Here is a 253007-nt window from a genome sequence, read left to right as displayed (position 1 = left end):
TTTTTCATAGAAGAATATTTATTTATATAAACAATCAACTTTTCTAACAAACAACTACCTTAAAACGTTGGAATTTAAAAAAAAGTTATTTGTCTTTTCTACTTCTAATATCATGTAAAATCATTCCCTGAAGTTAGTGCACTTTACCCCCAAACACCCTGTACACAAAAAGAAAATAATGCTTAAAAGCCAATGTGTAAACAATATTCAAAGACTTGTGAAATAACTACAAACGTAATTCAACATACAAATTAACATAATTCAATATTCAATTTAATAACAAACATAATTGAAATTAACTACAAACATAATTCAATATATACAATTACAGAGAATTGTTTTTAGAAAAATATAACAATAGCCAAAATGTTTTAAATATTATTATTTTTTTATTTGGGTTTGTTTAAACATGTTACATAAACTTTAAAAACGTATTATAAAGTTTATATAAAGGAAATTTCAAAATTTTATCTTCCAGCGTAATAAAAACATTCACAAAGATTACGTATTTCTCGAACATTCAAATTTAGATTTTTTTTTTTTTTTTTTTTAAAAAGAAAGACAAACATTCCCGGGTTACGAATAACCTGACAATATTTGAAAATCTCCTACTACCACCACAGTAAGCTGAAAATGTTGCTTGTGTTGTGATGGAGGACTTAGCCAGCCGAGGAATTGAACACACTACGCCCGAGTGGGACCCAAGCGCGATGTCAACTCGGCCACCGACCGGTCAACCAGAGATATCTCAAAACTTGTTCATATGGGTTGGTGACTTTTTCCTGACTAGCGACAATAATATATTGTGTTGGCTGCTGGCTTTTTGACACAGAAATCCTGATCAGAAATTGCAATTTAATATTATGTGGTCCGGGGTGAAGTGAAATGAATAAGTTACATTAATGCATCAAAGCTTACACATACATGTGAGCATTTTTATTTTAAAAGCCTCTATATCCATTTTAAATCACGTAAGTTATTCACTTTTAATGTACCAATCTTAGGGGGTATTTCAACAACCTCTCGTTAACTATCAATTTATTATAATAAATAAATACTCAAAATAGGTAGAAAACTCGGCTAACTTAGATCAACAATTTATTACACTTTACTTAAAAAATAAAGTCGTCCCTCGTAGGAAAATAATAAAATAAATGAATAATAAGTTTCAATAGATTTATTAAAAAAAAAAAAACTAACATTTCAATAAAGACCATTCATAGAACTATGACACTATGTAAATTGCGATGACTTTGGGCATGTAACATTTCTGTTAGATTGGCGGACTATCGACCAATCTAATGGAAATATCATAACTCGTGTACAGATGGCGCCACTTTCAGGTTACGCCTCTCCGCATCGGCACGCTTGATGAATAGTCGTTCCCTGGCCGCCTTTTGTTGTCTGGAATAACAAAGAACAAAGTCGTGAATCTTGTGATGTGACACTTAGCTAAACCTAAAAAGGTGTGCTTTTGCTTTGCACAGAAAGGGCATGGTTTATTAGTAGTTCATTAGTAAAAATATGCAGGTAGTACCAATGAAGAAACGCTTGCAGCGTGCGCCACACTGATTGCAATACTATAATGTGTAAGAGGTAAGTTGAACTAAGTATGAAAAATTATGAAAAAGACTTATTAAAATGTTGGCTCTATTCGATTCCAAAAAAACATACATGTGTGCGCAAAGCGTGTCATGGGACGATTCGTTTGTATTAGTGACTAAAAAGCAGTGCTTTTTGGCAATGCCAGCAAATGTAACAATCAGTGCCATCTGTTGATAGAGCTATTAATTATTACAACTCTACTAACGAAATAATGATTTCATGATGGCTTTCTTTTCAAATATTGTCTGCGTTTATTTAGTGGAAAAATATGGAAATTTTATATAATATTCAGTAATTGGCTTGTAATATGCATGCATAAAGCGGTTATTTGGATATTTGAAGTGGCTTATGTAATCCCAACACATACATCAGCTGACAGTTTAGACATTGTTAGTGATTAGACATTGTTAGTTTTAGACATTGTTTTAAGGGATAGGTCGATTCAGGCGGTTGCTGACGGTTTCACCTCTTCCTCGCACTCCATAAATGCTGGCGTCCCACAGGGATCGGTTCTGTCTCCGACTTTGTTTTTGTTGCACATCAATGACCTTTTGACATGTGCACCGATTCATTGTTACGCGGATAACAGTACAGTTCATGATAGCTTTTTGTTTTCAAGCCCCCAAAGGGCACACAAACTCCAACGGCTCGGAGGGCTTTGAAGCAGAGAATGGACGGTTATCTCGAGAGTATTTCCTCCTGGGGTAAAAATAATCTCGTCGAATTTAATGTTTCAAAGATCCAATCCTGTCTGATTACGTCTAAAAGGGATCCAAATGATAATCTAGTCTCCTTCAACGGAAGCAATCTTCCGAACAGGCCTTCCATTGATATGCTTGGTGTAACTATAAGTGACCAGCTCAGGTACGGGGGCTCCATCGAAGCCAGAGTAAGGTTGGCCTCTCAGAAGCTGGGCGTACTGTACAGGGCCCGCAGATACTTTAATAGTACACAACTGCTCACCCTGTACAAATCGCAAGTGCGCCCTACTGTCGAATTTGGCAGCCATCTCTGGTCTGGAGCCCCAAAATACCTGAAAAAAACCCTTGACTCTGTGCAGAAACGGGCGGTCCGTTTGATAGATTCCCCAATCTCAACAGACGGACTGCAATCTTTAGAGCACAGGCGTCAGGTAGGTATGCTGTCCTTGTTCTATCGGTATTACAATGGAACTTGCTCTGAGGAACTAGCGTCATTGATCCCTTCGGCACCGGTGCGTAGTCGGGATACACGCCAAACGCGCGCCCAACATTAGTACACAGTTGACACTTGTCACATGAGAACGGGTCGCTTCTACGATTCGTTCTTAAGTTCAACAGCTCGGCTGTGGAACGAACTGCCGGCCTCTGTGTTTCCTCCCTCCTACAACATGGGACTCTTCAAGACCCATGTTCACTCCTTCCTCTCCACAAAAAGACCCTCCACACAGCATCCCCAAAGATGACATAGGCCCTGAGGGAAATTATTTTCTTCAGGGCCTCCTGTGTGGAGTAAATATAAAAAAAAAAAAAAAAAAAAAAAAAGTGAAAACTTCAACAGAGGGTGTTTGTCTGTGGGATTTTTTTTTTTAATTTTCCAATATTGTATAATATGTAACTATGAAAAAGCTAATCAAAATAGTGGGACATGACAAAAACACAATTTAAACTTTGGCGAATATGTCCATCTACTAGAACTTTTAGAGGAGTGACATCTGTTAAGATTTTTTAATCAATGTGTTGCAATTACCTTCTTCTCAGCATCTCGTAAGTTTCGGGAGATTGTTCTGGAGCGGGTTCTGCAGCCTTCCTGATGAGTTCCCTCAACTTCCTCATGCAGTCAGCCAAGTTCAACTGCTGGGAGCGGGTCAGCTCCGATCTGATGACATAGTAGCCCTCCTTCGTGATGTTGTTTCTTTGCTGGTGATCATATATTTAATATTTACAAGAAATGAAAACAAAAGTCTTTGAATGTGTCAAAAAATACACTCTATTCCCTCCATCCATTTTGGAATACAAATTCTACAAAAAGTGCAATTACAAATAATTGTGGAAACATCTCGGGCGACTTCAGTCAATTTATATGTGCAACGGTAATGTTTACTGACGTGGACTATTAAGGTCGATTTGGTAAATATTTACCACCGCCCGTTTCAACTAAAATATTACAAGAAACAACTATTTACATCGGGAGAGATGGTTAAAGATATATTAAAATTCCGATTTTATTCAAACAAAGTTTCCCTTATAAAAATACCACTTTTCTGCCATTTTGCGAAAGTTTTGTCTCAACCTAAAGACCTAAAAATTACTTAATTCACCCAAACTAAGAACCTAATAACCTATTTTGTGCATGTAAATAATTGTTCCTTGTGGTAATTGTTAATTGTGTAATTGTGTAATAAGTGTAATTTCCATAATCTGTTCCTAAAAATGCATTGATTAGGGAAATGTTAACTGCATTGATTTCATATAAAATAATGTTCTTGAATACAGAACAGTTTAATGTCTAATGAGTGTTTTCAGTAAAAATTCAGAAAATAGGGACAAGCTAAATACCTACGCACTTCAAAAAAAATCCTTTGTTGTAATAATGAGAATTTTAACTTCCAGAAATTGAAAATAATGCATTTTAATATTGTTATTGTGAAAGTTTCATGGTTAGTTTTTTCCTTACCTTTTTTAATACAAAATATGAACTTATGATCCTAAAATAGGTAGTTAGGTTCTCAGTTTGGGTTAAATTAAAAAGTTTATTAAAATCTAGCCAAACAATTTTAATATTATTATGTAAAATAGAGGCGCAAAGAAAAGAAGTCAAATTATGCCTTTTTTTATGGAATGAAATATTTACCATTTCTGGAAACTGAAATAAGTACTTTAAATTATTATTTATCTGATACAAAGTGTTTTTCAAATAATTCGTTCATATTAAGTGGGTCCCTATTTTCTATATATTTACCCCAAGACTGCAGAAATCTATTTAAATTTAAAGGAGTCTGCCCACATAACAGTAGAATACCATGACCGTGCTATGACCGAGCTACGAATTACGGGAAAGGAACAAAGCAACCGCCGTTTTGCGCAGTTTGCGGTAGCTTCGTACCTTTCCCATAAGTGATATCGTGCATTGGTTCAATTCAGATGTGTATTTTTACCTCCTGAAGTATTTTCTCTCGAAGCGAGGCATCCAGCCAATCCGCTTCCTTCACTTTGAATCTAAGATCGACTTTAGTAGCGACTTTATTCACATTTTGTCCGCCCGGCCCAGAACTGCAGGAATACGTAATATCCAACTTATTGATAGGAATATAACCGGAAAATTTTGCTTTTGGGTCTAGTGGAGTCTGAAACAAATCAAAATAGATTAAATATGATATATCAAAAGGCTAACAGCAACCTATGGTACATTTCAAGCAAGCACACATACAAAACTTGGCGTAGTTATTTTCAGAGAGCTGTTGGGATACAATTTATCCAGTGAAATCGAACTCTTGTACGAAAACGGGCGTCCTAGAACGGCCGTGGGAGAAATGTAAGTGCAATTTTGCAATATTTTGCCGACTTTAAGTAAAGATCGACTCATTTTGAAGTATTTTCGTCCTAGATATCGCGAAGGAAATTATTGGTTAACCTCAAACTGTCAAATTATTTTTCTTACTAAACCATAGACAAATGACAACAGTGAGTGTTGCCACGCTGTTAAATTATTTTTAAAAGAAAACAAAAGTGATTTTTATCATGAGATTGTTACAACTCTACTTAAGGGAAGTTAATAATTAATATTATTCATGTAAAAGATAAGGAGGAACGAGTACAAAAAAAAAAGAAGTTACTTAGTTACAAAACACTCTAGTTAGTCTTAATCTAGGGTTAGTCTTAATCTAGCTTAATACTAGTTGTAAATTATAGTTCTTATCTGGAGCCGCGGATCTCCACGTTCGCACTTATCACCGACACACACAAGCGGCAACTTGGGTTGGATCCGAAGGGCGGAGTCGGCAGGCAGCGACTCCTGAGAGGGCAGCTTCCTCGTAGGGATATCCTCAGCGCCGCTCCAAAGGGGGAGAGCAGGAAGTTTCTCGGCGGAGGCGAGACGGTAACTTCTGCTAGGGCAGCTCCCTGGTCGGAAGAGCCTCGGTGCCGCTCCAAAGGGGGAGAGCAGGAAGTTTCTCGGCGGAGGCGAGACGGTAACTTCTGCTAGGGCAGTTCCCTGGTCGGCAGCTGCCTCGGCGCCGCTCCAAGGGGGAGAGCAGGATGATGACTCCCAAGATGATGACTGTCGAGTGCGGAAATGTGAACTGTCGAGAACTAGGCGAGATCGTGACCGCCGAGAGGGCAGCCTCCTGGGCGGAGGTGCCTCGGCGGCCGCCCCAAGGGGAGGCGAGATGATGACTATCCAGTGCCAAAAAATCAACTGTCAACTGTTTGACTCGGGACTGTTGGTTGCGGAATCTGTCTTCAGCTGTTGAGGCGAGATGATAACTGCCGAGAGGGCAGCTTCCTTGGCGACCGCCCCAAGGGGCGGCCGAGATGATCACTCTCTGACTGGGTACTGTTGACTGTGTGACTCGGGACTGTCTTCAGCTGCGCAATCCAGCGACCGTAGCGCGCCTTGTCGTGGGGTGCTGGAACTAAAGTGGTTCCGCTTTACACCACTTCGGTACGTTGGTTGAGTCCGTGGCGCTGGCATCGACATTCTCACCGTAGTCGTTATTATTATTTTAAAAGATGCTAAAATGACATTTTCATCATCTCGCCTCCCCTTGGGGCGGCCGCCGAGGCGCCTCCGCCCAGGAGGCTGCCCTCTCGGCAGTCACGCTCTCGCCTCTCAGGAGTCACCATCTCGCGTCCGCCGAGAAACCTCTTGCCCTCCCCCCTTGGAGCGGTCATCGAGGCTCTTCCCGTAACCCCGCGAACTTCCGCCCAGGAAGCCAGAGTGGTCGCCAGACTTCCGCCCAGGAAGCTGCCCTCTCAGAAGTCGCTGCCTGCCGACTTCGCCCTTCGAAGCCTTGGCCCAGTCTGAACTGATTCCGCCCTTCGGAACCAGCCCATGTTGCCGCTTTTGTGTATCAGTGATAAGTGCGAACGTGGAGTACGCGGTTCCAGAATCATCGTAAAGGGAAGTGCCTGAACAATTTTTGCATATTTATCTCGTAACGTGACCCAACTTTTAAGACATTGAATGAACAATAATTTAGGATTAAGAAAAAGGACAATTAATTTTAAGAATTACAATTTAAAACTATCGTTAAGCTAGATTAAGACTAACCCTTCTTTATACATTTTTTTTTAAATAAATTTTAATTGTGTTCGAACTTAAGTAACTTCTTTTTTTTGTACTCGTTCCTCCTTATCTTTTACATGAATAATATTAATTATTAACTTCCCTTGAGTATAGTTATAACAAGATTTCTTGACAAATAAAAACTTTATTTTCATGAAAATAATATTAATTTACTGCTTTATATACTACATTTTCCATACAATATATATTCCGTCTTACTCGTAATAGATAATACGGAGGGATAGGAAAAGGTTAGTAGAAGACTTTACACATAATCGTACTGCGTATCCGTAATACCGCAGTATTAGTAGCTGACAAATCTTTAAACTGCCCGACCCCCAGGATTGGGGAAGTATTACTATGGTAAAGACGGAGATGGCAAATTTTAAATGACTTTACAAATTTCGATCGGTCACGCAACGAAAATGTAACAAAAAGTAGGAATATTTCAAATCGAAATATCGATTTACCAAAGCAAATACGAAAAGCATAATCAAATTAGTCAAATTTCGAAGCAATTCAAAGAAGACCGTGTCAATGACATCGCAAATTTTATCTGAAGAAACTCGAAGTTGGCTACTAAACGCGAAATCCAAAAATGACCAGCATTTTTAAGGATTGAAACAAAGTTGTGCCAGTATAAAAATTAAACATTAAACAAAAAGTTGGGTATTCAAGCGATAGATGGCACTAGTCAGAAAGTTTACTCCAGAGTCCAACAGATGTCGCTAGAGTGTAGCAATTGCCTGTGGGGTATCATTGTCAGACTTCAAGCTTCTAGAAACAGAGAATTACCAACCCTCCGGTAATGAACAGTGTATCTAAACCCAGACTTATTTATTGTACGTAAATACACGCAATTATTGTAAAGAAAAAAAAATAAACACTACCTTTGGACAAAGACACCATAAATACCACGCTATTAAAGCATTCAACAGTCTTCCACTTGAAACAAAAATTGAGGAAAATAAAAATAAATTCAAACACAAAATAATAAAATGGATTAAAGAACAAAAAGACAATATCACCAAAATTCTATAACATAAAAGAATAAAACATATACACGCAACACAAAAAAATATATAAAGCACGCAACACGCACAAACACATATATCACTATAAATGCCGATTTACATTCTCTTTTGATATTTTTCTTTTAGTGTTATAATTATATTTTAATTTTTAATCTTTATTTTGATTTTAAATTTATTTTTATTTTAATGTTGTTTTTCTTTTTTTTTTTAAATGTATGAATTCTTAAATTATAAAATGGGGGCCTCAGCACGGGTAAACAACCCAGTGAGGCCAACATTACTGAATTGAAATATGAAATATTGTAATAAAAATGTATCAACAATAAAAAAAAAAAGAACCTTTTACTTTATCAAGAGTTCCTAACACACTAAATCTGCAAGTAAAGAGATATAACAGATATTATTAAATATTTTTACCTGAGCAGTATACGGCCCTTTTCACCGTATACCTATACCAACGCTTCAGCAGCGTATCCGGGAATCCTTGAAACTTTTAACATTCCAATTTTTGGCAAACTACCTATGAAATATTTTACTGAGCGGTTCAAAAGAATAATAATATCCTACACAATTCAAATTCATTAAACGTCATAAACATATGGTATATATTTTACAAATGTTCTTGCGTAGGTACGTGTGAACAAGCCAATTTCGAAAAGGTGGGTTACATAATTAGGAACATGAACATTTCGCGTTATTTAAAACCCACAGGAAAAATATTAGCATAACATAAAAATTAATTTATCCGCGCGCATTTCCGAAATCGCAAGGCGCAGTCCTTTTTTGTAATTTTCCTGACGGGAGGTAGGTACAGTCCGTAATTATTGTTAGAAAAATATTGCTCATAAATTAATAACTACCGTAATGCACAGTGATTAAGCAAGCACCCTGTTGAAGTAATAAAAAACCAGTGCAAGCATTACGTACGCATAATATGCTACAGTTATATTTTGTATTGTAGGTACTGCCCAAAACGGCAAAATCGTTCAAATGCTAAATTAGTAATTTGCAATGTTTCAAATGCTTCGACTAGTTGTTAGTCTATCAAATCACATTGAAGCAAGTAAATATTATAATTTATTGTTCAATTTAGTTCTTTACACATTTTGCTGTCAATCAAAGTTTCGAGCAATCAAATGTTTTAAATGCATTTTTTTTTAAGAAAACGAAATCTTGGTTGCATAGAAATGCTTACGGCGCATTACCGTTAAATGATTTAATTACTCATCAACCCGCCGAATAATCAGATTTGCTAAATATTCAGACACAATCTGCCATTTCAATCTCAGCGGCTGTAGGTACCTGAACAATAAATTTTCCTAATATTTTTCGAATATGAGGCAAAAAAAAATGAAAAATCAATATTACGAAGTTCAAGAGCATATGGGCGGATAATAATGAGTGCCCCAGAATGCTAAATCGGTAGCCATCTTCGAAAGTGCGCCCTCTCAATCTTCAGACACGAAGTGTCGGCTAATGTATTATTTTGATAGGATTCAAGCAGCGTGTCTGCATTATTATCGAGATCATAGACCTCTCGCTGGAAGTAGGGTAAGCTGTTGCGGTCCGCAGACCCCGGCAATACGACTGTACTGTTCGCCGCTGTACCGCCATAATATCTCATATCGCACTTGTTCCGTGTTTTAAAGTCGTAGCCCGTGCGTGTAGAATGGTACCAACAAATTAACAGATCTTGTTATATTGTATGTAAACTGAACTGCTGCGACGGAAACATCAGACTGACATTACCGCAAATAATATAATTTCTTTTACGTAGGAATGCGCTATCACACAATCCCCCTCAAAAAAATGTTATGGTACCTACTCTTGGTATTTAAAAAACATAGTTCTTACCGTGGTGATGTGAATGACTGAGTTTATCTACCGTTGTTTGAGAGACCGCTAAATTCAAATATTTCCTGCTGGTGGTTGACCAAAGGTCCGTCGAAACTTGAAACTGCGCGTCGGCGTCGCGACCAAGTCGTTTAGCATTAGTTCATGTCTCAGTCGAAATACAATATTAATTGGATATTTGAAGCCTCAATGTTGCCAGTGTCGAGTGTCTCCATTGCTAATGAACCCATTTAACATATTTGTAGTGATATGGGTTGTGGATATCAGAGTCTCATTATAATAAATGCCGTTATTTTTCTAAATAGATTTCGCGGAGATACGGCAGATGCTAAAATTCTGAAATCAGTTCCTATGTATGCGTTGAAGACTTAACAGATGGCGCAGAATGCAACTTTCATAAAATCGCATTTAAAAATATTCTTTAAAATTTTGTTAACAATCTAATCACCATAGACCAAGGTTCTTAGAACATTTAACTAAAAAGCTCTGGACAGAGCATCAGTGCAATTTTGTATGAATGTTATTGAAGCCAAATGTAGGGTGAGGAGAAATTGCCTGACAGCCATCTTGTATGACTAACTTTTAAACTGATTTGTATGCAAAGTGGTGCATAATGAACTATTATTATTTGAGGTTTGTGTTTTTAACGCAGTTATAACGTGTTATGATTTTTGCGGTATTTCATGAGACTGGGATTCAAAATTTAAAAATGAATAAGATTTTCCATGCATCTTCCCACTCACCCCGCGGTTTCAATTTGTTCTAGAATTGCTCCGTCCAGGGCTTTTTAGGTCCATGTCTTAAAATATAACCATAGACAATAGACGCATTGAGAGTTTTCTGTTTGTTAAATAATAAATAGGCACTTGAACAAATGATTTTGTAAAAAACTTTTTCAGTTTTTTTGTTGAACTCAACGTATTAGTTTATGGATTGGTAAAACGCAATATTCAGTGCGCTTTAAAAGGAAAACTAATCAGCACACGTTTCGTTACCGTTTTCTTCCTGTTCTTCGAGCACAATGCAAGTTTATAATTACCTCGGATTAATTTCATGTATCGTTAAACTCGCGAGCAGAAGGCGCTTGGAACATCATCACGGCGTATCAAGTCGTGTGTAATGTGAGTTTCCAATTAATTTCGGTACAATTTGCACAGTCATTATAAAATGATACAGACATATAAATTATTCACAACATCGGCGAGTAATAACTTTTTTTAAGTAAGGGTGTAATATCATTATGTTAAATTTTAATAACCTGACAACTGTCGAATTCTGATGGGTGAGAGCCAGTTCCGTCTTCACCCCAAGGGCACGCGGGGGCCCCGGAACTCATACCATAGAAACATTATTTTGTGTTTTTGTTGTTTCCCTGTGTGTTTTTGGTTTTCAAAAAGGAACCTCAAATTCATTACAGGTGCCCTCAAACTCGGTGCAGGGCTGACTCTGACTTGCCAACGAGCCAAGGCTATATTTGGGCGAAAAAAAAATCCCTTTGAAATTCTCTAGCCATACCAAACCACCTTCCTACTCCCTCCCAAAACAAACAGGTAGGTATTGACCATAAAATTATCACTTCTGCTTAATAATTCAATAGTTACCAACACTTTTTTTGTTAATATTTACATTTATAAAATGCCTAATGAGTTTATTTGGAGCGTGTTCAATAATTTATTAACTTTCAGTTAGAAAATAGCCGCTTACTTTTAATTAACCACTATGGAAAATAAAACACATATACATGCTAAATAGCGTTATCTGAAAATCTTAGCTACCAGTTAAGAAATTAGCTGATTAAATTCGACAAATGATTTATTTGAACCAACATTTGTCACGATAAAAATACTTTAAATAATATTTTGATACTTAAATTTAAATCAACACTAAAAACATTTATTTTAAACAAATGTCACTACACCTTAAATGAATACCTTACATAAATTAAATACCTCTGTTTTTTATTTATTATTTACATACATTTGTTAACATGTAATTGTTGGGTTATGTAATATAATGTGTATTTGTTGGGTTAGCTGAAAGAAATAGGATGTAACCTATAAGCTATACCCTTTGTACTCTTTTTGTGCAATAAATATTTTTTTGAATTTGAATTTGAATTTTGAATTTGAATTCGATAAAAGTTAAAATTTAATCAAATACAGTGTTAAAAGTAATCATTTAGTACCTACCTATATATGTATTAAAACAGCACAGCGGAGAAAGTAAGACATTTATGGTATGTAGATGAAACAGCAGTTTGCCAGTAGTTATCGTATCAAGAATTAGGGATAATATATTGTCTATTTAACGCTGGTTTTCGGAACACCTTTCAATACAGGTTAAACTTAAAAATATTTCTACTTTTCTTCTATGCTATAAATAATCCAATACATCGGATATATGGGATTCTACTAATGGATTATCGATTTTTGCACTAAGTCAAAAGATTTTGACTTTATCTATGAACTAGAGACTAGGGGTGGCTTCAAACCAAAAACATTTATTTTATTTAAGATCACAAAACAGACCCTGATAATGCTCAAAAAATTACATACATCGTTGTTTTGATACATAGTAATAACAAAAAGAAGTACTTAGCTAAATATGCAAACGTAAATGATGTACCCGTACTGGAGTGCTACTGGCTGGGGTGGTACAATCGTATCATATCGTCACCAATACTAATGAGACACTGATTTGGTAGGTACAATATTGCCTGTTTTACAAATAAAGGCTACACCACAAAATCAGCCTGATATGATCAGTGGTAAAAAAAAATTTGTTAAGTGTTTAAATTTTTATAGTTATTTGTTTTTGGGGTATTACGCCGTGTTGCGCTACCTCCTTCTTTAGCCAACGTTGCCATCTGCCCTGTTGATGGACACTACAATGCTGTCCGAAACGTTGGCTAAAGAAGGAGGTAGCGCAACACGGCATAATATCCCAAAAACAAATCACTTTAATACTTTTGGCCGTGAAAATCTCAAATCATGCCTGTGTTTAAATTGTTCATTAAAAATGTTTTTTTTTACATTAACCCGCAAAGGAGACCCTGAGGAAAATAATTTCACTAAGGATCTATGTCATCTTTGGGGATGCCGTTAAGAGAGGGTCTTTTTAAGGAAAGGAAGGAGAGGAAGTTCAGGAAAGGAAAACGGTCTGAGGGATAGGTAGGAATCTAGGCATCAGTATGTCCAGGAGTGACAGACGTATGATCTATTCCTTCCACTGTGGCGCAAGGCGATGGGTCGAGAGACCAGTTGGAGAGGTCAAAGGGTCTCCCCAAACCAGCCTCTCCCGATCTGGCACGCCACGCAGTTTGTGGGCAAGAGCATCCTGAACACACCTCACCCGATGAACGCGAGCACCCCTTCTAAGTAACCAAACGTAGCGAACCACTTGGGGTGACCTATGGCAGTGGTGTTGGTTATCCAGTAAATGGTTCCCGGGGCGTCGGAACCCAAACCCGCCTCCCAAGTAAAAAGAAGTTCTCATTGTTCGCGGTACAGGGGAGAAATATCTTGTATTTGTGTGGAAGGCTTTAAAATTGAAAACGTCTTTCATCCATTACAAAAATATTGTTTTTACGCGACTTCATTACTTATGTCGTTAAGATTCCCACTTTATTTTAGAGATTTGCTAGGGCCTAGTTCCATGGCTAGGGCAAATTCAACCGCAGGTCTGTCCACTATACCAGGGCCGCGGGTCGCATATTTTTATGCACGGCTGCTTCACTTACGTCGTTAAGATTCTGGCATTATTTCAGGGTTTGTCATTCTGGCATTGTCTCGTCTTAATTTCTGTTTAAGGCGATGCACTACGTAGTAATGCAAAATCATGTGTTTTTGGTTTGAAAATTTGGTCGCCTAGAAATGTTTCAGATGCTTTAATTAAATACTGCGAGTAGAATACATCTTGGCCTTTGAAATAATCGAGTATTTTTTAGATAAGTCTTTTTATAAGCCCAGAAAAAAATAATGTATAAGGCCTATGAAAACTGCTTTAAAGTTCAAAATCTCCTACTAACAAACACATTTTCGGTTATAATTTTATCGTATAATGTGGCAAATTAAGTTATTTATAAAATGATCGAAAAAAAATTAAATATTTATGCCTAAACATCCACAAAATAACATAAAAGGCACTTTTTGGCCATGTTTTTTTCTTGCATAAATCAAAACAGGCGGATGGTGTTATGCGGGAGTTTAAACCTTATCGCCATCTACATAAGGGTTGTTATTGATAGCGGCTCAATTTAAAATATTACACGACGTAGTGCATCGCCTTAACACAACAACAGCAATCGCTTTGGGAGTTGACTTAGGTACCAATGCATTAAATTTCCACATTTTACGTGTTAATGTTCGCCAAATTTTATCGAAATTATTTAAATTCACGAATCGAGGAATATAATAGCACACCTATTAGTTGAATCTAAAATGATTGAAGCAATTTTTTAAGTAATAAATATTTATGGTCATAAAAATACAATGATTGGCCACGCATGGCCAAGTTTTTAACCGTTTGCGCTTGTGTTTCTAAAAATGAAAATTATTTAATTAAAACACCTATCAATTATCTTAAAGGTGGATATTAAAATACATTAAAATTCGGTGGATTGACCATACGGTACTGTGGACCGGAGAGTAAGTAATTTATTCAGATTTCTGCAAGTTTATTCTTCAATGATTCTTATCTATTAAATTTGCGCAAGTTGCTAAAACTATTTCATGCATAATTCGGATTTTATTAGCTTCACGTCTACCGTTATAAGTCTGACAATGCAAAAATCCGCATTTGCAGATTGGTTTACTTCGTGAATTCGTGTTCAAAAGTCGTTATAAGAATAATCGGTTTATGTTGAAAAAAATAATCGATTTAAAGGAGGGTTCTGCTCCCTATTATGAAAACATAGACGTAAACATATAAAAACAATGAGACAATGTCTTATTTGTCCTTTAACTCTTTTAATAAATTATAAATAGCCCCATGGATAAAACTTAGGTTTAAACTTATTCGAAATCCGGTTAAAAACGGGGTTGCATGTCTTTAACGAATTAGTTGATAGGTTTCCTAATAAACTTTTTGTAAAACACGAATGCGTTATCGTGATGTAGGAACACATGTTCATAAAACTTCTAATATTTTCGCATTTTGTCAACACGTGTTCCGGTGTATTAGGAATGTTTTAAAAGTTTTATAGGAAACGGCCTACAATCCCGTATTTAACCGGATTTTAATAAATTAGCAAAACTGATTTTTATCCGTGCATTGGGATGAGTACAGCCTAACGGGTCACGTGATGCGCACTCCGTCTCGTTCCAGCAGCACGGTAACAGACGAGATAGAGCACGTATCACGTGATCCGTTGCGACGTTTAACAGTGTGCTCAGAGGCTATGTGTGAAAAACATATTTTTTGTTTTTAATTTAAAAAATGGCATATTTTACTTCAAATGTGCTTAGATACCTTTACGTACGGTACGTTCTTACACCCTAATTATACAAGTATGAAATTAAGTACCCACCTACTTTTTATTAAATAAAAAACAGGAGCTTAGGTTCCTAGTAATTTTGTATATTTTTAGATTATCTATTGATTATTATTTCTCCGGTAAAATTTAAAAAAAATAACGATACTGGGAACCTTTTTTCATGTATATTTTTGTATTTTGAATGTATACAGTGTAAGAACGCGAAGTGTGGAGGCCTTGCGTCGAGGGTAGGAAGTAGGTAGGATACATGATTAGTACGCACAAATCGTGTATACTTTACAGCACTAGTACACTAGGTATAGGGCATTTTGGGCATGTATGCTTTCAAAGTTCGTTATAACATCTTTGTGCGTCTCCGCTCACACCGTCCGGCTACCTAGGCCCAGGAGGGTATAACTCCAATCGAAAATTTGAACAGAAATATTGTGACGTCATATGTTTGCTTAACTTTATCCACCAATGAAAAACTCTGAAAATCTATGGAATAAACTTTCAAAGTTTTTCATTGGTCTATAGTATAATAAGTAGGCTCCGAATGAGAATTTTATTGTCTATATATTGGCATATCTATGGTTTTTTAGGTCCAACTGGTTCCATACAAAAGCCTGAAGTTATCAAGCTATGGAAGTTGATTTATGCCTAGGCCTCCAGACACACACTGGTCTTGCAGGCTTATTATGATTAGAGAAGCAGCTTTATTACAGATTGAATACCTTTCAGCCTTGCTTCAAGTCCTGCTCATCAGAATCATCCTAGTGTTTTGTAAGTAGGTACCTACTTATTATATTCTTATAATTGTCGGCATAAATCAAACAATTGATAAAACGGTTTGCTGATATCGAATCAAAATTGAGCTACAGATCAACGAACCCTGCTTTCAAACTGGTTAAAACAGTTTAAATCTATTAGAAACTTATCATCTAGTTTCTGATGTATCTAATCTTATTAATTCTCTTTTACTTTTAGTGTGTATTAAAATAAAGATAACGTGCAATTCCGTACATCAAAATATGAACGGTAAAGCGCAAATGGGTCGCATTTGCGATTAGAGACGTACATAATATAACAAAACTAGGTTTATATGTAGAGAAATCTCTACGAGATTTGCAAATTTGCATTCAGAGATTAAAATGATTTGACAGAGATGCATTATTTGAGCTATAAACAGCATCTGTGAACGGCACAAACGTCTGGACAAGCAGTAAACTTATCGCCGATTTAACATTCAAACTCGCCGACCGTGAAAATTAATTTCATTATTTTTTAGATAATTATTGTGAATAAGATGTATTAACATGATTAGAGAGAAGAGAGAGTTTTGCACACAAAGTGGTTCATTTATTTATACCATCCTCTACTCGCAATACAACTAAATAAAATATAGAATATCGTTCATTTATCTTTTCGTTCATTCGTTTCGTGGTCAATGTTTTCTATGAGAATGTTATTTAGATAAAAAATGATTAGTGAGATTCAATTTTTTATTGCAATAACTCTTCTTTATGTTTTAAAGGTTAAACCAATCAATGTTAATATATGTCATTTAAGCCCCTGAATACCCAATTTCTACCGAAGTTTTTAAGTTAATAAAAAAATATGTTATTTTTGAAGATAATATCCATCCATTTGTTTTGCCGAAACCTTAATTATATGTAATTCCCTAGATGGAAAAAAAATCGCAAAGTAAGCTCAAAAAAATTATTATAAACACGTTTTGTTCTGTCATTTAATATGTTATAGGCACGAAAAAATTCACAGTGTATCTTTAAATGCAACTAAAGTATTTGTACAGAGATTTTTGCTCTATTTCATATGAGTCGTGTTTTATAAAATATTTTCACCATTTTCGCTTAATTATTATCGTTTTTTTTAATATTAGCGCGCTCCCTCTAACATTCGTATTTATACATTTCCCTTTCAAACCATCTTTGAACGCTTACTACGGGGCCTTAAAATAAGATAATAATTTATTGTTCTATATATTGTTCTGTTTCATGTTTCGATTAGATTTATGAGTATTATCTTCCTCTTCAATGATATATTACGTTCATGGGTATAAAGTTAAAAGTTATTAAAGAGAGGTTGTTCCAAAAAACAATAACATTCATTTAGACTCTTAGAAAAAGTCAACAGGTAACGCATATAAATAAAAACGAATATGTTTATCCGAGACACGTTCTAAGTTACAAACAAAATTTTACAACTTTTTAATCATTCAGAAAGATAGTTGTTAAAAAATAGTTGCCAGATAATACCTATAGTTAATTTTGAATTTGAAATATGAGATCGATAAAACGACGTATAATAATTAGGTCCCAATAGTCGATTCCCAGTTGAGACCTTTATTTTTTTCTATATTCATGTTTCGTTTACATTAATGAAATCGCTATTTTGGTATAAACTTTTACCACGAATTTGTTTACATTTCGAATACCAAAGAATATGCTTTGAAAGAATTGAAGCTTCTCTGACTGTTTCGCTTGAGTAAAATTAAAATAAAATTTATTGTTAATTTACGATATAAAAAAATATAAGCGTAAACTACTAGATAGTTCATTATTAAATTTGAAAATTATGAACGCATAAACAAACAACTTAAAAACTATACTATTTTATGGCCAAGATTATTTGCGACAGTTCCTCTTGATTCGATTTGTTTTCATTTTAAAAATAAATAAATAAAAACAAATTTTGCGCTTAAATCGACCATTTCTAAACACCGTTTGCCAAGCAACTTTTATGCCTATTACCTGTTAAAAATTGTTTTGAATTGCTTTGATTATTGTATTTCTAAAATAGACACCAAACAACTGATACAGACTTCTGATGACTCCATACGTAGGCAAAGTAAAGTTGAGTGATATTACGAGTATTATTAAGCTTTGTTTTTCTAATGATGAAACCTAACATTTGGGAGGCAGGTATGGGTACCACCGCCCCGGGAACCATTTATTGGATAACCAATACCCCTGCCATAGGTCACCCGAAAGTGGCTCGCTACGTTTGGTGTCTTTGCAATGGTTCCCGGGTTCATGGGCTTGAGGTGTAGGTCTTGGAGGCGGAAGCATCTGCCCACCTCCTGCGTAGGGAGCCGGATCGGGGGACACTGGTTAGGGGAGACCCTTCGACCTCCCAACAGGACTTGACCCATCGTCTTGTAAAGGGTTGCCAGATGTCCGGTTTTGGATCAGACAGTACGGTTTTTTGAATGGCTGTCCGGTCTAAAAAATTTTGGAAAACCGGACAATAGAATGTCCGGTTTTTTTAAATACGCGACATAATTTCGAATGGCAGACTGGACGCCATTGATTTGACGAGTCTTATATCGCTCCGTGTACCTACGCGCGACACTCGACAGACCGCTCTATATAATGTTCCCATATCTGCTAACAATTATTTTCAAAACTCACCTATTCAAAGACTTCACATACTCGGTAATAAGTATAGCTCAATTGATGTTTATCATCACCAATCAGTATACAAACTAAAATACAGTATACTAGAATGTTTGTAACAGATTCATAATTTTTTTTCAAACGCATATTTTATTGTTTCATTAACTAAGCTTTGTTTTGTAAAATTCCCAATCGGGCAAAATAAAGATTGATGATTACAAAGATGGTTTACAACAAACTGTAGTGTTTATCTTTATAATAATAATAACAAACTTACTTGTCTTGTGTGTATTACCTACTTACATTATTGTACTCTTGTAACTACACTATATTTATATAAACTTATCGAACTCATTGTCCAAATTCCAATAACACCGTAACTATATACTTGAATTGTATCTACTTAACTACCTACCTATATCTGTTATATTTTTCTCAAGTTTATGTATTAGTTTAACCTATGTTCTGTAAAATATTCAACCGACGTACTTTGTACAATAAACTTTGCTTGCTTATGTTTATAAAATAATAACACCATAACAATAACCCTACACATTGTTATGTAAGTTCATACTCAATTTATTATGCTATGTAATTAAAATATTTTATAATGCTACTGAACAACAAAACCCATAACATGTATATGTAAAAGCCTTCTAGGCGTTAATAAAATGAAATAAAATGAAATAAAATAAAATGAAATAAAATATATACCTCACTCACGAAATAATTTACAGAGCAAAAGCCGTGAGCGATTCTCGCGAATGAAAAACCGTGTTTTCTTCAATTTAAATGTCAGTTGCACTGATTTTAAAGATACAATTTCAGGCAATAGACTATTATTTAAAGCAGTATCATATAATAATAATACTTGGATGACTTGTATAGCGCCGTTTTTGTGCAAAAACACCTCAAGGGCGCTGTACAAACTTTTATAATACATTTCTACAGTGATCTATGTTATTACTTAACTATTTATGGAGAAAATATACAGTACAATACTTACCTGGTAGGTCACTTGAGATTAACACTTAATTAACATTATCTAATTGTTTATTGGCGAAATTTAGATACAGGATTTAGGACTTAATTGAAAAATTGAATATAACTGGACTTTCTCTTAGGGATTTAAGGGTACGGCAGCTTAAAAAGGTAAGTTTTTAGTTTAGACCTGAATTCTGTTGGACTTGTTATGGATCTTAGTTCCGGAGGGAGTTTATTCCAAGCCTTCGGCCCAGATACTCCGAAAGCGCGATCACCAAACTTAGTATTTGGCTTGCGCATAGGTTCTATCAGTCTGCCTACAGCTGCTGATGTTGTTGATCTAAGCGTTGACTGCCTCAGACCAGTGTTTTCCGGGAAGCATAGTTCAGAGATGTTGGGTGGGGCCATTTCATTTGTGGATTTAAACACCATCCAGCACAGTTTGTACTGGATTCTTTCAGGGCACTTGAGCCAGTGAAGGTTACGAAGGTGTTCTGAAATGTGCGAATATTTTGAAACCCCGGTTATGAGCCGTGCTGCTGCATTAAACACTGATTTAAGTTTGTCGATTTGATATTTTGGAAGGCTGGCATAAATGCCGTTGCAGTAATCGAGACGTATGTAGTAGTGGCATATATGTTAAAAAGTGATTTTATGCTTATCAATAACAATAATAAATATAAGTTTTGGCCAAAATCAGAGGGGTGTATGATTTTCAAAGGACCCTTTGATTTTCGACAAATTATACCAAAAAAAATCAAAGGGGGGACCCTTTGATAAAAAATGTTCGGTTTTTTTATCTGGACCATCTGGCAACCCTAGCCTTGTACCGCAGTTGGAGAAGTAGAGGCACTCCTGGACACACTGACACCCAGATTCTTAATCACTTCTCATACCTCTTTCCTTCTCTGAACTTCATATCCTTTATTTCTTCAGATTTATACTAATACATCATTGTAAAACGAAGTAGTCTACCAATTTATTCGGGGATATGTTAAAGTTGAAATCAATGGTTTTTCCAGTTTGAATAAGTGATTTTCACTTCTTCGCATCTGCCTCCAGCCGGTTTATCTATGTCTTATATAGGTAGGTACAACGTTCATAGATTAAATCTCAATAAAGCGGGCCTGATATTAATCATTAGGTACTTATGTCTGTGAATCAAGCCGACACGTTCTGTCAGAAAATACTAGACGACTAATAATTATTACGTACTTGCATTTATATGTACTGCGTGTATTGCACGATATTGATACATAAACGCGATGTATTTTACGCTATTATTGATATGGATCTCAAGTGAGTATTTTAACCATGTTAAATACCTTTTTCTCTAACTAGATATTGTTGAAATATCTTTCACGCTTTGGGAGCAAATATAACGACGAATTCTGATGAATTCAAAGATGAGCATTGGAATTTTTAGATAATTGTTTTAAAATCATTAATGAGATATAACGTGTTTTAACAGAACGTCCTTTCCCTTCCGTTGCGTGTCAAATTAAACGTGAAACGGCTAACAGAATGTTATAATGAGCCCAATAAGTCAAGGAAGAAAATACTTACTTTTATTGAATGCTTAATTGAATAAAAGCCCAGCTTTGTGTCTAACAGCTTACGGTAGGTGAACATAAAAAAAGTTGAAGTAAATTGAAATTTTCTTTGAAATTTGAAGGAAGAAAAAATTATGTAAGTTACATTTCTGTATGTTTTTCCTTCAATTTTCCTTTACGAATCCGGGGATCGTGAGTAAAATACGGTAGCCTATTCACAACCTATTTTCGACATTCTAGAAATTAGGTACTAAGTAAAAAACAGAAAATAAATAAATACCTTTTTCAACATAGATCAGCTCAGGTAAATGTATAATGGTAATTTGACAGCCCGGGATGTGCGTGCGTGTGTATGTTGATTTACGACAATCTGGACTGCAGACAGTTGTTAATTTGAAATTAGCGGCGTTACCGAGTTAAAATGGTGATCAGGGAGTAACGAATACGTTACGTTCTGCAGAGCATCTTGATCATACTTTTTAATTCATTCATTCAGCTGGTTAGTTCATTTTATTTCAATTTAATGACCATGTAGTTTTAAAAATAGAAAAGTCTGTAAGTATTCCACAGACGAGATGTTCATCACAAGAAAGAATTGTTAGATCGTGTCTTTTCGTGCATTAATAGTCTCTAGTCTTAACCGCGTAGAAATTAATGTTGGGCACGCGTTTAGCACATCTTGCAGCTGTATGTACCTTCCGAAGGCATTAATTGGAACATTCCTCTCCTTTGACACCATAAACCACACGTACCTTTTTTTAAAACCTGACAACGTAGGGATCACAGATAAAGAATTACGTTTATTTAAAAGATACATGACAACTAGAACACAAATTGGTAATTAAACTAGCCAGCCACTTGTTATAAAATTTGGTGTGCCCCAGGGTAGTGTTTTGGGTCCGATCTTGTTTAGAATTTACACCGACCACTAGTGCAATATAGAAACCGAGGTGAAATTATAAATTTTGCCGATGACACTGTTATCCTCACAAATGGAGAAAACTAGATATGAATATCTGGGCAGATATTTAACAAAGCTGAATATGTACATAACTGTACAACTAACAAATTTAAAAAAAACTTGCATACTTTTTTATAACAATTATAAATGTTCTTGATAAAAGAGAACTTATTAGAATATACAAGGCCAAATATCAATCTTTATTAGAATATGGAATAATTAGATGGGGAAGTGCAAATAACGCCACTTTAAATCCTCTAATTATTACCCAAAAAGCCATTGTGAACATACTACTCAAAGTACCTATCAGAATCTCTCTGACCATATTTTTAATAATCTAAACATCATTTAACTTAAACAAACCTATGCTAAAACCAAACTTATTTATACTCACAAACATAATACTCTTGATCTACTAACATACATAACAAAATCACTAGATCCTTCAATCAGAAATACATCCAACAAGCAAAAAACGGAGGCAAAATTTGGATAAACTTTGAAAAAATTAGGAAACTTCATTTACTACGGCATAAAACTTTACAATAGATTACCACTATTCTCCTACTCAATACATCCAAAGCATTTATAAAACAATGGATCTGGGACCCAGAGAGACACGAAATTGATAGAATATTGCAACTAAACAAAGACTGATTGAAGTAATAACTAACCTATATATAATTAACTTATTTTAGCTTTAAGATCTACATTGAAAACTGTTAAGTTTTAAGAAATACAATAAATTGTAGCACACATTCTAACCAGTGGCGGCTCGTGACTTTTGGGTGTAATAAAGTGCTAATATTACAAAAATGGCATTATTGATGTGTGTTGTAGCTGAAAACTTTTTTTTACTTTTTTCGAAAACATTTTTTTTTTCGAAAATTTGATTTTTTTAATGAAGAATTTCAGGAAATCCTGAAAATCTTCATACCAAAAATCGCCAATTTTCCCAAAAAAAATTGTTTTCTTCTACGACAACATCTATAATGCCATTTTCTGTACTATTACTACTTTAGTACACTCCAAAGTCACGAGCCGCCACTGGTTTCTAACAAATGTAAATTAAAAAATGTAAATTGAACAAAATAAAATACAGAAAATGTTAAATGTATTCCACTGGCATACCGGTAGAACAAACACAGTATTCTCACATGGCGTCTACGTTTTAAAGACTGCAAATGTGCGTTTTCGTTTTTCGTTTTCGTTTGCGTTGTGCGTCAAGAAGATTTTCCAAAGTCTTGAAATTTAATTAAATGGAACTGAAAATGTTTAATTACAATGGCAAAACCGAGTTAAAAAATTATTTTAGAACAAATTAAAGTAGATTCAAATATGAGGTTATGTTTCACTTACTTACTCCAATTAACTATTCAACTACATTGCGACTAAAATATACCATAACCCAATTTTATTTTTTATAATTAACTCCACACAGGAGGCCCTGAAGAAAATAATTTCCCTCAGGGCCTATGTCATCTTTGGGGATGCTGTGTGGACAAAACAAGACAATTAAAAAATCTAAACGAATTTTAAATCTTGATTCAACAATATATATCATAATTTACGTCATGGATGTGCATCAGTCAACTCGCCCAAATCTAAATTAATTTTTTTGTGATCCCATTATTTTTACCAATAACCAGATAAATAGTTTTGCTTCCAACTTAATAAAAAAATGTACCTAACGAAATTTAGCTTATCAAAATATTTTAATGTTGCTGAAATAAAATATTTTTAAACTAGCCTTTGGTTATCCCTAGTAAGACACGAACCATAAAAAATAAGTGTGAACTTTACTTAGGTATACCTATAACATAATCCAAAAAACTAAATAACGAATAACATAATCAAAAAATCCGATTACTCTGATGGTAGTAGATTATCAAATATTGTCTTGTTAATCGCAACCCTGGAATGTATGTCTTTCTTTAAATAATCTATATAAATTAAAATTTAAATGTTCGTTTTTTCCAAATCTCCGATAGTTCTTCACCGATTGTTTTTAAATAAACTACAGAATTTTCCAATAAGAGGTGTTATTTTGAAGAGCCCGCTATTTCGGTAGATGTTACTTTTGAAGCTTTTTTTTTTTATGTGACACCTCACAAGAGTGTCCCTGCCTGTGCAGTGCACAGACAGGGGAACTATGTCACCACCCGGTTGGGCGGCGTTGTGAGGCGGAGTAAGGTAGGGGCTGTAGGAAGGGATTTGTTAATGTGGGCCTTGAAGAGGCTCGGATTATAGGAGAGAGGAAAAACAGATGCCGGTAGCTCGTTCCACATACGAGCCGACTTACACAAAAACGAGTCGTAAAAACGGCCCGTTCTCATGAAGCCAACGTCAACCGTGAACGGGTGTTCAGTTCGTGTCCGTCGAGTTTCGCGCACGTGCACCGGTGCATCAGGAATCAATGCTGCTAGCTCCTTGGAGCAGGCTCCATTGAAATACCTGTAGAACAGACACAGCATGCCTACATTGCGTCTATGCATCAGAGAAGGCAATCGGTCTGTTAACAACGGATTGTCAATCAGACGGATCGCTCTCCTTTGCACAGATTCAAGCAGGTTTATCAAGTATTTTGGGGCACCAGCCCAAAGGTGGCTCCCAAATTCAATAGTTGGGCGGACTTGAGACTTGTACAGGGTCAGCAGCTGGTCACTGTTGAAGAATCTCCTAGCCCTGTACAAGACGCCCAACTTTTTGGAGGCCTGATTTACTCGGGCTTCTATGGATCCCCGATACTTGAGCTGGTCTGATATAGTAACTCCAAGCATTTCAATGGAGTCTTTATTGGGGAGAGCTCCCATCAAATTGCACCAGACAGTCATTGATCTCCCTCTTTGCCGAAATCAGACACGCTTGGGTTTTTGAGACGTTGAAACTGACCAAGTTGGCATTACCCCAGGCACGAACCATCTCTAGGTGGTGGTCAATTTTTCGCTTCAAAACTTCCCGAGCTGTTCGGACATCATAGGTGGAAGGGGGCCTGTCAAAAAGATAACCCTCGTGAACGGTGCTGTCATCAGCGTAGCAGTGAATTGGTGAACATTCAACGAGATCGTTGATGTGCAATAAAAACAGCGTCGGAGACAGCACAGATCCTTGTGGCACCCCCTCATTGATTTGATGCGGTGAGGAAGAAGAGCCGTCAACCACGGTTTGAATTGTTCTTCCCCTCAGAAAGTCCGCAATCCAACTATGCAGGGTTGGGTGGATCCCATACGATGGTAATTTCCCGATAAGCGCCCGGTGCCAGACTCTGTCAAAGGCTTTGGAGATATCCAACCCAACGGTTTGGGTTTCACCAAAACGTTCCATGTACCGCTCCCAAATATGCGTCACATATCCGAGTAGATCGCCACACGATCGGTTTCGACGAAATCCATATTGTCGATCGCTTAGGATATTGTTATTCTCGAGATATGTGAGCAATTTGTTGTTAACCACCCTTTCTAATACCTTCGAGAGTATGGAAGTGATGGCTATGGGGCGGTAGTTAGAAGGGTCGGAACGGTCCCCCTTTTTTGGGATTGGGTGGACGATTGCCTTTTTCCAAAGATCTGGCATCTTTCCACCTTTGAGAGAGAGCCTAAATAATTTCGCGAGCACTGGAGTCATTTCTGCAGAACACCTCTTGAGGACCAAGGCAGGTATTCCGTCCGGCCCACTGGCTTTGTCGACTTTCAGCTCGTTCAAGACTCGGAGAACCTCTCTGTTCCGGATCTTCGGTTCCTCCATTTGAAAACCGCAGTGCGGAATGGAAGGGGGAGTCTCTCCGTTATCTTGAAGAGTTGAGTTTTCCGCGAAAATTTTGCCTAATAATTCAGCTTTCTCGCGGGCCGAGTTAGCCAGCCGACCATCAGGCTTGGTCAGAGGTGGGAAAGTGGTTCTGCAGAAATTTCTTCCGATCGAGCTAGCGAGTGACCAGAAAGCACGGCTACCAGTGGGGCAGTCAGCCAGCTTTTTCGCAATTCTCTGGTCGTGATCGCTCTTAGCTCTATTTAGAACTCTCTTACAATTCCTTGCCCGTTTTCGGTATTCCGAAAGGTTATTCATGGAGCTAATCTTCCGGAGTGCATTAAAAGCCGTATTTTTGAGTCTGACAGCTTCAGCACAGCGATGGTCAAACCACGGTTTTGTGCCCGCTCCAGAGGATTTGACGGAGAAGGGAATGTAGCAATCCATTGCTGATGTGATTACTTCTCCTACCTCGCGTGCACAAATTGATGGGTCCTCGGAGCTAAAGCATACAGTACTCCAAGGAAAGGCGCCGAAGAAACACCGCATGCCGTCCCATTTTGCTGCCCTGTAGTGCCATACCTTCCTCTTTACATGTTTGTCGGGTTGACGGTTCATGGAGGATGGGACAGAGGTGGTAATCAGGCAGTGGTCAGAGGATCCTAAGGGCGCTGTCACCTCCACTCTGTACCCGAGTGGCTCACTAGTGAGAAACAAATCGAGTAGGTTGGCTCGATGTGATGGGATGTCTGGTATTCTGGTCGGAGATTCTACGAGTTGGCTTAGTCCATGGATAAGGGCAAAGGATTCCGCTGATCTACCGGCAGAGTTTGTTGGGCCCGAGAACTTCAGCCATTGTTCATTATGAACATTGAAGTCCCCCAGGATTACAAACTCGGCCGATGGGTAACGGGGCAAGAGAATATCTACAGTGTCATTCAAGTATTTAAACAACTCAATAGTGTCTGATTCGGCAAGGTTTGGTGAGCGATATAGGCACGCATAAATTCTCATCATACCGGTGAGATCCACACGTACCCATAACACTTCGTGTTTTGCGCTCTCGATATTTGAGAGACGAGCGCAGCTGATGTCAGCACGGCTGTAAAGGCAGACACCTCCTTTGGGCCTGAAAAGGCTTTCCAGACGATATCCTGGGCAGTTCAGATAAGAGGTATCTGGGGGCTCGGCAATCTGTGTTTCCGTAAGGAAGAGGAGATGGGGATTTTGTGAGAGAAGGTGGTGGTGGATGGGAGTTAGGTTGGTGTGCAGACCGCGAATGTTAGCGAAATTCACCTTCATCCTCGGTCCACACTGAGGACTCCTACTGTTCGCTGTCGCTGAGTTTATATTAAAGCTGTCATTTTTTGACATTTGACAAGTAGAAACTACGCCATTAATAAAAATGTAACGATACATGCTTCAACAACGCACTGAAATTATTAAAATTCACTTGAGTGAATCAAATGATAATCATCTTGAGTGATGGGACATTGGACCTTACTTTTTCGAAAATGAGGCTGGAGCAACAGTTACGGTGAATGGATTGCGCTATCGAGAGATGTGTAATGATTTTTTATGGCCGGAATTGGATGGTATTGATCTGGACAACGTTTACTTTCAAGACGGCGCTATGTGCCACACAAGCAACGAAACCATAGAATATCAAAATAACACCTCTTATTGAAAAACCCTGTATATTTTACAGATGTCACCTGTGACAGGTAAAAACATGGTTTTATTTTAAACGTAAAAGCAAAACGCGCTATTGTGTCTCTATCAGTGGCAGTGCAAATAAAAATATACTAAATCCACTAATTAAAACTCAAAAAGCCATAATGAAAACTATACTGAAAGTTCCTGTAAGAACCAGCACTGACGAAATCTTCACCAATCTTAACATCATGTCAATTAAACAACTTTATTCTTAAAATATACTCATTTACATTCATAAGTACAAAACTCAAGAAATAACAACAAACACGTACAATAGAAACACTAGATCTTATGGTCAAAAACTTATCCAACAAATAACTACTAATACAACTTTTGGGCAAAAAAGCTTCTAAGGCTAGCATTACACTTGTAAGTTTTTTCGTAAATTTACGACTTCTAGCCAATGGGCGCATTGGATTTTCAAAATGCAAGATGCCCATTGGCTAGAAGTCGTAAATTTACGAAAAAACTTACAAGTGTAATGCTAGCCTTATATCATAGTATTAAACTCTACAATAAAATACCACTCTCACTCAAAAACCTCAACACTTTAACATTTAAATCTCAAATAAAAAGCTGGATACTTAACATAGGGAGATCTGAAATTAAAAATGTACTGAGATCAAACACAGACTAAAACAGAATCAACTGAACTATACCAAAAACACTATTGTACCTATTTTAAAATTTAAAAAAAAAAATTATACTACGTGATATATGTTCATAATTAAATTCACATGTAACTTTGATGTAATATTAATTTTCTTACAGTTAAATTATACATAATATGTAAATGAAATCCTCAGCACGGGAGATCCCAGAGAGGATATCATTATATCTATTTGTTACAAAAAAATGTAATAAAGCACTTATTATTATTATTATTATTATCTGCACCGACAGACTGAGACACATCAACGCGTAGCGGGGTACAACTAGTTCAGAATAAGAAAATGAATTTACCTAGTAAATAAATTATACCGTTCAAACTGAAATTCTATGATTATTATCTACTGTCTTAACTTATTGATTATCATTTCTGTAAACTTGGAATGACGGGACAACTCATCGTTCTTAATAGAATGCCGACCTCTTGAGATGAAATCGCAAATAAATCTCCATGTTAATATGTCGTCTGCGGTTTCCCTTCGCGACGTGAATATGGAGTGTGGAAATCCAAGATGGCAATTAAACACTTCTCTTCTATTAATCAATCAGCCGTGCTTTCTGTTTTGGTAAAGTGGCGTGTAGGATTGTGCGTAATTCCAACATACGTGGCCCCATACTACACACTGGGCCAAGACAGTTCTGAAAGGAAAATGATATGCAAATGAAAATCGAGTGGTCTCTGCGGAAACGGCGCCAGATCGTTTTTATAATTGTTTTGGAAAGAAAAAATCATTGAATAGTGTTCCGTCACGCCGATTGCTTTTGACAGGCCGTGTGCTAACCAATAGTATGGTCAGAATTTGAACTGTACAGTTTAAATTCACACACGTCAGCTATAACCACTGAGTACCGTGAGCCGTACAATCGCATCAAAACTTTCGTCCTGTCAAAACCAATGTGTTTACTATCGCCGGTTATTTATCGGAATAATCCCTTAAACGTATTTTATCGCAACTATCGCAATCCAATTCAACATAACGAGTGCTACCGTACAACGATCACCGTTCCAGTGCTGACAGATGAATTCTCGAGATGCAGATTTCATTCGCCACCCGGTAAGTTGACTGTGAATTAACCTTACGAATTGTGTTTTCGCATTCGCCTGTCATAAGCCATAGGCTACATCCATGCTTTATCTGTGTGGAATAGCCCTTTAAAATACGGCTATCCCAACCCTTGTTCGTTCCTCGAACAAATAGTCTTTTGAGACTTCGCGGAAATTCTATAATATTCACGGATATTAATATATCAAAGTTCTTGTGTTTGACGTGACGAACTTAAATTTATTTATTTATGTTTTTTAATCCGGCAGGAACTTAAGGATAGTGTAATCCATAGCATAAAATATAAACATTACATAAATAATGTTAATGATCAAAGGTTTTCTGACCGATGCAATGCAATGGTTGATCTATGCAAATATTCTACCTAATATTGGCATGGTGATTATAAGAATGTTCTTTAAAAAGGGTTTATAATTTATTTTTTTGATTTCCCACTTTTCAGTGGTGCTTGAGTCAATGAGAAAGAGGAAGTAAAGCCTGGATCAACATTTAAAACAATTAAATAAATATCGACACCTCCGCAGAGGTAAACAATTTGAAACTGTTATCCTTGGGGTCCCTTGACAAAATAATACCATTTTAGTTAAAAAATATTAAACATTCAATTGCAATAAGAAATTTTGGTGCTCTCCCTTTCTAAAACATTATCTGACAATATGACCACAAGACAAATGGAGACAGAACGAGTTTTATGAGGATGTGTCATTTAGTGACAGCAAGACGTGACTCAATGGATTTTGATGTTTCGTAACAAAAACCAAATACCCAAGCAAACATGAATTGAAATGATGTTACTACCAACTAGATTTAATCTTCAAGTGATCAGAGAAAAACAAAACAAATTTTAGTTAAGTAAAGATTTACTTTAAAAATTGTGGGATGCTTGTTTTCATCAATACTTAGGAAGGGATGTTTCAAAGAATAGGAACAATTCATCAATTTTCAAAGTTGATTTTCAATTACTGTGAAGCTTATATTCAAGTTCTGTTATTATTTCAGTTTTGTAAAACAACTGGTCAGTAATGAAATAATAACAGAACTTGAATAGAACCTTCAAAGAACTTTAAAATCAACATTGAAATTTGATGAATTGTTAATTTTTTTTTTAAACAATCCATCGTTAGTACTTCACTCTTCTCCAGTTTTATTCCATATTGTGTCATTTCCTCATCCATTACCTTCACATATTCACAAATATTTTCTTCTATGAGGATTTTCTATGTAGTGTGGTCCAGATGACATTCGCAGCTTTTCAACTTCTTCGCAACTTAATGACTTAGGCCGTTCTGACGCAGGCACCCCGATATTCAAAACGAATTTTGTTTTTCCCCGAGTTTTCCGAACGCAGTTTCTAAATGCGTACAAGCATCCATGTTCTCGTTCCGCCATTGTTGCGATTGTGTTGAAAAAACACGCTTTCTTTTCCGTGGAAACGGCTGCCTGACGCGGAATGTGCTGAATGCCGTAAAACAATTCTTTAGGATCTACCATTGTCATGTTCTCAGAAGCAAACCAACAAATTTCCGAATAACAGCTTTGGATGGACAAAACATGATTTTGACGAGTCAAATATTATTGACCGAACTTAGCGAAGTCCCGTTTTAACTAGCATCATTTTGCATTTCATAAAATTTCGTAAATTTGTTTGTGCGTTCCGTTTCGGTTTTCGAAAATCTGCTACTTCCAATTTATTAAAAGCAAGCCATACTTTGACTAGATGGCTAACTATGACTATGGTTCAGTAAAGATTATTTTTTCAAATGTGAGATAGTGTAGGTATATTTGGACTTTTCGTATAATTCGCTTTCATATAATTAACGTTTCGGCAAAACAAATACACAAGTATCTTCGAAAAAAACTTTTTTTTTGGAACAGAGAGTTAATGAGAAACGTAGATCGGTAAATCGTAGTTTGAAAAAGAATTGTCTTTGAGATAGTGACTTAACTTTGGACAAATTTTAGCAAGTTTGCAAAAACGTTTTGAGCGATCCATTTTCATAGTGTGCCAAATTTATAGAATCTAAAATTGTGAGATAAACGGCGACATCTAAAAGGATTCATTGGCTTTAAATCTCAGTAATCAGTTAATCTATTTCCATGATAATATTTTGAGGATTAATATTACAACCAATCGAACGAGTGGATAAAATATATGGTTTATAATTAATTAGGTACGTATTTAAATACTTACGAATATCATGATTTCACAGGAATACATTGGTTTTGATTTTTTGTATTGGAGAACATTGTGAACATACTTTTTCGGACGCTAAATCTACTAGTTACAATCATTGTAAATTATAATATTTTAATGACCAAAATAATCACGCTATTGGTGACACGGAGCCTTACTAAGAGTAAAGGAATATGTCTTTGATGAAGAATATTTATTTATTATTTTGAATGAATTATTTTATGAAAAAACATACAGATGTTTCACAGGGAAAAACATATTTTATGAAAGCAATATTTTTATTTTGTTGGAGCTGCATAAAATTTTTCAGCGAGTCTGTAAGATAATAATAAAACGAAAAGGGTATTTTTTTTACTTCGAATTATTTCCAAGGGAAATAAATCGATCCGGAAAAACCTTATTTCGCTATGGAAAAAATTCAACTTTAAACTGACGAAATAACCACTACGCCGCACCGCAGGGGTAGGCAGAGAGGACTGGAACAAAATATTGTAGTTCACTTTCAAGATGTTTTGACCTAATAAAAAAAAATATTGTTTTTATTTTTTTAAATAATTTTGTCTAGCTAAAGTTGTCATTTGAACCTTCGTGCAGCTGTGACTTTACCGGCTCGGTTTCCTCTTCAAATATCCCAATAACAATGGATGTTTGATGGTAGCCCCGTTAACTAAAGGTGCCTGTAAACGATCAAATTTGTTTGTCAAATTTACGTGTTTGTCAAATTATTTGAACGTCTGCGGCCTTGTTTGATGTGCTTGTCAAACAAACTACGTGTTTGACGTGTTTGTCAGAAATTCTGATTGACGGAAAGTTTGAACGATATTTGACAACATGTTTGAACGTTTGCGGGGGTGTTTATCAAACAAACGTCAGTTTCGTGTTGCCATCACTATGGAGAGTGCTGCGTCATCGAATGTTATAAGTGAAAGAGACTTTTAATTACATTTTATATCCATATATCGCGATCTGCCGCAACTGTGGAAAGTAAAATGCAGGGACTATATGGACAAGAATAAAAGAAACATAGGAATAAAAACAATAACGGATTTATTAAAAGTATTTCGCGCCAATATTACGGAAGAAGACGTGAAAAAAATATATATTGGTATATTTAGCTCTTAATTTTAGCCATTCTCTAGACCAACACCTTCTTTTTTTTCTTTTTAAGACACAGAGCTAATGTCAACGCAAGAAATGCTTTGTCCGCATCCGTCATTTTTAACAACACAAAATATTTCGCTATTCACCCCACTTCAGACCGGATACAATAAACGTCAAAAGACAATTCCCGGCGAAAGCTGTAAATAAATGAACTAATATTTGACAAACTTCATTTGAACGTTTGCGGCCTTGCCAGGCCTTGCTCATCAAACACGTGATGAGCAAACGTAAAATTTGACAAACAAATTTGATCGTTTACAGGCACCTTTACACGTAACATGCCGATTGTCAATGCATGCCCGCTAATCACCTGCTAACGAGATGTTTAGTGTTTAGAGATCAAACGTAGTTAAGTGAAAATTAAATATATATACATGAATTATTTGTAATGTCAGATCGAAACTTTCTAGTTTAAACCGTCTAATTTATTACAATTTTTTGGAAAATATCATTCAATCTGTTTCATTGGACAATAATGCAGTGGTGACTGGAAATAAATTGGGAATCTAAACGACGTAAGTGGAGAAGGCGTGTAAAAAAATATTTTATACACGCCTTTGTATTTAACGGATTTATGGTCTAATTTGCCATAGCAAGCCAAGAAAATTGATTTTTTCGCGCGGTTTATTTGAATTCATTCTGATAAACGTATTACTAAAATCTCAGATGTTTCAAATGAATACCATAGAACAAGCCTTTAGTTTTAGCCGTGTTTTTTTTAAAATTGTGTATACCGAATAAGAGTCCCAAATGTTCCCCCCCGTCTGGAGCCAGTGAAACTGTGGTTTCCCCATGTTGTGAGGCTGGTAGTGGGGAGGGGAAGGTGATGGGGAAGTGGAAGGTGGGGAAGTACCTGGTTCTTCCGATCTGGTCACCAAACATAGTTAAAGCCATTTCAAGCAACATTTCAATTCTGAATGGTCTTACACCAGAGCGATACTGAGAGTATCTTCCGAACGTGCCGCAAGTTGGTGCCGCGTGGATTAAAACCCGCGACCTTCGGATTACTAGTCGAGAGCGTTACCTTTTGACCACGACCCCTCTGCCATGTTTGGTAACCAGATATAAATAGTCAGGTACTTTCCAACCTCCCTATTCCCAAGTCTTCCCTCTCCCCATTGCCATCAGCCTCACAACACAACCCAATTGGGGTGCTATAGTCCCACAGGCTCCGGACCGAATCTCTTGTGCGGTATTATTCTCATAATAAAAAACCACGGAATTATACCGGTTCAAAATTCCACCTACATAGAATCTCATTAGTTTGTTATAATTCAGTGGCGGATCGCAAGTGTGCTGCATTATTGTAGACATTTTTCAACATTTCAATTTTAATAAAAGATATTTTTTTAAAGAAAGACAAACATTCCCGGGTTACGAATAACCTGACAATATTTGAAAATCTCCAACTACCACCACAGTAAGCTGAAAATGTTGCTTGTGTTGTGATGGAGGACTTAGCCAGCCAAACGCGATGTCAACTCGGCCACCGACCGGTCCTAATCGGTACCGATTAGGGATATATCAGCCGAACTGAAAGCTGAAAAACATTATCAGCGACAACATCTCAATTTTTTTCAATCTTGGCACTCTAGCTAACTTAAAAGTCACGAGCTACCACTTAAAATGAGTAAAAAGTATATCAAAAAGGAGTTCAATGGTGGAAATTTTTTTATTATTATTGTAGAAAGCAATCACTTTGTGGTTTGAGTAGTAATAATTTAATAATTCTATATCTAGTAATAATTTGTACCCTGAAGATGCTTGAGTAAAGCGAAACCGGTCGGTTCTAAAAATTATTAAAAACTCGTGGTTTTAAAACAAAAAGTATTTTATTTTATGAAAAAAAAATACCCTACCCCATTTGAACAACCTTTTCCTGATTTTCGCAATTTCGCAGGACGAAGAAACATTAGGTAGGTACCATTTTTTTTTTAATTAAGGTTTTTTGTGAGAATGGCGAATAATAATTACGCCAATAATAATTACTCTTCATGTGGTAGATTATTTTCTTTTAATTTCCGGCAAAGTTTTTTCTATTCATAAGTTCTAAAAGTCCAGAAAACCTCTTTAGGTATGTGCATAAATTTGAAAATATCGGATCGAGCCACCGAGCACGAGAGGCGAGGAGAGAGGAGAGATGAGGAAGGGAGGGAAAGAGAGGAGGGTTGTGAGAGAAAGGAGAGAGGGGCATTCTGAGACAGGCAGCCTACATAGCTCGCGGACCACGTCGCGTCGGGAGATGAAAGATGGAGGGAACTGGGGTGACCTTGCGATGTAATATTCTGGTCCAACATTATGCCAAGTCAGCTTTTGGGAACTTAAATTTTAGTAAATGCCGAAGTCAAACAACGGCCTCCTTTGTTGAGGGGTTTTATTTACGAACACCAAGTAAAATGTTTTTTCGAAATTATATATTTAATTTTATTATATTTGAGTTTTAGATCTACATCATAGGTAAACCTATAAAAAATATCCTGAGTTTCTAAAATTTGTAATTCAACGATACTGTGGGTTTATTTATAATTAGTTTAACGTAGCGAAGTCCTGCTTTAACTCTACCGTATTGCATTTCGTCTGTCTGTAAATTTGTTTGTACGTTCCGTTTCCGGTTCTTATGAAACTTAATCTTATGACTTCAGGGGAAATTTTGTTTTTTTTTAATTGAAACGGCGCTTAAAGTATGCAAGTTTAGTATTATTATAGCACACTTAAAAATGTAATGTGCATATAAATAATTTTTGTTCATTTAGCACGCGCTTTGTCTCTTTACACTTGCCTGACATCGTTATACGAAACACGAACACATCCTTATTGTGTTCTTCTTTATTCTATACTAGCTGTACCCCGTCACGCGTTGTTGTGGCTCAGTATGTCTGTGCAGGTCGATAAACAATAGCGCGTTTTGTTTTTACGTCCAACAGATGGCGCTGTTTAAAAAAGAAAACATGTTTTTACCTGTCATATGTGACACAACGGCATGTTTTTACGTGTCCCAGGAGACGTCTATATAATATAAGTTTATAAAAACACACGCGTTTTCGAATGCAACGTTGTGTCAAAATTTTAAAGCAATCGGTGAAAAACTTTCGGAGGTTAAAAATTTTGAACAAACTAACATTTATATTTTTATATGTATAGAAGATGTGTTATTAGTAATCTAACTCTAAAAATTTCCAATGGCCACCCCATTTTTATCTCATCTCCCATTGGCCAGACACTAAACCGTCCCCCATTGGCCGGCCGCAGTACAGTTACCCGCGCGAACTTCAGCTCATACCGTCCCGCGCTCTCCAACCAAACAAGCCAGTCACCGATTCACCAGTCAGTCTTCGTGTCTCGCGTGCGCTTAGCGTGGCAAACTTGCTTTTCACCGAGGCTCCGACCGAAAACAAATCGTAATAATTCACAATATCACTGTAAAACTACCGTGCCATTACGACGAGCCAGCTCTCTGCGCGGTTCTGTGAAATATAAAATCTATCACACCCCGTCGGTATATTTTACATTTTTCACACAATATAGAAATATTTACTCAGATTGTGTCTTTTACACGGTTGAAATCGCGCTGTGTTATTGAATTTTGGATATTTTAATATTAAAATCTGTCTCTTAGATTCAAGTTAGTGTGATTTTTACTTGAGGATATTGTGTTCTGTGAACTTATCAACAAACCCGGCGTATTCATCTGAACGAAGGTAGGTGTTAAAATGTTTAAAATTATGTTTTCGTACATAATTTGGCAATTTTGTGCGGAATCTGAATGAGACCGGCATGTTTTTTTAAGAAGGGATGTTTTAGAAATATTTTTTGGCGTTTGCGATCGTATTTGCTAGGTAATAGATATCCAGACTTTAATCGATGATGGGCTGGGCTAGGCTATCGGGGTGACAGAACGGGTAGCGGGTATGGAGTTTTAAAACAGACGTATAGACAGCATACACCCCGTTGTTCGCTCGTGTAAATACCGGTACATAATATCACCGGAGCTCGTCTGTCCGTTCACCTCGGAAATGTTGCAATGCATTCTACAATAAACTATAGTTTGTTGAATATTATTTTTTTAATTCTTTTACATTTACAGTTTCACGATGTAATATCGTAATACTGTTAATGTAGGGAATATTGATTAAAGATTTCTATTTTGTGCGTGTTTTTTTGTTTAAAAGATTTGTGTATAGATATTAGATGACAGTTGTGTCAGCAATTTTATGGTTTCTTTGAATATCAACAATAAAATATGACCTAGGTACCTATCTACTTATTTATATAATTATTATATCCCAATAAGGGTAAGCAGATATGAAAGACAATGAGAAAGTGCCACACATCTTCAATCCATTGCTTCATTCACATTTTGCAACATGCTTTCGAATATTATATGTGAAGTTTGTAGTTAGTATTTTGCTATCAAATCCTAGGTGCCTGCCCAGTAAAAGTATTTTTACGAAGGTTGATTATTATTATAATGTTATATCGGCAATTATGCTCACACCCTATTCGTATCTGTCTCGCAGGAATGATGAATACTTCCATACTTCCCGGCAAACAGGAACTTTGACAATAAATAACAATAAGTATATTATTTGCATTCATCTAACACAGTCGTGATGAATTTATCTTTTATTCCATCAACGCACGTTTGTCAGTCTGTCTGCATTTCGGCGCCAAACACTTTTTTCCTCTTTTGAAAAATATTGCCATTCGCTAAAAATGTCTGGAGTTTTTTTATAATGGGTTTAAAAGTACCTACCCACCTACGCCTTTTACCGCTTGAGAATGAACTTAAAATAGGTACCGACTGTAAAGAAAAAAATATCCTTTTATGGTTCTTTTTTGTTCTGAATCGCGGTTTAAAAATAGAATGAAACGCTTTCGGCTCCCAGAGCTTGAACCTCGTACCTACTTAAAATTGAATAAATGTGTTTTTATGGCTACTCAGCGTGTTTTGTGTGAAGCTGTCTCGTAAAATGCACCGAAATAACCCGAGTAGGCACTAATTAATTCATATTTTGTCTTATACAGCGATAACAATATAATAGTCACTATCTAAGTGCAATCTACACACTGTATTTTATATTTTAGCACGTTTCCAACTAGAATAAAATCATTTTCCCATACGAAAATTTGTTTTTATGTTGTACTAAATACTATTGTGGCATCTATTTAATATTTAATGACCATATAGAAATAGTTGAGAGTGCTGTTATAATGGAACATGTCAGAAAAAAAATGAAGGGGAACGTACTTTTTTTTACCTCCTTTACTAAATTACTGTTGGGGTTAGCAGTGTAGACATTGGGGTAAATGGGGTTGGAACAAATCTGTTGTGAAGCTATTTCGCAAATTTTCTTCATTATCCACAATTATAATTATTTCGTTTTTTTTTACATTAAGCCTCACGGCCTGTGAGGAAAATAATTTCCCTCGGGGCCTGTGTCGTCTCTGGGGATGCTGTGTGGAGGAGGAGGAGGACACGAAGTTCGGGGCACACCTCACCCGATGAACCCGGGCACCCCTGATAAATCACCAAACGTAGCGAACCACTAGGGATAACCTATGGCAGAGGTGTTGGTTATCCAATAATGGGCGGCGGTACCTAAACCCGGCTACCAAATTGTCCGAACCTCAGAACGTTTGTGGTATTTTTAAAAAGTAAAGTTCCGAATTCCGCTAACCACAGGCAAAAAAAATTTAACTCAATTACTACGAGAAACAGCTGTACATTTAGTCGGTGGAGTTGGCAAGGGTGCATTAAAGTTCTTCAATTCAATTCTTTCTCAATAATAGTTCAATTCTTCACAGGGCTTTGACAGTTTTGGCCATTTTTTTTCTATTTTTATGATCGAATTAAGTTTATTACTTATTTTGTGCAAGTTTTTCAATATCTCCCGATTTAAAACGTTGTTTCCAGTAATAATTATTTTGAAATCAAGTTTAATTTTAGGTCTAATTTTTGACTGGAACTAAAGGCGTACCGATAATAGAGTTCCATTGTAAACTCTCCATCTGTCCCATACATGACTCATGTGGAAAATCGACAGATTACACGGCAGAACCATGCGAAATGTTCAAGAATAGAACTATCTATTATATTTTCGTTATTTCGAATAACGATTTTTTTAAGTTGCCCAGCTTAGTAAAGAGATTAAAATTCTCATTTTTCCCCATCACTATTGACCGGCTGTCTAACATTTTTAACAATGGCAATACTGGAATGAGTGTTAGATTCTGGATTATATTCCCGTATAAATAACATTGAGTTATATATAAATAGAATATACATTCGATATCAGTGTGAAATATTGTTCCCGTGCGGGAGGTAGGAAGGGGGTGTGGCAGCTGTCAATGTCGCCCGAATCCTGAATACCGAACGAACTACACGAACGAGTCGAAGGTGACATTTAACATTAATAAGTCAATTTACACGACTGCTGATTATGGTAAAACCCATAGACAAATGAATATTAGTAGACCTGCCCTAAGTGATTAAAAGCGTATTATCCCCACTCCCCATAACGGTTCCATTAGAGCCGGCTGTGCTCGCGTATGGCCTCAAGTGAAATTTGAAAACGTGACGTCATCATTCTTGTGCGAACTATGGTCGAGGCATCATCGGTTCATTTTACGAAATAACACGGCAAAATGTTGACTTGTACTATGAAAACTTGTAAAAATAGATGTGAAAAAGAGAATAAACCCAATTGTCGTATTACATTCCATATATAAGCATTATTTTACTTTATTTTAAGCATATTCACATCGTATAATATGGATCAGTTGTAGAAACATAATATACTATCACATCGAGAAACGTCTGGACGCGAAACACAAAGCTGGTTGGTTGCTGGGAAGTAAAATATGAACATTTATAAAAGTGTCTTAACTAAATACTTAAACGAAATATTCGACTCTGAAAATAGAACCGAATTTTTTTGCCGAATTTGGAAATTGCGCAAATTTGTTCATAACGTGGCGAGTAATTTGCGCTCCCATGTAAAAATGTCTATTCATTCAAAAGCAGATTTTACTTTTAAGAAGTAAATGGTGATATTATAATGCGAGATGCCTATTTACTGTCAGATTGATTTATTGACGAATCACAGTCAGCTTCACCCCCTTCGTTCTTCAACAGTTGATTTTACCCCTCGCCATTATCTTCTCGTCTATTAATTCCTATGTCTGTGGTAAAACCCTACTTACCGATGAAAGAATATACCTACCATTGCTTTCCCTATATTTGGGTGCAAGTCGGCATTTTGAAGTTATCTCACATCGGACAATGATCCGATATGCGTGTCCTATGCATGCCCATCCTTCGAACGCCAAAGCTGGCTCTATCTATATACTAATATATATATATATATATATATATATATATATATAAAAATCCTCCGGGTGCTTGAAATGCCGTGCCTGTATTATCCTGCGACCTTGATAATGCTTTACGATAGAGCGTGTGTGAGTATACCCTGTCGTATAATACCTATGATGTATGTGTATGGTAGTTGCACACCGCAGCGTATCCGCCCTTTGTTCGCGCACAATCATCTTCCTTCCTTTCTTCGCATTCTGCGTTCCAATACAAATTACTACTGATGAAATTAATTACACATATTCAACATTTTCAGTTAACAACACGCAATCAACAAGCAAATCGTGCGTGACGGATGAAAAGAAACTACGCAACGTATTTGATCAAACACAACGGGCCGAGAACGCAACAAAAAATAACACTGTTTACACACCGGATTATTGACTATGTCAAATGAGACAGGAACAGGCTAGAACGATGATCATTATAATTTATGACTGTCGTATGGTATCACAGCGATTATGGAGTCGAACACAGTACACACGCACATGCATTGCTTGCATGCAGCATGTTTCAAACTTGTTATTCGACTTGAAGACTTGACGTGAAAAATTAGCTAATAAAATGTTTTTTTAAACTGAAAACTTTCAGTTTTTTTTTCGAACTAGGAAATAGTTTTTGTTAAATTTCAGTAAATTTGCTGTTCCTTTATCACTAATAATAATAAGAATGCGTAAGCAAGACAAAATGCCGTTTCCCAGTGACGTTTGGCAAGGATATCACTATCGGTAGCCCCGAGGCCGAGAGTAATGAAATATATAGAGTTGCCCCAAAAGGTGAGGGTAACAAACTAACTCTAATACTTTCAGGACCTATACCTTTCTATAGTAATCTCTTATTTTATGTAAATAATGGGTCATTCATTATTATGCAAAAAACACGTTATTAATCAGCTGATTTGGCTCATCGCTCCATCATATTGACACCGCAATTTTTTTTTTATCAGATCGCGTGTTTTAATCCTATATAATGCATCATTATCACAGATAAGGGCAATAATATGCCTTTGATCTGCCATAGAGGAAGAATTAATAATCATAAACAATGAGATTGCATATCAGTATGCATATTTCACGGCCGTAAAGCGTATAGAAATTACTCTTAATTGCTTTGTGTGACATTATGTGCTTTCTATATTTGACATCTTATATACATTTCGATTAGGTACTGATTCATTTGATTAAGACTTCTTTCAACCAATAGGGTATGTTTTATCATAGTTTTATGTTGAATATATTTTGTACCACGTTTTTTGATTACATCACGTCTAACGTTACTAAGCGGTGCCGGGTACCAGGTCCCAGTGACAGTTTTTTTTAGTGGATAGTAGCGAAACTTACGTCATAGGCCGACTAGAGTACAGGCCTGGACTCGCGACCGTCAATTTACTTAGTCAAAACTCTCGCTTCACGTAAACTTCATTGTTTAAAATAGTCAAATCATTTCGATTATTTAATATTCTTGCTGTAAAACAACACACAAGTCAGCATTAATAACAAGTATCGCCATTAGCAAATTGTCGTTTCTTGATGGCACTGACTTAAGCACGTGACGCTTTAAAATCCGACGCGCGCTAAGACCTTTACTGTAATCGGCCTTGACCATCAGCCAAATACGAACCGTTTTGAAATTTTGCCCGTGGAAATACAAATGGGTATCCGTTCTCTAAGAAATATTGTTGTTAGCAGAACGTCGAATGGCGAGTTATTATTCATTCGAAATTTGAATCATAGCACTAACTAGCCGTAATGAAGAAGAAGTTGGAGAAATCACCGAGAGTGGCCAGCACTAAAAATTTATCTGACGCCGGCCATTGTTGTGAAAGTTGGGTGGCCGCCATTGTAGGGTCATTTTATTTACTTTTATTCCTACATAGTCGCTCGGAACATAATACGCCGAGACGTCTGCCTTTAAGTATAATTTTATATTCTATTGTTCATTCTACGACTGATTTAGAAGGGATTGACGTGGGTGTCCACAAACCCCACAACACCCTTTGAGATGTCGTGAAATACACAATAAAACAATGTGTTTTAATGGAGTATCGCATTGTTAGATTTCGTGGGAGGGCCGACACTCAAAACATCCAAAGAACTATTACCTATTTTACGAACAACATAATATTTAATCAACGAAGACAGTATTAATAAATCCAAACAAAAATTGTAACACAGCAGAACCATTGGGGATCGAACCCAGGACCGCTGTCTTACCGGGATAACGCTTTAAGGCGAAGCTTAAAGCCAAATCACTATTTTGATTAATCTTTATAACGAATCGGTGTACATTATGAATACCAAAAAATATGTTTTAGATAAATTGAAGATTTTCCTATCACTTCGCTTGATTAGAATACAAATAAATAAATAAATTACTCAATAAAAAATATAAATGCAAACTACTAAAAAAAAATTTTTTTCATTAGAAATGTATGAACGCAATAATGGAAACAACTTTTTAAAAATACAGTATTATAGCCAAGATTATCTGTGACAGTTACACTTGATTAACTTTTTTGCTTTCTTATAAAATTATTTACAAAATAAATAAAAACCAGTTTTTTGCCTGAAATCGAACGTTTGTAGACTCCGTTTGTCAAGCGATGTTAATGCCTATTACCTACGATATAAGGTATACCAAGAATATACACATTTTGGCTTGTAGCTTCCTCTTAACCGCTAACCTATTGAGACCTGCTTATTTTCCGCCACTTTTACAATATCTTTATTATTCTGAATTAAGGCGATGCCATACGTAGTAATGCAAAATCATGTCTTTTTGGTTTGAAAATTTGGTCGCCTAGAAATGTTTCAGATGCTTTAATTAAATACTGCGAGTAGAATACATCTTGGCCTTGGAAATAATCGAGTATTTTTTAGATAAGTCTTTTTATAAGCTCAGAAAAAATAATTTATTAAGCCTATGAAACCTGCTTTAAAGCTCAAAATCTCCTACTTACGAACCCATTTTCGGTTATGATTTTATTGTATAATGTGGCAAATTAAGTTATTTATAAAATGATCGAAAAAATTTAAATATTTATGCCTGAACAAAATAAAAATACAAAATAAAATAAAAGGCACTTTTTGGCCACGTTTTTTTCTTGCATAAATCAAAACTAGCGGATGGTGCTACGCGGGAATTTAAACCTAATCGCCATCTACGTAAGGGTTGTTATTGATAGCGGCTCAATTTAAAATATTACACGACGTAGTGCATCGCCTTAAATCAATTTTCGCGGAAGGAATTATTCGTACACTTATTCGGTCGGCTGTGAGAATCAGCTGAAGATGATAAATAAATTGTTAATATTCAAATATTCCTTCCATAACTCCGCACAGCCTATCTGCATTTGGTCATAGAGCAAAGTACCCACCGGAGACAGGTACGGTAATCGATATGCAGCGGTGCATTCAGTTAAATCTTGTTCCGTCAAGAAAATATTAATCTTGCTTTCTCAATAATCTGCATTAAATACTGTACATTTACACGTAAAGCAACGCCGTTTAAGTGTTGCTGTCAATAAATCGATATACGACAGCTCTTTAAATTTACCAGGGGCTCCCAAACTTTTAAAATGGAAAACAATCAATTGGTCACACTAAAAATGTTAATGATGTTAACGACGATTAAACGCTCATTCGTACCACAGATCTCCATTATCAATAATACACTAGCACTATTATTTACCACTCTCCTTTGCCCGAGTTTTTTTTTACTTTTTTTCTAACTAAACAAGTGATTAATATGAAACAAACAAAATTTCGTCTTGTCTCATTTTTACAATAAAAGGGAGAGATATCCCAGAGAGCTGAAAGTAGTTGTGTAAAATATTACTAATTTATTAAGGCCCCGTATAAGCGTTCAAAGATGTTTTGAAAGTTAGATAATTAAATGCGAATATTAGAGGGAGCACGCTTATATTAATAAACAATAATAATTAAGCGAAAATGGTGAAAATATTTAATAAAACCCAACTTGTTTGAAATCAAAAATCTCTCAACAAATGTTTTAGTTGCATTTAAAGATACACTGTGATTTTTTTTCATGCATATAACATATTAAATAACAGAACAAAACATGTTTTTAATAATTTTCGGAGCTTAATCTGCAAATTTTTTTTATCGAGGGAATTTCATATAATTAATGTTTCTGCATAACAAATGGATAGATATTATTATGGCCATTGAAACGCTAATATATTGGCTATCCAAACCACGTTGGCGCCATTATAGCCAGATTATATGGTAACATAGTGTAGAAAATAAAAGAAAGGAGGAAATGATTCCAAGATACAATATTTATTTCTACATCTTTAAATAACATAAGAACTCTTTAATCAATAGCAAATATCTCAGGGGTGTGCATCAACCGAAGGTTTGAATGCACAGTTGTAAATTTAAAGTTACATTGAGAGTGACAAAAGGATGGTGACATTTAAAATTTAACTAACCTGATAAATGGTAATAAGGGGCGCCAAGCAGTGCCATCGCCAAAGCTAATATTTTATGTGTAGAACGATGGATGACCAAGGCAAAAATAGCTAATCTTCGTCGTCATCAAAACTCGTAATATGTCGTGTCGGCCCATGAGGTGGCTCGTGTCTTCCCTGTCACAACGCTCCGGTACCGCCGCCTGTAGAATACTGACGCGTCGAGGTGGCCAAAAAATTTTTTTTAAATAAAACGGTAGAAATTGGGTATGCGGGTGCTTAAGAATCTCTTCAAATTATTTATAATCCGGTTAACAGTACTGCAGGTCCTAACGAATGAATCAATAGGTTTTCTATTAAACATTTAGTCAAAAAAGGAATGTATAATCGCGATATTGGAACACTAAAATCATTATATTTACGCATATCGTCGTTATATATCATCAGGGCAAATGCAGGTGCATGAACATAAGTTCCGATACATTAGGAAGGTACTAAAAGTTTTAATAAATCAGCAATACTCATTTTTCTTCGTGCGTTGACCTTGAAATTCCAGAAGACAAAATCTGTTCATTTAGTAATATTAGTCATACGAACAGTACCTACCGTATGCCTATTTTTAAAATCTTTGAGAAGCTTTGTTTTGAAAAGTTTCGCCTAAAGGTGAATGTCTTGAGTAAAATTAACCTTCAATGCCAAAACAGTCGTAAAAGCTCCGAGCAGGAGACAGGCATATGACTTGCATATTTATTTAAGACTTGCATACGTATTTGATGCCGTTTATGCAGTTCTAACTTTATGAGCAAAAGAGAGTACGTACATATTCCTTGTATCCTTAATAGCCACTTTATTGAGACGTTTTCATAAGTGCCCTTCTTTATTATGCTACTTTTCAAGTAATTAGATAAACTCAGTGGCAGAGTAGTAAAAGTTTTTTTTTCCAAAAACATCGCTGAAGATATTCAAAACTCCATGAAGTTTCATATTATGTCAGTTTGATTTGATGAATCAATTGCATCTAATAACACTGTCTGACAGGAGAAATATTTCAGACCTGGTTGTGTTACACAGAGTCATTAACAACTTAATTGATAGTCCTGCCATCCTTGCCACTATTAAACTACATGTGCCGACTAGGAATACAAGACAAAATATAACATTCTTCTGTAATACATACTTGACCAACTATCAGACACACTCACTGACCAATAGGATGCATGATCTGGGCAACAAGTATGGGGGTGCTATTGATTTATTTATTGACTCCATATATAGAATTAAGCATAATCTACACCAACACTTTGTTGAATCCTACAAATTAGAGTAGCGTTGGTAAATTAGTTTTAATGATTTGTCTTATATGTAGTGTTGTTGTAATTTCTTTTTTACTTTATGTTACTCTTACGTTTGACTAATATTGCTTCATATTTTTTAATATTTTCTCATTATACTTGTAATCACAATTTTACAAGTGTGTATTTTGTACCTTCTCTAAAATGGATTACATCTATTTACTGTCAATATCTCCTGTATAATACATATTCTCCTATGCACACTGCATCATGTATCACTTCTATGTAAAAGCCTTTTTAGGCGTATATATATATATAAATAAATAAATAAATAAATAATACAAATTAATAATTTTATTACATGAATAATTTCAATATATTAAAAAATATTTATGTATCTCCTATAAATTGTAAAATCAACGTTATTAATTATTCATATGTAATTAGGTAGGTTCTAGGTACCCACAACCCTAATCATTTTTGTTGTTGAACAAAATTTGAGAGAAACCATACCTATGACTGCTTTTTTCACATTCTACATTCTACAGCTCATGCTGAAAATTATTTCTTTGTTGGTTGATCTGATTGATATTGGTATGTTATCCTTGAAATTCCTTTATATATTTAATTAGCTTATCGATTTAGAGTTTTAGTAGGATAGGCAAACAGATTTATATTCTTTACATTTTTATTTTATTTTACGTGAGTAGGTACTGCACAAGATTCCCAATTGCCCATAAAAATTAAAATTAATAGACGAACCAATCAGGAAAAGGGGGAATAAACCAACTTGCGCATGACCATCCTACTTTCGGTGATTCATCAATGAATGAATCTGACTGTATACAGGAAACTCCCATTGTAATATTACCATTCGGTCCTAGAAGATAAAATCTGTTTTTGAAATTTAAAAAAGCTGCGTAAAATCGGAACTACATATCGCAAATCGGGTAAACAAAATTTCGGGCTTGTTTCCAAAATTTAATATCTAGTTAGATACTTTTACAAATGTGCTTTAATTTTCCCACCTCACTCAAAACTGCAAACCTTTGCCTTACTACCTTAGTTATTTCAATGTTCGACTGATGTCTTACAGCGCCCTTGAGGTGTTTTTGCACAAAAACGGCGCTATACAAGTCATCCAACTATTATTATTATTATTATGTCATAGTTTATTCAAAGCATTTTCGAACACTCCTCAAAAACATTGTCACGTGGTTTGCCTCCAGCTCGTCGAAATGATACCCAGATTTCGTGGTAGGGCAAGCCTATTAATTTGGATATCTGTGGGCATCTTCACTGGGGTATGTTGTAAGGCCAAAATGGACATGTGAGAGAGGAAATATGGTCACCAATCGCGGCCAAATCCATTTCGATTCTGGATGGTTTTCTTTCACCAAGGTGACATTGAAAGTATTTTACCACTCTGCAAAGTGCCGCAAATACATTATGTGTAATATTTTATTATTTTGAAATATTACATTGAATTTTATAGAAATAAAAACGCAGGTAGGTATTTAAAATAATTCAATTTTTCTTGACCTGCGGGGCTCTTGAGTTCGAAGTCAAGCCAAATGGAAAAAAGAGTATTGCTGATTTATTAAATTACAGTTAAAAACGGGACAGCAGGTCGGTGGCCAATAAAATGGTAGTTTTTTATTTTTATTTTTTTTTATTTTTGTTTTATATTTATTTATTTTATATATTTTTTTATTTTTTATTGTATACTTATTTTTTTTTTATATAACAATTTTTTTAAATACGATAATGTGTCCTTACTGGGGTACCCCGTTCTAAGGTCCTTACGTTCTTTCCGAATATAACTGAAAACGTGTTCATGCACCTGAAAGTTTAACATGAAACCTATCCATTCATTCGATTAGGGCCTGCAGTCCCGTTTTTAACAGGATTACGAAAAGTTCGAAGAAAAAAAATTATAATATTTTATATCGGTTAGTTTTCTCCGAACACTAAAAAATTATGATAGTTCACATAGTATGAATTATATTAAAGTTTGTTTGACAGATTGCCAATATATTAGTTATGGTAGTGAAGTTATTGAGATTATCTATGTAAGCATATACCATCGGTAAGTTGTTTTATCGATCACATTCAGGTGACGAGGTGACCCGCACTATTTACCTGTGTGAAATACCTGTGTCTGCCTGATGTAAAATCGGCTTAGTAGGAAATATAGAACTATTATTAGTTATTAGTGTTATTACCTATCACTTATATTTCAGTTGCCATATTTAAAAAAATCTCATTTGTGATCATTTTTCATCTGAATACCGCACAACAGTTTTAACTGTCCGAAGCCAATATAATATACACTTGGAACTGAGATATTGAAGTTCAAAGTCTTAATCCCAAATAACATACTAAGAACGGCTTGTTTCACAGAATTTGAACAATTCATAAAATTTAACTGTCCGAAGCCAGTATAATATACACTTGGAACTGAGATATTGAAGTTCAAAGTCTTAATCCCAAATAACATACTAAGAACGGCTTGTTTCACAGAATTTGAACAATTCATAAAATTTAACTGTCCGAAGCCAGTATAATATACACTTGGAACTGAGATATTGAAGTTCAAAGTCTTAATCCCAAATAACATACTAAGAACGGCTTGTTTCACAGAATTTGAACAATTCATAAAATTTAACTGTCCGAAGCCAGTATAATATACACTCCGAACTGAGATATTGAAGTTCAAAGTCTTAATCCCGAAAAACATACTAAGAACGGCTTGTTTCACAGAATTTGAACAATTCATAAAATTTAACTGTCCGAAGCCAGTATAATATACACTTGGAACTGAGATATTGAAGTTCAAAGTCTTAATCCCAAATAACATACTAAGAACGGCTTGTTTCACAGAATTTGAACAATTCATAAAATTTAACTCTCCGAAGCCAGTATAATATACACTTGGAACTGAGATATTGAAGTTCAAAGTCTTAATCCCAAATAACATACTAAGAACGGCTTGTTTCACAGAATTTGAACAATTCATAAAATTTAACTGTCCGAAGCCAGTATAATATACACTTGGAGTTGAGATATTGAAGTTCAAAGTCTTAATCCCAAATAACATACTAAGAACGGCTTGTTTCACAGAATTTGAACAATTCATAAAATTTAACTGTCCGAAGCCAGTATAATATACACTTGGAACTGAGATATTGAAGTTCAAAGTCTTAATCCCAAATAACATACTAAGAACGGCTTGTTTCACAGAATTTGAACAATTCATAAAATTTAACTGTCCGAAGCCAGTATAATATACACTTGGAACTGAGATATTGAAGTTCAAAGTCTTAATCCCGAATAACATACTAAGAACGGCTTGTTTCACAGAATTTGAACAATTCATAAAATTTCAAAGTTGATTTTCAAGTTCTGCGAAGGTTCTATTCAAGTTCTCACATTATATCATTATAGGCTAACTGCTTGACAGAACTGAAATAATAACAAAACTTGAAAAAAATCTTTCAAAAAACCTAAAAATTAACTTTGAAAAATGAAGAATTGTTCAAAATTCAAAGTTGATTTCAAGCAATTATGATACAATCATAGAACTAGAATAGAACCTCCACCGAACTTGTAAATCAATTTTGAAATTTGAATAATTCATCAACTTTCAATGTTAAAATTCAAGCTCTGGGAAAATTCTATTTACTCTTATTTAAACAACTTAGAAATAGAACATCGTTGCTTTCAAAATCAGCTTAACTCGAACAACAAAGTCCTGTCAGATTATATTGATATTTTTTTTTTGCTAAATTCCATGTTTTTTTGCATAGAATGTTCTTAAACTTAAAAATAATTCAATTACAAAACATTCTGCATACTCATTTACAAATGTAATTTTTCGTGTATTTTAAGCAAATGAGCTCGAATACACTGAAAATAGAACCACGTTGTTCCGAACATATTTTACCTACGGCAGATAGAACTGAGTTTCCCTTAAAATTTGCAAATGGAACCTTGTTTTTCCAAAAACTTTAATATATTTTTTTAATAGAACTATTTAGTTGCTCTCAATTTGCAAAAGGGAACCGTGATGGTTTTAAACAATAAATATAATCTGTTATCTTACATAAGTTCGACATATTTTAGATAAGGTTAAAGAGAAAAAAAAAAGTTGCTTAAGGTCAATTTTGGCCAAAATGTCAGATATAACCTTGTTGTCCTAAGGGCACGATAAGGCATAGCATCACCGTTTGGGGTAAGTCTGTTGTGAATGTGAATGTAGTGGGACGTATGAGGAGATTAGGAAGAGGAAGGTGGGATGGTACCTGGCTATTCGTATCTGGTCACCAAACACGGCATTTTGATTCTGAATGGTGGTCTTTTACCAGGGCGATGCTGAGAGTATATTCAATTCTGTCAATGAACGGACGCCAATCCCCAACACAAAACGTCTGGATGTCGAATCTTAGAATGACCATAGAAAGAGCCCCGATGTCCTTTCTTATCTAAAGAAGGTGGGTAGCCATTGTCCCCACGTTCATCAGCCATTGACAATAAAAGGCGCCGTCACCGGACCGTTTCTTTCCTCCCATGTGAATGCAGTCCTTATTTTCCCATTTTTAAATTAACCCATCTTTATTTAAAAATGGAACACAAATACCGATTAAAATTTTAAAAAAAAGTACCTACCTATTTAAAAGTATCTACGATTTCTTTTCAATATTTATTAATAGCATCAAGAAACGGATGCATTTAAGAAAATTATGTCAGTAATTACCTGGTAAGCACGTCCGTCGCGATTATAAGTACCTAGTTATTAATACTAATAATAACTGATCGTTTTAGTCACAGTATAATTTCATATCGAAGGATCGCTTACAGCGGGTTCAGACGTTTCGATTTTAGTTGATCAACTCGACATTTGAAAGCATATTGACAAGTGTGAAACTTCTTTCAAAAAAAGTTGCTCAAGTTTTTAGTTAGAAATCCTGCTCCAGACGGTTGAAAGCAGTCGCAACTTTTGTGCGGTTTTCACGTTAAAAAAATGTTAAAATATAAATCTGAATTTCATTTTCACTAATCCGAAAAATTATTTGTTTAAACTGTGACTAACGGCAGAAGAAAGATTTAATTAAGTAACTGCTTGCTCTGTAGTCAAATGTATTATTTAAAAATAACCAATCAATAACTCCGTTACCCATCCGATTCTTGCGTGTGTAGCGCAGTTAATAATGTATTATTGCTCAGCGATAATTTATTGTTGCTCGGCGGATCGTTCTGATTGCTATCAACGGTACATGATTGTAAATAATTTTACGGATAAAATAATTACGTTCGTTTACTTGCGTACTGTTCTTGTTGCGCTTGTAATTTTTAATTGAGGTAACGTTTTATAGTGGTACCAAATTAACCACAACATATCGGTTTATGCTTTTTTTAAATGTATGATACGTCGGCAATCTATGGCTGGCTAGCGGTTAAAAATATAATCAGGAAGATAAAAAGAATGATAGGTAGGTGCCAAAATGATTAAATTGAACGTAAAGTGGTAGATATTCTCAATACATCGTCCTTATGAAAGACCACCATACAGGATCGAAAATTTTCTTCAAATGGTGTTAGCCGTGTTTGAAGACCATATCTGAATAGCCAGGCACTTCCCAACCTTCCCCATCCCTATTTTCTTTACTTATACTCCCTACAACCTCACGGTATAGAACCATTCGCTCCTGACAATTGGAAACTCTTTCACATGAACACAAAAAATTTGACCAGGAAATCGTAGGAAGGGATATTATTTTCGACGTTTATAAAAGTTAACAAGCGAATAAAATCATACCCGTAAAAAAAAGTTTTGTTACTATAAAACATCTATTTTTTTATTTCTAGGTATACAGGGTGTACCGGCACGTACCCGACAAACTTTAACCAGCTATTCCTTAGCACATTTGGAGTAAAAAATCGTATGTGCACTTTGCTGTCCGGTAACGTTTTTTTTAATAATAAAATTATTATTCATATTTTCACCACATGTCACCACTGTTTTATCCTTTGTCAAAGTTTGAAAACCCATCTGGCAAATATTTTATTCGAATTCCGTTGAATAATGCACGTGTGTGTCTATATTGGCGCACTTTTACAATCACAACGAAATGGCACGGCACCATTCGTCTCATTTTTAACTATTATTATTTAGTGTGTGCGAAAGAGCGAAGACGCTTTTTGACATACTTGCTTATAACAGCTGTTGAACACGAAACGCAATGCCAATGACAGTGATGTAGTGTGGAAAATTTGAATTTTTTTGTTTTTAATTTAAAAAAAATGCTACCGGACAGCAAAGTGCCCCTAACATTTTTTACTCCAAATGTGCTAAGGAAAAGCTGGTTAAAGTTTGTCGGGTTAGTGCCGATACACCCTGTATATAAAAAAACAACTTTTTTTCGATTGAGGATTAAACCTTCCTAGGGAGTGGAGTCAACCGCGCTAACAACTGAGCCAAATCCCGATAGGTAAATTAACTGCTATAATGTCATCTAATATAATGGTGTAATCGTGAGTGCTACCAAAAGTTAATAGAATGCATTGTCATCGACAACGGGTCTATCTGAAAAGTGTCAGCTCTATCGGATGTCAGGAAGTGGGTTAATTTCTAATTTCAACGATTTCATTAATTCATACCCGAAAACAAAAATAAAATTCAAACAGATGTATTTAAAAACGTTTTATCTCCAGTTTATATTATAAATTCTGAAATTGTATCCACGCTTATCGTCATTATCACTGCAATCTCCTTCGAGTTTCGTTTTTTCTGTGGGGTGTTGGCCTCCACATCGTCCATCCACCTAGATTTAGATCACTCATCACTTTAGATCTCTCAACACGCCTTCGTCCTGCAGGATTAGTATAAATAACCTTCATTGGTTGTCGACTAATCCTTGCTACTTGTCCTGTCCAACGGAGTCGTCCTAGTTTTATGAATCTCGTCATAAATGACTCTTCAAACAATTATTGGTATACTTCAACTCGTCCACCAGAAACAATTTTTTAGTACTTCTCCAAATGCCCTCCCTCTCAAAAATATCTACCACAGTTTACTGACTGAATCCTCGTTGATCCATCACGTTAATTTTTACATTTAATTCCATCAGGGTCCTAACATGACATTAATATTCGTTGTTTAACGACTATCATTTGATCTGAAATTAACTGGTATTTAGTGTACTCACTGAATCCTCGTTGATCCATCACGTTAATTTTCTAACATGATATTAATATTATGTCGTTTAACGCCTATCATTTGATCTGAAATTAACTGGTATTTTATTTGCCGAGATTGTCTGATTTAGCATGATTTCCCTGTGAAAAGGCAGAATACCTATCTTCTTTGCAGCTTCAATGTTCGTGTGTCGAGAAATGGGTGTTTTTTGGTGCAGACCCAGTTGTAACAGTTGAATATTCATATCAAAGCATTAACACATCAATTTAAACCCGTTCCGTTCATTAATGGTGCTTGAATAATACATTCTTTACTTGGAAACTTACCGTACAACCACACGCGAAATTCCAATCTTCAACAACAGCATCATCGGTTGATTTATGGATCTTCTCTTTAAAAAAATTAGAGACTCGAATCAACTCTTCCCAGTCGTGAAATGTATCCGTTATCGTTAAAAAATACAGAAAAACAAAAAAATTCGGCGGCACTCAGAATGAATTCTGTTTATGCATGTAAATCTTGATTCACCGGATATTTTTTTTAGAGATTAATCAGAGTTTTTGTTGTCATGCTAGTTTTTGGTGTATCCATTCTGTTAACATGTTTTATTTTACAGTTTATCGTCGATACAACTGTTATGTGTAATTGTGGACCCAATATCTCTGCATCCGTTTACAAAGATAATACAAAATGGATTCATATTCATTGCAATTATCTATTGGAAGTTTGAACCATGTCCAATTTTAGAAATTTACTGTTTAAATCTCATTTCTTGTGCATTCTTATTGATTCATTAGATTTATCTAAAATAATCAGTTTATTTGATCGTGACATTTAACATTGGTTATGGGTATCGATTTAGCCTCTTACCTTATTTTACACACATGCATAATTGACGTCTGTTCGTTTTCCATGTGTATTGCTTTTGTTTGAATTATTTTATAACATTTTCCTTTACATAGGTTCATAGGTAGTAAAAGCAGTTCATTCTTTTTCTGGGTAAAGTGATGGTTTTATCTGTACAATGTAGATGAATAAATTATTTATTTGAAACGTAAACAATTTAAATCCTTTTGTTCATTAGAGCACTATCTTTACATAATGTAAAATTTGACCTCTAAAACTGGTTGAACTATTCTCTGAAAATCATCTTATTGTGCTATATTATTTCTATTCTACTACATTTTCCATTTGTGAGATTTATTTCTCAACACTCTTTTCCGATGGAAAATTGCCATTTCTTCTTCCGTTAAATAAGAGCTATGAGTATATTATGCCCAGTAACTTACCTTTGTCGTTTCCTGTGACGGCACCTCCGAAGAAAACGTCACTTTTTCTTGTATGAAAGAATTAATGTCTTTGCATTTTTTTACCCATCGCCATGTTATTGACTGGTCTATCCAGTTATCAGATTGTATCCTAAACCGGTGGAACTGCGCTAGAGACAGATACAGCTCACTGTCGCATTGGAATGCGAATTGGATTACTTAGCTGTGTTTAATAATGTTCATTTATGCATTATTCATTGAGTTATCTCTAATCGATGTCCACCCTTTAAAAAAAGCGTTCCACTTGTAGTTTACTGCCGTTCAATACTTGTAATCTGACTAATACCATTTCGAAAAACTAGCCCCGTAATCTTCATCATCATCAGTTGTAGTATTTATCCTGTTTGGAAAACAAACGAAATGAATATTTCTTCCTGTCATCTGTGGCACGCTTCGCTCTTCAAATTCTCCATTATCATGGTGGTTCATTCTTTGTCATCCATACACGATCCCTATTTTGTTCGTGAACTTCTTGCCCTCTAAAATCATCTTTTAATTTTTTTTTTAAATATTATCGTTTCGCCAATTGAAATTGCGCCAAAATCAAGAAATTACCTCAAACTGGTGTTAAATTACCTTAGCTAATCTTCAGATTAAAAAAACGATAACTAGTGTTTGTAGATGTCGCGGACTGTGAAAGGGTTTAGATTTGTGGGTTAAACTGTTAAGATTTTAAAATAATTAGTAGGACAAATGTACTACAAATTTGCTAGGTAGTTAGATCGGAAATATCCGGCTTTATGCTCATTATTTATTATGAATACGGGGATATGTATGCTAGTCGCAGCGAGATATCGTACATCACGTCATCGTTGTAGGATCTTCTGTCTTTTTCGTTTTTTAACAATACGCGTAAGAAGGAATAGGACACACGTTGATGACGTCCGTAAGAGCTCTCGCTGGGACTAGTTTACGAAGGAAGTCTTGTCTCATGTGTTCAGTTGGACTGATTCTAAATTTTATCCTTAAAATTTTTCTCAGAATCTACATTTCGAATATTTGGGAGTCTCTTAATTGCTTCCATTTTAGGAGTCACTTTTCGCACCCGTTTAAAAGAGGGAAAACCACTTATTACTGCGCTTCACTTTCATTGACTTAATATTCAAATTTAATTTATTGTATATTGCATTGGAACTTTTCAATATTTTTTGTTGATCATAAAATTTTATTCCTGTCAGTTTTCCAGAAAAACTGTTAAAATAATTCTACATTAAATAAATTTTTTTTGTGTTTTTTAACGTTATTCTGGGCTGCTTTGTTATCTCTAAACTAAATAGATATCTGAATGTATTTATTTTAATATAGGAGATAAACATTGGGACGATGTCTAAGTAAATTAAAGGAAAAATAAAATTATAATTATAAGATACGGGCACGGGGAGAGAAATGCAAAACATTGATTACCCACAAGGAAGAAATCAAACAGCCAGAAATCTCTGATGTACCAGGCCATCCAACTTTACAACAAAATTCTTAGTGAAATTATTTAGATTGACAATATGATTTATTTTAAAAATGAATTAAGAAAGTATGTCCTCATCAAATATTGATGTTTTGCTTGTGATTATTACGGTTTGATGTTTAAAGATGTGTTATTTTTGCCAAATAATGTTAAAACACACGCGACGACGCGACGTGAGCTATCTTAAGGCGATGCCTCACGTAGTAATGCAAAATCATGTGTTTTTGGTTTGAAAATTTGGTCGCCTAGAAATTTTACAGATACTTTAATTAAATATTGCGAGTAGAATACATCTTGGCCTTTGAAACAATCGAGTATTTTATTAAGTCTTTTTATAAGCCCAGAACATGTATAAGGCCTATGAAAACTGCTTTAAAGTTCAAATACTCCTACTTACGAACCCATTTTCGGTTAAGTAGGTTAGGTTAGGTTAAATTTATTTTTTCATCGTTTCCAATGACTTTATATCACTTTTTAAAAGTGTGTTGAATTGTCACTGTGTTGAGTTATCATGGAACCATTTAAGTTAATACATAAAAAATCAATATAGAAATAAAAAAACGAATAAATTGATGAACACATTAGGACTTTATGGTGGCTTGAGTGAAATTCTCCATCTCTGGTGTCGAGGCGCTCCCTGCCACTGGGCAACGGCCTGGACAAGAGTGTTGTCCTATCTCTGGTAGCGCTGACTCGTCCCGGCTATTCTAATATATAAAGACTTTATTTATTTTTTATTTATTTGGTAATACAAAGTTTTATTACATATCATTTTTCGACATCTGTCTCACTAGGGTACACCTGTGTCGAAACGGACGTATATTACATTATTTAGTTACTGTCAGTATAGTCTGATTCAAGATAATACTTTGATATTTACACAATCTAATAAGTCATAAATTAAGTCGCTAAATCGGTAAGCTCTGCAAAAAATGTATGTTTACATTAAAATATTAATAAAGTAAAATTATTGATAAACGCACTTTTTGGAACCGTAAACTCAAAGCGCCTAAAAATGGATCGGATTACTATCCGATTCCGTGTTACAGTATACAGGATACCGTGTTATTTATTTCTTGGATAATTTGTATAGCGCCGCTTTTGTGAGACATCACCTCAAGGGCGCTTTACAGTTGATGCAGATATTACAAAAATATGAATATTACAAAAAGAAAGTGAAGTTAAGTTGTAAAATGAAGTACAGGAACAGGTGACATGAAGATAGAAGATGGAGACTCTGCAGTAAGAATCCTAGGCGGTGAAGTAACTGGACCAGCTTCTGCAGCAAGAGAGTCCACCGCGTCCACCAACAGTGCCAGCACGAGGTTCGTCATCCGTCCAGGTATGTGTCTGCTGCTAATAAAGCGCTGACACAATATCTCACATACTCATAGACATATGAATCATATGTCTGTGCACATACTCGTAGATACCAGACCTTGGCAGCACCGCTGTGACGTTCGACGAAGATAGAGATGGAGACTCTGCAGCAAGAATCCTGACGCCACATTAGTACATTACACCCGTGCAAAGCCGGGGCAGTTCGCTAGTAATAATTATTGTGGGTGGAATTTATAAGTAACCTGAATATAATGGTTCTTGATCGAACACAACTAAATGAAGATGGGTCATGATTCACACTTTTTGCAGATAGAGCAACATTAAAACTCTCCCAAGTTGGCTTAGCTGTAGGAATGTTGTTTTTATAGTCCTAAACGAAGTTTATTCTATCAGCAATCTTCTAGTACCAGTACTTTCATATGAGGAGGTCCGGTAAAGACCAGTTTGGTATTACTGGAATGATAGTGTCAGTGGAGGTAGGATACATCAGCTAAGGGAATTTATATGGACATTAAAAAAGATTAAAGGAATAAATCTCGCTTACTCTCATGTATATTTTTGTGGGTACTCCTAGTAAAAAACATTACAAAATCAATATAAAATATTTGAAGTTTATTTTTATCTACTGTTTTGAGATTTTTACGGCCAAAATTACTATCTTGATTTATTTTATATATCTGCCCTGATGATTGACACTGTATGTCCGAAACGTTGTCTAAAGAAGGAGGAAGATTAACACGGCATAATAACCCATCACAATGTTATTTTGTACTATTTAGTTGACCACCCACTACTAAAATAATATTTTATATTGTATGCTTTCTCGAATGCGTGCCGTTACGCAGACATGCCTTCTCCGGTATTTTGAAAGTCAATCTCCATAGCATAGCAGTAGCTGTATAGCGCGATGTTATATCAGTTTTGGGGCTTCTTATTAAATGAAATCGCATTTGCAAATCAGGCAGAATTATACTCGTTTGCGAGTGGAAACATTATCAATTGGTTTAAAATAACGTCGCTTCTTTTTGGGGATTATTGAGGGTGTTTGTCGATATCTGATTTTCTTTTTCAATACTTTCTTCATGGTAGCTTCAACAATATTCATTTTGCTCTTCCTCGATGATCGTAATTGCATCGAACATCAAAGCTCCATTTCACAGAAATCCGATGTCCATACGGGTGCCACCAGTATTCTTAGGCTTCATATGGGCATTCATATGCCGAGATGCAGACAGCGCAGCTCAGTGCAGAGCAAGAATGTCAAAAATAGTTCTTATTACTTAATAGAATTCGCAATATGTATGTGAAGATTTACAAATTACAATACAAAATTATAAAACTTTTCATATGTTTAGGGGCTACAGAAAATTATCATTCTCTGCGCATCACAGTTATCTTCAAATAATGCAACAGTTCAACAGTATTTTAGACTTGTTTCTGTTGCATAACAGAAACCTCCGTCAGCTACATGGCTTTACGCTCGAGGTTTTGCAGTTACAAGAAATCAGCATGAAAAGTTCACTTCTAGCCGCGAGACATGTCATTGCTATTTGTTAGTGTTAACTCATATTATCTACTTTTCCATCCCCATTCCAAGATGATTATTCGTTTACTAGCCATGTTTGAACTTGGAGGAGCATCCCTATGAGATGCTGGTTCGAGTGCCGCGTTCTTTGTTGGCAGAAGTCTTGACAAATCAAGAGAGATTTAAGAGGTTGTGAAAGAGAAATATACTGTCAGATTGACTGCCTGTATACTGTCAGATTCCTTTTATCTCCCTGTCAGATATCACACATCCACGTTACCCACGCCACTCCCCCTGCTTCGCGCCACTTGGTTTGTCCCCCTCGCCCCTACGGGCATCTCTGGCTATTCCTTACTCTGTGGTTTGAGCCTTCAAAATGATTTCAATCAATAATATGCTGTGGAGAAATGCAGGAAAAACAGTAGCCAAATAAGGAAGGCAAACTCTCGGCAAGCGGCGATTCCAAGTTCGACTTCCGATAGCATCGAAACATTTTTTTCTCAGTGTGTATCTAATCTAATAATAGTAAAATTCTTGTCTTGTCCGTACAAATGTAATTTTGAATTCAACCAAATAAACTGACGATAGAGCTTGCAGATTCAACTTTTTAAAACGATGAATAACGCAAAAGAGTCCACAACTCTTGGCACTATGGCACTTGGCATCCCATAATTTAGATATATTGTATTGTATACCTATATATTGTGAGGTTGGAGAAAATGGGGAAGAGACTGAGATAAGAAAGAAGAGTGTTGGGAAGTACCCGGCTAATAAGATCTATCCATTAAACACTGCTAAAGCCGTTCCAAACTAATTGTGCACGTGTAATTCTAAGCGGCAGGTGCCCGGAGCACATGATATAGAGGAGGCGGTGAAATGAATGTACCATTATTGACCATTCGCCGCGGTCCACATTCACGGCTAGTAGCTGCACGGTTGTGATTTTCTGTCATCCACTGATACTCGTTTCAACTGTAAACTATTTTCTCTAGTTAAACACACTGGATCTGACGTTGATCAAGTTATTTTGTCAGCAATGTTATTATTTGCTTGAGACTTCTTGATACTCAAATCCAAGCAGTGGATACATACTGTGTATGTTCAGGAAGGTTATTTTATGTTTGAAACAGATTTCGGTGCTCCTCAAAAACATCAGATCTCTTCATGGAAAGAGTTCTAACTGATAGAAGCCAATACAACTGTGCAGTATAATAGTATTCAGATCAGATTAGCAGAGTTGGAATTGGACTAAATGATGATGAAGAAGTGCTAACAATTTTTTTTTTGCTTCGTTTCATTTATGACATTTTAAGGAATGTTTCGATTTTAAACGTTAGTCTCTCCCCGGGGCTATTATGTAAATGGTGATTGTAGGTATTCCTCTCAGGAACGAGTTAACAAAAATTGTGTGTATAAAAAACCATTAGATTTTTATAATTTTGTTATGGGTTTTGATGGGGAGAGCCAAGAAACTTACCGCTGTGCAGTTCACGTAATTATAAATGTAAGTTGTCCTTCATGTTTTTTCAATGTTTATTGTATGTAATATCAATATATAACAAAGAGAGTCTGTGGAGTGATTTTTATACAAATCCACAGTTTTATTCTAAGATTGATTGCTGACATTTTGCACACTTTACCTTCAAAGCAGGAGGAAGGTCACTATCTACACAAGATTTTGAAAAACCATCCCACCTCCTTTTCCCACCCCTTAAAGCAGAATTTTGATACATATTGATGTAATTCTGCACAGTTGATGTAGGAGGAAAATTACTGCCTACTTCTGATTTCGTAAAACCCTTCCTAAAGCTTGGGCGACGCAGGGGACCTTAGCCAGTATCAAATAAAATAATGATCATGTATTACAAAAAGCCACCACACACTTATCGAATGCAAACATTTGTAAAAACAGCCAATATCAGATGAGCAGATTTGAAACAACAATTCAAGTTGACCCTTATTCAGATTGACATAGAAGCGCAACCTGTAAAAAAAGTCTGGCGTCTTATCAACCATTATTAAGCATGTCAAAATACATATACTAGCGTAAATTTGGTTACACTGATCTGAAAAACGAGTGTTTTATTCATGCATTATAAAATTATACTCGATAATTTTCCGCGTTTCATTTCAAAAGCCGTGCTTTTAATTAGTCCATTCATGCAAAAAATTTAAGCCTAAGACATTACGCTATACGCATCAACGCTTATTTTGGCGTAGCTTATACAGATTATATGTTGAGGTGTCACACAGAGGGGGTCAGATCATTTGGGGAACTGCCGTGGAATATCATTTCTAAATCATTTTCATCTAGCGTATATCGGAATGTGTCGACACCCTTAATTAATGAACCAATGGTTTATCAATTTTTTTGTGCATAGAGTCTTAAGCCTATGACAGACCACACCATAAGCGCGCTATATTTGCGTGGCTTGGCATATATCAGCATATCGCTCGCCAAACATTCCCATACCGAGCTGTCCCACCTGACACCTGCCAAGCCATGATGCGTGTAGCTATGTCGCCTACCTTAACGACGCTTCGTCATTGGTAACTTCTTAACTATCTCTTCTCTCTCTTTACTCCTAGTGGTTATTCCAGTAGGCGATGGTCTGTTACCGTTTTTTTAAGCCAGGCAGGCAGAATAAACGGTTAAGTCGCTAATTAATCGCTCCAGATATTAAAACATGTTATTAATCAGTTTTATCTAGGGTTTGGTTTAATTATAATGTAATTACAATTACAGTTGCACCATATTACTAACTATAGGTATTATATTTTTACAACTTACCTAGTTTTACCTAGTACCCGACTTACTTCAACACTACACGGACAAAACTTATTAATAAAATATTGCTATTATATAACGAATGAATTGACAGTTTTCCTAATAAACTGTCGGTAAAACACGAATGTGTCAAACACGTGTTCATAAAAAATCTAGTACTGTAACATTTCGTCCTTATATTTATTAATGAATTATGAAAAGGACACCTGCATGAACACGTGCCCCAATATATTCTGAATAGACTAAGATTTTATTGGGAAATGGATTTAATCACGTTTTTAGCAGGATTTCAATAAATCAGTCATACTCATTTTTCTCGGTGTAAAAACCTATTTTCTCATTTAACATTTGAAAAAATGGAACAATTAATTAATATGGCATCTTCCATCTTATCGATTTTGTCTACTGTTAAGTGTACCCACATTAAAAACTCCGTAGTTCATGATGGAAGATTTTAGGAGCTGAAAATAGTTCCGTTTATTTATTGGAAATTCAAGACCTGTTGAAAATTTATCAAATGCAGATTTCACTGTTCAATAGTTTTGCTTCTTCAGTAAACATGAATTATTATTGACTTGATTCGTTCACAAAAGATTATATTCGATTAATGTTTCGAATCAATAATACCTCGAATACGGACAGTGTCGATAACAACACAAATGTGTGCAATGCACTGTGTAAAAATATTGATTTATACATCATGCCAATGCAGACAATGCAAATGTGCATGGCAAAGATAAACAATGTGTTTTATTTATTTGGGAATGTAAAATACAACCCGTTTTTACAATAAGTCATTAGAATGCAATAAATATATAATATTTATTTTAATATGTAATTTATTTACTAACGCCTCACTGGGCTTTTACATCACGATTATAAATTAAATTGAAAACAAGAGTATAAAGTAAATAAAAAGGTACTTATTAAGTTATTTTCACCCTAACTTTAAAGAACCCTTGAAATCTATATACGAGTAATAAGAAAATTATAAAGATACTAGCTGACATGTACCCGGCGTTGATAGACATATACCATGATGAGCTTTTCTGTAGGCCTGTTCAAGATAACAATTCCGTAGTACATTATTTTGATGTATCTTATAAGGTTTAGCCATAGACATATGAATATTAGTATACCTGCCCTAAGTGATTAAAAGCGTAATATCCCCACTCCCATACCGGTTCCATTGGAGCCGGCTGTGCTCGCGTATGGCCTCAGGTGAAATTTGAAAACGTGACGTCATCATTCTTGTGCAAACTATGGTCGAGGCATCATCGGTTCATTTTACGAAATAACACGGCAAAATGTTGACCTAATGCTATGAAAACTTGTAAAAATAGATATGAAAAAGAGAATAAACCCAATTGTCGTATTACATTCCATATATAAGCATTATTTTACTTTATTTTAAGCATATTCACATCGTATAATATGGTTCAGTTGTAGAAACATGTCTGGACGCGAAACACAAAGCTGGTTGGTTGCTGGGAAGTAAATTATGAACATTTATAAAAGTGTCTTAACTAAATACTTAAACGAAATATTCGACTCTGAAAATAGAACCGAATTTTTTTGCCGAATTTGGACTTCGCAAATTTGTTCATAACGTGGCGATTAATTTGCGCTCCCATGTAAAAATGTCTATTCATTCAAAAGCAGATTTTACTTTTAAGAAGAAAATGGTGATATTATAATGCGAGATGCCTATTTACTGTCAGATTGATTTATTGACGAATCACAGTCAGCTTCACTCCCTTCGTTCTTTAACAGTTGATTTTACCCCTCGCCATTATCTTCTCGTCTATTAATTCCTATGTCTGTGGGTTTAGCCCAAAGATTAAGTAAAGTAAGCGCACGAAAATATTTGTTACGACTTGATTACAAAACATCGACTTTTCTCTACCTTCTATAAATATAATTTCCATGTATTATATTTATAAACCTTCCAGAAGAAGTTCTCTAAATGATAGTGAAGACCCTATCAAAATCCGTTGTAAAGTTTAGAAGAAGTAAGCGCACAAAGAGACATACACGGATAGCGACTTTATTTTATACTATTTAGAGATTGTGAATTCTTAAGCATACATGTATAATTTATGATTACTCGTTATTTACACTATCTAAAAAGTATTGAACTAATTTGGCTTACAATGTGGAATTTAAAATATCAGCGACATTAATATGTCTTATTACTAGACAAACTATTATTTTTTTTTTTTTTCTTTGGCATTCATTATGTAACAATTTCTCGACATTTTTGGTTTTTAATGAGTTTTTATTATTCACAATGTACATTTGTTACGTATAAATTTTTTTTTAATAAAATTAGCGACCGGTTCGACACGTCCGTGTCATTAACTAGCTATTTTAAAACTAAATTTTTAAGTGCAGAAATATGGGGTTTTATTTAGTTTGATTCTTTGGTGGGAGGGGATTTGAGGGAGGGGGAGGGGGTTGAGAAGGAAACGGAGGGAGGAGTCAACATAACGGGGAACATTGTCAATAGAGGTGATTTGCAGTGTGCTATTATTTTATTTACTATATTAATGCTTGAATTAATTTTTTTGTTGATTTCTAATGTTTCTAATGCGCACAAATTAAAATATTTATTAATGTTAGAATGTTTAAACTTAGTTTTATCCCGGTTGAAGCTATGGCCTGTCTCTATCAAATGATTAGGGAACTCGGAGAAATTACCTCTCAACCCCCTCCCCCTCCCTCAAATCCCTCCCACCAAAGAACCAAACTTAATAAAACTCCATATTTCTGCACTTAAAAATTTAGTTTTAAAATAGCTAGTTAATGACACGGACGTGTCGAAACCGGTCGCTAATTTTATAAAAAATAAAAAATAAATTATACGTAACAAATGTACATTGTGAATAATAAAAACTCATTAAAAACCAAAAAAACTATTATTTACTTATAATTGCATCCACCGGTTCGTCGATTACTAATACAAAACTATATGTACAATGAATTTGATTAATGAACGTGATGCTAGGATTTACGTATATTATTATTATTTATTTATATTTTGTACAGACAGATAATATTCAAGACCATACTTACCTGGTAGGTAACTTGAGATTAACACTGTTTATTGTTTATTAGAGAAATTTAAATACGGTTCACACGCAGAGAATATTATTGAAACACATGTAATTGGAATTGTCATTATTAATTCCGGTATTTATTTTAATATGACGTATTTATTTTCTTTAATGACCGTGTTTAGGAAAGGAAAAGCGAATCTTAATTTGTAAGGTTTTGATCAGAATTTGCCTTCCTAAATGTGATTCGTTTCTCAGTATGAAATATTATATTAGTTCATTGCCCAGTCTGTGTATTCTCACCATAACAGAATTGAACACGAAGTTATTGTTGATTATTAAATTTCATAATATTTAAAAGATTCGCTTTGACGTGAGATTGACTTTGGGTCATGCAATGGTTGGTAAACACTAGTCAAAAAATTTTACTTACATTTTATCTTAGCATTCGATCAGTTTTGATTGAGGAAAGCGACAATAAACATCTCGATTACGATTCCTGTAATTATTGATATCTAGATTATGCTAGTTTATTTGCTAATCAAAATTGAATTTCTCAATAATCTCGAGTAATATAATTTTGGATAATAAATTAACACCCATAAATTATTACTTTTATAATGTATTCATTATCTTAATCAATATGATTGTGGTAATTTTATGGCAGTTTTTATAATATGACTTGTCGTGAATTGTGACTTTTTAACGCCTATGATAAAATGAGGGGGCAACTATTAGGATCTTATACTTTATATTTCTATACATATTATATCATCACTAAACATACTGATTTCGGTTGTCTGTGTGACCCAATTTAAGTGTCGTTTTCAAAATTGGAATTGATTTCGAGAAGGATTCTGACAAGCGATAAAGTAGGTACCTACATACTTAGAAAAAATCTCTTTAAATTATTCGTAATCCGGTTAAAAACGGCATTGCAGGTCTTTCTCCAGATAAACTTTTAGCAAGTTCACATAACACGTGTTCATGCACCAGCATTTATTTGCCTTGATAATATATAATGACAAAATGCGAAAAATTAGATTTTTTATGAACACTTGTTCAGATATCGTGATAATATATTCATATTTTACTAAAAGTTTAACTAGAAACCTATTAATTCGTTCATTACGGGTAATGACCTGCAATCCCGTTTTTAACCGGATTACCAATAATTTGAGAAGATTCTTAATAAATTAGCAGTTCTCCTTTTGTATGATGAGGATTGGTCGAATACTGGAGAAACTATAGAGGCGTTTGTGGTGTAAAAGCATGAACGAACGTACTTTTAAAGAGGTGATCGATTTACCTAAAAGTTTGATTTACAATTCACACAGCATCCCCAAAGATGATAATACCTAGTTTCAATACAACTTTTCACAACTCTATCAAAAAGCTTACCTGAACAACTTTTTTACCTGATCAATTGTTAAGGTATGTCATCTAATACTCTAAAGCAGGCCAAATCCCAAAGACTATTTTGAAGATTATTTGTATTTACTGTCCCTGCATCATTACGTTGGTATTTTATATGTATTTACTGTCTCTGCATCATTACGTTTGGATTTTGAATTTGAATGAAACCCACCCATCATTCTTCAACAGAATTAATTCTTCCTCCTTTTTCTAGACACTCCTTTGCGGGTCTTTTCAAATAGAAATATAATATTATCATGCCTATTCATTGTGATTTGGTAGAGGTCTGTTAATGGCCATTTGACGTGCTCGAATGCTGAATGGGTTGCGTGTTTGTCAACTCCAGAGGTGGTTAAGCTTCACATGTTATTATTTTGGGTTGGGCTATTAGTTCAGGTATTATATAATCATAGATAAAATTGACAATTAAACCTACCGAATATTATCATTCTGGTTTTCTTTCGTTTCCCCTATATGAAGCCAGAATAGTTTGCGATATCAGCATTATACGTAAATAATGTAACTAGTCTTTACAGTCTTTACACTTCATACACCTGATGGTGGATGCTGCAAGGCTGTTCGAAACGATGGCTCAAGAAGGATGAAGTACAACATGGCTACTTACTCCTAAATCAAGTACTATTTGGATATAAGAATAAGAGACAATGATGAATTGATCGAAAGCAAATAATTTTTTGAAGTCTTGAATATCTTGATTATGCCCATGGCTATCACAGGTTTAATTCATTCATGGGTAAAAAAGCACCCGCCGTCTTTATGGCCCATGGCGACCACTTAAAATGCCTTTGGCGACACATTTTAAGAATTGCCATTGGCTAGAAAAAACACTCCCGAGTGTTTTTTAATCCTGTCTGGAAACGCCGAACGATTATATTTTGAGAGAGATACCTACTACAGCAATTCCTCTCATTTTTTTTTCTTAGAATAACTATTCATTCGTCCTCTAAGTGTGTAGATTTTGCTTTTGTAGTCATGTCGCTACATTTTGTCCTCACTCTTTTGTTACATTCATAATTTATGGAAGAGCAGAAAGCCTATAAATCATAACCAGCTTTAATATTAAAATTTTTAAAAACATTTCAAAAGCGGATAAAAATTCATTCAAAATACTCGTATCTACAGATAAAACCGACACAGCATTCAACGGGGACTTGGTAGCGTGTTGGGAGTGTAATGTTTGGCGATGATTGTACAGGCTTTGTGTTTTTAAGGCCCCGGAACGAATGTTGGCCTGCCGTTACCGCGTTGTATTGCCGGCGATGACTATTTTTGGAAGTGATAATTTATTTATTTTGAGATGTTATTATTGCAAGAGTGCACGGTGCTGACGTTGGCTGATTTGATGAGGAATTTTTATCGTCTTGCACTTGCTTTCAATCCGCATAAAGAAATCGTTTATTTTGGCTTTTTTGGTGCACGTGCAATGTTCTCCATTCGGTCTCAGCGGTTATTTAAAATCAGTAAATTTGGTCCAGAAGTAAATATGATGATCTCTTTGTCAGAGCGGTCCTTGACTCTCTAGGAACAGAGGTCATGGGATCCATATCCGGCGTCGGAATTAACTTATAAAATTAACATAAAATATTATGTAGGATAATTTCAAGAGTTGAAAATACCCATTGAACCGTGCTTGTATAAGACCACCATTCAAAGTCGAGAACATTGCTGTAAATCTCTTGCGTTGTGTTTAATTACCATATACTACTTCCAAAATTACGTAACGTAGATGTCATAGTTCCACTGGAACTCTTATGCTATCACCTATCACAAAAAAAATACATTTCCTCGAACGAGAACACCTATATTGATTAATTATTAATTTGTGTTTGTTTTTGTTTCAGGTAATTGACTCTCGCAGACATTTTGGTACCTAAAAAACATATTTCGACGTGGCATCACATAAATATTTCTGTAAGTACGCTAAATCATATGAAACACATGTGCCAGGAAATTTTGCTTTTTGCTTTTTAATGTCTTCCAAAATACCCAGACTGACTTCTTTATCAGTACATTTCGCTCAGAAAGTGTACAAAATCATAAACAAGTCAGACATTTTAATTCAGTTTTAGTAAGTAAGGTTTTATATTTTTTATTTCTGATTCATCCCGTGTTTATCGTCTGACAGGAGAAGAATAACATCCTGCCGATAGCTAGCAGTTATTTTTCAACTTGGCTGCAATGTTTATTAGTAGATAATTATTTTATTTCTATTTTCAAACATGTGCCAGATAAGATTATGTGACAGATATCCTGGACACTGGACATATAACATGTCTCTTATAGATTACATGCAATTAAATGAATTGGAGCTCCAGTTACATAACTCTTCGTTAACTCAATTCAAGCAAGAACGTATTAGTAAAATCTCAAATGTTTCTAGAGGAATGCCTCGAGAAGTTACTAATTCATCGTCTAAAAACATAAAATCTGGTGCTTACGTCTAATTTAAGTTGTAAAACGTTTTATAAAATTTTCAAACGAGCTTTCATAAAATCTTAATCTTAAATATAAATAACTTAAATCCGTAGGAATTCCTTTAGAAACATTTCAGGGTTTAGTAATACGTTCATCAGAAATAATTAAAATGTGATCGTCGAGCAAACCCCCGTCATTAGAGTCTTTTGTCGCCTTAAAATGCATGCGACTCTTTTGTTCCCGGTAGATTAAAAGTATTAATGATAGTGCAACAATAGAAAATGCATTCTCTCAAGGTTCGCGTTGCACCCTAATGCATCTCGCATTGAACTGTCAGATTCATCCTGCTTTTGATTGAGATAAAATTACATGGAATACCTTCAAACCAGCTTCGTAAATTTATCTTTCATGCATAATGTATAACCTTTTAAGACGTGGTCGTTAGTCACATTGAAGGATCATCAATTAATGCAGGTGCTGATTATTTATATAAATGGATTAATGTGCTCTTAATCCCATTTATCTTAATTAATGAACTTGTTCTTAATCCAAATTATTTTAATTAATTCGTATTCTTATTCCTTACGCTAATTAATTCTTATTCATTTATCGTTAAGTTAATATAATACAATAATTATTATCAGTCCAGATCATTATTTTAGCAATGCATTTGGATTTTAAGAAAGCTATATATGTACCTAACTAGTAATTCGATTAATTAGATTTCCAACTTCCTGTCAATGTAGGGTTGCCATCCGTCCGGGTTTCCCCGGATTTGTCCTAGTTTAGAAAGCGTCCGGGGAGCGTCCGGGCGGGGTTTCATTTGTAGTCCGGGTTTGCCAATGGTTTGCCAACGTGGAGAGAATATTCTCATTGATTTCACAACAATGGACCTAAGAAAGAAATTTACTAAACGTAGAAACAATCTCGCCAGTAATTAAAATTAAATTCAATTTCCAAGAATACAGCTGCATTGATTTTTACAAATTCCTTTTAAAAAGGGGAGATATTCTAAAAGCTATCGGAAAGAGTGATAAATACAAAAAAACTGAAAAGTAAAAAGGCAAGAGGCTGAGGAAAAATCTTTAATAGCTGGATAATCAAATAATGTACTTACAAGTGCTATAATTTCTATTCATTTTTGTAGTTAAAGTAATGATTGTTTTTATTACGTAAAAGAAATGTAGAATTTTAATTTTTTATTATTTCATAGATTTCTTGAAATTACAATTGTTATGTTTTTTTTACAACCATACTAGGCTAATGCCCGTGTTAAGGTAATATGGCTGTTGATTAAAATTTAAGGTGATATAAATGAGAATAGTTTTGGATATTATATGTTTTAAATAATTAACAATGTAACTTACATTCCAGTAAGTCTAAACTCTAAAAAGGGTCAGTTTTGTTGCTTAAGATTTAAGAATACTGAATTTAGTTCATATTATGTTAAGAGGTATTTTGTTGTGTAAATGGCTGCTGATACAAATTTAAAGAAGATAATTATTATTCAGTTAAAAGAGTTACCTCAAAAATTGTAAGACTGAATACTAAAATGGTCTCAATATTTTTATGATTTTTGTTTAAAAATTTAATTGAATTTTGTTAAGTTTAATATTTTAATAAGGCTTAGTTTTCATTACAGTATATTAATATTTTTTGTTTTATTTTAAGAATGAAAAAATTCTAACTGATTGTGAAAACAATGTGTAACAAACTGTAATAAGATTCTTTTTTGATAGGTACATTTAAAATGATGATAAAAGATGACAAAATTCAATTTTAAGGTCTGAAAATAAATAAAAAGGTGATTTATGACATTTTAAACTGTTTTTATTACACTGATTGTGCTTAAAAAAACCTGTTGAAATGTCCGGGTTATGGGCTCTAAAATCCGGGGTTTTCACGCCTCTTGTCCTGGTTGCCAAATTTTAGAGATGGCAAACCTATGTCAATGTGATCTTTTGAAAAACACTGAACGATGTCTTATCTATTACCGCCCTGTCACACATTAAAAAGCCCTATAGCTCATGATTGAATTGATTTTGCGAGCTGAAGATAGTGGTGTTCAGAATGCTTACCGTATGCACGTTTTTTGTGATGCACTTAAACGGTTTTTCTGCTTTTTTGTTCAAATAGTATAATAATAATAATATTTGGATGGTTTTTATAGCGCCGTTTTTGTGCAAAACCACCTCAAGGGCGCTTTACATTACGAACTATATACAGTACAATACTTAAGTATATTTATTTTCATATACTCACCACCTAGAATTCGTGCTGCAAGGTCTCCATCTTCTATCTTCATGTCACCTGTTACTGTTCTTCATTTTACCTTACTTAACTTCACTTTATTTTGGTAATATTTATATTTTTTGTAATACCTGCATCAACTGTAAAGCCCCTGAGGTGATATCTCACAAAAGCGGCGCTATAAAAATTGTTCAATATTATTATTATTATTATATGTATTTTAAAAGTATCTGAAAGCTGTTCGAAATATTTTCCACTAAGGCGAACAAAGTAGGTAATTGAAATTGCAGACAAAAAAGCCAGAAAAAAAATTCAATCGCATCTTGGAATTGAACTCGGGACCTCTTCTTTGTCGGGGAAGTGCTCTAACCACTGAACTAAGTCAGCCACATCAACTTATGTTGTTTTTAACTGTATCATACATACTTCGATATCATACATAGCCATCAACATTACCTTCATTTTCTTAACGCATATTATTTTTCTTAACTGATTTTTTTCTGTGTTTTTGTTTTTTGTATTTTTCATTAATATTGTCTTGAATGATTAAATATTACTATTTAAGGTTTAAAAATAATCCACTATTATTTTAATTAATTCTAACAGTGTTAGATAACCACGTTCGAAGTGACAGAAGTATTTTATCGTTGAATTTTATTGCAATATCATATTCGTACAACAAGACAAAATCTTATAAAAGATAGAAAAATAAAAATGTTTCATTTTAATTGAAATTCTAAAATAATAAAAATATTATTTAACTTCCAATTAAATTATGTTATTTGAAAGCTTTTTTACTCGATGAAACCTGAATGACGAATCCTTAAAGCATAAGGAAACAACGATGACACATCTATTTAATTTCTCGAGAAGCTTTCGAGCTTTCTCCCTAACATTATCGAGTGACTCATTGTCGCCCGAATACTTTACTCGAATAAAATATTTGTAATGTGTTTTTCAAGATATTATTATTATTGTTTATTAGAATGAAACGTATATTTTCCACGTGTTCTACGTCGTATCGCATTAAATATTGCGAATTTTACTATAAAACAGTAAGACTTGCCGTTTGAATAGATACCTACAATTTACTCCAATGAAAGAGCTAAACCCTTACAGAAGAGAATGTTTTTGTTTTAATTTTCTTGTGTAGATATTGCTTTGTATTTAATTATACACCATAATGAAATAGTTCAGTAAAATTCAACTTTTTTTTTTGACAAATAATTTGACCTATTATTTGAGATAAGTTTTTAGATTCTCACGGCCAAAAGCATTTTTGTTGTTTGGTTTTGGGGTGTTATGCCGACATTTTTTTTGGGGTGTTATGATGGACACTGCAACGCTGTCCGAAACGTCGGCTAAAGAAGGAGTTAGCGCACCACGGCATAACACCCCAAAAACAAACAACAAAAATATCATTTGAGAGTTATTTTTTTAAGGCTCTAAGGCTTTCGAAGTAAACGGTGTATCCAGTTTAAAATAGAAGCATTAACTACGAAAAATTAATGTTGTTAAAATTTTATGATGCCAGAGCTCAGAAATATTTACAGCATCACAAAAACAAATGTCTGCTTTATACTAAAGATTGAATACAGTTCCAGACAGAGCGGTGTGTGTAATATTACATTTGCGCAGACATTGTGCGGGGTAAACGGGGTGCACCGGGTATCGATCGGCGGACCCCTGCGTTGGCAAGCGGCAGCCTCGGGTCCTTCCCCACAGGCCCACACCACCCCAACACACCCCACCCCCACCGCAACAGCTGCGCCACTGACTGCGCCCGGACAATGAACGCAATCCCCAGATGATGATGAGAAAAATGATCCCTTGAGTTCGGTATTTAAATGATATGTCTCGCTTAAGAACGATCTTGCTTCCGGGGATATGAATTTTACACCCTAGAAATTTGAATCATGCTGCAGCAAAGCTTCTCTCTTTCTGTGTCGTGGGGCGTTTATGAGAAAGAGAAGGAGGTTACAATAATTAAGCCTTAAACGGTGATCCTCCTAGTATTAAAATTAACAAATCATTATAAGCAATAATTACTCGCCCGAAATATCCATACTAATTGAAAATACCTAAAATAGACTAAAAATAAATGCCGCCGACGGGAATTGAACCCGCACCTTCTGGTTGCTGGTCAGGTGCTCTGAACCACTAAGCTACGTCGGCTTATTCCCAACCCGTCAAATAATTCAATATGTACTAGGATTTCATTCAACAATTATGTCTTATTATATATTTTCACCTGTAAACAACCAATTTTATTTTTGTAGGAAAGGCTTTGTTAGTGTTGAATTTCCCCCTAGATGGCGTCGAGACATATTATATATACATTTGTTGGTGAAATATTTTGACTTGTCAAATATTATAATTTTTTAATGATAAACTAATGTTTATAAGACAAGGTTTTTTAGGCATGGCGCAAAGGATAACAAATTATTATAAGCAATAATTACTCGCCCGAAATGTCCATACAAATTGGAAATATCTTCCGAGTAATTGCTTATAATAATTTGTTGTAACTCTGTGCCGTGCATAAAAAACCTTGTATTATAAACATTAGTTTATCATTAAAAAATAACGTAATAAAATTGATCTTATCTTATCAAATGACAGGTAATCTCTCATGTCATGTATTTAAATACTTCTGGTTCCAGGGAAATAAATGTTAGATAATAATTAATTGTAGTGGAAATGGATTATCACACGGAGAAAATTTTCTAATATGAAATGTTGTTAAATCATTAAAAATCTTGTCAAATTATTCGTTTTCCTGTTATAAACGGGACTGGATGTCTATGAAGAATGAATTGGCAAATTTCATAACCAAACAACAGTACATCACGAATATGTTATGAGGAAGTCGGAACACGTGTTGTTAAAAATAATAATAATTTCGCATCTCGTCCCTAACACGTATTCAAATATATCCCGAATGACTAATATTTTATCAGGAAATGAGCATGCAGTCACATTTTACCAGTACAGTGATAAAAGGCCGTACTCATTTTTCTCCGTGCAGATCATAATAAAGTTGTATTATTTCCAAAGATATTAGAAGAACGAGATGTGCTATGAGCAGTTCATACTGTGTGGAATTGTTTTGACCAGTGTCGCCGGTTTTGTTCAACAAAACTACTGCACGCCTTCGCTTACGCTAAGGTATCCGCACTAATACATAGAACAGATTTCTGTGCGTACACGTCCCGATAGTATTCAAAGTACCCTAATTAGGTAGTACTCCGCCTACGGTCCGGCGGCCAACATAGCATATCTCGTTCTTCTAATATCTTTGATTATTTCTGTTTAATGCGATTATTTTAGGGAAATCGCAAAAGAGTCGGTGAAAAATGACCGGTCGGTGGTTTCCGCTGATAGTGGTTGTAGTAGGAGATTTTTTAAATGTTGTCAGGTTATTCGTAACCCAGGAACGTTAATCTTTCTTAATAAAAAATACATATTTGAAATAAGAATTCAAATAATTTTATGGTACTGGTAGGTACTTTATCGCTAGTCTGAATTCTTAACACAAACAATTGCAATTTTTAAAATGCAAATTAAATTAAAAACAAATTCGAGTTCATTAGAACCAGAGTTACACAGTCAGACAGACTCACAACCGAAATTAGTATTTTTTTATTAAACTGCAATGAACTGGATTAACGCAATCCTAAAATGATGAGAAATATTCACTAACGCTTTTTCCCGTTTTTCCATCCTCTTTTCTATTATGTTTGTCTTTCTTTCGATAAAGTAAGGTAATTCAATCAACACGCTGAACGTAATACACTCACAGCAATGTTTTTAGAAATAAAATGTCGTACTCCGACGGATAAGAGATTGTAATGCTCGTTAATTAAATAACTAATGTAAATTATCTACGTATAATATTACAGTCTGGTCGTCTAGTCACACACCTCCCATTTCCCACCCAGTCTAGCTGCAATAATTGAAACGTCTGCTTGAATTGCAACCACTTTCTCACGTTCATGACCTCTAGCCCGACCGTTTTGCTGCATTTCCTACTTCCAACATAAGTTCCTACCTACAGTAAAACTCACGAGAGATCCGTCGGAAGCCATCGCGTGCATCACTTATTTGTATATTTTTTTAAATTTTTGTTAAATTAGCATACCAATACAGAGTGCCTGCCAATTAGGCGTCCTGCTCTTTAATTGTGATTTACAATGGGCTGTTGATTTAAAAAATTTATATTGTTGTTTTGAGAAAATATTATATTATTATAAATTATCGAATGATTGCCAGGGATCAGTTGTTTGGACACATTATTTATATTGCATGAAGCTATTTACATACGTAACAGTACGTTCATCGATTTCTTTTTACATTTTATTTGAAACATTCGAACATTCGAAATCTACAAATTGTCCTTTTCGTTTTCGTGTAAGACCTAAGAAATAAATCTCACTGAATCATAATATTGTAACCAAAGTGCCTTATGCTAACGGTAGGTGTGTACATTATAATAATGCTCTCTGGATTTGTGGGTATGCTCTTATCGTGATTGTGGTTTTCTCCAACTCAGTTAGCAGCTCATTATGGTTAGATACTGTTAAACTATGCTTTCTCGTTTTATATAAGTGTTAATTTATAATCACAATTGGTAACATTCCTTATACTAAATCAGGTAAATATACTTATTTTCATCAAATATATATTTATAATGGATCATATTACACTTTACCATAACGATTAACGATTTAATGTTTTTTTTTGTGTCAGCTTCAACTTTCGAACTGTGATCTGACGTCACGAAACTTGCATAGTTCTTTTAACGGGAATTTAATTGCCGAATCAAATTATCAGCTATGGGTCAGTTAGCAATGGATTGTCAATCAGATGGACCGCCATCCATTGCACAGAATCAAGTAGGTTTATCAAGTATTGTGGGGCTCCAGCCCAGAGGTGGTTCCCAAATTCAATTGTTGGACGTACTTTAGATTTGTATAGGGTGAGCCGCTGGTTATTATTGAAGAATATGCTAGCCCTATACAAGATGCCCAGTTACTTGGAAGCCAAAAGTCCCGATCCTTGAGCCGGTTTGATATACTTACTTCAAGCATTTCAATGAAGTCTTTATTGGGGAGGGTGCTTCCATCTAATTGCACCAGAAAGTCATTGATCTCCCTCTTTGCCGAAATCAGACACGCTTGGGTTTTGGAGGCATTGAAACTGACCAAGTTTGCCTTACCCAGGCACAAACCTTTTCAAGGTGGTGGTCAACTTTTTGTCAAAACTTCCCGAGCTGTTAAGATATCATAAGTGGAAGGGGGCTTTTCAAAAAGATAACCTTCGTGAACGAACCGTGGCAATGAATTGGTGCACTTTCAAAGAGATTGTTGATGCGCAAGAAAAACAGCTTCGGCTACATCACAGATTCTTGCGGCACCCCCGCATTGATTTGGTCCGGAGAGGAAGAAGAGCCGTCAACTACGGTTTGAATTGTTCTTCCTTTGATATTTCCAGTCCAATTTTCGTAAGTATCCTTTCATTACGACGGATAGGTTTATAATATATGTTTTTGCTTTAATCTTGATGCATAACTTAATTTCATAGAAATAAGCTTACTGATAATCATTTTATTTTGCTTAGTTTCTATCACTTATTGATTACAGAGTTGCTAGTTGTTTGCTAGGCTTTAGGGGTATTGGTGACTAGATCTACATAGTCAGATACTTCCTGACCCTCCTCTCCCCCATCACCTTCACTTTCCCACTCCCTTCAACCTCACCTTTTTTTTAAAACTCCGTTATGTAATATCTTCAACGTACAATTTTACAAGTTTTAATTTTATTATCATTGCTCACTTAGATAAAAGACAAGTGAAAAAAACAAATTGTCCCAAAAAAATTGACTTTCGAAGTATGTTGAGTATTGAAAAACACTCCTCAATTGGAGATGCCATAGCCAATGTCAATGGGTGACTGTTGGTAGCACTTGCGACTATCGTGCGGTTTATCTCAATAATATCATCTTCTAGTTAATTTACACAAATGTCCTTTCGGAGTTGATCCAGATCTCGTGTAAAGAAAAAGCTCTCTTTTTGTTTTTGTTTTTTGTGCATTCCCAGCCTCTTAGTCATAAAATCAGCATCGAGACCCGCCTCTGGTCTCGGGACCATTTTCCTCCCGGCCTGCCAATGTCTGAGTGGATAATGCGATCGGGGCACATCTGTCACTCTGCGGCTTTATTTATCGACTGAAATATTGAACATTTTAAATTTTCAGCAGGCTCCAATTATTTTAGGACTGAGTGATTGGTCGGATGAACCTCGTTTCGTGTGATTCATCGCACATAATTTGTGTCTAAATTAGTTTTCTGTGAATTGAATGATGCAGTTTTGTTGATTTTGGCCAAAATTTCGTCTTATCCCATATCATTAAAAAATTTAATCAAAAATACTTCAGAAGATTTTATGGATTTGTTAGTTGTCGATTATGTGTAGGTACGTAAATTTTCGTTCAAAATCATAATCCTAAAGTTCTTCACCGATTGCTTAGAAATTTTGACTCAACTTTGCATTCAAATAAGCGTGTGTTTTATATGACAATATTACATAGATGTCACATGTGAAAGGTAAAAACATGTTTTTTTTTTAAATCAGAATCTGTTGGATGTAAATACAACACACGCTATTCATTCTCTATCTGCACAGACAGACTGAGATAATAGTAATGAAATAGTTTATGTAGCTGGGTTTTATGCGAAAAGATCATCAGAGCTTTTGCTAAGATGCTTACATACGCGCCTAACGCTGAAGCCGGTGGTAAATTCTGATGGTAATGCAATGTAAATTTGTGCCCGAAATTTCTTTCGAGTTTTTCCCATCTTATATTAATCAAAGCTCCAAAAAAAAGCATTTTTGAAAAATACGGTTTTTTGATAAATTCTATCACCCTTTCTGCAACTAATCACCCTATAAATAATATGTCTTTGGAATTTATGTTGACCTCCAAAAATTCATTGACGCCACGCCGTGAGTAATGAAATGCACGAAAAAAAAATAGAAAATACAGGGGTAACTGATCCTGCTCTCCAACTTACCAAGTCGTATCCAGAACAATAGAAAACAATATGTTAGCATGGGAGACAAAAACAGTCAACTCAAATAGCATTAACTATAGAGTTCCTCAAGAATCCTTACTGGGGCTACTCTTACTCCATATATATATATATATATATATATATATATATATATATATATATATATATATATATATATTTATTTATTTATTTATTTATTTATTTATTTTATTTTAAATGCACATTTACAGTTATACATAACCAATAATAAACATACATTTTATTTTAATTTATTAAGTAATAATAGCGTTTTTGAACTGGTGAATATTAAGTTGGAAAATATCTATATCAGGGGACAGGTAATTTAGTAACATAATCATTTTTCCGAGCGGCATTACTAATGGTAAGTTGGTTCTGCATTTTGGAACGACAAAGGTTCTGTGCCTGCGCGCTCTTGTATAATTGTCGGGGACATAAAACTCAAATTTTTCTATAATATCGGGAATACAGACGTTACCATTTAGAAGTTTATATGCTGTTATCAGCAAAGCAGTTTTCCTTCTATCGGTGAGGCTATTAATACCCAGCATGCCGGACAAAAAGGCTGATGGATATAACCAGGGATAATATCCGAAGTCTCTAAGATATAAATATCTCAGAAACTTCTTTTGTACTTTCTCTATCATTTGAGAGTAAGTTAAATCCATTGGTCCCCATATTACAGAACCACTTTCCAAAATGCTACGTACTAAACTATAGTATAGCACACGAATCGCGGCCGAGCTGCAAAAATGTCTGGAGTTGCTTAGCACAAATCCTAGCATTCTTAAAGCTTTGTTGCATATCGTTTCTATGTGGACGTGAAATGTTAAGTGCGTATCAAATGCGATTCCCAAATCTCTTGAAATAACAATGTGCTGAAGAGATGAATAAGACATTTTGTAGTTATAGTAAATCGTTTTGTTTGCCTTGGTGTAGCACATAATGGAGCATTTCTTAATATTAAACCCTAATTTATTGGTATGACTCCATTCGACGATAGAATTTATATCACTTTGTAGCTGCAAGCAATTTTCCAAAGATTTTATTAAAAGGAATAGTTTCATGTCATCCGCGAATAAGAGAAACTTGGAAAATTTTATGCAATGGTAAATGTCATTGATAAATAGCGAGAAAAGTAAGGGTCCAAGATTCGACCCCTGTGGAACTCCAGAGTTTGTGATGAAGTTGGAAGAGTGGAAAATACCATAAGTTACGTATTGTTGTCTATTTGAGAAATAACTTACAAATAGACATAGAAGTTTCGCTGAAAATCCAAATTGGTCGAGTTTATTTAGGAGAATAAGCGGATCTACTGAGTCAAAGGCTTTTGCGAAGTCATTGTATGATACATCTACTTGATTGTTACTATCAAGAGCTTGAGATATGTACTCCGTAAAAACCATTAGATTAGACACAGTAGATCTGCCAGACCTAAAACCGTGTTGCTGGTCAATTATAAAGGGTTCAACTTGGGTATAAATGCATTTATGAATTATTAGTTCAAACAACTTGGCTGGAGAGGATAGGATCGCCACTGGTCTATAATTAGAGACTGAAGCCTTATCACCAGTTTTATGTAACGGTGTAACTTTAGAGATTTTCCACAGGTCTGGGAATATTCCGGAGTTAAGTGAGAGATTATAAATATACGCGAGAGGTGTTAATAAGGGCTCAAAGCATCCCTTTAACACGAATGACGGAATAAGATCCGGTCCAAAAGAAGTTTTGGATTTTAATTTTTTAACAGCAGCGGTGATGTCAGTGTTTGTAATATTTTGAATATCAACATTCTGTGCTTTTGTTGGCGTATTTTTTCCAGGTATAAAAGATTTCAAGTCCGCAGCTTCCTTACTATAAGTTGATTTAAAATAGTCTGCAAATGCTTCTGGAATATCTGCTCCTGAGAAAGACTGATTATTCCAAGTAACATGGTCAACAAACCCGCCATCACTTCTTCTGGACGAGATATACTTCCAGAAAGATTTGGGATCGCATTTGATATTTTTTTCAATAGAATTAATATATTGCACATGTGCTAATCGAATACTGCGTTTTATTTTTGTTCTAAGTAGACAAAACATTTCCCGGTCACTCACCATTCCAGTTTTCTTCCATTTTTTGTAATGTTTGAATTTGAGTTTTATGTCGCTAACAATCTCACTAGAAAACCATTTAGGATATTTTCTACCATTCCTCGGAGTGCGCTTAATTTTGAAACACATATCAAAATATTTATAAATTATGGAATAGAAAAAGTGTGTCGCTAAATTAACATCATTTATGTCCTTCAAAGGTTGCCAGTCATGAGATTGTAAATGGCAATAAAGAGCTTTAAAATCGCCATGTTCGAAGTTCCATCCTCGCCTAACACTATTATCAATATTATTCCACAAGTTTCGTGTTTGACAATTGGTTGTGTTTTTGTTCGGCGAAATCTCTATACACAACGATGGATGATAAGCGTCTTCTTTAACTAGTGAGTATAAGGATTTATATACTTTTAAATCAATGTTGCTGATAACAATGTCCAGCGTGCTTCCCTTCACATTTGTAATAGAGTTGCTTTGTTCCATTTGGAAAAGATTCATAAAATATATGAGATCCATTTCGGTGCCTTTGTTACTAGATTTTAGATTGAAGTCGCCTATTATAATAATCTTTTTATTGATTAAAAAGTTAAAATTCTCAGTAATCTTATCAAAAAAATCGGTATATGTTTTATTTGGCGATGCCGGTGGAATGTACACAACACATATGTAAATAACACCAAAATCATTTAGGCATGTCTTTATCCACATATTCTCGTCTTTACTTTCCAGATAGGTAAGTCTCTGGGTTTGAGTTGCACGGTACTCCTCCTCCCCTTGAATGTCCCGAGGTTCTGTCCTTTCTGAACACGTCATACCGTTGATCGAAGAGTTGACTATTGTAAATGCTGTCGTTAAGCCATGTCTCTGATAGTAATATAAGATCGTTGTTCTGTATTATTACACTTTGTAGGAAATCATCGGTTTTGGATCTTAATCCCCGTACATTTTGGTAAAAAATTGTGCAAGGGAGAGAATTCACTTTTAGGGGGTTCTCTAGTCATTTCGCGGCGGCATTTTCATTCACTTTGGTCCGGTTTTGATTATCATCAATAGGATTTTGTTTTGGTTTTAAGTACCGATAATGTCTTACCGGTACTCCTCGAGGCCATAAATCTTCCCGTAAAAGTTTTTCGTATAGATCCTCCGTTACACCTATACGGAAAGCTGCGTATTCTTGAGAATGTGCGATGAATTTTTCTATTTCACTTTTTGTTATTTCGTTTTTCTCCAGATGTGCCCGGATCTCTTCTACTGTTGTGTCCTTATGTAATCTAGACACGATAATATTCTTTATTCTTGGATATGATTTTATACTCGAAGACTTATCGGAGTTACCGATAGTTAAATTCTTCACTGTGCGTTGTCTGCGTTTAATTTTTACCCAATCTTCCGTATTAGGAGCGGTTTTTGATTCCGGCTCGGAAATTGGAACGTGTGGTTCCGTGGCGTGCGTTTTGGGGATCGCGCCGCAAAAAGATGCGGTTTCAAATTGACCGGCGTCATTTTTTGCTTTGGTGGCCGCTCTAGTTCTCATCCTTTCCTTGGTTTGCGTTACTGCTGACAGGGTAGCGGGCGCGGTGTGCGGTGCAGCGGGGGCCGCTACGTCAGCCCAGCGCTGAGTCGCGGGATTTGTAGGTAGTGCATTTTTGTTGTCACTTTTGCTTGTTACCTGCCGATTTAATGTCGCTTCCACGGCCTTTACACGGTCCAACAACTCGTTAATCGTCCTACTTTGTTCGAGAATGATGCTCTTCAGCTCTAGGAGCACGACGTCACTCATTATTCGATCCAGCAGTGAACAAAATTCGCGAAAAAAAATTTTTTTTAATGACAGCGCGACAGTAAGACGTGCGTACCGTATCAGTGATAACGTTAACATATATATATCCCGCTACATTTGTTGCGTCCGACCCCTAAAAACTCCATAGCATTGCAGCGTCCACCGACTTACAGCGTCCGATATACGGACGCTGCAATGTTTTGACCTCAAAATTGGCCAGAACGATGCTTACCCCATGTAGATTGTATGGCAAAAATTTTTGTGGAAGCAAAAAATGTCTCAGAATGTCTGGAAACGAATATTGAACGTTTGACATTTTGCCGACAGGTTCGCTACACGATGTATATATCGAGCAGTGTATGTTTTTATTCATTTCTACGATCTTGCCGCGTCCACGAAGTAATATAATTTTCGATACATAACGACGATCATGCTGCGTCTACGCATTACATCGTTAGTATTGCGTCCTCAAGACCGATTACGAGTAGATATTATTTTATATACATAACGACGGTCGTGCTGCGTCCACGCATTACGTCGATAGTACTGCGTCCCCGTAGCCGCTCATGAGAATATACTATTTTTAACTCATAATGACAATCATGATGCTTCCATGCATCACGTTGATAGTATTGCGTCCCAGTGAACGATCACGAGTAGATATTATTTTGAATATACAACGACGGTCATGTTGCATCCACGCATTACTTTGATAGTATTGCGTCCCCCTGGCCGATCACGTTCAAATATTATTATGAATACATAACGACGGTCTTGCTGCGTCTACGCATTACGTCGATAGTACTGCGTCCTCGTGGCCATTCGGAGTACATTGTTAAATATTATTTGAGCGTTTGGTTGAGTAAATCATCAGATTTGGCAACATTTGGTTAATTTACAACGATGCCGCTTGATACTCAGAACTAAGAATCGTCTTGCGTGGTTTTTAATGCATAACGACGATTTTGCTGCGTCCACGCATTACTTCGATAGTACTGCGTCCCCATGGCCATTCACGAGTACATTTTTATAAATTATTTGAGCGTTTGGTTGAGTAAATCATCAGATTTGGCAACGTTGGGTTAATTTACAACGATGCCGCTTGACACTAAGAACTAAGAAGCATCCTGCGTAGTTTTTAATGCACAACGACGATCGTGATGCGTTTACGCATTACGTTGGTAGTATTGCGTCCGTTGTTGTTTTTTTTAAAGAAAAAGCGTTTTTTTGGGAGCGAAACCCGGTCGGCACAAAGTATAAAAAATAAAAGTGGTGTTTATAAAGTTATTGTTTTATTTTAAATTAAATATTGTTGTCAATTAAACAAACAATTTATAAGTTCCCGAATATTATCTGAATATAAAATAAATCTTATAGAATAAAATAAAAACCTCAAGATATGAATTGAAATCTAGCAAGAATATCGTAACACAAATTGTGAGGATTATTATTAATATATTTATAGAATTATAACTATATATTTTATCACACCTTCATAAATGCAATGAAAACTTTAACTTAAATGAAATCAACAAAAAATCAAAATATAGAAGAATACGTATGTGAAACATACAGCGAATGCACTAAAATCTAGAACAATATAATAAATCTCCTAACAATCTTGCACTTAAACATAAGGAGTATAATTTGAAACATGGACGAACTTCTGGTATACCTATGTATTTAACATTATGTCCACAACCAGATTTTTTAATACTATCCGAGGCACACTCGCATGCAATACATAAAAATATACCAAGTATTCCAAACTACAGACAATATGTCACAAATTATCACAAAAATAAAAGTAGTGGAATTGTAGTCTATGCTAAAGAAAAATTTACTGATATCAATGTTAACGAAATACCAATAATATGTAACGCAAACTGTTTGTCAATTAATGAATCTAAATAATTAGCCAATTAATATAATCGCATGTATCGAATACATAGCTCTATTATACCCTTATAGTCCAGTAGGTACCCAAGCGATTCCTTCAGAAACTTGATCAGGGTGCTTAGGCTGTGAACATCTTGGAATAATTATCGATAATAACATCAAATGGAAAAGTCAAATAAACTCCACAGCAGACAGAATGAGAAAACTCAACTTTATGTTTTTTTGACTTAGAAATACTGTATCATTAAAAATACTTAAAGGTATTTATTTTGCACTTGCACATTCTACACTACTACAATATGAAATCGTGGTTTGGGGGGGTGCGTATAAATCATACCTACGTCCACTTGTGACAATTCAAAAAATATTAATAAAAATCATATTTAAAAAAGCCATATAACTATCCAACAATAAATGTTTTCCAAGGTTTCCCGGTTCCCCTTCTCACAAAAATTTATGACAAAAATACTCGTACATTAAGAACTTCAATTACATAAAGATTTATTTGATAAAAATAATATTCCATAATTAATTTTAAGCTAAATAATTATTTATATTGGAGGACTAACCGTACCACTAGTTCGAACTACAACAGCACAATATCACTATTTATTTAACGGTATAAAATTATTCAATAAATTACTCCTGGATATATCTGAGGAAAATTATGACAGTTACAAAAAAAAACAATTTAAAATTCTCTAATACCACCTAATAAATTTTCTTATTGTTTTAAATTATTTATTTATTTATTTTATTTCAGGGAAATCAACAGTTTACAATGTGGTTCATTTATACACGTGTAATTTACCTAACTGAGAAACCAATTGCAGATTTCCGCAATATTCTATTCTATTATGTATGTAAAAATTTAAAAACTATACTTACAAGAACTAAAAAATATTAAATTTATCGAAGAAAGCAAACACTTAGTGGCTTGACATTATACAAAATGAAACAAATACTTTGTTTTAAACCACTTTATTTTTATTTATATTTCGTCGACCGGTTTGGATTGAACCCAAATATTGTATAAAATAAATATAAAGTGGTTTAAAACATAGTATTGTTTCATTTTGTAAAAAATATAACGTTATTCAAGAGGGAGATTATTATAACATGAGATTATTTTAACTGGAGATTATTATAACAGGAGATTATTAAAACAGAAGATTATTATAACGTAATACTACATAATATATGTCATTACATAATATGATAACATTTTATGCAGTTTGGTACACGTTTAATACATTTTTAATATAGTTTTTATATTTATTTTGGTTACATCGAAGATAGAATCAGAGAGAATGTTATTATACATATGTTGAACATATTCTTCTAAGACAAGCATTTTTATTTTACTAGATTACATGAGCGTGTGTGCCGTGTAGGTACTTTCAAATCAATTCTGCTTAATAAACTCCACATATTATGTTTCTGCTTATCATTCCTTGGTATTATTTATAACTAACCTGTTTTTATTACTTTTATTGTATTTTCTTGTAAGGCTATTAATAGTTTTTGTAATAATATTTGCAATATAAATATGTAAAAATATATTGTTGTCCTCTCCTAAGCACAAGCATCTTACTTATCAGAAAAGTGATTTAAATATTATTTAATATTATGTTGTAAATATTGTAACACTAAAGATGTTAAGAAATAAAAATTAAAAAAAAAATTATTTTGAACTTAATGGTATTAATAAGTTTAACTCATTAATTAAAATATTGCAATTTGAGGTTGAACTAATTAAGTTAAATATAAAAACAGATATTATTATATTGAATACGTAACGACAGAAGTTCTGCGTCGATGGTATTGTATCCTCGTGACCAATCACGAGTAGATATTATTTTGTATACATAATGACGGCCGTGCTGCGTCCACGCATTTCGTCGATAGTATTGCGTCCCCATGGCCGTTGGCGAATTTGTACATTTTTATGTATTGTTTGAGTCCTTGGTGAAGCAACACGCTAGATTTGGCAACATTCAGTTCATTTACAACGTTGCCACTTAGCACTCAGAACTAAAAAGCGCCTTGCGCGGGTGGACATTTTTGTAAGATGGTTTACAGTGGACGGTAAATTGATATCCCGACCTAAAAATGTCCGACCGCCCTCTGCAATGGAGCGAACTGGCGCGTTATGAAATGATACATTTTTACTAAGGATATCGTTGTAAAAAAATTGTCGCACGCCTGCGCCCAGTAGGTACGTTTGTATACAAGGTGCAACAAGATATTCATTAAAACTTCTCACTATCAATAGACAGTTTGTTGTCAGGTCTGGTGTGTTTCTGGATGTCAAAAAAATAAAACATAAATATATATACATATATTTTTTATATACCGCACAAGAGTCTCAAACGCTCCCGTCTGGAACAGCGAGACTGTGGCATCCCCAATCTGAGTACTAGGGTGAAGGTATTGGGGAGGGGAAGAAGATGAGGAAGAGAAATGTAGAAAAGTACCTGGCTATTTATATCTGGTCACCAAACACGGCAAAAGCTTGGAAATAACGTTTCCATTCGGAATGGTGGTCACACACCAGGGCGATACTGAGAGTATATTTCACTCTGGAACGTGCTGCAAACACACTTTATATTATGTTTAATGTATTAATTGTGAAATAACACAAACAAATAAAAATTTATTTGCGCACGCCGGGTTTGACCGTCAGATTACGGGCTTCGGATTGCGAGTCGAGAGTCTTATCTCTCAACCACAGATGCTGTAATTAATTAATTAATTCACTATGAACGTGAAAACTTCACTAGAAAAGTAAGAAATATTTTGTGTTGTTTATTTATTTGTTAATTTATTTATTACACCTAATGGACGTTTACATTCTAGTTTAATAGTTGAGTATCGCAGTTATTATAAATTCTTCAAAATTAAAACAATAGAGAAAATAAAATAGAATGAAAAAAAATAAAATTTTACAACAAAAGCGTATAATAAAATAAGATACATTGGTAAAAATGATAAGAAGTCTCACATAAGTAGATATTCAAAATAAAGAAAAGATTGCAAAAATTATAGATGTCTATTTGTCTCGATATATAAAAGAATTAAAATAAACAATATTTATATTGATTATTTTTAAGGTGAAATATATCCCCCATATCAGAATGTCATGTTATCCTAAGGGGTTTTATAATATAAGGGGCATAACAACGGCCTAAATGTACTTTTTGAAACTATCAAAACAAATCCAAGAGTCTTAAGGGCCTTATATACGGAAGACGCAAAAATTAAATCGACCTTCAAAACGCCATGTAACAAACAAATAATATACACTCGGACGCAAGAATAAATTATACAGTATGGACGTGAAACCTTTATTAGAATAGTCAGCAATATATGGAAGACGTAACAATTAAATTAGAGTGAACGGACGTGAAACCTATACTAAAAGGAACCTTCAATATACAAAAAATATACACCCGGACGTGAGTATGTACGTGACGCTAGAAATGTATGAAAGTGTAATAAACATCAAAACCTGCATTATTATGAATATTAAAAAAATATGATACTAGCGATTATCGTGAGTAAAACATAGTGCAATATTCACCAAAACAATCTAAAAAAAAGAACTAGAAGTGCTGGACGCCCAAAGACGGATTTACGCACGGACGCAATAAATGTTGTGGGACCTATATATATATATATGTATATATATATTAATAATATCTGTCAATTATACCTAAATGGCGAAATCTTCTAAGTAAATTATAATAGATATTATTTTGTCGATGCATGTAGCGATGTAAGGCTGTATCGGTCATTGACACTATTTTAGCTAAATTCACGCAGAAACACCCAGTCACCAAGTCTTAAACAGGAAGTCAGCACTACCTGTTTATACCTTTCAAGCTGAGTAAGCTTACTTATAAATTATGCTCAGATGTTTTCAAAACCACCTGTGTAAGACAATAATATTAATTATTATTGGAAGTGTGTTTAATGTTTACTGATTAATTTCACGTTTTGTTTATTTATGAAAATTTTCCAATACAAACACACGAGGTGGCGACATGAAAAATTAACAAGCCATAGTAATATGATAACAAAAATCGTTACAATAATTTTGATGCGTACATAATATTAACCTGTTTTACAATACGGGTTTAATCATTGGCTAATTCAGTCACTATAAAATTATAAGTAAATATATAGCGTATTATTTTGATCTCATTTTCATTAAATATTTCACCGCCCAAGGAGAGCGACTACTTTCCGAGATTGGCAATATTATTTTCACAAATTTTACATTCATTATAATTTTCCCGTGATATATTTTTTTATTCGTATACTATATATCTACTGTAATTTAAACTACAACAATGTAATTTAATTGGAGAAAGATATTGTACAAAAGTTATTATCACTTCCGTTTTGTACAAAAATACATATTTTTAAATTAGCAAACCTGGACAAATATTTTTCAGATGCTTTTTTTTTTTTTTTTTTTTTTTATATTTACTCCACACAGGAGGCCCTGAAGAAAATAATTTCTCTCAGGGCCTATGTCATCTTTGGGGATGCTGTGTGGAGGGTCTTTTTGTGGAGAGGAAAGAGTGAACATGGGTCTTGAAGAGTCCCATGTTGTAGGAGGGAGGAAACACAGAGGCCGGCAGTTCGTTCCACAGCCGAGCTGTTGAACTTAAGAACGAATCGTAGAAGCGACCCGTTCTCATGTGACAAGTGTCAACTGTGTACAAATGTTGGGCGCGCGTTTGGCGTGTATCCCGACTACGCACCGGTGCCGAAGGGATCAATGACGCTAGTTCCTCAGAGCATCTTCCATTGTAATACCGATAGAACAAGGACAGCATACCTACCTGACGCCTGTGCTCTAAAGATTGCAGTCCGTTATGATGCTAAATGTTGTTTCACAGAATTTTTTGTCAGGAGCGTGTATGGTAAACTTTTAAATGAAAATACAAAGCGCAGGAACACCGTTTAAATCGTATGTCTCAACGTAATAAAAAATGAGCATGACTTTTATGAGTCCGTCTCAGGCTAAGAGAAATATCTCCCAAAAAGATACTAGGGGTTAAAAACCCGGCATTATCATGTTCAATTTCGTAATATTTTTTAAATTAGGTAATTGAAATAAACTTCATTGAATTGAACAGTTAGATCTCATATTATCTTTCAAATTAACAACTCCTTTGAATAAGTTTGACTTACCATTACAAATAATAATAAGGTGTATTTGATTCTGTCCATATACGGAGGAAAATGAGTATTGCTAATTTATTACGAATCTATAAATATATTTACTATCAATGATGTGGCCTCTTCAAGACCCGCATAAACAAATCCCTTCCTGCAGCCCATACCTTAACCCGCCTCGCAACGCTGCCCAACCGTGACGTAACTCTCCTGCCTTTACACTGTACAGACAGGGGCGCTCTCGTGAGGTTTCACATAAAAAATCGAACAAAGGTGCATGAACACGTGTTCCGATATATTACGAATTTACTAAATGTTTATCAGGAAACAGCCTGCAATCCCGTTTTTAATCTGATTACTAATTTGTTTTGAGAGATTAGCATTACTATTTTTTCTCCATGTGTTAGATATAAAAATCAAATATCACGTTACAAAATCAAAAGCACGTTCTTCCGTGTTCCCTTTAATGCATCAATGTATCAATTATTTTAAACGTACCAATTTCATCTTCCAATATTAATTTGTTCAATACAAGACGCTGCGGTACTTTGTATTATTATTTGAAGAACCGAAGAACAACCGTTCCACGTTAACGGACCGTACGAAACATCAACGCGTTGTACACTCAACGTTATCCAACCACAGATGATTGACTTCAAGTACATGCATGCACTTGGCTCAAGTACAATTTTAAGTGCTTCTCGAGCTAAAGAGCTATAGTTTTTTTTCAATAAAAATGCTAGCAATTTTATTTTTAACCCTACGCAGAAAAGTTTCACACTAAACTGCGCTGCAGGCTTTACTGTAGCGAACTTAATTTTCAGCGCAGGGTCCTGCAGTGTTCGATTTATGTTATGCTTACCGACCCGTGGGAGGACGGGCTTAGTTTTTTTTAAAGCATTAATGCCGCTCGTCTTAGTTTTGGACAGTTTAGTGGATTATGATGTTACACGGGGAAAAATATTCAGTAAAGTCATTCAGAACATATCGAAAACACGTGTTATTTTCCTAATACATATCATGACGGAATGCTACAATATCAGTATTTGTATGAACACGTGTTCCGACGTCCTCATAAAACATTTGCTTTTGACTGATACTCTGTTAAGAACTCATTCATCCGTAATAGGCCTACAGTCCCATTTTTAACACGAAATGAATATTTTTACCAGATTTTTAATAAATTTACAGTATTTCATATCAGTCAGTTTTATTCGTGTAATAACAAAATTTCCGCTTAAATTTCGTGACACCAGAGTTCACTGATTTTTTGCTTGATATTTCTTTGGTTACTACTCCCTTATTGCAAATAGAGCGATGAACGCTCGTGCCGTATTTTTATAAGACTTCAGTTTTTTATGGCATAATGTCGTTAACGACAGCACCTATGTTGGAAATTGTGTATAATTTGCGTGGGAATATTTCCATAACTTGCTCGTTGGGACAAAGAGAATCTCTATGCGAATTAATAATGTGACCGCTATGATGTGGGAACCTCCACAAACGAAACGAATCGATGAAAACAGTGTTTAATTAATAATTATCAATCGGCGCCCGTTTGTGCATTATTATAATCTACGCTCGTTTGTGCATTACTATAATCTACCCCCCTTTGTGCATTATTACAATCTACCCTCGTTTTTGCATTATTATAATCTACGCACGGTGGTGCATTATTATAACTTATAACCTACGCTCGTTTGTGCATTTTTATAATCTACGCCCGTTTGTGCATTATTATAATCTACACCCTTTTATGCATTATTATAATCTACGTCCGTCTGTGCATTATTATAATCTACGCCCGTTTGTGCATTATTAAAATCTACGCTCGTTTGTAAATTATTATAATGTACGCCCGTTTGTGTATTATTATAATCTACCCCCCCTTTGTGCATTATTACAATCTACCCTCGTTTTTGCATTATTATAATCTACGCACGGTAGTGCATATTTATAAGCTACGCTCGTTTGTGCATTATTATAATCTACGCTCGTTTGTGCATTTTTATAATCTACGCCCGTTTGTGCATTATTATAATCTACACCCTTTTATGCATTATTATAATCTACGCCCGTTTTTGCATTATTATAATCTACGCCCGTTTGTGCATTATTATAATCTACACTCGTTTGTATATTATTATAATCTACGCTCGTTTGTGCATTGCTATAATCTACGCCCGTTTGTGCATTATTACAATCTAGCCTCGTTTGTGCATTGTTGTAATCTACGTCCGTCTGTGCATTATTATAATGTACGCTCTTTTATGCATTATTGTAAGCTACGCCCGTTTGTGCATTATTATAATCTACGCCCGTTTGTTCATTATTATAACGTGTTGAGCTAAAATAAAACGTTAAACGGAATATTGAATTATCAACAACATTAACTAACCATTTTGTGCCTATTTAAACATTCTTTATAATGAGTAACTAACCAGTTTAAAGAAAAAGGTTATTAAGTTCATGATGAAGAAGTCTAAATTACCATAATAATATTTATCATCAGTTCTCGCAAGTCGTAAATGTATCAAAAACCAATAAAAATAAATTTTCGAATTGAAATTAGCAAACTGCCAATAAAAACGTGGCAAATGGGGATATTACTAAAACGTGAGAATGTATTTCATTTCTCGAAATCAATATTCGATTTTTTCACTTTATTTATTGATGATTATAGGCTAATAACATTACCATAAATAAATTTAAAAAAATCGATAGTGCCTAATATTTCTGCAAAAATATCCCATCCGTAAAAGCATGAAGCGTGTATTCCCACAGTATGACTCAAAGGCATATCTAGATATATAAAGGTAGTTATCTTCTGCAGTAACTTTACCGTTATGTTCACTTCAGATAATCAGATATTGATAATTAATAGATTGACGGTACATTTTGGTACCGTGAGAAACAATGTATGGAAGAGCAGGATTTTGTGAGGTAAAAGAAAGAATGCTCCAGAATCGAATCAGTTCACCTGTTTTATAATGTACTAACAATAAAAAGGAAGGTATTTAAAGCGGATTCGCAGGTATTCCAAGGGTTAAGGGGTGGAAAAAGGAGTGGGATGGTTTTTCGAAATCTCGTGTCACAGTGACCTACCTCCTGCTTTGAAGATCAAGTGTGCAAAATTTCATCAAATTCAATTATTTACATCCACCACAGTAAGCGGAAAATTTTGCTTACATCGTGATGTAGGACTAAGCCAACCGAGGAATTGAACGCACGACTCCTGGGTGGGACCCAAACGCGATGCCAACTCAGCCACTGGCGTTTTTACTTAATGCGGAGCTTAGTGCTAAATCACTATTTTGATTAATCTTTATAATGAATTGGTGTACATTATGCATGCCAAAAAATATGCTTTAGATTAATTGAATGTTTTCCTACCGTTTCCCTTATGTAGAATACAAACAAAAAAATAAATTACTCAATAAAAAATATAAATGTAAACTACTATAAAAAATATTTTTTAATATAAATGCATAAACGTATAAAGGAAACAATTTAAAAAAATACAGTATTATAGCTAAGATTATCTGTGACAATTTTCCTTGATTAATTTTTTTTCCTTCATTATAAAATTATTTACAAAACAAATAAAAACCACTTTTGTGCTTGAAATCGAACGTTTCTAGACTCCGTTTGTCAAGCGATGCCTATTACCTACATTCGTGACAATATACGGCATACCAAGAATATATACATTTTTGGCTGAAGCTATTAGGGAGGGGAAGGAGGCCGGGAAGAAGAAGTCGGGGAAGAACTGGCTATTCAGATCTGGTCTTCTTAATTCTATTTCAATACCTTTGAAATAGAATTAAGTTAAAACGGCAGCCGCAGTGGGTGTCTGTACGCGGTTTCGCGTTTTCAGCTATTCCAAATCGCTGGGTGTAATCGCAGTGCGTACTAAGCCTAAGGTTCGGAATAAAACTGTAGATTTGTATACAAAAACAAACCCACACCAGGATATTCTTCTTTATGTTTTATAAAAATAATTTCCATCTTTCTTTCTTTTTAATTAACATCTGTAGGGATGCTGTGTGGAGGGTCTTTTTAAAAAAAGGAAGGAGAAGAAAGGAGATATTAGAAAAATTAAGAGTATTATCCTTACTTCATTAGTCCGCCCCTGAATCTTCATTCCTGTTTTTGACATTATACCGCGTCACTTTTTCATTAAGAATAAACGGGAGTTTGCATCTCGTTTAGCCAAAAAAACTTACCGTATAAATAATCATTTCCAACCAGTATTCATATTATTGTAAGTCGCAGAATCCCCGGGTGAGATTTATCTTTCGTTGTCCGAAGAAACCGGCATTCCCCAATAAAGCCGTTATCTCAGGTTTTTGAATTATTATTTTCTCGCACTGCTGATTGCTTTACAAGTAAGATCGGGGGCGATTCTGGGCAGTATATATTATCTTCACAATTTATGCCTGGCTTTCAAAGTCGACAAATCACCGTAGTATCAGGATTAAAACTGCCCACCTCCTCTCATGAAAAAAAAAACTTTTGATTTTAGCTGGACGCATACGATCATATCGATTTTGCTGGAAATAAAAGAGAATTGTATAAAATATACCGTGCAAAATTATTTCTTTTTTCCGTGTTAGAGTTGTACATGTGGCAACTGGTAAGGTGCAATAGTTGGAGTTGTGCCTGAGGCAAGTGATAATGTACTATTTATAGTTGGAGTTTTGCCTGAGGAAAGTGATAATGTACCATTTGTAGTTGGAGTTTTGCCTGAGGCAAGTGATAATGTACTATTTATAATTGGAGTTTTGCCTAAAGCAAGTGATAATGTACTATTTATAGTTGGAGTTTTGCCTGAGGCAAGTGATAATTAGTACTAATAGTTAAATATGTGCATTGTGAAAATATGTAGGTACTTACGTTAAAGTTGTATATGAGGCAAGGGATAGGATAACGCAAAGAAGATAGGTAGGTACTATGGTTAGAATTGTGCATGAAACAAATGATAACGCGAAGAAGATAGGTAGGTACTATAGGTGGCGTTGTGCATGAGACAAATGATAACGCAAATCAGATAGGTTGTGCATGAGGCAAGTGCTAACGTAAAGAAAATAGGCAGGTGGATACTTTAGTTTCTACTTTTCTTAACAAAAATGTGCAAGAGAAAAAAATAATAAAATAAAATTATTTAGTTCTCAAAACAGATATACATTAAAATACGTAATTATGTCTTAAATAATCAAGTATAAGATATAAGAATAATAAATGATACAACTTCGTATGCATACAGGTGCTTATTATTGTAGCATTTCCTCTAATGTGTTTGAATTTTCCAAAACCAGCTTCTGACCTTAGACTAAATGGCAGGTCATTCCGATAATTGAGACCCAGAGATCTTGATGCTCTGTCCCCAACCTTCGCAGCATCCATACGAGAGGGTCCGATCACTCTGCTTGAGGCATCAAACTCACCAGCTCGGGTTGCTTGAACGCAGTAGAATTGCTTCCAAGACTCCCATAACGGCTCCCAGCATCCAATTATGATTGATTACTTGTCCGAACCGTATTTTGTAAAATAATTCGACTTGCTGCCACAATGGCGGAATACAAATCGTGTACTAAATAAATAAATGAGCGACAGATGCAATAATGCATTGATCAATCTTCACAATAGATACATATCTACATCATTAATCACTATTTTTGTAATTTATTTTTTCGTTTTTATTCAAGAATGATTATTTTTTATAAACTAAACCATACACGGAGAAAACTTACTGATATGAAATATTTATAATTTATTAAAAAACTGTTCAAATTATTCGTTTTCCTGTTAAAAATAATTATTTCATAACAAAATAACAATACAGCATGAATATGTTATGAGGAAGTCGAAAAACGTGTTCATTAATAATAATTTCGCATCTCGTCTATTATATTTATTCGGACAACGCCACCTGAGTTGAACACGTGTTCAAATATATTCTGAATGACTAATATTATATCATTAAAGAAGAAGATAATAATAATAAATCTAGACTAAATATGAAACAGAACAAGACCCTAAAAAATAAAAAGATAACTGTCACAACTAGGAATTGAACCCAATTCCTAATATACTATTTTGAAATTGTCATGCAGTCACATTTTTAACAGTGATAAAAAAGCCGTACTCTGTTTTCTCCGTGCATTAACAGAATACCTGTAAAACTTGCAATTGCACCCCGCTGATGATTTTAATGGTACCTTTGGTCTTAAACGATTAAATATTTTAAAAAATCTCTTATTATGTATCTTTACTCTGCAAAAACGGTAATTCTTGATTGATATTCTTTACATCAACGAATGGATTGCATTATGTGAAACATACATAGACTTCAGGGGCGAACGTTTTGTTCTTACTACTAATATTTAAATGGAATGTGCTATAGAGAACAATTACCACACAAATAATAATGTATGCACGCGAATCTTTAGCTATGTTCCATTTGCTACCACACCGCAGGCATTTGTTCAACTAACCTCCAACACTGACGATAAATAATAAAATTTATTTATGCAAACAAATTTATGTAAACAAATTATTATAAGCAATAATTAGTCGCCAGAAATATCAAAACAAATTGAAAATTTCTCCCGAGTAAAAATAAATGCCGCCGACGGGAATTGAAGCCGCACCTTCTGATGTCCGGTCAAGGTGCTCTGGACCACTGAGCTACGTCGGCTTATTTCCAACACTATGTACTAGTTCTTCAATCAACAATACTTTCAATTTGTATTGATATTTCAATCGACTAATTATTGCTTATAATAATTTGTTATCTTTGTGCTATGCATAAAAAACCTTGTCTTATAAACATTAGTTTATCTGAATGTATGTACATTCTCCGCTCAAGTGTACTGTACCCACTTGCCCACGATGTACAAAGTGTATCTAAAGCTTAGATAGATTTGTATATTTACCCTCAAACTTGTTCTAGATTCTAGAAAATAGACAGTTCTGTGGAACCGTTTCTCCAGAGCAATATAAATTTAATATTAGCCTGGCGAAGCCACACTACTTTTACTGCAATCATTGCAGTTTTATTTGAGCTTGTATTGAGCATTGCAAAAACGAAGTCTCTGGTATCGAAACCCGGCTTTTCTCGGAGAACAAAGACAATAAAAGCAGATTGGAGTGAAATGCATTAAGTGGGTTATTTTGTTTATGTCGACGGAATAACGGGATGGCAATGTTAGATATATTGCTGAATTGTTTTTCTTGCGAATACATGACCTAACGTAGGTCATACTTCTTTTCAACACCGGAACATGTAATGAAGCGGGAGATTATAAATGATATCCATTCATTTTTCGATCGGAGTTTCAGATGGCTGAAAATACTATAGATTAGGTATTTAATATAATTATTTTTGAAACATGATTGGCCGAAAGGGAAATGCACGGAGAAAAATGAAATTGGCATTCTAAGTACGGGGTTTTTCACAGCATTTGAGCAATTCATCAAATTTGAAAGTTCATTTTAAAGTTCTGTGAAATTTCTATTCAATATCTGTTATTATTTCATTTATGTGAAACCTGTAATGATGTAATAACAGAACTTGAATAAGACTTTTACAGAACATGAAAATTATCATTTTTTTCAGATATTTCACCAACAAATGTAGATATAATATCTCTCGACGCCATCTAGTGGGAAATTTAGCACTAACAAAGCCTTTCCTACAAAAATAAAGTTGGTTGTTTACAGGTGAAAAAATATAATAAGCAACGTGGCTCAGTGGTCCAGAGCGTCTGACCGGACATCAGAAGGCGCGGTTCAATTCCCGTCGGCGGCATTTATTTTTACTCGGGAGATATTTTATTTTTATTTATTTATTCCTTTAGATTTACACACAGTACAATATGATACAAGGTATAATTAAAATATTTTTAGTGATTATAGATTATTGTACCTTATCAGGTCGAAATTATTGGTTCCTAACTAGGCAAATTTCCCTTTCCAAGGAACCAAAATATGTGAAAGTAAGTGTGTGATTTGTCTATGTCTATAATATATCTCATTAATGTTTTAATTTGTGATGTTTAATCGTTACAATCTTGATATAATCGAACTTGAGCTGTTGTGTACGAGCAATAATTAGAATAGTGGAAGATACATATAGTGTGTGATTAGTCTATGTCTATTTATTATGTGACGTTTTTTGACATTTTTTCAGATTCTCCTCTACCCAGTCTAATCAACCATTTAGTTATTATTGGGCCTATGTAGGAAATATTACAAGATTTTATGTTTAATTTAGGGGGGATTTTGTTGTACAGTTTAGGTCCCAAGTATGTGTGTGTCTTTTGATATTACAGGCGACTAATTATTGCTTATAATAACTTTTTTTTTCAAAATTATCTTTGAAATTTGATAAATTGTTCAAATTCTGTGAAGCAACCCGTACTTACAATGCCAATTTCCTGCCGTACGCCACCTGACAGTATTTTAGAAAAAACTTATTTTTTTTTGCAAAAAGATGTTTTTTGTAAATTTTAACGTCTTACCAGATAAAGGGTTTGTATATTTATAACAAAAAATATGTATCTATCCTATACATTTTCCCTAGGATAGCTAGCTACTAGCTACTTATATTCGGAGAAATGTTTTTTTTTCTCTAATATTTAGTTTTGCAGTTTTGACAGTTTGAAAATGGTCTTGAAAGCCTAAACAGCTGTAACAATAACAAAAACCAAAAAATACCTGCAGAAATTAATAATGATAGTATTAAATTTGATTTACATTTAATTTAAATAAACATTAATTGGAGTTCTACGAATTCACAAAAACAATAAGTATCCAATATTTAGTTTCAAAACACCATAAAATCGAGGCAAGTACGGTGAGCAATAGGAAATCCACGGTGGATGTCGTGGCACAATAGGTATCTATTATAAACAAACCAGGAAGAATGATACAATTATTCAAAATAGCAACAACATGAATCTTACAACAGTTTTATTCACTTCGTATTTCACTAATAATAAAAATATTTCTATATTCAATATGGAAATGGATTAATAATCCTTTCTTATCTTATCTATTCGTGATGCACATAGTAAATCGTTCGCATTATAGGCAGATAAATATTGCGCCTCTTCAATGTCACATGTACCTAATAGTTTTCGTTATATTTAGGATTTTATTTTTAGTTTCTACTTGCTCCTAATCCTGAACTTCGCATACTTATTTTTTTATGTAGTTTCCCATTATTATTTTACCTAAGGACATGCTTTCTAGTTTATTCCGAGTGATGTAAATGATTGCACTGCAATTATTACCTACGTTAAACGTTCTTCCATACCCGAGAAGACTAGGACGGAAGGCATTAGCGTTTATTCCCGCACTGCTAAGCCTTTACACGTACACACTCTACCCTCATTCTGCATTCCCCACAATAAGTATACACAATACCGCTGCTTATGTAATAGCTACTTCTGATGGCCTCCGTGGTCGAGGGGCAAGGCTCTCAACTAGCAAGCTGGAGGTAACGGGTTCAATTCCCGGAGTGAGCAAATAAATTTGATTGGATTGATTTATGTATTTCACAATTTACTCATTTGAATTAATATATAATGTTCTTCAGTGGAAGATATTATCAGTATCGCTCTGGTGTAAGACACCACTCAGAATTGAAACGTTGCTTGTGATGGCTTTGGCCGTGTCTGGTGACCAGATCTGAATAGCCAGGTACCACCCCACCTCCCTCCTCACCACTACCTTCAACCTCACAACATACCCCATTTGGGGATGCATTTTGAAAAGCTCTTAAGAGGAAGCTACAAGCCAAAAATGTGTGTATTCTTGGTATACCTTATATCGTATGTAATAGGCATTAAAATCGCTTGACCAACAGAGTCTAGAAAAGTTCGATTTCAAGAAAAAAAATGGTTTTTACTTAATTTGTAAATAATTTTATAAGAAAGCAAAAAAGTTAATCAAGTGAAACTGTCACAGATAATCTTAGCTATAAAACTGTATTTTTTAAAAGTTGTTTCCTTTACGGGTTCATACATTTCTATTGAAAAAAAAAAATTTTAGTAGTTTGCATTTATATTTTTATTGACTAACATATTTTTTTATTTATATTCTACTCAAAGGAAGCGATAGGAAAACCTTCAATTTAACTAAAGCATATTTTTTGGTTTTCATAATGTACACCAATTCGTTATAAAGATTAATCAAAACAGTGATTTGGCATTAAGCTTCGCCTTAACGATTTTCAAAGATTACACTTATTATTTTTTCTCTCCGTGAATGTAAAATATTTCCAATTGAAGAAGCTGGCCACATCTTCTGTGGTAGTGTCTATGGTGGTAGTTGATGTTTGCTGTCTCTTGTAACTTCCACGTTGCCATGTCTCCCTTGCTTTTACTCAACAAAATGTCCCATAGCTGACAGTTCATGTGTCTTGTCTCTATCCATGGAATTTCGTCTCGCGTTGAAGTAATAGCATCGCGTTTCTTTGGACGTGTCAATTAAACATGTGAAGTAAGGCAATTTATTTTCATTCTTGTTATTTTAATGAGCAATGCAAACTTTTTCATGTGGATGGTGTGAAGTTTGTAAAGCAATATAACAAAACCGAAAAACATCACATTTTTTATCCTGAGAAATAATTTATTCTTATTTCCCATAAAATTATCTTATAAAATACTAGATTTATTCGAGTTCGTGATCGAACCACATTTTAATGTAATATTTCTTCATTTGACATCTTTTGTGTGTTATTTGTAAAAGTACACTTCATTCTTCGTTTATTTGGTCCAATAGATTGAAGAAATATTTGATGTAAAAAGTTACCTTTTTAAAAGAATCTGGCTAAATCTTCGTAAGTCCAATCGTCATATTTTCGAGTCCTCATGTTTTTCGTTATGCCTTAATTTAAATATTTTGTCGATTGCCGATATAGATATAGATTCGTTTCGATTCTTCTTCATTCTTTTGTTTCTTCCACAAAAAATATTAAAAATTTTCAATGATTTCAGAGATTACAATGTTTTATCTTGTAAGTCAAAACTAATTCTGTCAAGTCCTAAAAAAATCATTCAAGTAGATTTTTTCAATAGACATAAAACTTCTTATAGATATTCTTTAAAAAAATGATCTTTCATTCTTAAAAAATCCATACCATTTTCCAATTGTACTTCGTTAAGTTTACAAAATTAATATTGGAGAAAATAAAACCAAATTTTAAATTAGTTCCCTCTCCCCTGATGTGAGTAAGATATCGTAGTTATTTTCACTAAGGTGTTTTTATGTTTTTCTGTTTATTTATGTTTTTTCTGTATGTAACGTGAATTTCATGTGGAAACTTCACTGGTTAATGCAACATGTAAAATGTAATTAATCATATAAATTTGTAAAACTGTTAGTTTCCCCAATAAACTAAAATAAAAAATACAAATACAAATTATGTACATATTAGGCGACCTCTCAATGCGTAGCTTTTTGTTTTCATTGATGCATAACGAGAAAGTTGAATCAATTACCTGAATGAATATTGGTTGAAACTCCATCATTCTGGAGTTTCTGATTTGACTGTACGAGTATTCTGTTTTAATGCATCTTTCTTATTTCTATTCTTGTTCGCTTATTTTTTATCACCATTTGCTAGCATTGTATCATACACAATGATACATCGCTCTTTCCATGTTCCTTTCCGTTATTATGGATAATAGGTATTATAGAAGAGAAGTCGATTAGTGACGACCTGAACCTTTCAGGGTCAAGCATGTCACTGCCACTGGCGCTGTAGCGTGGAGCATTGTACTGGAACACCCGACAATGTGATCGTTTCTCCGCTTGGCCGGCGCCGAACCCTGGTATAGGTACCAAATCACTATCAAGGATACGATATATGATTTCGTCATCGCATTGTTCAAGTCATATTTCTGGTCCAGTTTACCGTATAATTTAACAGTTTCACATAGAATAGAATACGGAGCATCATTATCGGGTGTAAGTGCGTCTTTTGGCTTTGCCGTGACGACTAACTGCTTACTCGTCTTTAAAATGTAAGATCCATGGATCTTGCTACTAAGAATTCGAGTATTCTGGTTTCGTTCTCTGTTTCGTTCTATTATTCGTTCTCTCAAACTGTTTGTTTGACTTTTCATTTCAAGGTTTTATTATTTCGTGTACATAAACATAATTATGTTTAAATTTATAATTTTAATTTTATAATTTTCTAATGCTGTCTTACGTAAAATCACAAGGAGGAAATCCGTAATTGGTTTTATTTTGGCTATTTTACTTATGTACAATCTGTAAAAATGTAAACTGTTGATTTTCCCAAAAATGAATAAATAAATAAATAAATAATAAATTAAAATATAGAAACATTTCCGGAATCTTTCTCTAACCAAATGACAGGTCTAAATAAAATAAAATCTGTTATGGGTAAAGACAATTAATATTGTTGTTTCCAAATTTTACTATCATACTATCATTACTGCCATTTGAATAATAACGAAACAATAGGTAAAAATTTTATAAAAAAAACTAAAGAAATTGGAAGTGTTGACGATTGAACCGTTATTAAATAAAATAATTAGAATCCAAATATAAAATATATGGAGTTATGTATTTAATTGTAATGCGTATGTCGAAGGAAACGTGTTCTAATTACACTAAACGCGCAATACTGTGTATATTGTGTGGGTCCAAACGAAGTAGTCTGATCGACTTACAATTTACACTTTCCCTTGAATTAGATTAACCCTATCTTGTTTCATCGTGTTTTAATAATCAATTATTCGTATTACCCTTCATATATTAAATATGCCACCATTGACTTTATCAAGCTGACATGCCCTCAGAACTGTTGAACGTCATTTTCGCCGTTTCATAATCGTTTTATGATATTAGATACCACGATCAACATATTCAAATGTTTATTTATTTATATATTTATTTATTTATACGCCTAAAAAGGCTTTTACATAGAAGTGATACATGATGCAGTGTACATAGGAGAATATGCATTATACAGGAGATATTGACGGTAAATAGATGTAATCCATTTTAAAGAAGGTACAAAATACACACTTGTAAAATTGTGATTACAAGTATAGTGAGAAAATATTAAAAAATATGAAGCAATATTAGTAAAACGTAAGAGTAACATAAAGTAAAAAAGAAATTACAAGAAAACTACATATAAGACAAATCATTAAAACTAATTTACCAACGCCACTCTAATTTGTAGGATTCAACAAAGTGTTGGTGTAGATTATGCTTAATTCTATATATGGAGTCAATAAATAAATCAATAGCACCCCCATACTTGTTGCCCAGATCATGCATCCTATTGGTCAGTGAGTGTGTCTGATAGTTGGTCGAGTATGTATTACAGAAGAATGTTATATTTTGTCTTGTATTCCTAGTCGGCACATGTAGTTTAATAGTGGCAAGGATGGCAGGACTATCAATTAAGTTGTTAATGACTCTGTATAACACAACCAGGTCTGAAATAATTCTCCTGTCAGACAGTGTTATTAGATGCAATTGATTCATCAAACTGACATAATTAATGTAATCAATAGGAATTCATATTGTTACTATTCGTATCATATTTCAGTCAATATAAATTTAATAAATTATTCCAACCCTTTTAACAATAATGAACAGTTACTTGATTCCTACGTTTCTCTGCGTATCTCTCGTGTGTCAGGTCTCTAGGGATATGTTGGCAAAAAGTATTGGCTAGAGTTTTGACATTGACATTATTTTAATCACCGTTTGCCTCAGACGCCATGTTTAATGCAGACTTGGCGTGCCACCCCCGAGGGTTTGTGATTTGCAGACTACTTCAAATTCGTGAGAATTCTCTCTAGCGAAATTGATAGAATGTCTGAGTTAAGTAATTTCTTTTCTCTAGCTTCCATGTGTTAGTTCAGTACCTTCTGAGATTTTTGTAAAGAACTAGCTGACGTGTACCCGGCGTTGTTCGGTGTTATGTATGTCTTGGTGTAAAGTTTTGAGGTTGTGAATTCTAGAGTACTTAAAACTGGGTGCATTTTTAAAATGAAAATAATATTATTGTAAAGAATTTAAAAGTTTACTTTCCTTAAGTACAGGGTATCCGGGGGTAAAGTGCACTAACTTCAGGAAGTAATTCAACATGATGGTAGGAGTAAAAAAAAGATAAATAACTTTCATATTTCAATCAATTTCAAATCAATTTTCAATATTTTCAGCCAAGTGCATTGCAATAATAGAATCTCTCAAATGTATAATCAAAAATAATTTTGAACATTCCCTCGTTCTCTGACTCTCTCAGTTCCATCCAAAAACTTAAATCCAGTCCTCTTCTTCATCCTGATGATCATTTTGTATGCCTTATTCGAGAGATGATAGCCTCCATTCAAAGCTCTGGTAAAACTGTAACTCTGATTTGAATTCCTGGACATGTTGGTGTCATGGGTAATGATATTGCGGATGCCTTGGCAAAACAAGGAGCGTCCAACCCTGTTGTTACCCTCGTAAACCACATTCCCCTATCTGACATTTTTTCCATCATCAAAGATAGATCCCGCAATGTTTGGTCGGAGTATTGGCGCATTGCTAGTCAATCCAAGGGAGCCTGCTATGCCTCAATACAAAGGACTATTCCATCAAAACCATGGTTTCAGCAATTCCCTCATTTTTCCAAAAAAGAAATTTCTTCACTTATTCGAATGAGGATCGGACATTGTTCCGTTCCTTCCCATCATTTTAAAATTCACGTCCTTGACTCCCCAGATTGTACATTCTGTGGTCTAGAAGTGGGAACTTTAGATCACATATTTTTTGGTTGTCCCTCTCTAAACAAATATTTTTTTTTTTTTTTTTTTTTTTTTTTTATTCTAGATAAAAGAAAATTACATTTTTCACTTATTTAACCAGAAATAACATATATATTACACATAAATATATTACACACTGATATTATTCACTTTCATTGTTTTGTTGATTGAGCATAAAACTGAACAATTTTTTTTAAATGTACCTATATTTTTTTCATTTTTAATTTCGTCTGGGAGGCAATTGTGTATGTTGCTTCCCTCGTGACCAATGGATTGCTTGCCATAATGAGTATGTATGGTGTTTAAATGTATTTTATCGTGTTGCCGTGTAAAGTGTGTGTGTACTTGGGACGTTTTAATGAGTTCTGTATTTGTATGTATGAGTTTATTATTTATTTTGTAAATAAGAAGACATGTATTATATTCATATAATTTTCTTAATTTTAATAGCTTTGTTTCCATACATAATTTTTTTGTTGATGTTCTAGATTTGAAGTGAAATAGTTTTTTGATTACTTTGTTTTGTGTTACCTGTAGTTCGTTTATATATGTTTCACATGTATTTCCCCAGATTTCAACCAAGTAGTTTAAATGTGAGTGTACGAGGCTATAATATAAATCTTTTTTAATTTTATTGTGTAACAGATATGATATTCGGCTGAATACGCTAATTAAGGGGGTGATTTTATCTTTAATATCTTGAATATGCTGTTTAAAAGTTAGGTGTTTATCAATGCACAGTCCAAGATATTTCTCCTGTATCAGGATTTGCAGGTTGTTATTTTCAATTTTTAAGGGTACATGAGGAGGAAGTATATTTAATTATATATCCTCTCTTCTATCAAGCCTTATCTAAAATCGCCTCCCCTCCATTCAACATCTCATCTCTTCTAAGTCTGAACTCGACTCCAATTTTCATTATAATTTTGAAATTTGCCTATTTAAATAAAATTAATATTTAAATTCATCTTTCATTTCTCAATAATTTTAAATGATGGCCAAGAACACCCTTGAAGGGTGAAAGCCAGAAATAATGGAAAAAAAAACTTTTTCCGAATTTCTGAATAAAATGAGAGTTCGAATGTCATTCGAACGATATGATGAAACCGTCCAAGCCCACATCTGTTATGAAAGTATAATGCTCGTGTGAGACTAGCATAAATATATTTCTTATATTTTTGTATTATACATTTATTTGCTTGTAATGTATGGAATTCAAATAAAAAATATTGTTATTATATTTCTTCTTTCTTCAATTAATTAATTGCTGTAATTATTGTGGCTTGTACTATGACGTAGGGCTTGTACAGAGATTAAACTCAACACATTGATTTTTGACGTCCTCTGTGGTCGAGGGGTAAGGCTTTCAACTAGCCATCCGAAGGTCGAGGGTACAAATCCCGGCAGCCGCAAGTAAATTTCATTATCAATTAATTTGTGTTATTTCACAGTTTATTCATTAAATATAATATCCAGTACACTTGCGTCACGTTCCAGAGTGGAAGATACACTCCGTATCGCCTTCATTTGACATATTGGCCATCATTCAGAATTGAAACGTTGCTGTGTTTGGTGACCATATCTGAATAGCCAGGTACTCCAACACCTTCCTTTTCCCCTCCCCTCTACCTTCAGCCTCACAAAATACCCTGATTGGGGTTGCCATAGTCTCACAGGCTCCGGACGGTTGGGACTCTTGTGCGGTATTCACATTAAAAAATTAAAAAAATCTATGTTACAAACCAGCCAAGATAATAACATGTTGACTCCATTAGTTATTCGAAAAATTTAACAATAATTACACCTCATTTCTTTATTGAAATTCAATGATTTTTGGTTCACATATACCATTATGTTTGCTGATTGCTTTTTGGCGTAGAAACAAAGATCGGCTACTTTGTAAAGCTTTGCATTTCGCGTGGACCGAGGTATACAATCAAATGTACCGAATATAATGGTTAATTTCCTAACGCAAAATTTTGTAAATCATAAATAACCCAAGAGGTTGATGACACTCAATGCTGTTTATCGAGTTTTTTTTCTATAATATATTTTCAATAGTCTTCCAGATAATTTTATCTTCAAGTCATATTAAAATATTTATTGTCTTTTTCTTATCTAGGTCTTAACCTCGTCCATCATACAATTAAATAATTTGAACTGAAATCAATGAAACTGCATTTTATTTTATATCCACTAATAAATACATAGACGCGGTTTTGATTTGATCATAAGATATTCATTCAATCTTATTAGTTATTTTTTGTCACTATCCCCGACAATAACTAGACACGCCTCATAATACCCTAAATCTTACAACAGGTATTTTAAATTATCAATAATTATACATTCTTATTGTTTTTTTTATTCAATAAATCTCTCTGACCTCTGGCGTCAGGCAATAATTCAGTATTAATGGCTATAAAATTGCATCTAAGCAGGCAATTCTGGGATGTTTTCAATTAAGTAGAAAATCTCAGCTTGTTTAATAAATTAGCGCAGTTTTTTTCAGTTCGTAATTTATCGATCAACGCAATTATTTTCAGCTCAGCACAACTTTTAAATATAAATAATGTTTTTAGAGCAATGCATATACCTTTGAGCACACCAACAAGAACCGTTTTTCTTATCTTTGTTTGATTTAAACACCCTGTTCACGTAGAGGGTGAAAAAGCTACCGGCGCCTTTTTAACTGTTCCTTTTCAAGAGGTAAACATTGTTTTAAAAAACGCCTAGAGCTTTTTCTCTCCTAGTATGAACCGGGAATTACAATGTAGGCAAAGTTTAACTTGTAGTCTTACGAACAGGAATTATGGTGCGTATAAATTATAGAGACTTTATGTTTGTTGAGAATTCTACAGATTAATATCTATATTACCACCCCTAGGCTCAGTAAGGCTTGGCTGCAATTTCCGTAAAATGTAAATCGCTAAAACTTATTACATGTTTTTGAAAATTTCCTGCATCAGTACTTATAAATGTTCATTATACGTTTTTATTGCGGTCTGGATATTTTACCTGCTCAAATAATATGCTTGTTGTAGAAATCTGCGCTGGTCAGTAATTTGATACATTTTGTCTTAAACGTTTGATTTCGTGGCTTGACGTGGTTTTAATTTATTGATATCGTGCGTAATATTTAACGGGAAAGTCGACAGTGTGTTCCAGTTGTCCGATGGATTCACATCTTCATACGAAAACAGGGTCTAAAAGTGAGAAAAGAGAAAACAAAGTGTGAATAAAAGTGTGTACCGGTAAAAGTAGTCGATCAACCACGATTATTTGGGGTACTCAGTTAGCGGAACAGAGATTTACACATTTTACGCCACGATACGACCATTTATTTAAATATGTAATGCATTAATTTAAACTCATAATTACTACAAATTACATAGTGAAATGTTTATTCTAAATAACTAGATTAATTAATAATAAACGGTGATCAAAGTAACTCGAAAGTGCGCTGATATTTCGGTTGTAGCAACAGAAACTTTCGTAAAATGTTTCTAATGTTCATGCTTGGCTTAATTCGCTGATAATATTCGTACTACGAATTTTCTCTAAACCGGTTTTCATACAACTTTACGTCTTTTCAAAGATAACGTGCAAAAACAGGACCTGGTAGTACTTTAAACTCCTTGCTGCAACAGGAAGAACGGTGCATTGATCTTGTTATTTCTGTATGCTTGAGCATGTTCTGTTTTAGCTACTTCCATTTCGCTAAATAATCTTATTGATTTCCATTCATTTATTGGAACCACACTAATATCAGTTTTTAAATAATCATAATGTGTGGAATCTGCTGATGCGGGTTAGGAGGGGTTGTTTCGGAGAATTCGAACAATTCTTCAAATTTCAAAGTTAATTTTCTAGTTCTGTGAAATATTTTTCCAAGTTCTGTTATTAAATTCTGTTCTGTCATGCAACTAGGTTATAATGATATAATAACAGAAGTTGAATAGAACTTTCAGAGAACCCGAAAATGAACATTGAAATTTGATCGGCCCGTCATAATTCGGCAGATAAGGGAATCAGTTGTGTTTTTAAAATCCTATTTCGTTTGCCTTATTTTTCTTCCGTTCCTTATATAAGATATCCTTTTATATAAATAAATTAGCTTATTTCCTATCCCCCAAATCGTTTCTATTTCTGGCAAGTAAAGAATTTATTCTTTCGTTCTTTCCAGTAAACATCTTTTTTCATCTGCACACCTTTATCATTTATAACTTTTACCATAGAAATCCAAATTGACGGACGAGCTGGGGGTAAACCACGTGACCATATGTCGGGCATCAGGAGGGCTCGAGAATGCTTTGAATAAATACGTTGACCGCCGAAGAGCGCACATTGAAATAACCAGACCCTGAAAAATAAAGTTTGCCAAAGTAACGCAAAGATTAGCAGCGCAGTACATTATGGGACCTTTCTAAGCAGGATCTGAATGTTCGTTTTTAAACGAACCGCCTGGCTTAGTGACGCTAAAAAGTGAGTGAGGTGGGTAAATTATAACAAATTTGTTACAGTGTCTAACTAATTAGTTTAAAAAAATATTACATTTTGTAAACAATCCCGAATTTTTGTTTACGTGATTTGTAGTTAATTTTTTTACGCAGCAAGCATTGCCGTACCATTGCAAATCCATCTCATTTTAAAAAAGACCCGTAATTCGTAAGCAGATTTTTATTTCGAGTACTAAATAGTGATATTACAATACGAGTTGCCTGTATACTGTCAGATTCATTTAATCACAGAAAGGGAAAACTTGGTTTGTTCCCCTTCCCCGATCGGCTGGTCGTAACGTTACCTCCTAACTTTACTCTTAATCAACCTTTAATTTTTGTATCTCCGATAGCTTCGTTCTGCTGATACGGTCCATGAATATCTCTCCGGTAATCCTGTTCCAGCTCATCTCAGTGCAACCAACCAGTGCATGGTAGGTTATTATGAAACTCGGATTTCGCGGTCACTTGGAAGCCAATGACGCTGTACGTCCAGATCTTTCAAGCCAGTTACTAATTACTTTTTTTTAAATTTTTAAAAAGACATACCTATTACCAACATCCTGGTCTCACTTTTCATTCCTACAACTATCTAGACCTTTTTACCGCAGATCTTCGTGTCGCACTCAAAGACTTGAAATGTAATATCATATATAAATATACATAGTAACGAGATCTGGAAACGTGAAGATATTTTGTATCAGGTCAACGCTTTATGGAAATGATTATTATTGTGTGAAAATCTGTTTCATCTCATTTTAAATGTATTCGGTATATTATTATTATCAACTCGATTCTACATAAAATCAATTTATGTTTTTAACGTAGGAATAATTTTCTAATTAGTTTGTGTATTCAGTTGTCATTTAAACCGTAGTAGATAAAAATATGCATTAAATGTTTTTTAAATAAATTTTCAATTGCCTTACTGAAGATTTCTCTTGGCGTTGTTTCTTGCATAATGTCACAATTTATTTAGCTCATTAACATAATCATTTGCATAAATTTCGAATAAGCTGCATCAATTTCTAGCAGTCCTGCTTCAAAGATCCAATAAAGCGTCTAATAAATGTTTTAATTTTGCTATTCAAATTTAATGCTAGATCCAACGCTGCCAGTTAGCAACATTAAAGTGATTATTAGCTGCCCAATTACGCGATTATACCTAATTAAATTGTTTTGCATTCGAAGTATCATCTGAAATATAAATTTATTCAAATGATTTCTATATTTCGCTTATATCTCAATACTTAGAAACCTACGTTACTGGTAGGAGTGTGATGAATGATATGCGAAGATCGCCCTAAAGTAAAAGCAAAAGAATATTGCGCTATTGAAAAGTTGTTTTATAGGTTTACGGTTTGGAAGTTATTTCCTTGAGTAGCACGTACCATATTTGATAGAGAATTCCATCACCAATAGTTGCATATAAGCTTTTTCGCTATAGAATACTTTTCCAATGAACAAAATGTCTAGCCGGCTTCATAAAAAAGAAGTCCGATCCGTAGAAGTGGTTCACTAGCTTGACCTTGCGGTATTCCGCTTTGCAAAACTCCCGATAGTTTTGACGTGCCATGTGGTGATTCCTCGCGAGTCAATTAAGATTTCTAAAGATCTGTAGATCGTCGTTCATCTAGCAGCAATTGCTGTTAATAATTAAAATGAGACGGTTTTTATCGGAGAGCTAAACAACGGCCTCGTCTCGCGTCGTGGTTCCCCGACTGCCATATTGCGTTCATTGTTCACCGTGATTTAGATCTACGCTTTCTCGTCTGTTGCATTTAGATATTCGCTCATATGCTCTTGACATTTAAGTTTTTGATCTCAATTAATTAGGATTAGTTCTGGTTTACGGTTTTCTAACTCTGTTGAAAAGTCTGCCATCAATTCGTTCAACCCATTCATTGCGTTTGAAATTATTTAATACATAAAAAAAATATTTTTATAGCTTTGCTTTTTTGTGTGTGCTGAATCTTCGCAAAAATACAATATAATTTTATTGCGATTCACTGCACTTAAAAATAACTTTAAAATCCACTTGCCAAACCACAACATCCGTTACATTTTGACACAATCAAACATTGCATTTGATAAATATGTGTTTGACCCACTATTGTACCACAAAGCATTGTATAAACCTTGGAATAAAATTTACAAACAAAACCACCAGTTCTTTCTCTCTATGTAAAAGGGAATAATTTCTATTCGAGCAAAGGTACGTTTACTTCCGAATCAATGGATGGAAACTGCATATTACCTTGAACCTATATTGAGGTCATTCTCTGTTCCGCGAGCTACGAGTTTACGGCAAACTGGTTTAAGCCTTGTCAATGCGCCTATCCCCTGGTTAGTGGTTACACAGAGTTTATACAGATTGCACAGCTGCCGATAGTTACCAATGAACTGTTAGGTACTATTCTTTTCGTTGATTCTTCTTCTAAGTCTTGTCATATTGGAGGTGGGCTTTCGTCGAGGATATCTCCATTATATGGGATTCAACCTAGAAAAGGCACTCCTACCAGTTACTTAGGTTTCAAAGTCATATTTAGTAATGTGATACGTATGTATTTTAACAATACTTCCCTGAATTAACAATGGATGATCGTATAATATTTGTCACTCCTCGTGATGTAACCGAGGCATGGAGTATTATTCTTTTTTGATCGAATACACAAAATGTATGTTTATTTACCCTTTCTGTCCAGGATAGTTTAAGGATATCTACATATTCACTTTTAAAGGGCTTCTCCATCTTGCGTGTCAATGCTCGGTTTAGTGTCAGATTTCCATGCCATGCAGAAGACTCATTAATCGCTTTAATCAATAATTATTATAATCACCGACGTCAAACCGTTAATTAAACTCAACTGATTTATGTAACTGTTTCTGCATTTGTAAATGTTAGATTTAAATGCATATCCTATTGGACGACTGCATATATTTTGCAGATGTTATTTATTTCTAGTGATTTAAGACTTGCGTCTTTATAATAAACTAATCAACAATTAATCTCGCTTAACACCGTTAAAACATCGGTTTTAATCGCGTGTAATTATTATTTTATATTGTGGTTTGAAGTATAATCAATGCACATCAATTGCTAATAAACTTGTGTAGAGGAAGTATAGTGAATTGAAATAAACATCAATAATCTCCCACTAACTCAATACTTAACTTCTGCGAATCACAAGATCCCGACCTGCTTTCTCATAATTCGTATCCATTGTATTCTGAGACCCATCAGAAAATAATGTGTTTAAAAATGATTGTATTATTGCGTCATTTTCACACAGTTATGAAATTTCTATATGTTATTCATCCGTTTGACTGTGAACTTGATTTCATCTACACCAACGCATCTCGCATTATTATTAATTAACGCATCTCGCATCTCGTTCAATGATTTTTATGTATAATTTTTCTTACTTCATGAACACACAAAATTAGAAAGCTGGAATTAAACAATGTGTTGACAATTTGCCGGTTTTCAGGAAATGCTAGATGGGCATCTTCGCCAAAGTTTGTACATTGCGTTTTTCTCATGTCATTGTAGAATATCGGAAGTTGTGTATTTTTAACATACAAATTTATTTAGTCAGTTTTTTATTTATTTATTTTTATTTATTTAATATTTGTATGTTTTTTACAATAAATAAACAATTTATACATATTATACAGTGTTATAAAGGTAAATAATAATAGCTTTTAAAGAGACGAGGATCTTGTGTTTGGTGAGTGAATCCTAGCTCAATTATATGGAATCATGTAAGTAAATAATATATTTGCAAAACCAAAGGGATAAGTAAGAAATAGGCAAGATTTATCAATAATACAGTTTCAAGATTTGAATGAAATAATAATAATAGTAAGATATGGACTTTTATAGTAGTTTTAGGTAATTTTTTAATTTTATTTTAAATTCCTGAATATCTTCAATATTTTTTAGATATAATGGAAGGATGTTAAAATATGTTATACCTAGATAGAGATAGGTATTTGTGTGTGCTTTGTATTAAGTTTTGGGATTTTGATAGTTTTTTGATATCTTGCCGATGAATTGAATTGTAAGTTATTTAACTGTATTTCTTTATAAATTTGTAGAATTGAATATTTTTTATATATATTGTCTATTGTGGGTACATTGAATATTGGAAAGAGAATCTCAGTAGTTAAATCAAATACTCCTAGATCTCCTGTGATCTAGGAGGCTTTGGTTAAATACAGTTGTCCAACCTGTATACACTTTTAATTACTTGTTTAGATAAAAAGGAAGTATGTTTTTGCCATGTCCCATTTCTAAATTCTATTAAACAAAGCCTGATTTCGTGATTGTTTTGTGAAATCGCACAGGAGTCCCAACTGGTCCCAACCGTCTGGAACCAGTGTTTCCAATTTCTATTCATGTTGTATCGTGCTTATTTTATTACCCACAATTTATGCATCATGGAGATTGGCTCTCTGATACTCGCTACCTGTCTCCAGTCGAGAATGAGTGGGGCCCTAGAGGTAACAGCGTATAGAATTATGCATAATTTGATAGATAGTCCATACCTCCCGGAATGCTGCAAGTTGTTTGTACCGTACAACTACTGCATGGGGCGGCACTACGATCTGCTATGCAAACCACATGGCAGAATAGAAGTGTTATCTTAGCACAACATGATACGGAGTATGGTGGTGCTAAATAACATCTCTTTTGATAACTTCAACATAAACTTGAAGGTTTCGAGATTAATGTTAGTTAACTTTTATGTTGAGATTACACATTACTGTATTTATTTTTGTAGTGACAGAGTTTGTTAAATCTTGTCATCACCTCTCCATTGAGTACCTACCTACTTCTTCTTTGGTTACATCAACGCATGCATGTTTTAAGAGGTAACTGGATAAAACAGAACAGAGTAACATAAAAGTGATAAAAGACTAGCTTAATTAGCTTAGGTTATGTATTTTGTACTCTTTTTTTCAATGTTCTGCTTAGTCACCGTTTTGTTTTGTCGTGGAACCGTTTTCTTCCCCCATTGGTTACCTACATACACACCTACTTCTTTCTTTAACATACCTCCAACTGTTTCAAATTCAATCCACATTTAAGACATTGTAATTTTTTCATTTCTAACTGACTAGCTAGCCGTTCTTCGCAGAGAGGATGAACTCTGTCTCGGCACACACTCATTTTTTCATTTTTATTCATACATCGCTATTCTGATTCTTGACATGAACCGACTTATAATTTGATTCACTTGATGGTGCCATGTCTTCCTCGGGCGTCCCCGACTTCTTCTATCATCTTCTTATGTGATCTCTTCTTTGCAGATCCACAATGGCGATGAACGGTTTGAACGGCCACCACGACGGCCCCACCAACGGATCTGCCTCCACCGGGGACATCATCACGCAGAACCAGCAGCGAGGATGGTGGACCATCGGCTTGATCAACGCCCGCTACAAGTATCTTACAGCTGAGACCTTCGGCTTCAAGATCAACGCCAACGGCACCAGCTTGAAAAAGAAACAGATCTGGACCCTGGAACCAGCGTCCAATGCTGGAGACAGTGAGTGTTATTTTGTAATTTTTATGCATTCTGCTTATTCGGAGGTGGTCCTCCCGCTGAGAGCTTCGTTGTATCCTCTCTTTTTGTTATAATATGCGTCGTAAAGGCGTACCTCAGTGTAACCTCTCCCTCTTTCTCCAATAGGAGTTGACTATTGTCGTATAGTGACAGGTTACTATCGAGATATTCATTTAGAACTAGCAGATAAAGGGCTAGCAGTTTGAAAACTTCAACGGTTCATTTTGAAAATAACAGAGAGCGCCACTTCCGTTTACAACAATCCTAAACTGTATAGTCACTAAGATAATATTCATATCGATTCTAATTTCGAACCATTATTTCAGTAACTGAAATATTTCAATCTTCAATCGAATGTGTATTTAGATATTAATATAGTATAAGATTCGGTATAAATTCATTGGAACATAACTTATTGAATTCCTTTGGAAACATTTCGAAGAAGAATTCGCATTGGAATGAATAATCAATTCTGAGTGTACTTAATCGAATCCAATGATAATTCGTTGAGACAGACAGTCGCCCAAATAAGTTGTTTGGAATTTGTCATGAATGATTTGAGATTTTCACGGCCAAAAGTGTTATCGTGATTTATTCTTAGGTTATTATGCCGTGTTGCGCTACCTCCTTCTTTAGGGAACGTTTCGGAAAGCGTTTCAGTGTCTGATCATCAGTGCAGATGTGTAATTAAAGATTGTAGTGAAGTGTGTGCTTATGTATGTAGATGCGATATCCTCTCATCTAAGGGCTGATATTTCAGTATGATAATTATGGTTAAAGTGGTTTTCGGCATTTAGTTTTGGTGTAGCCGATATACCAAAAATAGTGCATACCAAGAACTTAAGCTTAGCCCCTTCGTCTCTATTAATATTAGTGGGGGTTTTGGGTATTTCAATTGCCTCCGTAATTAGGCGTGCTCGGTGCGATTTGGGTCTTCCTAGGAGTTCAAGAACAAATTCGAAGAAATGATTCAATTAAGTGCTCGGCAATTGCCGATTTGTCAGGATGGCCGAGTTTGCACGCTCAACAAATAACTTCAATTACACATCTGCCCTGATGATGGACACTGTAACCCTAACCGAAACGTTGGCTAAAGGGCGTAAAATAAATCACAAATATTGTCATTAACTGTTTGGTTTTATCAGTTGTTTACCTTTGTTTCGTTGCCTGCAATATTTCCATCTCGCATCTGTTTTTTGCACGTTGTTTTGTTGGCATTTGCCATAGACATTCAAGGTAATAGACGTGTCAATCAGGGAAAAGGGAACAAACCTACTCGCGCTGAGCGGAGGAGGCGGCGTGACCGCTTCACTTTCGGTGATTTAACACTAAATGAATCTGACAGTATACAGACAACTCGCATTGTAATATCATGAATTACTAGTCCTTTTTAAAATGGCGCGTAAGTTGCTGGCTGCGTAAAAACTACATATCCCAAATCCGGCAATCAAAAGTTCGGCCTTGTTTCCTAATTGTTATATTTTATTAAGGCGATGCCATACGTAGTAATGCAAAATCATATGTTTTTGGTTTGAAAATTTGGTCGCCTAGAAATTTTTCAGATGCTTTAATTAAATACTGCGAGTAGAATACATCTTGGCCTTTGAAATAATCGAGTATTTTTTAGATAAGTCTTTTTATAAGCCCAGAAAAAAATAATGTAAAGGCCCATGAAAACTGCCTTTAAGTTCAAAATCTAGTACTTACGAACCCATTTTCCGTTATGATTTTATTGTATAATGTAGCAAATTAAGTTATTTATAAAATGATCGAAAAAAGAATTAATTTTTATGCCTGAACATCCACAAAATAAAATAAAAAGCACCTTTTGGCCATGTTTTTTTCTTACATAAATCAAAACAGGCGGATGGTGTTAAGCAGGAATTTAAACCTTATCGCCATCTTATCGTCGCTATTCCAGGCGATTCGTTTAAGAACGAGCATTCAGATCCTGCTCGGAAAACCTTGGCCTTAAGCGAACTTTACTTTTCTGCGCATGGTCTGGTTATTTCAATGTGCGCTCTTCAGTGGTCAATGTACGACTGATGTCGTAGTTTATTCAAAGCATTCTCGAACTCTCCTGGTGCCAAAAATATGGTCACGCGGTGTGTCTCCAGCTCGTCGAAATGATACCCTGATTTCATGTCAGGGCAAGTCTAGTAATATGGATGTCTGCGGCATTTCCTGTTTCTAACCACGTCCTGTATTTCTTATTCTGTGATATTTAATTTCACATGTTAAGTGTCAACGTCCAAACAACTTAACCCTGAGGTTTCGAGATAATTGAACTCACACATGAACTTGTAAATAAATCTCTCAGTCCTAAACCCCATTTCACGTAGCAGTCTGCAATTACATGGCTTTTAATTATTATAACATGTCAGCACTTATCGTTTTGTGTTATACAACAACCAATGTAAGACAATTGAGTTGACTACTCACTGAATGGGGTCTTGAATTATTCAGTACTTTTATTGCTGACTTGTCGTATTTATTAGTTGCTTCTGTTTTATCTGGAATTTAGCTCAATTTCAGTTTAGAGTCGTATGAATACAATTATTTTTAAGTGATTGCTGTGGAATTATCCCAACTGCTCAGGACCATGTGATCTTCAAAATTGAGGTTATCTTGTGAGAAAATTGATTTAAACAGATCTGGTCGTCCAACATGGCGACATTTCAATGATCGTTTGGATTCTGTGTTGTGGTGTTTGACGAGAGTGATACTGAGAGTATCCAGCATACAATTTCACACAAAAATAACATTTACAGCCAACAAGTTTTTGGTATTTGTTCGTGCCACTGAAAGCTCCGTTGTAACCTCTCTTACTTTTAAATGTGGCGTTTATGAAAAAGGTGAGAGGTTAAAGTGAGCCCATGGCAGTCACAAATGTAGTTTGAAAGGGCATGTTGTTCCAATGCATTCTACTGCATTGCTGAGAATGTCATATTCGTGAGTGAATATTTGCTTCTTTTTCTTACTTATTCGTTAGCAAATACTACGTGACTTGACATCACTGTTATACTGGCAGTTGCGGCTCGTAACTTGTGGGTGTACTAGAGGGCTAATATTACAAAAAATGGCATTATTGATGTTGTTGTAGCTGAAATTGATGAGTGACGGGTCTATTATCTAGTATATTGTTCTTGTTTCAATCTTAGATCAAAGATTTAATCAAATCATTCATTTTCGGTATAAAGTTAGTAAAAAGGACTGAAAATAATGGTATTGGTATACAGTGGTTTGCATTTGAGTGGGTTAGGACCAATTCAATTTAAATACTTGTGTAGGTACGTCACTCACCCTTAATTTCAACCAAACCAATTTTTACTAAATTGATGCATTTTTTTATCTTGATGATTTGTTGAATTACTGTGCGGCAGTTACCGTTATGATTCTTACTATGTTCATAATATTTTTCCTCAAGCTTCGCACATCCGTTGAAATTTCTACATAAGTCAATGTTTTCTTAGGTATGTTTTGCAATGTGTCGGAACGAATTTCCGACGTCGCGTTGCAGACACACTCCGATGTCCAGTGTGTCTCATCGTCACTTCTCATTAACGTCACATGTGCAAAACGTCACATCAGCAATTCCCACAATACTCAGTTTTAATGTTAGCATTTCTTCCTCAAATTGTCATAAATTTGTCTTCGCATCACATAATAAATTACAGCATAACATTTAACTGACCTTTTAATGTTAACTTCGCGTTGGTTAGCGATGCTACTTGTTTATCTCGCAGGGGGTCTAACACGCTCTTTCAGTCTCCAGTAGCTTTTTTGATATATTATGATAACATGTGTGTATCTGGATCTGCAGATCTGTTATACCTCCCGCTGGAGGAATGCAAGATTTGTCAAGGATTAAAGTGTGTTACCCAAAACAACAACAAATATAATATGCAGACTCAAGCAGTAAGCGGACTTGAATGTTCTTAAATCTGATACGCTTTTTGGCAGTTGTTATTATTTTGCTACAGAAACAGTCAGCAAAGTGAAAAAAACTCATTGTGCTATCTCCCATTTCTCACCTCAATCCTTTATTTTTTGGAAAGTTGAGAGCAAACCTATTCTTAGAATAGAATCTATGCTAATTATAAAAACTTCTTTCTTATTAAATTATATAAGTGATGTTGTTTTATTACAAGATATGTTCAGAGAAGGGTTGGGGGGATTTAGGTTAAGAATAAATAAACTAAGGACGGGAGTAGATGTGAAGGTAGATTGAGTGGTCTAGTTTTGGGGCGATTGTGTAACGAATTTTAGTCTTAAGTCCCGTAGAGTCGAGTTAAAGATGTCAATGTCATAGTAATTTGAGTAAAATGAATGTGAAGATCGATAGATAAAGAAATTCTGTTTAGAGCTGGTCTTGCAAAGAGGGAGATTAAATGTAAGCGATTGTCTGCTGTTGCGATTTGGAACATGGAATTATAAGCGTTGTAGAAGATCTAGACTATCAACTAAGTTATTTGCGATTTCAAATTACATTACTGAATCCGCTTTATTTCTTCGACGAGTTGGTGCCTGTATGTTAACGAACTTTGCAGAGTCTTCATTGCTAACATGAGATCGAAAAGAGCGGAATATAAGGTACCTACTTTAAAATCTATTCTGTGCGCTTTGAATTCTGTTTTTGTGAACTGCATTGCCTGGGTTCCATAACTGAGATGCATTTTATAAAATACTGCGAACATGGGAGAAATACAGCGTTTTAAAAGTGCTAAGATCTGTGAAATGTTTACAGGCACGGATGACAGTAACCCAGTCCCTTTGATCACTGGTGAATTTCACCAGAGTTGCCGTTGGGTGTTAGTTGTTTTGCTACGTCTGCGTCTGTCTCTTGGTTTCAAAATTTGGCTCCTCCGTTATCCGAGCCTTCTTCCCATTAAGGCGAGATATTGGCACCATAGAAGAATCGGTGTTAAAACAGTTTATATTATCTCCATATCATAATATTTTTAATAATCCTTTTATGCTGAAGCAGATAAATGTGTACGTATAACTTACTCGTGGATAGTCGCAGGAAGTGTTCTATGACTTCTATGCATTAATAACTGGATATTTTTTACGGAAAATTGTCTAAATTATAGTCCACATATAACATCACACGATAAGAATTTACACGGAGAAAAATGAGTATTGCTAATTCATTAAGAATGTATTCAAATTATTCGTAATCCGGTTAAAAACAGGTTGCAAGCCTTTCAGGATTGAATTGATAGGTTTCCTAATAAACTGTTAGTAAAATACGAATGTATTATCCTAATATGTTCGCATTTCGTCATATCATTATATATTATGAAGGCAAATGCAGGTGCACGAACACGTGTTCCGATATATTAAGAATTTACTACTAGTTTATCAATCCGTTTTTAACCGGATTACCAATAATTTCAAGAGTTTCTTAATAAATTAGCATTACTCATTTACCTCCGTGCATTTAGGTTATTCTATCGAGAGGCGATTCTGGTTCTACATACGGGTAAGGAATTCTCATTAACCTTAAAATGCAATTCCAATTCTCTCGGATTACAGTGAAAAGGGCGTTAATTTTAAGGAAGTACAAATACTGTTTTGGAAACAAGATAAAACTATCTTTCCGATGTATGAATATAAAATAAACATTACTATTTCTAAATATCAAACGTGAAAAATGTTGTCAAAAACGCTAACCACATTTTTTGCTCCAATCGTAGAAAAATTCGATATTTCGAAAACATATTCGTTTTGTTTGTGGAATTTTCAAGAAAACTGTAACTTCATTTTTTTCTTGTTTATATAATAAAAAAGAGAAAATATTTTTAAAGTTAAACCGATTGTTACGATAGCGGCCCGAAATGTGAATTATTAATTTTGACTATTTTTAGGATTTTATTGATGGCATCCAGTATAAATATTTGAGGCAAACTGAAAAGAATTATTATTTCCCTTTCTAACCTCAAAAAAATACGTAATTCCGCACGATATAAAAAAAGATGGACGCCCGGTTATATTATATGACTAAAATGCTAGAGGGGTTATAGAGATTCGGAATCGTCCATCACAACGCACCCGTCAATAAGGCGAACAGCATTGACAGTTGACATTTTTGACTTATTCAAGTAATCAGCCGCCAAAATCTCCATGACTATTTCCATGTTATTCTTCTGTTACTTTTTATTCGTGTGTTCTGTTACTTACAATTTAAGCAGAAATTTCTGTATGTAATATCTGTGAAAATAAAATATTTAACACTTGGATATTACGATTTTATGATAACAGACAACTCGTTTCAAACTCGGATTTTAATAGCATTAAGAAGAGTGGTTCGTATTTGTGCATGCGTAAAATTAGACAGTTCGTGATTGGTAAAAACCGCAAGCTGTAATTTAATGAGCAATTGCATGAAATGGGCTGTGAAACCTCCCATAAACTACGGTCGTCTTGCTCTTGGGAAATGTAGACAGTAATAAATTACGCTATTATTATATTTGGACGGATACACAATACACACCTCAATGGTTACAGACAAGTACCAAAGTACTGAAATACTTACAGAACTTAATATTTAAATAAATATTTATTTAATTAATAGGAAACATAATAACAATAAATACCTTAAAAATACCGAAAGATTCTCCCACACGCAGCGATTTGAATGCGCAAACAGTTTGTGCAAAAGGCATTAATTTGAAGTGTCTGCAACCCAAAGATATTCTTCTAATATCTTTGCTGCAACCATTTGCTCATTACATTTTTGCCGTTATATTTTTACATTACGTTTTATTTTGCGCAATTTAACGTTCGTGCAAGCCCTTTGTGCGGTATTCCTTTTGCCGTCTTCGTGCATGCTTACTTGTGCAAGTAAGATTGAGCGTGTAGACGGACCTTAAAATTTTCAAAAAATGTGAACTATGCATCGCATCTATAAAAAAAAAAACCTCGAATACCGCTGTAAAACCAACAAATGAGTATAAGCCGGCATTTTGTATTATTTTGTAGAAATAAATAATTTATACTAAACTATCAACTACTGCGTGCATAGCCTAATCTTAGATATACTGGTGCTGGGAATAATACATGTTTTTGTAGAGTTTTTTAAGGATCATAGTGATTTAAAAAAAACTGATGAGGGGATCCGCAAATAACGCATGGTCGATGTAAACAAACAAGTTTGAGAATGGGTCGCACACTTCAGCGATAAGCTGAGAACGAAGAGTCGGAAGTCCTAATACAATACAAGAAGACATGGTGCAGTTTATTGGTGCTATCAAATACATACTTGAGAATTGTTGAGCATGTCAATATCTGTATACCTCATTAGTCGATAATCGGAATAATAGAAGAGGATGTGTGAATGTAGATGAAGCACGATAGGCTGTTAGCGTAGAATTAATCGCCTTCTAACTTCTGCCAAATCTTTGGCAAATAGTAATAATGTAATAGTGTTAATTCTTTGATATCTATTTATTTATTTATTAACGCCAATCGGGATTTCACAATAAGATTATAAATTCAATTGAAAACAACAGTAAAACGTACTATTAGGATAATTGAATAATCCTTGAAATAAAAAATAATATTAAATATATATTTTGAATAGCATATGCATAGATTATTAAAACTCGTTATTTACATTTACTAAAAGCGCTGAATTCATTTCTCTCTAAATGTGTCAAAATTATCAGCTCAATTATCAAAGATATCAGCTGCATATATTAATTCATTGCCAAGTTTATTAATTCTCCACATGACTACGAAATTTAACACAAAGTTTTTGTTGCGAAATAATATTTTCCATCTAGTATTCTTCGGAGGTACATGCAAAGAGAACAAATTAATAGCGTCAGGGCAGTCAAATCTTGAATGAACAATTTTATACAATAAAAGAAGATCAAATATTTTTAGCCTTTCAGATAATTTCGATTCGATAATATGTATTATCTTCCAACATAAAGCATTTGCGATATTATGCTAATTGCTAATATAATTTCTTAATATTAAATGCTAGATAATGCACCTAATTGCTGAGTTTTCTTGCAGCTTTTATTAGGTGTTATGGCTCTAACCAGCAATAAAATAAATCACTTCTTCGAATATGAAACAAACAGAGCACATCATCTTATTTTAGTAAGCTCATAAATGCGAGAACTGTCTCGGGTCGTATCATAATCATAATCAGTAATCACTAATTGCAATAAATTACAGTGAGAAATTCACAATAATAAAAAAATAAAACTATAAAGTAAGCGAGGTGAATCGTTAACAGTAGATTATTTAAAAAAAAGTTTATGTTTTAAAACTGATTGACATCGCATCAAGGTAATTATGGAAACGTTCCAATTATAAAAAGAATTAAGATTTATTATCAGTTTTATATTCGTCTCTCTGCAGTTGTAAAATTAGGAGCCTTCAACAAGGTCAATTCCAGCAATCCAGACAGCAATCTGGCTATATTTTTGTTGTGCAGAATAAACATTATGGTAAACTTCATCACACTTATTATTATTTTTTAATGATAAACTAATGTTTACAAGACAAGGTCTTATACATAGCACAAAGGATAAAAAAACTATTATAAGCAATAATTTTAGCAACAATTATTGCTTATAATAATGTTTTATCCTTTGTGCTATGCATAAAACCTTGTCTTACAAAACATTAGTTTTTCATTAAAAAAAATATTGACAAGTCAAAATATTTCACCAACAAATGTAGATATAATATGTCTCGACGCCATCTAGCGGGAAAATTCAGCACTAACAAAGCCTTTCCTATCAAAATAAAGTTAGTTGTTCACAGGTGAAAAAAATATAATAAGCATTAATTGTTGATTGAAGTACCTACTAGTAAATGTTGAATTATTTGGCGTGTTGGAAATAAGCCGACGTAGCTCAGTGGTCCAGAGCACCTGACCGAACATCAGAAGGTGCGTGTTCAATTCTCGTCGGCGGCATTTATTTTTACTCGGGAGACATTTTCGATTTGTATTGATATTTCAGGCGACTAATAATGCTTATAATAATTTGTTATTCATCATACTTATTGTTTTGCGCTGTTTCTAAAAAGTTAGGGTTGGTTTCTTTGTATAGAAATTATTGTTTTTTTTTCTAATATGCACATATTTTTTCTCGGAAGTTTTATCACTACATAGCACAGCTGAGAGATTCAAGATTACATGGAACCCACTAAATGTAGGTATCATGTTGTAATATCATATACGTATATATATAAATAAAAAAACAATCTTTTGAAATACATCTTTGACCGATATCACGATGAAACTGCTCTAGAAATTAATCATGAATTTACAGGGAATTTCAAAATCGATATTCTGTGAATATCGATTATCGTGGAAAGGATGTACATATTTTGATTTACTTTGTTGTATCAGTTAATCGTCCTGGTTATAACAGTAAACAACTATATATTACGAAGATAAGCCTGAACTAAGATCAATATTGGTAATAATTGCTCATCATATTTGGTTACCAAGTTCGACCGTAACTGCATTTCACTTGCATTTCCGATAATTTTGTATTGAGAACAAGGTGTCTTCCAAAACAGAACTCATACCAGTCTTAGCATTTGTCATCACAAACTGAACTTGAATGAATATTAGTTATTATTAGTTTCTGAATCTCGAAAGCCGTTGTGAAAATACAATAATGTGATCATTTTTTGCTTGTTTTAAATGTTTGGTGCCACTCGAATGTTTATAAACTGATCCAAGAAATGAAATGCTGTTATTTTGCATATTTCCTTCATTATTGTTTCAATTGTATTACTCTCGTCATAATGTCAATCACCATTGTTAAACGTTTTGATTTATAAATACAATCAATCATAACATCAACTACGAATTTCAATTCGACTTTTTATGGTCAAATAAACTTTTTTCAATTTTTTACAAGACAGAATAAGATTCGCCTCCCAGAAAATATTAATATTTTTTAGCCGCAGATACGTTATATTTTAATTAATTACTTTAATTACACACATCGTAATTAAAAAAAAATACTGTATGCATTCACAGGGGACTCATTTCATGGTAGCGTTCATGATAACCGTCCAAGATATAGTACTTCCAGGTACAGGTGAAGATGGATTAAACCACTATCGGAATCAGTTTTTTCTTAATAGTCACGAAGATACGTTTCTTTGTCTTAAAGTAAATACCCATATGATTATTACTGGTGTACATCATAACTTCATCAGATTGCAACACTGAGATACGTATCTTTGCAAATTTCACGGGGCAAATATACAGTTTTGATCAGTCTCGCAGATAATTTTCCCGTCGCATTTTGCGCTCTATGCTTTTCAGTTGCGGATCACACTTGAATTAATTAATTGAAATGTTCGCATTGCATCAACATGGTAATGGGACACCTTAGACCCGACGCGTGCCTTTAATAAGTACGTGGTTAGTCTGCAATTAATGCGGCAGCCGAGTCTCAATACACACAAGCCAACTGAACACTGAACAGTTGAACACTCCGGTTATGGACACGCCATCTCATTATAACATAATGGGATCGCTGAAAACGGGACGAGAAGTGTTTTGTGATGAGCGAGTATTTTACGCATCGGGTAACGAGAAAAGACGGCGTGAAGTGTCAATACCCGATGGCTTCCTATGGACTGTAATAATACAAGTGAAGGCTTTTATAAATTGTTGGTTCTATTCTCGGTAAATGTCTTAACAGATCTAACAGTAAATGTTAAGCATCTTGAAGATATTCTTACATTGCCAAATTAAAGCACCTATTTTATATTAGGTCCATACAGGGAGCCCTGGGGGATACCTCAGGGCCAGTGTTATCTTTAGGGGAGAGCTTTTCAGAGGGTCTTTTTAATGAGGTGAAGGGGTAAGCCTTTAGTATTTGTAAATATGAGGAAACTCTAAAGTCGGCAAGTCATACAGCTGAACTGTTGTTCAATAGAACTCATGTTGCAAATGTCAACCACATACAAAATTTGGTCACGCGTTTGATGTGTTTTCCGGCTGTGTACCAGTGCCGAAAGGATCATTTACAACGCTAGTTCTTCGATGCAACTTCCTTTGAAATGCAGTTAAAATAAGAACTGCATTCCAACCTAAAGTATTATGTTCCAGAGATTGCAAAACCTCCCCCCTGAAAATCTTAAAACATGTAGATTTATGTTAGAGGTTCAAACACGTTTCTAATTCATAAAATATGTTTTAATTAATGTAATACCCAATTGATCTCTTTTAGTAATAACATCTTATCTGTACGGACTAACTATGGTTTTCCTCTTCAACAATTTTAAAACATTTCCCCCTTCTCCTTAAACTATGGTTCCTTCATTCTTTTCTACATAGATACCATTTTCTCATTCTTCAGTTCTCCATTGTATTCGACAATTAGCACGGTATTTGCATTAAATCTCCGGGGCTTATATTTCTAAAAACAACATCTCTTCATCGTCAGCTGCTTGTCGGGATGAGACGAGACGCTAATTGGTGCTAACGTCACTTTGATTGATAAATAAGCTGCCTTCTCGGAACTCATAGAACGCCAGTCCATTGTAATGGAATCAATTTGCGACTATTATTAAATAATTGTATTCCTAAGTACTGAGAAAGCATTTAAAGGTTTTTTTATTTCTATAACAGGATAATGAATGTGGTTTTCCGCAAATTATGTAGACTGTGGATAATGCTCTCATCAAGCCGATTTCAAATGATTTTAGGTCTCCGGAAACTCTCAAAATTTAAAATGTATGGAAATCCGTTCGTACTATTCATTTTTAAATATATTTATTTAAATTTCAGTTTCGTTTTCGTGAATGAATGAATTAAAATCTTGGAAGTGGAAATTTACCCACTTCTCGACATCCTATTGAGTCGAAACTCGGCAGATAGATTTTTTATCGATGACAATGCATTCTATCAACTTTTGGTGTCGATCACGCATTACATCACGGACGACATTACGGCAGTTATTATTCGAAGTGAATATTGGTCGTACCCAAGCGGGATATGGCTCAGTTGTTAGCGCGGTTAACTCCAGTACATGGGAAGGAAGGTTCGATGATGTGAAACCAAAAAAAAATATTTGTTAATTTTTATTTTAGAACCGAAAAATTTGTGTTTCAGTAATTTCTTACAAATTTATGGTAAATTGGATCCTATAAGAAATATATGTAGATCTAGAAACATTCACAAAAGATGTTTTCTACGATACGATTATGTTAAATAGTACCCGATTTTAAAATATATAATTTCACTTCTTCGTGTGTTTTGTGATAAGATTTTGTTACTACGGTATACAGTGGAAGATTTTTCTGAGGGAAACCTGTTAAAGAAATTTGATTATGTTTTGTGTTTGTTATCGAATGTATGTATGATGTTATCGGAGAATCACTCCGATACAACTAAAAACGATCCCACTTACTTTCCATCAAACTCGCAAAGCGTAGATCGAACCTTCGTTTGACATTGTGTATTGCAATTTATACGAATGATAGTCCTTTGTAACAATCCGCCATTGCAATCTTGGTTGTAAAATAATTAACATGACATCATTGTCTTGTATTTAATTGCCTAAGGAAATTATGATCACATAACTTTTCAAGGAGAAAGAAAAATATGGATAACCACTAACATAATAGTAGTTTAATTTTGTATATATGTATTCATTTACGGCACTGTAACGGGATTATTAAATAAATGCACAATTTTAACGGTGAACACAATTAGTCTTTATTTTGGGTACAATCTATTTGAAAGTGTGACATATTTATAACAGTTAGGACTCTATGGGTTACAAGTAACACCTGTATCATTTCTCCCAACGGAACATAATATGTTGTTCTACAAAGGGGTATTTTCCCTTTCTAGGTTAGCTAATCTCCGAGTCAACGGTTTACAAAGCGTCACTGGAGTCCTGCCAGAGATAACCGAAGGTAACTTAACTTTCTATAGAAAGTTAAGTTAATAAAAGGTCATGTTTTGTTATAACAAAACATGACCTTTTATCGGTCATCACAGCTTTGACATCCCTTCCCGGGATCACATTTATAAGCCAAAGGCGGGGTGAAAACATTAACCAATAGCATCCCTCGTCCTAATTATTAGAGACGAAACGAAAACCAATGTCTGAAACAGTAAATAACTCAAAAATTGAGTTATGACGCTAATCTGAAATTCGCACAGTTCTCCAAGTCTGATTTTTTTTAGATCAACGCAATTATTTTTACTTTTATCCTTGTTTTCGTCTAAACTATAAATCTTAATGTTAATGTCTAAAATTTTATTATGAAAAACAGTTTCAAAAAATTTTCTTCGAGGAATCCGTTTAGCAAGTGAATACCTACGTACTCCAAAAGGATAACGATATTACTATGACTACAAAAACCTTTTAAAAGATAACAATATTACTATGACTTCACATAACCCCATAAAAGATAACAATATTATTATGACTTCACATAACCTTATAAAAGAAAACAATATTATTATGACTTCACATAAATTTATAAATGATAGAGTTATGTATATCTTTAATTGCTACTTTTAAATAGCATTACATTATGCTCTCACAGGGGCTGGGAATCTACAAGATTAATTTCTCGACTTAGAATTCACAGACTCCAAAGTTCAGGTTCACTTAGTAAAACAATCATTTATAAATATAAAAACATATGCCATGGATGGCATTTTTTATTCTGTGCTCTTCTCGTTTGAAATTATTGATGTACTTCAACCTGTCTTCTGTATTTGAAAGCTGGTCAACGGTTAATAAATAAATTTGAAATACGAATAATTAATTTTGTTCATCAGTACCCATCAATCAAAATATCAAATAATTGACAGTGCCTACTTGAAACTCGTTTGCAGTTATATTTGCAACTTTTTGCAATTGTTGGACGAACACGGACGCCCTCATGAACATTCTTTTAATGCTTGTTTTGTGTACACGTTAAAACTACAGATAAGTAACGTTAATAAGGAGTGATACAGTCGCAAGATTGTGCGTTGACTATTGGTATCTATCAATAGAGAAGAATTGCAAACAATCTGTCTATGATCTTAAGTATTTAGGGTAGGTACATTCCTGTGAGAACTTTTCATCATTAATTTGCACACAAAAAGGAATTTATTGTTTTTAGAGATGTGTTATGAAGAGGAAAAAACATTCATGTTGTAAAAAACTGAGCTTACAGAAGTGTACTTCAAGGATAATCAAAAAGGTGGATTTTTACAAGTAAAAGAATCGTTTTGTAGACAGGCATTTTAAAAATTACTTAAAACTAGTTTACTTAAAATAAATTGCCCAAAAATACCGGTTTACGTAAGTCGGGTCTCCAGCGACAAAATGTTTTTGGGTCGGGGCCCCAACTTTGTATGTTTTCCATCGGCCACGGAAAACAAAGGAGTTCAGCCCTGCCCCAAAGTTTTTTATTTTGGTAGGATATTTTGAAAACATTTGGCCGCAGAAGACGCGCCTTTGAATCATTTGTATTTAGGTCAAACGTCGTATTTACAACACATGCTAAGATTCAGATTTGGAGGACAAACTTTCAAAAACTGAAAAATACACTAAATATCAAAATTAGAAAAGTACATATTTTTAGAAAATTTCATATTTTTATAATTTAGGAAATAAGTGTTCAGCTCTTAAAAAGGGTTCTACCGTTGCTTCTCATTTATAATTTTTGCATCAATGTTTGACTGATGATTATTGTTATTTCCAGGTGTGATTTACCTTCGCTCCCACCTGGACAAGTATCTGGCCGTGGACTCCTTTGGAAATGTCACCTGCGAAAGTGAAGAGAAGGATCCCGGAAGCAAATTCCAGATCAGGTATGTGTTCGACTTTCTTTCAATAATAACTATTTATTAAACCTTTCCAAATTTTTAAATAAATATCTGTATAATCTGAACGATTCATTCCAACAATTTTCTGCTTTGATTTATCAAAAATTGTGTACGCTAATGAAAATGTATGTATGTCTCGTTCTTATTATAGTCAGGCGAGGTTATTCAGTAAGGGCACTCGGGCATGTGCCCTACCCAAATTTTTAACTAATCACTTTAATGTTGAATTTAATACCAAAATTTTGCCAACATTTTCACTGAAATGGTTTATTGGGTGATGTATGATTGACAATTAAATTTTCTGCTATCCGTTGACATTATTGACTTGATGCAATTGCAAGTTGAGGATATCACGGCCGGCGGGACACACTTGTGTCTCAAGTGAATGCTTTGATTTCTTCTAGTCCGTTTGTCACATTTCTTGTGTGTGTTCACACAACTTGTTTAGGACATATGGCAATTCTCATCTCTTTGTTGGTATCATAATTTCGCTTCAGCCAAATAATGCAATTCTGCTGTTTCACTTAGAGTATTAGATACCCTGAAAATAATCTAACAATTATAAATCAGCCAAATTTTATTAAATCAACATTGAATTACGCATAGGTGCGCCTGTGTGAAATAAATAATAAAAAAAATCCTCCGACAGTGTAAGATGTTCATAACTGAATTTATTACATTATTTTCCCTTTCAAATAAACCAATTTATTTACGAAAAAAACAACCCTAACTAAATGTAAAACTCTCCACTCCAATTATAATTCCTCCCAAATGAGGCATGCGCTTATTAGCTCAGTAAAACTCCCTTTTCTCAAGGGCTTGCCGCATAGGTATAGGTACGGTTCGCTCCTTGAATTACATTCATTCGGCAGCGCGGCGCGGCGTTCCCCAGGGCCCCAGTCAAGTACCTACCTTGCCCTTGAACTTTCCTATCCGGACTGTAAAACTTCCCCCTTCACTCCCCCGATCATCCTTTCTTGTTTTTTTCTAGCCCCTTATGTGAGGGTTGAAAGCTTAGATTAGAATTTTAAGAAAACATCGTTACAGGAATGAGCTGTTTGAATGCTTCAACAACTTCCAGTATGTCTAACATTTGTATTAACTTTAGTTCGCATTTGTTTAACCTTTCACATCTGTAGTAGTATCTATTATGGTATAAGTGTAGCATCATTATGAAAAAGAAAATCCGTGTGTATGTCTTACTAAAAATTCTCGAACATCAGAATGCTTTGGCTTCATGAAATTTATTCAGATTTTTCTGGTGTTAACTAACTAACCATCACGCCGTTTCCCCGCAGGGGTAGGCAGAGAGGACGGACTGGCAAACAACTCGGTCTTGGCATACACTTCTTGCCTCATTCACATTCATACATCGTCTCATACATACTCTTCTATTATTCTAACTCTTGACATGGCCCGACTCGAGTATCTGATTTACTTGATCGTGCTATGTCTTCCTCGAGCGTCCCCGACTTCTGCTACCATTCGCATTTGCATCATATATCCTCTTTACACTCCTATCTTCGCTCATTCGCTCTACATGCCCAAAAAATCTAAGCGTCCCTTTCTTAATCTTACTCATTACGCTTACATCAGCCTTTCACTCTTTGCGGATCTCCACATTCCTCACACGATCAAACATGGTTTTACCACACATACGCCTCAGGGATCTCATTTCAACAGCATTCAATCTACTTTCATCCTTTCTTTTCTGGTGTTAACGCAACTATTTTCAGTTGGCAACGTCTTTCTTTCATTCATTTCCTATCGAGCTTTTGGAGCTTTGTACTCTCCACTCAACTGTCAAAAAGATGAATGCCAGTTATTAAAAGTAGTTGATTGTAAACCTAACACCAAAAATGACCTTCTATGTCTGTAAAGAACCAATTATTTAAATAGATATCTTATATAAAATGGAAAATACTCTACAGAAAGCCAACAAAATCTTTCATCTAATTTGATGAAAATCCAATATTGCGCACTACATCAACCCCTCCGTTAAAACCCCCCTCTCTTCTCAGTACCTGCACCTGATTCGATTTATATGCCGAATTGTGGTGTAACTATGTGTGCAAAGAAACGTGTACAATTGTAAATGCTGCAGCCAAGAATTTATATATCTCTCGTAATCAAAAATCTACACATTACTGATTATGCTGACAGGCATCCAGGCAGACAGGAATCGTTATTAATAATGTTGCCACAGTTTTGTTATTCATATTCTAATTATTGCTGGATTATAATCTGCATATCCGCATGATAAATAGGTAAACACTATCAAGGAGTACTAATCTAGATCAGTATCTCATGTTAATGCCTACACGATTAATTACACGATTCAATGTGTAACCAATGGAGATATCGCATCTGGTTTAGTGTGGGAAAACAATTTGAATGTAAAGTAACATTACCTAAACATAATTTGTCACTATTTCATGTTATAAAAAATCTACCAAAAGAAACGAGAAACACTTGCCATGTTCTGATTGTTTTTGTGTGTTTTTACGTTAAAACAAAATTCGTTAGGTCGTATTTATGTACGCACGTGATCTATTACAAAGAACCTATGTGGAAAAAGATAAGAAAGTTACTAATATCAATGCCAATAATGTTTCAAAATTAGCGTTATTTTATTGCTATATTATTGTTACTTTGAACTTTGAATTAGGTTAAGTTCGGTTTGATTTTTTGCTCGTGTACACGGAGAAAACTTACTGCTATAAAATATTGCTAATTTATTAAGAATCAGTTCAAATTATTCGTATTCCGCTTATAAACGGATCTGCAGGCCCTTAACGAATGAATATAAGGTTTCCTAATAAACTTTTAGTAAAAATACGAACATATTCGATATATTCGACCGGTCAGTGGTTGAGTGGGCATAGCGCTTGGGTCTCACCCGAGCGTCGCGTGTTCGATTCCTCGGCTGGCTAAGTCCTCCATCACAACACAAGCAACATTTTCGGCTTTCTGTGGTGGTAGTAGGAGATTTTCAAACATTGTTGGGTTATTCGTAACCTGGGAATGTTTGTCTTTCTTTAAAAAAAAAAAAATATATATATTATCACGATATCGGAACACTTCATAGTTTTTTCATAGGAAAGTTCATAGTTTTTTGACAACTTTTATAAGACGTTAATTTGTTTGTGATTTTAATCGGCTTGTTGCTGTATGATATTTGATAATAAGAGAGAAAGAAAACATTTACACAACATGAAATAATGAAACTCAAATACATATTAGCACAATTTACACCAATAATAAAATATCGCACGAAAGAGTAAAATGTTTTTTTTTAAATTTTTGTAATTCACATAAGATACAGTTTTATTTTTTAATTATGTTTATCGTCGTGTTTTAAATAATGGAATAATGCATAACATTATGGTGTTGTCTACAGTATTAAGTTTATTTTCTATGAACCCTACTCGTGTCATTAACACTTGTCAGTAATTTAAATCCGTAACATTTTAAGCTTTACCGTCTGATAATATAACAGTGAACGCGCAAAACCCAACCGCATATTTTCTAACAAAATAAATACAGCATTATACACAGCAGCGTATGTTTTTGATCCTCCGCATGCAGACAAATAAATGACGTCTGAAATATCGCAGTTCGTTTCAAGGTTACGCCCAGTCCCCCGTCTCCCCAATCTGCCATACGCTATGACTATATATATATAGTGTTCTCCCCTCCAGTCTGGTTGCCCCCGACATGATAACCCTCTGCCTCCTCCTGCACTTGCTCGCAAATTACTCAGGGCCGCTCGCACCCCCGTTTCCCAGTTTAATATTATCTTACATTTTCCGAGGTCGGCGGCAGACAGCAAAACATAGCGGCAGACCACAGACTTAATACTAAATGTTAATAAGAAAATCTCGAATGAAATCTTTTGAATCTGCACAGGTTTAGTACTTGCTTAATGTGCCACAATAAATTATCGTTCGCAATAATTTAAAATGAATGAATTTCTGTGAAATTGTAATTTTAAGTTATTTTCTTTGAAAATTTCAAAATATTAACATTTTCTTTCTCTCTTTGCCTCTGTGCCCAGAGTCAGGCCGGCCCTATGCGGGCGCAATTGGAACAGTCCGCTCCGGGCGCCGAATTGTCAAGGCGTCAAGGCGCTGATAATAAATACCGAACAGTCCCAACACATTGCCCTTGAGATTATTTTTCATAAAAACGGTGCTATACAAAAATTCAAATCATCCTAATATTATTGATTACAGTGATTATCTACTGGTTATCCTACTGGTTTTGACAAGGGGCGCCAAAATTTGCCTCGCGCCAGGCGCCGATTGGTTCAGAGTTCAAAGTTCACAGATTTAAAAACCTGCATGGACTCACAATAAAATCATTTTATATTCGCATAAAATACATATCACAACACCTTTTCCTAGTCCGGTTCTGTCCCTAATGTGGCATTTTAGGGGGCCAGTCGTGCCTCCCCCGCTAACGAATTTCACCATAGAGTTCCCCTGAGAACCCTCGGGCCTGACGAAGGGAACGCACCTTTACAAAGGAACCGGGGGAGTGCTGTAGACCTACCGGCAACCTTAACTCGGCCTTTACTCCTGTTTACTCCTTTTCATTTAGGGTCACACTGTTGTCCTTGACGCAGTAATCAAACTCAGCGCTTCATTATGACCACCAAGTGCCAAAACACTTAAAGTTTTTGTATATAAAGCGTTGCAATGCGAAGTAATGAACGATCGTGTGTTTTTAGTTTGATAATTTGATCGCTTACAAACATTTTAGATGATTTAATTAAATACTGCGAGTAGAAAACATCCTGCTCTTTGCTATGATCGAAGTTTTTTTAAATTAGTCTTTTTATAAGCCTAGAAAAAATAAAGTATCAGGCCTACAAAAAAGTGCACAAACTCCTACTTGCGAACTCCTTTTCGGATATAGTTTCATTTTAAAATTCGGAAACTTAAGTTCTTTAAATTATGATTGACAATCATATTTTTTATGTACAATGTTTAAATAGTTTCTATAATAAAAATAAAAAATCGAATAAATAAACCCGCACTAAGAGATTACGTACAATTTTCAACGTTTATTCGACTTCATATTCCCATTAACACAACCTACTTTAAGGACATACCGCTGATAGCTTAGCTTTTACCTCTTCCTTTTTCTCAACACCCAGAGGCAGGACCAAATACCAGTCCTGATTCTGATTTGTGAAATTTTAGCTTTTTCGTGTATCGAAACTTTTAAGTATTTCCCTATCCATAAAATAACCCTCCTGTATTCTACCCCTGATTTAAAATTTGAAAACATTTTCTCATATTTCCTGTTATTACCTACCAACAACGTAAATACTGGCTTATTACGGGTGGAAAATCCCCAAGCCAATGCAGTTTTCAATACCCACCCTACAAAAATATTTTGTAAAGGATAATATTATTCCATTCTTTACCCTTTTGTTTTTATACCGGAAAGATGGGTGAATTTATTGTATTTTACATTATCTAAATTTATATATGACAAATATAGGTAACCGAATTTTCCTAGGCAAATTATTTTAATGATCTGTGTATAGACAATTAAACCCCGGGGAGCTTCAAGTGAGGGGAGCATTTTGATGTGAATGCAAATTTAAAGCTCTATTCGCAAGAAGGTGAAATGTTTGGCACTGAGTCTTTTTGTGGCTGAAGTCGGTCATTCACAGAGATGTGCTTTATTTCAAATAAATCCATTTCAAATGGAAATGCAAAATGCAAAATGGGTATTTTCCATTTTGCATTTTAAATGCTTTTCTAAAAACCATTTTGCATTTTAAATGCTTTTCTCAATGCATTTTCCATTTTAAATGCTTTTTTGCAACATTCTTCCTGTTATCTCCACTCATCTTTTTATCATAGGCCCCGTATATCAATCGGTCCTCAACCTATGAGAGATAATTTACGTCTGTCAAGTTGTTACTTGGTGGGAGCCCTGGCAATTAAGTGAAACCATTAAAAAAAATACAGATTCAAATAGTGAACACTGGGCCATGATGCTGTAATATTAATTTTTAGAATTTTAGCAGTTTCTATTTTTTTACGTTGCCAATATTAGTATCGAGCAAATTTTTTGCTCTACTGTTAGGCACATGTTCATCAAATGCAATACTTGTCTTCCGAGTTCAGCACCAGTTGAATGTCTCTTTTCAAATGGAGGTATACTCATGAGACCTTATAGAAGAAAGATGAGTGATGATGTTTTTGAGAAGCTCGTTCTTCTAAAATCTAATAATGGCTAAGGCTACATAATACCTACATAATATAGAATATATATTGGTTTTCTCAAAGTTGTATTATATTATCTGTGGGTTTTCTAGTGCGCCTGCTTGGAGTTTTTTGTGACAATCTACGGTCAAATAATGGGTGCGCACTAGAAAACAACATTTTATATTGTCTGATTGTCTCACTGTCCTGTATTTCTTTATTGTTCACTGGTGGATGTTCCCTCACTAGAGAGTTACTACACAAATGATGATGGCCCTAAGAAAAAATCATTAAAAATGACAATATTTAGTTAATAATAGATTCTATTATATTCCACTCAAATTCAATTGTTTTTTACACAGGACATATCAGTATGTATGATTTGTTATTCCACAAGTTGTTCTACATTGATGTCCATTATTAAATGACAAAGTTGTTTAAAAATTCAATAATTATTTTAAACCTGAGAAACCATTTTGCATTTTCAATGCATTTTGAAAATAGGTATTTTGCATTTTGCATTTGAAATGCTTTTCTAAAAACCATTTTGCATTTTCAAATGGAAAAGTTTTGACCCATTTCCATTTTGCATTTCAAATGGTTTTGGGTACCCATTTTGCACATCTCTGGTCATTCACACTGAACGCTTTTTTTCAATTATAGTTTTGTCAATTTGACACTATTTACACAAAGCTATCATTAGTATTATTGATTTTCAAGCAGACGAAGAAATGTGAACGATTTTGCAATTTTGATTAAAATAAAAACAGTACGTAGATCTTAGACCTTCTGAGTTTTTAGCAGCCCACTAATTTTAGCAGTCCTTGTAAAATTTCTGAACACCATAAGGTGACTGCTGTTAAATTTTGTAAGAAAATATAATAGTGAATATTTCTACGTTCCGCAACAACTCTTTTTTTAATGGGGCAGAATTACAATCACTATAATGCAATTTGCGGTTATTATCACTGTTTTCGAAAGTAACGTTCATACCAATAACCAATACAACTATGTCTTTGTATCTAAGTTTTCGGTAGGGAGAGAATACTAACTAACACGTCTCCTTTCTGAACCTTTGAACTATCCATCCGGTTTACCTTGCACCTGACACCGGTCAACCTGCCCCACGGTCCAGTGAATACATCAATCCACCCCTGTCTCCAATACCTCTCCAAGTGTATGCACTCCTGTTTCTATGTTCTCTACCAACCCTCCTGGCCGCATGTAAAACGGGGGGCCACGTCTATTTTGTATTTCCGTATTCCAAAATTCCAAAGGGGAGTCCCTCCAAACACGTTTCGTATCCACCCTACCTACCGCTCATAGTTCCGTCCTTACCTCTCCCTCGTTCTCATAAACGACGCATATGACAGAAACAGTGGTTACAACGGAACTCTTAGCGGTGGGACTTTATCTCTCTTCTCTGGGGTTTGATTTTTTTCATCGCTGGGTACCTGCACGCGTGCGCGTTAACATTCGTAATTTATTGATAGGTTCGTGTAGTTTTGATTGAAATTTCGATAAAATGTTAATGATCGTCATGATTTGTTCTTCGATTAATTTAAAGTCTTTCGTATTGTGCTATCTCTATCAGTGAGGCTTTGGAAGTCAATTAACAACATATCTTTTTTTAATAGTAATGTCTCGCGACACTTGACGTTATAGTGAGACAATCAGTCCACCCTTAAATTAATTCCAATTTTTAGTTTTTTCGTAAATTTCATGATAATTTCTCTAGTTTTTTCATAAAGGTCTTCTACCTCATCGTCTTGTATTCATCATTTCATCCCCATTCATAATCCCAGCCTCTGAACTCGACTTTAAAATAAGTAAAGTAAAACTTTTAAGACCATTAAAATGTCCGTTCCTTGGAATCCTCCCCCTCGACGTATTACAGTAATCTTTGCTAGAGAATTTACATTGTGTGACCCTCCCAGATTTACTTTTGCCCTATACTCTAAACGCCCTCCACACATTACTCTTGTGACAACTCGATCGCCCCTAGACCTCACGAGAGAAGCATATGTATTTTTCGACTTTGCTAAAATCGTAAAAAGACTTCTAAAAACTGCCGAATTATCAAAAGTGTCAAAAGATTCCATTACGAGCTAAAATTTGAGCTTTAAAATTTTCCACTTTTTCTACGTGTTGGTCGATTTTGACATCTGGACTTACCAAAGGGGTAACTTTTATTAGGATTAACATTGCCACGTTTTGGCGGGCGAGAGTTTTGCATATCCAATTTCACCAGACACCTAGACTGTCGCTTCTACCCACTGCATAATAAAAATATGAATATTGCAAATAGGGGGTTAGTTGATAAATTATTATTAACCCCGCAAATAGAAGTGTCCGTTCCGAAGTTCCCCTCCCCAAAAGCACTTACCAACAGACTATGACTGTGAAGTTATTTGTGGCCAAAGCCTTTTCAGTTTTTTTTTTCGTTTTATGGCTGGCAAATGCCAAATTTTATTTTTAGTTTATATCTCGGCGTGTTTGTTTCAATGGCTTTTACAACTCGCCATGGTCGTTCTAAAGCTCCCTTTCGTAGTATCATCTTATTTTGTCTAGATATCTTGAACTTTTTCTTATTTTCTACTTGTCTTATTTTCTTTCTATAACTCTCATTCCGTCTGTAATTTATTATTATTTATTTATTAACGGTCTTACGTCCAATTTACAAAATAGGATAACACGAAATAGAAGAACAATGTAAATTATAAATCATGGTTCCATGGTTGGTATATGGATTAAGCGAAGACAAATGACGGAAACATAATGAAATCGAATTGACAGGTCAAGTCAAGACCTCGCTAGAAGTAATAACAATAATAATATCATTTCTTGACTTGCTTAGATACAGACAAATATCGTTTAGACAAAAATCAAGATCTTGACTTGAGTTGACCTGTCTACACATTCTATACATTGATGGATAGTATCCATAATTAGTGGAATGTTGATTGGGGAAGAGCAGTTCATTATTTTTGAGTCTGCTGTAACTCTTTCTGTTTTGAAACTGGCATTTCGAACGTTACCCTTATTTTGTCTAGAAATTTATATAATATTATCGTTTTCATTTCTATTTTTATTTCATTCTATTGGGTCTTTTGAAACAATTAGCATTTTAAAAAGTCTTTCTTATTTTGAATGAATAAATTTTAGCGAAGCGTAAAAACAATGAGAAAAGTGTACATTTCGTTTCGTTCCAAAGGTTCAACAAAAAGTCATTGATCTATTATTGACACCACAAATTGCCGTTACAATCGATTGTCACCATAATTTGGGCTACCTACAAAGAGAATGTTAGAAACAAATAATTGTTGGAGTGAATTTTAGAATCTAGAGATTATTTTCACGTTAACAAAATTTATCTGCCATGTTTTCCCTGATAATCGCATCTATTTATAATTTGACTTAGATGCAACAAATTGTAAAATTCTGATAGTACTTATCTTCGGATTAATCGACCATAAATCGATGATTACAACATGTACTTTATATTTTCTACCGCGTGACGTTTTAACACATTCGTTGTTTGGTTTTAAATTAACTTCGAATATAATTCCAATAATTATTATTATTATTTAGGAATTCCAATGAAAAATCTTATTACTCTGAAATATTTTTTTAACTTCAGCTCGCCAGGGCCTTTCATCTTTGGGAATGCTGTGTGGAGGGTATTTTTAGGGAGGAAAAGGGAGTAAGTTCTGGAAAGGAAAAGGCATGAGATGTGAGTAGGAATCTGTAGGTCAGTGTATCCAGGAGTGACGGGACGTTGGAATCCATCCCTCCCACTGCAGTGCAAGGCGATGTTCTGGGAGACATGCTGGAGATGTCAAAAGGTCTCCCGCTATCTAGCCTGCCGCGCAGTTGGTGGGCTGACATATCCGAACCTAGAACCCCTGCTAAGTCACCAAACGTAGCGAACCACTTGGGGTGACCTAAGACTGAGGCGTTGGTTATCCAATAGATGGTTCCCGTGGCGGCGGTACCCATACCCGCCTCCCAAATTGTGTATGCCTATTCATACGATGAATTAAATCGATCTTGAAATTAAATAATCAACAACTCTAAACGCTCCGCTCTGACGTCATAGATACCGCCCGAGAAGACATCACGGGCGAGATTGGCAACTATGCAACGTCATGTGATGCACAACCTTTTGGCCTCACACGACACTTCAAATTGGGCCGTTTTGGCAATATTAATTCATTTTTATTACGAATATAAAATGTAAAATGTATTATAAAACTTCGTTCTTTCTTGGTTTTATCAAGACAGCTGTTATATTCTGCAGCGTTCCGTGAAAATATCATGACTCATAATCGAATTGGATATTCCGTGTTTAGCATTACAAAAACCGCCTTTTTTGTTGCTTTTGAAGCACCCAGGCGTAAAATGGCAGGTGATGATTGTGCACTGAAATGGAATCTAATATATACCAGAATTATATTGCTAACAGCGTGCGGTGTTGCTATGATGTGTGATCAGTGGCGTATCAACCGCCAGGTAAGCTAGGCCAGTGCCTGGGGGCGCGAAAAAATGCTGACATCTGTGTTTTGTAATAATTATTATGACTTGGTATTTGTGGCTTCCCTCTCCTCATTTACCACCACCCCTCAACACCCGTCAACATCCCTTCTCAACATGTGAATGGTATTGTTTTAAGACTTCAGTACTACAAAAGTAATACATTTTGTATGAGGTCCCTCATTAAAGATGCACTACAAATATCCCATATATTATAGTTTACCCTGCTATGCGGCTCACCTCACTACCTCACAACCTCACGGCTCTAATACAAAAATATCGTATAAAAGTAATGTTGCACGGAGAAACCTTACTGATATAAAATATTGCTAATTTATTAAAACCGGGACTGCTGGCCTTTAACGAAGTAATTTACAGGTTTCCTAACAAACTGTCGGTAAAACACGAATATTTTATTAGAATGTCGGAACACGTGTTCATAAAATTTCTAATACTGTCGCATTTCTAGCTAATTTAGGGCCGTCTGTTTCAACGCTAGCTATAGTAAAAGTAAGAATAAAAGTGAATGCTAAAGTTAAATTTCACCAAAATGCGTTTTTCAATCAATTTAACTCCTGGTTTTACGTCACTTTTAACTTTTGTTTTAACTTCCCGAAATCCGAGAGTTACTCGCGAGTTATTCGCGATTCTCGAGTTACTCCGCCATTTTGACATATTTGACAGTTCTATACGTAAGGTTCTTCTGTTAAGTGTTGTTACGAAACGATTATTAATCATGATTAATATTATCGAAGATGACAGTAGTGAAGATGGATTCGTCATGCAATATGTTTTACAGCGAAAGCCAAAAACATTTCGACCCCGTGTTAATAATATGGTCATTGGAATGATTCCGAATTTTTGGCACGGTATCGCATGTCGAAAGAGCTTGCAAAATTTATGACAGATCAAATTGAGGGAGATATTACGACTACTGGAAAGTAAATTATATTTTTTCCGTGTAATATCGTATATATATTATAACAGGTCGTCATTTATTTTTAAATACCCACAGAAATATTTTTCTAGGAACAAAACAATGTAATAAAAGTATATCTTTTTTCATAAACTTTGGTATAAAACTTATTATTATATTAAACCCTGTATATAATGTTTCAATATACATATTATAATTGAAAAGAAACTATGTAATAAATATATAACTTTTTTTACAAAGTTTGGTTGGAATTATTAATCAAAAGAAACTAGCCCCTCCAATATTCCCAAGAAATTATTCCTAAAACTATAAATCGATCTTCATCATGTAAGTAAAAATTAAATTCTGAAATAAAAAATTCGAACACAATAACAAACAAGAAGTCAGAAGAGGTTATAATGACGCACAACAAACATCTGTATTTTGACAGTCACTTAACCAGAAATCATCTAGAATTAATCTTCGGTGTGGCCGTACCAAAAAATAATGCCGTGCGTTTTTCCACGTAATTTCGAGGAATATTCTGCTTTTTAGACTGGCCACACTAGTAACTGTTACTTTTGCATAAAGGCACTTGAAACAGCGCGCGGTCCGATTTAACATCCTTGTTACTTTAACTGACAGTTAAATTTTTAACTTAGCTCACGATTTAGCATTCTGTTGAAACAGACGGCCCTTAGTAAATATCTTCCCGAGATTTTCTTGGCCTGCTAGAGCAAAGTCGACCGTGGGCAGCGACCGCGGAAGTGGGGGGCAGAGGGGGCCAAATGCCCCCCTAAAATCAAATGAGGGGGGGCCGCGCCCCCTCCGAATTTACTACCTGTGTAAAGAAGGATTATCTGTGCTGGTAAAGATTATCTGTATCCTTCACAGTGCTTTTTTTCATAAATGAAAAAGTGTTTGTTGTATACCAGAAAAATTGTCAAGAGATGGCATTAGAGCTTTGATTATTTAAATAAGAGGACTTTTTTTAACATTTAGTTTAGATTTAAATGAAATTATAAGGGGATTTGCTTCAAAGACGGCTGAGAGACGCAACGTTTTTGGTATCGTTCAATGAATACAATAAAGCAATATTTAAAAAAAAAGTTTTTTATTCACTGAACCAGTTATTTGTTTGACCTAGTCATCTCCGTTTTGTCTTATTTATAACTAGTTGATTGACTGGAGAGGAGACTGAAGGAAGAGGGTGACTAAACAAGTTTGCCCCCCCCGTCATAGAGTACTTCCGCGGTCCCTGACCGTGGGTCCGTCCATTACGCCGGGCCGCGCTTCGTATATTGATTTTACACGACTTCGTCACTTATGGCGAAGATGCCTGTTTTATTTTAGATGTTTGGTAGGGCAAATTCAACAGTAGGTCTGTCCAATATACCAGGGCCGAGCGTCACATATTTGTGTGCACGACTGCTTTACGTACGTCGTTAAGATTCTGGCTTTATTTTAGGGTACTGTCTCGTCTCAAATCAAGAAATATAGTTGGGACATTTTACGTTTTTGTATGGGACATTTTTAGTGCATCTTGGGCATGCCGCTTGAAGTCCCGAAAGCCCTTCTGGGCGGAAGGAGAGAGGCTCCTCCGACTACCTCTCACCCCAGAAGATAGGTGGAAACTTGAGTGGCAAACGGCCAACGTGGGAAATGCCCATCTCATACAGGACCCCACCGAGAGACAGCCTGGGTTCTCACTGCCTCGCAAAACCTGGTCCGCCATCAATAGGTTAAGGTGCTCCCATAGCCGCTGTGCCCACATGATGCACAGATGGGGCCTTAAAGAGTCGGCGATGTGTGAATGTGGTGCGGTGCAGACTACCGAACATGTGGTCAACGAATGCCCGCTCCATTCATTCCCCGGCGGGATTGATGAGGTCCACATGGCGACGCCTGAGGCCCTAAAATGGCTCGCAGATCTAGATGTCCCCCTCTGACCCCCCACCATACGAAAGAAGAAGAAGAAGTGCATCTTGTATGAGATTAAACACTAACTAGTCCGGTAAGGCTTTGCCCGGGGCCTCGGCCGGCAAGTTAGCGCTAAACCAATGCAAATGAGACATATGCTTTGAATGCATTCTTGTAATATGACTGTCACGCGTATTGCGGTAGGGTAAACAGTGCGTGAAGGTTAGGTATGAATGCTCCAGTTGTTCCTGTTTGCTATCTGGTAACACTGGAGCACGTTGTCAGGTGACACTTTTATCAAACTTCTCATTAAATTTATAATGAATTGATTCCTGTACCTATTCCGGGTAAGGTAATTTTTCGCTTCAATGCATTCAATTTTTGATGCGTAATTATGGCTCGCCATGGGGTGTAAAACCGACTCTTGCGTAGCAAGCGTGGCAAGACGGATGACACTCTTGCAAGGAACGACGCTTCATTCGGCCAGCCTCTTGACTTGTCGGCTATTTCCGCCCGGCCGCCAAAACTCTGTGCGGTAAATTTGCTTATATGCTCACTGAAATTCGCAATGGATCTATTATTCGAAATTATGATGAATTATTGATTTTGCAATGTATTTATGTGTGCATATTTAAAAAAAAAGGTTTTATTTTCAAAAATTAAAGACTTGTTTACTTTCATTTTCACTTCCTTCAACAAAATCGATTTTGATGTTTCACATTTTTGCTACGAGTCCCGTGACGGTTATATTTTTTTTTCTTGCGTTTCAACAAGCGCAAATTTCCAATTTATTTTCAAACAAATATACACAGTGACCGGAAATTAGTAGCACAATCACGAAACTGGTGGATCTGCATCACATTTGGAATCGAATCCGAAGATGGATTTTTTGTTCAATTTTCAGAAAAATCGGTTGCTAGGGAGTTGATATTTAACTGTTTTAATATAAATATCTTAAAATTTTTTGAAGTGTAGAACCAGCTCCAAAAGTTTTTTTTAATCCTTGATTGCCGAAAATGGGTTAAAAAGAAAGAAATCGAAAGGCTCATATCGATGTGTTGATGAAGGATACATTTCTCCCAAAAACATTCTACTGGTGTTTGTTGTCTGTGAAGAATATCTCCTAAAAATGCCCAGTGGGTTAAATATTAAATAAACATTTTAAATCATGTATTTCTTTTCACGAATGACCCCTGAATTGTGATTAATGACATTGGCCACCCGTTTCGGAAGTCACACAAATCAGCCACTTGAAAATGACGTTAGTGTTTAGCACTTGAAATGCAAATCGAATTTAAATTTCGATGGGGTTTTATCAAAGGGGTAGAAGGGAGATATATATTTGACCCCTGCTGATCATTAGTAAAGGTCGTGGAATGGCTGTAATGAAGCATGATTACGATCAGGAATCTGTAAAATAAATTCCATTTAAAAATAAAATATGTAATTCGTTATCCATTTAAAATCGTAATTTAGCAACGGAAAATTTAATTTATTAACCATTACAATCTCGTGAACTTTAAACTGTTCGACGAAATTTGCACACATATTATTTCTAACCTAACCTAACCCAACCTCTAGGTTAGGTTTTAGCTAATATGTCATTTCTATTTCGAGCTATGGAACTCGCTTGTTACAAAAATTAGATTAGACGCCATATTGTTTGTTCTATTAAGTATTAAAAAAAAAAACTTCGAAAGAGAAACTATGATGAAATTCACGCAAAGCTGGTTAGTAAATCTAGTAGCTTTTCAAATAAATTTATACCTAATCCTTAGGACGGGTTGTCTCACAGAATTTGAACAATTCATCAAATTTCAAAAGGTGATTTTCAAGTCCGGTGAAAGTTCTAAACAAGTTCTGTTATTTTTTGAGTTTGGTGAAACAATTGGCCAATAATGATATAACAGAACACGAATAGCACCTTCACAGAACTTGAAAATAAACTTTGAAATTTAATAAACTGTTCAAATTCTGTGAAACAACCCATCCTAAATCTGTAAGCCATAATGTACCGTTGATAAATATTTGAAGAAGCCACTAATTTATTTAATGTCCATACCATTACTATTCGTGATGGGATTTTTATGGTTGTTCTTTGACTCCCGCCGTGTAAACTATGCTTTCATGGCTTCATCGATAAAATTTGAATAAAGATGCCGTTGGATCGGTATTTTATGGGGCTGTTTTATATTATTAGGCTGTTGAGAGATGAATGCTTTTTATTAGTTTTATCATATTACGTAAGTATAACTGCGTGGTTAAATCGTGTCTTTTAAAATGATGAATGAAGTGATTGTATTTGATTGGTGTTTTTAGGGTGTTGAGATTGAGTGTTGTGCTTCTTCTTTGTTCAATCAAATGCAGGTAGTCTTGCAGTGTTCATCTCCGGGGTAGATGTTTAAAGCATAATTTTTTTTCTCCTTATTTGTATTTACCTAGTCGCTTCTAAGAAATGAACTTTAAATTCATGTAAATACCAAATGTATCAATATTTTTAATAAATTTAAAAGAGTGTTAATAAATTGCAATGGCCATTCTAATTTGGTGGACTGATGGGCTTTTTTCAATGAAGATTCTAGACAATAAAAAGATTCCAAAAAAATAATCGCGATAGTTTATCAAAACGAAATTTATTAGAAAGAAAGTATCTGCGGAGCAATTTCTAAAAAAAGGTTTGCGGTTTGTGAGAAATTCGATCAATACCATTGATGTTTTATATTGAGATGAGACATGAAGCCAAAAAGTAGGTTCTACTTTTTTACCTCCAACTCTCCAAAAATAAAAACTAGCGAATCTACGAAGTCTACGCGCATCACTTGTCGCGTTCTAATAGCGAAATACGTTTCGACAAGATATTAGCAGAAAAAAGCGCCTCTAATTGTATAGCTATGATCAGTACTTCTTGCTTTCGTGTTAATCTAATTAATGCTTTCAGTTTATTACTTGTTGCTTTAAAAAATATATTTAATTTACGGCTGAGAAGTTGTTAAAATTGAATAAAAACTACGTATATTTCCATAAATTATAGGTTGTGTGCAATGATTTAAGTATGCGTGGAACTTTACCGACATTTACCTATTCCACATTGCAACTCGCAACTCAAGATGATATAATTTAAATGCATTTGTTATGACATTTTATTTATATTCAATTCTATCACAACACGACATTAACTACAATATTTCTTCATCCATCCACAGAAGATTCTACACAACCTAACCATAACTAATGATAATATATTTTCAAATAAATAAATTATTAAATGTAAATAGTTGCAATTAGCCCCTAGACAGAGTAACGAGTTGTGTTGGTATTGGCAGCTAATAATAAATCTTTGATGGGTGGACATAACAGTATAACTGCATTTTTGACCATTTAACGATTTATATGAGAAAATGTGTCTTGTGTATGCCGGCATCAATGGTAAACAGTATAGTTACACCAGTACTCAAAATATAATATGTTTTGAGTACTGGTGTAACTATACTGGTAATACCATTGATGCCGGCATACACAAGACACATTTTCTGATATAAATCGTTAAATGGTCAAAAATGCAGTTATACTGTTATGTCCGCCCATCAAAGAAATGTTCTTGGACTTTTTAGATAAACACATGATTATATATTTTATTTTAATTTTAATAATTATATTCCAATTTCGAAAAACACAATCAAAATAATTTTTTTTCAAATATGATTGTTATAATTGTAGGTAGGTATCTATCTACTTAATCGCTTGCCTGAACTTTCAGTTCCAATTTTGAAAATGACACTTAAATACAAAACAAATCCGAGTTCCAGTATTTATTGAACCAGAGTTACACGGGACTTGGGTTTGCAAATCCCGCACCCTTACCAAATCCCGCGGGATTTTGGGATAGAATTTGCGGGATTTTTATGAAGGGGTATTAAATTTAAATAGTGCCAACATTTTGTGTTTTTTGTTATTATTTTGTATCAATTATCTTTGATTTAGTACATTATAACAATACATTAAAAATGTAACACAATAAGAAATTCACCTTTTGTACTAGTAATATTATAAAAATATATTGAAAGGGTAACATAATAAGAATTTGATAAAAAAAGAAAAAACTCTTGAAATATGTTAAAATAACATAACTATCAATGACGGGATTCTCTAGTCATTTGAGATATTATCATTTTGAGATCATTTTTGGTACTAGTAATATTATAAAACCTTTGAAAATCTAATATAATAAACAGTATTATGTAATAAACATAATAAAAATGGTTCCATGATAACTCAACACAGTGACAATTCAACACATTTTATTTCGTCATTAGAAACGATGAAAATTTTTTTTTGAACCTAACCTAACTTAACCTAATCTAATCTACTTAACCCAGTTAATAAAGTTTTTGTTTCATCACTTTCCATGACTTTATATAACTTTTTAAAGATGTGATGAATTATCATTGTGATGATTTATCCGGTCACCAATAAAAATATATATACTATGGAGAGTCCTGTCACAATTCCAAACCCCGCAATCCCGCAAATGCGCAGGATCAAATATTGCTGAAATCCCGCGGGATTGCGGATTCCAAACCCTACGCAGTTCATACACAACAACCGAAATTAGTAATTTTTATGACTTCCTCTGTTTTCATCAAAATTATCATATGCGTCCAAGCCGACAGACAATAATACATGCGGACCCTACTTGACACCAGATGTTGGAAATGGAACGAAGGATTAGCTTTGTTCATACATAATATCCTTTCTTTGGTCTTTGGCAGAAACACATTTTCTTATGAAAAATAACCCCAAGAAAGAACCGACTATGCAACAATATGATTTATTTTCGAATGACGTGACGAAAGTCATGAAAGTTACAAACTTGCTACTTGAAATTCTCTAAACCTTCACGATCATTATGAAGTATATAAATTAACACGACATTGTTGCGTATGAAATGTCAGTTTGTATCAAGAACCCCGGCTTGAAACGTTTCAATTATATTTATTATCTTCTAATCTGTTACTGCTTAGAGCGAAAAGTAATATATCCACGGGAACCGCTGAGAAGTGCATTGTGCATATATCTGCGGGAACCAGGGAGCATTGTTCTTTCTTCGATTCAACATTAAACGTTACGTATTAATAGTTATTTCCATCAGTGAATCATAATATTCTCCGCGTTTTATGTAAATGAGAAATTTATTCTGTTTGACGTAGATAGACATATTTATATTACAGAATTTCTCTTGTTGTGGTTTGTATATTCGATTTGTTACCTTCTTCTGCACATTTATTATTTATGGACACGATTCTCCATTTGTTTAAAACCTCTAAACACGCCTTGGTATTTATTCATTTTACTGACGCGGCAATGAATTTGCTGGCGAGTCGGTTCGGCTGAATTGTTGCACCAAATTTTTCCAAAAAATTTGTCCAGTTCGTTCTTATCCATCCAAATTCAGCTGCATTATGGAACATTCACAATTGTCTCCACTCTTATTCTCCGATTTTTCTCACATTCCACATTCTACACTATACAATTATTATTATACTAAATCAACATCATTTGTTTCGAATTTGCTTTACTTGTATAGATTTGACGGCCGGCGTAGTCCAGTGGTAAAGCATTGGACTGCCATTCCGAAGGTCGCGGGTTCGAACCCGGCGTGCGCAAATATATTTTATTTCATTAATTTGTGTTATTTCACAATTAATTAATTAAAATAATATATAGTATATTTGCGGCACGTTCCAGAGTGGAAGATACTACCAGTATCGCCCTGGTGTAAGACCACCATTCAGAATTGAAACGTTGCTCCAAATGGCTTTAGCCGTGTTTAGTGACTAGATCTGAATAGCCAGGTACTTCCCCACCTTCCTCTTTCCCTTCCCCACTTACCTTCAGCCTCACAACATCCCCCGATTGGGGATGCCATAGTCTCACTGGCTCCAGACGGGAGCAGTTGGGACTCTTGTGAGGTATTCACAATAAAAAAAAAAAAGATACTTTTATCTATACAAACCAAATTCGAAACAAATTAGAATTTTAATAAAAAGACAAATAACTTTGTTTACATCACTTTATTTGTACACAATCAACATGTTTCGTGAACAATGTTCACTTCTTCAGGATCAAACGTATAATAATGCCATCACAAAGTGAAAACCTTTCCGAAGAAGTTTTCTTCAAAAAATTGAAAATTTTATGAATTGTTCATTTTTCTTTGTACTTGTCTATGATTAATGTGAATAAAAGTCGGCCTAGCGTCAAATTATAGCTCTGAGATATTGTCTAACAGTTTTTTACTTGCTTCAAGCAAGTAAAATGACGCGTTTATGATTTCGTTTTTGGTGTTTTCTGTATAAAATCACAATACGGTATTTGGACTCTAAACTTCTAAGTAACTGGATATGAAGATCATTAAATGTTGTTTATTACAAAGACATGTAAGCAGAACGTAAATAAAATAATGAATATATATACGAGTGTGTAGGTAACCTCAAATCAAAAATCTGAGACGTGAGAACTCATTGTAAAGTTTATGGTACCAGAGAATCGACTCAAATATTTTAAGCCGAGAAATTGCTATCAAATCACTGCGTGAAAAGAAACACCTTTCTTCTTGTGAATTTATCTTCCATGAATGTTCTCAGGTTTTGCATAGTATGCAATTTTTTGCCGTCAACAATTGCATTTCCCCGCAGTTCACTGCAGTCCCACATAATTTAAATACGTGCGAACGATGTGAAATAAATGACGCCAATATTTTTTTAAATCGATTCAGTTCAACTCCTTCGTTATATATTTATCTTAATTGAATAATCACAAACCGGTATCTGTCATATTATTGACTATTTCAATAAAGTGAGGCGGCGGTTTCACCTTGAACTTGCAAATCAAACAACAGTTACAAGAATTAAGTGCTCCATAGCGTGAAAGTTTGTATTCTAATTGATCGATATTTTAATCGCTAGGTCTGATAAACTTTTCTTTTTTTTCTTTTAGCTCAATGAACATACGCAAATAAGCTATGATATATGACGAGATGTGCCCACGCAAACAAGTTGTCTTGGAAGACAGGTGTCAGAGAAATCTGTGAAAGGCCTGGTTAAGAATGAGGGTAGATTACTTGGGTTAGAAATTTCGGCAATTGATCTGCAATGTCTGGAAGGATAAAAATCGAATTGAAAAAATTAGTGCCCCCATTCCTCAAGTAGGAATATTTTTTAAAACAGTTCATTCTTTGACTCCCTACCAAAGTCCCATTTAATATTGAATCATCAGTACTATCAAAGATTTTAAATTATTGATTTTAACAAATTACATAATATTGCCAAGTCCTGCCACATTTTAAAACTCAGATTTCACTTTATTATTATCGATTTGTCGGCGATTTTTGTACTAAATTTTAAAAACAAGAAAACTCCAACAATATGTTTATCGTCAGAAGTGACAAGCAACTAAATTAAAATCCATGGGAAGATTGACAAAGATGCTTTCAAATTAAAGTTACTTATAAAAAATTCAGTTTCGCTGAGTTATTCTGGACTGCAGTCTACAGGGTGATGATTGTCCCAATGGCAGGCAATCTATTATATGAAAGGGTACTAGGAGACGGCATAACTACAAAAAGACCTTCTGTCTGGAAGAAGTAACAGACTTTAAAGGGGTCGATTTTTGATCGTCCTAACATTAAAACCTAGTTCCACTTCTTATTCTGATCTCTGTTTTTTCAATTTGTTCCAGTGTCGCTGAAGACGGTACCGGTCGCTGGGCCCTCAAGAACGTCACCAGGGGCTACTTCCTGGGTTCCAGCTCCGACAAGCTGACCTGCACCGCCAAGGCCCCGGGAGACGCCGAGTTCTGGCACGTCCACCTTGCGGCCAGGCCACAGGTGAAGATTACTATCATTAAACTATTTGAAACCGACTCTTTAGAATGCACTTGTACTAATTTATTGTAATAATCCAAGAGTTGCCACTATTTCTTACTTGGTATTTCTGCGTCTATTTTACTATTATGCATTTCGTCTGTCTGTAAGTTTGTTATTTATTATTTCCGTTACAATATGGTGGCCGCTTTAATGGTTCAGTAATGATCATTTTTTCAAATTTGAAATGGTGGTGTTAATTTGGAATTTCTTTATTCGCATTTTTCAATATTATGGTACATATCTTGACAAAAAAAATCATTGAGATAGTGACGTTTCTTTGGACAAATTGTATATTTTGTTATTTAAAAAAAAACACATAAAATATATGGCTTATAATTAAGTAGGTATGTATTTAAGTACCCACTTACAAATCTTATGATTTCAGAGGAAATTTTATTAAATAAGATAAAATTGGCAACATTATTTTTTAGACGCGAGGTCTACTTGCTTGCATCTACAATCTTGCTAAATGAACAACCATCATCACACGATTTGAAGGAAGTAATAATCCAGTAGCCGATCGAATTACCACCACTACATATTTTGAAATTGGCTTCATGCTTCTTAGCTCATTAACTGGCATGTGAAAAAAACAGTAAACTAATACATTCCGAAAGCTGCGGTTACAGTAATATTGCTTTTCTAATTGGATAACCCTCATTACACAAATTGATTCTGACTCTTTATCGGGAAAACTCAAACCAGTTACTACTAGTAGCCATGAATGAACAATAATCTCTAGTATTGCCGGTTTTTCTTGATTTTGCCTTAGCCTGTTTGTTATCAGTGTTGATAATGGACAGATGGAATGCCAAAACAATCATCTTTATCCTGACAATCATTGCTTGATCTTTATATTATTTCACCCAAGGAGTTCATTCGTAAAATATGCTCGCAACTTTTGTCTTTCGGAAAACAGTGCATGGGATATTACGTAATTGTTCAATCTGAATAAGAATTAGCATTTTTCAGTTCTTTTGATATCTCAGTACTTATTCATTTCTTCTGCAACTTTAAAAAATATATTGATTACATAATATTAATTTCCCAGGTGAACCTCCGCTCAGTGGGCCGCAAGCGATTCGCTCACCTGTCGGAGTCGCTGGATGAGATCCACGTGGACGCCAACGTGCCATGGGGCGAGGACACTTTGTTCACGCTGGAGTTCCGCCAGGACGAGGGTGGCAAGTATGCGTTGCACACGTGCAATAACAAGTACCTGAGCAGCGGTGGCAAGCTGGCCGAGAAATGCGGGGCGGACTGCCTCTTCAGCGCCGAATACCATTCTGGACAGGTAATATTTAAATCAGTACCCATAAATATATTTAAATCTCTTTATTTCATATAGATGGCCGTAAACTGTCTCCCAACCCCTTGGGTCTTTTTGTGTTCTTTTGAACACCGACAGCAGAAGAATTTTCTTGTGTACTTTACGGCACAAACTGATATGGACTCATAAAATTCGTCCTATCTGCTGTTCTATTACTGTGAGACATATGATTTAATCAGTGTACGAAAGTGGCATCACCGCGCTTTATATTTGCATTCAAAAGTTATCCATAAACTTTCCAAATAATTATAAATATTTCAATAAATCATCGACCGCCATTGCTTTCAAGTTGCGAAAGATTTAGAAAATTTATATGAAACGAAAAAAAAAATAGCTTACAATAATATTTTTAATACGTTTATGTGGTTAGATATGTTTTTAATAAATTAGTATTTTTACAGTTTAGAAGAAAAAAATCTCATTTCTACAACATTCAGTCTACTCGCATTCTTCCACCGCCAATTTCTTACCTCTCTGCCATACATCAGGGTTGATATCAGCACTCCATTGTGGACTGCTAATTTTCTTTGGACATTTTTTATTAGTGCCGGTCTTCCATTAATGGAGTTTCCTGGATTTACTTTTTTTATGAATCTCTCGAAAACACACTTCCCAAATATACAAACTCATTCACCTGCTCTAAGCGCCTATTCATCATTCAAAACTATAATTGCACATTGTTTTCGTACTCTCTTTCAAACCCATGACTACTTTATGATCACATTCAACATGCATAACATTGATCCTGTTGTATTGTCTGTAGCTGGCTCTCCGTGATAGCAGCGGTGCCTACCTGTCGCCCATCGGGTCCAAGGCCGTGCTGAAGACCCGCTCGCAGACCGTCACCAAGGACGAGCTCTTCTCCCTCGAGGACTCGCTGCCACAGGCTTCCTTCATCGCCGCACTCAACTCCAGATACGTGTCCGTCAAGCAAGGTAAGACGATAAGATATTTTTACGAAACTCATCATTCATTATTTACCCCTGAAGCCTCTAATATTTCTCTTGGGTGAGCTGTCAAAATGCTGATGATATGCGGGAAATATTTCAGATTCCAGATAAATTCGCTGTTTTAGAACGTATTTCGAAATAAATTACTGTTTTTGAAAGCATATGAAAGCCTCCTTTTGATTTTATTATTACAAATCGGCACATGCAATTGAAAATATTAATTTTATTAACTCAAACATAGATAAAGTTTTTAAAGTCGCTTACCAATGGTTTATATCTTGTAAACTGTAATTACAACTTTACACGAAAGTAAAAAACACATTTAATAAGAAAAGGGGATCATATTACGTTTTATGTAAAAATATTTATTAAAAAATTTGCAAACCTTGACAAATATTTTTAAATGTTGTTTCATAGAATTATTTCAAATCACTATTAGAAATATCTCCCAAAAAGAATCTACTTTTATTATGTTTCTCTGGACGACTTTTATTATGTAGTTGGAAAACGATTTTTATTTATTAACATTCAAACCTGCTAAACTACTTATGTAGTTTGTCAGCAGGTACATAATGACAACATTTTTGCAATAACATGGTACAATTGTAAAACAGTATGTAGGTATGTATAATGTTGATGATAAATAAAATTAACAATAAATGACAAGTTGGTTAAATTACAGAATTGTATAAATATAAATATGTAAGAAGCAGTATAAGCCTCATATAACAAAAACAATATATGAATGCCTAAAAAAGGCCCTATAGCATTTGAAATCATGTAAGAAATTACGTTTGAACAAGATAGGCGGCCATCTTGTCTGTCTTGGCCTTTTATGCAGGCAGTTTTGGTAGTTGACCCCAGATCACGATATTACGATACTTAATTTTTTTTAAAAGTATTCGGGTACCTACCTACTACTTTGTCGTAGTCCGTCTCTGATTGTTATGCTCAATGTTAATTAATCCACTCCTGTATTGTGTTCTCGGAAAAGGTAACCTGAATTGCCACTTCTAGCGAAACTCCATCAGATAAACAATAAACATTTAGTGGTCCATTAAATGCAATGGTTTTCTGATATCTTTTTGCTGCCGGCCATCAGCATTAAAATCTAAATGACGAACCGACCTCGTACAATTAAAACATGCTGTGATGTGAATTGATTTCGTATGATGTTATCTTCTGCAAGAAACTGAGTCGAATGTATTTATTCAATTTTTTAAAAGAAACTCGGATTAAATCGATCCAGTTTTTACCGATACAAATACATTGTTGATATTCAATTACGATGAGTAGAAATGGTGTTATTGCGGGCTAAAAAGAGTGGACAGAAATGTAATGACGCGCGCCGTTTGAAAGTGTTTTGTGAGACAAACAAATATTCTGCTTTGTGTTAACTAAAAATAATCTTTGTTCATATGAAGCAGATACTTTGATGTGCCATTAAAATTTAAAATAACTCAAAGAAAACACCACATAGAATTATTAATAACACAGGGGTTAGTTTACTTCATAAAAACAGAATGTGTCATCACGTACCCGAACAATTTAACCAGCTGTTCCTGACCATATTCGGAGTATAAAATGTATATGTCATTTTGTTTTCAGATCATATTCGTTTCAAGTAAAAATAAACATAATATCGAAATTTATCAAAATTGCTTCTTAGACCTTTCAGAATCGAAACATTACCCTAGTCCCCAGTCCATTCCTCACAACATTCAGTTGTTGTTGTATGAATTTTGGAGTTCCCTAAAATAATGTGCGAATAAATAAGTAATTGTTTGTGATTACACTATTAGCAATAAGAACTTCATCAAAAAGCATCATCGATCCACCACCAAATAAATTAATAACGTAAAAAATCGGCGGCCATATTGGCATGGCCTGTCAGTGAGTGGGCTTTTAATTCAGGTGCCATTGATTGTACCGAGTAGGTACTTATGCAGCATTTTCCTACTTCAACCACTCAGAAGCCCGAGGGAACAAATTATTGCCTGCAATTTATCCCGTCTTTAAAGCCGTACGGCCGATAGCTCCATTTTAACCTCTTTTTCATGAGAAAGAAAGAGAAGGAACATTGAAGTTATTAGCAGTATGCTTTTATTTGATCCTGTCTTTAGTTCCTACCGACGACTTATTATAAAGGTTTTTTGTATCCATTTGTTTCTGTTTTTCAAGATGGACATACGTTCATTACACAGACTTAATTACTAAGGTACCATTATTAAGTTGTCTTTAGTAAGATTCCTGCTGGGTTCCTTATCGAATGTATTTCTCATTATGTCGGTACAGATTAAATGTATGCTCCATGAAAATTCAATAACAATTTGAACGTGTGTTACATTTTGTAGTGATATTGAGCAGCTTTTTATAGGCAGATTGATATTGGAATAGTTTTCCATTTATTTAACAGAAAAATATATAAATTTTTGTGCCTTCGCATTGCTACATTATACAATATTAGTAATTCGTTAGAATAAATATTGTTCAATATTATCTGAAGCAACACAATTCACAAGCGATTAATGTGGCGTTATGATATTTGTACAGCATTTCTGTCTAGAATATAATGGGGCTGACGTATTACGCATTACGCATCATGGCTTGGCCTATTTCAGCATATCGCTCGCCATACAATCTAAATGGGAATGTATGGCGAGCGATATGCTGAAATAGGCGAAGCCACAAGAATATAGCGTGGTCTGTCGCAACTTTTTTCAGGTCCCTAAATTAACTATGGAGCTTTGAAATACCCGTTTAAACATAAAGCGCACATTAATCTGTTGTAATATCTCATTCTTTCCCATGGAGACGAAAAATGTTTAAAACAAAAAACTGGTTCCACGATATCTCAACACAGTGACAATTCAACTCATACTTAAAAAGTGTAATGATATCATTAAAAGTGATGAAAAGAAACTAACGTACAAAGCTAAACTATTTATTCACTTTTCATGACTTTATATCACTTTTTAAAGGTGTGTCGAATTGTCATTTTGATGATTTATAGGGTCACCAAAAAAACTATCGGGACCAATGTGAAAAATCTTTTCTTTACACGATAATTATTTTCAGACTTAGATTTCGTACAGATAGTTGCCATTTGAGGACAAATAATAGTTCGAGGCGGTAGGTAATTAAACGTTAAAAAAAATGCCTAAACTTTGAACATAACATTACATCACATGAAAGCTTCTGTCCTTTCCCTTTTCCGTCAAGAAATAATTCATTTTATTATATAAAACGAAATAAACATGCAACATTCCTACATAATATATTATTATTCCATGCAATATTAGTTACATAAAACAATGACGGACGACAAATGCCATGTAATGTCCGCCATCTTAAACTGTACGAAACTCGGCACCGAAATATCACATAGCCTTTATTTCCCCGAATCCATATGAAAATACGACCCATGTGGAAAATGGACGAAAATAAGCATCGTGTAAAACTCCGTTGGTGCTCTCAGTGACAAGACCATAAAGCACATAATGGTGTAATCTAACTAAAGATTATCTATGAGATAATAATAAAACGCTACGAAACATCATTATTATATTTTATACCCCATGTTAAAATATGAATGTTCGCTTGTTTCTCGTTAAACTTCCTCCCCTTTGTTATTTGTACGTCTTCATTAAATAATAACAACGAACCCCTAGTTCTACCACCCCAGTTTCAGTGACGAGATCCAGATGGCCGTCTCGACTTCAAACCACTCTCATTCTCCTTATCGAGATGGCCCTAATGTTTGTTCATTAACTTATTTTGACAGTGGCAACATTGAATAAACATGGAGTGTTTTGTAACGCTATTTACCTAACTAAATTAAATTAAAACAGGCAAATCACGTTTGAATGTTTTGTGCACACTACTGCACACCGATAATTGTGATTCAGTGAATCTAGCACTGTAGATCTACAAAACTCTATAATCTATTATCAGTAAGCGATATTTGCGAGTACGGTCAGAATATAATTCCGACAGTCTGTAAAGAGTTAGCGCGGCCTCCAAGGTATCAAATAAGTCAATATACACAACTTTTAAATAATGTCGTTCATTGTGCGAAACTGGCTTATTAATGAATGAAGGTGAACTAACGAAGTTCTTGGAATTAAAAGAAATCGTACACACGATCCATACACTTTATTAATTCATCTAAGACGCGATCAGTCGATTCCGTTCCAGCTTCGAAAAACCTAAAAAATGAACTCATTAACTTATTATAGTTAGTTTATCATTTCGACTTTGTCAATTTATTCGTACCTAAAATTTTACGTAGCCGTTTGACGTTTAGGAATGTCAAATTCGTAGACAGATGCGCCAGTGTTGTCAAATTAACGATTTCCTATTGGGTACATTTCGTGTCCAAATCGGTTCGGGTATCGACGGCGCAACCGTGCTCGGGACATTGAAATACAAACGTCCGAAGTTAAATCTATGGATCCAATATTATTAAGTTATCGTGCTAGACCCCAGATAGTTTAGATTCCAGATTGTTTGGTGACCAGACAGTTAATTATTACATATTCAGAGTCAGGTACTTCCTCACCTTCCTCTATCCCCCTTCCCTTCTCTTCCCCACATCCTTCCCCTCCGCACTATCTTGAGCCTCACAACATACCCCAATTGAGTATTCCATAGTCTCACTGGCTCCAGACAGTTGGGAGCAGTTTTAAATATTACGTATCCAATGATAGAGGACTTAGCTAGTATAGGATTGAACCCGCAACGCCTGTATGAGAACCCAACCCATTTGTTTCCCGCTTATACTACGAGTTTATGGTTACCGTCTATATGACAATACCACTCAAGATTCTCAACTCTTAACTGCCCAACTGACGGAAGTGGTGAGGGGAATGAGGTGAAAAAGTGGAAAGTTGGAAATTTACCTGTATAATTCGAATACAGCTATACAAACAAGGGTTATAATAAATTTCATGCAATGAAGTCCTCAGTCGTCAATGCATAATAATTTGCGATCGCAGTCATTACCCTCCGTGGGAATATCGTGTTTTTGTGACGTGCTCAATTAATGTTTCAATGCCATTTTAATTTGCAGTTATTCAATCCGTCATAATAACCACTGCAGTTGATATCCTTGACCTGCCTACTCGTATTTTCATTTAGTATGCCGTTCATTACGCACGACTTGCTTTCCTGTTCGCTTACATCTTAGGCGGCATATTGATCGTTCTGTCTCCCCACTTTTCTATCAATCCGTAGAATCATTAATTACCCATTTATAACATTTTCTACTTTTCAGTGACATACGTGCCTTTGTCACTTTCGTTGAATCAATCTGACAAACCACGAATCAATGATTGAGATCACTTCAAGTTCTCGTCAAATCGCCAACCTTCCGCATTTTTCTTTACCACAGTACTTTTTTAACTTGTTTCTGTGTGAAAGATATTCCACAATTTCACTTACAACTTGAACTTCACCTTGATTCAACCTAAACAATCATGAATCAGTCATTAAGATAACTTCATATTCTCGTCGAATCACCCATATTTAGCTTGTAAATTGTTTTTTTTTTCTTTGCGCGACAGACATCACACGCTTTATCGTCGATCTTTCTCGAAATATTAATGATATTGTCACTCCGCTTTGATTCAATCTGAACAATCGAGAATCAATCATCAGAAGTCTTCAAGTTAATGTCGATTCGCCCGCTAATAGCATCGTCCTGTTAAATTTATGCAAAACACTTCAAGAGCAAGGTCACTCTTTGAATAAAAAGCGTTCTTAGGGTCCGGGTAATACGATACAGGGTCGCGTGCAAGAAAACAATTTGCTTCTTATATAGCCGGTACCAAGTGTTGCATGCTCCGTTGCACAAGAAAAACGAGGTAAAAAGCTACAAAGTTTTGTGAATCGTCACATGATGTTGATGTAACTGACACCTCCAGTGTGCGGCTATTGGAAATCTTTAATCCGGATGTCATCCCATCTGTTCTTTTTTAACATGGCAAATATTTAAGGTTGGCTCACCGCATGGACCGGGCATGGAGCCTGTAAACAAACTTAACCACTCTGTTTACTTTGAAGTGGCGTTTAGGTTCTCCAAAATTGAAGATAATGAAATATGCATTTTTTGTGACACACAAAAAACGTCATCGTCATCTGCGTAACAGCTCTTGGATAGTCATGATTGCATTTAGAAAATGTCTTCACTCCTGCTGGTCTCCTATTGTCTACTTCCACTTTTTACATGAATAAATAAATAAATAAAATACCCCAACTGCTCCCTGCTAACCGGAGCCAGTAAGACTGGCTTCCTCAATTGTGGTAAGTAATGTTGTGAGGTTTAAGGTTATAGGAAGGGGATGGAGAAAAGGAAGAGATGGTGGGGAAGTCTTCTATGTCATCCATACTTCTTTATGCATAAGGATGCACCACTCACTCCCTCCAGCCATCACTCCTTCGTCCTGCAGACTTATTATAGATAAGCCTTTTTGATGATCGACTATATTTCATTATTGCTATGTATTATCTAATCTGAACCGTCCAATTTTTTTTAACCTTTTTTATCACGTTATGCCTCGTCGCTAGACACCACTAGAATATTTATTTTTCGATCTGACCCTTTTTTGAATCTCCCTTTAAAAAAAAAGTTCAGTTAAAAAAAATAAGATATTTATATAAATCATTTTAACATTTTTTTATCGCAACATTGTTGCAGAGTTGCAAACAATCTACTGAGGCAATTAGTAATTGCTCTGTATTTAACTGATACCTACAATAATATACGCTTTTAAAAATTGGCTGCGGGTATTACCTTGTGCAGAGTCAAGTTGCGTATAATACATAGTACCGATTTAAATTTATAAATATGGGGGAAATATGCAAACCGAAAAGAGCAATAGCAACGCGTAACTGTTATTGAAGGTTGGCAACGGTGGATAAAACATTATTCATTCCTCGGTCAGGGCTTCAGAGGCATATTATAGCTAATAAATTTAATATAATATATTATTTCTAACTACACTGGTTGTACAGTACCAATTTGCGAATGCAGATTTTTTCCGCATCAAATGCTACATGTTTCTAAATAACAGAATATTTATTTTAAATAATCATGCTGCTTCCAAAGCATAAATCATTGCTAGAGTTATCTAATATACCTATTTATTAATTTTGCACGCATAATGTTTAAACTTTTAATCTTTATTTACGCATAGTATAAGCGGTAAACTAGTGAATGTACTCTTGGAGTTGATTTTGTAATATGACTATTATATATTTTGAAAAATTCTGTTCCTCAATTATCAGCTGTTGTCTTTTAAAATAGGTCTATACAGATTATATGTTGAGATATCACACTACGTTATAATTTATAATCTTCCTCGGGAAAGGGGGTCAGATCAACTGGGGAACTTCCGCGGAATATCATTTCTTTGTATGGGATCTGTCACCTTGACAGACAACCGCGTGAACACGGCGCTCGGTAAGTTGATCTGACCCAGGTCGCATCATTTTTAAATATAGCCTGGCTAGCAGATCACGGCGCATCATCGTCGCCACGTCCACACTTATAACACATCATCTGTCAGGTGTGACAGGTATGGGATTGTATGGTGAGCGATTTGGAGTTAAACAAAACGCTTTGATGCGTATGGCATAATCTGTCACCTCCTTAATAATTTTAAAGTAATTAATATTATTTGCATAATATATTACAGTTATCTTTGCACTGTTACATTTGTCCGATGAAAGAATTTTCGGCTGTCAGATAAAAATTCTATGTTTCTTTAGTTTTTTTTTAAACTTATTGGGATAGGTTATTAATGAATTAGTTAGCAAAAATGGAGAGCAAAAACTTTGTTAAAACGAATACCTACTTGATCTTTTGATTGACATGGCAATGACAAGATAATAAATACCTGGTTTTCCAAGTTTGTTATCTTAACATATCTTACTGGTAATGAACCAGTGAATAAATCTTTCAGGTTCAAAATTAAACACAGATTATAAGTGATTATGAGATATTCTATTGGTAACTATTAAAGTATGTTGGACACCTCAAATTGTACAGCTCATTTAGGTGGGTGGTGGTACCTACTGAACTATTCATTTTTGGGTTACTACGCCGTGTTGCGCTTCCTCCCATTTAGCCAACTTTTCGGACAGCTTTGCAGTGTCCGTCATCAAGGTACACGAAGAAAAATGACTAATGCTAATTTATTGAGAATCTCTTCAAATGATTTGTAAATCCGGTTAAAAACGGGATTGCAGGCCTTACGAATGATGTAACAGGTTTTCAGATAAACTTTTAGCAAATTACGAATATTTCATGATGTCGGAACACGTGTTCATGAAAATTCAAATATTTATTTACAAATAAAATTCTTTGTATCGTCATAATACATTATCAACGTAAATTGATTTTTGTTCATTTATCGCGAGTGGATTATGATGAAGTGTGTGTTAATGTATGTATAAGTGTTACCGCATTTCAAGCGTTCATTCTTTTAGAGCCGGTAATTCAATATAATAATAATAATTGAAATGAATGTGGTTTTCGTGGTTTTGTTTTGGTGTAGCCTGCAAGTACCAGATACCAAGAATTATTAAGCTTAGTCCCGTCGTTAATATTGTTGTTAAATAGAAACGTTGGCTGTAAATGAAGAAGCGAAATAGGGCATAGTAACCCAAAAAATAATCACCATATTACTTTCAAATCAATATGTATACCATACCTAATACCTACTGTATTATTTATTTGTTTAGATTTTTAATTTCAATGACAATTCTATCTCTTTCATTTTGTTTGCTTTTCGCAAACAGCGGGACTTTTTGGACTTTAAGTTTTTTAATAAATTAAGTGAAGTATTGATAATATAAATAGATGGACATTTATTCGATCTGCCTGCTTACCGAATAATTTAAATAATATTATGAAGAATTAATGGATTGTCTTTCCGGTTCGATTGCAAAATAATTAATAACGTTAATTTGTCAATATTATCTCAACTGTGACATCCATTTGCACTTCTAATTTAATGATGACTGAATACAGAATTTGTTTTTGATACATTAATGTTTGAAACACAGGTTCCCAACCTTTTCCGAATGAGTACTCGGAGAAAACTTAATGATATAAAATATTATTAATTTATCAAGAATCTCTTCAAATTATTCGTATTCCGGATTAAAGTGGGATTGCAGGCCTTTAACGAATGAATTGATAGGTTTCCTAATAAACTTTCAGTAAAACACGAATATGTTATTGCGTTATCGGAACACGTATTCATAAAATTTCTAATATTTCCGCAATTAGTCATTGTATATTATCAGGAAAACGCAGGTGCATGAAAACGTGTTCGGATACATTATGAATGTACTATTTTTTTTTTTATTTATTGTTATTAAGTTTAATTTGTAGAACTCCATTTTATTATTTTTATTTTTTATATATTCAATAATATTGTTATTGGGTTTATAAAAATAGTTTATTTTTAAACAAGTTCTGCTGTGTAATTATTATTACGCGTGACAGCTGTTTCGCCCTCTAAAGGCATTATCAAACTGAGAACAAGACAAAAACAAGACAGTTTGATAATCCCTTTAGAGGGCGAAACAGCTGTCACGCGTAATAATAATTACACAGCAGAACTTGTTTAAAAATAAACTGTTTTTATAAACCCAATAACAATATTATTGAATAAATAAAAAATAAAAATAATGAATTTACTAAAAGTTTATCAGGAAATGGCCTGCAATCCCATTTTTGACAGGATTTTATAAATCAGCAAACTCATTTTTCTCCATGTAGTGATTTCCTTTTACAAGAATTCAGTCAAGTGATAAAGTACCTACCTCTAATATAATATTTTGTTTACCGGATTTTTTTTTCTATATTAGAAATGTGTATTTCTTAATGTTAATCTTGACAAATAATGTTAGATTTCGTGATTTTTCAAGGTTCTGCGCTTTTTTGCTAACATACAAATTTAACAATCCTACAATTATTCACTTTATAATATCCCGATATTTTTCACGGATTGTATCGTTAATAGACTCGCTATAAGATATCAGGAATACTTGACAGATCGTCCGCCGTTCGTAATTCAAATTATTCGCCTGTAAATTCCATGGATTTAATTGGTTTTTTCTACCGTTGAAGTCTGGTTACTCGAATTAATCAATAGATACAGTTTACCGTCTCCCAGCTGCTGTGGATTTTTTCTAGTGAAATATCGTAACTGTTAGAGCCATACTACATTAATTAGCATTATACACTCTTGGTCGAACACTGCGGTTATTTCAGTTGATCTTGTTCCTTACGGTATATGTGCTGAATATATTCCATAACCATATAGAAAAGAGAAAAATCCACCGAATAGACAAACCCTAGATTTGTGCTAATTTGAAGAAAGTCGCCATTTTACGTAAGATCTTTCTTTGCCTAAACCCCGGAAGAATTTCAGTATTTGAAAATGTTTTATCACTCAACAAAATATGGACTGAAATCTTTACGATACATATAGGCCCGCTACATTAGTTCATTTTAATGTCGAGCTTAGTGCGATTTGGAACTTAACTGTGTATATGTCGTAAGCCTAGTACCGGCCATATTATACGTATTGTCTATGATTTTATTAGAGGAAAGTACTTGATTTTCGATACTTTGTGAGTGGTATATCTATGCTCCTACGTCATTGTCAAATGTTTTAGGCGGGCTATTTTGTAATTTGATTTTTTGATAAAGTTCCCCACTTCAATCAGCATCGTGCTATACGCGAGGATACTATTTTTAAATAGTATTTGTTTTGCTGTAGTCAATGCACTGTGACAAATTAAATTATAACAAACAAACCGCTGAAAACACTGTCCTGACGTCGAAAAATTACTCGTATAATACCTTACCAGACTATTTGTGTATTTTTGATTGATTATCAATTAATAACATCAACATCACCCATCGCTCGATGAATGTAACAGTCCATACTGATAAAATGATGCAATTTACGTAAATTTCGGTTAGATGAGAGTACTTAATTACTTACGTAAACGTCATATTTCATATTTGTTACTGCCCGGTGTCTAAAAATGGAACTATTCTGCGGCTTACCAAGGCTTCAGCGGCCAATTTAGTCCGCTTAAATTTGCGCTAGGAATGTCGCACATTAGCGAGGATACGGACTGACTGATATACCGGGCCAGAAGTAAGGAAAAGTTGGGCTTACTTTGGGCATACGGACACGACCACAACTGACGACGATACAGTTCTATTGATTTATCTCTTGAGTGGAAGGAGCCTAAAGCAGTCCAGAAACTGACTGCGGGGACGTAATACAAATTGAAGTGAATTCACCAGGAAGTTGCTTATTACTTCGGAATTCCTCATGATAATATTATTACGCCTTTTCGCATGGCTGAAGACAAAGCCACAAAGTCAAAATCGTAATTTTATACGAATATTTTAAATCATTGTAAGCATTGAAAAAGTTTGTCCTTTTTGCAAAGAAACCATACATTTTACCGTAAACTAAATATCCCGACAACGGTGGACATTGCTACGAATCAGCGTGCCCTATATTATTTATAATATCGTGTAAGTATACTGCGAACACAGGTTTAAGGCGATGCCATACGTAGTAATGCAAAATCATGTGTTTTTGGTTTGAAAATTTGGTCGCCTAGAAAATTTTCAGGTGCTTTAATTAAATACTGCGAGTAGAATACATCTTGGCCTTTGAAATAATCGAGTATTTTTTAGAGAAGTCCTTTTATAAGCCCAGAAAAAATAATGTACAAGGCCTATGAAAACTGCTTTAAAGTTCAATCTCCTACTTATGAACCCATTTTCGGTTATGATTTTATTTTATGATGTGGAAAATTAAGTTATTTATAAAATGATCGAAAAAAAATTAAATATTTATGCCTGAACATCGACAAAATAATATAAAAAGCACTTTTTTGCCATGTTTCTTGTTGCATAAATCAAAACAGGGGGATGGTGTTAAGCGGGATTTTAAACCTTATTGCCATCTACGTAAAGGTTATTATTGATAGCGGCTCAATTTAAAATATTACACGACGTAGTGCACCGCCTTAATATTTATTGTTGTTGGATTCGATAGAGGAGGTTTATAGAATAAATCCTTAATTTGCGTAGAGAAAAAATAGTATTGCTAATTTATCTAGAATCTCTTCAAATTATTGGTAATCGGGACGAATGAATTAACAGGTTTCCCGGTAAACTTTTAGTAAATTACAAATATACTATCACGATGTTGTCGGAACACGTGTTCATGAAAATCTGATTATTTTCGCATTTCGTCAAATCAAGGAAAATGCACATTTTAACCGGATTATCATTTTTCTCCGCGTGGATTCACCAAAAAAAATTTGAGGAATAATCGTTCCAAAGAACCTTAAAATATATACTTTTAATAATAGGTATCCGCTCCAGGTGTAAAGTACACTAGCTGCGAGGTGATTCTACATGATAGTAAAAAAAATGTAAATAACTTTTTCGAAATTCCAACGTCTTTAAGGTAAAAAAGTTGTTTTGTTTATATGGGTAAAATTAAAAAATGACTTGTTTTTATTACAACTTAATAAGATGTATCGCCGTGTTATAATATCTCTGTATTATATCTTTATAAGATATTTCGCTAATGACTTTGCCGCGGTTAGGGCGGTAGAGCGCGTCATTTAATTTAAATGGCGATGCATATTCAAACATTTATAAATTAATTATTAAAATAAAGAAAAAATCTCTACAAAAAAATGACAGGGTGAAATTACTTTAATAAGATAATAAATATGATCCAATTGGAATAAAATGAGAGGCAATTCATAAAAAGTATGTAAAACTACTTGGTATTTTGTTATAATATGGGTTTAGTTCTTTCCCCGAGGTCCAACGATCTTTTTTACCAATCATCTTTATTTTTTCTGACAGTTAATTAAAAAATTGTAATATACATACATACGTACCTACATAATAATTCATATGTATGTATGTATGTAAATGAAATAAACGATAATACTAACTCAAGGCCGACTAGAGTTTCAAGTCCGAGCGCCTGACGGATTTTGAGGTGTCAAGTGATAAGTTAGTACCACGCCATAATAGAGCAACAACTGTTTGCAAATCGCGGCGATTCTTCTTAATACTCGTTGTTAGTGTCGATTTGTTTGTTGTTTTACTGCAAGCAAATCAACATATTATAAATTAAAGAGTGATTAGACTATTTTAAACAGTGAAGTTTGTTTGTCGATTGCACTGACTTCGTGATTAGGCTGTTGCGAGCCCAGACCTCTACTCTAGTCGACCTTGCATTTTCTATATGACGCATAACATCTTCGGACGGTAAAAAACTGTACATATTTATAATAATAGTCGAAAAAATGTGTAATTTGCGTGTATTTACAAATGAAATGTAATTTCTTGGCTTTTACTAGTGTTTGCCGAGTAATTAAAACTCTTTGGCACTTTTTAAATTAAATTTACTTAGATTACACTACAATTGACGTACTTTTTGCTTTGAGATTTCTACAGCGCGTCTATATGTATCGTAACGTCATTGAATATCAACAAATAATTTTTCACCAGTCGCCAAAAAGTACCTAACTAGCACGCTATGGTCCATTCGTCCATTCATGTCCTCTCCCATTGTCAATCAACGGCGGGCCCCAATCTTCCCGTCAGATTTGAGCAATTTATTGTTTCACCAACGAGTGAATATTCCATCGGATGCCAACAGTGAATAAGACTAATATAAGTAAATAAGAATAAGTATTGGGAGCGTCGAAGGCGAGAAGAGAATCAGCGCTCATTATTTCCGCGAAGCAGAGCATGAACAGTGCCGCGCCCAGCGGCGCGGGAAGTGGCTGACTTTCAAATTCGGAATCCACAGATGAGCGTACGTAAAAAGATGTCTAACTATTAAAGAAAAACAAAAACGGCATACTATTATTTAAATTAAATTACTAGCCAGTGATATATAGGGCCGGTATTTCAATTGCTTTTTAAGCTCGGCTTCAGAGATATTTACGTTCGTCAACTTGCTATCGTGTAGGTTTCTTGAAAACCCAATCCGGACTTAACATTACTGAACACGATAACATTACTGAAATACCGGCCCATGTGAAGGTACTTATATTACCTATACACTTTCAGTTAGATGCTCTCGAACATACCTCATATATGAGCAATCAAGTAAAAAAAATACTTACTTTGTTGCATTAACCTAGACACTCAAGGCTGAAAGCTTTGCTAGGTTTTGCTGCTTTAGCCCACGGATTTTCTATTTTATAATTTAAATCAAATAACTAAATGATTAATGAAAACCAATTTAGTGTTGTTGGTTTAGTTTTTAAATTTGGTGTACCTACGTATTTCTAAATTGTAATTAAAACACCTCTCCGTGGCGCGTGGGAAAGCAGCAAAGTTCATTGAATTAGACGATTATGCCCCGTCATGGTTTTACTTATCTGCAGAGATTAGATGGGTGGCCATGTTCCGGTTTTAATTTAGCCATAAACTAAGCAGAGACAACCGTGATCAGCGGGTGGTCCACCGATAATAATTAAGTTGGCAGAGTTTATTGTCTTAGTTGATGGGAAAATAATTGACATGCATGTCTCACTGACACGGGTGCTACGTTTATAGACACAAGTTTCCAGGTAGAACCAGGAAAACCCGGAATTATCATGAAATTTTACGGAATGGTTTTCTGCTAGTGTTGGTTGATTTTTGGGTTGCTGCTTCTTGAGATCTGCCCTGCTAAAGGACATTGTAAGAGTGTCCGAAACATTCAAACGTTTTTTTCCGCGGACGCACGATCAAATTCAGTCAGGTATTCGAAGTAAATTCGTAATAAGACGATTTATTCTCGTGTAAATGAAATTTCGCAACTGATTACTGTCTCGACCGGTCATCAAATACAGATATTCGAAGTTAATTCATATATTAACGTATAAATCGAAATTTCGCGGCCGATTTTCGTTGCGGCAGGGCTTCCAATTACCTACAGATATTTAAAATGAACGCGTAAAAGTATCTGTGTAAATCGAAATTTCGCGGCCGTAAATACAGATAAATAAAGATATAATTATTTTTTTTAAATACGACGTAATTTTTCGCCGAATTTTTCTTTCAGTGTAATCGAAATTTCCCGACCGATTATAGTCGCGACATGCCTGTCAGATTTTGTATATGATTGAATAATATGATATATTTTTGCACAAATTGAGTTTTTTCGAATTACGCAGACTAATTTTCGTGCGCGAACAAAAATAGATTTAGAATTACAGGGTGCGGCAAAACAGTCAGTGCAAACACGGACAGTGCAGTTTTGAAGGACTATTTAAAAAAACGGCACAACTTGCAGAAATGGGGTTTATTTTATTTTATTCGGTACATCATGCCGTTTTATGCATCAAATCCTGAAGATGACACCAGAAAGATGATAACCCCGAGCAGCGATACATTGATGAAGGCTATTTCTGAATTTTTGGACGCATAATTTAGACGCATTTCGGCACATCTTGAAGTGTATAGCGGTGATTTCCTTCTGAATTCGATCCTTGAGTTCTTCCAAGGCGTGATGCCGATGTATAAAACCATTTTCCTTCAGGTAGCCTTCGTCGAGAAAGTCGCAAATTGCAACCGGAAGGCCCGAATTATTGTTTGTTTTTTTTAGGTAAGGTAGTTCAGACAGCCCTGCTCCATGCATCGTCGTATTCATCTATTGCTGTTCCTTATTTCCTTTAAAAAGATTTACTTCTCTAGAGATCACGATTATAGAATTCGCACGTTCAGCTAAGGCAGACATGTAGCAAATTATTAATGCATGCTCGTGTGTTCCACGGGTTAGAAGTAAGACTAAGCGTAAATACTCAGGTTTACTACGTGTCGTTTGTACGGGTCGTCAGGATGTAGGATATACACAGGATATTGAGGCTACACAGGAAATAAAGACATTAGTATTCCGGTGGGTGTTGCCTCTCGAGTCATTCATCCTGGAACTTCGCACGCATGAAATACTTATCAATATTAAAATCGTGATCCTACCTAACGCCTATTACATCCTGAATCTCCTATCACCACAAAGTAAGCTATTGAGTAGATACTTATTAGGTTTATATCAGAGTGGTAGACATAGTAGGGTCAGTGGGTATCACTATTTAATTCTCGTAGTTCATATTAATAGGTACCTAACTATTTACTTAGCAAAAAAATAACGATGTGACGTTTTATTTGCTGGTTTCGAGAAATTCCAGACGATTATTTCTATAAATCAAATTAATTATAGCAAACCGCCTATTCTAGTAGAATTGTGGTTCCGCAGGGAAGAGAATATATGCTAATTTAATCTTTCGCTATAAAGATGTCACATAAAAGTCGATGAGAATATTGATAAAATAAACATCGTAAGCAAACCGTTTAAAACTGCACCCCTGTGCCGAGGTTGCCATCATCCATTTGTAGCTATATAACGTTTAATAACATCCTGGCAATACTTACATCCTACCAATGTAAAATAATGTAAACTTTAATCACACTAATATTACTAGTCGAATCACGCCTTAGTGGCGCGAGATTTATAGGTCATGATGGGCGAAGCGTACACCTCCTCGGGATAGAAATAATTCAATAAATGATCGCAAAATGAATCTTGGCGGATTTCTAGTTTCTACTCGTATCGCAATTAGGATTATGGTACTTATTCAGCCTTAGGGACTAGAGATGGCACTAAGTTCGATTAGCAGACAGCCGTAAATCAAATAGCAGGGGTGGACTGCAAGGTTCATAGAAAATAATATATACTTAATATGCGGGGTGTAACAGCACGTATACGAAGAATATTTACCAGCGATTACTGAGCATATTTGGACTAAAAATGGAGATGTAATTTTTTATTATTTTTTTTTTATGTATATTTTATTTAGTTATAAGAGTTTACATCTTATACCTAATATATTATTTTTTATGACTACTACAATATTATTTATTACTTACATACTAAAATTTAGATTTCACAACATTGAGACATAATCCACGAAAAACTGCAAGACTTTTAGCTTCCTTAACAATTACCGGGAGTTCATTGAACATTTTAAAACCTTTATAATAAATATTGTTTTGTGTTCCCGATAAATGTGTTTTAGGAAGCCTAAAATCGTTGCAGTTTCTCGTAGGATATAAATGAACTGCACTATTAATTATAACATTCTTTGACATATAGTCAGGTAACATTTTATTTTTTAGCTTATAAATAAACACTAAGGTATTATAAACTAATCGTTGCCACACACTTAAAAGATTGAGTTGACGTTGCATGGTTTTTATTCTGGTGTACCTGCTACAACACAGTATTGACCTCATGCCTCTGTTCTGGATTACTTCCATTCTCTTAATTTGGGTTTTGTTACTTAGAAATATTACACTTGTACAATAATTCAGATGGGATGCTACAGTGGTATTGTAGACCAATATCCTTGTTTTAATGTCCAATTTTCATTTTATCCTACTTAAGAAATTAACCTTTTTCGCAATTTTTTTATTTAAAATTTCAAAGTTAGTGTTAAATTTTAACTTGTTATCTATTATGATTCCCAAGTATTTAATTTTGCATCGCAATTGAGTAGTTGGGTTCAGCCTAGCGGGTCACGTGATACGCACTACGTCTCGTTCCAGCAGCACGGCAACATAGAAGAGAGAGAACGCACATCACGTGATCCAGTCGCGATGCGTAAAAATGGCGACGTGTGATAGAAATTGATAGTTTCAAATGAAAAAAAATATCACCGGAACACAAAATAATGACATCTACGTTTTTTACTACGGATAGGTAGTGCTGTTAAAAACTGTATATTTTCTACGAACCTTGGGTTCTTGTGTGGACTGCTGATTGTACCAGGAACATTATTTTGTCTATGACACTTTGTGGTCTTCGAATTTAAAATCTCGTCTCAAGGGGGCGATGATTTTCGTTTCGAAATAAATTGTCGATAACTAGCTCGAATTATATATACCTACATATTTTTAACTGGTCCAGTGATTCAGAAGTGTTTTTTTTAACGAAAACGGCGCCATACAAATATTATTATTAACTGGGGAAGATTAAGGTGTGAAAGTACCTGGCTATTCAGATCTGGTCATGGCCATTCTACGTTGGTTTTACACCAGTATCTTTCACTATGGAACCTGCCACAAATATAATACTTATTTTTTAATGAATGAATTGTGAAAAATAACCCAAAATAAAATTTACTTGCGCACGTTGGGATTTGAACCTGCGACCTTCGTATGGCTAGTCGAAAGCCTCACCACTCTACCACGGTGGGTGTCAAATGTAAAGATTTTTCCTCCATATAAAGTCAACTTTTTTTAAAAACAAATTATTTATTTTTTTCCAGGTGTGGATGTGACAGCCAACCAGGATGAGATCTCCGACCACGAGACCTTCCAGCTGGAGTTCGACTGGTCAACTCGGCGCTGGTACGTGCGCACCATGCAGGACCGCTACTGGACCCTGGAGACAGGCGGTGGCATCCAGGCTTCAGGAGACAAGAAGTAAGATGGATACATTACATTATAACTTCAAACATCAGGCCACCTTGTGAGACCCGCAGCTGCTGGGAATTATATATATATATTTTTTTATTTTTTTTTATTACTATTACGTATTTTATTTTATTTTATTTGGGAAACAAACAGTTATACAAATATATTTTAATACAAATCATTTTTACCAAGTTGCATAAACCAGTAAAGTTTCCACAGAAGATTCATTTTATATATAGGTAGAAAAACATATGAATATAAATAATACAATACAATATAAATACTAACTAGTAGAAAAGGAAAATCTCCAAAAAAATAAAAATAAAAAGACTACAGATTCAACCCATACAAAAACAATACACACACTAACACTACTAAGTTTCCCGCAACGATCGAACGCTACTCTCTTAGGAATGCTATGAATCCTGCGAGGCTCGTATTGAACACATCGATATTTGTGCATAATCTATTAAAGGTGCTACAGGTTCTTCTTATAAATACATATATTATGAACACTAATAGCCATGGAAAATATGGAGAGGTTGAAGAAGAAATAATACTGATTCACCTGAAGTTTCAATATCCCACCTTGATGAAAATAAGCATGGATAATAGAAACAAGGGATTTTCCTGTAAACCGCGCACAAAAGTGTCACCAAAATGGTTCACCTTTGTTCTTTCACAGTCTGTGCATTTTGGTGACAGTCAGCAAACTACCATGCCATATCTCCCTTTGTTTCTGGTGACAGTCAGCAAACTTCCATGACATGTGACCCTTTGTTTCTGGTGATAGTTGGCAAACTTCCATGCCATATCACCCTTTGTTTCTGGTGATAGTTGGCAAATTTCCATGCCATATCTCCCTTTGTTTCTGGTGACAGTCGACAAACTTCATAGCCATATTGTGAAACCCAGAGACAATAATAATGGTAAATACCAACTGCGCCAATTTGTAATGGACTGGTTCCTCTTTGTAAAATACTTTGTGTATTCATCTGGTAGAGATTTAGTGGATAATCTTGTGTATTACAATGATGGGTAGACTTTAAATAATAATACTGGGGTGTAGGTACACTATTTACACGTTTATTTTCGCACTACTGGTACATGTTACTTCAAAGGTATCTACTGAGACAAGAAAAAACTGAAGACGTACCAATTAAATACCAATTAATATACCAGTAAACCAGTTGGCCTAATAATGCTATCTCTTTCATTCACGAATATCTCCTTCATACATTTAGACATGCGTTCATTACAATAAATACCCAATATCAACCATGATGAACTGTATTAACCTCTTGTTTGTCAGCGTATCCTTACGGTAGATTATGTACTATTTTTATAAATATATAAACACGTTATATGGTAAGACTACAATTCACATAAACATAAAGTTATTAGGAAAATAGGATCAGTTGGCGCATGGCGAAAATTTAACATCGACGATCAAGAATTTAAGGTACTACTGTCAAGGGAATAAGGAGATCACAATAGGCATATGACATTGATGCCCGAAAGCAGATCAGCATACAACAAATCGGCAAAGGAATGCAAGAGAATCATTAATAGGTCAAAATTCGAACACGACCTGCAGATCAGCAAAAAGCTGGCTGCCTGCCCGCATGGCAGCAGAGCATTCTGGTCGCTTGCGGGCTCAATAGGTCGGAATTTTCGCAAACCCAGTTTGCCACCTCTTACCAGACCTGACGGCTCACTAGCAAACACCGCCACCGAAAAGGCTAACCTATTAGGGAAAATGTTTGCGGAAAACTCGACCCTCGACGACGGAGGTGCTGTTCCGCCGTCGGTTCCTCACTGCGGCTTCTATATGAAAAAGCTGAGGATCCGGCATCGGGATGTACTCCACGTCTATACGATGTTAACAAAGCTAGTGGACCTGATGGAATACCTGCCCTGGTATTGCAGAGGTGTGCTGCGGAAATATTTCCAGTTTTGACAAAGCTCTTCAAAATGTCCCTGAAGTGTGGCACTGTGCCCTCTGGTTGGAAAAAAACGGTCATTCACCCTATTCCCAAGAAAGGTGACCGCTCCAACCCGGCCAACTACCGCCCCATAGCGATCACATCAGTTCTGTCCAAAGTGATGGAACGTGTGATCAACAACAAACTGCTCACATACCTCGAGAAGAACAAAATTATCAACGACCGTCAATACAGATTCCGGCGGAACCGCTCGTGCGGTGATCTTCTCGCGTATGTGACGCATGTTTGGGGGCGGTGCCTGGAACGTCACGGTGAGACCCAAACGGTCGCACTAGACATATCCAAGGCCTTTGACCGGGTCTGGCACCGAGGACTTGTCAACAAATTGCATTCTTACGGACTTCCCGCATCCCTGTGTACGTGGATTGCTGACTTTTTAAGGGATAGGTCGATTCAGGCGGTTGCTGACGGTTTCACCTCTTCCTCGCACTCCATAAATGCTGGCGTCCCACAGGGATCGGTTCTGTCTCCGACTTTGTTTTTGTTGCACATCAATGACCTTTTGACATGTGCACCGATTCATTGTTACGCGGATGACAGTACAGTTCATGATTGCTTTTTGTTTGACAAGCCCCCAAAGGGCACACAAACTCCAACGGCTCGGAGGGCTTTGAAGCAGAGAATGGACGGTTATCTCGAGAGTATTTCCTCCTGGGGTAAAAATAATCTCGTCGAATTTAATGTTTCAAAGACCCAATCCTGTCTGATTACGTCTAAAAGGGATCCAAATGATAATCTAGTCTCCTTCAACGGAAGCAATCTTCCGAACAGGCCTTCCATTGATATGCTTGGTATAACTATAAGTGACCAGCTCAGGTACGGGGGCTCCATCGAAGCCAGAGTAAAGTTGGCCTCTCAGAAGCCGGGCGTACTGTACAGGGCCCGCAGATACTTTAATAATACACAACTGCTGACCCTGTACAAATCGCAAGTGCGCCCTACTGTCGAATTTGGCAGCCATCTCTGGTCCGGAGCCCCTAAATACCTGAAAAAAACCCTAGACTCTGTGCAAAAACGGGCGGTCCGTTTGATAGATTCCCCAATCTTAACAAACGGACTGCAATCTTTAGAGCACAGGCGTCAGGTAGGTATGCTGTCCTTGTTCTATCGGTATTACAATAGAAGATGCTCTGAGGAACTAGCGTCATTGATCCCTTCGGCACCGGTGCGTAGTCGGGATACACACCAAACGCGTGCCCAACATTTGTACACAGTTGACACTTGTCACATGAGAACGGGTCGCTTCTACGATTCGTTCTTAAGTTCAACAGCTCGGCTGTGGAACGAACTGCCGGCCTCTGTGTTTCCTCCCTCCTACAACATGGGACTCTTCAAGACCCATGTTCACTCCTTCCTCACCACAAAAAGACCCTCCACACAGCATCCCCAAAGATGACATAGGCCCTGAGGGAAATTATTTTCTTCAGGGCCTCCTGTGTGGAGTTAATATAAAAAAATAAAAAAATAAAAAAAAAAAATTTAAAAAAAAACAGCATATAACTTAGGTGCATATGGTTGGTAGCAGACCCTCTCCTTAGCAACCTCCAACCTAACCTAACCCAACTTCTTTGTTTGCAGATCCTCCAACGCCTTGTTTGACCTGGAGTGGCAGGGAGACGGCTCCGTGTCCTTCCGCGCCAACAACGGGAAGTACATCACCACCAAGCGCTCAGGACACCTCTATGCCAATATTGATACGGTGGATGAGAACTGCAAATACTACTTCTACCTCATCAACAGGTAATTACTACCGACCAATTGAAAATATCCTCTACAATTGCCCTAACTGATAGAATTAATAAAATATCTTCAATTTCTGAACCAACTGAATGGAAACATCCATTAATTCAATATCGATTTGTAGAAAATATCACTATATTATATTTAGTTGGGGGTTGCCTTGGATTAACTATCGCGGTAGACGTGTGAAATATCAAAACGATATGGAAAGGGATCGAACGATGGATTTGCCTTAAGGAAAGGATGATCGAACAGCCAAGCTTTTCGACACGGTGGCTTTAGTTAGTACTAGTAGTACCGACGACCGCTGAAAGAGGAATTAGAAGTACATATGTTCATTTGGCGAATGATTAAAACTGCCGATCCCGGTCACCACTCTCAGTTGAACCCGCTTCATCCAGATATTATATATGATGTAGCGTCTCTAATTATCGTATAGCTCTTTGATTATTCATTTACGATAGTGTGAACACTTCTCTTCTAAGTAAATCACATATTTTTAAGCACTTTTTTTCTTTGAGAATACAGCAACGATAAGGTATATTGTTTTCATAAAATTGTAATGAATACTTTGGTTACAGCGTGTAATTTCACACAATTGCACAGGCCAATTAAAATGTGCATTATTCATTACAATTAATTTGAACACTTTACGCCGACTGAGCAGATTTCTCAGATAAAGCAATTAATTCAATTATTTTCTTAAAAATAAATTAACGTTTTTTTGCAATAAATATAATTATTTGCATCTTACTGAAATGTAAATTGTATAATATAAATGACAATAATTACGAATTATACTTATTTCAAATTCAATCTCACTACAGTAATTTCTTCAATGCACAAGTATTTTTATGTAACCTAACCATAATAATAATATTAGTTGCGGTCCCACCCAGGCATCGTGAGTTCAATTCCTAAGCTGGCTTAATCCTCCATCACTACATATTCCGCTTACCTTATAGGAAATCAGTAGTAATTACAGGTAGTAGGAAATTTCAAATATTTTCAGGTTATTCGTAACCTGGGAATCATGTAATTTTAATAATTGCACATGAAAATGTGTAATTAAATTGTTTGTCCATTACTTAATTGAAACTGACGGTTTATGCGATCGGCGCTTGACATATTTGGTGTAATTATGGTGATAAAGTTTTGAGTTGAGTTATTAGTTAAAATGTTGTCTTAGTATATTAATTATACATGTCTGGAATTTTTAATTTTCAGAATGAAAAAATTTTGATGTATGGAAAATGGCATTATTTTTTTTCATTTATTTGCTCGTGGGTACTCAAAACTTAAAAATTTAAACGGATTGATTAAAATATATAAAATGTGTTGACAAATTAATCAAATGGCAGATACACATGCCAGCAAAAAAGCATGCTTTTTGACAAGGTTTCGTTTTGATGGTGAAAATATTGATTTGCAAAAAAGTAACAAAACACCGCACGCATTTGTACACTGTGCTACAAGCCACCTGCATGCAAGTTACTAGCAATGACACGATACGCATACCACTGGCCTGCAGAAGACTGCTACTGGTATGCTTTTGAGCAAGTGAATAGCATTTGTATATGTGGCTTGATAAGGGATTGCAGGCGGGTTTCCATACTAAACTTTTTTGAAACTTTCGAAATTATCAGTTTGCACAAATACATTAATTCTGTTATCGCAGTGCAATTGAAGTTTTGTGCTGTAGATTTTATTAAAGTTATCATTAATTCCTATTTTCACTATTCGTTAGTTCCCCTTTTGTCACGTTCGAAGATAAGTGTGTCAGCTACGCACTGGTTAGGTTCTGTTAGGAGTCGGTTTAATTTTTCTGAAGTCTTTTAATAATAGCTGCACTGAAGGCTTAAAATGAACAAGGCAATAATTGATTGAATATAGTGGTGTTGCCCTCGGTCACCTTTTTTCTGCAGTACATACAAAGTTTTCACAACAAAGAAGTGTTCAGTCGCTTGAAAATGGAAACAAAAATACAAGTTTTTTTCATGAAAACCTTATAAGAGAGTTTCACTGTAATTCTTTCGAATTAATATAAGAAACTTGTGTACTAATTTCAGGCCAATCCTAGTGCTGAAGTGTGAACAGGGCTTCGTTGGCTTCAAGTCCTCGTCTAGCCCCAAGCTGGAGTGCAACAAGGCCACCTACGAGACCATCCAGGTGGAGCGGGGACCTAAGGGTATCGTCTACTTCAAAGGTGAGAACTTACGTACATTCCATTCATATGTTACGTTATTATCAGACATTACAAATTGATTGATTGATTTTATTGTATTACTATTTATATTAATTTATACTAAAACAATGACACGTTTTCATTCCCCAGGTCAGAACAGCAAGTACTGGCACCCGGACGGCGAGGGCGTGACATGCGACTCCGACAACCCGTGCGGCTTCCACCTCGAGCTGCGCGAGCCCACCCGCCTCGCCATTCGCGCCGTTACCGGAGAGTACCTCGCTGCCACCAAGAACGGCAACTTCCGCCTCGGAGACAAGGCCATCGAACAGGCCACGCACTGGGAATACTAATACTAATATCCTACCCCCATTCCTAAAAGTAAACAGACAGTTCCAAAAAACTCTCAGCGTGATGATTTTTTACTTTTATTATCGTAATTTTGACACTCTTGCTTTTGATTTCTTTGCTTTGGCGGCGCTTCTCTTCGGTGAGAGTTTACACAAAACATTATCAATTTGGATATGAAAATGTATTCCCAACATGTGGCGTGTTCTAATTCTCTAGTGGTATGGTTTTCAACATTGAAAATTCCAGAATTGAAGAAAGTTTCTTATTTTGAATACTAAAAATATGTACCCAGCATGTGACTTATTCTAATTCTCTAGTGGAATTGTTTTCAAATTGAAAAATCCAGCATTGGGGAGTTTCCTAAATCATCAACACGAAAACTATCCCTAGGATATCAAAAATATGCATTTGATTTGATCTAATTCTCAGGTAGTGTGATTTTTGACATTGAAAATCCGCACAAAAATGGCTAACTTAACTTTGACGAAAGTTGCGCCTGAAAAATGTCACATGCTTACAGGATAGACTGTTTTTAAATCAATTATTCCCATCTTGAGATTAATTACTACAACATTATCTTATGATAAAATGGGCCACTCAATATTTTAGAATTGATACTCAACTATTTATTAGTCATTTGTAGCAACTTAGTCAATCGCAACGGTGTCATGGTTAACTATATTTATATAATAAAAGATCGTTGGTAAAAGTTGGTTGTCGTTGTTACTCGTATTTGTGAAATGAGAAGTTGTAGGCTTTTTAGACAAGACGTGTGATATGTGGTTGTCTACTCGGAGCAGGCTGTATTCGTAATAATATCATTATTATCAATTATTCATCATTTTTGATAAGTGTATTAACACTGCAACATAAAGCTTGTCATGATCAGTGATGACTATTCACTTTGGATCATTTTGCTAAACTATTATAATATTGTGAACAGTGAGTACGCATAGATATTATACATGCGGTATTTCTTATATCTAAGATTATGGTGAAATCACAAGTAATAATAATTTTTTTATTTAACTCGATTTTTGACGCAATTATTCGTTTGTAATATGAAATTTTCTAATTTTATATTCATATCCTAAGAAATAAAATTACTGCAATATTGTAACTTAAAATATACAATTTATTTAATTTTTTTTTAAGTCTGCATCTTTTATGTTGTCTATGGGTTCATGATAAATTTTAGACCATAGTTTAAAAGTTTTTCTATCAAGAAACTGATAGGAATACTTGAAATTATATTTGATACGTAACTCTAAATAATAAATTAGATCAGAAATTTCCTTAATATTTTGACTAGGTATAAAATTGATAAATTTCATACTTTTGTAATGTTATTACGATTTTTATTGAGTACATATTTCTATATGCAGTTTTTACAACATTTTTTATAGGGAGTTTATAATGAACCTTATTACTTAGGTTTTCATTTCATAATTTCATCTCATGTAATACTTATGGTAAATGTTTTTAGTTTACAAAACTCATTTAGAATATGCATACAATTTCTAAACATGGGGCATGAAATTTGGACTAAATACATTTATTCATAAATTCCTCTACTTAACAGATTATTTTGCAAGAATATTTTAACAATAATTAATATAGACGATAGATGCTTCTTTCATATTATTATTCATTTGTATTTCATAAAATTAACAGTTTAGTATTTAGTAAAACATAAGTAAACGTAGCCAAAACTTATACTAATATAGGGAAATGCGCAATACCAGATCCGTGCATGTAATGTCCATTAATATTTCTTCCAACAATCATTTTTAAAAGTATTTTTGTACCAAAGGCATCCGTGTCAAGAGTTATTAAAACAATCCTTAAATAATGCGCCTCTAATCATCGTAATCTGAGTGATAAGAGGCAAGGCTCTGTACTTAAAAATAATAATAATTTCATCAACCCTTTCATACCCAACCCTAGTATTTGGTGACAGTCATTTTTTTTTTCAATCTATCTTAGTCCCGGTTTGAGAATGGAATATTTAGAGGGACATTTGTGCGATGCATCTGGCTTTTAATTTCTAGGTTTACACTAATTTATGCTGTGCATTTATTTACTATAATTATTATTTTCATTTAACATTATAATTTAAAATCATATGCATACCTTATAGCTTTTTATAGGGCATATTTAAGTTCTTTGAAGCTTAATTTTATTACTTTCTATAAAAGCATTATTTTCATTAGGTAGGTACCACAAAACATTATATTCATTTATTTGCTTCAGTACCTATATAAAAAAATTATGTGAAATTTATGTAATCAGTATCGTGGAGCATAATTTTTACATAATGAAAATCAGGTCCTTACCTACGCTTTGTCTGTGGTAGCGTTAAAAGTTTCTTATTTTAAACTTAATGTTATTTTTATATTTTGTATTTCATTTTTGTAAGAAACAGGACATAAGAATTTATTTATTTGGTTTGATGTATCTATTGATTTGTTTTTAGCCAATCATTACCACTGCTATTCGATACTTTGTATATTAATTTATTCATTTGTAAACTATTTATAAAAATAAAATGAAAATATACTCTGAATTGTGTCTTTTATTTATGAATACCTAACCATCTTTTTGTCAGGAAGATTGCCAACAGGGGGGTATAACTCCGATTGAAAATTAGAACTGTGAATATTGTGACGTCATATTGTTGCCTAACTAGATCCATCAATGAAAAACTCTGAAAGTCCATAGAATAAACTTTTGAAAGGTGAGTGCTGGCTGAGTGGAACATTTATGGTTGTTTGATATTTTGATCTCGAACTACGCCGTTGTTGTGTAGTTTTGAATGTATTGTTTATCCAATATTAGCGAGATGTCCGTCAGTTTGTATACAGGTGAGAATCTTTCTTTGTTTTGTTCCTAATTTGTGCTATTTGTAATAGCCTTAATTTAAATTCACCGCAAAATGAATCGATTTTCTTTTTCAGACAGTATCCATGTTCCTGCCAGGAATGTGCATATTGTGAGGCCATACCTACTGGGTCTTGATTATATCATGCAAGGTAGAATTCTATCGTTCTACCTTATTAATTAATGATTTTACCTGTATCTATAATTTATTGTCTCACTGAAATAAAAATGTAACTGAGATCAGGTAAGTTTTTAGATTCTCACGGCCAAAAGCATTTTTGTTGTTTGTTTTTGGGGTGTTATGCCCGTGTTGCGCTAACTCCTTCTTTAGCCGACGTTTCGGACAGCGTTGCAGTGTCCATCATCAGGGCAGATCCGGTAGATCCGAAGATGTGATGGACACTGCAACACTGTCCGAAACGTCGGCTAAAGAAGGAGTTAGCGCAACACGGCATAACACCCCAAAAACAAACAACAAAAATGTAACTGAGAGTTTCATTTTCCTGCCGTGAGGTAATATTTTGAAATTTCGAACATTTTTATTTAAAAAATATTTTAGGCTATAATATTGTAGGCTCCGAATGAGAATTGTACTGTCTATATATTGGCATATCTGAGGTTAAATAGAGGACCAATTTGTTTCATACAAAAAGCCCAAAAATATCGATCTTTTTTTTATGATTGCTAATGAGGAATGAAAATATGTATTAAACTAACTGTAGAGAAATTGTGGATAAATTATTTATAAAACGTAGATAAAGTAACGAATATCCCAATAGAAGAAAATTTGTGTATTAGGGTGAGGGGAGCAGAGGAATGGCAGAGAAGTGAGATGGCAGTCAGACTACAGAAGCACTATCTAAATTCAATTATATGCCACCATTATCTGAAAGGAATGCCAACATGTCACACTGTCATTTTGTATCACTGGCATACAGACCTCCGGGCCAAAAAGGCCCCTTTCTCTTTCGTCATGAGTTTAAATTGGTTGTTGGAAAATTATTTTTGGTTATTTAACTCGACCAATAGGCATTTTTACTGTCTATAAATTTGTTTGTTTGTAGATGGGCCGTGTTGGATCTTACTTGGTTACTATTTTATTATGCAGCCAGCGTTCGCGTGAGCGTGGATCCTACTACGAGCTATCAAATCAGGATGATCAATATTATGGTACTTACCTGCCTGAAGAAAGTAATGGTAGAATTACTTAAACGACGAAATCTAAAGCACGACAATTGACATGTCTTTTGATTGCTGCCTTGAGAGTTTTACAACGCGTCTCCATATTGTAACGTCATTGTCCTTAGTAGTTATGTCGGCACAAATCTTATGATTTCAGAAGAAATTTTCGTTTTGATAATGAGAAAATTAGAAACGTATTTGTACGGGACCAAGTTAGTGAAGCCCGCACAAATACTGCAAATTCAATAGGGAACCGGCACACATTGACACCTTGATCTGAGAGTTTTTACAGGGGCAGTAGGAAAACATTAAATTAAACAAGTATTACTTTCCCGAGTACTCTCGGATGAGAAGTGACTGTTTGTACCAGTTACTTCTCTATTTATTGGACAAAATTATACATTAAATTTCACACATGTTCAATGAGAGTAATTAGCGATCACCCTTATCTCTTCACTGTGTTGAACAAAACAAAAACATTAGTTTTTAAATGTATGGTGGCGCCGAAAATCCATTAATATTAACTATAGCAGTCGCACATTAAGGATGTGGAATAATATTATAGTATCATATTTATTTTAACGCAGTCTTGTTATCTCATAATGACTTTGGCTCTGCACGTCCGATATAGTAGTGGTTAAAATTCGTAGAAAACATATTTAACCCTTGATTTACCCGGTGACATACATACACAATTTACCTGGTGGAGTCCCCAGGACTCCCGGAAATAAAATCGTTAATTTAACATGAAATAAAACACTTTTTTAAATGAAATGTTGGTTACATTTGTTTATTATATATTTGGTTTTACAATGGCATAGGTTTTTACTTAAAATTATAGAATCACGGCCTTTTATTAGGGAACTCCTAGAATATGGCACTTTTTGTAACAAAATTACGAGAACTAACTTCTAGTCTCAACATTTCAAAAACAAAACAATTTTTCAAACTAATTTTTAAAGAAATATAACAAAATCATAATCAATTCTTATAAAAAGTAAAAAAAAAAACATGGTTCAAACAGAAAAAAAAACGTACAAGACCTTCCAGTCACGGTTGGTGACACCATCATTGCTTATTTTTTTTATAGAGCCAAGGCACACAGGCTTAGTACAACTATGGCAAATGTATTCAGTTTTCCTTTTTAGACGCGGTAGACACAGGTGACAATACTTTCTCTCATTCCGGGGGAAAGAAATAAAAAAATACCGTAAATAGTCTAATACTGTAACATTAATACCCCGGTGGAGTCCCACGCACTCCAATAGCATGACTCACGAACATCAGCGTCCGCTCTGTCTCGCGTGTGGCGCGTCACTGCCAACGGATCTTGGCCTAATGTCGCCGTTTTTCAAACATTAAGTAGCCTAATGTAGCGGAATTTCAGAAGCAGTAGCTTAAAGTAGCCCGAACGCCAAAATATCAGTATGAGTTGGTTTCAAAACCCGCGTCGGGGGGGGGGGGGGAATATATTAAATTTACTGTGTCATTACAAGAAGCAACTGTTCCGATTATCTCCTCAATGCGCATCGTACTTAATACGCGCCATTGATTAATAACAGCTTCTCGATTAATATTGGGTTCACCTAACAGCCAGGGAAAATCTTCAATGTTGAGTTTGCTGGTTGAGAGGCACACGTGGCTTGGTGCAAAGACTTGAATTTTTTCCACCGATACATTGTGGCAACCTGTCAACTAATTCTCTTACTAAGCGTACGAGAAAAGCAGTGCATCGTTGTTTAACTTCTCTGGCTTTGTCGGTAGAAACAGTCTTTTTTGCCAGTAAACTATTGAAATTTTCTCCAAATTCGACTGAATCCAGTGGAAGCAGTGAATTTTCAAATGGAGCGTCGGCTTTTTCTAAAGCTCGCTTAACAGCTACAATATCTGCTTCATGAAGCATTGTTAGTGAGGAATTTTCAGATGGACTTTGACTTCTCAGAAATATTGGTTTGAAAAGACGTCTTGCAGTGGAAACTAAACTAGGAGAAGCCGGAGGTCGCTGTACATATATTTTTGTGATATCTGCATCACTTGCTTGAAATGTTACTTCTTTTAATATCGGATACAGAAACAACAAATACAATAAATTCGTGTCATCATTATACATGGCAGCAAGCTCCCTTACTGTATAACATCTTTCTGATGATTTTACCATATTAAAGTGAGTTTTTAGCTCAAGCCACTGGGTAATCTTTGTTTTAACAGCTGAATAAAACGTCAACCATCTAGTTGCGGATAGTTGAGTTAGTTTCAAGGGTTTTTTTTACCATCATTGATAGTTTCAAATAAGGTCTGATATATTTTCATTCGCAGTGGACTGTGGGCAAACCAATTTCTGGTTTCCCTAAGTAAATATTCTAGACAAGACGGCAACTCAGTGCATGCTTTGGATGCACATAAACTAAGGGAGTGACACACACTTCAATAGCTGTAAATGGGGTATATCTGCTTGTAAAAGGGTGAAAAGGGAGTGATGTCTGCCACAAAGGTTACTTACTCCATCAGTTCCTATTGCAATTAGATTTTGAAGATTTAAACCCATTGTAGACATAAAATTTTTGAATGATGTATAAAGGGCGCCAGCTGTTGCTTCGAATACTTCCTGAAAGCCTAAAAAATCTATTTTGTCCAGTTTTGAATTGTAGTAGCGGATGCAATATGCCATATACTTTTGTGTTGTTACATCGGTGGATTCATCCAGTATAATATAGTAACTCTGGTTACCAACTTCTTCTAAAAGTTCCTCAAGCATGGCTGGTTCTAGAACATTCTTTATAATGGCAGAACACTTTGATCTATGAAGTTGTATGTTTTCAAAACTTCCTGTCCCACAGGTTTTTAAAACTTCTATCAGATGATCAATGATGCAGATGGAGCTATGAGCAGCGACATAAGTGTCTATTATTTTTGCTTTTGACGAACTGTCACTAATTGATGAGTAGCCAAATGATGCAAGCTTAGGTTGCGTTTTTGAAAAACTTAATTCATTGTCTCTATGTGTTTTAGTTTTCATGTGCTTTTCCAAATCGGTTTTGTGCGAATGGAGTGGTGTGACACATAATTTACAAAATGCCTCACCTTTACCACTATCTGTCAGTTGAACAGGTGCTCGACTAAGCCAATCTATAAAAGAAATTGAACTCAATAATCCGCTAGGCAGCAGAGATGTGCTTTATTTCAAATAAATCCATTTCAAATGGAAATGCAAAATGCAAAATAGGTATTTTCCATTTTGCATTTTAAATGCTTTTCTAAAAACCATTTTGCATTTTGCATTTTAAATGCTTTTCTCAATGCATTTTCCATTTTAAATGCTTTTTTGGAACATTCTTCCCGTTATCTACACTCATCTTTTTTTCATAAGCCCCAAATATCAGTCGGTCCTCAACCTCGCTATCATAAATAAACCAATCACCTCGCTATGAGAGATAATTTACATTTGTCAAGTTGCTCCCTTGTAGGAGCCCTGGCAATTGAGTGATACAATTACAAAAAATACTGATTCAAATACTGAACATGGGGCCACACAGTGGGCTGAAAATCGCCTTTCATAGACATAGAGACTTGAATTTTCAAGGGTATTTTTTTGGCTAGAAATAGATTCTACTGATCATTACTATGCTATAAAATTTCATATGAAGCAATTGCGTGTACAAATGAAGGAGTTATCATTTTTTTAAGAAAAATTTGTATGGCATTGACATTAAAAATGAGGCTATCTCTGGAATCATAAGGTTGGCCATTCTATCCTTACACACAGATATACTACTATTTTTTTGTAATTTTTTGACATACTTCGTATTGTGGCGCAACGTGCGATTTTTTTTTTAAATCCTCATAGTTGAAAAAAACACTTTTTAATGTCAGCAACATGATCAGCAGAATCCATTTCTAGCCAAAAAAAATACCCTTGAAAATTCAAGTCTCTATGTCTATGAAAGGCGATTTTCAGCCCACTGTGGGCCATGACGCTGTAATATTAAATGTTAGATAGCAGTTTCTATGTTTTTACGTTGGCAACGTAAAATATTATTTATTAAATAACATAATTAGTCCCGCGCAATTTTTTTCTGTTTTAATAATTAATCTGTAGTCATGATGTTTTTGGATTTACCATCATCTAATATGTTTGTTCTACATTGATGTCCATTATTAAATGAAAAAAATGTTTAAAAATACTATAATTATTTTAATTGTTTGACCTGAGAAACCATTTTGCATTTTCAATGCATTTTGAAAATAGGTATTTTGCATTTTGCATTTGAAATGCTTTTCTAAAAACCATTTTGCATTTTGCATTTTCAAATGGAAAAGTTTTGACCCATTTCCATTTTGCATTTAAAATGGTTTTGGGTACCCATTTTGCACATCTCTGCTAGGCAGTATATGTATAAAACCAGGTATGGTACTAGTAGTTGGTGATCATCAGAGATCGGAATAGGTAGAGTATATTTACGTAACCCCTAAAGTCTATTTGTTCGCTCATATGGTTCTCATTGAAATTGATGTGTCTCCCTTACTATCATAGTTAGAAATATGATCTAAACTGTATTAGAAAGAGAAAATATCGTGCTTTATATTTAAATCTAAAAAATAACCGCATAATTAATAAAATGTACACTTTTATGAATCCAAAGTTCATGACAGCAATTGAAAAAAAAATTAATCTTTAAGAATTTTTTATTAATTATTTTTACATGAAACGGTTAAAAAGTGAAGTGATTATAACATTTATAATACATTTTTCTAATAAAATATTTTATTTTTTTTCATTATCAGTAATTTTAATTAGAAAAACTGTAAAGTCAACCATTTTAAATATTTTTATGTTTGCATGCACAATTTTTATATTTCAAAAATTATATGTTTATTTTGAATTATAACATTTGAAAGCGTATTTTATCACCTTTCCAAAACAGTTTTTAGTTTTCGGATACATTCAGAAATATTCTAATTATTTGGATTTTATTACAAATTATATTTATACTAAACAGAAATATTTCGACTCTCTGAAAAAATACTGTCGAGGCCTGAAGGGTAAAAGTAACATAAAGTGGCTAATACCTCCTCTGAAATCCCGGAATCATACACATGATAATTAAAACCCGGGATTAAGAAAACACGAATTGGACTTTAAGTACTTAGGTATAATTACAAATTATTGATTTGCTTTAGTCTGGAAAACAAAACATTCATTTTTACTTACTTTTAAATGCTGGTAGTTTTTCCCACTCACCGCGTTAATGTCGATAATGTTTTGCATATTTACCATAAATATACCACTCTCATATTTACCTTGTTTACTCATTTTTCATAGAAACGAAAAACTAATTAAAGTAAACTATACAAAACAAATATAAAACACAATAATCGTGCAGGGGAACTTGTGCAAAGTGAAAGTGACATAAATAAACCAATCAGCATAAATAAACCACTCTAATCAGAAAGTGACAATGGCATAAATAAACCACAATGGCTAAGACATATAGACGCATAAATAAACCAATCACTATAGACGAATTCAGGGCTCATGGTATTCCCCGAAACGAACGAATCATAAACAAATAGAGTGAATCATGTCAATATCAAATTGTACCTACCTATCCACACAAACACACATTTACATTTATTTTTTTTATTGTTTGTGATTTGGCTGATTTAAATAACTTGTCTCTGAAGTAGCCTAATAGGCAACCTGTCGCTTTTTAGATTTTTTCGTCGCCGATTCTCGTTCTGAGTAGCCTAAATGGCGATAAATCGCCTTCGTTGGCAACACTGCTGGAACGCACAATTTGTAATTCCAAAAACGAACGGTTTTATGAGCGCTGAAAGTTTTCAATGGAGTCCTAGGGACCTACCGGGTAAATCAAGGGTTAACAAGGTTGGCTCATACTGTCACTTTTCAGAAACTTACCAGGCCGCTCGCAAGCTTGTGACGTAGCTTAAAGTTCAGCTGGAGTCCGAAAGGAACGATCTATGTTAATTTCCCCGCACTTAGGGGCCGTTCAAGTATTACGTAAGCAGATTTATTACAATTATTTACCCCCTCTTCCCCCTTGTCACCAAAAGTAAGCAAAGCTCTTACCCCCCCCCCCTCCCATGCTTACGTAAAAATTGGTACCTATATGCATTTTTCTGTTAATGTATTCTGTTTTTTTATTGATTCATAAGCAGCACTTATAAAATAGACTTAGGATAGAGGACATAATGCACATAATATTCATTTAAACAAACTTTATTGACCCAGTGGGAATCCCCGAATATGTATTCGGTTTTCAAACATAGACAATGTGTGGGTTGCCAATGTGTAAAAAAAAATAACTACTGCTGAGCAGTGCTGACGTAATCACTATCTCGACCCCCCCACCCCCCATGTCATCAAAAATAAGCAAAGCAAAGACCCCCTGCCCCCCTATAGTGCTTACATAATACTTGAACGGCCCCTTATGTTTGTTCATAGAAGTCGAATTAAAGACGACAAATGTGGTTTTTCAACAGTAACAATATGGTATAGAGAAGTGAATGGTAGAAAAAGTGGGGGATGTCCGAGGAAGACATGGCGCGATCAATCGCAATGTATGGCGTATGAGATGAACAAAGAAAGAGGTGTAACGAGAATGTAAGACGTGGAAGTGAACGATTGAAGAAGTCTGGAAATTCCAAGGAAGACATTGGGTGATCAATTGTTACCAACATATTAAAAAACAATAACTTGAAAATGCATTCAGAGTCGGTCGACGCAACTTGCAGTAAATTCAAATCTCATGATGGAAAACGAACTTCAAGCTACGTCATGACTTTCTAAGTAATCACCGCTCTACCTCCTTGATGAGCCAACCTTGTTAAATATATTTTCAGTAATCCTTAGTGGCTAGAGAAATTCTGAGATAAAGGAGGCTGTTATATCTGCCTTACTTTACAGATTTAAGTTTTGGAAACTATTTGTTAATAAGTAAAAGGTTCTACTTATAATTGTGCTTATTTACGTTACAAATAATAGGTCTGGACTACACTGTTCACTAACCGAGGGTTGGTAATTCTCTGGTTCGAAAAGCTTGTTCCCTGTCAATCTCATCTCAAAAGTAATTGTTACACTCTAGCGACATCTGTCGGACTCTGGAGTAAGCTTTATGACTAGCGCCATATATCGCTTAAATACTCAACTTATTACCATACATCACAGACGCAGCTCCTCAAATTTTCTATATATTTTTTTTGTTTTTTTTTTGTTTTTGATAAATAATTCAAAAAGGAACCAGCTCTAAAAATAACCGGTTTTTCGAGAAATAATATCATGAACCTTAAAAGCCTTGGAGACAGCAATAGTGCGATTTTGTATAAATGACATAGAAGCCAAACCTAAAGCGAAGGAAAATATTCATTCATCTTCCCACTCTCCCCGCGGCTTCAAATTGTTCAAGAAAAGCTCAGTCCGGGCCTTTTATGTTCATGCTAGTCTAACACGAGCGCCATACTCTCAAGCGGTATTTGGGCGAGGCCTATATAACCATAATATCGCTCGCCAATACAATCCCACACTGTAAAGTCGTTTCACACTAGACAGATAATATATGCAAGATGTCCTGGGGTAAAGTGAACTAATTTCGGGATTCTACGTGATTATACATGTAAAAAATATTAACTGTTTTTCGAAATTCCTCCGTTTTAAGTTTTAAGGTAAATAAGTGAAATTGTTTGCGTGAAAAATAAATATTCTTCTATGGGAAAAAAACAATAAAATTTTGAAAAAGTTATTTATCGTTTTTACTTTTACCATCTTATAGAATTACCTCCCGAAGTTTGTGCACTTTACCCCCTGAAACTCTGTAATATACTTGTGGGCGTGGTCTATGTGATATGCCGAGATCTACTAGCTGAGCGATATTTGAAAATGATGTTACCCCCTCTCATGCCGTAGATAAATTAGGGAGCTGCCGTAATCACTCGACAGTCAGCTGTAAAGTTACCAGATCTCGTAAAAAATAAGTGATATTCCGGGCAATCTCCCCCCTCCCCCACACTTCCTCTTCTCTCTTTTCTAGAGAGGGGGGAGGAAGATTGTAACTTCCGTGAGAGACTGAAAGAAACCGGTTCCTTGTAATCAGGACTGAAATTTCGATCATATCTAGATAATCATAGAAAATTCACAGTCTTAATGCCATCTTCTAGTTTTAGTTTATGGCAGGGGGTATAACTCCGATCGAAAATTGGAACCGAAATATTGTGACGTCATATGATTGCCTAGCTAAATTCAAAAATGAAAAATTCTATGGAATAGTCTAAGTCTAATATGGAATAAACTTTCAGAGCTTTTCATTGGTGTATAGTATAATAAGTAGGCTCCGAATGAGAATTGTACTGTCTACATATTGACATATCTATGGTTTTTCAGGACCAATTTGTTTCAAAGCCCGAAGATATCGATCTAGTGCGATGATATCATGAACCCCCCTCCCCTCTCCTTTTTACGAAACATTTTTGAGAGTTTAAAAATTACATTTACACTTCTGTTGGTCAAAAATTACAAGAGTGAAAAAAGTTAAACTCAAAATTAATGTGTATCCAAGTATTTATTTCAAAATTTAAGTAATTTTTGACATTGAGACAAATTTTCAACAATTATTGACAAATCGGGATTATAATTGCTGCCTGCTACCGTCAATATATTATCAAGGTGAGAATCAGTAAGTCGATTCCTGTATACGTTTTTTGCATATTTCATTTTGGAATACGATGATTCACAAATATATGTTGATGTAAGAATGTAAGAACTAGGAAAGCACAATTTTGAACAGTCTTGTATTTTTCAGGAACTAATTTCCAAGAACCGTTGTACTCCTTTCCCTCTATTTTTTCTTGAAAAATAGCTTTCAGATTAGTATTGTTCGTAAATACGATAAATTCATCTGTGCGTCAACGTCGAAACGATATAAGAAATTTAGAATGCCATAATTTTAAAAATCATGTAAGAATGTAAGAACTAGGAAAGCACAATTTTGAACAGTCTTGTATTTTTCAGGAACTAATTTCCAAGAACCGTTGTACTCCTTTCCCTCTATTTTTTCTTGAAAAATAGCTTTCAGATTAGTATTGTTTGTATCAGACGTAATCGTGACACACAAGACTGTAGATAGGGCCGGTGATCCCAATCTGTGGAGGCGTAAGATGTCTTCCTTCAGTGGCGTGGAGGGGTAGAACGGGGCCGTCTCTGATGCCGTTGTAGCTGGTCCGAATGCTGTTTTCGCGTCCTTGATGCTGATTCCGGGTCTGGTCCGAAGGGGTAGGCAGTCCGTGGTCCAGGGTGAGGCGGGGGTCAGAGTGAAAGAAGGCGAGCAGAGTCAGAAGTCGGAGCGAGGTAGAGGGCAGAGCAGAGAGAGAGGTGTAGAGCTGGTGGTGGTTGCTGGATATCTCACGTTTTCAGGGCCTGTTGCCCGTTTTATAGGCCACCAGCGGGCGCACGACGCGCACACGGGCCCACTTTCTCTTTGATTCCTGGAATCCGTGAGCCGTGTTTGCGACGCTATCGTGGCGCCCGCCGGGCCGGTAAACTCCTTTGTTTGGGCACGATCCTCAGAACCGTGCCCGTGGGACGTAATGACGGCGTACCACCGGTCATTTGTGACGCTATGACGGCGCACGGCAAGGCTTCCCACTACGTTTTGGCACGGTTCTACCAATCGTGCCCGAATTAAAATATGAATATGATTTTACCAGCTCTCACATTACTTCTCTGCCCGTATACTTCTAGCCAAGCTCCGACGTTTCGTTTATTGTAACAATTGTACATTTTACCTAACAATTTTACATAGCAATTTTACATAACAATTTTACATAGCAATTTTACAAATTTCTACATTTTACATTTTTCGGCAGTATATTTTACTTTAATAACAGGGCAAATAGCAAATTAATAATATGGGGCGACGTCAGCTGATATTGGAGCAGTACGTCCGTTACATTGTTCGTAAATACGATAAATTCATCTGTGCGTCAACGTCGAAACGATATAAGAAATTTAGAATGCCATAATTTTAAAAATCATGTTCCTGATAATAAAAGTGTTTAGGGCCGCACATAAATGCCTGACGGGCCGAATGCGGCCCGCAGGCCGCAGGTTGAGTATGGTTGATCTAGTGAGTAGTTTATTTATGGTCTATAGCATCTCTATGGCAGTCTATGGGAGAGTTGTTTATTTATGGTCTATAGATGGTCTATGGTCTCCTGTCAAAAATTGATAAGTTTAATGTAAAATATTTTAACCGCCTTTTCGAAATAAGGTCAATAAAAATATTGTGTGTTAATTTTAATCGATAATTGAGGACATAAACATGGAGGACTATGATTTATTGGTACCTGCTAAAACTTTTGTAAGTACTTATGATGAATACTTAACACTACCGGCATGAAAATGTTTTGTTGTAACCTAAAAACAACAACTGACTACTATTTTTTGTTTTAGGTAATTCCTGATGATTTGTGCTCAAAGGCCGGAATCGCAGCCACATTTATCAAGGGAAATGAGTTCGCAATATTCCCTTTTCAACAACCTAATATCGACACAAAGAACTTTAAGAGTCCGTTCGCTCCATGCACGCCAAAAGTTCATATGATACGCCAAGATGTTACTTTATTTCACCCGATCATTCGGAAACTTGTGAACGAATCCAATGGCACATTCCTTACTCTGCAGGCGATGGTCGAAAAGACTAACTTCGGAGATCTGAAATGTGAATTGCTCAAAACTTCGCGCCAGTATCGCGCAATAATTCGCGCTTGCCTCGAAAACTTGAGCGAGGCTTCTGAATCTGCAGAAGACAACAAAGAAAAAGAACTATTGTCATCTTACGAGACGATTTTCTACTGCATTGAGTACATTTGGCATTTGTGTGAAATTTTATATGTGGATAATATTCCCGGGGATATAGTATTACCTCAGCTGCTTGAGTGGGTGAGATTATACTACCCGAGTCATGAAAAGTCTGCAGCTCAGATATTAGAGGTTTGCGAGCGGGGATCCGAAGAGAGGCCCGAGTATTGGAATACAGTCACAGGAATGGTAATGCAAGGAAGGACAGATATTGCCAGAGGACTTTTAAGATTACATTCCAATAGCGACGGCAATCAATTTAAACTGGCAGACAACATTCTACGCTCCATGCCCACTTATAATGTAAGTACGGCCATTGCAGTGTTTATGATTATTACAAGTATCGCAGTCCATTCATACAATTTTTTTGACTAATTATTTTTACTTATAGGCCTATAGCAGTTTATCGATGAATGAATTTACAGTGAATTGGAAACATTGGCAAATAGATTGTGATGCCAAAATCAACGCCGGTTCATTCGAATCAGAACCACGCCTCGAACACATCATGAGGGTAAGAATAAGATTATATATTTATTTTTTATAACTCGCAAGAGTCTGTCTCATCTCTTTCCAACACTCGGGCCAGTGGGCTATGGCATCCCCAATTTGTGTATGTTATGAGGCTTAAGGGAGGGGAGGCGGAAAGGAGATTCGATAGAGGAAGTTCTGAAGTACATGGCTATTCAGATCTGGTCACTAAATACAGCTAAAGCCATTTAAAGCAATCACCAGTCTTTCACCAGAGCAATACTACCAATCACACTTTGATAACTGATAAACTTAACTCACTTTCAGTGTTTTGCTGAACAACATACTCAATGTACCTACACTTTTTTCATTTTTAATGTTGTCTGGAAGGCAATTATATATGTTGACCCCTTCATACCCAATGGATTTCTTGCCATAGTGAGTATGTACGGTGTTTAAATGGATGTTATCATGTTCCGTGTAAAGTGTGATTACATTAGCTCCACCCAGGAGGTTCTGCGGAAAATAATTTCCATAACCATACCTGGCTCCTAACTTTAAAGTATTACCTATAAACTAACTAAATTTTATTTAGCATCTGTATTTGCTTCTAATCATTTCTTAGATAGCGTTACGTAAACGTACATTTACTCGTTAAATATTTCAAACTATATTTTGTTCAGTTAGTAGCCGGACAGCGTGAAGCCCTGGAGATAGCCCGAGCGGAGCTGCCGTGCTGGCGGGACCTATTGGGTGCGTACGCGCTGTACTGCGAGCCGGGCACCAAGCGCGGGGACCTGGGCCGCATGGCGCACGCCTGCGCCAACATACGGGCACCAAACAGCCAGTCTGCAACGCAACTGGACAACATTGTGCTGGCCTTGATGGAGGATGATATACATAGGGTGAGTGACTGTTTTAACCATTTCAAAGCATATTTTGTTAAATCACTTCGTATCAATTAGATAACAATAAGAAACCACAATTTCACTATCCAGAAAAGAATTCAATAATGTTTTTACGCCAACTTAAAAAATAATACTTTTTTTTTTTTGCTCATTGAAAATAACTCGGAAACATTCTGAAATTCCACAAGAAATGTAGGTAAATAAATTTAAAAGACTGAAGGGTCAAACAAAATTGAAATAAGACATGAACTTGAAAATCTAATTGAGCACGAGATAATCGTAAAATTAAAAGAAAAAATCGAAAAAAAAAAGGTTTTGTTTACCCGATAGTATATAGTTTTTACGCTACCAGCAATTTGAACGCCATTGTAGAAATAACTAGTAATTTGTTTTCGGATTTTATTTTCGAGAACCAAATAGTGATACAGTCGACTCTCGATAATTCGAAACTCGAGGGACTCTTAAAATATTACGAATTATCGAGTGTTTGAAATATCAAATGGTTCGAAATTTGTGAGAGTAAATAAATAAAACTTCGAATTCTTAAGTGTTGATCAATTATTATTTATTAACTCCTATTCTATAACAATGACAAAAGTTTATAGGTACATTCGTCTACATACATGTAATCATAATGTAAATTAATTAATCTTTCGAAAGAAAGAACTCTGTTATACTGGTTTGCTTCAAAGCACATTGCTGCTGCTCAGACTTCTCAATAATTTTTTTTAAGAGAAAAAGTGCCTGAAATGCTTTTTCATCACTTTCGTTTTGTAGACAGAAGGTTTGTAAGGTATCGAATGAGGATCTTGCTTCCTTAACTGACACTTCTGCCAAAGGTTCTGATGTATAGTCCTCATCTTCATCGTTACTTTTTCATTAGTATCTGTCGCAGATAAAATTTCGCCATCGGTTCTAGTGAACCTGAGACAGCAACATCTTCATCCACTTGAACAAAGTCAAGAAAACTCACATCGCTGATGTCAATTAATGGTTCTATTGCTGGTTCTTCATCATCCATAAGTATTGGAAGATTTTACTGATCTTCTTTTAAGAAACCAGATTTTTTGAAGCAGTTGAGAATCGTTTTTTTTTTTTTTTTTTTTTTTTTTTTTAATATTTACTCCACACAGGAGGCCCTGAAGAAAATAATTTCCCTCAGGGCCTATGTCATCTTTGGGGATGCTGTGTGGAGGGTCTTTTTGTGGAGAGGAAGGAGTGAACATGGGTCTTGAAGAGTCCCATGTTGTAGGAGGGAGGAAACACAGAGGCCGGCAGTTCGTTCCACAGCCGAGCTGTTGAACTTAAGAACGAATCGTAGAAGCGACCCGTTCTCATGTGACAAGTGTCAACTGTGTACAAATGTTGGGCGCGCGTTTGGCGTGTATCCCGACTACGCACCGGTGCCGAAGGGATCAATGACGCTAGTTCCTCAGAGCATCTTCCATTGTAATACCGATAGAACAAGGACAGCATACCTACCTGACGCCTGTGCTCTAAAGATTGCAGTCCGTTTGTTAAGATTGGGGAATCTATCAAACGGACCGCCCGTTTCTGCACAGAGTCAAGGGTTTTTTTCAGGTATTTTGGGGCTCCAGACCAGAGATGGCTGCCAAATTCGACAGTAGGGCGCACTTGCGATTTGTACAGGGTGAGCAGTTGTGTACTATTAAAGTATCTGCGGGCCCTGTACAGTACGCCCAGCTTCTGAGAGGCCAACTTTACTCTGGCTTCGATGGAGCCCCCGTACCTGAGCTGGTCACTTATAGTTACACCAAGCATATCAATGGAAGGCCTGTTCGGAAGATTGCTTCCGTTGAAGGAGACTAGATTATCATTTGGATCCCTTTTAGACGTAATCAGACAGGATTGGGTCTTTGAAACATTAAATTCGACGAGATTATTTTTACCCCAGGAGGAAATACTCTCGAGATAACCGTCCATTCTCTGCTTCAAAGCCCTCCGAGCCGTTGGAGTTTGTGTGCCCTTTGGGGGCTTATAAAACAAAAAGCTATCATGAACTGTACTGTCATCCGCGTAGCAATGAATCGGTGCACATGTCAAAAGGTCATTGATGTGCAACAAAAACAAAGTCGGAGACAGAACCGATCCCTGTGGGACGCCAGCATTTATGGAGTGCGAGGAAGAGGTGAAACCGTCAGCAACCGCCTGAATCGACCTATCCCTTAAAAAGTCAGCAATCCACGTACACAGGGATGCGGGAAGTCCGTAAGAATGCAATTTGTTGACAAGTCCTCGGTGCCAGACCCGGTCAAAGGCCTTGGATATGTCTAGTGCGACCGTTTGGGTCTCACCGTGACGTTCCAGGCACCGCCCCCAAACATGCGTCACATACGCGAGAAGATCACCGCACGAGCGGTTCCGCCGGAATCCGTATTGACGGTCGTTGATAATTTTGTTCTTCTCGAGGTATGTGAGCAGTTTGTCGTTGATCACACGTTCCATCACTTTGGACAGAACTGATGTGATCGCTATGGGGCGGTAGTTGGCCGGGTTGGAGCGGTCACCTTTCTTGGGAATAGGGTGAATTACCGCCTTTTTCCAACCAGAGGGCACAGTGCCACACTTCAGGGACATTTTGAAGAGCTTTGTCAAAACTGGAACTATTTCCGCAGCACACCTCTGCAATACCAGGGCAGGTATTCCATCAGGTCCACTAGCTTTGTTAACATCGAGCCCCCGTATGACGTGGAGTACATCCCGATGCCGGATCCTCAGCTTTTTCATATAGAAGCCGCAGTGAGGAACCAACGGCGGAACAGTACCCCCGTCGTCGAGGGTCGAGTTTTCCGCAAACATTTTCCCTAATAGGTTAGCCTTTTCGGTGGCGGTGTTTGCTAGTGAGCCGTCAGGTCTGGTAAGAGGTGGCAAACTGGGTTTGCAAAAATTTCGACCTATTGAGCCCGCAAGCGACCAGAATGCTCTGCTGCCATGCGGGCAGGCAGCCAGCTTTTTGCTGATCTGCAGGTCGTGTTCGAATTTTGACCTATTAATGATTCTTTTGCATTCCTTTGCCGATTTGTTGTATGCTGATCTGCTTTCGGGCGTTCGAGATGTGTTGTAGGCTCGGTAAGCCGCGTTTTTCCGTCGAACTGCTTCGGAGCATTGTCGACTGAACCACGGCTTTGAGCCCACACCAGTTTCTTTAGTAGTCGATTGTATGAAGCCATCCATCGCCGATTTGATGACTTCACCAATCTCCTGGGCACATCTTGAAGGGTCCGAAGTCCGAAAACAAACAGCTGACCACGGAAAAGCGTTGAAATGGGCCCGCATACCGAACCAATCTGCTGACCTATAGTGCCACACTTTTCTCCTCAGTCTCTCATTGGTTGGTCTGAGGCTAACGGGGATTGATGTCGTCACTAGGCAGTGGTCAGATGATCCCAGAGGCGCTGTGACGTCAATCTTATAACCGTGTGGCACAGTAGTTAAGAATAGGTCTAACAGATTGGAGCGGTGAGTCTGGACATCAGGAACCCTTGTAGGCTCCTGAACTAATTGCTCTAATCCGTAGCAAATGGCAAAGGATTCCGCCTGTCGGCCAGCCGAGTCCGTTGGGCCTGAGAACTTCAACCATGGTTCGTTATGAACATTGAAGTCCCCCAGAACAACAAACTCGGCCGAAGGGTAGCGGGGCAAGGGATCATCAATAGTATCGCTCAAATGTTTGAAGAGCTCGGAAGTGTCTGATTCGCTATGGTTCGGTGAGCGGTATAGACATGCGTAGAATCTTGCCGTACTGGCAAGATTGACGCGCACCCACATTACGTCGAATCTGGAGTTTTCCAGACTCAATAGTCGCACACAGTTGACGTCAGCTCGACTATAGAGGCAGACTCCTCCTTTGAGTCGGAATTTGCTTGCGAGGGTAAAGCCCGGGCGGTCCAGATAGGAGGAGTCTGGCGGCTCGGCTATCTGAGTTTCGGATAGGAAAAGAATGTTGGGACGTTGGGACAAAAGATGGTGATGGACGGAATTTAAATTTGTGTGCAGGCCGCGAATGTTGGCAAAATTTACCAACAGTTTTGGCCCGCACCGGGGACGCCTGCTACTCGCCGCTGTAATGATGTTAAAATTGTTGTGTTGTATGTTCATGAATTTAAAGTTTTTTTTTTTTTTTTTTTTTAAAGGGTAGGAGGTGAAAGGAAAGGTCTGGACAGGAAAGGTATGAGGGGTGGGTAGGAATCTGGGGTTCAGGCTATCCAGGAGTGATGAGCGTTTGGTTCCAGCCCACCCACTGCGGTGCTAGGCGATAGGCTGGGAGAGTCCGGCTGGAGAGAGCATCCAATGTGCCCCAAACGCTGCTGCTGGGTCCCCTCCGGTCACGAACCGGCACAACAGCAGTGGCGGGGTTTTTTCACTCGCTGATGGGGCAGCCCACCCTTAGTCGTGAGCCTGAGGGTCGGGCCCCTGTACTATCGAGCGGCCCGGACAGCGGTAACCGGTTGTAAAGGGTCTCCCTCAACCAGCATCTCCCAACCGGCCCGCCACGCAGAAGGTGGGCCGTCGCACCCGCCACCAAGACCTGGGCAAACCTTAACCCATGAACCCGGGCACCCCTGCTAAGTCACCAAACGTAGCGTAGCGTTAGGGGTGTTACAGCTCTCCATGCCTTGTCAATCAGTAAAATGAAAAAGCAAAATGCAACTTTGAATTGTCGAATGTTGAACGCCGATGAGTTCGAATTAACGCGTCGTATTGTTATATAGCAATGATTTTTTCGTTTGAATTACCAAGTGTACAAAAATGTATGGATTTAGTTCGAAATATAAAGAGATTTCGTAGGGAACTCGTGATAACTTTGAATTATAGAGAGGTTCGAATTATCGCAGGTTTGAATTAACGAGAGTCGACTGTATTACAATTCGAGTTGCCTGTATACTGTCAGATTGACAAATCACCAAAAGTGGGATAGTCACGCTGCCTCCCACACTCCGCGGAGTTACTTTTTTCCCCTTTTCCTGATTGGCTCGTCTATTAATTTGAATGTCTATGTTGCCAATCCTATGAAACCTCATTTCTAATATGTAGGTTAGTAATGGTTTGTTTGTTTACAACAGGTACTACACGAAATACAACAGATGTCAGACAATGGTTGGTTCGCCACACACATCACGGATCTCCTGATGCACTCCGGTAAACTAAACGTCATTGATGAACATCAAAATAAGTAATTAGATTTCACTACTCTACTGTCATAAATCTTCTCTGTTGTAAATAACACTAATGCCATCATAAGTGTGTCAGTACGGTGCATGTATTGAATTTAAATTGGTTTGTTTCCCTCTCCCTGATTTGCTGGTCTATCGATTTGAATGTCTATGGATAGCATGAATTTTACGAGTCCATATCAGACCGGGAGAAATATCTCCCAAAAAGACTACAGGTGTTTGACGTATGGGAGAAATATCTCCCAAAATTGCTCTAGGGGTTAAAGGGACTGGGTAACTGTCTAACGAATATGGTGAAACATGATAAAGTGGGCTTATTAGATATTAAAAACAAATGGAGATATGGTATGGAAGCGTGTTGACTGTCGCCGAGCTGCAACCAAACTGGAAGAACAATGTGCAGGTAGAAACAAATGTGGAATTCCGCTGTACCTAGCGGTTTTATACTAATTCTGGTTCGTGGTATATCTCCTTTGTTTATATTAATCTATAACTAGACCCTTTTTCTACGATGGTATCAAAGAAAATGACCATTTTGTAAATATATCTATTTTACACTATTCAAAATCTAACACAATATTTACTTTCCAGCGTAACAAATCAGCTGCGCGACAGTCTGGTGATGGAATACGGCTCGCTGCTGTGCGGTCATCAGTCAATGTGGGCCGGGGGCCTGTCCTACCTGAGCCAGGGCTGGGGCTCCGAGGGGGCGCACAGGGCTGCGCTGCTCACGGCCAGATTACCCTTGGGTTCTGAACAACGCATCATGAAGATATTGAACGAAGCAAAGAGATATAATTTGCAAAGCGTCGGTAGGAATTTTTGAATTGTCATGTTTTTGATTGACGAGAGATCTTTAGGCAATAAAATAATAAGTTATAAACACATAGAGGTGTTAAATCCCAACATTTGTGAGTGAATTATCGGGTTATATTTTTCAGTTCCGAGACAAACCAGAACACTTTTGAAAAGTGAAATAAAGTAATGAAGGTGATGAAAAATAAAACAAACTTAATCTAACCTAGTTTTTTTTTCATGTCTTTTATATCATGAAGGTGATGGAAAAAAAAAACTTGACCTAACCAAGTTTTTTTTTCATGACTTTATATCATGAAGGTGATGAAAAAAAAACAAACTTAACACATAACGCTAGAGAGCGGATCACGTATTTATACGTTTTTGATAGAATGTTAGTGGAGTGCGGGTCACGTTAAAATACGGGTTCCAATATACTTGAGTTTTCGCTATATAGCGTCTGTAGGGTTGTAGCCATGCAGGTAAAAACCTTTTGAGAACAATAGATGGGGTGTACGGTGGGTACCGAGGTAGTGTTATTCATCACAAAAATAGTCGAAGATAACGGTACATATAACGGTCTACATGCAACACTAAGACGAAGAATAATAATTTTTTTTAGTTTATTTCACTACTCTTTGGTTGTCAGACGTTGCTAAAAGCTAAATATCGAGTACATAGATATTATATATATATATATATATATATTACGTACATATTTACATTTTATTTTAGTGTTTAAAAGTAAAAATACTTTTGATAAATTTTCGATGAAACAGACATTTTTACCACGATTGTGATTGAAAGTTTGTTATTTTTTTTAGTTAGTTATATTATTATATTTTGTTTTATCCCATAAGAAAAATGTCTCACCACAATGAAGATAGTGACCAAGAAATATACGCCGACAATTTATCCGACATATCGTGTGAAAGTGATTTTGATAGTGATGATAGCGATCTAGTTGATGATGAAGATATTATTCCACGGCCTACAACATTTACCCGCAGAACCATTTCGTCCAGTTCTGACGAAGAAGAGGTTGATGGTTGGTCTATAAATGATAATCCTCCAGTTCTTGAAGATTTTTTGGGTATTCCTGGAATTACCTTGAATAATCCTCCAAAAACGCAGATGGATGTGTTGAAATTGTTCATAGACGACGATTTTTTTAAGTTTTTGGTTATCGAATCCAACAGATATTATTATCAAAACACCGACCGACTAAAATCAGAAACCAAAGGTATCAAATGGAAAGATATCACCATTCCGGAAATGAAAAAGTTTGTAGGTCTCATAATATTCATGGGGCTAGTACGGAAAGATAGACGGAATGAATATTGGACCACAGATCCTGTTTTAGAAACGCCGTTTTTCGGTAAAACAATGTCAAGAGATAGGTTTAACCAAATATGGCGCGCTTGGCATTTCAATAACAATGAAGATATTACTGACCCATCTGATCGTCTGGAAAAAGTAAGACCTATAATCAATCACTTCGTTGAAAAGTTCAAAAACATCTACAAGCCAAAACAGCAAGTCTCATTGGATGAAGGCATAATACCATGGAGAGGAAGACTATTCTTCAGGGTGTACAATGCTGGAAAAATCATAAATTACGGGATTCTCGTGAGAATATTATCCGAGAGTGATACAGGATATATCTGTAATTTTGAAATTTACGCTGCGCAAGGACTACGATTGATTGAAACAATCCAAACTGTAGTTTCGCCATATACTGATGTCTGGCACCATTTGTATATGGATAACTATTATAATAGTGTCGACAATACTGTTGCGCTTTTACAAAAGAAAATAAGGGTTTGTGGAACCATTAGAAAAAATAGAGGCTTACCTGAATGCCTAAAAAAAACGGATTTACAGAGAGGATAACAATATTCCGTCGGAAAAATGATATATTGTTACAAGTTTGGAAATCCAAGAAAGAGGTATCTCTCATATCTTCTATCCACTCTGCAGAAATGAAGGAGAGCCATAACGTCGACCGAATGACGCGACAAAAGATTATCAAGCCCAATGCCCTTATTGATTACAATAAGTATATGAAAGGCGTCGATCGTGCCGATCAATATTTATCATATTACAATATTTTGAGAATACCACGAAATGGACAAAACGTGTGGCAATGTATATGATAAATTGTGCCTTATTCAATTCTTTTGTTGTATACAACTCCATTACAACTAAAAAGATTAAATATAAAAGATTTTTATATGACATTGCCTTCTAATGGACTTCCGATTTGATTCATGATGAAGTTATTTCTGAAGATCCAGGGCCATCGACATCTTCGTGGAAAAGGGCTCCTTCTCGTGACCCTCCCAGAAGGCTTTCCATGGACATGAGCAAACATGTGATAGCCAAAATTGAAAGCAAGGAAAAGAAGAAATTTGTTCAAAGGCAATGTCGTGTCTGTTCAGCGCGCAAGGTGCGTAGTGAAACATGCTTCATATGCAAATTTTGTGAAGTTCCCCTACACAGGGGCAAATGTTTTGAAAGATATCACACCCTAAAACAATACTAATTTTTATTTTACATTTAGAAATAATTTTTGTGTATAATTTGTAAAATAAAGGATCTTATGTAAAAAAATTATTATTTTTTTCAAAACTTTCCTACTTTATGTGAAATTCTGCACTAGTTTAACGATGAAGAATACATTTCTAAATTTAATAAAATAAAATGAAATAAAATAAATAATTTGCAAAAAGAATTATTGAAATCAAACAAATATTTTTGAAGTTATCGCAATTTTTCTAGAGGTCTACGTTAGCGCGAAATTACGCGAAAAATCACCCGTTACCAGCACTAGTACGCGGCCGAAAACTGCCCGATCGCAATGTGTTAACCTATCCTAGTTTTTTTTTCATGACTTTATATCATAAAGGTGACCTTACCTAACCTAACCTAACCTATTTTTTTTTTTTGACTTTATATCATGAAGGTGATGAAAAAAAACAAACTTAACCTAACCTAGTTTTTTTTTCATGACTTTATAACATGAAGGTGATGAAAAAAAAAACAAACTTAACCTAACCTAGTTTTTTTTTCATAGCTATATCATGAAGGTGATGAAAAAAAAACAAACCTAACCTAAACTAGTTTTTTTCATGACTTTATATCATGAAGGTGATGAAAAAAAACAAACTTAACCTAACCTAGTTTTTTTTTTCATGACTTTATATCATGAAGGTGATGAAAAAAAAACAAACTTAACCTAACCTAGTTTTTTTTTCATGAGTTGAGATCACTTTTAAAAAGTGTTATCATTGGTCACTGCTCTGACTAATTTGTCTGGTTAACTATTTTTCGTTCCATACCTCTGAGAAAAAAATTCCAAACCCAGTATTAATTATTAGTAAAACAATTTGCTAAGCTTGTAGTTTTGTCATAAAATTAGCCCTTTCCGCTTCTACATCATTTCCATTTGAGCTATGGAGTATTGAAATGTCCAAATTTCTCCATCGCATAAATATAAAGTTGCAAATCTGGTGAAGCCATGCAGCGACTGTTTGTTATAAATTGTAAAAAAAAACTGAAAATCAAATCTCGACATATTATCTACAATAAGAAAGTAATTAGTAATTACAATAAGAAAGTAATTCTAATTATTTCATTTTGACATGTTTCATGAAGTGATGGTCTTGTAGTATTTATCAAATAACAAATATATTACGTCTCTATTGTAAACAAAACAAAGTTTTTTTTCAATAGCCTTGTGCACAGACCGCGTTTCTAGCTTTCGAGGCAAAAAAAAAAGTAATTGGCAGTCAAAAGTGCAAATGAAATCAATTGTAATAATATTACAGGCCTTTGCTTCAATTGCTTGACTCTTGACATGCCAAGATGTCAAACAAAACGTCTTTAACCAAGTGGGTCTTCCGACTACCCCATGCATTTTTTCATCTTATGGGCTTTTAGACTATAGAAATCTCAATAATTCAGTCAATTATCAATGGTAACTTATGTATTTGCGCAGGAATAAGTAAAATACTAAAATGATATGTCAAGTATTTAAGCTAATATAAGGAGGATAGTAATTTTGGGTACTACCTACTCCCCCACATAGCTGCGGGATAGTTAATACCTGCTTGTATTCGTCTACATCTCGTCATGCATCTCGATATCAGGACTGAGCTAATGAATCTCAAAAATCATCTCTTACAAATAATAACTATTATTCACTGTATCACAATTTTAACATTCCCCAAATACAATAGAAATTCTTGTTCTTCTCCCGGTGCCCTCTTGTATCAAACATTGACTATCATGGTAATATTCATCCTGCATGCTGCAGGCTGCAGCACAGTACTAAAATTAACAACTACACTGTTTACTTCCAGCTGAAAGCATATGTTCACGCCAAGCTATGGTGCTGCGGGCCCGGGGGCGCCGGGGTGCTGCCCTGGGCTGGGCGCTGCGTGGCAACGCGGGGCCCCTGGCAGCCCGCCTGGCCGACGAGGCCCTCAGAGAGTACGCCAAGACCGGCGTGCTGGGCATCACCGACCTCGTGGGCTCCCTGGGACCCGATATGATGTTGAGTGATCGGCTCGTGTTCTTGGGTAAATGATTTTTTATGACTACCTGTTTTTTTTCTTATTATTATATTTTAAGTAAACACACATTCCGAGGTTATGAATAACTTGACCATATTTGAATTCCTTCTACTACCACCTTAATAAGCATAAGATATTGCTTGAGCGATGATGCAGGACTTGCAGATAAATCTGTAATGGTGTAGTGGATGGATTAGAAAAAAAAAATTTTTGTTAGTAGTAAACTCAAGAATTAAACATAAAAAAAGCATTGTCGAATTGAATTGAGAGTCTAAATTTAAACTGAATTGATAAAGTTGCTACCCTTCCAGCATCTTTGGGCATTTTCGGGGTAAGAAGGGACTACGGGCGGGGTGTTCTTGAAAAACTTTTTTGAAACTTTTGATCCATTTAAATGTGTCCACTTTAAAATGATTTGCCTGTAATTGCACTTTGAACCCGCAATTCCTGAGTGGAAACCAGACGCTTTGGACCACTCAACCATCTAACTGGTTTGAATCGTTCTGCACATTCTACCATCTATCGAAAAAAAAATTTAAACTGCAGAATCACAAATTGTAATTTTTAAAATTATGATTTGTTGTCAATCTAACCTTAATTTATGATCCAGGGTTTTAATAAGATGGAAATGATTTTTTTAATATTTGTTCATACGAAGCAGATACTTTGTGATTATTATAATTTAAAATAAAACAATAACTTAGTAAACACCACTTTTATTTTTTATATTTAATGATTTCTGGAATCATGAAATTTCCACAGATTATTTGGACTGGAATTCTAGATCAATGCAACTAACTATTTTCAATTCACAACGTCATTTCCACATCAATACAAGAAGCTGTATTGTTTTGTTACATTTTGCAAATAAATTACTTTTGTTACATTTGTTATGATTTAATCAATCTATCTATCTATATCAAATATTATTTACTTTCAGCTAAATACTCGGAATTCCACCGTCTCTACAAAAGCAGTGAATTCAATGATGCTGGCAGCCTACTGATATCTCTCCTTGCATCTAAAATCACCCCTAATTAGTAAGTACTTATTTTATTCATGTTTCTTTAACCCATTTTTCGCTGCTACCATTTCCCGTTTTTGTTTTCTATTTTTTTCGGCAACTAAATCTTTAAAAAAAAATTTTGGAGGCTGGTCTATGCTTCGACACATTTTAAAATACATTAAACAGCTGATATTAACACAATATCAATAGATTTTTTTTAAAATATGATGTTAAAAATATTAACTTTTGACTCGATTTACTCGAAAACTCAAATAAATAAAAAGTTATACCACAAAATTGACTCAAAACGTGATGTATATTAACCAGTTTCCCGCTTGTACTAGTTTCTGAACACCGTGTATTATGTTAACACATTGTAGTCAGGAGCTTCAAACAATAGACTCTAGCCTATAGAGGGTGTTTTTCGCGATTAGTGCAAAAATATATAGTCATCCCTTTCGTTAGTATCTGAAGACATTTTTGAAGGGTAAAAGAAAATATCAATTAAATAAATTCCACTAAAAAACAGTCTGTTTTGTAACTCTGTATATAACTTAAGCATGTGTATATTAGCGCCACTCTATCTTCACAAGTAACGAGTGCCGGGAATACATCCAATTGCTAAATAATTTTTGTGTTATCTCTCATTCAGGAAATGATTATTGTAATAACATCCTTGGGATTATCTCATAAAAGTAAAGGTCCAATAAATTTATAACACGTCATAAAAATATAATAGGTACTCATATTCCCAGTACAACTAACAAACAATCTTTGAAATTTAACATGATAAAATTGCCTAATTATTGCAAGAGTATGTGTGTACATAAAAGAAACAACAGCTTATCTTTTTTTATTATATGTGTGTGTAGTTTGTAATGTCTTCAAGCTTTTAGATTAAATAGTTACAGGAAACAATAATAATAATTTTCCTTCCTTGCCTTTGAAGTGGAGCCGGCGTAAAGGGTATTTTTACCCGTCCCGTCGATAAGCACCAGTCGGCCGCGCGGGTAAAAATACCATTCCCGCTCATAGTGTGTTAACAGTTTTAATATTAGATAAAAGTGATGATTTTTTGCAGAAATTGCCCTACACAACGAAAAAATCTTTTTGAAACTTCCTTATCCAAAGCTTTTAAATAATCCATACTTAACCTTTTTTCTTCTCAGGCCGCATTCATATGTTTGTGACGTTACCTGGGCCGCACTTCGGCGTAGAGGTTAAACAGTGTGATTTTACAGAAATCAAGTTTATAATTATTGCATGCTACACTCAAAAATCATCAAGGTGTGAATCAGTACGCCGATTTTTGTATACGTTAGCATACTTATTTAATTTTAGGATAGGATGATTTGCAAAGTTAATTACCTTGATACGAACAACGTGAGCATATTTTTGTACAATTGTGTATTTTTCTGGTACTAATTTTCAAAATTCGGTATGGTTCTTTCACAGCCTGTCTTTAAAAAATATCTTAATACAGGGTTTTCCAATAAGAGGTGTTATTTTGATATTCAATCGTAAAAGATCAATGGTTTCGTTGCTTGTGTGGCGCGTAGCGCTGTCTTGTTGAAAGTAAACGTTGTCCAGATCAATACCATCCAATTCCGGCCATAAAAAATCATTATTCATCTCTCGATAGCGCAATTCATTCACCGTAACTGTCGCTCCAGCCTCATTTTCGAAAAAGTAAGGTACAATGACTCCGCCGGACCATAAACCGCACCAAACAGTCACACGTTGAGGATAGAGAGGCTTTTCAACAATAACTCTTGGGTTTTCCGAGCCCCAGATGCGACAATTTTGCTTGTTGACGAAGCCACCGAGGTGGAAATGGGCCTCATCACTCAAGATGATTTGCATTTGATTCACTCAAGTGAATTTTAATAATTTCAATGCGTTGTTGAAGCGTGTATCGTTCCATTTTTATTAATGGCGTGGTTTCTGCTTGTCAAATGTCAAAAATGACAGCTTCAAAAGTAACATCTACCGAAATAGCGGGCTATTCAAAAGAACACCTCTTATTGGAAAACCCTGTACATATGTATTTAGATATATGCCATGTACTTATACTACTTATGTAGCAAATTTGTATTGTTTTTGAGGTTGATTGTTTCATTAAATAGCTTTGCATAATCATATCTCAATGTAGCGAATTAATATACTAATAAATAACTGCTGCTTCTAAGTGCCAAGGATTTTTTGCAAGCAACAGACAATTTAATATTTAAAAACTGTGATTATCAGATGCTTAAATATGTATAAAAGCTTAGCGGGCCGCAGTTTGATTATGGCAGCTCTAAATGCATGAAGTTTGCTTACATCCAATAAAGGCAATCGGTTGACAGCCTTTATTGGATATCTAGCACATCTGCTGTCCACGAAATCCTGAGTATTCTTCTCCAGCATCACATTTCAAGGACGCCCATCCGTTTTCTCTCTGATGAAAAAATCACTAACAATTTAACTATCTTCTCCAGTTTCTGGGCCACCCTCCTCATGGACGCACTCCCGCTCCTGGAATGTGATGTGGTGGTGTTTGGGACTGATGACACATACGAGATAATGCACTGCGTAGAGGAGCGCATCACCAACGGAGAACTCGGAGACAAGCTGGACCTGCTGAGGCTGGCCCTCTCCAGAAACCTGGCAAGGACTCTACTCCTCGATGATGAAGACACGGCTGATATTGATAATATTTAGAATAAGATAATGGCTGGAGCTTTTTAGAAAAATTCAAATGTAACATTGTCATCAAATGGCTAATCACCGCCATTTTGTTTTTTTTACATTTGAAAGGTCCCCGTTTCAGCTTTCCATCAAATCGTGGTTAGCTGACCAACTAATAATAAGACAGTTGTGCTTTTCTGCTGATCATAATTTGTTCGAAAGCTAAAACGGACCTATAACCAGCGTTTAACGGGGACCTTTCAAATGTCAAAAAAACAAAATGGTGCTGAATGGCCATTTGATGAAAATGTTACATTTGAATTTCTGTAAAAAAATATGTTGGAAGCATTTAATAAAAATCATAAATTAAAAATTTTGGACCTTCATTAATTTACTGTCAATGTTCGGAAAAGCCTTGCAGTGTTGATCATCATATCTGCTTTGATTTTCTGTCAATAATTTGGTGCCATCGTAAAAAATGCCTTTATAAAAATACCTCAAGTGACATCAGTGTAATAATGTTTACAAAACTAGACTGTACATTTTATAGCACTAATTCCAGCTCAACAAATAAATCAATGCAGTTTTTGATACAATTTTTTATTTTATAAATTTAAAAAAATTACAATTTTGGTGATTTTCAATTGAAGATAAAACTAATTGATAAAAAAGATATTTTAAAGAAATAAAAATATTAAAATCAAGATTAAAATACATGCAAAATTATTTTATTTTAAACCGAAATAAAAATATTATCTAAATTAAGTAAAAATAGTATTGACAAAAAAATCAATCACAAGTACAAAACTGCAAGGTCCAATAAGGTAAAAATAAAGTAGGTACATAAAATCAATGACATTACAAATATATAGACACGTTATTGTCTCACAAAATGCAGCAAGTAACACACAAACTTATGTTTCCAGTAAATTCTTAATTCAAACGTCCATCCATGTATGATAAAGATAGATATGTATTCAAATACTAAGGGCGTATGAATCAAATAGACAGGACGAGGTAGAGTTTATGAACCTAAAAGATGTGTTGAATACTATGTCACGAGTGTGATCGAAATGACAATACACTTTCTTGCTTACACTAAGACGAATACGGAACGCTGTATGAGACGACCACCAGTACCAATACCAGTTCGCTATCTCACTTTCTCTAATGGCGATTAAAATCTTTGGGAAACAATTGTATTATTTATAATAATAGTAATTTGTGTGTATTTAAAGTAGGGTCTCCAGTGATCAAATGTTTTCAAAAGATCGGACAAAAACATTGGTTTGGGGCCATAACATTTTTGCACAGCCCCAATGTTTCATGTTTGCGCAAAAATTTGGTTCCATGTTTGTGGTAATATTCTCGCCGAAGACCCGCCTTAAGAATGGAATATTATTTATTGGCTTTTACTAGTGTTTGCCGTGTAAGGAAACACTTTATTACTACACAGTAGGTCATTTTGGCACTAAATTACGCAATTTGGTTAGAGCACGCAACCTCACGAGATGCGTGACAGTTTACCAGTTTAGTATTAAATCTAAATTTTGACTATCATAATACGGGCATGTGCGTAGTCCAGTAGTTGATATCATGTAAAAACTTTTATACAAAAACATGAAATGCTCTCTTTCTGTAAAATTTCCATTTTCCAAATTGACAGTGGAAAAAATGTTGGGAAATATTTCCCTAACAGCACTTTTAATATGCACAGATTAAGGAAATTACACTTTGTTTCAATTTAATTACTACAAGAAACAGCGATTTACGTCAGGATACGAAAGATACATTATATTTCCATTTTTATTAAAAGTTCAAAATTTACCTTATAAAATGTTCCCTTTGCTGCCCTTTTGGGCTTTTTAGTATGGAGTGACACTTCCGAAAGTTTCTTTTAATGTGCATGTAAGTAGTGGTTTCTTGTAGTAATTATCGAAACAAAGCGTAATTTCCATAATCTGTGCCTAAAAGCGTGGCGGTTAGGGAAATAATTACCAAAATATTAATAAAAAACGTTTCTGATGGTGGATGGTAAGAAAAACATTTTAGTCTCCCAAAGATTCCAGTTCTTCTTTAGAAATATGCCGGACTTCTTGCCTTATGATGTCATTGAATCCTTGATACCAGAAAGTTCCGGCGAAGGTGTCACCTTTCAGCAAGTGCGGAAACCAGTGCTTGTCATCGGGCCACATGTCTCTGAAGGGTATAGTGGCCACATTGAACCATTTCGGTTTCATTTCATTAGTTTCTATTGGATTCCCTTCAAAGACAAAAGTATTGTACACCTTTACCACCATGATTTGGGTTTGAGCTCCACTTTGGTAGTGTATTTCTAAATTTCCAACAAAATTCAGATTTTTTTCTTGAACTGTGATGCCACACTCTTCACTTATCTCTCTGATTGCTGCTTGCTTTAAAGTTTCTTCAGGGACAACTTTGCCTCCAAACCCATTCCATTTTCCTTTGCCGAAACCGTATTTTTTCATGCCCAATAGAATCTGGCTTCCCTTCATGGGGAAGACAAGAGTGTAGAGTTTTTTGGAAGACATCTGAAAGTATAAAAAATGGTTGGTATGTTGTGTTATGAATAACTGTAATCAATATGCGGTTGAACTTGTACGTACAGGTAACAAATAAAACCAGCAGCAACTTGGAAAACCTGGTATATGTTATCTGATGTTATTGGATGTTATCTTGTATACGTAATTTGAACTCTTGGTATTTTCTTCCAGATAAATAATACATAAAAATAATAACTAAAGTAAGTACTAAAACTGTTTAAAAAACATTATTACTTAGGGCAACACTAAAAAAAGTGAAGTACCTTTTTTAAACATCCGGTAAAAATATTTTTCTGAAGAAATTCAGGCATATACTGCAAATATAGCAATGTCCTAAAATTTCTCGTGAATTAGGATAGTGCCCGACAAGTGATAAACATATCGGTGATGAAGAATAAATATAACTTGTTGATAATAATCTTGCCTGACGTTTCACATCGCTCTGCGAGCTACCCGGATATAGCCGACATCTTGAATGTATTTGTCATAAATAGTGACTTCAGATTGTCATTCTACTCTTTATAATAGTTTCGTATGAAGGGTGAAGTTTTAATATTTATTGTTTATTATTTATGTTTGAATAAGTGATCATCTAGTGTTATTGTTGATAAGTTCCACGATGAAGTATCCCGACAGTTTGTGATCTACGTATTCTGTATTGGAAAGTTGATTGGCCTATTGGCCGAAAATTATTCGGCATTGCTGCTTTAGGTGAGTAACTGTCATTATTATAAGCTTTTTGTAGTATTTTATTAGTAAATCATGTTTAGGGATATTATTTTGCTCAATATGTCAAGATAACTGTACAATTCCAACCCCTGTTTACATTTGAAAAGGGTGCAATTTTTTCGATTCAAATCGTGATATTCTGTTTTAATTACTTGTAACCAGTCCTTACAAACAGCTTACTTGTTTTGACGTAAATAAACGTCATCCCAGCGGAACGCAAGCCAAGATAACCGTTATTTAAAGGTTCATACTGGATTTTGACGTTTGTCTTAGTGCTAAAGTTTTTTTCTTCTGTGTGGTGGCTTATATTATTTATACTTGACATAAATTTCTGTGTCAGAACCTTGATTCTCAAGAAGCAATAAATATGTTAATCGTGTTACATCAGGTACCTTTGGATGCTTATTCGTATGTACTAAGAATAATTCATTGCTCATGGCATCTCAATATTATCATAAATTATTCTTATTTTATGTGAATCCTCACGATTGCCTTAAAATATCGAAAGTACTGTTTTTGCGCTCAATCTAACAAATGCCTTGTAAATTAATTATAGCCCTAAAATGAGGTCCATAAAAAATATTAGTGCAGTTCTATTTATTCATAATTGATTTAGCGAAAATCATCTGCATTTTTTATCTTTCTTTGTTTTTCAATCCAAGAATGTAATGGAACGAAATTTTTCATAATAACTGCTTCAAATCTCAAGTTTCTTATCTTAATCAGTTATTTAATTACTCACTTGATAAAAACTTTATTTATATCTTATCAATAATTAGACCGCATTGATAAAAAACACATTTTCTTACCAAATATTTTTTATTTTAAATTTATAATCACTTGCTGATAATGCTCATTATGAATATTTTCCATTGTATTTCTGAATATAACTTAATAATTACCTGAGGAAGTAAACCACGAATCATGACAACTTAATAATTACCTGAGGAAGTAAACCACGAATCATGCCCGTGGTTTCCGTCTGAAAATTAGGTTCAACAATTGCAAATATTAGCCGAAATTATAAAATACTTAATAAATACTTTTTTATTATAATTTTAAACTGAACCACAATGAAAACTCGTTCATAATAACATTATTTACTTTGCAAAACTTTTGCGTTAACACCAAAACATAATTATTACCGTAAAATGATTAAGCTTGAAGAAACCTAATTGAAAATATTTTGACAATCGAATAACAAAAAACATGGCTTCTTTGGTCCCTCTTTTGGTCACCTGTAAAGATATCTTTTGGTAATCTGCAAAGATATCTTTTGGTCATCTGCAAAGATATCTTTTTATCATCTGCAAAGATATCTTTTGGTCATCTGCAAAGATATCTTTTGGTCATCTGCAAAGATATCTTTTGGTCATCTGCAAAGATATCTTCAAGCTGTATTTAAATTTGATTGATACGAATATTAGTCTAGTATGGTGGTCAATAGAAATGATAGAACTCAAATAAAATTTAACATGTATTCATATTTTGAATACGGGGCCGGCTCTATGCGGGCGCAATTGGAGCAGTCCGCTCCGGGCGCTGAGTTTCTAAGGCGCCAAGACGCTGATAAAACCTAACACCTAACAGTCCCAACACATCGCTTTTGAGAATATTTTTCATGTTAACGGCCCTACACAAAAATATAAATTATCAAAATATTACTGATTACACCTATGACTCTGGTTCTGACAAGGGGCACCAAAATTTTACTCGTGCCAGGCGGCCGGCCCTGTTTGAATACTATCTTTCATCTTAATTTATAACTTTATCTTAGCAATGTGATATGGAAGCCTAAACCTTATTAATATCCGGTATTTATAAAAGAAACCTTTGAAAAGGACACAATCACAGAGCTGGAATTTGATTATTATTTTTATTTATTGACGACAAATATTCCTGATTTACGAATAACCTGACAATATTTGAAAAACTTATAAACCATCTTTATAAGGGGAAAATGTAGCTTGTGCAAATATGAATGACTAAGATAACAGAAAAATTGAACCCACGAGGCCCGGGTTGGAACCAAACGCATTGTCAACTCTGCTACTAAATTGTCTGCCATTGGTTCACGGTTGATCACACATTGAAAGTCGTTTGATTCAACCGTAAATTCTCTGTGAAATCCTTCACCATGTCTTGTAACCAATGTTTTCGCAAGATTTGCTGAAATGATTTTTTGATCGGTTTGACAACATTGCAAAATGGTCAGTTGTACATTTTAACTGGTGATATTTGATTCATTGCAGTGTTTTATAAATTCAGCTGTTCTGGTTTCAATAATATTAATTGCTGATTTGCTAAAAATTGGTCATTTGATGATTTTTGCATTGTCATACTCAGCGTGTTAATTGTTCGAACATATTGCAATTAAGTTTTCACGAAAATTGATATTTTTACTGTTTCTCCACAGTGTGATATCAAAAAATCATTATTTTGAAAAGATTTGGAAACCATTTAATAAATCCATTAATTCTTTCCATTTAATTGAGTGGAAAATTATCTTTTTTTTTTTTGTCCCAATTGCTTCCAACTGTCTGGAGTCAGTGAGACTATGGCATCCCCATTTGGGGTACGTTGTGAGTTTGTCGGGAGGGGAAGGAGATGGGGAAGAGGAAGGCGGGGAAGTACCTGGCTATTCAAATCTAAGTCGCCAAACACGGCCAAAGCCATTTCAAGAAACGTTTCAATTCTGAATGGTGGTCTTACACCAGGGCGATACTGAGGGCATCTTACCCTCTGGAACTTGCCGCAAATACACTATACATTATTTTTAAATTAATAATTAGTGAAATAACTCAAATTAATTAAATAAAATTCCAATTGCGCATGCCGAGATTCGAACTCGTGACCTCCAGCTTGCTAGTCGAGAGTGTTACCCCTCGACCACCGAGGCTGGTTTTCTTTCCTAATTTATATTTGATTTTATTAACAATTCTACTTGGCTTTACCCGAGTTGCAACATTATTTTACATTGTAATATTTAAGTGGAAAAATAATATGATATATTGCCCTACATCTTTTAGACAGATGAAAGCATGTTTCAAAGCTTCATACATAGCTTGTGAATAAATTTAATTTTCTAGACATTGCAAGCTGGAAACAGTTGCCTTGGTATAGAAATTTCGTGCAAAAAATCCGTTCAATTTTCGTAACACTGGAACTCAATATTCAAAAGTTATTAGTGGAATACATATTTTTTAATAAGTAAATATATTTATAAGTCTGTATGATGGAAATGACATTGCAAGCTGTTGACCCTAAATTTTCAGACAGAAAAATATGTTCAAGCTGTTTCAAAATAAACAAATTGTCTTTATACAATAACGACGAATAAATCCATGCTTCCCACTGCGGGGCAAAGCAATGTTCTGAGAGGTTAAAAGGTCTCTCTAAATATAAAACATGGCAAATCACATGGGGTGACCCACGGCAGAGGTGTTGGTTATTCGTGCCTTCCTCCCAAATTTTATTTAGTGCAATAATATTCCAATTGGCACAATCTCTTTTGGAAAGGTGAATACCTACAACAAAAATAAATGACTGTATGGAATGCTTATTTTAGTAGAGCTCATTGTTAGAAACTTATCAGTTATTTAGTGACACAATTTCATGTCTTGTTTGCTAGCGCACTGTCACTTCTTTTATCTCTCTATTCATAGATTTTTATCACAATGTGTACTTTATGGAAAAATTTATTCAAAGCTTTTATATTACATTATGAATACATATACTAGCAAAGATATTTTTTCATTTATGTTATGTACATGCTGACATCCCATAGATAATATATCATTTACATTTATCCCCTATAGCCTCTGACATTTTGCAATTGCATTATGTGAAAGTGCAGATTGTGCGGAAAATATTTTGGCATTTTTTTTTTAATATTAATCCCACACAGGAGGCCCTGTGGAAAATAATTTCCCTCGGGGCCTATGTCATCTCTGAGGATGCTGTGTGGAGGGTCTTTCTAAGGAAAGGAACGAGAGGAAGTTCTGGTAAGGAAAAAGGAAAAGTTAAATATAAAATTATTTATTAAAACATTTGAGAAACGTTTTACAGATGCTAAATGTTTCATAGAATTAATTCAATTTTTTCAGGAGTGTTAATGGTAATTTTTTTAATGCAAAAGGAAGTCGCGGTATTCCCTCTTTCTAACACTGTTTAAATCATATTTCTCCTTGTAATACAAAATGAAATAGCAGAACTTTTATGAGACCGTGTCAAGCTGGGAGATATATCTCCCAAAAGACTGCTGTGTTTTGTATGATTAAAGTACTATCAATTTGTTAGTATTATCATACCGAGCAACTCATTGATTTAACTTGTTATGATTCTCTGAAATAGAGATTTCGGTGATTCATGTTTAATACACTGGAATGATGATTATCTTTTAAGTTGGGGGAATTTGGGTGTTCATGGAATAGGTTTGTTCTAACTTGCATTACTCATTTTTTTTTTTTCTACTGTAATGTAAACAATCTTTTACACATCTGAACAGAACAATGATCTATATGTATATATATATTTTTTTTCATATTGTGCTTGCCTATGGTTTAATTTCGCAAGCCATAATTAAAAATGGGACTCATATAAAATCCATACACCCAAAATGACGGAATTGCATATATATTATGTTTTTAAATATTTGAATTGAACATAAATATTGCAACATTGGCAATAAAATGTTACACTGTAAAAATGTGATATTTATGTTATTGTTTAAAAAAAAAAAAGATAATGTTGTGTTAGTTATAATATGGAAAGTCAACATATTTGCAAAGTACGCCGTAGTCGTAATATCCTTAATTTGAAAGTATCTGTTTGTCACTTGTGGAGCTTCTCATAATGCCAACTGAATACCGTTATATAAACTGACACTAGCCAACATGCTTAATGTATCTGTCTACAATCAATACAATATATTTTTAACCTTGTATTCTTTTAACCCCTACGGGCCCGAACCCTGTATTTGCAGTGATGAAGAATAGTGCCCACACACGGTACGAAGCACTGCAATTGCACGTTGACGTCTAACATTTTGCCTTTGGATATTACCTCTAATAGGTTATGTTACGTTAGGTTAGGTTATTATGTCAGGTTAAAATGTCACTTTATCAGGTATCTTATGGTCTACATGTTGGCTTTAGCAAAAATATCTTTTTTATTTATTGAAATTTCTTGTCACCTCTGCGTGTTAATAAAACTTAAATATCTCAAACTTTAAATTATGTACCTATATAATTTTTTTATTGTATTTAATTTTAAATACTATCTCCATATATGAGTTAGCAGAAGAGATGGACAACACAAGCTAGCATGATTTTGAGGAAAAAGTTAAAATCAACACATTCTCTTGCGGAAAATATCAACTGTATGCGGCTGATGGGCATGTGTTTGTCTCCCAACTATTCCTCAAAGTTTTTTCTGTCTCATTTGCCGATTTGTTAATATTATGCTTGCCTCAAATGTTACGGTCAATAGTCCTGAAATAAATAATAAACAATATGTTTTAACATCATCTGTTTTCAAGGTGTTTTAATGTATAACAGAAATTACTATTTCATAGTTATTTAGTTAACAGCAAAGAGCAATTAAAAATTGTATTTAGTATGTCAGTACCTTATTAACCCCTTCAGTAATCATTAACCTGTTAACCGGGGAGTTCAGTTTTGAATAACGCAGCATATAACGGGCGCGAACTCCTTCACTAGGACGTATCAATAGTGGACGTTAATTTATTTTTTTATTTTTTTTATTTATGCATCAAAAAAAGTGAAAACATCGAACTAAAAAAATAGAATATTTACAAACAATCATAAAGATTACAAAAAAATTAAAAAAGGTTATAATTACAGAACAATAAATAAAAGCACACAGATAAAAGAGAAACATTGAGTTTAAAAAAAATAAATATTTAAAAATTAAAAACTCAATTTCCGTGTGATATGTTCGGAAATATACGTCCCGCTCGTTCCAGGGCGCAACATATATTTCAAGGACGTATTTATACGTCCTACCCGTACCCGATACTGTTTACGTTTGACGTATTTATACGTCCTACCCGTACCCGATACTGTTTACGTTTGACGTATTTATACGTCCTACCCGTACCCGATACTGTTTACGTTTGACGTATTTATACGTCCTACCCGTACCCGATACTGTTTACGTTTGACGTATTTATACGTCCTACCCGTACCCGATACTGATTACGTTTGACGTATTTATACGTCCCGCCCGGTTAACAGAAAAGAAGAAAAAAAGAATACTTTTTTTATCCACATAAAATAAATTGTATTTATTTTCAGCCGAGTATACTCAGGCGTAGTCAAACGGTTAATAAAGAGGAGAAGCTTTTCATATTGAATAAGTTATCTTTTTATTGAAAACCAAAAACTTTGTGTACCTACATCATTTTTCTCACCTTTTTAATGCTATGTGCCTCACCAAATATACGGTGACCGGGTATGTCATCAAAATGACAATTCAACCCACCTACAAAAAGTGATATAAAGTCATGGAAAGTGATGAAACAAAAACTAGTTTAAATAGGTTACATAGGTAACTATTAAACCTAGTTTTTGTTTAATCACTCTTAATGACTCTATACATATCACTTTTTAAAGGTGTGTTGAATTTTCATTTTGATCATATATACAGATAAAGTTCTGCCACTGAGAGCTCTGCTCTAAACTTTTGTTATAAAAGGGTGAGCATACAATAGCTGTTCTATCAACAGTATGCCTATATGAGCAAAATTAGATATTCTATAGAATTTCATAAAATTATGAATTTTTCCCAGTTTTCAACGCCAACAATATGTAAAAGTTATTATGTATGCATCTCCTTTATACAGGGTGTCCGGAAACTCGTAGTACAAGCGGGAAACTGGTGAATCTACATCACATTTAGAGTCGATTTTGTAGTATATATTTTTTTTTATTTGAGCTTTCGTTATAGAGTAAATCGAGTTTGAAGTTGATTTTTTTTTTTTTTTTTTTAATCAAATTCTTATAAATTATTACTGAAGATCAAAGTACCCAACTAATTAAAACTATTTGAAAGTAAAACAAATGAAGAAACTCGGATTTGAAGCATTATTTTGAAATCACCCTTCATTTAACCCGGTGTAATCATAAAATATTTCTGCTCTGCAGGGTTAAAACATCTGTTATTCAACCCTAAACACCAGAAAAAACTTTAACCCTAAAATAGCCGAAAAATATATTTTTTTGTTTTTTTTTTTTTTTTGAAAATGCTCAAATCAAAAAACTTTATGTTTTTTTGGGTTCCCCATGTGGTGTAGATTCTCCAGTTTCCCGCTTGTACTACGAGTTTCCGGACACCGTGTATAAACCACATGTCTATCTATTTTTGAATAACCTTTTCGATCTCAACTAAACCTGTTACCTTTACTGCTAATAATAACCAGCTGATTTGTGTTTTCTTCTATCTTTGACAGACGCAGCAGCTAATACAAGTTTGGATTTGCCTTTTTTTAACCAAGCAATATTGGTCCACTAAACAAAAGTAAGTCTGAACAATACTTTAATTGTTTTATGTTTTGTTGTATTAATTTATTTTGTTTTATGTTATCTATTAATTTGTACTATTTTATTGTCTCTCCTTCCATCTGTGCTGTTATTCTGAACCTTTAATGTTTGTCTTTGGATTCACGTTCTATAGACATAATCTTCTGGTAAATGCTGCAATACACATGTTATTTTGACACACTATTAAATGCTTGCTCTATATCGATAGAATATTTTTTAGATATGTACCTGTAATTCCTTCAATAAAGATAACGTCATTAACCACTCAAGCGATGGGGTATATACAAAATTAAAGCCTTGAGCGATGGAGATTTCCCGGCATTTGGTATTAAATTCGGCCACGATCATTAAAAAAATTATGCTTCTAAATATTAATATGGATACACGTAAACTGCTTAAAGCCAATGAATCCACTTATGTTTCATTGTTTATCCCATATTTGTAGATTTTATAATATATAAATTTCAAAATAAATTGAATTGAATTCCGACAAAATCATCTACCTAAATTTAGGCAACCGTCGCTTAAGGCCTAGTGCGATGAGACCTAAATAAGGATAGTCATCGTTAAACCGGTTAATAATAATGATTACTCAGTTGCAAGTTCATGTTTTCAAGCACTCTATCACATTCATTTGATGACCGACAAATCGACCATCTTTTTTTATATTTTTAGTTTTTGACATTTGTATGTTTCCCATTAAATGTCCATTCTCGCCCCTTTGTCAAATTGTGATAAGCCGCCAAGGATAACGGTCATGCTGTTGTAATTGATGGCTGATCAAAATTTGATTAATAGATGTAACGGGCCAAAAAATGGTGTTTGACAGATACAGTTATCGTCGATAGATGCTCATCAAATGAGATGGAACGTGAAGCAACCCAAGCGTATATTGTGTATATAAATAAAAATGTTTGTTTGTTCAAAATCGTAAATCTTTGAAAGTTCTTTACCGATTGGTTTGAAATTTTGACACAAAGTTGCATACTAATATGCGTGTGTTGTTATACACCTATATTATATAGATGTCACCTGTTACGGGTAAAAACATGCTTTTTGAATAACAGCGTAATCTGTTGGACAAACATCTTTTTTGTGAAAAAACAGCACCATCTGTTGGACGTAAAAGCAGTAAACGTAAAAACGCGCTATTGTTTTTTTATCTGCACAGACAGGTTAAGTAATTCTTAGAAATATAAAAGCTAGTAATTCTTAGAAAAAAATGTCAGTAAAATCGTTCTCGAATCTTAAGAATTGTAATTTGCAGAATTTCTTCTAAAGGAAAAATAAGTGTTTTACACAGACATATGAATATTAATAGACTAGAAATTAAGGATGAGGGGTAAAATCAACTGTTGAAGAACGAAGAGCGTAAAGCTGACTGTGATTCGTCAATAAATCAATCTGATAGTATATAGGCATCTCGCCTTATAATATCACCATTTAGTTCTTAAAAGTAAAATCTGCTTTTGAATGAATAGACATTTTTACATGGGAGCGCAAATTACTCGCCACGTTATCAACAAATTTGCGAAGTCCAAATTTGGCAAAATAAATTTCTTCTATTTTCAGAGTCGAATATTTCGTTTGTGTATTTAGTTAAGACACTTTTATAAATGTTCATAATTTACTTCCCAGCAACCAACCAGCTTTGTGTTTCATGTCCAGACGTGTCTCGATGTGATAGTATAATTATGTTTCTACAACTGATCCATATTATACGATGTGAATATGCTTAAAATAAAGTAAAATAATGCTTATACAGGGTGTCCGGAAACTCGTAGTACAAGCGGGAAACTGGTGAATCTACATCACATTTGGAGTCGATTTTGTAGTATATTTTTTATTTATTTGAGCTTTCGTTATCGAGTAAATCGAGTTTGAAGTTGATTTTTTTTTTTTTTTTTTTTTTTAATCAAATTCTTATAAATTATTACTGAAGATCAAAGTACCCAACTAATTAAAACTATTTGAAAGTAAAACAAATGAAGAAACTCGGATTTGAAGCATTATTTTGAAATCACCCTTCATTTAACCCGGTGTAATCATAAAATATTTCTGCTCTGCAGGGTTAAAACATCTGTTATTCAACCCTAAACACCAGAAAAAACTTTAACTCTAAAATAGCCGAAAAATATTTTTTTTTGGTTTTTTTTTTTTTTTGAAAATGCTCAAATCAAAAAACTTTATGTTTTTTTGGGTTCCCCATGTGGTGTAGATTCTCCAGTTTCCCGCTTGTACTACGAGTTTCCGGACACCGTGTATATGGAATGTAATACGACAATTGGGTTTATTCTCTTTTTCACATCTATTTTTACAAGTTTTCATAGTACAAGTCACCATTTTGCCGTGTTATTTCGTAAAATGAACCGATGATGCCTCGACCATAGTTCGCACAAGAATGATGACGTCACGTTTTCTAAATTCACTTGAGGCCATACGCGAGCACAGCCGGCTCTAGTGGAACCGGTATGGGGAGTGGGGAATAATACGCTTTTAATCACTTAGGGCAGGTCTACTAATATTCATATGTCTATGGTGTTTTATTAAAATGTGTATAACGACCTCAAACAAGGTGTTTGAATATCTAACCTTATAAAAATATCTAGCAGCGAGAGACATTGATATATTTAAAAAGGCAATATGACATTGATTATTGATAATGTGCATCAGAATTGCCTGCTTTATTTTAGCAATCGATAAAAGTAATTATTGCGAGCAGCGCGGCCTATATAATTCATCTCTTGAAAGATGCACCTTTCATCGTTACTCCTTTCGTTCCTCGTATTGATTTTATAATAAATTCAACACAACCATCAGTGTACAATATAAATTATGTATTATAATTCGACTGTGGTTTGGTAAAACCCTTCAAGCCACAAAATGAAGACTTTACGGGAGATGATAAAAACGAATATTTCTGGATTCGTAAAACTAATTAAAAATCTTGAAGTTTATATGAAAGTGAAGTTTTTTTTGTTTTTAAAATTTTGCAATCCTATTTATAAAAATGGGATATTTGAGGGTTGAGTGATTTCATCCATGATTTTCTCGAAATAATCTAAAAAAAAAATTACGAATCAATTTAATTTTTAGTAAAAAATGCCTTAATTGTCAGCAAAAATTACTTTACCACGTTTTACTTTGAAGTCTATTGGTAACTGACGTTTTGATCATAGTCAAATGATCATTTGATCGTAAATTACCATTTGTTCATATTATTTGCCTATGATCATTTTGCTTACGATTATTTGAGAATTTCCATCATTTGATTACGATTATTTGATTATGATCATTTTGTATATGATGATTTTGTCTATGATGTTTTTGTCTATGATCACTTTACCTATAAACAAAGTTTTATGTATAAATTTAGTTTTTAGTAAAAAATGCCTTAATTATCAGCAAAAATGAATACTTTGAAGTCTATTTATACTAGCTGACGTGTACCCGGCCTTGCTGTGGGCTATCTGTAGAAGATAGTCATACAGCACCCTGGACTTTTCTTTAGGCCTTTTTAAGATATACAATTCCGTAGTACATTATTTTGATGTATCTCATAAGGTTTAGCCAGCGTTAGTAATGTAGTGCTCGAAAAAATATTTTTACGACTTGATCATAAAACATCGACTTTTCTCTACTTTCTTTAAATACAGTATGCATATATTAAATATATAAACCTTCCGGAAGAAATTCTCTAAATGATAATGAAAACTCTATGTCCGTTGCGTAGTTTAGAAGAACTAAGCGCACAAACAGACAGACGCGGATAGCGGCTTTATTTTATACTATTTAGAGACTAAACCACCAAAAAGTAATATTCCCATAAAATGTGGCTTTAGGTGTTTTACCAAAACACTATCGATGTGTACTGGCATTTGAAAACATTACTTATCTTTGTGAAAACTTAGGATGGGTTGTTGAGTATTTGAACAATTCATCAAATTTCAACATTCATTTTCGGGTTCTGTGAAAGTCCTATTCAAGTTCTGTTGTTTTATCATTATAGGCTAGTAGCTTGACAGAACTGAAATAATAACAAATCTTTCACAGAACTTGAAAATTAACTTTAAAATTTGATGAATTGTTCAAAATCTCTGAAACAACCCGTCCTTTAACTTTGGGGATTTGATCCTGCCACTGAGAGCGCTGTTGTAAACACTCTTTTTAGTACATGCATCGTTTATGAGAGAAAGGGAGATGTAACAATGGATCTATCAGCAGTGTGCCTGTGTATAAATTTCAATGTTTATTAAATAGGTTGTATTCAGGGGATTGAGCCAAATTTTCAAGTTCAAATTTTATAAATAGAGTGACGATGAATAATTGTGTTCCTTTATGTACATATATATGTTTGTATGTTCTTCAAACTCTGTAAAATATTTGAAGAAGTTTTATTTTACAAGATAATATTATGTAGTGGTTTATATTCTCTCCTGGTGATAAACCACCATTCAGAATCGAAAAGCTGCTTTAAATGATCTGAATAGTCAGGTACTTCCCAACCTTTCTCTTCCCCATATCCTTCCCTTCGCCAAGCCCTCCAGTTTTTATGTATTTAGCAATTTTTGGTGACCACTCAAAATATAATGTATACAAATTTTGGGTTTATAATAATATCAATACAGATACTGCATGGTTCACCCATAGAAGTTAAAATTATAATGTAGATTGTGTATTTGTTATCAGCACGGAATTATGAAGTAAGCCACCAGCTCTCTGTGTGGCACATTCATACCTCGAATTCCTTGGTTTTTATCAAACAAAGTGGCAACTTGAAACCACACACATCATTGTACAAAGCATTAAAATGTGAGCCCTCACTTATCACAGGATATTATGTTCCCTGCTGCAGTGAATGAACCTTGAACCTGATTCATTATCATTTCATTGATGGCATACAAGTCTGAAAAAATAATGTGAAGCATATCACACTACAAATGGTAAAATTTAATTATCTCATCTTAGAAAGGAGTGTCACTTGAATATAATATTTTAACCAGCATATAAAAAAATTAACATTTGAGTCAAACTTCAACCAATTCACCACCAGTCGAATTTTAACCAATGGTAACAGAATTTACTTAGAACCTACTTGTCCCGAATAGATTGAACATTTCCTTTGAAATAAAGTACAAAATGTATACTCTTTGATAGTGGCGGTTACAGCAGTATCAATTTCCCGTGATGATAATATAACGCGCAGGTGAATTGAAGAAGCCGTCTGAGATTCCCAAATTAATCAAATCCTGAATCGAGTCATGACAAGAGTCAGAATTACAGAAGACGATAAGAGACGATTTTCTTTTTCTTTTTTTTAAAAAGAAAGATGAACATTCCCGGGCTACGAATAACCTGACAATATTTGAAAATCTCCTACTACCACCACAGAAAGCTGAAAATGTTGCTTGTGTTGTGATGGAGGACTTAGCCGGCTGAGGAATTGAACACACTACGCCTGAGTGGGACCCAAGCGCGATGTACGAATAGGATAAAGCAAAAAAATGTGTGTTTAGACAGAGCGGTGTGGCAATACATCCTCTCTGCATACCTTTACGGAGAAATGGTGTGATGGTTAATTAGGTAGTCACTTATTCTTCATGAGCCTTTTTTTTCTTACCGTGTTAAAAAATCCCTAAAGCTCTGGTGATGTACACAAGGTACACAATTAGAATTTTATCATTTTCATTTTGGATAAAAATGAATAGTTAACATTTTTTACTTATTTGAATCATTTTATTAATTTAAGTAAAATATTGATACTGTAAACGAGGAAAAAACATCGGCCACGCATAAAACCGGTGGTGCCGGTTACTGCTGAAGAACGCGCGTTGTGGCACGGAGAGCAAAATCCCGTACCCCCTTCCTCACTACCGCACAACTCTGCAAGTTATCACCGCTTTCAGACACGTATATCGACAAATTTTACGAACTTACGACCGATGCACTGGAGCGTAACGGTTACCCAGCAAGTCAGACAAGGCAAATCATAAGAGCCAAATCTGTACCAAACGAAGACAGAATTGAACAAGAGTCGAAAGGCTGTGCCTTCCTGCCTTATGTGCACAATGTGACAGACAGAATTGCCAGGCTATTGAGAAAGGAAAGTATCAAGACTGTCTTCGGAACAACGATAAAGATACAGGACTTACTGAGGTCTGCAAAGACTAAGTTTCCTTCTTCTATGTAGGCCAGACAGAGCGGACTATTTCCAAAAGGATTTCAGAACACTTCAGAGCTTGTAAACTCGGCCACCCTGACAAATCGGCAATTGCCGAGCATTTGATTGACACCGGGCATTACTTTGGATTTGTTCCTGAAGTCCTGGGGAGACCCAAAACTTATAGAGCACGGCTGATTACAGAAGCCATTGAAATTCATAAAAATCACGTAAACATTAATAGAGACGATGGAGCTAACCTCAATAGTTCTTGGTATCCGGTAATTGACGGCTACACCAGAGCTAAATGAAGAAAACCACTTTAAAATTAATATGTTAATGTTAGCTCAGAGGGTTGGAGCTGGCAACACAGTATCACATCCTCATACATAAGTTCACATTTCACCACAACCTCAAATAACACATCTGCCCTGATGATGGACACTGTAATGCTGTCCGAAACGTTGGCTAAAGAAGGAGTTAGCGCAACACGGCATAACACCCCAAAAACAAATAACAATAGTAACAGCACTGGCAAGGAAGGGTTAGATTTATAATTTTTTGCCATTTCTTAGTGGCTCTCTCCCATTCCAAAGCCGACAGTTCTTTTCAGTTGTCAGCCCATCTGTTCTGTGGGTGACCCCTACCACTCTTTCCAACCTATAAATTCTTCACTGCTTCAAAATCCATACATCTTCTTGCACATTGAATTTTGACGTAACATTTTTTTCACAACCGGTTTGTGAATGAAGATACGTAACTTAATAATAATGGATTGATTAACCTTCAAAATTCATGACCACAACTGAACTAGGTCAGGTAGCAATATTAGGTTCATTGAAATAGTTCCTCAATAATGTTATTAATATTCAGCTCCTGGCACATGAATGTACGAGGCCTTTGTTATGCACAGCACTGTTTATTCACAATATCCTATATGCTGCATATTGATGTCAAATGTCAGCAAGCAGGAAATTTATTTTATACTGGTGGACCCCGCAATTTCTCGCGTGTCTCCGATTTCTTCCACCATTCACTATTGTATACCGCAACGTTACTATTAAAAAATTACATTACATCAACTTATCTCATTTCGGTGCAGAGATATTGCATTAAGTATTCCTCTCTTCACCATTCAAACGACTCTATACACTCCAGTTACTAATAAGAACATACTTTGAAATTTTCAGCGATGTCTGTCGACTACTTTTTGAGTTTTGCGAGCACAAACATACGCAAGCTGAATTTTTATATATTATTAGCTGGCGTTGCTCGGGGTTGTGAATGATTTGGAGTAAAGTTTTAAGGTTGTGATTTCTAAAATAAACATACACCTTTTATACTTTCTATAAATATAATATGCATGTATTATATACAGGGTGTATCGGCACGTACCCGACAAACTTTAACCAGCTTTTCCTTAGCACATTTGGAGTAAAAAATGTTATGCGCACTTTGCTGTCCGGTAACATTTTTTTTCAATTAAAAACTAAAAATTATAAAAAAATCCACACTCCGTCACTGTCATTGGCATTGTTTCTCGTGTTCAACAGCTGTTATTAGCAAGTGTGTCAAAAAGCGTCTTCGCTCTTTCATACACACTAAATAATAATAGTTAAAAATGAGACGAATGGTGCCATGCCATTTCGTTGTGATTGTAAAAGCGCGCCAACGTAGGTACATACGTACATTATTCAACGAAACTCGAACAAAATATTGCCAGTCGGGTTTTCAAACTTTGACAAAGGATAAAACATTGGTGACATGTGGTGAAAATATGAATAATAAATTTTTTATTAAAAAAAAATGTTACCGGACAGTAAAGTGCCCATAACATTTTTTACTCCAAATGTGCTAAGGAATAGCTGGTTAAAGTTTGTCCGGTACGTGCCGATACACCCTGTATAAACCTTCCGGAAGAAATTTTCTAAATGATAGTGAAAACCCTATCAAAATTCATCGCGCAGTTTAGAAGAACTAAGCGCACAAACACACAGCCACGGATAGCGACTTTATTTGATACTATTTAGAGAAGAAGGTTGGAACAATTATTTTGAAAAATATAATTTAACAAACTTAAAAATCTGGTTCTTATCTTATTTTTGACTGTTTAGTGGATAGTTAGAAGCTCCTTAGCTCATAATGATGTTAACTGAAAATAGCTGCGGTGATGTAGAAATTATCAATAGAAAAGGCTGTGCAAATTTCATTATACTAGAGCTCACCGTTGGGGAGTATTTGCTGCCTAATGTACACAGATTTTCTGCTTTGCTCTATCCATCTTAGTTTGAGGTTTATGGCTTATTGTCAATGAACAATATTGTTTTTATCATTTCCCTAGCTAGATAATGGTTTTTACTCTTTTTATTTGATGCTTTACATCTTTGTGGTTTTCTGATTGAGACTTTTTTTTAGTATTGTATATTTTCTTTGTTTCAAAGACGCTTTTTGTAATCTTTTGAAATCTCTTAGAAATATTTTAGTTTTAATTTATACAGTTAATAAACCAAACTTATTATTATTTGTACACATAAATATATAGTCAAAATGGTAACGAATATGAATTCATGTGAATCTTTCAGTGTTGCTGTGAGTGAGATTGAGGAAAATTGTAAATATTATTTCATTGTTGCTTTGAGTGAGATTGAGGAAAATTCACTGATTTATTTATTATTAGCTTATTTTGTATGTATGCACTGTAATCTGCAATACTGTAATGTACCACTTTAAGGTATTCAATATCCATGTTTTCTTTCTAAATAGTGGTAATTATCGGGATTCGTATTTAAATAAAGAAAATTGTTTTTTTTTTTTTTGTTTTGCTAAGTTGTAACCATACAAAATTTGATTTCAATTGGTAAAATTGTATTATCTAAAGATTGCGACGAGACCGACTGGCGTATTATATTTAGTTTTTCAAATAAATATTTATTTCTTATATTTGGCCAAATTGGTGAAAATGTACATTTCCCGATTTGAGCATTAATTCCTCTGTGCTGTGTAGTGAGCAGTGAACTGTGGTGCGCTTATTGGCTTACTGGATTTGTGCCAAACTGCCACACAAACACGTGATATCTGCCTCGCTCGCTGGACTCACAACAGCTTTGTCCAATGTGCCACTTATATTACATGTAACCCTCAAAGGCTGAACAGCACTTTTAGGATTTTAAATCTGTCCATATTTTTGGATTTCTATAATCTCTTACAATCTCATAAAAAACCTATTTTATGATCAACCAATCGCATGCATATGATATTTACATGGTAGCAGTACTCAATGCAAAATAATTACGTAAGGAAACATTCAACACTGTGCATCAATTACCAGTCATCTTGTTTTGTCCCAGTCATTGAATAAAGAATAACACTATAACTGCCTGCCTTATTAAACAGATGTTCCGTTTAGCCCAATAGCCCAGCCTCCCGTCTCACTTACACTCTCCTGACATGGTAGATCACAAACCCATTTGAATTTCATAAACACAGTTTTGTATTGAAAATTTAAGCCTTGATTAGGGAAATATTTTTGTCATGAAACACGCCCACAACGCACTTCTTGTGTTATTCTTTATTATATTGTTTCAAATTTTTTACAAATTATTGAAAACCTGAGCTCTATTACGATCAAAACTTTTCAAGTACATAGCTCATACGAAGCATTGTTTCTAATTTAGTAGATCTTGTTTTAAATCTAGAACAGGAAACAGGAAACGGTAAACAGAAATAGGAAACAGGAATTGTTTATTTGAAATATATATATTTATCATCTTCAGTGCTATGTATGAGTTGTCCACTTCCAAGTTTTTGTTGATTCCAAGATAATCGCGAAATCTTTTTTGTACACTAATATTATGAAAATATGTTAGCATATTGCCATTATGAAAAAATCAATCAAAACCTTGAAAAAAAGGATAATTTTTTTTGTTTATTTATAATCAAGTTCAAAATCGAATTTACGTGAAGCCATCGAATGATGAATTTTCATGGACCGTCATTGACGAAATGTAACAGAATTTGTAAATAAAGTTGAATTTCGTCGAAAGATCTTTTCTCCCTACTAAACTGTATTAAAATCTCATTTTTGTCAATATATCTCGAGTGCGGGTTTTGCATCTCGACAACTCATATATCACTTGAAGAATCGCTTCCACACCTGTCTGTCTGATTCTGTCTCCCTCCTATTCCTTATGCAATGCATAGTTCCCCTCAACATCAAGTCACCCAAATTGGTTTATTATTAAGAAACCTCTTTGTTCGTTTATAATCTTCCAGGGCCATCTACTTCCCAAATGGGGTCGTCACAATTTTATAAGTCTTTGACACAATGCAGATAAACTGACTATATTCAGATTTTTCTTCCTTCATTCAGACGACACAAGACTCTAATAACAAAGTTTTGCTCGAGGCTCACATTTTATTTAATTGCAATGGATTTGTAACGATAATATGTATATTTTTTAGACCTTTACCTATGGATGGGAGTTATTTATATTTAAGATCACTAAAAACAGTACCTTACTATTAAAATATTTTATATGAAATGTTTGGAAATTTTATAAAAGTTTTTCAGCTATAAAATTAGCGGTAAGAACCAGATTTTTTCTTTCTAGACTATGAATTATTAACTTCCCAAGGTATTCGTCTAGAAACATCGGAGATTTTAATTATACATTCATCAGAAATCATTAAAATAAACCTTGCGAAAAGATCAATTTTTTAGCCCTGCTAGGGCAAATTCGACCGTGGGTCCATCCATTATGCCGTATATAATTTTACAAAACTTCATCACTTATGTTGTTAAGATACTCACTTTATTTTAGAGATTTGCTAGGGCATATTCAACAGTAGGTCTGTCCAATACACCAGGCCACGCGTCGCATATTTTTGAGTATTGCTTCTTCACTTACGTCGTTAGATTCCAACTTTATTTTAGGGTATTGTCACGTCTTAATTATTAGCTTTTCCTATAACTCAACTTGAAGATGATTGAACCTGTGATATTTGGGCCTGAACCCTTTCTTTGAACAACTCATCCACAATACCTTTACAATAATAACTCCCTGCTAAAGTCTTCTATTCTAAGTGAACATTGAAAACCTTCTAAAAGGTTATTGAAACATTTATTTTCGTGCAAAACAAAGTCATTAACATACACTTTTAGTGTGGGATTAGATCCTAAATTGGGTGTGCAAAATGCGTTCAAGTAATGATAACAAATGCGACATTCAAAATGCAATTCATCGACCTTGTGGTATTTTCTTTGTGTCTTGTCATTGTCTGGTCAAATGTAATATGCATTTCTGCCTGATTTTCAAGCCAGACTGTAGAATATTATTTCATAGTAATTGATGATGGGGGGGTAAATGACATGATCATTTAATGTGTGACTGATAATTAACCAAATTACATAATAATTCGTCACCACGTAGTATTGTTTTCTCGCAGTTTATTTGTATTCATCAAAGAGATTAAGGTAGTCATACTAATAAAGACTTAAGACAGTTGTTTCGAAAAATTTGAACAATTCCTCAAATTTCAACGTTCATTTTCGAGTTCTGTGAAAGTCCTATTCAAGTTCTGTTTATATATGATTATAGCAGTGGCGGCTCGAGTGTGATAGGGTGCTAATTTTGACAAATTCGACAACTTTGGTGTTGTATCCGAAAATGATTTTTTTTTTTTGAAAATTTAGTTTTTTGTATGAAGATTTTCAGGAAATCCTTGTGGCGCACGGTCAAACTTTCTGAAAATCTTCATATAAAAAACTGAATTTTCAAAAAAAAAAAAATCATTTTTGGATACAACAACATCATTATTGTCATTGTATGTAATATCAGCACTATAGTACACCCAAGAGTACGAGCCGTCACTGATTATAGGCTAGTTGCTTGATAGAACTGAAATAATAACAGAACTTGAAAAAATATTTCACAGAACTTGAATATTAACTTTGAAATTTGAAGAATTGTTCAAATTCTCTGAAACAACCCGTCCTAAACAAATCTTTGTTCAATTAAATATTTAAGTGATAATTTCTAATTTGATGTTTTTTTAATACTTATTCTATAAGGCAGCCGTGTAGAGATTTCTATAAGGTTTGAATAAAAACAACTTTTGGCTTATTTTTATGAACCCATTTTTTTTAAATATCACTTCAAGGGTGCTTTGCAAAGCTAGAAAATCAAGTTAACTTGGTTTACATTAGTTAAACAAACTAAAAATATTATTTACAGATACCAAATTGGTGGAAGATAAAAAAGACAAAAGGACAATTAAAATTTTTGCATAAAGGTTCAAACAGAAAATATTATTGTGTCTAGAATTTAGGTACTATGTATGGGCTATCTTTGAAATGAATTTTATTTTTCCTTTATTTATGGTTATGATTATCTGAAAAGATGCGTTTTGAGTTTAACTCTGGAATTCTTTTGAGTTTCAAACACGCCGATCGATATTGATTACAGATGTATATTTTTTTCAGATAAAAAAATTTATGTCTATAAATTTTTGCAATTCGGCGTAAATGGAACCAGCAACCCCCCGATCCAAGGTTAGCCCTCTCAACCACTACATCATTGAAGCTATCAACAGATTGTACGTTGGTGCTTAATTTAATATTAATTGTTGGTTTGCAGATGCCGCGAGGTCAGAAGGAAGACATGCAGGTGAATGTGGCGGGCTTGCGGAGGAACATCAAAAACCTCGCACACAATTATTCTGATGCACAGGTAACGTACCCGACGGAAGACGCTTGCACAGAGACTGTAAAATAGGGGTTAGTTACACGCCGCTAACGACTTTGTAAAATGCAAAAATATTGACCTTTGTCGTGAAAATGACGTTTCTGATACATAAACGAATTTTGTGCAAAACGCAAAAATATGAAAGCTCGCCTTTAAAAAGGCGGTTAAATATGTTTAGTTAGGGTCGTTGCAATCCTCGTGGTTCCTGCCTGCGAGTCACTTCAGTCGGTCAGATAGGTTTGCCAATAAAATTCTCAGAACTCAGTGGAAAAGGGCTGCGGCAGGCAGCTGGTGGTAAGATACGTCCAAGGCGCGGGAGACCCAGTGGAAGAAGAGGATTTGAAATTAAAAGAAGCTCCTTTTTGTTAAAATTGTGGCTCTACCACGCTACATAAAAAAAAAGGTCGGCCAAGGTTCGGCGGCCCGTTTATGGCTTCTCATTGGTCGGATCTCCCTTACCGTTGTAACGTACGGACATGCCTTGGTCTCTCTTTGTACCCACCACCTACCGGCCATTTATTTATTGTTTACAAATTGTTTTCAGAAATGTGTCAATCATATAGCTAGGTACATAATGCACGTACACGTCCGATATAGGTAACATTGATACATATAATATATTTTTTATCAGGTAAATGCTACCTGAGATGTAATTAGAAGCATGACCCTTTCACTTAAACCTTTTAGCTTAAAAACTTTTTGGTAAAATTACCTAAATTGTTAATTTGAGTTGCTGTTTTCGTTATTCAGGGTGTGCTTGCATATTTTATCAATGTTTCACATAAAACTTGCTAGTAAAAATAATTTCTTAAATTTGGTCAGATGACAAGTTAGTAGAAAAAGTTGTAACGATTTATTGGGAGAGGAATGATTTTAACATTATTTGTAGGTAATGAGATAGAGGTTTTCCAATCATCAATGACCGCCGTGGCATAGTGATAAATGTTTTTACTTGTGGCCACTTGTCTAGAGTTTGATTCCCTACAAATTTGGGTTTTTGTACTTAAATATATAAACATCTAATCCACCAATCAAGGAAGGAGAATTCCTTGTGTAATGGTGGATTTTTGTGTAATTTTGCTATTGATTGATTTCAGATAAAAGTGCGCGAGGCGACATCCAACGACCCATGGGGCCCGTCCAGCACGCTGATGACGGAGATCGCCGACCTGACCTACAACGTGATGGCTTTCACGGAGATCATGCACATGATCTGGAAGCGGCTCAACGACCACGGCAAGAACTGGCGCCACGTCTACAAGGCGCTCGTGCTAATGGAGTATCTCATCAAAACGGGCACCGAGAAGGTGGCGTTACAGTGCAAGGAGAACATCTTTGCCATACACACTCTCAAGGACTTTCAGTATTTGGAGGACGGAAAGGATCAAGGTATTACCCCTAGTGCTCGTTATAACCAAATTCGTTATTCGACTGTATATCAAAAATTATGTTTATTTCTGATAATAAAATTATAAGGCGTATTTCATCACCTTTCAAAAACAGTTTTTAGTTTTCCGATACTTTTAGAAATATGTATTCCATTTATTTGGATACTTTTAGAAATATTCCATTTATTTGGATACATTTAGAAATATTCCATTTATTTGGGTACATTTAGAAATATTCAATTTATTTGGATTTTATTGCAATGCGGAAGAATTTCTGACAAAATATGCCAGATGCCTGAGGGGTTAATCTTTCACTTACTGTGCTAAAAAAATCCACGCTTTCCCGTGCTGTGTAGTCAATACACATCTCAAAATAAGCGATTTAATATCGGAGAAATATGAATATTCATAGCTAATCGATTATGTTTATTATATTTTATATCAAAAGTGATAATAATTGTAATTTAATTGCTGAAAACATGAAAATACCAGCGGCAAATGCTAAAGAAATGTGCGAGAGGTCCATATCTAACGACGGTTCGCGGCTGACTGGCTAGCGGCTGGCGGCTGGCACAAACACAGGTGTGCGGTCGTAGGTATCGATGGTCTAAATCAAAATACAACTGCAGACGTGTGGATGTCTCATGTTCCCGCATAGCGAATTAAAGCGGGACATCAATAGCGTGTCATTTCCTCGCACACTCTTCGCGTATTAGTATCACACAGTTGATTGTATTGGTGTATTTGTTCCCGATTTTTAACAAAAATCTCTGATTTTTAATTGAATTTGAAAACTATGTAAAATATTATTTTTTAATGCAGAAATGTATAACGGAGGAATACCTAAAATGTGAACCCAGAATTTATTATATTTATAGAGTTATTAAAGTTATTAGAAGCAATGTGTAGTAAATACACACCACAGATAAAGAAAGGTTAACGTACCTAAAATGTAATGATGGCTTCCAACCTCTGCTAGGAAAGACAATAAGAAGAATTGGTAGAAATAGGGTTTCAATAATGCTAGTTGATTGGGAAAATAAAATTTAATTTAATTAATTTATTACTTCTGCAAACATTTTTAGACTTTAATGAAACGCCTATCACCATCAATTGCAGGTCTGAATGTGCGGGAGAAGGCCAAGCAGCTGGTGAACCTGCTGAAGGATGACGAGCGGCTGAAGAACGAGAGAGCGCGCGCCCTCAAGGCCAAGGAGAGGTTTGCGCAGTCTGCCAGCGCCATCGGCAGCGATGGGGCGCTCGACATGCCCTCCAGCCCGCCCTTCTCTACGGTATTACCAATGCCTTAATTAAATTACAAGCCAGAGACCCTTTGACCTCTTCAGCTGGTCTCTCTCATCCCATCATCTTGCATCGCAACAAGGGATGGATTCATATGTCCGTCACTCTTGGACATACCAACCCCTAGATTCCTACCCACCTCTCGTACCTTTTTCCTTCCCACAACTTCCTCTCCTTCCTTTTTTGTTTAAAGGACCCTCCACACAGCATCCTCAAAGATGACATAAACCCTGAGGGAAATTATTTTCCCCAGGGCCTCCTGTGTGGGGTTAATGGAAGAAAAAAAAAGATCTTTTGACACCCAAAGTAAATAGCTCTTAAATTGGCATTGAGCAAATAGTCCAATGGATTTATGAACATAATTATTTGAGCCATACACCAATCTGACGTGACAATCATTTTTCATTGGCAGATGGGCGGAGGGGGAGGCAGCAGCCACGGCAGTGAGGGCGCAGCGTGGTCTGGCGCCACGGCCAGCGCTGCTTCGCTGGAGACGGCGCGGCCGCAGACCGCCGGTGAGGAAGAGCTGCAGCTGCAGCTGGCGCTGGCTGTAAGCCGCGAGGAAGCGGAGCGTGACGAGCGGCGCCGGCGCTCCGACAACGTGCGCCTGCAGCTGGCACTCAGTCAGAGCGAGCAGGACTTCAAGTATGTATACATTTATGGTGAAAAGGATGCGTACACGCATTGCATATGTATATACGTAATATCATAGAACGCAGATGAATGTCCCCCTTCTGTCAGTTTCCTCTGGAATGTTTGTGCTGAACCGAGTGACTCCCGATGCCATCGACTGGCTGAATAACCTCAGCATCCCACTTCAGCACCAGGTCATTTCAAGCTTCAGGTCTCTTCAGGATTCAGCTCATTTCAAGATTTGCTCATGTCCTCTTAAAAACTCGGTTCACTGCTTATTTTAATTTTAAAAAGACTACACTGATGTTGTGTACATCATACAAGACGCACTAAAAATGTTAAATGTTCTGCCACCTCACAAAATGTATTTGTCCCAACTCTATTTCTTTGTATTACTAACAAAGGTTTTGCATTAATACTAATATTTTGTGGTGGTGAGGTGTTTGTGTATTAGCACTAGATTTCATGTATACAACATTTTATGCCACCCCCCACTCCCTGGGTATGAAAATACATATTCTCCTTTTGGCTCTTTCACACTTCACACCTCACCGCATTTGAGGTAGGACACCTCACCTCATTTGAGGTGGGACACCTCATTTCAATATTTGTGCACCTCGTACAAACTCATTCTTAAATTGTGTCCTATCCGATACTACTCCACATAATATCACCAAAGGCAATCTCAAGGCCTGCTGTGTGTTAAAAATTTTATTTCATTGTTTTGCGTGATGGTCTTTCACTTAGTCTCAGTCTAAGAGATATTCTCTGATGGTCTCTCTCATGTGCTTCAGACCCCAACATTTATCTCAATGATTAGATTAATAGGTTGAAACAAAAAACATCTAGAAAACTATGAACTTCGTGATTCTCTTCATGATATTAAAATATGCATATTGTTTTCTTCCAGAGGGGCCCCCGAGACCAGCGTCAGACCCCGCAATGACACCCCGCAGCAGAGCCACCTGCTGGACCTGCTGGACATGAATGTGGGCAACCCTGTGTCCAACAGCCCCGCGCTGGTCGACCCCTGGGGTGCTCCTCCCACCCCACCGCAGAGACCTCAGGTTGGTGGACCTATATTTATGATTTTGAATTTAATGATGCCGCAGAGAAGTTTGAGATAAAGATGCTTTGTCTTATTTGCAAATATGTATTAAAATATTGATTGAGATTTGAGAGGACTTTTTGACAGCAGAATCGAACCCATAAAGTAGGAATATGTACTTTGTGTTGAAGCAGCAAAAACTCTTAAACGGTCTCCATGGAGCATGGAGCATGGAACTAGAGCTTTGGTCTGCATGAGCTAAGAAGTGATTAAAAACATTCAGTGATTGATTGCTCGCAACTCAATGTTTGAATCCCCACATTTGATGTTTAAGTTCTCGCAACACAATATTTAAGTGATCACAACTTATGATTAATTTCCCCCAACTCTTTATTAAAATGCTCACAACTCATGACTAAGTGCTCCCAACTCTTTGTTTGAGTGCTCACTACCCTTTGTTTGAATGCTCACAACTCTTTGTTTGAGTGCTCATAACTCTTTATTTGAGTGCTCACAACTCTTTGTTTAAGTGCTCAGTACCCTTTGTTTGAGTGCTCACAACTCTTTGTTTGAGTGCTAAAAACTCTTTGTTTGAGGGCTCATAACGCTTTGTTTGAGTGCTCACTACCCTTTGTTTGAGTGCTCACAACTCTTTGTTTGAGTGCTCACTACTCTTTGTTTGAGTGCTCGCTGCCCTTTGTTTGAGTGCTCACAACTCTTTGTTTGAGTGCTCACTACTCTTTGTTTGAGTGCTCGCTGCCCTTTGTTTGAGTGCTCACAACTCTTTGTTTGAGTGCTCACTACTCTTTGTTTGAATACTTGCTATTTACTTGTTACCTAAGTGCTCGTAAGTCAATATTTGACTGCTCGCTACTGAATATTTGCCTCAAGTCCTCAATTTACTATGGAATCATTTATTATATTATATTAAAATAATTAACCAACACAACATGTCATCACTACAACCAACTAACACAGTGGTACATAGTGGATTATGTTCTTAGTTGATGAATATCAAAGCAAACAAATAAAACCTTGTATTGTTCCGTACTCATTGTTATGTTGGGGATGTTTTTTCTTGTGAATTTTTCATGTTCTTTCATTGTGATTGCTGTTTTATTGTCTGATTAACATTATTTTTATTGTATCTAAATTATGTATTTTGTATTTATTTACTCATGAAATTAATCTATGCATTATTTAATCCTCGTATGAAATACGGTAAGAGTGAACTAACTAAAATGAACTCAATGGCAGACCAGTTCATACTCCTTGCTCTGATGTGAGATCACCATTTATAGTTGAATCGTAACTCTTTTCCTCTACCTACCTCTTTTCCTCCCTTCTCCCGATATTCCTCAATTGGAGTTTTCATGTTACCAAGAGTAATGGGACATTTGTATGATATTCACACACAACAAAAATAGTAAAATTCTTGAAATCTGAAAATTATATTGTCTATGCCTTTTTAAAACTTACTATGTATTAAAATGGTATGCATCTATGTATTAATAATTTGTACAGCTTTTAGGGGATAATTTATAATGTTTATTTATTTTTATTTGCATGTTTTCATTATTTTAATATATTTTTGCTATTTCTTTTAATCTTGCAATCAGTCGTTGGATCTTGGATATGAAGTTTATTACGATCCAATGGTAAGCTTTATGGATTTGTTTGCAATTAATTATTTATTTTTGCATTATGAAGAGGTTTAGTTAAGAGTACTTTATATTATACATTTAAATGTTATGTTTATTATATGGTTTGTTATAAATATTGTAAAGAGTTATTTATTATTGGTGATTGAAGCACAAACATTTCATGTGGTGTTTCTGCACTAAGGGAGCTTATTCGGTGAAACTTTGTTTTAGAAATTGCAACATACACATTAAAGATTCAACAATTTGATTTATTACGCAATAAACTCGTATTGACAATCTTACCACTTGAAAAAATATGACTTCATTATTTGTGTTTTTTTTTTACGTTAGATCCATCCAGGGGGCCTGAGGAAACTAATTTCCCTCAGAGCCTTTGTCATCTTTGGGGATAGTATGTGGAGAGTTTTTTAAGGAAAGGAGGGTGAGGAAGATCTACGAAGGAAAAAAATATGAGGGGTGGGAAGGAATCTGGTGGTCAATGTGTCCAATGAATCCATCATAATAATTGGATAATTTGTAGAGCGCCGTTTTTGTGAAAAATCACCTTAAGGGCGCTCCCTCCCACTGCGGTGCAAGACGATGGGTTGAGTGAGTCTGGCTGAAGAGGTCAAAAGGTCTCCCTCATCCAGTCTCTCTCGATCCAATCCGCCACGCAGCAGGTGGGCAAACGCATCCGCCGCCAAGACCTAGACAAACCTCACTCCATAAACCCGGGCACCCCTGCTAAGTCACCAAATGTAGTGGACCACCTGGGGTGACCTATGGCAGGGGTGTTGGTCATCCAATAAATGGTTCCCGGGGCAGCGGTACCCATATCCGCCTCCCAAAATGCCTATGCTAATTTTGCTAAGATTTTGGTGGTATGTGTTTATTTTGATTTGTCTCAGTTTACAAGAAGCATTCTCATTGGGTCCCAAATTCCTTTTGACTGCTTTTCAATGACGGTCTTCTTTCGAATGTTTATACATCACCAAATAATTCAATGACAACCCAGGTGAATTTTATATAAGGAACTGGGCAATCTGTCAAGAAATCAGTTTAAACTTGAGAATTCTTCTATGTCTGCTATGCAGACCGTCTCCATATAAACAACAATAATAGTATATTCCAAATCTCCGGGGGAAAAATGTGTTGATAGAGTTAGGCTCAAACTAATTGAAAATAATATACATATAGAGAAGCTTTCATTCAGCAGTGGATCTAAAATATGCGTAGATGTTACATAGTGGTATAATGTCATGAATTAAAATGAACCTAACCAAAGTGTAAATGCAGCAACTAAAGCCAAGTTTCGCAGTGTTCATGTGCGTATTGTCTGTGGTGTCCATTCCAGCAAATGTCGTCCGATCCCTGGAGCAGTAGCCCCGTGTCGCCTCTGACCGTGGGGCTCCACGGCCCCTCACAGCCCCACAACCCACCGCTGCCCCAGCCCCCGCCTGACCCCTGGGCGCCCCCCAGCAGCCAGCTCCCCCCTCCGCAGAACTCGGCCATCAAGGACCCCTGGGCCCCCACACAGGTGATTGGACAAATCTGTGGCTATGCTGATTTAATATTGGAAATAAGAAATCCACGGTACCATTGCTTGGATGTTGGAAATAAGATATCATTGGTACCGTTGCCTGGATATTGGAAATAAGATATAAATGGTACCATTGCGTGGATGTTGGAAGTAAGATATCCGTGGTGTCATTGCTTAGATGTTATTAATAAGATATGTATTGGTTCATTGATTCTTTTTCAACATTTGAAATAAGAATTTTATATTTAATGGTTTGGTTTTTTGAATGTTGGAAATAAGGTATCTAAGGTTTCTATGATTGTTGCCAATAATTTGAAATAAGAATTCCATGCTATCGTTGTACAGATGTTGTAAATAAGGTATCTATGGTTTCAACACAAAACATAATATTTCCACGGGATTGTTAGTTGAATACTGGAAATAAAATAATGTTGCAGTTAAAATTATTTTTCAACTTTTGAAATAAGAATTCCTTGGTATTATCAGAGGCCAGCTTTACCATACCAACTTTGAACGGGCGTGTAAGAATCTAATTAGCAAGACGGAAGATGTTTATGGTTTTCTAGTTAATTTTAACCTTAAAAATAAGTATTTTTTGGGTTTGTTAATAATAATTTATTTCTTTCCAACATTAGACTGTTTGTTTTAATTTTGAATCTTGAAGAATATACTTGTGCCTACAAATGACTAGTCTTCAATAATTAAATACTAAAATTTGAGGTTTTACTCACTAAGTTATTCCAAAAAATAAAAATGACTAGTTCTTGAAACTTATAGAAAAAATATATTTTTGGTATGAAATTAATTCTAGCGTAAATCAAGAAGTTATTACAGGAAAAAAACCGTTCAAAATATAACTGCGGTCATTTCATATCTCTATAATAATATTAGTGCAATCTTTTTTTTGGTAGAACAGTAGAACCCCGTTAATTCGAAATCCACGGGACATCAAAAATCTAATTTCGAATTAACAAATTCCCACGTAATTCGAATTTTGTGAAAAAAAAAATGCCGAAAATCGAGTTCCTCGGCAGACCCTTCAAATTCGGATAGTACCTTTGGTGTAAATTCGTATAATACGAATTATTCTCGTGTAAATCGAATTTTCGCAGATTACCGCTGCGGTCGGCCCTTCAAGTTTAGTTAATCAAAGTAAATTCTTAAAAATACCACACATTTTTGCAGCCGGCCCTTTAAATTCAGATATTCAACGTAAATTCGTAAAAATATGATATATTTCCGTGTAAATCGAGATTTCACAGCCGATTTTTATCGCACTCGGCCTTTTAAACTCATATATTCGAAGTAAATTAGTAAAAATACAATGTATTTACGCGTAAATCTAAATTTTGCAGCCGATTTAAATCGCGGCCGGCTCTTTAAATTCGGATATTTGAAATAAATTCGTAAAAATACGATTTATTTACACGCAATCGAAATTTTGCTGCCGATTTCTGTGGCGGCTGACCTTATTCTCGGCCCTTCAAACTTGGATATTCTCGATAAATTCGAAAAAATACGACATTCTAGTGTAAATTTATTCAGATTTACAAAATAATAATACTAATTAGTACGATGTATAACCACGTAAAAGCACATTTTTCAGCGTTTTACCACCACGGCTGTCTTTTTGATTCAGATTTACGAAATTATATGTTTTATTTTTGCAAAAAACGAATTTTTTCGAATTACATGAACAAATTTACGTGCGCGGACAAAAACAAAAATTTCAAATTACGAACTTCGAATTAAAAATTATTTTGTATGAAAAAAATTTTCTGCTGATATTTTTTCGGCGAAAATTCCGAATTACGCGTTTTTTCTAATTATCGGGGTTCTACTGTATTAATCTTTTCTAAAAATTTTCCTTTCATTGTTTTTGACCTTTATTTTATATGTATTTAATGTTTCCCCGCCCCCACAGGCTTCAGACTTGGATTTACTAGATTACTACCCTCCGATGGTGAGATATGGATTTACTAACAAACAAATACATCACCATCTCATCCACCATAGACTAATTCACCTACAATAATTTATTATGGGAAACACCTCATTGGTTTTGGTTTCATGTGGATTTTGTTGCTTTCAACATTATTAACATATTTTGTTCTATATTTTGTCCTATTTGTTTTATGTTTTGTATGCTTTTGTATATAATATTATTTTTATACAGTCTGAACTATCTGATTACTTTTCACTATTATCTTAAATACATTCACGGACCCTTATTCCAAACAAACTGAGTGATTGCTAAGTTAAAATTTGATTCAAATATGTAAACAATTCCATCGCTACTGCTTCACTGGATAATTTTAAAATCGTAACTTTGTTTACTAAAACTATATATCTCGAAAAGAATATCTATTTATACATTCTGGTAAGTGAAATGAAAGATGTAGGTAGGTACCTACAATAATGTATAATTTCTATTCAATTTAGGTTAATTGCATAAATAATATTGCATTTTTGTGGTCTGTTAGGTACTTTTTGGTATGCTCAGGCCCTTCTTTCAGAGGGATATAAGTAACCGAAACTCATGTCGTGCACCCACGTCTAAATTTTGTTCGCACACGTCGCTATTAAAATAATGAGACCAGCGTCACCACCAATCGTTGGATTCTCGAAACGTCTAAACTAGAATTCTTTAATAACCAGTTAAACAGTTAACTAAACAGTTGCCGTAATTTTTGTGTCTTATTTATATTTGTTGACGGTTTTGTTCGTAGCATTGATTTAAAGCATTGTTAAAAATGTCGGACACAAGAGACAATATGTTTAAAGTCTTGACGATGTGAGTGGGAACAACCTCATCCGGTTGGTCGTGGGAGATTGCCGTCGCCTACAAAACTAACGGCAACGTTTGTATGAACTAACCTTGTTGCTGATGCATGGCTGTCTTCGCCAAGAATCATACTTCTAAATCCCTGTGAAAGAAGGGCCTTAATTGAAAATGTTGGTGAAATGGAATTGTTTGATCCTCCAACAATTTTTTTTTTTAATTAGCATTAGCACAGTTACGATTGATGAATGCAGCTATTAAAGTTTTTTTTAACAGAATACAAGGGCAGGCTGAAAAGTAATGCACACTTGCTTGTAGAGCGCAAACAAAAAAAAATAGCATGATCGGACAAAAAGTATATTAGATTACAATTCTTAAGTTTCAAAATCATATATGTATTTATTTTTCAACATGGTCACTGTTAAGACAAACACATTTTTCCTAAAGTGTAACAAGTTTTTTCATTCCGTCATTGATAAACTCATGTGACTTTTCTCGAATCCAGGACTTGACAGCTGCCTTCACCTCGTCGTCCGAGGCGTAATGATTACCCTTGAGGTCTCTCTTGAATAGAGGAAAAAAATAAAAATCGCAAGGCGCATGATCGGGGGAATAAGGAGGGTGCGGAATCGGTTCTTACTTCGGGTTTCGCAGAGCCTCTTTAGTTGCACGTGAGGTGTGTGAACGAGCGTCATCATATTGCAAGTTTATTAGCGTCAGGCTGCCTCTAACACGACAAACTCGACGTCTGAGGTGTTGTAGAGTCTGTATGTACCGAGAACAATTTACCGCTGCCCCTCGTTCCAATCGCCAATCGGTCACATAAACTCAGTGAACATCTCAAAACTTTTTCGTCTCAGGAGAAGATGGATGTCAATATTCAGCGCTTTCTCTTTTCTTGTTTCATCGACAATTATGGCTTTTCTAGGCTTGCAACCACGACATTTTCTTACCCATCAATTTTCAGTAGACCTATCAACAGCATCATCACCATAAACAGCCTTTAAACGGTGATGAATCTCAGTAGGAGTCCCTTTTTCAGCAGTTAGAAATTCGAAAATAGCACGCTGTTTAACTTGCGTTGACATAGCACTAGGACGCTGACCAGGTATGTCATCAAAATGATAATTCAACACACCTACAAAAAGTGATATAAAATCATGAAAATTGATGAAACAAAAACTACTTTAAATAGGTTACATAGGTAACTATAAAACCTAGTGTTTGTTTCATCACTTTTAATGACTCGTATATCACTTTTTAAAAGTGTGTTGAATTTTCGTTTTGATGAAATATCATGGAACCCACTAGAACACGTCTCCATACTTCTGCTTCACGAAATACACTGAATGAAAAAACCTCAAACCTGCGCATGCGTATTGAGGGGGAATGTTACTTCCACATGCCACCTAGCGCGCTTTTGAAGGTCATTTTGTTCGCACTCTACAAGCATGTGTGCATTACTTTTCAGCCTACCCTCGTATGTTAGCATCCTTTTACTTTGTTGATTTTAGTTTTTTTTTATAGCAGCAATAATAAAAATTTGGCTTTTCAGAAGCAATTTTGGACTAATAATAATAATCTGTCAAAACTACCTGCATTTGAGTTTTGCAGTTTGGTAACTTTGTGGTTCTGACTTTAAAAATGTATACTTTTATTTCCTTAACATATTCAGATGCTTGTTTCTTTTTAGCCTGTCTTCTTGAACTTGTGTCGTTTAGCTGAACTTAAAATATTTAGCTTAATTTAAAATACATTTATTATAATAATGTATGTACAAATAAGTCTCCTTTAAATTGCTATTTTATCATATAAATCCTTAATTAATTTAGAATTAGGTAAAGGGTAAAAGAAAATCTTTAAAGAGTGCAAAAGGTTCAAATGTGAACCTTAAAATAAGAATGATTTTCAATTGTCTTTTACTGGTGCTTGCAATATGGCAAGAGCTTCAAAGTGTTCTTTTGTATGATCAGTATTTATAGGCTGCATTTACACACGTACACACATACACACACACACACTCTTTTCTGTGTGATCAGGAGTGCATTGTAAACATCGCAGGAACATGTCATGAAAGCGTGTGTACTGTAATTATACAACTTTAAACAATCTTTCTCGCATGAAATTACTCTTCGGAAATAGTTTTCGTTTTAAGGCAGCTATTGTCTGTTGGTCTTCCATATCAAATAAAACATTAATAATGGCATTTATTCCAGGCAACATCCCCACTGCAGATGCTCTCCAGCCCCTCGTCCGACCTAGAGTTTGACCTGATCACCAACCGGACGCGCCAGCAAAATGGTTCCAGCAGCAACAACAACAACCACCATTCCAACGGGGGCGCCATGTCCCCCGACCCCTTCGACCTGTCCATCCTGGGGGACATGCTGGCCCCTAATGCCAACCCCACCCTGACGGCCAAGAAGACCCCGCAGAGCTTCCTGGGGGAGAACTCAGCCCTGGTCAACCTGGACAACCTGATCAAGCCCATGAACGGCGGTAGTGTGAACGAGCCCACGCTGTTTGGGGCCAGCGCGGCCGGGACGCTGAACAATTCTCACATGAACATGGCGAACCCATTCTCTTCGGAAGTGCCGCCGCCTAGACAGAATCTGTTCCAAGCGCAGACACAGGTTGGTTCTTTAACCCTTAGGATACGACCAACTACAATAGCAGTTTAGTAAAATCATGACTACCTTCAAGTGCACTGCAATTTGCAGTGTACAGAGCTAGGTTTTAGAAGTTATGAAGGCATTTCAATATTGTCCATGAAAATTCCTAAGTAAAACGTTGACATTGTAGATGCCCATCGATTATTTGAAATATAATTTTCAATATTATATTTAGCTTTGAGATATTTACAAAATATTAGCCATCTTCTAGGGGTTAAATTTTTTTGGTAACTTAGAGATGAGCACTTACAAACCTATAATATTTTTTAGTGTGCACTTCTATTTATTATCTAATTGATGTAATTGATGAATTTTTCAAACTTTTTAAATTATTTTAATAAATATTTTTTTATTGTTTTGAGTGTCGCACTAGATCGTCTAGATTCTAGAACCTTTAAACAAATTGTTGTTTTCGGCTACAACAATATAAATAATTATTAGGTTTCTTCCAATCGTTAGTTCTCTAGCATGAACAAAAGTCTTCAGCTACTGAATAATTTGTCATCGAAATAAGTTCTCTACTTGGCCTATAATTTTTTTTCATCCTTCATTTTATAAAGATTAAAAAAAGTTATTTTATTATTGTAAGACACTGCATGTCCAAGTTAATAAAATGCTTAAATAGTCAAGAGTCAGAATAACAGATACAAAAAATATAATACACGAGATATAAGTGCTTGAATAGAATCAGTCAAGAGTCAGAATAACAGATACACAAATATAATACACGAGATATAAATGCTTGAATAGAATCATCTCAAGAGTCAGAATAACAGATACACAAATAAAATACAAGATATATAATTTTTTTTTTTTTTTTTAAAAAGGAAGACAAACATTCCCGGGTTACGAATAACCTGACAATATTTGAAAATCTCCTACTACCACCACAGTTAGCTGAAAATGTTGCTTGTGTTGTGATGGAGGACTTAGCCAGCCGAGGAATTGAACACACTACGCCTGAGTGGGACCCAAGCGCGATGTCAACTCGGCCACCGACCGGTCAATGAATAGAATCATCTCAAGAGTCAGAATAACAGATATACAAATATAATATACGAGATATTAATTGTTTTTGTGTTTTTTAAATGACATATATGTAAATCAAATTATTTTTTAAATGACATATAAATCAAATTTAATTATGTTGTTATTTTAAGTTCTGCAATTATTTATTTTTATTGTGACAGCTGTTTTGGCATTCAAGGCGATTTTTAAACTGTGGTTAGGCCACATTTGAGACTTGAAACTTATTTGTATGATTCTATTTACCCCCCCCCCCCTCATTACAATTTTTATAAAGTCTAAAATTTATTACCGATTAAACCGATTTACTGAGAAAGTAATTGTGAAAATAGATTCTCTATTATGAGGGGTACTTTGAAATCTGTTTTCACCACATTAAATTGTAATGTTTTCTAATTGTTTAATAATGACGTGACTGTTATTAGTTTATTTATTTTTTATATTGTTTAGGTCTTGTGAACATACAGAGAAGTGGGGAATAAACAATTTTCCTTACTTTATTAGTTAATGTTACGTTAGGATCATTAATTGATTATTTTGATTTATAATTTTTCAAGTAAATTTATTTACGATTTTTTAAACCTTTAGTCATCTTAATTGTGTCATGTTTACTTATAATATTTTTTGTTTGTTTTTCTTCAGCCCCGCCTCACGATGAACGAGATAAAGCAGCAGCCCCCCTTTGCCATGGCCCCCGCCCCGCAGGACCCTTGGGCTCCCGTCCCCCACTCCCACTCCACCACCCCCAACCCCTTCTTGTCATAACCTCCCGCAACTGCAAACACTGGACCAGAGGGAGCCCCCCTGAACTTTACAACACTGGGGGACACAATACTATGATTCTACTTCTTTAGATTTTATGATATTTTATTACGTATCTAGAATACTTTTTTTTTTATCCCATAAACTATTGATTGAATTGAATATGGCACAATTATTGTAACTTGAAACTTTTCTAAAATAACAGAATTGTACAACATTATGATTAAAAAAAAACTTTATAAGTAGTTAGAAATGTACCGGTCTGAAGATGCCCTTAGTAAAGTTAATAAGTGGAATAAAGTTTTTTTAATCATAAATTGTTGTAATGGAGTTCTACCACAATTGACCGTTCCAAAATTAGAAATATGTGTAAAGGATTTTAATAAGTGTATTAGAGCAACATTGTATTTGTTTAAAGTTTTATTGAATATCTTTGTGCTATATCTTTTCAATATTATAGTGCTCATTGGATTTCCGTAATGTGAAGCCCAAATACATTATGCTTTGCTGAAAACTTTATGTTTATATGGAGTGTAGGTACAGACAACTGGTAGATCATTTGGAACCAATCTTCCGTAATGGTTGATTTATTTTAATAATAATTAATTGAGGTGACGAGAATTTTATTTGTTAGATACAGTTTTGATCATAAAAAAAAGATTAGAAAGGTGCTTGTGTTAGTTTCACTCCTTGTCACGGTGAGAAAAGTATCCATTGAATTTTTGTTTTAATATGGACTTTCCTCCTCATGATTGAATGACACAGGTAGGCTGGTTTTAGTTAGGCGACCGAGCAGTCGGGCTGCGGTCAGTCCTATTTTCACGACAGCGAGTGAAGATCGAAACACTTAAATCAATCAGTGGTTTGATTTGTAATCTGCAATATTTATACTGGCTTTTGAAATGTTTTCGTATTAGCGATAAATTGGAGCAAATCAATTGTACATATTTGTTTGCTTTGATAATTGTTGAAAGTATTGGTGTCACGTGTGTGGATTTGAAAGTTCAATAACTTATGTTTTATACAACATAACAGCCAGTGCATTTTGCTTGTACATATATATTACCAGGAATGTATTTGATGTACGGGTAATACCTAGGTCGGTTCAACCCGGGGAGCGATTCGTGAAGCGAATGAATTATAAAGTTGAAAGTCAATTAATCTATGCAGAGAGAATCAATTTTGTAAATTTTTGTTGACTTTCAAATGAAATGTGAACATTTGAAAAATATTACTGCGTACATTTAACCAAAGGGGCAATTAGATGGGTTTTTTTAAATTATTAATTGAATGTTATATCTTATGTGTACTTCCTAATGCCAGAAAGACATTCTAACGATATGCATTTATAGAATGTCTTATGATTGTGTATTTACATATTAAAAATTTCATTTAATCTTGTTTCTCATAATAATGGGAAATTTATATTTGTTTACACTTTTTTTTTTAAATAATACATAGTATAGGCGGAAATAAACTTATGAATGTTTATTTTCCACGGGTTATCAACTGCGTGTAGAGATAAAAATTGTTAGAAAGCACAGTTTTCTAATAAAGACAAACGTAGTTCCTGCATTTTTCACAAAAACTTTATCCCTGCTGCCTTATTTTCGAAGTTTTTGCAGTTCTTTTCGTAATGATGGGAAATTTAATAAATGTATATTTTTTTGATCAATTTCATGGGACTTTTGTATTTCGGGGGCCGCCTGTATTTTAATGTTCACATCGACAACAATATTACTCAACTAGTAGTGAATTTGATAAATTAAATTGCAACCTGTACAACTGTTTTAAGCTTGACAAAATGCCATAAACAATTAGCTCGTTGTATTTCAGTTTGTACATTTTGTCCAGTTTAAAACATACAAATTATTTCTTATAGAGTTTGGTGTGTCTAGTGCCTTATCATATTTAACTATAAGCATTGATACAACTAGATAAATATGTGAGAGAAGAGACAAGTTAGCAACTCGTGCTGAAGGGCGATACTGAAGATGCAATTGGGCTATAATATTATATAACGTAGAGACGAAGATTAGGTCGAAGCTGGTCGAGGGGAATTACGAAGGAGATAGCTTATAGACCAGCGAGTGTACAGGTCGGCAGGAAGGTATTGATAAGTTATATTTTTAATATGAAATGAAATTAGCATTGGGCGAACTTTAATACTGACTGTTGTAGTTAGGATTTTTCACTAAAATATTAAAATGGAATAATGCTTCAGTAGAATGAAATATATTTTCGATTATTTATTAATTATTTTATTTTACGTAAAACACATTTCCAATGTATATTATTGGATTTTTGATAATGGGTCTTCATAACTTTTGCGGACGATTAGGTAGTAATTAAATGTGAAATTAATTTAAAATTCCTTTCAATGTTTAACCCCTAAAGCCTCTGACATTTTGTAATATGCTGCTCTTAGGAGAACTGTCAGAATATCGATTCTATGGAAAATATTTTTTTACATTTTGGTTTGATTTTAGATAAATTCGTTATTTCTGAATGTATTTCATAATAAAATAATGTTCTTGAAAACAGATGAAATACTCCTTCAGATTTTAGATACTAAAAATCAACACATGCAATTAAAAATATTCAAATATTTAATGCAAATAAAGATTAAAAAATTTAAGTCGCTTACTGATCTTTATCACGTAAACTGTAATTATTACCTTAGACAAAATTTAAAAAATACATATTTAATCAGACAAAAGTATTTTAAAATGTGCTTGCCACTTCACTTTTATTTTAGATAAAAATATTTATTTAAAAATTTGCAAACCTTGACAAATATTTTCGAATGCCAAATGTTGTTTCATAGAACTATTTCAAAATTTTCAGGAGGGTTTATGTTAAAATTTTTAATGCAAACTGAAAGTGCGTTATTCTCTCTTTCTAACTCTGTTTAAATCATATTTCTAACCATAGTACAAAATGAGATAGCATAACTTTTATGAGACCGTGTCAGGCTGATAAAAAAAGACTCTACGGTTGTTTCTTGTCTGTGAAGAATATCTCCCAAAATTGCCTAAGGGTTTAAGCATTTCCTTATATATTTAGAAATGATGAAATAGCATCAAATTTTTTTAAAAATGAGGCAAATTAATAAAAAAAATTCAGTAGTCACCAATAAACTTAACTTAGTTTTTTTGATGAAATTTTATGCTGTTTTTTTTAGTATATGTGAGTGAAATATACATTTTAATTCAAAAGAAGTATTTTAAAAAGAAAGTTACAACACCATATCACTCATTATAAAGCAAATTGGCACACATTATTCAAATGGATTCAGTCTGCCTGCATTTTTTTATTTGATGTTTACTTTTTTTATTTATTAGTTACCGAGAAGATATCTATAAATATAAATAAACTATCGTTGTTGATTGACAATGAAACAACAATAATACTGTTATGGTACAGAAGGACCAAACAGTTTATCTCCTTAGAGTTTAACACCAGAGCTTTATACATATTTCTTTTTTCTATTTTAATGTGATGATACATAAAGGGTTGGAGAGTTTACAAAGTTCAAATGGTTCAATTTAACCCATTCCCTCCCGGCTGCCATAATTTATCCTTCTCAACAAAATGTTTATTTTTATATAAATATGTAGTAGAATGCATTGCCATCTTAACACACTTCCAGCGGGAAGGGTAGTTCTACCTTTTACGCCAGTCCTACTTGAATGGCTGTAAAGGCATTGTTATCTGATAATTCTATATGAATATTGTATATTAATCTTTTTGTAAGGGTCCCAACTATAAATATGTTTGTATATAAACAATGTGATACAAGTCTCCCATTTTATTATCTTGTCTCTTGTGTTGAAGAATATTTAATTAAAAGGAAACTATACTAAACCTGTACCTTGCACTTATAGCACTGGAGATGCGGAAATCGTTATTTTTGTTATGTATTCGTGCTAATAAGTGACGAATCAAATTTTTTGTTATCTAATAAAATATTTACACAAAACATAACTAAATGGCCCAAAACTGACATTAACTTCAGTTTGTAGAGTTGTATTAAAGCAGGCTTTAGTTTCAGCCAGTGCTTTTTTTAAATTTTAGATGACCAAAAAAAATTCATTCAAATACATAAATGTATTATTTTCAAAGGAGGTTTAAAGCGAAATCTACTTTCTAGAACGGGACCCTATTTCGTCCGCTTGAAGTGTGTTAATGTAAACATATATTTTTTAGTTATTAAAAAATAAAAATTAATTTTGTTACATAAAAAATATCAAAAACAAACAATTATGCCATTTTTACTACATCAATAAGTTCAGGACTAAATAGAATTCAGGTGATGTGGTCAGTTTAAATCAAAATAACTTTGGATGGGATGGGTTAATGTAAAATCTTAACTACAAAGCAAGAAAACCTTTTATAGCAGAAAAAACTCTAACCTTCATAAAATTTGTACAGCTATGTTAAGAATAAATTTATGGGTAAAGCAAATTTTCATTGTGGGCTACAGAGTTATGAAATATTCAATTAGCTGTATTATTTATTCCAAGTTTTCAAATTGTTCAATAGTAAATTTTGGCAAAATCACATTGAGGTGTTACAGGTGTTACAGCCCCAAATAAACTTTATGCCACTACACTGGACAGGTCCTGAGCCTAGTAAAAACCTCAAGGACGATGTGTTAGGGGTTAGATATCATCAGCGTTTGTCTCCTTGGTAAGTAGATGCCAGGAGTGGACTGCTCCAATTGCCCCTGCACGGGGTCGACCCTGCCCCTGCCAATTATTATTTGATCACTCTTTTATCTAGCACTGTGTTGTTATATCTCCTAAAAGTTGTGTAAGAATTAATAACATTTTAGGTGTGACAAGTCCTTTTGAAGAAAGACTGCAATCGGTTATGTAACTGTGACGGAATTGATAAGCCGATGGATTGATATTGCTAAATAGAGTAAACAGTCAATTGTTGTTTGTAAATGATAATGAATTGAGTAAAAATGTTTATTTTTACACTTAGTACATAAAATTATCAAGTAACATAATACATGCATATTTTGGTTACAGGTAAAATGATTGTAAGCAAATAATAACATCTAATGGTAATTTCAGTTCAAATGCGCTCACGATCAAATGATAATTACAATCTTTTTGCTTACGATCATTTGATTACGGTCAAAATGTCGTTTAGCCAATTTTTTCTAAATTATTGGGATATGTTGCAATTATTTTTTTCATTTATCAAATCAGCGATTTACTGCATCCTAATCACGACTAAATTGTTTAATCGATGTGTATGTTACTTTTTACTTACTTTCTTCTTTTTTTATACCTTTTTATGCATTTAATCTTTCCACTAATTCCAAGTAACGTAATCGTGAAATCTATTCCATATAATATTTCGATTCTAATACAAAAACTCTTGTAAATACATTTAACTATTCTACGAGTAATAACGAATTTTATTTACCTCTGTATGTTTAGATTAAATATACATTACTTTGTGTCTCGAATTCGATAATCGATATGGTAGAAACTGAATAGAATAATGAAATAAAAAAATATATTTTACAACTTTTCTAATCAATATTTCTTCCGGCATTCTTCAATTAAAAACCTCGAGCATTATTCATTTATCATCTCCTTGGTGTACTTGTATTATAAATGAATCATTCATGTATTATTCTGCATTGCATGTTTCCCATATTGTTGTTTGAGTTTCGAGCCGCCCATTCAATCTAGATTACATATACTAAATAAATAAAATGGTTGTCCCTAGTGCTAGTAAGTCCACTACAACTTGCTTCTTTTATACCTTAAAAATGACGTCCATAATCAAAGACTTGCTAAATGAAATTTGTCTGTAGGCTTTGTTCTGTTCATAAGTTATGAAAATTCATTATCAGAAAAGTTTTTGTTGAAAGTTAAATTAGATTTATTTATGTGTATTGTATTACATCGCTTGTAAAGTTTTCTGTATAGAAAATTGCTACCGTTTCCACAGAATCATACTTTTCCACAAACTATTGTTGAAATACGGACATTGTTTTGTTGCCAATGGAATTTTGACAAATGAAAGAGATGGTATATTTTTATGAATTAATTACAATCGAATTTTGATTGCGACTTCTTTCTTTTGTAAAATACAATAAGTGAAATTGTTAAATCATTAAATTTTATTTATTTTTATCAGAATTTTATATAACTTACTTATTTATTGAATCACCCCTTTATGTAATCGATGCGTCCATCCTTCGACATTATACCAACCTCCCCCTTGTAAATACAGGAATCATGTTGATTAAAATTAAACTCCATGGTATATAACTATATTCTATTATATTTTGGTGTGGCATTTACATATTTATTTCTTTGTAATTAATCATTTTTCCTATTAACATAATTTTGGTAGGGATTAAATGAAATAGTGTTTTGATAAATCTATCAAATTAACAATGAATGAAGAGCATTCTGGCGAATGCAACCGATCGCTTGTAAATACATATAATATTGGAATATAAAATTATTATTGTAGATTTTCAATTTTGGCTATTTACACTGTAAGATTTGATATATATTTGTATGGTATTATAAACTCAATAACAAGAAAATACTGTTTTATTTCTGCTCACCCTATTACTATTGAATCCCTTTTCAGTCACAAATTTGAGATATTGCAGAAATTAATATTTAAATGAGACACAAAGCGAACAAATTGGATAGAATTTTTGACCTCCAATGCTCTAACGGCGAAAGACCGGAAGCTGTCAAAACGACTGGTGTCAAAACTGCAAATCTGATATGCACAAAATAGGTTTTTAGTTTGGGTTATTTAAATAGTTTGTGCGTATTTAGAATGAAAAGGAACCTTTTGGCGAATGTCAAAACACGGGAAATTTTGAACTTTAATCGAAAAGAACTGTAACTTGATGCATAATTACTATATCCCCCGACG

General features: G+C 35.0%; 5 protein-coding genes and 1 non-coding gene across 11 annotated transcripts; 3 read left to right on the top strand and 3 right to left on the bottom strand.

The window, feature by feature from the left end:
• Positions 1-1217: 1217 nt before the first annotated feature.
• Positions 1218-5251, bottom strand: LOC149419428 (large ribosomal subunit protein mL62). The gene is made up of 4 exons (XM_089637823.1): positions 5014-5251; positions 4742-4930; positions 3334-3503; positions 1218-1404 (listed from the first exon to the last, which is right to left on the bottom strand). Exons 1-4 carry the CDS (start codon positions 5167-5169, stop codon positions 1311-1313), a joined length of 609 nt encoding a protein of 202 aa, XP_089493949.1. The 5' UTR covers positions 5170-5251; the 3' UTR covers positions 1218-1310.
• A 30734-nt stretch (positions 5252-35985) lies between these two features.
• On the top strand, positions 35986-179526 carry sn (fascin domain-containing protein singed). The gene is made up of 10 exons (XM_089637822.1): positions 35986-36391; positions 113266-113504; positions 128229-128337; positions 149683-149830; positions 150921-151163; positions 151963-152134; positions 170543-170699; positions 174275-174436; positions 176506-176642; positions 176772-179526. Exons 2-10 carry the CDS (start codon positions 113273-113275, stop codon positions 176972-176974), a joined length of 1563 nt encoding a protein of 520 aa, XP_089493948.1. The 5' UTR covers positions 35986-36391; positions 113266-113272; the 3' UTR covers positions 176975-179526.
• TRNAA-AGC (transfer RNA alanine (anticodon AGC)) lies at positions 72695-72767 on the bottom strand. Its single transcript has one exon. It is a non-coding gene; the product is annotated as a tRNA-Ala (tRNA).
• Positions 179527-191230: 11704 nt separating the features above from the next.
• Nup75 (nuclear pore complex protein Nup75) lies at positions 191231-208122 on the top strand. The gene is made up of 9 exons (XM_089638295.1): positions 191231-191404; positions 191497-192207; positions 192296-192418; positions 193059-193280; positions 198368-198477; positions 199070-199290; positions 203638-203856; positions 204791-204890; positions 207337-208122. The coding sequence occupies exons 1-9, from the start codon at positions 191366-191368 to the stop codon at positions 207557-207559; spliced, it is 1968 nt and encodes a 655-aa protein (XP_089494421.1). The 5' UTR covers positions 191231-191365; the 3' UTR covers positions 207560-208122.
• Positions 208123-208163: 41 nt separating this feature from the next.
• LOC149419424 (oxidized purine nucleoside triphosphate hydrolase-like) lies at positions 208164-210490 on the bottom strand. 2 transcript variants are annotated; one of them, XM_089638302.1, is made up of 2 exons: positions 210354-210490; positions 208164-210078 (listed from the first exon to the last, which is right to left on the bottom strand). In XM_089638302.1, the coding sequence occupies exons 1-2, from the start codon at positions 210399-210401 to the stop codon at positions 209575-209577; spliced, it is 552 nt and encodes a 183-aa protein (XP_089494428.1). In that variant the 5' UTR covers positions 210402-210490; the 3' UTR covers positions 208164-209574. The 2 variants fall into 2 exon arrangements, with proteins under 2 accessions (XP_089494428.1, XP_089494429.1); XM_089638303.1 differs by lacking the exon at positions 210354-210490 and adding an exon at positions 210154-210232.
• lqf (epsin homolog lqf) lies at positions 210427-246097 on the top strand. Of its 5 annotated transcripts, XM_089638297.1 has the most exons (12): positions 210664-210801; positions 218291-218358; positions 231023-231091; positions 231177-231269; positions 232382-232673; positions 233792-233964; positions 234387-234619; positions 235518-235674; positions 238653-238835; positions 240763-240801; positions 243837-244253; positions 245961-246097. In XM_089638297.1, the coding sequence occupies exons 3-12, from the start codon at positions 231065-231067 to the stop codon at positions 246081-246083; spliced, it is 1737 nt and encodes a 578-aa protein (XP_089494423.1). In that variant the 5' UTR covers positions 210664-210801; positions 218291-218358; positions 231023-231064; the 3' UTR covers positions 246084-246097. The 5 variants fall into 5 exon arrangements, with proteins under 5 accessions (XP_089494426.1, XP_089494427.1, XP_089494423.1 ...); XM_089638300.1 differs by lacking the exon at positions 240763-240801 and having other exon boundaries at positions 210427-210801; XM_089638299.1 differs by lacking the exon at positions 231023-231091.
• The last annotated feature ends 6910 nt before the right edge of the window (positions 246098-253007 follow it).

This window comes from Hesperophylax consimilis, chromosome 12 (genome assembly GCF_061612785.1).
Source record: "Hesperophylax consimilis isolate HC1 chromosome 12, BYU_Hcon_1.0, whole genome shotgun sequence".
NCBI classification, from domain to species: Eukaryota; Metazoa; Arthropoda; class Insecta; order Trichoptera; family Limnephilidae; genus Hesperophylax; species Hesperophylax consimilis.
The sequence above is the reverse complement of the archived record's forward strand: the minus strand, read 5'-3'. Positions and strand labels throughout refer to the sequence as shown.

Coding starts and splice junctions, on each gene's coding strand:
- LOC149419428 (XM_089637823.1), bottom strand. CDS start 5,169: ATGAGTCGATCTTTACTTAAAGTCGGCAAAATATTGCAAAATTGCACT. Junction 4,931..5,013: donor AAATAACTACGCCAAGTTTT/GTATGTGTGCTT, acceptor GATTTGTTTCAG/ACTCCACTAGACCCAAAAGC. Junction 1,405..3,333: donor TACGAGATGCTGAGAAGAAG/GTAATTGCAACA, acceptor TTGTTATTCCAG/ACAACAAAAGGCGGCCAGGG.
- sn (XM_089637822.1), top strand. CDS start 113,273: ATGGCGATGAACGGTTTGAACGGCCACCACGACGGCCCCACCAACGGA. Junction 170,700..174,274: donor CAGGCTTCAGGAGACAAGAA/GTAAGATGGATA, acceptor CTTTGTTTGCAG/ATCCTCCAACGCCTTGTTTG. Junction 176,643..176,771: donor GGGTATCGTCTACTTCAAAG/GTGAGAACTTAC, acceptor TTCATTCCCCAG/GTCAGAACAGCAAGTACTGG.
- Nup75 (XM_089638295.1), top strand. CDS start 191,366: ATGGAGGACTATGATTTATTGGTACCTGCTAAAACTTTT. Junction 191,405..191,496: donor TGGTACCTGCTAAAACTTTT/GTAAGTACTTAT, acceptor TTTTTGTTTTAG/GTAATTCCTGATGATTTGTG. Junction 192,208..192,295: donor GCTCCATGCCCACTTATAAT/GTAAGTACGGCC, acceptor TTTTACTTATAG/GCCTATAGCAGTTTATCGAT.
- LOC149419424 (XM_089638302.1), bottom strand. CDS start 210,401: ATGCCTGAATTTCTTCAGAAAAATATTTTTACCGGATGTTTAAAAAAG. Junction 210,079..210,353: donor TTACCGGATGTTTAAAAAAG/GTACTTCACTTT, acceptor TTATACTTTCAG/ATGTCTTCCAAAAAACTCTA.
- lqf (XM_089638297.1), top strand. CDS start 231,065: ATGGAACCAGCAACCCCCCGATCCAAG. Junction 232,674..233,791: donor GGAGGACGGAAAGGATCAAG/GTATTACCCCTA, acceptor CATCAATTGCAG/GTCTGAATGTGCGGGAGAAG. Junction 233,965..234,386: donor CCAGCCCGCCCTTCTCTACG/GTATTACCAATG, acceptor TTTCATTGGCAG/ATGGGCGGAGGGGGAGGCAG.